The sequence below is a fragment of the Silurus aristotelis genome (genome assembly GCF_946808225.1).
Source record: "Silurus aristotelis genome assembly, chromosome: 26".
Classification (NCBI taxonomy): domain Eukaryota; kingdom Metazoa; phylum Chordata; class Actinopteri; order Siluriformes; family Siluridae; genus Silurus; species Silurus aristotelis.
In genome coordinates this window covers 3,672,694-3,939,102 of record NC_139599.1, presented here as the reverse complement: position 1 = coordinate 3,939,102, position 266,409 = coordinate 3,672,694, and the positions used below count along the sequence as shown (strand labels likewise).

Genomic DNA, 266,409 nt, shown 5'->3' with positions numbered 1-266,409 from the left:
TAAAACATTGTATTTATTTATTTATATTAAAATGACCTGAAAAGTAATATAATGTACTGTTCATATAATACACATACAGTATCCGTCTGCTCTCAACAGCCAGCCTGTATTTCATTAACCCATGCTGTACAGATCAAATCTTTGTGTATATGAATGGTATAATTATATATATATATATATATATATATATATATATATATATATATATATATATATATATATATATATATATATATATATATATATATATAAATTCTGTTAAAGAAGAGCTGTCATGTCAACCATGTGACACTGATTCAAAAAGGGGCCACAGGTGTGTAAATACAGATTATTTTGTCTGACAAAATGTACTGTACAAAAACTTCACAGTATCAGTGAGGATTGCATCATTGGTTGATTTATTTTTTCATTTATTTATTTATTTTTCCCAATTTTCCATTTGCTCTTTTTTACCTTGTGATGATGTGTATGAACAGAGGTTGCCATGGTGACCAGCATCCTCCATGTCCAGGTTAATTTCATTCTCTTTGTCGTCCCTACCTCATATATATATATATATATGGGGGTTGTTGTTTTTGTTTGTGTTTTTTTTTCACATGAAGAACTGTGACTACTATTTTTTTTTCTTTTTTTTTTGCTGAACGGGCACTTCAATTTCCTCTTTTCTTTCTTTATTTTTTTTACGGAACCCACCTTTAATTTGGGCTTCTAATTTCCTCTGGTTTCATATTTTACAAAACCAAATTATGAAAATTTGCTATTTTTTATTTCAGAGAAATCTTTTTAACAATGACTGTGTGTTTCAGAGCGAGTGAGTGTGTACGTCCTGGTGCAAAAACAAACAAACAAAACAAAAAAATGTGCATCGTATGTGCATGTATGAGAGTGTTCGAATGATTCGGTTTCTTTTGCTCCTGGCAGATTCAGTCTCACTGCTTCGACTCGATCAGTATTCTCTACGCTTTGTGCATCCTGAGAGCAGCTTCCCTGCAGTCAGTGAAAATGTTCCTTGTACTTCTGTGCATTTAATAAAAGTGGTATGTCTTACAGCGCTGTTTATTTCAACCAAGCTGAAAACGAACATGAGCTGTTTATACAGGCTCGGCTATTGAAGAAAATACTGTTTTAAATGTGTCCGGTTTGTGTGTGTGGCCGATTTAAAAGTTGAATGCCTTGGATATTGGTGAACATTTTGACACGAGCTGGCCATAAATAAAGTTACCACCGGAAGATAAGACCCTAAAAAAGAGCCAGTACTCACTGTGTGTCCAGCCTGCTTGTGAAATGAACGAATGACAAACTATCTATCTATGGTAGGTAGGTAGGCATTACACTGATGGCATTTGGCAGACACCCTTATCCAGCTTGACTTATAACTGAGCAGTTGAGTGTAAAGGGCCTTACTCAGGGGCCCAGCAGTGGCAGCTTGGTAGTGCTGTTACTTGAACTTGAGATTTTCTGAAAAAAATGTCACTGTTTTAAAAGGGTAAAAAAATTGGCCTGTACAAAGCAACAAAAACAACTGAGGAACTTACTGAAACTACTAAAATTTGGTTTAGGGAATGTCCAGCATATTATTCAAACCTGGAAGCATAGGTGAACCATCATGGTTGAAGAAAAATAATCTCGAATTCATCTTGAATTGATCGTATGCGAAGTTTACGTAAATGTTTGTTGAAATCAAATGATACAAAAATAAAAGTAGAACTGTGCAATAGTGAAAGGAAGAACAATTCCACATACACAATGCAGAGAACTCATGGGGTTGGGATTAAACAGCTGCGCAGCCTTGAGAAAACCACTCTTCAGTAAGGCTACTTGGAGAAAAGACTTCAATTTGCTAGCATGAAGATGGCCTCTGGAGCAATGGAAAAATTGTATTTAAAGTGTCCAGATTTACCGTTTCAGAGTGAGAACAACAGAGCCATGCCTAGTGCATACCATACAAGCCTGTGGGGGCAGTGCTATGATCTGAAGTTGCTTCCGTTGGTTAGGTCTAAGTTCAACAATATGTATCCCCCCCCCAAAAAAATGGTATGAATATACCAAAAGGTTTCTTCATCAATAGATTTTTTTTTACGTTCCTGGTAGCATGGGCATATTCCAGGGAGCATTAGACAATTTTCACACCTTAACTCCACTTAAAATCTTCGGGGTGGGCTCGAGATGATTTTGTGCAGTGGTCCAACTGTCTTATCAACTGGTTTAATACAAGATCTTGGTGAGAAAAATGCAGTAATGTTACAAAAATACAGGAACTTTTTTTTAAGGCCCTTCAACCTGAATTCCCAACACGGACTGCTTCAGAGAATTCACGTGAAAGATAATTTGGCTCATAAGGCTTGTGCGACTTTCCACCCTCGACGTTATGAGAACGTTCAGACAAACACCGACATGCGTTCACACGCAGTAATCAACAACCACAATCCATTCAGGAGAGTTGGCAACTTCGGGTCTCATGGCTGACAGAGACCACTGGAAACAAGATTTACATTTCCGCCATTTAGCAGACGTTTGAGTCTCTAGTAATAAATAAATCTGGTATGCAAGATTACAAACTCAATATAAATATAACTCTTGAATTCTACAAAGCAAACTTGGAAAGGGCTACTTTAAGTATTTCAGGAAGAGGTAGGTCTTCAACCATCGCTTGCCAGGGACTCCGCTGTACAGACATCTAGGGGAAGGTTATTCCACCACCTCAGTGCCAGAGAAGAGCCTTGAAGTATACTTACCTCTCATTCTTAGAGAAAGTGGTACCATTCGAGCAGTGCTGGAGGATGTGCCCACAAGATGTGGGTGTGTCATGAGAAAAAGTATGTAAATTTATGCAAATATATAAAAATGACTTAGTGACTTAATTCATCAGCCAGCAACGTGAGTTTAGCAAACGTGATTCATTGAAAGTGAAACGCTGATTGTACACCACACACACTAATAACAGTTTCTATGGCAACCTGGTAATAGGAAACGCCTAGTCCTAGTAGATAGATAGATCAATTTTGATAGATAATTTGTCCTCCTGTCAAGACCATGTCGATAGATTGGGTATGTATGGATCTTATTTTCTAAAATAATTCTCCATAAAAAAAACGAAAAACTAAACTAGGCACACATTTTCTAAGCATCTTGTGAACTCTGAAGCTGAAGTACATGTTATACATTCATGACAAAGTGCTAATAAGAAAAACCTGAGAGAAAGAACAAACCTTTACTACCAAATCTGTGGAATGTTGGAAGATCAAACAACAGGAAGACAAAGAAGTGAGCTGTACTTACTGACTAGCAGCTCCGCCATTTATGACTTTTTCCAGTCACTGGCCACGCCCATTAGTTTTTGATTGGCTCATGAAATCACAGGATACCTGATCAAAGCTGTAATTACGATGTGAGCATATGACAATGAGTTTTCCAGAAATATTTGGTTCTTCCTCAAACTGTTTCCACAAACTTGAGACACACAACTGTATAGATGTCTTAGGATGTGAGAGCATTTAATTTTTCCTTTACTTGAACTAGGAGACCCAAACCTGTTCTGGTATGACTTTTGCGTTAATAAACAAATAAATAAAAAACAAAAAAATCATTTTGCCTAGCAACAAGTCAATAAACTAACTAGGCAGGTTTTTTCATTTATTTTTTTTTTTCATTCATTTTTAGGAGGAAGCAGGAGAACCCAGTTGGGGGTTGTTCAATTATAACAATTTAATCCACAAAAACTCGATTTAAGTAACCGACTGACAACTTGAGCGCGTTGAGATACTGGTTTAAATATTTTTTTGTAAGGTTTGAGTAGTTCCAAGAAATCCAATGTTCCAGCAAGATTTAATACAAAAGACTCTTAAACCAGGTGCGATTGTTGAGACAAGCTAATGCCAATTTTGAAATAGAAATCAAGCTGTTACTTTTAAACCTGTGAGAGATAAAAAAATATATATATAATTAGTTCTATAGAGATTTGTAAATTGGTGTCATTTAAATATGGTATTTCTCCCCATATAATAATAGTGTCGTAATTTGTCATTAAAAAGAATGTATAAATGAAGGAAAGGATAATTATGCTGCTAAGACAATTCTTTTAATAGAGAATTTTGATGGAAATTCAATTCTGAAAGCCGTTTTCACATTCCGGTGGCAACATCGTCGTTTTTCGATTTGACTCACGGGTCGAGTTTTTACAACTTCAGACAACGCCATTCACGTTAATATATAAAATCCAAGCAGCACAAATACCTCAAAGTTAATCATCAGCAGCTACAATTTTTCCACGACCCTCCATATGAACCGCCGGCTACAAAGAGCGAGAGGACGATGGGTTTCTTTTCATCAAAAGCTGTGCGCTGTTTTTATTGTAGTATTCTAAATTTACAATTAAAAAAAAAAAAAAAAAAAAAAAAAAAAGGAAAAGTCTGCCCATGTCCTAGAACCATTATGAAAGTTAACGCACAAATTCAATATACATCTCATTGTATTTTACATTGAGGCTAAAAGTATAGGCATGGAGGTGGCATGATTCAATCACAAGGCTTTAAAAAAAAAAAAAAAAAAAACATCCAAAAGAATCCAAAGCAAATTAAAACCTGAATAAATAGAAGGTGCTATCTTTTTTTTCCATTTCATTTTAGCAGAGCAAAAAAAAAAAAAAAAAAAAGAAACATTTTTTTCTTCTTTTTTTCAATGTTAAAAGAAAAAAACCTATGGGACAAAGTCTCCAGCTTTCCTTCACCAACTTAAGGAAGAAAAAAATAAGCGATATACGGGCAGGACTGCTGATGCAGGCGCAGATTCCTCCTGTGTACAGTGATATTTTTTGCTCGGCCGGGGGACAGGGAGGGGAACAAAAACAACCCAATTAAAAATGATCGTCTATCTGCATTCCAGCTCAGAGGATCGATTCAGGAGCAGCAGGCGCTATTGGAAGAAGCAGAGCAAGATGAAGCATGGAGAGGCTAAGTGTTCTGTACAGGTGCAAAAGTTAGAAAGTACATCTTGTGATTACACAGTTGTCACGAAAACATCGACGTCGTTTCTTTTTTTTTCTTTTTTATAACAAACAAAAAAACCAAAATAAAGAGGCAGGTTATAAACAGGAGGTTATATTTTTGCTTGTATAGATTTAATTCTTGGATTAAAAAAAAAGAAAGACTACTGTATTAACTAATTTTCTTTTATTTCTTTATTTTTGTCCCACCATGTTTTTTTTTCTTTAGTTTTTTGTTTTATTTTTTTGCAGCATTGGTTATGTTATCATGTGTGGCCTGAAAGCAAGAGCAGACTGGAGTGGAGACAGAACATTGCGTTGCTTTCTTATGAAGCTACTGCAGGTTTCCAAATTTTTTGATGCTTTTGCGTTTATTTCCTTTTTTATAAAATATTTAAATAAATTTTGATTCTATAATATATCATAGATTCAAAACACTTTTTTTTTTTTTTTTTAGTTCAAGTAACTCTTTTAAAAAGAAAAATAAAATAAAATAAAAAAAAATTTAGACGAACCAAAAAAAAAAAAAAAAAAAAAAAAAAAAAAAAAGTAAAGAACGCTTTGGGATTTTTGCCATTTTAATGACAAGGTCATTAAAAATCATGCACACTGCAAATAACCTCATGCAGTAGTTATGGTAAACCATCCAAGCACTTTTTATTAATTACTATTCATAAATACACACAGCAGCTTCATTAGAGAAGGACTCTGTCTTCAGTTTTAGAATGTGGAGTATTTATAAGGAGAGCCTTGGGTTTTTTTTTTTTGTTAGACACAGGAAGCTGAAGGTCTGCCACAGCTACCTACGCTCACCTGCTAAAGGAAAAAAAATTAGTCATGTGGAACTGATTATCATCATCAAACACACACACACACACACACCATACACTTTCATTGTCTCTTGCACGCTCACGAACATCTCATACGTTTGTTCTTTCCCTCTCTATTTCTATCTCTCTCTCTCTCTCACTCTTTATGGATTTTTACAATGTAACAGGTGACAGACCTGAAAATCACCAAAAAAAAAATTCAAAATTTAAAAAAAAAAAAAAAAGAAAAAAAAAAAAAAAAGAAAAAAAGTGAGAGCTGTGTGTTTGCCCACCGTCATTGGCAGTTACAGCACAGAGGACATTGTCTGCGTGGTGGTGGGATATCATCAAAGAGGAGGAGGTGGAGGCTCTTTGCCTGCAGAGCTCTCCTTCAGATTCAGACTCTCCAGCGCCACGTCCAAAGGCATGATCTCCACGCAGCCCATGGCGCCGAAGTCGGCGAAGTCTCGCCGCTCATCCTCGTCCGAGGAAGAGCTCTCCTCGCGCATAAGCGTGGACAGCAGCAGCTCCTGCACGAACAGGCTCCGATCGGCGCGCTCGCTCTCCAGAGCCTGACGCTCCGCCTCGGACATCTTCGGCTCGTTCAACCTGCCGAGTAGAAGGAAGGCGATGAAATGAAAGGCGACGTGGGTAAACATTCGAGTCTTAAACCGGTCACAGGGGCAGGTGGATTTATAAATATTGAGACAATAGAGATAATATCAATAGTGATGATATTTCTCAGGGTGTGACTCTGAGAAATATCATTTCTCTCCTGCTGAATCAAGAAGAGTCAAACATGCAGCGTTTGCACTCAAGCAGCCTTTTCATAAATCAGGGTCCCATCACTGCTTTTAATTTGTAATCAATTTTAAAACAAAAACACTACAACACAACAAAACGGGAGAAACAGCGTTGGAAAGATCCACTTTGAACAAACTACAGTTTGTAAAAACTCCCTGACGTGGTATTTGGAACCAGACCCGGAAGAGAACCCCTCCTCGTCTGGGTGCCAATGATTATAGTTCCAATTATAGTTTCATCACTTATCAACTGTTCCCTGATGGACCCTTGAAAACAAATCTGCTCATGCTAATTGCAGTCCTGAGCCATTGTCGCAGCAGAGGTTTGATTTGTGGATCTTTAGGCTGTTCATGTGGTCGTGGCTCAAACTCTGGATATGAGGAACGCTTTATACAGCTTTAAGCTCAAGTTCAATCGCAGAAAATCCCAATTTAACCTGGAGACAAGCACTCGCTCATAAACACCCATGTATAAAAACCTGACTGATCTCTAGCAGCCTATGGAAGCACAGAGGTAGCAACATTCAAAACGGAAATGCTTTTCTTGTGTATGAATGCAAATTTTCCGTTGTTATATGAGCAAAAGGAATATGAAATTAATATAATTTGCAATTCTAACAGTAGATTTAATATGCAAATGACATCAGAATGTTGACGCTTTTATTATTATTTATTATTTTTACAATTATTACCCAAATTGAACTGATATATTAAACACGCTCAAGCAGAAATGGATCATTTAAATGTTAATTGTCCTAAATATTTTTTCATCATAACACCGTGTGATGAAAATGCAATCCTAAGAATTTTAGAGTCTAAATGCATTTAAGGCGAATAGAATTAGCATTTAAGTTTTATTTTCCTTTTGCACCATACTTTGCACACATGGTAATGGAAAATTTTTAATTTTTAAATAACATACATTTCCGTTTTAAATAGAATTTTGCTACCTCTATGCTTCCATAGCAGGTTTGTTATTCATATTAAAATGGCAGCTTCAGGTAAAGACTTGTTTCTAGTCCATGCCAAAACTACTAACACCCTGTTTAGTTTTCCTTTATATAACAGATTCACAAAATCATGTGTGTGTCCATGTGCTCACCGTGTGAGGAGGAACTGGGAGCTGTGGGAGGCCATCGGGTTGCTCTCGGTTATGGCTGTGTTTGTTGCGGTGCTGGGTGGCGGCACGCTGGCGCTGATGTTGCTCGCGTTGCTGCGCTGGCGCGTGGCATTGCGCGCCGTTTCCAGCTGCTGACGCGCCGCCTGCGCCTGCTGCCGCTCCAGCTGCAACTGCATTTGCAACTGCTGTAGCTGTGAGGCCGATGGGCCTGAAGGGTTCAGCTGACCACCTGCCGAGCGCCGAACACCTGACAGCTGAGACAGCAACTCTAAAAAAAAGACAATCAGAGAGACGTCTAGCAATACTGGGGGAAAGAAAAGACCAAACTGGGCTGATATTATAAACAAGTCGTTAAGTTGTAAACGTGGCTCATACTGTGGCATAATGGAGCTGTAATCACACTGTTATCCTTTAAAACCTTAACACCTGTAACACACCTGCTATTGGGTCCATAGCTTCCCGATTGCTCGGGGAGTAAGAGGAGCTTTGTGAGGATGAGAGCCCCCCAGTGGAGCTGCTGGTAAAGTGCATGTTAGTCCTCCTTGCCCGAGGGCCGCCCAGCCCACGCCCAGGGTGAAACATCCTGCGCACGTGCCGCACCCCGCTGCTCTCATCGTACACACCAACGCCATTAAGGAGCAACAATTAGTATCACTATATTCCAGATAGGAATTTCTATCTAAATAACGTCATATCAGTTTTGTTTTTTACTGTGAAAGTGCATAACTCGCATTAGACTCAAAGCATGAACTGTAGAGTTTATTTATTTATTTATTTTTTTTATTGCACTTTAATTTTTAAAGGTGTACTTCAATTAAAACCAAAAACAACTACTTTGAGATGCATCTCTCTTTTTTAACTACACCAGAATCCTCCACCCCTGCTATTAAAAACTCGGAGTCAATTTTAAATGAGCTTTATTTTACTCGAGTAGATTTTTAGACCTGTAACTTTACTTGTATTTAAGTTAAAATGTAAGTAAAAAGTTACACGATTTAAAAAAGTAAAAAAGTACTCAGAAGCAGTACCATGTCTCCAGCACAGCAAGCTTTTAAACATGAGATACAGTGAGCTGAGGTTGCCAACAACCTTTTTTTTTGGCTCAAATACAATCAACGCAGCAGACTGTACAAATTGTAAACAGTACATTACATATGTTCTTGATGTTCTACCCTATGTAGTGAGCCTATATAGTGGGCAGGGAGGAGTTTGAGGATTTAATCTACAGAAGCGAAGAAATGCAAAATTATATTCGACACGAGGCAGAAAGCTATAGCACCGGGTGTAAAGTAATCGAAATCAATCACAAATCAATATGTACAATAAGTTAACTTTGTAATGTGAATGCTGATGTAGTGCCACTGCTCAAATCATCGTAAAAATAAATATATAAATAAAAAATCACTCCCTAGTTTTTAATGCATTGCCAATAAATGCTTTGTAGTGTATTTTAAGTGGCCTGCTATAGAGCTCCGGCCTCAACCCCCCTATTGAACACCTTTATGATAAATGTGAACGCTGACTGCACCCCAGGGCTCCTCACCCCACCTCCATCAGTACCTGACTTCAATAACAGCCTTGTGTCTGAATCAGCACAAATCTCCACAAGCACACTAGTGCCAATGGAACATTCTCCCAGAAATGTGGAGGTTGTTAAAACAGCAACTGGGGACTCAATGTGGAATCACATGGTCAGGTGTCCAGAAACTTTTGTCCATATAGAGAATAATCCTGCTTTAAAACTTGTGCTTTTGAATGAAGCAAAATTCTTTCATGTCCCTGTTTAATGTAATATGTGCATGTGTGTGTGTGATCTGAAATGTAAAACAAAACAGAAAGGATATTAAATCTCTTGGTGCTCTGTGTTCAAGTGTCAGATGAGCAGCGAAGTCGTCCGTCACGTGATTGGGGTCACCTCCGGGCAACGCTGCACATATGGGGCAAATCTGAAAAGAAAAAAAAATGTATAAACTGACTACTTGGATTTAATTCTTGACAATTAGTTGCAAGACTTTGGAAATCAAAAACAAAAACAAAGATTCACATGACCATAAAACAGCGACTGTGTAGGCCTTCAAGCTCATCAGAAAGTTTATAACTCTGAACTCTGATTACACAAAATAAATAAAATCACCTCTACAAGTTGGAATTGCCAAGTCCAACCCCCAGTCTATCACATGACCTCACATCAATGGTGAATCTAATATTTTTTAATGAAGAGCTTATTATGAACTAAAGCCATGAAACCAGATATCCTGAAACAGGTTTCACTGCTTTCACAAATAAATATTGTTTTTGTAATGACAATAATTCGGGCTGTTGCTGATATATCAGGAGTTAGAACATAAAAGGGGTGTACATTTCCACCATTATTACCATGTTATTATATAAAAATCCCAACACTATTAATATGGAACGATTGTTTAGATTGTAGCTCACAGCTCTAATTGAATCTATCTGAAATGCATAACTGCATCAGATTTACCAATTTATCTGTACAGATAATAGTGATAGATACATTTTGCATCTCATCCCTCTGATATACAACATACGACCTGCTTCTGTATTGAATCTCCAGCAACGTGGACTTACGACATGTCAAAATGTTCAGCAGAGTTGGGAGAGAGTTTTTTCTCGGTAATGTGGCGTTCGCACAGAAAATAATGAGGAAACCGTTACATCAAAATGCTCATCCCACCTACGACAACTGCTTTTCACACTTTGCAGTGAAAAACCAATGTCCAACGATGAATTTAGCAGTCAAGCACCACTTGCATTTTCTTCAGTAAAAGGAAATTCTAGTTTTCTCCTATTATTAACATTTTAATAAACGGCAACGCTAAAGATTGTTTGTCGTTAGATTGTAACTCAAAGCTCTAAATGCTGAATCTACCTGAAATACAAAAGTGCATCAGACTTAGCAATTTATCTGTACAGGTGATAGTCATAATATTTTGTCCATCATGCCTCTGATATGAAACACGCGTGTCTACATGGAAATCAATACAATAGAAAATGTGACGTTCAAAAAGCACATAAGAATCTTTTGGTAGGGTGTCCACAAACTTCTGTTCACACAGTCTAAGTCTATCGTTAGTGGTCGACTGATTCATTGTGTTCTTCAATTAACCGTCGGCGATTGTTGATTGCCGGTACTATCTGCAAAAATCCATACCGATAGTTTTTCCGGGTTGCATTAGTACAGTATGAGAGTAGGCTCTAGAGGCGAATCACTGACTCTGTGTGCTTTTTACTCGACGTGCCTTTTTTTTTGGTCTTTCATTTTGGATTTCATTTGTTAGTTTTTATTTACTTTTTGTTTCAGTTTGAATACATGTCTTATTTTTCTCAATATTTATTAATATAATAATTACATTCATATTTATTTAGTTTAGCACATTTCCATGATGCAGCACTGTTTTAATTTTTGTAATACAGTTCAGGACTCTTTTACATTGGGTGTTTATTTATTTCTTTTTTACTAAATACTACAATGTCCTATAGCTTTCACGCAAGATACAATACTGCCTGGGTGCTCTGGGTGGAATGCAAGTTGTCAATTATAGTGCTAGATAATCAAACACGTCTCTGATTTCAGATATGTGGATCAGGACAGACGGTGCTTTTCTCTACATCATCAGAAGCTGTTTTGAAAAGACTCATGTGTCTCGTAGAAAAGAAGTGCTGTAAATACACTCACCACCTCTGTGGTAGTCTCTGCATGCTCCGAGGTGACGTGTTCCTGTAGAGACGTTTCTGTGTAACCCATTTTGCCGCAGTAGGGACAAGTAAACGATTGGGGCTGCTCTACTGAAAATGCCTCTCCACCGTAATACAGATCTGCAGACCGAGAGAGAGAGAGAGAGAGAGAGAAAGAGAGAGAGAGAGAGAGACACTTCATTTCATAATGACACCCAAGCTGATAACCTGTTTTCTTATCGAGTGGCCTGAGGGAGGCTCTTACCAAAGTCTACCCTGGTTAGTATGCACTGCATGGGGTGTTCCGTGGTGTGTCGGGTCGTGGTGGCTCCACTTTCGTAACACGACGCGCACAGGTCGTAGTCGTAGCAAATTAAACACTTGTACCGGCGCCCCCTGAAGTTCCCTTTTAAACATGCGTCACAGCTCACACCTGCAGGACGAGAACACACGCTTTCAAATCAACCTCCTTTGTGCTGCACAAGCAGATGTTACAAGAGAAAATAACAGCATTATTATTACTATTATTATTAAATACACCTTCAAAGTGCTACAACAATATGCAGGTGACATACAGCAAGGCACCAGAAGATATTTTTGCCATAATTCAAAACATATCATCAATGTAGTCACGTGAACCTGGGAATAATCCTGTAGTTCAGCAATAACTGCATTTTTGTGATGAAGTTTCACTTCTTTCATAGGGATGTTAAAATAAGCCACGAGATTCTAAAAGTGCAGTTTGCAAGCTTTAGCTGCCTGGAAGACGAAGTGCAAAATAATCAATGACGATTTCATATTTCTTTCTATTTACACTAAAAAGTTGCTCAGCAGAGCAGGTCAGAGCTCAGCAGCAACACTACAGCAAGGTTACTTCCTTTCCAATCAGAACAGTATTTTACATGCATGTGATTATACAAACCCTTCCTGAATCTCACCCAAAAAATTTTTTTTTAAAACAGGGGCGCCGTTTTGTCTGAGCTCAGACTGTGAGGTCAGGCGGGGGGTGAGGTCACAACATTGATCTTCACCTTTGAATGTGCAATAATTAGGAGATAAAACCTGCAAACCAACTAAAAATAAATAATATTTTTATTTAACAATGGATGTGTAATAAGGTAGGTCTGGAACTGTATATATGCAAATATTTGCATATAATTTGCATATTCATTCACCAAGTCATAACTAATTATATCATGCCTCGGTATAGCTTATTAAAGAATAAAATATGATTATATTATTTGAAACAATTTATTAGTAGCTTAAAAATTTTTTAATATTAAAAGCAAGAAGTCTCAGCTCTTTTTCTTTTCCATGTAATTTTAAAAATAAAAAAATTGTCATGAATTTGAAATCATTTGAAAATTACTATTACACCATTATTACATTAAATTACACCCTAGCGCCACCTAGAAGCCCCGCCCCTTTGCCCATTAAACCTAAAAGGGGGGGTGGGGTTGGAATGTACAATCCTATAGTACATTCTTGTATAATATTCTTTTTCATTATAACATTAATATTCAAAAACAGAGGTGGTTAAAGCTCTAAATACTTGCACTACCGAGATAGTGGCAAAAAAAAAAGGTTTGGCATGCTGCTCTCGTTCTGGAGAAAAGAGGGAAAATAAATAAATAAATAAATCACAGCGAATTGTGACCGGATCGGTTCGGTTTACGTCATCTAATAACTATTTCAGGCAGCGCCGTCTCCGCAGAGAAACTGTTCGGCAGTACTGAAAGAGTTTTTATGCTTGTTCTTCGAAATTTGCACAAAAAAAGGTGAACCCGGGTCTCATGCAAAAGATGCAGGGAGCTTAAAAAAAAAAAAAAAAAAAAAAGAGTGGTTATAAAGGGGGGGGGGGGGGGGGGATGAACTTGGGTATCAAACAACTTAAACGAAGGAACAGCAAGTTACAATTAAAAAATGTGAGGTCTTTTCAGCTCAAGGACTCTCTCTCTCTCTCTCTCTCTCTCCCTCTCTCTCTCTGCATGCACAAGTTCAGCAGTGATCCTGGGTATTAGACTCGTGCAGTCTCTAATCTAAACCATTCACAAAAAAAAACAGCAATTTAAAATACAATTAAAAGCTCGCTATAAAATAGTGTTGCTAGTTTTAGTCTGAAAACCCGAGCTACCTGATTTGCACCTGTTCTTGTATGAATGAAGTGTGTTCACTGTTACTGGAACTCTATCCTCTCCCTTTTATCCTACAAGCTTCCTATCCAACCTCTGCATCAAATTACAGCCAAATATGATTTTCCTTTTTATTACGTTTATACAAGAAACTCCGAGCAGTAACTTTTGAATTGGAATATTTGCACATGAACAGGTATTCAAACATCAGCAATGTCCTCTTCCTGCCAAACCTCCGAACCTGCGCTGGCCAAATTTAATTCACTACGTGCGGCTTTGGTCACATGATCACGGGTTGTGAAATCGTAATATTTGTTTTGACCAAAAATATATATATTTATCCCAATAGTCACAATAAGCAAAAATGGGATGACAGATGATGAAGTGCAAGGAGGAGGTGAGAGACACCTGTCTCTGTCTCTGCTGTGTTCTTCGGCTCTGGCATGTGTTCCATGTCCTATATATAACCTGCACAAAACATGTGCTGCGGGGTCGAGCTTGCGGGGAAGGCAAGCCAGTAGCTCGAGTTCAAAAGCACAGAAATTTCAGACGTCGTCTGTCCATTGTCTATGAACTCTGTCTCGTGCCTACAGTGCTGAAAATCTTGACTATTGCGCGATACGTAATTTAAAAATCATGATTCCAATACCGATTTAACACTATGGATTTAAAAAAACAAAAACAAAAACAAAAAAAAACAGGAAAAGTAATTGGATAATGAAACTTTGTTTTTATTTATTGATAAACAGCCAACATTTGCTGTCTGCTGAAACAGTCAAACTGTTTAATAAAAAAAATAAAAAAAAATAAATAAAAAAACCAAACATAAATAAAAAAATTAATTAGCATTTTTTATTATTTACGTTTCATCCTGAAAGTCGGAGAGGAAAAAACAATTCGGCACGCAATCAATGTGGGGTAGAGAACACTGGGGCGGCGCGCGCGCACACACACACACACACACACACACACACACACCCTATTGTCTAACACATTCGGAACCACATCGGTCACTGAAAGTACTGATACTAATAAAATGAGGAATTGTATTGTTTTTAAAAGCAGGGTATTGCGATACGTTTCTAATAGCGCTATATCGTGCAACACTAGCTGACAGAATCCCGTAGTCACAAAGCTTGGAAGATTCGCACAGCACTAGACAAGTTTAATACCAGAGACAGCAGGCTGGAAACACACACTTAATGATATCATTTGGCTCAAGAACCGAATCCTCGTCTCTGTCAGTCTTCGAACTTTAGTCCACATGTCCTACCACCTCTCCAAATGACACTATGTCCTGGCAAAAAGAAATGTGACTAGTGAACAAAGCAACCTGTACACCCTTAAACATGAGCGCTCATAGACCTACTACAAGTACTAGCATGAACAGTTAAGCTAGAAGACTTTAAGCTTTTCTGTGACCTGAAAGCAGCAAATCTTTCAATTCAATCTTTGTGCCAAACCACTTTTTTAGGTGTATTTACCGTTCAAACGATTATGCGATCACCCCTGCATTACACCGAGTCATTAAACACAACAGAAAACTTAACACAGGCTGGAAACTCTCACAAGCCTTCATGCATTCACATGAGAAATTGTGGGCAGTCAACAAACACGTCCGAGACCCGCCTACTTTCGCTTGTCCATTTGATTGGCATAACGGATCCATACACCTTTTCGGCAAACACACGAGATTTTCTCAGTTACTCAACACTGACAGCTGGAACCAGCACCACACCAACCATAATCCACATGCAGAGACAAGTAAAGGGCTAATTCTCACATTTAGGCAAAACACACACCCACACCCACACAGAAAGTAAAACTGGTTTTCTGAACAAAGGGATGTTCAATGCGCAACAATAATTATGCGGTGATCTGCCTTTACAATTTTTACACATCAATCCTGACTCATATTGTTAATATAAAAGTAATACTGCAGTAACCAATACACACAAACTCTACTGGAGATTATTGGACTCTTTTTGTCCAAAGTCTATCACTTCTTCTACAGAGTCTGGTACTTTTCATTGCTTGGCTGAGAGAAGAGCAGTCTGACAATAATATCAAGACCAACCCACAGACTTTCCCTGAATTTATCAGAATCTCCAGTTTTTACCAGAGACCTGAGACGAATGAACCTTTTAAACCTGAGAAGGCATGAACTCTTCATCTTCCTTGGAAAAGCTCGTCAGCTTACAGCATCCAAAAGTACAAAACTGCTGCACGGCCAATCAGATCGCAACCCTTTGACCAGCTAAGTGTAAAAAAAAAAATACTAATAAAAAACAGGGTTTCTGCAGGTTTCACAAAGTCAAATTTGAGACCCCTATAATACCATTAAGAATGAAATTCTTAAAAGGTCTAAATCAAAACACACACACACACACACACACACACACACACACACACACACACACACACACACACACACACACACACACACACACACACACACACACACACACACACACGTTAACAACTGGTTTTAATCAAACCCTAAACAAGCCAAAAGAGATTAGTGGCAATAACAGAAAGCTGATTGGCTGCTGCATGTTGGTCTCATTTGTATTCCTAATACAGCTAATTATTTTTGGACTAACAAAAAAAAAGATCAACACCATGAAAACTAACGAACAAAAACATTCTAAAGGGCTGCAGGAGAATTTCAATGAACATTAGAGGCAGTTGTAGAAACATCGGAAAATTAAGACCTGTTTAAAATCATTTAAGACTTCGAACAGCGAATTTAAGACTTTTTATGGACTGAAATGTATTTTTCTTTTTAGTTTTTGGGACCCCGCGGAAACCCTGAAAACATCTTCGTTAACGACTTGTTCATGATTTCTAAACTGTTTCAAGGCTCCATGTTGTATCTACGACCCATTTTTACCCCGTGTCCACAAATGAGTTTCTTTGCCACCAGAAAACTCCAGTCCATCAATTGTTCTGGTCAAAAACATGAATTTCACTCAATCCTTATGGGTCGGAATTGGACCGGGCCGACATTTGAGATGTTTTGCAACTAGATTACACTTAAAATTGAGAGGAAAACACCTTAATATATTTACTTTCTAACATGAAAATCAGTCCTAATCTTAAAATATAACCCAGGCTCGGATGAAACAGAAACCTATGAATATGAATTGGAGCTTCAGATCACACTCCAGGAGGCGTCTTGTTGAGAAAGTGGGAAAAATTGAGAAGAGCGTATTGTAGAATTACAGCATCGTTATCACACCAAGTTGTCATGATTTGCAATTGTGAACATTGCGTATAAACAGAAATGAAAAGCGACGCAAAGCTGGATAGTGTTGCGGACATTGGGGACATTCCAATACACTGATGCTTTGTGCATTAGTTTAACATGGAAGGAAAATCAGAAGGAGGAAGAAAAAAAAAACGGCTGGTGAACGAGAACTTTGATGTAGGACGTTAGCGTGTAAGAATGTTAGCAAAAGTACCACATGAGGAATACGATAAAGTTGCAATGTATGGACACCTCAAGGAGGTCAATAGAGTTAAAACCACAAGCTTTGGTCTACAGAGATGCAGGGGGAAATAAAAGTGATCAGGTTGTACAAGTCTCTCAGCATGACAAATAGGGGAGTGTTTGGCGTCCTCAAGCCCGTCCTACCTAAATAGAGTACAACCAAAAGTACAATAGTCTAAACAACTCCGGGTGTTTCAAGGTGGATTATTGTTAGAGGTTATGTTTAAAGCTTATAGAGGCAATTGGAGAAGGACCTCCATCTTGACTGCCAGGTCATTCGTTTGCAGATATTCACCTCGCTGCAAATCACCTTCTGACTCCTTACGTCCTGCCATGACAAAACATTTTTATCCTGAGAGAAGTGGCCTCTTCCAGAATGACTCCACCCCCATTCCCAATCTCTCAATAAAGTTAACAGAAGAAGAAAATGAATTAAACTGTAGTCTATGGTCTTCACAGTCACCAGTTCTCGACCCAATAGTAAATTTGGCCATCATGTGTTCGATCGGTTGAGGGGATCTCTGTTTAAGAACCGTGTTCATGACTCTATCACAGTTCCATAGACGTCTAAAACCTATGCCAAAAGAGTAGAGACGCTGTTCTGGTTAATCCTTCTGGTCTAAAACATGTTATGTGGGCTTTTCCTTTCATTTGTCACCTGTCTCTATATGGTCAATGTTGAGGAGACATTTAAATACATCACTAACCCTCAAAACTCACGGAAAAAGAGAATTATGATGCCAAAAACACTTTATATCTTGGAAACGGGTGCAATAACACATAAGCAAATATACTTCCTAACTAGATCGTGATCATAATAACATTTTGGTAAGAAGACGAGGAGTGTGTAAGATATTCATATAAGCACACGGTGCTGCCTACAATACATCACAGCATTTCCATCCGCCGTGTTTGTTCAGCTGTTTATGACAAACACTTTCTGTCACATGAACATCTCAGATGCTGCATGATGTCCAATTCCAGACTATATAATAGCTGAGTTTTCAAACCAGTAAACAGAGAGAGATGCTTTTGCATCTTCGATCGTTCAGATTATCAGTACTCGGCATTAGAACTAGTTCAACACAACCAAGAAAAACTCATCCTTCTGAAAACCGATCCTGAAGATCAGAAACTTTAACCTCTATTGTCTCAAGGTGTCCCACCATATATAAAAGATTTCTTTTATTTAAATAGTTCTTTAAATGTGGACAGGTCAGTCCACAAGATTTCTTGACCAACATGTTGATCACACGGCATAATCAATCATATAATCAGATCATTCGTGTGGTTCTAAACTTCTAATCTCAGAGGAAAACATCCATCCAATTGAGTAATTTGCACACGTGATCATTTTTTCACACATTGAACTACACAGGCTTAACACAGGCTCATCAGATTCCTTGAATCTGATCTAAAACTAAATCAATCACACTATGTTTACCCCCCCTGAACACTCTAAATTGTCTGAATCAGATTGGTCAGTTTATACACGTACAAAAAGGTCTCTTACTATTGGAAAAAAAAAAAAAAACGATTACAGGACGATCTCTCGCCTGATTACAACAGACCCGATTTTCATTATTGCTCCACATTGTTTATAAATCCTTAATCTAATCCAAAACTTAGTCACAATACGTTTACACGGCCCGAATAATCCAAATCAGATTAGTCCAAGTTTACACAGGTGTCTCTCTATCGGATTTCTAGAACGAAGATCTGATTAGGGACTTAGACGGATTTAAGTAATCGCTCAAAATAGTTTATATAGAGCTTGAATAATCCGAATTATATGAATCGGATTATTAGTGTGGTTCTTAATTTTCTCAGGCGAAGGAAACATCCCTGCAGTTAAGTAACAAATAATCTCATTCTCAGGTTAGTCTGTGTAAACACAGACATCCAAACAGGTGTCTCTCTCGACTGGATTTCTAGAAACGAGATCTTATTACAACCTTAGTCGGATTTACGATATTGCGCCACAGTTTATACAGACTTCAAATAATCTGAATCAGATTATTGGTGCGGTTATAAACTATTTTAGAAAACTTCCATCCAGTTGAGTTCAATATTTTGGGAACGTAATTTGCTTAAAGTATGTCTATCGAATTCCTTAAAAACTTTACACGACCTAAACAATCTGAATCAGTCCAGTCCGAGTATACAGAGGCGTCTCTTTATCGGATTTCTAGAAATTTGATCTGATTACAACCTTAGTCGGATTTCCGTCATCGCTCCACATATAATACAGAATTATGCAAATCGGATTATTGGTGTGGTTCTAAACTAATTCAAAAGAAAACTTCCATCCAGTTGAGTAATTTGCAAAACATGTATCTATCACATTCCTTGAACCCTTTATGGGATTCAGAATTAAATCGGTCACAATGAGTTTACACGAGCGGAATAATCCAAATTATCCATGCCAGATTAGTCAGAGTATACACCGGTATCTCTCTCTCTCTCTCTCTCTCTCTCTCAGTTTCTAGAAACGATATCAGTTTAAGGCCTTAATCTGATTTACGTTATTGCTTCACATAGTTTATATAGACTTCGAATAATCCGAATGATGCGAATCGGATTATTGGTGTGCGTGTGAACGCGGTTCAAGGGGATTTGGAGCAAAATTAGTACATAAAAGCCAAAGTGGAAAGTGGTGTGCAAATGTTTGAATGTAATCGAGTATTGGACATTGTGATTTGAGGAAACTTGAGCAAAATGACAGCACTTCTAGTTGTATATGTATTACGAGCTGTCTGAAAGGTTGAAAGCCCACCATAGGTAAGGTAAGCTAGTCAGGCAGGTAAAGTTAGCTAGCATGCTTTCAGGATTAGAAATACACCTTGACGGGTAGGGAAAGTGGCTGTAACTGAGACTTTGGGTTAAAATAGAGGTTGGTTGAGTCTTAGGGGAGGAATGTGTGGCGTTTTAAGAGGATTTTACTTCTAGTAAGTGCCAATTTCTCGATGCTAATAGGCCAGGTGGAGCTTTAGGCTAGTTCCAGACGTGCAAGTCATTCACTCGTACAAGCACTCTCTTCCAGCTAGCGTGACTCAAGGCTAAAGCTAGCAAAGGAAAGCCGAACGAGCAGCAAGGGCGGCCCGGGTTCATCCGACTGACCGCCACAGACCGGTGACTAGCCCGGCTAGCGCTAAGCGGCTAAGATTTGCTGGATCATCCTGCTATATAGGGGATTTTCCTTCACTAAAACGGCGCGACATGTTCGTGGTTTATTTTACCAAGCAGGCCCTCGATGACACTGCAGTCACATCAGGAGTCTGGGACGAGCTGAAACACTTCTCCCCCGCTTCGCCCTCTACACCAGGCCGGAGCCTGGGGCGCTCGCTAAGCTACAGCCGCTAGCATGCTAAGTAAGGTCCTTGCTATCACACGGCAACAAGGCGTAGCGACGACTCTCAATCTTGAAATCTTTTTACAACACGGGGTTTGTTATCCGAAAGGAAATGTTTAGGTGTGTGTGGGAAAACGATATTGTAAAATTCACGGCTGCGGCCATCATGAGCCCTTTTTTCTCTCCCCCCCCTAATACATTTCAACACAAAAACATGGCAACCCGCGGCAGCTACACACACATTCTCTTCACGCAGCAATCCGGCTGTAATGTTCTTTCCTTTTCCCCTATTTCGCGACCTACCTTCATGTCGGGACATCCTACAGACAGTGATGCAGCCCCCACCTCGGGCTCCCTGACACCTATTTACAAGGAGAGATACCGCCGAAGAAGTAAAACCGCTGGAAACGCGGGGCTTCTTTCCTATTTTCGCTTGAAAGATGGATCCGCGGCTTCCACTTCTTCCTTCCCCCTCCCCGCCTGTCATGAGCCGCTGCTGACGGGCTGCTCATCCCCACGAAGGCCTGCAGGGGGCGACAAAGGCAACCGGGAGAAAAAAAACTTTCTTCTTCTCGAGCGGTGATTAAACGGCGGCAAAGTTCAAATGCATTACTGGTAGTCTTCGATTTTTTCGATATTTCGATTTTTCGGTCTTGTTATAGCGATACGAAAAATGTGTAAAGATATTTAAATTTCTACACCGCATTTGAATTTTCATACGTAATATTGTGGCGCTGCCAGTTGCCTTGACTCTCGCCAGCAGTTTTTCCTGTGTTTTTTTTGTGTTTCAAAGTGCAATTTTAGCTCTTGTCTTCTCTCTTGTCTTTCACGCATGTTGCAACATGCATATATAGTATATTAAACTAATAGTAAAATAAAGCAATGGGGACATGGGGTATATCGGTAGGAGAATGCTGAGGATGAAGCCACCCGGAAGGAGGAAAAGAGGAGGACCAAGTAGGAGGTTTATGGATGTGATGAGGGAAGACATACAGGTGGTTGGGGTGAAAGAGGCAGATGTAGAGGACAGGGGGGTATGGAGACTGATGGTCCGCTGTGGCGACACCTAATGAGAGCAGCCAAAAGAAGAAGAAGAAGAAGAAGAGTAAAATTAAGCAATGCTAAAGTAAAGCACCACACGTCACACACACTTTGGGATATTTATTTTCATTATTAGCCTTAAAAAATGTTTACTTTTTATCAAAACATTACAAGTAGCAGGCTCTGAGGGACGGCGGGACTTTATTTGTTTGACTGCCCACTCACACCCGTGGCAAAGGTAAAACCGCCCACTCTTACGTCATCATGGGGTCATCGTAACACATCTCCAACGTATGTCCTGTATATGGCCAAAGCGTTTTTTTCCCCCTCCTGAGCATCACACCCATGTGGGCTTTTGGAAAATCCCAATAAAAATAAGCTTACGCTTCTGTGAAGGATTTTCATTCAATCTTGGAGATTAGATGTGGGAATTTGTGTTCATTCAGTAATAAAAGTATTGGTGAGATTAGGCTTTGGTGAGAAGCTCTGGAGGGGCATTGTCAGGCTCTGGCTCATTCTCAGATCACACTCTGATGTTGGTGAGGAGGTCAGGAGGGCCGGTTCAGTGGGGTTGAGTTCAGGTCTTCTTGCTTTGTTCTCAAGTGGGCTGTCGTATCAGGCTTTGGTGAGGAGGTCTGGAAGGCCTGTTAAATCAGATTGAGGTCAAGGTTTTGTGCAGGACACTCAGCTTCCTCCACTCCAATTTTGGCACAAGTTGGCACTTCTTGCTTTGTACACAGTACTATAAAAAGCCAAAGTGTATTTAAAATTCAATTTGATTTGAGGGTTTATTTATATACATATACAGTATATAGTCCCGCCAGAGTATAATTGCTCTACTGATACAGTAGGCGGTGTCCTACAACACTGCACAGGATAGAGTATTACACAATGTAGTATACTACTGCAGTATAAAGAATATACCGAGATATCGAGTGTGTAGTAGTGTATACAGCTGCAATACACCATCTATATAATATCTTCTTCTTCTGACTGCTACCATTAGGGGTCGCCACATTGGATCATCCGTCTCCATACCCCCCTGTCCTCTACATCTGCCTCTTTTAAACCAACTACCATCATGTCCTCCCTCACCACATCCATAAACCTCCTCCTTGGTCTTGCTCTTTTTCTCCTTCCTCAGCCTTCTCCTACCGATATACCCCATGTCCCTCCTCTGCACATCTCAATCTGACTTTCCTCACCTTGTCCCCAAAATGTCCATGTGCGGTCCCTCTAATAAACTCGTTTCTAATCCTGTCCATCCTCATCACTCTATATTAATATAATATGTAGTATTTTGGTTTTGTAGTGTACCGTATACTGCTGCAGTATAAAATATATACTAATATAATGTGTAGTATATTAATAACATATGAAGTACACTGCTGAAGTATACGTTTAGTAGATTAGATAGTTATTAGTGATTTAGTAGATACTATACTATACTGTTGCAGTACACAGGCCATGCTAATATAATATTCATTCCTTTTGACACACACCCTTTTCTAAAGCAATATACAATTATTTCATTTATAGAACTAAGTAGAGGTTTAAAGGCCCTGCTGAAGGTGAGTAGTGGCAGCTGGGCGGTGCTGGATTTAAGCTCATGGTAATTTTAATAAATATCGATCAGTGTTTGTCTCATTCTATTAATAGATTGATGTGCTAAAAGTCACATTAGAGCCTTTTTGAATAAATTGAGTTAGTGGTTAGGATGCGGCGCTCTCACCGCTGTGGCGCGGGTTCGATCCCCGGTCAGGGAACCAACCCCAGCCACTCTTAGTGCGGGTCCCAAGCCTGAATAAATGGGGAGGGTTGCGTTAGGAAGGGCATCCAGCGTAAAAACATGTGCCAAATCAAACGTGTGGATCATGAATACAGATGATCCGCTGTGGCGACCCCTAATGGGAGAAGCCGAAAGAAAGTTTAATTAAGCAAGTGCCTTGTGACAAAAATTATATTACAGGCATAATAACTTATAGTACTTTGGATATTTAAGTACATTTAAAGGCAAATACCTTTGTACTTCTACTCAAGAGAAAGTTTAAACTGGAGTCATATTTTACAGAGTGAACCTCTACTTTAAAAGCTAGTCAAAGCTAGTAGGTGGTGCTGGGATTTAAAATCATAACCGTCCAATCTAAAGACATTTACATTTAGTCTAATGTATTAAACATTATACAGGCTATATTGATATAGTGTGTAGTTTACTATATGTACAGTGCATCCGGAAAGTATTCACAGCGGACATTGGACCTCTTCGAGTGTTTAAAGGCTCTGGCATGGAGAAGCTGGTGTTGGATCTGTGATGATCGCAAATGTTGAGCTATTTTATTAATTGCTCAGTAGCCCCACATTTAATGAAACTGTATCATGTAAACACTTTTCCCCCAGAGTTCCCGAGCAGTCACAACACTTCTCTATTAATGCGTTTAATAGATTTTATTTCAGCAATTAATACACAGTATAATTTCCATTGTTTTAAAATTGAAAAGATAGAAACAGGCAGATATACAAATTTGAACTTGGAGTCTCGTACAATGTGGCCCTTAAACAGCCTGAAATATCATACTGTATAACACGCACTGTAAATCATATTAGTAAAATATCAGCACTCAAAGAAGACATTTGGAGCTTTAGAACATTCCTACATGCAACGCAACCTTTATGGAATATACCCATGCTACATTCCTTTCCATACGTCTCTAGCAAATCATTCCGCAACAGCATTTGCTGATATTTGTATGTAAAAGCATGCTAATAACGTGAGTAACATTCAATCCATACACCTTTAAAACTTCCTCGTTCTAAAGGTTGATCAGTCAAGAGTGTGAAGAACTGCTTTGATAGCTTTCAAATATAAAGCAAAAAAAAAATGAAGCCTTAAAGCCTTAAAACCTGAATATACAACCAGGCCCACAATTATTGGCACCCTTGGTAAAAATGGGATTTAAAAAATAAATTAGGAAATGGTTAAAATTGTGTAAACTCACAACGAATCTACTATATGGAAAAAAATTTATTTATACTGGGGAAAAAATGAAGAGTCATCATCAACATTGGCACCCCTGGAAATTCTCATGAGCAAAATATAAGCATGTTTTTTTTACACATTCATAATTATTATTATTTTTTTTTTTTTTTACTAGGATGTGAATATGAGACGGCACAGAGGCCAGTCATTTATCAGTATGAGACTGTTTTTGAATTGTAATTAAAAATAAATCAGCTACATGCTCAAAATGTGTTGTTGGGACAAAAATCAAGATCAGATCTATATAAAAAAAAAACCCTCATTTCATTATTATGCACAGTGAGGAGGATGTTCAGAGAGCCAAACATTTCTCTGAAGATGACTTTGAGATTTGCTCAGCATGGTGGCAGCCTCCAAATCTACAATTACACAGCGATAAACTATTTTGGATACATGCCAGAAAAAAGCCTTCTCTTTTATCTAACCACAGATATATAAGGGGTGACTAGATATTTCTAGAGCGTTCTATGGATGCTTTTTAGGGATTTTGAGTGATTGAGGGATTTTAAGTGGCAACACTCAAAGTGGGTTTGTTGTGAACAAAGAAAAACATGGGCAATAATACAGAGAAGAACAGAATCCCAAATTATTATATAATTATTATATATTATATTAAGACTATATAATGCTGGTAAAGGGTGCCAAAATTTATGATATATATATATATATATATATATATATATATATGTGTGTGTGTGTGTGTGTGTGTGTGTGTGTGTGTGTGTGTTTTAATGTATTCAATTTATTAATTTATTCAATTTATTCCAATTAAAGGTGAGATTTTGCTCATTTTTCTCTGTAAGCTGGAGTTAATTAACCCCAAAGACTTTTCATAACCGCCTCCCTTTTCTTTTAGCCATTGGTGCCAATACTTTTGGAGCAGACAGTGGGATTTTCTGAGGGTGCAGAAGCTTTTGGCATTGCTTATGTGCTTGAATTTGTGCACATCTTCTGTTCTTGTTTTTTTTTTATTTTTTTTTTATTTTAGAGATATTAATATTTTTGAAACCATGCATCATTTACTTGGTCTTGATTTTTAAAAAAAGTAGAAAACAAGCCCGTCAATTTTTCGTCCTCCGACAACACGAACGAAATTCTGAGCCCTTTTAATATAGGTAAAACTGTTCGGATGTAAAGCAACACTGTTTAGGGAAAAAAAAAAGAAAAGTTGATAATGTGACATCCGCAGCTCGGGGATTTGCTTGGTATTAGTTATTGAGTGTAAATTGTATGCTTTTAAAGAAATCTGTCTAATCTGAATATTTGTAATGAAGCTACTCCCTGTGGCGTTTTATGTCATACTCTTAAAAAAAGTCTTGAATTTGATGGTTCGGTTGGTCATTTCCTGTATATGAGACAAACTGATCAGCCAATATCTGTTAATGGAAACATGTTCAGTTCACCTGCACTTGGTTTATATACAGGTTTCAAATACATAATACAGATATCAAGATGCCTTGTATTTAAATGGCATGATGTGTGTGTGTGTGTGTGTGTGTGTGTGTGTGTGTTTTGCTATCATCAATCACATGCATGTCACCCACACCCAAATCTCTCTCAATCCTGTCATGACCCTGTCAGGACCCCTCGCTCTCAGGTCAAACCTGTGAGGAAAAAAATTATTTTCTTTCATGAAAACGTTCCCCGGCGAATCCTAGCAACCCTACGAGTCTTCTAGTTTTTGGACGTCTTTTGCCGGCTGCTCGTCGTCCACGTCCTTCTGCTCAGCGGGATGAGAGTTCGCCTTGCTCGTGTCAGAGTTGCTGTGGCTGCTGGCGCTTCCCAGGCGCGTCGATGCCACCACCGCTTTAACGGCAGCCTGCAGAGACCACAGCATCACTACTGACAAACAGAAAGCCATTGTGTTTACTATACGCTTCCTTCTGAGAGCTAATAGCCAAACCTTGAGCTTTCTTCTGGCGTTGAACTCCTGGAGCTTTTTCTGAGCCGTGTCCATGTGGGTGAAGTTAGCTGCTTTTCCGGTCACCCACGGGTGCTGCAGGGCCTGCTGCGTCGTCAGACGCTTCTTCGAGTCCTTCACGATCAACTTCTTTACCTGGAAACAGGACACAGAGATCCAAGTTTTTTTTTTATTATTTTTAACATGAAAAATTGATGATGTAAGCAGCTTTCGGCAGAAGATTCATAAAAATATGTTCACTTACAAGGTCTTTAGCGTTAAGAGACACGTTGTCCCACCAGGGGGAGACAAACTCATATTCACAGTTCAGGATGCGCTTGAACATGTATTGATCGCCTCTGTCATCAAAAAAAGGCTCAAAACCACACAGTCTGTAATGAGAGAGACAAATTATATATATATCATCATTTACACTGACCAGGCATAACATTATGACCACTCTTTTTTTAGCCTGAGTGAGCAGGCACAGTGACACTGCGCTAACTCTAGTTTCTTTTTTATAACCCTGGAATTGTCATGTATGTTTTCAAGTTTAATAATAATAATAATAATAATAATAATAATAATAATAATAAAAAAGGCGTAGACTAAACACACTTGCGGTCCGCCACTTAACACGTTCCTAAGGGAATTCAGATTTCAGACGTTTTCCAAACCGAAAGCCCTGAACCGAAAAATTCCAGTACGCACACGTGTACCGTCACACCACTAATATATGCTTATCAATATGCTTATCTATTTTTGTACATGAGGAGCAACTTCCATTCAGGTGGCCATTAGCTGTGACTCATCCCCATTAATATGGAGAACACATTAAAATAATGAACATATCAGTCTGAATGTAAACTGAATGGAAATGAGAAGTGTGAAGCTTCATATCCTAATATCATTTCCTTGAATCTGCATTTCACTTACGGCATTTTTTTAAATTCACGCTGATTAGAGGAGAATAATTGAAGGTGTGCCACTTACAGGATGTATGTGATAACTCCTACAGACCACATGTCAACTTCGGGCCCGTAAGCACAACCTCGAAGAATCTCTGGAGCTGAAACAGACAGAAGCGGCGGTGAGGATAAGGGAAAAGACCTGGGCAATGTGGCAACAAGTGTTTTTTCGTCCTTGTAAATTACAGGAAAATTGTCACTTGTTGTTTGTTCTAAGCATTTTACACAGAAGAGTAAAATTGCTCAAATAAATAAAAAACCAAAGACAAAAATGAGTTTTCTGTTGGATGGCGTTTTGTTTGTGTTTAATTTCAACCCTTTGGCAAAGCGGAGCGAGTTACGTGACGACGTATGGCATTTTTTGTTGTTGATATTAGTCCTATGAGCTCTGCCTCCCAATTAGCTGTTTAATATTGTCTTTATTCATTTTATTATTTATTCATGTTCATCAGTTTTCATCAGAAAGAATGTATTGTTTTTTTTTAATTCGTCCGAATAAAAACGACCCCTGCTCCGTTGTGCCACGCCCCCTGGTGTAGCTGGAAACTAAATAAATGAAAGGATAATAGCGTTCTTCACGTACGACGCATAGTTCAAGTTCAAGTTTTGCTTTTCACAATGGATATTGTCTCAAAGCAGCTTTACAGACCATAATAATGATGTGTATTTATCCCTGATGAGCAGCCTGGGGCAACTGTGGCAAGGAAAATCTCCCTCAGATGGTATGAGGAAGAAAACCTCGAGAAGAGCGTGACTTAAAAGAGGAACCCATCCTCATTTGGGTGATATTAAGAGTGTGATTATAAATCCTTAAACAATACAAAAGTATGCAATTATGAGTCATGTCCTTTCTACAGTCTTATTGAGAGACATTGTGGAAGCAGGAGCTACTGAGCAACTCATAAAATATCTCAACTTCTGATATCATCATAGATCCAACACCAACTCCTCAATGCCAGAGCCTTTAAACCGCAACACAGCATTTATTACTACTACTTATTATTTAACATTATTTATTAATATTAAAATTACTAATATTAAAGTAGTATTTAGTGTGTTAATTGTTCACACTGTCAGAAAATCCTTTCGACTTCACAGATTTAGTTTCAGAAGGCAGGCATACAGGAAGTGACACATTTGAGTCGGGAATTTGGGCCTTTTGTGAAAATGTTTAAGTTTAGGCTATTTTCTTAAAAAAAAAAAAAAAAGGCAAAACATTACTAAAATGTTTACGCACTTTCCTCTGGAAAGAATTTGCACTGTGGAAACAATGGTGCCACATCAACAACCTTAAGGTCCACAAAATGACTGAGCAACTCAAGAACTTTGAGGATTGATTTGGACTGGAAATCTCAACAATCTACTACAATGATTCAAGACTACAGAATAGAACTACATCTCAGTGATGGAACTGTAATGAATGGACGTTCGGTGCCACCCATATGAGGATGGGTTTTCTTCTTGAATCTGGTTCCTCTCAAGGTTTGTTCCTCATATCATCTCTGGGAGTTTTTTCTTGCCACAATCGCTCTCTCATTAGGGATAAACTGACAATTATCAGGAACAAACTTATAGGCACAAAACGTATACACTTATTTATAACTGCTTTATTCCTGTAAAGCTGCTTTGAGACAATGTCCATTAAAATAAAAAATAAAAAAATAATCAATTGGGGAGAGTGGTGGCTCCAGCGGTTAAGGCGCTGGGTTGCAGATCGGAAGGTCTGGGGTTCAAGCCCCGGTATCGCCAGGCTCCCACTCTTGGGCCCTTGAGCAAGGCCCTTAACCCTCTATGCTCCGGGGGTCCCTTACGAGGGAAATATCAAGGTCCGTGACGTCGGAGTGACGTGGGGCCGCCTTCCCGTGGGCTCACCACCTGCAGGAGGGACCGTAAGGGACGGTGCTGTGAGGATTGGGCAGCAGTCGAAGGCGGGGGCCTGCTTAGACTGCTGCCCCCGCGACCCGAATTACGGATAAGCGGAAGAAAATGAATGAATGAAAGGATGAATGAATAATCAATTGAATTTTGTTGCCACTTCAATGTTTCAGGATTATGGACAGACAGAACATTTTCCCAGCACCTGCTGCACCCTCAGATTACTCGTTCGCATGTTTCTGATCCCTCACACTTGAATCACATTGTCTGTAATTAGCGGTTGTATACAAATCTCACCTTTCACAGAACTCTTTGTCTTCTCTTGTCTTTCCAGGCTTCTTCTTGGTTCATTCTCTGGTTTCTGTTCTTGGTATATGCTTCTAGTTTTGTTTATGGTGTTTTTATCTTCGACTTAACTTGTATGTATTGTCTGTACATGACATGACACAATGACCAATTACATTGTTTCATTCCTAATTACAGCCTCAAGGTTTGTCATGTCAAGTACTTTTTAATTCATTTGTTCCCTTTCATTAAACAAAAACAATTAGAGTTCAAATGTCCTGGTTTCCGGATATGAATGATTGATAATCTTCCTATCTCCATGTCTGATGGCGTATCCGGTGTGTTAGATGTTCTCCTGTGAACATGCAGACAATACTAACAAGCTCACCACAATATCCCGGAGTTCCGCACACTGTCTTCATTGTCACCTGGTCATCGATGATTTTTGACAGCCCGAAATCAGCTACGAAAAAAATGTACAAAAAATTATATATATAATATATAAACTTTAAAAGTCTGACAGGTGTCCACAACACAAACACTTTAACTGGTACACAAACAAACGAAAAAAAAAAACATAAACATTTCCTACCAAGAAAGATCACATCAAGATGCAGATCCTAGACAGGAAAGAGAGATCGATATCCATACCTATTTTGAGTGGAGCATCTGGTGCTGAAGTGGCGTACAGGAGGTTCTCGGGTTTCAGGTCGCGGTGCACGACACCGTTTTCATGCAGGTACTGCGAAGTGAGACAGACGGCCGTAAATATTTATCACGCTCAGATGATTCGACAGCTGCCTCTGTGATTCCTAGTTACAATCTAGAATGTCCTTTTTAACCTGAAGGAAATGATTAAAATTTATAAACAGGGTGGTTGGCAGGTCGCAGTATCAGTCAGGAGAGTGAACTCTGGGAGAGGGACCTTTATATATATATATATATATGTTTATGATTTAGAAAAGGTTCTACTGTAACTATAACGTTTTTAAATCATTACCACCCAAAGAATGCCTGTAATGTACACTTGAAGAAATCAGGAAGTATCACCATGAAACTTAGACACATGAGTCAGAACATAAAGCGAAATGCATAAAAACATTTTGCAGCTACACAAAGAATCGTCAGGTTTAAAGTCTCAACAAACAGCAATTGTTCAGACACAAATAGGTGGCAACACTTATTACTTAAGTCAGCTGCAGAATTATTGGCACCCTTGGTTAAAAAATAAATAAAAAAGGGAGTCTAAGGGAGTTTTTCCTGGCCACAGTCGCCATGGTCGTGTGTGCTGCTCATCAGGGATAAACACACCTCGTTCACCGTAACTCTGAAAATTCTGTAAAGCTGCTTTGAGACAGTGTCTGTTGTGAAAAGCGTTTTGGAAATAAACTTGACTTGCTTAAGATCGTTAAAAGAAGTTGATGAAAAAAATATTTTGCAACTGAAAATATGTCAGAAATCTAATTGTAAATAGTCGCCCTCAACACATCAAACTTCCCCAACCAGCCACGTATCTGCTCCTTTTAGCCCTTTTTTCCCTCTGCCCTCCACTCGTCCATCTGTTGATCCATTTAAAACTCTATTCTGGCAGCCACTTCAACCTCGTCACAGCTTCATTTCCTGCTTACACATAACGAATGGCCCGCTTCCTGGCTTTCTGCTGCCTTCATATCCTTTCCGAATGATCATTAATTCTTCTTTCGTAATTAAACGTTGCACACGAACGTCCTTTTAAGTCGCAGTTTCAAGTGGGCACATAGGACTCATTTCAATTGTTGGGTTTCCGGATGGTAGTGATGAAGTGAGCACCAGAGATTTGATGAAAAATCAAAGAAATGTGCGTGCACTGTGTTGATTATTTACAGGAAGAGTAAATAGATAATAAGATAAGAAAATAATATAAGAATATAATAAGTATATAGGAATATAATAGGAAATAAAAATGTAATGAATTGGGCCTGAGATTCCCAAATGCATCACCAGTGCTACCAGTCTCTACCAGCTGGGATGATCTTGATCTAGTTTACACAAAGACACGTGCAAAAACATACAAGCTAATATTCTAAAATGATTTGTATTATTTACTGAATTTCTTATTATCTAATGCCACCCAAACGAGGATGCGGTTCCCTTCTGAGGTAGGATCCTTTTTTCAGGTTTCTTCCTCATGATGTCTCAGGAGTTTTTTCCTCACCACCCCCACCGCTACCTTGCTCATTAGACACAATTAGACATAATATATATACTAAAGACTAACCCTGTGCATCTCCATAACAGAGGGTGGTGTATCCTGATGCATAGCCAAAAATACAATACATAAAAAATATATAAGAAGCAGCTGTGATCCGATTCCCCCCATTACAATCTGATTTCGATTTGATTTAACACGATGCGATTTAATGCAATACGATGCAATGAAAAGAATATGATGTTATGCAATTCAGTACGGTACGGATAACTCACTTTTATTTCTTTTTGCAAACTGCTAATTATACAGTCACAAACAGGCGTTTTGTAGTGCAAAAAAAAAAAAAAAAAGGAAGAAGAAAGTTGAAATAAGGCCAGATGTTCTTTTCCTGGCTTTCCTGTTCTTTTCCTGGTAGATGCAGCTCTACCTCTGCCATGTTAATCTGTATTCTATGTGACTCTCTGAGGACACGCCTCGGTCTAGGTAGTGTTGTGATGCGTCGTATTCACGTAGCAGCGGCGGTGCTGAGAGAACGGACTTGATAAACAGTTCAGCGAGGAGAAATTGATCTACAAATGAAATATTGTTCGCTTACTAAATAATAAAAGTATAGCGCATCTACTAATAATTATATATAAATATAAATAAAAATTTTACTGATGCAAATATGTTAAAAAGTATGCATCGTGATACAACTTCTACCAGATCCACACTTTAAATCGATGCATCGCTTCACTTTTATGCCGAAGCACCGACGTGCATATACATATATATAGAGCTAAATATATTAATTGCATATTATAGGTCCTGAATCTATTTAGTTCTGAAAATCTGCTTGTGACAATGTCTGATTTACAGACAATTGGCTTCCTTCTAATTCAGGTAAAGAGGAATAGTATGTGCTCTCCAATTTACATGATGAGCATAATTAATATATACAGTTTGATTGAATTTACAGGCTGATTTACTAAACCTGTCTGAAACTTACGCTCTTTATACAATTATTATTGATTTTTTTAATGAACAGAATTTTAGGTGAGTAATACTTACTCTTTCACTTTGAATAAAAATGGGTTTATATCCAACCACAGACCGCAAAATTGAAGGAATTTGATCCAGTGTTTAGTTTTTTCTTCACCCGGACTACTAATACTGAAAACCACAACAAACAGGTAAGAAGTAGCGAGGACAATAACATATCACCTTACACAGGTTTCAGATTTACTTCTACTGGTTTCCTTTAGCACTTAAATCTTACTGGCAGTGTACTTAATCAACAGAAACTATATTAGAACAGGAAACTCGACCCATCTCTACATTTCACATACGAAACAAAACCAGTCGTGAAACAGTTATTTTATATTAATCACCAAAGATCTTTGAGTTATATATATATATATATATATATATATATATATATATATATATATATATATATATATATATATATATATATATACAGTACAGACCAAAAGTTTGGACACACCTTCTCATTCAAAGAGTTTTCTTTATTTTCATGACTATGAAAATTGTAGATTCACACTGAAGGCATCACAACTATGAATTAACACATGTGGAATTATATATGGAATTATATACATAACAAAAAAGTGTGAAACAACTGAAAAATGTCATATTGTAGGTTCTTCAAAGTAGCCACCTTTTGCTTTGATTACTGCTTTGCACACTCTTGGCATTCTCTTGATGAGCTTCAAGAGATAGTCACCTGAAATGTTCTTCCAACAGTCTTGAAGGAGTTCCCCGAGAGATGCTTGGCACTTGTTGGCCCTTTTGCCTTCACTCTGCGGTCCAGCTCACCCCTAAACCATCTCGATTGGGTTCAGGTCCGGTGACTGTGGAGGCCAGGTCATCTGGCGCAGCACCCCATCACTCTCCTTCTTGGTCAAATAGCCCTTGATGCCTTCAGTGTGACTCTACAATTTACATAGTCATGAAAATAAAGAAAACTCTTTGAATGAGAAGGTGTGTCCAAACTTTTGGTCTGTACTGTATATATATATATATATATATATATATATATATATATATATATATATATATATATATATATATATATATATATATATATATATATATATATATATATAAATATAAAATCATTTAAAATGTAAATATAATTATTATATTTTTCCCTATATTTCATTCTGTTTTATATCATTGTTTTATACTGTATATATATTTTTTGATATAATATATTATATTTTTAAATATATTAATGTATGTAATAAATGTATATAATTTATATACTTATTATTTTGGGAAAAAATCTAATTGTTTAATAATTAATAAATAATAATTGTTCACCTTCAGTACTTGGCCCACTACTGCTACTAATTATTATTATTATTATTATTATTATTATTATTATTATTATTATTATGCCCTAAACTGATCATGCAAACTAAACCGTAAGGCCTAGAAAGTTAAAACTTGGCTATATGGTAGAGCTCAATTTGGGGAGAGGTTAAAAAAGTATCAACTCATTTGGCCAAAGGGGAGCGCTATAGTCCAAAACACTTAATTTCACATATTTTTGGCCTTAGCTCGTACAAGGTTTATGGTGGACTCAAAACTTCAGATGCTTTGAATCCTTGGGTCAATGTAAGTTATGTTAAAAAACCTACTTTTGTGAAGTAGTTCTAGGTTTTTCGCGACATCGGAACGAAACCAGTGTAGCAATGTTCAGTAGGGATTGTTAATAATTATCCAAAAAATTTTTAACTTTCAACTCAAAATCGCTAAGGCTCGACAAAATGTTGAAAGTAGGCGTGGCTACTTTGACAAAATGGCAATAACTCACCAATGGAATAAGATATCTTCACAAACCTTGATATATGTGTCTATATGCTCAATCTTTGATCAAAGAAAAAACTTGCATAGCTTTGCCACTTGGTGGCGATAAACAAGGAAATGCATAAAAACTGATATAACTATGCAATCGTTCATCCGATTGAAATAAAACTTTGCATGTAGAGTCTCTGTCCAATCAGTCCATATGGGTTTATGAGGACATTTGTGTATCTGAAAAAACATGGCCACCATCTGCCAATTACATGTGAGCACCTGTTAGACAACGTTACCAGTGGTGTATTACAACGAAACTCGGTGGGCATGTTCCTAATGTCTTTTTCCTTATGACCTTTAGTACCTCAGTTGCTTGAACCCTGCTAATCGCTACTTGTAGCTATAGTTATAATTGTTATTATTATTAATTAAAATAAGAACTCTATATATATATTATATTGTATAAGAGAACAAAAAGGAGGAAGATCTCTATGTACTTCTAAAGGATTGTGACAAAGATACTGTTTTATAAGCAACGCCTCTGGTAAGAAGGTTACCACGGAAACTCATTAAACACAGCAGCGTGGACCAGCGGAAGTCTGCCTGGTTACAGTAGAGCCACATGCGGCTGCCACACACACACACACACACACACACACACACACACACACACACACACACACACACACACACACACACACACACACACACACACACACACACACACACACACACACACACACACACACACACAGGGCCTCTAAGCCGGAACTGGCTTCTTCATCCTGGTTCGAACATCAGAAGAAAAATGCAAAGTGAGCACATAATGCAAATGAGATGTTAATGATATGTTAATTAGCTTTTAATTATGAAAAGTCTGTACTTCACACAGGTTTTAACTTTTGACTTTTCAGATACAAGCGTAGCCTTTCAGCCCGAATGGTGTATGTGTAATACCTGGAAACACAAAGTCTTATGCCAGGTTTTATCTGATATAAAAGAGTGCAGTGTTTTTCTCTATCCTCACCAATTAGGCTGACATGTGGGAGTGTTCTCTTTGTGTGCCATCCGAGGGGAATTCTTTCTGTGCAATGCACAGCGGAGCTGACATACATACTGTATCTCATATTCTCTCTCTCTCTCTCTCTCTCTCTCTCTCTCTCTCTCTCTCTCTCTCTCTCTTTCTCTATCTATCTATTCTCTAGTCGAAGGTCTATTTATCTTGGTTAATGGACCAGTGCAGTTCATCAGCAGTACAGAAGCTGCATGCTGCTGAACCCTTATAAACTCTGCCACAAATACAAGAAAACAGTAAATGCCATAGAAGCTTCTGTTGCTAAATAATGCAATACATTAACCCATCCAGATTTAATTTAAATGCCAGTAAAGATCTATGGAGAAATGCTGGTCTACACTGAAACTGTAAAAACAACACAACCATAAATAATGACTACAAGAGTGGGTGGGATTGATCAGAATTCCTTCTCAACTAGCCAGAATTGCTAAAACTTACTCTAGGAGTAAACAGGATCGATCAGTTGTTCTCTGGGAATTGGTGGGTTTAGCCAAAAGCTTTCTCTGGAAGAAGAAATAAGATACAAGATACACTGGGGATTCCGAACAAGTAGTGATTGGGCAAACTTTCTTAGGACGACTTTCTGCAGGAGCACGGAATGACTGCTTAGAAGTTCTTCCATAATTTGAAGATCCTTTCTCTTGGAAAAAAATGTTTAAACCATCTCTGGGAGTGAACTTTTGGGATTGGTCAGGTTTTCTCCAGGAGTGGTTGGGATTGGTCAGACTTTCTTTGGGTCTGTATGAGATTGGTCAGTTCTTCTTTGGGACTGTATGAGATTAGTCAGTTCTTCTTTGGGACTGTATGAGATTGGTCAGTTCTTCTTTGGGTCTGAATGAGATTGGTCAGATTTTCTCCTGGTCTGTATGAGATTGGTCAGATTTTCTCTGAAAGTGGGGGGAAGTGGTCAGATTTTCTCTAAGAGATGAGGTATTGTTCAGAGTTTCTTTGGGAGTAGGTGAGATTGATGAGATTTTCTTTTAGGAGTTGATTGATTGGTCATATTTTTTCTGGGAGTGGGTGGGATTGGTGAGATTTGGCAACAAGAAGTTGCCTGAATTGGCCAAACACTCTCTGGGAGTGAGCTGGAATGGTCAAACACCTCTAGTAGCTGTTGCAATTGTACAGATTTTCTCTGGGAGTTGGTGGGATTGGACAGATGTTCTATAGGAGTTGATAGATTGGTCAGAATTTCTCTGAGAGCGGTTGGGATTGGTCAGATTTTCTCTTGGAGTTTGTGGATTTGTTAGATTTTCTCTGGGAGTGTGTGTATTTGTCAGATTTTCTCTGGGAGTAGGTGGGATTGGTCAAATTTGATCTGGAAGTAGGTTGGATTTGTCAAAATTTGTTCAGAAGTTGGCAGGATTGGTAAATATACTCTGAGAGCAGGCGGAACTGGTCAAAACTTCTTCCAAAGCAGGCAGAAGAATAAAAAACTGCAGTGATGCATCGTGGGCATCCTTTGGCATCTAGTCTGATCAACGCCGAGGTGTTTCACTGGAAAGAAACACACGCACACATACACACATACACACTAACAAACACAAATACATACACAAACAGCATGTGTGGAAACTCCCAGATGAAGTACACAGGACAAAATTGTGTGGTGTGACGTTAAAAAAAAAAAGTAAAAAAAAAAAAAGTAAAAAAAAGCGACACTTGTAAAGGGGGTGGCAGCATTAAGCCCACTGTTCTTCCACCCGGTGAGATGTGGAGAGTCTGTGTTTACTTATTGCAGCCTGCCAGCTCTCTGAGCTGAAGGCCATACATGAGAAATGTGCCCACCGTCCTGCTATCTCATCTCCTTAGCAACAGCAATCCTTTTGCGAAAATAAAGGGCCAAGAGGCGAGAATACACTTTAAATAAAACATCTAAACCTACATAAGCTACTGTAAGCCCATAAGGACAGACCCTGTTTCTGCAGCGTGGCATCTGTCTCAGTTGCTTAACCGGTGCGATAGATGGAGTGGTTGCCAGATTTCATGTTGCGGTGACTGAAAAAGATGAAGTAGGTGAGGAAACAGCTTTGATAGTAAACACGTGGGGAGAGAGAGAGAGGAAGACAGAAAGAGAGCGAGGAAAAGACAGTGGGAAAGAGAGAATCAAGAATAGCCATCTGTGACCTCTCTGTGGGGTCTCAGTTCTCCTGCTGGCTTTAAAGTAGAACAACGAAAGCACTAAATCTCATTTCAAATCTCGCTGGAACACGATCCAAAAGTACACCAAATCCCCTTTATGCCTGCAGCCCTGAATAAGAACGGTGGCTATGAAAGTGGATTTGAGTCAAACGCACAGGGTGGAAAATTAAACAGGAATCACAGACAAGGTGGGTTTTCCCCTTTTTGAACTTGTCGCAGTAAGTAGTACATTAGTACAAATTTGGTATCACATTGTAGCACCAATACTGGAGACTCCTTCCAAATATTATATATAACCAACTTCTTACACAACGTTCCAATCATATACATTTTTTGAAGATTCTATACTGTAAGGTTTATACATTACAGTGGTTTAAATTGCTTTGTTTTCATTTGTTACATTAATAACACATTACAGTATACTACCCCATACTGATCGCCATTCTTTCTGAGGGTTGCCAGATCTACAAGGATCTCTAACAAAATGCCTACTTTAGTCACCTTTCTCAAATGTTCCATGTTTGCAAAATGAGATCATTTAGAGTTTATAGGAATGTTTTTTTAGATAGTTGATTAAATCTGGCAACCCCAGAATTTCAACATTAACCCACTTCACTGCAGGCGTGTGGATGATGTACACTGATCCAAAATGGGATGGTTTGATATGAAAAATCCTGATATGCCTACAGCAACAGCACTAATATTAATGCTGTATCAGCTGTATCTTATAAAGGCGTGAATTGAAACAGCTTGGAAGGTCAGCATGACAAATGGGAAGATTCCTGACCATCATTTCTGACTCCAGTCCAGTCTTGACACTAGTATGATGGATACCAAAGTATCACGTGCAGAAAAACAAGCCAATAACTCGAACGTGAGCGAATGAACACTCACCGCGACGGCCTCCAGCACCTGTTTGATGGCGTCTGCTGCATCTCGCTCGCTGTAGTAGCCTTTCTCCACCACTCTGCAGGAGGAAAAAACAACAGACGTCTGTTACGTCTAAACAACGCCAAAAATGTGCAAAGTCACTTCTGAATTTTCAGTTAATGATTTTGCAGCTTTAGCATAATCTGGTGACTCAAGCGCGACTTGGCACACAAAAAGAGGTGAAAAGAGACACTTCCTCTGATTAGTCATTGCTCATGGGGAAAAGCCTTTTGGAATAAAACAGATGTCGTATTTCTGCTCTGAACTGCAAGCTTACGGGAAGAACGCTGTGGAGAACCAGGTTCATTATCATTTATCATTTAAAGGCGATACAGCACTTAAGGGAGAGGCGATATTGTTCACTAATCAACGACGGACCCTGCAAGTTTTTGTACCTTACTAAAGGGGCTTTTATTGTACTCAGATGTACATTACAGCACAGTAAAAACCTTTCTTCTCTTATCCCAGTGATGTTAGAAAGCTGGGGTTGGAGCAAGGTACAGCACAGAGGGTTAAGGGTCTTGTTCAAGGGCCCAAGAGTGGCAGCTTGGCAATACTGGGCTTGACTCACCAAACCTTCCAATCAATGACCCACAGCCTCAATCACTTAGCTACCACCTTCCCTACTTAGCTACATAGAGCATTGTTGTGTGGTGCTTAATTTATTAGGTAAATATGGCGATTTTAATAATTGTACCAAATCACAAAATGAATTTTGACCAATTGGAAACTTTTTAAATCCCATGTCCACATTTGTTTGCATTTGGGAACAAATTTTTCGCCTTCAACTTATACTGAGTTTTTTTTCGTTCAACGACAAAACGTTGCTTTTTGAAAACGCATTCTTTTAGCATCGCAGAGAAGCGCGTGAAAACAGAGGCTTCGAAAACAACGACACATTTTAATCATTGAGCCAAAAAGTAAATAAGCACCTCGGAAATGAGGCTCATGCGCAGTACAGGGACGTGAGCGTTTTCAGACGTTTCAATGTGGCTGAGCAATTTTTTGGGAAACGACTGAAAACCAAAGTGTGGAGGCGGAGAGTTTTTAGACAAAGGTGACATTTTTAAATTAATCCAGATTAGTGTAGACGTAGCCTTAGTCTCTTGAAGCTAATAACATGTCTGGGTTACCAAAGAAAGTAGTCCTTTTGTCCTAAGGCAAAGAACTTTACTGATCCTTACATAGCGCTAAAACTGGAAACTCCTTCTATAAATATTACATACATGTCATCTCCTTCCAGAAATCCTCCTCCCAATGTTGATATGCTTTCCTTTGTTCAATAACAAAGTTTCAGTTTTTTTATTAATCATTTTATCATTCGAACCAGACATACTACTGTATGTTTTAGATTATTAAAATCCTAACCTAGAGATAGCTTGCAGTGTTGCTGTGAGATCATTCATAACTAAACATGCTGTAATGTAGAAATCAGAATACAATTAATGAACCTGAATTTGCATTATCTAAAAGATTTGTCATTTCTACTGTCAGTGTCTGATGCTCAGATTGTAAATATTATAGCCGTAAACATCTCTTGACCTGTCGAATAACTCTCCTCCGGTGACAAGCTCCAGGACGAGACTGATCTCTGATGGCGTCTCAAAGATCTCCTTCAGCTTGATCTGTCATGAAATATAAGTATGAGAGACAGAGAGAGAGAGAGAGAGAGAGAGAGAAAGAGAGAGAGAGAGAGAGAGAGAGAGAAGAGAGAGAGAGAGAGAGAGAGAGAGAGAGAGAGAGAGAGAGAGAGAGAGAGAGAAAGAGAGAGAGAGAGAGAGAGAGAGAGAGAGAGAGAGAGAGAGAGAGAAGAGAGAGAGAGAGAGAGAGAGAGAGAGAGAGAGAGAAAGAGAGAGAGAGAAAGATGCAGATCAGCGATGGCATAATTAAAACACAGCAATAAATAAGGACTGCTGGAGGACCATTAACCGAAGCAGCACTTTTAGGCCAAGTTCTAAAGCCATTTACACTGAGACTTTTAACTCACTCGTAAAATAAAAAACATTTCATTGATTGCTTCTTTTTTTTTTGGTTTTGCACAGGTTTCTATAGAAACCACAAAGTTTACATCTACATTTATAACATTTGACAGAGACCCTTAATTAGAGTGACATCTCAATCATGTAAATGAGCAGTTGAGAAATAAGGGCCTTGCTCAAGGGCCCGGCAGCGTCTTCGGATCAGAAAACCACTTATTATATAACTATAATACAGACTGTTTTTCTAAATAATATTCACATGTATTTAGACAGGGGGTCCCCAACCTACATTTACGGCATTTAGCAGACGCCCTTATCTACAGCAATGTACAAAAGTGCTTTGAGTCTCTATCAATGAATAAATCAACGCTGGTTCACCAAATTACATACTTAAGATACCATCAGCCTAAAACTCTGTTAAAAGAAATTATAGCACACCTTATTTAATATATATATAAATATAAGCAAAAACAAAACAATCCGGGAAAAGTGCCAGTGTAGGTGTTTCAGAAAGAGGTGGGACTCATCCCTTGATCCAATGACTCGGCTGTTCAGACGTCTAGGGGACGTCTAGAAGAACCTTAATGTATACTTACCTCTGACCCTGAGAGAAGGTGGGACCAGTTTAGCAGTGCTAGATGATCTCTTCAGCGCGGTGCAGTGCGTGGAGTGATAAGGTCTTTAAGGGTCCATTTTTGGCTTTGCAGTCAAGAATCAGTGTTTTGAAACTAGATTTGGAACGGCCCTCTGAACAATGCCAAATTTCATTTAAAACATTTGTTTTACTCATATCTGTATTTGATCATAAAAGTTTGATTGCAAAAAAAATGTCCTATTAGTAATTAACATGCTACATTCAACATGACGTTCCATCGTGATCGAGAACACGAGCCAGCGAGAAAATTCAAAGACACAACAAAATGTCCAAACCGATGAGAAGAAGAAAAATTGATTAAATAAAGGGTTTTTAAGCAAAAGTGGACAAGCGATTATTCTTTTGTTTGATGCAAACGAATGGTGGGAAGAAATGAAGTAAAAAAGTGGGGTTTTATGGTATCAGTACTTCACTATTTATTTTTCAGACAACTTTTTACTTTCACTCATTAAACAAATATCTTCACTTTCTACTTCTTACATTTCCAAACCAGCCTTGTTACTTTCTCTATTTGGTGACTTTAACCTATTTCTTGTCATTGTGCGTCTTTTTCAATTTATCATTTCCTGGCTCTCACGCAACACAGACGTAGCTAGAAGCTAACAACAAGCAAAGCAGAATGCAACAAGAAGTCTGGGGTTAACGTGGATGAGACAGGGGGTGTCAGTGATGTAAACATGACTGAGAACAGAGACTTTCCTGATCATCATCATCTTTTCTCTGCTTGTGTTCTACATGGTGGAATTTCAGCCTGAATACATTCATTAGGTAACAAAATTATTTTGTATTAATATATTAATATGATGTGAGGTCCAGTTACCAGCGTGACACTAAAACAGGTAGAAGTAATGGCCCAAACTTCTTTACTTTAACTTGAGTGAAAAAGTGTAGTCAGTACTTTTACCACAGTATTTTAAAACACAAGTATCTGTACTTTTACTTGAGTAAAGAATGTGTGTACTTTAGAATGCAAGCTTGCAAGGCCAATATTACCGCTCCAGCCCATGTAATTTCCTGTTACAGACAACATTAAAAAAGGAAAAATAATTTGGCCCTCACAGAAAAAGATTTGGGGACCCCTGATTTAGACTATAAACATGTCAGATCAATAGATTGCACCTGGTTTATTTTAGACCTGCAAAAACCTTTAAATTCCCGAACTATCCAGCCATAAAAACCATTCACATTCACCCTGAGCTGAAGTTTAGATCCAAAATACCGATCCAAAACCATTATTTCTTTGCTTTAACGAGATTAAAAGTTTCAATTAAAACAAATAAATTGATGACCAATCCAAAAAAAGCGTGGATTTACACGCTCTGTGTAACCTTCGAGTCTGATGTTTTAAGGATTCTCATCTTTTGGATTTTTCACAATGCGGAATATTTTGAAGCTACAGAGCTTTTTTTTTTATTATCCAGACTTACTATGTTTGGATGAGAGAGACGCAGCAGGACTCCGATCTCTGTTCGTACAATCTTCTTGTCAACCTGGTGGATAAAGGGCAGGAGTTATTGTTCAAGATGAGCCAGAAGATGTGGATGTGGATGTGGATGTGGATGTGGATGTGGATTTGGCTCGTGCGTAGACATTCAGTACAAACCTTTGTAAGTGTAGCTTTTCTGTATTAGCTGAAAATCTAAAAATATGAAGTCAGTGTGAAAGATTCACGGTCAAGTGTGCATAAAACGAATTGAATGTTGATGTAGAGAGGTGGTTAATTACCTCGTTCGAGTGTGGTTGCCTTCAGAAAGTAACTTTTAGTTATTTATTTGAGTTAGTTATTTAATATAGGGGACATTAGATCTAGAATTTTTCTCTAAATCATGCACACAAGTAAAATAGTGTGAAAAGATTACATACGGAGTGGCATCAAAAGATTTTAAGACTAGTTTTGTAGCACGCCAACAGATGGCAGCACAAGGCTGCACGCACAGTCACAGGGAGCACCGACTTCATAAGTCAGTGTGCCAAAAGTCCTCTGACCACTAGATTTTTAATCATATCCATTAAAAAAGGAAATGTGTAAAATAAATGCATCACACCCTTGGGGCAAAATTGTCACAGCACAATGAAGCTAGCACTATTACCAGTGTCACGATTCATATGAAATTAATGATAAGTGTTAGATCTGCTGATGTTGCATTAGATTTAAGCATTACTATATATCCAATCACACACCGTTGTTCGAGAATGCAGAGTCCAAAGCATTTTGATTCCTCATTGAGGAAAACGTCAGAGTTGTTCGATGCGTGCGCTCACTATCGGAGTTTTGAATCTGCATTTGCAATTTCTCTCATTATTATAAATGACATTATACCAAGAGATTTTTTTTTTTGCTGCACTTTATTTTGTAAAGGTTTAATTAAAAACAACTAGTTGGAGATTTATATCCCCTTGTCCTTTTTGAACCACACTAGAATCCCACCCAACATTGCTGTTAAAAAGTAACTCGATTTTACTGAGTAAATTTTAATTGGGCAACTTTTTACTTTTACTTTAGATAGATTTTTAGATCTGTAACTTTACTTGTACATAAGTAAAATTTCTTTGAAGTAACAGTACTTTACTCTTTCCACCTCTGAATATTCTGAAGGTTCTAGGAGCAGAGTGTTAGCAACACCCTACCGACACAATTGGAGTTGGGTTTTTGTTTGATTTGATCTGTATCGAAGAACAGTGACCACCTGCCATGTCAGAAAGGAAAGTGAAAAAACTCCTGAAGTTCTCAACGAAGACTGATGAAACCTGATAAACTCAGACGTCCAAATCCAGGATGAAAGAACAAACCCAAACAGGAGAAAGCCTTCAAGATATCGATCAGCATACTCACTGTTTTCTTCAGCTTCTTCACGGCGTATGGTTTCTGGGTGCCTTTTTGCCGACATCGAAACACCACCGACGTGGCTCCCCTAAAAGCAGAAGAAAAATCACTCAGGTGTTATGCATATTACACATAATGTAATGTTAATGTCACTTCGAATGTAACTATTGATGGATAAAAAGTGTAGATAGTAAAAGTGATATTTAAGAAAGTATTTGTAGTTAAAGATGTGGAGAAGAAAATTAAATTAAATTAATTGATTGCAAAGTGGTCAAATACAAACCCCATCCCTGATTTTTTTTTTTTTTACAGCATCCCCCAGCATGTCCATACCTGGTCTATATTTTGTCCAGGTTCAGCAGATTACTTCCTAATTTACATAAAAACACTAAGTGAATTGGCCCTAATGCTAACATACAGCTGGAGTGTCCAGAGCCACATTTAGGTGTTGTAGAGGCTCAACTTATTTGCAACCTGTCAGCATCTTATGTAGCATCAGCGTTTTTGGTCCTTCAGTTCAGCACATAATCAGCTTAAGCCGGCAATCAAACCAGGCTTCGGGCCAGCTGAATATGCCGGAACATGCCTCAATCAGAGCGTCTCAGCAGGAGATTGTGCAACGTGTAAATAAATGAAATGTAGGTAATGCAATAAAAGCCGAACAGCTACCTGACTGCTCTAGAAGAACCATCTGGATTGAATTATTTTTTCTTGGGTTCGGAAGAAATGTAGTTGTTTTAGCCATACACTACACACTGCTATCCACACACACACACAAACACAAAGTAAATGTGAGCACACAGCAGGCGAGCATGAGTTCCAGTTCAACAATCTGCTCCTCGTTATTAGCATATCGCAATAATAGTAATATATAGTAATAAAAGTTCCTCCCTCTCGTCTCTAACAAGAGCATTTCACCGAACACTTACAGTACACGAAAGCATTTTTCATTCAAACGGCAAGCCATAACAGGGGGGGAATTTGAAGTGGAAAAAAACTCAAGAGATTATTTTTGACTATATTTCTATATGTTTAACGTGATTGTGATTGCAGCTAGAATGCCCAGTTTTCAATAAACCATTAATTGTAATAAAGAACAGCCAGGCACAAAACCAGTTTTTTTCCTGCAGGCTATACTCAGCATGAACAATTAAAATATTCATAACTACACATTGTCCATCATAACTGTCCCATTTGTACATAGAATCCAAATAGTCCATTTGTAAACTGAACACCTGTAAATAACATCTGTACATTTATTCTCAGACTACACATATTTGGCACATAGTCTAAACCCTTTCTGAACAAATCCAAGCACAGATTAGTGACGGGTCCTTCATGAACCATTTGTTTATTAAGAACGAGTCTTTAATGTGAAACAGTACTGAGTCGTTTACCTTTTAACTCTTCTAATCCGAGTCTTTCGTTCTGATACCACGGGACTCCTACATACTCCTGTATATCCCATATATAAATGATTGGAACTATAGTTATAGTTTGTGTATGTGGACATGTCAATTGAAAATTTTTTTTGATCAAGCAAACGAAATAAACTTAATGACTCGAAAAAAGATTCGTTCATTCTGATGATCGAGATTCAAAGAACCAAGTCACTAAAATAATCTGATCTTCCCATTACAAGCACAGATCTCTAGCCCAACTCAAACCCCTTCCTGTTTAGGACACGCCCACTTTTGGTGTCAATCAGAGCACAGACCCAGGTATTCCATTCCATTCTATTTTAGCCCTAACACCCATGTTGTTAATGACCTATCGCTACATCTTGATTAAACTAGAGATGGATTTTCCATTCCTTTCCCCTACACACAAACTGTTTAGCATTGTTTTAGCTTTGTTTACCTCGTAACAATTTGGCACATTGTTCAAATTCTTCTCAGGCACTCTGGGTCTTTTTTCTTTTCTTTTTTTTTTTTGTCTTGCTATGTAACCGTCTTACATAGCAAGACATGCAGTGATTCAACCCCGATTCCAAACCAAGAAAAAAACGAACACAGGGCCAAAGCCTCTAGAATAGAACCTGCATGTTTGCTCCTGTGAAAATGAGAATAAAGTAGGCAAAAAATAAATAAAAGAAGTAGAAGTCTAATCAGATAAAGAGAAGGCAGATGGGTTCGTCTTCCAAAAGCCAGACCACAAGGCTCTACTAATCACCAGTAATGCCTCAAATCCGATCAATATTCATTACAGTAATAATATTACATTACGGAAATGAAGTCTCACACACACACACAAACACACACACACACACACAAACAATCACGAATGGCATGAATCCTACAAACACAAATCAACAATAATAGTCAACATTTCTCATTAATGACCTCCATTAGTAAATGTGACCACCGTCGGCTTTATTGATCTTCAGCATCACATAACAACACAAGTATGAATACAGCAAGTACATTTATATTTATTGCGTTATTACCAAATTGACTTAGAATTTCAGAGTGACTTGCAATTATGTCATTTATACAACATGAGGTTTGAGGGCCTTACTGAAGGGCCCAGCATTGGCAGAGCTAGGGTTTTATCTTTTTAACCTTTCAATCAGAAGTCCAACAACTTAACGACAGAGCTACTTACTCCTGTCCTGTAATGATCCTTGGTCAGATGATTAACTAGCGGAACTAACTAGCCATAATCTGCGTGGGAACCAAACAGATTATTTTATAGGGGATTCTATCAGCAGATATCTGTTTTTCAGGAGTAGCTCTTCTATAAATACATTTCATTGAGTAGACAAAAGAAATGCTGTCTATGCAACTGCAGGTTATGTTTTATAAAACGTAATGCTAACCCTAGGCAAACGGAGAACCTATTTAAAAATCACACCCAAATGATTTTGGGTCGCTCTTCATTTTTCGCCCACGATTTGCTCGCATGCCGATTCCCAAAATAAACAGCCAGCGCTTTGTCATACAACAGCTACAAAATGTAAGCGAATTCTAAGAAGTGCTGTATCACACCCATCCTTTCCACAAGGTTTTTAAAACTGCTAAAATGCTAAGGATATAAATTTAAATAAATAAAAGAGAAAGTGGGTGGGATTTGTCTGACAAAGTAGTTATGCTAGCCATACATACGTCTTTTTACCGTATTTGAAACTTTTTTACTTTTATTAAACACAAATTATTAAACATCAAATTCCAGATGAACTTCTACATCACCATCTTCTACATCTACACACTTTATATCCTGCTTTGATTCAAGTCATTTAACCCGAAATAACTTTTTTTCCCTGTTCATTTTGCGTAGCTTTGGCTCAGATTTGTCTCATGACACAGCAGGCCGCAATCTGATTGGCCAATGTACAGCAATATCTGCTTCTCACTTGCATAAAGATGCTAAAACCTCCTCCTTCTTTTTTTTTCCAACTTTTCTTTGTTCTGTTTGCTGTAGTACATCTCTAATCACCTGCTTCTTGCTGTTCTGGCTGCACAGAATGTTCGCTTTTCCTTATAAAAAAAAATTAATGGCTCAAACACTTGCTCTGTTCTGTAGCTTCAGATCTAATCTGGTCGAGTTTGCATTTAGCATAATACCATTCTGCGTATTAATTGATATCATTTCATTTTTTTAAATTGCTGTCATCATTTTTGGACTTGTTTATTTTTTTTTGTTTGCATTCAACACATCCAATTACAGTTACAATACAGAGTATGCATAATATGTATAATATAAATAGTTAGACAGCCTAATTACTAAAAGAACAAAAAAATAAATAAAACCATCCATGCTGATAATGTTGGGTTATCATTTCCAGCACTGCATCAAGCTTGCAGTGATATATATATATTGCGGCTCTCCTGGCTATGCTTAGGGAACCCAACGTTAAGATCCGCCACCTCAAGGCGTTTCTTAGCAAATTCTCCAAGAGCTCATCATCTGAACATCTTCTTGTGCTTCTTCCTTCATCAATCATTCCACAACCCTGATACAACTTCTGATGAGCATAAAACATTCTCCCAAAAAGCTTCGCGGAGTTGCTAACTCGATAAACGTTTACGAAACTAGCCACTTAGCGATAATGGATCTCCCAGCTCTATTGTTTCTATGCACTTAATGCACAAGAGGAAAGCGGAGTGCGGTAGTGTGTGTGTCTGTGTGTGTTTAGAGTGTGTGTGTGTGTGTGTGTGTGTGTGTGTGTGTGTGTGTGTGTGTGTGAGAGCTCTATGCTCCGTTTCTGTTTTTTTGCTTGATGCCCAGTATTATATAAAGAAGTAAAAGAACGATGGAAACAGACAGAGAGATACTCTCCCTAGTTTCATTACAGATTCACCTTGCCTTGCTGTATTTAGCACCCGGGGGGTTTACATTTGCCACAGCTCATGAAGGCTCGTGGTTCCTTTTCCCATATAGCTTTTAAAGAAATACATCACCATGTGCTTCATGAATGTATAAAAACGCTGCTGTAGGCCAAATGGTGCACATTGTCACCAATGAAATCTATTCAGTTTACAAATAGCTATAGTATAATGAGCTGAATAAATTTCCTTTTGTTTAACCAATGTGTAAAATTAAAAAATTCCCCAAATAAAACAAAGTTCCCCGAATCGCTTAGTCAGCAAGCCTACTTGCTGCAGATTGCGCTCGGCCGTTCTGGCAACCATATGGGAGCATTTAGATTTAATTTCTGATTACTGCACGCACCCGTTTTCTCTCTTTCTTTCTCGGATGAAACAGCTCTGATTATAATTATAATCCAGTCTGCTGAACCTTTTCAGTTCACTACAAAGCTTCAGTGGAATAAATGCATCAAAGCCACTCTTGAGGCAACGCGAATAGAAAAAGCGCATTTACCATATCCACCAGACTTAGTCTTCATTTAACTATGAACGTTACTGTGCTAGGACCTGGAAAACCTCGACAAAGCACAGACTAAGACTGGCTTTGCACCTAGAAATTGATTTGACAGTGTGTTGAACTAATCAACACACTGTCCACACTAATGACTCCTAACAGTGTTTGTGTGTGTGGATTTGTAGACTGTTTCCTATATTCAGGTGAATTTTCTCAGGGTGTCCTCAGGGTTCTCTGGTTTCTTCCTTCCTCGCAAAATCACTAAGTGGGTAGATTTTTAGAATCTTAACAGTGTTCGTGTGTATGTGGATTTGTTGACTGTTTCCTACATCGGTCCGGGTTTTCTCATTGTTTCCTTAGGGTTCTCTGGTTTCCTCCTTTTCAGTAAATCATTCAGTAGGCAAATCTTTTGACTCAATGTTGTTTGTGTGTGGATTTGTAGACTGTTTCCTACATTCAAGTGGATTTTCTCAGGGATTCCTCAGGGTTCTCTGGTTTCTTCCTTCTTAGCAAAATCTTTCAGTATAGGTAAATTTGTGAAGCATAACAGTGTTCCAGTGTGCACAAAGTTGTAGACTGTTTCCTACATTCATGTGGATTTTCTCAGGGTTTCCTCATGGTTCTCTGGTTTCCTCCTTAGCAAAATCTTTCAGGAGATACATTTGGGACTCTTAACAATGTTTGTGTGTAGAGTTATAAACTGTTAACAACATTAGTCCGGGTTTTCTCAGGGTTTCCTCAGAGTTCTCTGGTTTCCTTCTTCCTGGCAAAATCATTCAGTAGGTGAATCTGTGACTCTTAGCAGTGTGTGAGTGTGTGTTTTTGCGTATGTTGGTGGTGGTGTAAGACTGCCATCCTAATCTTTCGCTCGGCGTTCCCGGACAGGCTACGGATTCAACGCAACGCTCGCCAAGATAAAGCGCCTTCTTTACTGCTATGGGATTCCAGCATTTTATTATGCTTAACGCATCCTGGATTTTCAATTTTCATAGTGTAGATCTCACCTTGCCTCACCATCTGTTCTGAAATGGCAAGCAGCAAGGAATCTCCCTATTTTTTTTTTTTCAGTACTGATATCAGATCATAGTGAGACGTCCATTTTTGCAAATGACAGATATTTTGAAAAATAAAATGTCATAAGTTTTGTGTTAGAAATAAAATTTGAAAATAATCATATATAAATTACATTTTAATTTTATACGAGATATGGCACGGGTAGCCATAATATTTATTTTAAAAAATGAAGTAATATAAAAATAAAGAAACATTAAAGAATAATAATACAATTTTGACAAATATACATTTAATTCTGCAGTTTTAAATTAGAAAAGAAAAAAAAGGAAAAAAATCAAATCTAAAATCAATCACTTCATAAAAAATTCATATTTGAAAATATATAAATATCAACTAAAATATTTCAGAAAACATTCTCCTTGTATAAGAAATGACTAAACTAAACTTACTGAAGGGTACTGACACGCATTTTAGGGGTGCTGAAAGGTACCAAGAGGTATTACGAAGTATTTAAGGGTACTAAGTGGTACTAAAAGGTATCAATAAGTATTTAAGGGTACTAAGAGGTATTGAGAGAAATTCAGAGGTACTAAGAAGTATTAAGAGGTATTGAGATGTATTTAAGGGTACTACCAGGTACTGAGAGCTATTTAAGGGTACTAATAGGTATTGAGGTGTATTTAGGGGTACTGAGAGCTATCGAGAAGTATTTAATGGTACTAAGAGGTACGGAGAGATATTTCAGTGTGCTAAGAGGTTTATAAGGGTATGAAAGGGTACTAAGTGATACTAAGAGGTGTTAAAATGTATTTAGTGGTACTCAGAGGTGTCAAGAAGTATTTAAAAGGTACTAAGGGGTATCTCACGGATATTGAGATGTTATTAAAGGTAGTGACATGTCCTGGAGGATTCAGAGGTGTATTGGGAGGTATTAAGAGGCGTTGAACGGTACTGAGGGGTACTGAGAGGGGTACTGAGAGAGGTACTGAGAGGTACTCACCGTCCCAGTTCCGACTCCAGCTCGTAGAAGTCCTCCAGTGTCTCTTTCTTGGAGCCATCAATCCAGTATTCCGGAGCTGTGCCTGGCCTGGAGCTGATCATACTCACTTTGAGCATCTCAGATGCAGTGAGCCTACGATCGGTCCCTCACGTGCGGTGTGATCTCCCCCGCTTCAGTGTCGCTTGCACCGGCCGGAGTCGCTTCCCGTCCCCGGTGCTGCGGTTCACACCGAACACACAGCACCCGCAGCTCGGGAAAAAACTGCCCTGAAAAGGGGTTCGGTGCAAAAGCGCACGCAGTGGCTGCAGAGAAATGTGCGTCTCTGTGAGCTCCTGCGAGGATCCACAGACCTTCCCCGCAAAGCTCAGCAGCCGCGGCAGCGCGTCTCTCCCACGGCGTGAGGGGCGCAGGCGCTGGGCTTCCACTGGGTCTTACTGTCGCTAATGTACCGGGGATTCAGAGCGCGTCACTACACCGGGGTTATATAACACACCGGACTGAGCTCCTCCGCTCTGATCACACACACACACACACACACACACACACACACTGAGTCGAGATCATACAACAATCACAATAATAATAATAATAATCATCATAACATTCAAATATTTATTAATGAAATATTCAGTGATTTTGTATAAAAAAATAAAATATAATATAAAATATATTGTTTTTTTTATTATTATTGCTGTTGTTACTGTAATAATCATAACAATAAGAAAAATATTAGGCACATTAATATAATTATAAAATAATGATGTTTTTTTTTCCACATATTAATTTATTATTTTTATTATATAATTTTTTGCACAGTATATAAAGATATTACATCAATAATTTGTATAAATAATAATATTATTATTAATGATAATCACTATCATTATCAGCTTTACATTCAAATATTTATAAATTCAATATGAATAAATGTTTTGTGTTAATTTTTTTGCATTTTGCCTGGAGATTTTTTCACACAATTAAATTGTTGTCTTGATTGTGTCATTATATAAAGTTTATTAAAACATATATTAATAATAATAATAATACATAGATAAATATTAATAATAATATTCTTTATGAAATTATTTGTATTTATATATAATATTATAAACATTAAATGTCATTATTTAATTACATTTATTATTATTATTATTATTATTATTATTATTATTATTATTATTATATGATTTATACACTATACATTACAACATCAATAATTGATCATCATTATAATCATGTAAATATTTGACTTGGGAAAAATGAGTTTTCACATTATGTAATAAAAGAAAATGACAAAAATACTGAAATAAAAATGAACAAAAAAAACAAACAATTTATCATATCAACAACAAAGAGCTAATTTATAAAAAATAATTTTATGACATTATTTTTAAAATAAAGATCATTCATCCAATGCACATATATGAAAGTTTTTTAGAGTTGATTTTGCAGAATCAAACAAACTAACAAAAAGAATCCTCTTCAGTTTGCAGTTTGCGTAAACAGGACTGAGAACAGGCTCGAGGCTTCCTCCTCTTCTGGCCTCTAATCTGCCTTGGCTTGGACGCCTGCTCTGGAGCTTCCCTGCACAGTGCAGCCCATCTGTTCTAGACCAGCATCCTTACCAAATATCAACCTGCATGTTTCCTCACAACACACACACACACACACACACACACACACACACACACACACACACACACACACACACACACACACACACACACACCCTGCCCCAAGCTTATCCATCCACACACCCACATATGAGTGCTTTTTTTGGAATATGGATATACGAAATGCTTCAGCTTGCTTAAAGGTATATTTAATCGTTTTTTTAAACCTAATCTCTTTGTAGCTTATGCACAATTGCATTCTTGATGTACAAGAAGAAACACATGCTTTGTCCCCTTTAACAGGTCAAACATTCCTCAACCTCCCACTTTAATAAAAGGAAATGAAGGAAAGTCAAATAGAGAAGACAGTGTTCATTTGATTTCTATAATGTTTAAGATGTTCAAGCAAAATCTGCTTTCAACCTTCAAAGATCCTGAAGCTTGTGGCGAGAAAAGTGTACAATCGATATGCATTGCATCCAATGGGTGCTTAAGATTCTTCAATGTTTCTTTTTATACAGAGAAATGACCCAAACTTATATCTAATAATTGGTGTTAAAATGTTTAAAGATCTTTGTTCACAATTACCCAGTTTATTCTCTCCATTTATTTAGCAATAAAGGGTGTTTATGTACCATGTTACTGATGCACTGAGGCTCTCGTAAATAGAGTAAATAATCAGAAACACTATGTATGTGTGAGTCGGAAAGAAAACAGATATAAATAAATAAGTACGGAAAATATAAAGATTTTTTTCTCTTCTAATCAACACCCTTTCAGTGTTGGTAGCTGCAGTTCTGTTTATTTCTCACTAAAATGTGTATTTTTTACTACAATGTGTTGAAATACCTTTTTGTTTGTAGTAATCACACATTTCCTGCAGATATGGAGAAGATATTTGATGGGGAAATGGTGAATTATTTCTATACTGGTCAGCTTTTTAAGTGGTAGTAGCAAATAATGGATTTAAATAGGATTTTATTGGCCTAGCTAAACAGCTGCTTGGGGAAAATCTGTTAATAAACCAATCATTCAACAAAGCTGAGGGGGAAAAAAAATGGCGTCAAGTAAAAATAGGAAGAAGCAATTTTGAATCTTTTCGAGCTTTTTACATATTTGCTGTGTGTCATCGAAAACCTACCATGTTTTACCATGTTATACAAGAACATATTTCGCTAAATATTAGCCCATGTTCTGGTAACTTTGGCTATTTATCATTATTATAGCCATTTTAATTTAACTAGCCTGCTAGGGAACATAGCAGCTGGCGTTCACGTTTAAATAATTACCTCGCTTGTCAAAATGGTTCGTTTTCTAATTTGCTAGCAATTCTGGCTACACAAGTTCAGTTGCTAGTAATATTTGCTGCTTGTTCACGCAATGGAAATTAGCTTAGTGAAAGCATTTGCTCATATCAAGTTGGCATGATGTTAGCCTGTTAGCATAAGCGACTAGGGACGTATAAAATACAATACCTAGTGAGGTTGCTAATGTAACCGTGTACCGTTTTTTACTTTATAGTATCATAACAAGCTTGGTTGCTGGAATACATTGAAAGTTTGCCTAATGTTAATAATTTAGCGTTATTAGTAGAAGTTAACTTGCTAGTATGCTTTGTAATGTATTATCCTAATAATAACTAGCATGCTAGTGAAGTTTCCAGAGGCAGTGTTAGCTAAACTAGCCACTGCTGTAGTTTGTGTGAATGAATTCTTTTTGTATCAATTTTCTATACTAAAGAAAACAAAACACACTTTTGTATATAATGTATTTTAGCAAACGTAATACAACAATTAAACAAGTAACATTTTCATCAATAAAAAAAAAAAAAAGAAAAGAGAGAATTGACTCGAAGACTCGATTGTCTTTACAGCAGCGCGCTCTTGATGTACGAGAGGAGACACATGTTCTGGTTGAGGAGCGTCTGTACGGAAATCCATGTTCCCTCTAACAGCTCGAGCACTTTTTCCATTTCCTGCATGAGGACAGGCTGCTCTGCAATTAACCGCAGGTGAAGCTAAAAGGAAAGAGGAAGAGAAGATGGTGTTTATATTAGATCATTCTTAAGGCACTTTGGGAAATAAATGTTCCAGAGAGAACGTCTGCATTCTTTTCAGAAACCTCAGATTTACAGAGACTCGTAGCAAATCAATTAGATTGCAACCACATAGATTTGGAAGCTTGTGGCCAGAAAAGTGTACCAAAAATGTTACATTTATAGCATTTGGCAGACGCCCTAATCCGGAATGACTTACATTTTATTTCATTCATACAATCGAGCAGCTAAAAGGTTAAGGGCCTTGTTCAGGGGCCCAAGAGTGGTAGCTTGGTGTGGCTGGAATTTGACCTTCCAATCCCTCAACTACTAAGCTAACACTGTTGTGGTGATAAATTTAATATTTAGTTAAGAATAATACAAATGTATAATATATAGAAGAATTTGGTAACAGATAATACCAGATATAATTTAATAAATTAAAAAAATAAATATCATGCTTAATTACTGCTGCCACCTGCTGGCCAAGTCTGAAATGACATCTATGCCTGACATTATGGTCTTGTATTATAATAGAAAATGTAGAATCACCACATTACAAGTAGAAGGTCTTATTACACAGGCCAATTTTAAATAGAAAGAAAATGAAGAACAGATGGCCTGCACGCTCTCTGATCCACAATGTAGTAGCATATATGTATATATATAAAAATAAATAAATAAAGAAACCTTCAGGAACAGCGCTAGATAGGCCTGTGCCAGGTCAAAGTCTCGCTTCAGTCTCAGCATGCTGCTGATCATCCTCAGGAAGCTCTGCATAACACTAACGTTTCCACCCATATCGGGTGCCAAGCTTCGCAGCTCCGTGTCAATCGCAGAAGGACCCAACTCTTTTAAGTGTCTTACTGCTGGTTCGTCTGAAACAAATGAAGCAAAATATTGTCATTCGCAGGATACAGAAAAATACTGGAAGCATATATGAGGTTCTAGAACCTTAATGGTAGTGATATTGGTCTTACAGAGATTACTGTCTAACGCTTCTTCCAGCTGGATGTAGAAATTAGACTTCTGGGCCAGAACTCCAATATTGAACACCTTAGACTATATATATATATATATATATATATATATATATATATATATATATATATATAAAAAAAAAAAAAAGATGATTAGTTGGCAGAGTGGGAAATAAAACATAGCACACACATTAATAGTCTGTAGAAAAAACAAACACCGCTAAAAATAGTACTGAACTAAGAAAAAAAGTGCTTAATCATAAAAATGTGCTAAATGAAATAAATACGAATATATAAATTAATTAACAAATAATTATACAATGAATAAATTATATAGAATACATTTTATATAGATTTTCATGCAACGTGCGCTCTCCGTGCAGCGCACAGTTTCACGTAAAGTAAACAAACAACGTAGTGTCAGTGATTCGCCTCTAGAGGCCGCTCTCATAATGTCAGCGGACCTTCCCAGCTGCTCCCGGAAAAACTATCGGGATGTATTTTTGCTGACGGCCGACAGTTTCCGTAATCAAATATCTGTGCCAAAAAAAATTCAAATCGATCAATTGTTCGAAACTCTACTAACTGCAGGTTGCTGACACTTTCTTAGCCCTAGTGTAACAAAGTCTAAATAACACAACTGGATCATTCAAATGTGCTGAGGAAAAAATTTTGATTAAGCACATGTTGATTAAGGAAAGAGTTGATTTGAGTATTGTAAGAGCACAGAGTGGTTACCTGCTCCTCCGATGACGTATCAGGAAGCGCAAACTGTGGTATGAGTCCAGGAACAGTGGGGATGAAAAAAGGGGCTGCTTTAGGCACCTTAGGGGGTTCTTTTGGCTTGTTTCTTTTCTGTGAAAATAATTGCATGTTAATTGTGGCAAAAAAAAAATTTAAAGACACATGGAACGCTGCACGCACCTTAATAATGTCCAGGTTGAGAAGATTCTTCCAGCGTGAATCTGGCAGTAAAGATAGAGTAACCAGCTGTTCATCCAGCTGCGCAGGAGACACGTACTCATCCATTTCTGAGCTCTCTGCTTCCACGGAGACAACGTCGTCATCTGTCCGTGCAAAGCCACTGGATTAATGTCGGCGTGTGTAATGGAACTTTCTCTGATGTGTGCAGGTGCGGAGAAAACGCTCACCTTTGCTTGGGCAGGTGCCGGGAAGCAGGACCACCGTAGGTTCATAGTCTGATGGTAGAGGGCGCAATGACACCAAAGTACACAAGGTGGTGTTGGACCTGGAAAACAAAGTTGTAGCGGTTTGGAGATCATTCAGAGAGAATAAGAAATTTTACAACCAGGAAATCCATCAAAGATATTAATTATGCTTTTGGGTTATCCTCAGGTGTCTATGCTGGGCACATAAAGGTTTACTTGTATAACTTAAGTTTTTTAGAGAAATAAATTATGTTAATACAACAAAGTGTTGAAAATAAATTGTCTACAAACGCCTCAATACTCAAGTAAGCTTTTTAGCGAGCATTTGATCAGGTTACAATCATGGCAACTGAATTTGCCTCGGTGATATAAAGACAGGTTATCCTATTCTTCCTCATATTATAGACAAAATTCCGTTGTGCATTTCTGCTCAACGCCGTCACGATGAGTGGCAACAGAAAGTTCTATTTTTAAAAAGCCTAAATCAAAGCATCGATTGTGTACACAGATTTATAGATTTAGTCATAATTAGACAAACTATGACATGAGTCAGACCAAATAAAACAGCCCACACGGATTAAATCACCGTTGCTATTACACAGTGTCAGAATTTAGGATTTTTTTGTCAGGGTTATACAGATAATGTTAAGAGAAAAAAAGAAGAAGAAGAAAAGATAATCATGGAACAAAATGCTTGAAAGGGGATTTTCCATAAAGTTAAATAGTTTTTCATATCATAGAGATGCATCATATATACACTTATAAAACATAACATTATGACACTATAACATTATGAGCTGAGTATCTCTCCATCATGGAACCTGTCTAACCTTTCCTGCCATATGTGGTTCTTCTCCAAACTGTTACCTCCAAGCTGGAGGCACACAATTGTATAAGACGTCTTTGGATGCGGTATAATAAAATACCAAACAAGAACAAGAACGAACAAGGAAAAAAAAGAAGAAAAAGTGTGAAAAGAACAAGAAGTTAAAAAAAAGTAATAAAGGAAGAAGTAATAGTTAGAAGAAAAATAGGACATATCAAAAAGTAAAAATTAGAAATAAAGAAGAAACAGCAATAGAAGAAGGAGCAGATGATGATGAGGAAGCAGCAATGCTTTGACCCTTAGGAAACACAGTTACAGTCAAAGGTTCAAACTCCGATTTCTTACCACAGGTAAATACCCAGGCTGTCCACATGGGCGGAAGCGAGGACGTCCCCCGTAGGAGAGAAGCTGACGCTCACGGCTGCCGTGTCTACCAGGAAACAGTCGACCAAACTAGAGAGCGAGAGTGAGATGAGAGTGAGAGAAAGAGAAAGCGAGGGGGGAGAATGTGTAAACCACAAGGCCACAGGCACTGAGATTACCCATCATGCTTTCAGCTTTCCTTTTTAAATCTAGACGAGATAAACGTTATCTCTAGCGGCAACTTCACCGAGTTGTGTTCATTAAGAAGCGAGCTGGATGACTTGACTAAAAAGGTCATCGTGCAAAATCAGGCAGAGTAAATCATTCAGAAAGCGAAACCAAGTCAAAGCCTGGTGTTCCCCTCCTTCCGAAGAGTCCATTCCAGAGACGAAGTCATGCGCTCTGAGAGGCCTACCTGCCAGACGGAAGGTCCCATGTCCTGATGGTACAGTCCATGGAGGCTGTTATCAACCATCGTCCATCTGTGCTGAAAGTCTGTCCAGGTAACGAGAAAAACACGAATATACGATTAGAACAAAAAACTATGTGCAACCTAAGAAATGCCCTGACCTTTTGAAAGAAAAAACCTCACCATATCATTAATCTGCCCACGCTGGCCAGAGAAGTGACGTACAATCCGCTTCATCTCCATGTCGAAGATACTGATCGTAAAGTCATCGAGAGCAACCGCCAGCATCCCACTGTGGAATGAGAACCATGAGAAAGATGAAAGTATGAAGGGAAAAAAATGTATTAAAACACGTGGGTGATACAGAATCAGCAGCTCCTAACAGGGGTCCTACACAATCTTTCATTTCGAAATTCTATACTTTTCATACAGATCTCCCATATGATTGTTACGACCATATTTAACATCTGAAATAATGATTTTCAATTCCAACTTTAACATGCGATACGTTACAATCGGCGATGTTTTTCATGTTTTTCGTTTGAAAGCGTGTATTTTTCTCTCCGTTCTGGCCTTCACACCGAGACGCCGATTTCGGGCAACGAAATTGTAGCTTTTTTTAAAACGGAGCCTTTCGGAAAAACGCTGACGGATTTTTATTTGTTGCTGTGACGTTTCTAACGGCTGGAAGGTAAACAAATGGCAGGGGAAAATGACGCGGCCAATTTAACCTTTCGCGTTTTGCTCACAGGGACGGAAGCGCTTTTAGGCGTTTCAGTGCGGATGTGCGACTTTTGGGAAACGATTGAAAACCAAAGTGTGAACGCTGACCTTTTTTTTTTTTTTTACACTCTGGATTAGTGCAGCCTTTGTTTAAAATGTTTTAATATTTACTCTACATTTTTTTTTGTTTGTTTACAAATGCCTAATTTTATATTTTAGTAATCCAAATAGCGCAGTAGTATGGAAACAAATATTTTGCAATATTTAGTGCCCCCCCCTATTAATCCATACCTGGAAATCATTCAATTCTATACTTTTTTAAACTTTTCCACCCTGGAAACCCTGTTATAATTAGAACGCTATTTTCCCACCGTTTTCCTGCCCTCACCTGTCTCTGTGTAGGAGCGTGGACGCTGGTGATGCTTGCAGTTGGTGTGTGTTTAACAGCTCTTTCGATTTGAACTTCCACACCCTCAGCAGACGATCGGCTCCGGCGCTGACCATCAGCTGGTTCAACGCATCCACCGACACCCCTCTGACCGGCCCCGAATGAGCTGCAAACACATCACATGTTAATATATATAATTCCCTGTGGAAAGAAGTGGCGTCCCCCGTTAACTCACCTCTGTCTTGTCCATAGTGTCCTCTGTGGAGCCCCGACTGCATGTTATAGACGTCGACGTGTCCCGAAGACAGAGCGATCACGCCAAAGTTTCCGCAAGAAGTGATATCTACAGCCTGTAGAGGCGAGATGTTAGAACCAAGAAACAAAGTCAGGAATTTTGCATTGAAGAATGAACCTAACACACACACATACACACACACACACATACACACACACACACACACACACCGTGGCATAAACGCTGAGGGCGCGGTTCTTATTGAAACGCTTTGGTTCCAGTCTGTGAGCCCCCATAGAGCCTTTCCGATAATTCCAAGTTGTGGTCAGGATAAAACCCTGGTGGCAAGCTAGAATGCCGTCCCAGTCACCTTGGCGTGCTGTTTCTGTACACACAAAACAATTTGTACAATTATTTTAATAATAAACACAATATTCAATCACAATTTTGAATAAAAATAGCTTATATGCAGCATAAGCTGTTTGGTTGCCAGATTTGTATTATTTATATATTATATATGCACATACATAAAAACATACATAAATACACACACACATACACATTATATATATATATATATATATATATATATATATATATATATATATATATATAAAAAAAGAATAATGTGTTTTAAAACATTTTATGGAATTTGTGAGTGAAAACACAGTTTAAAATGGTTTTCCTAACGTTCCTGAACATTCGGTCCCGCTGCGGATTCCAGCCAATTATAAGACAATCCTGTTAGTTAGGTTCCAAATGGGAACCCAGGAATTTCCAAGTTCCGAAGCGCAACTCATCGGGGGTTGACTGTACTGTTGTATATTACATCTTTTATTTACATAAAAGAAAATGTATTGCTGTGAGTTGATTATTGTGAGCTATTTAACCCTAGATTTTTTTCTTTTTGAAGCTTTCACAACACATGAAGAATTCTTTCTATCTACAGGTTAAAGTGGTAAATGACCCACTCCTGGCCTCAAATCAGTGTTAGGTCTCTGTGTGTGTTGCTTGACAAATGGTTGTTAACAATATGTTGTTTCGGCTCGTTATTGTATATAACTTCAAAAAGATATATCTATTTTTTAGGTGTTCTACAATTATTGTCATTACCATCTTGTACAAGTGCTTCACAGCATACTTCACTTCCTGTACTTATATTCTTATTCAGGCATATTTTTACTGTACTTTATCACAAAAAAAAATTACACGTGTGCTTCATTTCCTGAAGAAGAAAAAAAACCCCAAATAAAACCGTTAAAAAAACCCTTAAAACAGCATTTTCTGCTCTGTCCACTCCCGCTGAAGTCCATCGTCTTTTCTAGAGAACTTCTGATTAACGCACTTCCCCAAAAGACCAGGTGAAACTCCGCAAAACTTATGAATGTGTTTTATAATAACTTGCACGATAAGAATCAAGCATTTACAGTAAGCCAGTAATCTTCACCAATCTCGACCGCGGCGATAATCGAGAGTTCCTCTCTCTACTCCTTCTCATTCAAGTCACAATAACATCACGACCCCATGCGAAATGCGGAAACATGACCAGAGGAAATGGTACGTATGACAGAATGAACGCATACCTGACGCGAAAGCGGTGATGGGTGGAAGTTTCGCCGTGTCATACATCACCCCCTTCTTTTTAACCTTCTTCTTCGTAAAGGACCCTGGATGGGAAGAAAGCATTAATGATATGCTCGAATCGATCGCTGTGCATCTCGTCTGCATTACTGCGGAGTAATATTTCTGTTCGTTTCATTGCAAGAAAAGGAAACCCCGCTTACTCAACGCAAAACTCGCTTTATCATACGAGATTATTTGTCGAATGCTTTTATTAGTTCCTCGATTAAATGCTGTTTGTTAATCTGCATCATATATTCTTTCAGTGTGACTTGTTTCGATGAGTAAGGGATTATCCACAGCTAGTGTTATGCAATTTTACTGCGAATTACTGCCCGACACATAGATTTGAATCATTTCCTAAAACATCGGCGACGACATTCGTCCATCTAAGAAGGCAAATCGCAGGTTTGTATTCATGCACTCGTTTCAATACGTACTCACAATCACTGATATGATGGAAGTTTCGGAATGTCTGTGAAAAGATGAGCTGTTTAGCAACTACACGTGACAGGAAAAAAAATAAAAAATAAAAAAACCACAGGCTGGCGAGGGATCTAATTATAGCAAAACTACTTATAATAATGGAATCTGGTGTAAATGATCACTGGTGCAACACAAAATACTGCATACCATGACAAATAAAGACCTGTTTTACACAGGAATTTCCTTTTAACCCCCAAAAGTGGGATCTGACTTATGCCTTCTACAGACTATGCGATTTCAGAAACCATATAAGTTCATTCCAAATCCTACGATGCAACATGGATCCAATAAATCTAAGCATGATGTGTACGTAGACTGTACGACGATGACACCTATTCGATTGTATGGGAATCAGAAGATTTGGAAGCTTTCAAAACGATTGTTTCACGTTGGTCATCGATCATCTGGTGCAGCCCCAAATCATACAAGGTGACAACAAATATTTACTAATTACTAAAGAAGGAGATTTTTACAACTCCACCGGATTAACATATAGATTAGGTCTTTTACATGTAAAAGAAATAACACGCCCTCACGGCTGGGGCGGTTTGAAGCTCTTTAATCTGCCCGATCGATCAAAAGTCTTACCATGTCCCAGACTCTTGTTGAACCTTTCATGAACTGTAGAAAAGGACTGCAGTGAGCCGTCTTGACCTGAAAAAATAAATACAGACAGATTAATTTCTGATCTGTAATCGTGGTCTTTATTTGTACACCTTAACAAAGGTCATACTGGCGCTGAGGATGTGCTGTCCGCTCTGGTCGTAGTGTTTGATCTTAGTGGGAGGGGCACTGTGACCCATTCGAAATCTGAGCAGACGTCCTTCGCCTCCCGCTCTGTCAAAAATCCAAACCTAGAAAACCAGTCGAAATATCAAGAACCACGTCATTAACTGGTATTCTTCAGGAGGTAGGAGCTCAGTGGTGAAGGCATTGGACTTTGACTTGAAAGCTCATGAGTTTAAATCCCAGCACCACCAAGCTACCCACTGCTGGGCCCTTGAGCAAGGCCCTTAAGCCTCAACTGCTCAGTTGTAAATCTCTGGATAAGGGCGTCTGCCAAATGTTATACAAATTCATTAAGTGGTATTTTACTCATCATTAATATGATTATGAATTTCTCTGATTTCTTTTAGCAGCCACGATACAGGAAAATGTTCTCGGTCATTAGAAATGAGCAGAGTGAGGAATGAGGGAGGAACGAGGGAGAAGGACAAACCCGGATGGCGTTATCCGCTCCGTTAGTGAGGAGCAGGGGTTCACCGTGCAGGAACGTAAGGCCAGCGATCGCCGTGGCGTGTGTGTCTCTCATCTGACCGATCAGCTTCCTCTCCTCCAAATCCCACAATCCGATGTGTCCAACTGGGCTTCCGGCAGCCATCACAGAATGCCCATCTACAGGGATGAAATACGTGTGTAATATTATTACTACATCATATAAATTGTACATGCACCTGAACAGTTGTTCTGACACGATGTTTCCATAGCAACAGCCAATTTACATGGACTTCTATGGAAGACGCACTATAGGTGTCTGTACATGGAGCACTGTAATCGGTTTACAGCTATTATTGCAAAGCCGTGTCCTATTAATCATAAGGTTTGTGTCTGCTTTTCAGGACCATATAAATGTGTGTATCTTGTATTAGAGCAGTTGAAATTTGGTGCATTGAGTCCAATTCTCTCATACTGACCACTGGTCAGTGATGTCATAATGGAGGAGTGGAAGAGGATCCCAGCAACAACCTGTGCAGCTCTGGTGAATTCCATGCCCAGGAGGATTAAAACAGTGCTGGATAGCAATGGTGTCACACAAAATATTGACACTTTGGAAACAGTTTTGACATGTTCAATAAGGGTGTACTCACTTTTGGTACCAGTTGTCTAGACAGTAATGGCTGTGTGTTACGTTATTTTTAAGAGGACAGTAAATCTGTACTGTTATACAAGCTGCACATTGACTACTTCTAAACTATATCCAAGTTTCATTGTCCCTTGAGAACGTATGATAAGATGAATAAAAAAAATAGATAGATGATAGATAGATAGATAGATAGATAGATAGATAGATAGATAGATAGATAGATAGATAGATAGATAGATAGATAGATAGATAGATAGATAGATAGATAGATAGATAGATAGATAGATAGATAGATAGATAGAATGAGGTATTTCTTTGAAATACTGTATGTATAATTTCCAATAGGGAAACATGATGTGAGCCCCCCCTTTGTTTTTTTTTCTTAATTATAAGACAATGGTAAAATTACCTGTTCTAAAGGATAAAGCGGTGATTGGACCCCAATCCTGCTGAAACTTCATCAGAGTTTCGTTGAATTTGATGTTGTGGATGATGATTTGTCCGGAAGCCAAACCCACGCCGACCACGTCCACTGCTGGAGTCTAGTATAAAAAAAAAAAACAATCACGGGGGAAAAAACATTAAACAACAATCATTTACATGTATATTATCTGAGTGGTTAAGAACTCAACATTGGCAGCTTGAGTGGTGCTGGGATTTCAACTTACAACCTTCTGGTCAAAGACATTTATTAAGGCAGATTTAAGACGATATAAAGAATACTGACCTGCTGTAGAACAGTCACTGCTGATCCCCAACCAGGAAACATGAACAATAGTTTGCTGAGGGAACAAAAAAGATGCAGTTGACACTCAAGAATTATCGGTAGCGAATAATCCGAATCTCCTGAAACGACCTGCGATCATCTGAGTTTTTTTCTTTTCACACAAAACATGCAGTTACTGAATAAATATATGGGCTCAAAAACAATTCTCACATCTGGATTGTGAGAATCTATAACTGTATAAAACAAATGTCCCTCACTTTATGAATTCCCTTACATACGTCTCCTCTATTACATATTTAACATTTGCATGCTTTTTAACAGCCTTTTACTAAAAACCTACAATTCAAACTTTTATAAAGGAGTTATTATACACCATATATTCACTGAAACGGTTAATTGGGGTGATTGGATGCTATTCTGCTTCTTCTTTCATCCGTCTCCATGTCCCCCCCTGTCCTCTACATCTGTCTCTTTCAAACAAACCACCTGCATGTCTTCCCTCACCACATTCATAAACCTTCTCCTTGGCCTTCACCTTTTCCTTCTGCCTGGCAGCTCCATCATCAGCATTCTTCTACTGATATACCCCATGTCCCTCATCTGCACATGACCGAACCATCTCAATCTCGCCTCGTCTCCGAAAAAGTGCTACGGTGATGAGTTGCTATTGTACTTATTTAAAAAATTATAATAAACATAAAAATAATAATCCATACTTGGACTTGACGTTCCACAGCTGAAGGCTTCCCTGACTGCTTCCAAACAGGATTTTATTCAAGTAGGTGCTCGGGTGCATAACAGCCCGAACTTCAAAGGTGGATCTTTCGAATGAAATCTCCAAGTATTCGTCTGAAAATGAAACCACTCTCGTTAAAAATCGTACAAATCACAACTGTATAATCTGTGGCTCGGTGGAATCTACGGTATAAAGACCTTCAGACTCCACGTCCCAGATGATGACAGCATTTTCCTTGTCCACGGATATCAAGTGGTCTCCAAACGGAAGCAGGAGATGGATGTCGGCTTGGTGGCCTTCGTAAGTGTGAACAATCTGTAACACAGTAATGTAGATTGGCACTGTGGCGTCGTGATGACGAGGACAATCTAAAAACTTTATTAAATGTGATGAAAACCGATTGTCAGATTGTCCGTTTTTTTTTAGTCTTTGGCGATCTTGTGTGCGGTTTAGCTTTGGATTCTTGTGCGTGGCTGACGGAAACGTGAATGGAACGTGACCTGATCCTGCAATGATGCAGCCTATTCGCCTCAAAGACATGTTTTTCTGCTCACCACGGATGTAAAGAGTGGTTATTTGAGTGAATTAGCGACACGTGTCTGGGTGCATGCGTTCCTAATAAAGTGGCGAGTGAGCGGCGAGGGTGCGGGATGAACCGTACCTCTGTGTTCTTTGCGAAAGCTGAAATGACTTTTCCGTGTGCGGCGTACACGAGCATTCGGTCAGCGGCGAGACAGGCGATGTCTTCGGGAAGGGCATTACCTGGACAGCGAATCAAAAGATTTTTTTTTTTACTTTTTATAAAAAATATAGACGAATAATAATAAAATATATATGATGTAATTCTAAAACTATAAAAACATTTGCGTGCTACTTACTGACAGCGACAATTCCAAGTTTCTTCACCTGCAGAAAGTTAAAAACAGGATGAGATTCTGATGGAGCTCAGATTCCAAACATAAGCAGATTCGTTCATGCATTCAAATAAGTTTACTTTGAAAAAAATACGTAAAAAAAAAAAAAAAAAAAAACCCTGAACCAGCTATTGCATGTAAAATCTGTAAAATCTTTACAAAAAATTTTATTTCATTTTTTTTTTTTAAACAATATACATTCATAGCTAAAGTCCCTTGCATAAGTATTGGCCCCCTGGAACTCATCATGTTTATCATTTTATAACCTGGAACTGAAATATTACAGTGCATCCGGACAGTATTCACTTTTTCCACATTTTGTTATGCTACGGCTTTATTCCAAAATGAATTAAATTCATTCTTTTCCTCAAAAGATTCTACAAACAATCCCCCCATAATGACAATGTAAAAGTAGGGATTTTGAAATCTTTGCAAATGTATGAAAAAATTGTATAAATCAATCCTATGTACATAAGTATTCACAGCCTCAAGACATTGGAGTTTTATGCTACAAGCATGACCAGTTCCCTGGTGGTCTAGTGGTTAGGATGCGGCGCTTTTACTGCTGCGGGCAGGGGTTCGATCCCCGGTCAGGGAACCAACCCCAGCCATTAGGGTTGCACAAGCCTTAGTGTCGGTCCCAAGCCGGGATAAATGAGGAGGGTTGCGTTAGGAAGGGCATCCAGCGTAAAAACGTGCCAAATCAAACATGCGGATGATCCGCTGTGGCGACCCCTAACGGGAGAAGCCGAAAGATGCTACAAGCATGACCCATCTTTTTTTGTGCAGTTTCTCCCATTCATCTTTTCAGAACCTCTCAAGTTCAGGTTGGATGGGAAGCGTAACAAAATGTGGAAAAAGCGAATACTTTCAGGCTGCACTGTATTTCATTGATTACATTTAGTAATGAATTAAATTGGCACAAAATAAAATTAAAGGAAAGTTTATAGGACTGTGGTGAGACCTGCGATGTTGTATAGTTTAGAGACAGTGGTATTGAGTAAAAGGCAGGAGGTGGAGCTGGAGGTAGCAGAGCTGAAGATGTTGAGGTTTTTATTGGGAGTGACGACGATGGACAGGATTAGAAACAAGTTTATTAGAGGCACAGCACATGTAGGACGTTTTGAAGACAAGGTGAGGGAGGCGAGATTGAGATGTTTTGGACATGTCTAGAGGAGGGACATGGGGTATATCAGTAGGAGAATGTTAAGGATGGAGCCACCAGGAAGGAGAAAAAGAAGGCGGCGAAGGAGGAGGTTTATGGATGTGGTGAGGGAAGACATGCAGGTAGTTGGTTTTGAAAGCGACAGATGTAGAGGACAGGGGGGTATGGAGACGGATGATCCGCTGTGGTGACCCATAATGGGAGAAGCCAGAAGAAGAAGAAGAAGAAATCAATGAAACTTAACCTTTACCTTATTTTCTAAAGATGATCTTCTTAACTGTTCTACTTATTTCAGCATACTTTAACAAATGGCTCCATTTCATCCATCCATCATTCATTCACTCCCTCGATATGCGAAATTATCAAAGTTTTCAGCATTTAAGAGAAATTCTTCAAGCCGGATAATCAAATGCAAAAGAATCCATATCGCTAGATCGTCGTAAAAACGTTCACGATGACGAAACAAACTTAAGGTCCGAACTAAAAGCCCTGTACCGAAAGGGTTCGGTTCGAATATGTGTACCGTGAAACCCCTGGTAATAAAATTATCATTTTTCCTAATACACTTAACTATGACTCTTGTTCTGGAAAAAACGGTTCAGCACAATAACAGGAATCTCTCCGACTTCAACATTCAGTATCATTTCCAAACAAAGAAACTATTAAGTCGTGAAGCCGAAGCTCGACTTCTTTTCAGCACAACGTGGCCAAAATATCACTCCATCAATCAAATCAATCGATCGATTTCAACACATTACTCTACACTTTCATTATCACATACAGGATGACTCGATTTTGTGCCGAAGTTATTTAGCTAATGACTGAAACAAAAACAAAAAAACAACTCAATAGATAGAGCAACTTTGATTATGGTGAATTAAAAATTCCACCTCAAAAAACAAAACAAAAAAACCCTTGACCATGCCTTAATAGACCCCATGGGAATCCCCCAGACCCTTTGTTGAAAACCCAATCAAGGGTACAAAAAAAAAACTACACACTAATAAATGTTATGAGTCAATAACTAAGAGATTTGTTATATGGACACAAGTTTGTAGACACCTTATAAAATCCTCCATTCTTCAGGGAAGATCTTACTAGAGTTTTGGAGTGTGTTCATGGAGATTTGTGGGCATTCAGGTGAGGAGGTCTGGGGTGCAGTCAGCATTCAAGTTCATCCCAAATGTGTTTAATCAGGTTAAAATTTGAAAGCTCTTCCAACCCATGTAAAGAATATATTCATTAAGCTGGTTTTGTGCACTTGGGCATTGCGATGCTGGAACAGGTTTGGGTATTTCATCCCATCATATCCATTGACATCCAATACAGTTGTGTAGGCCTCGAACAGTTTGATGAAAAGAACCACCGAAGACTGTGAAAGTCAGGTGTTCCAGGTGTTACATTTCTCCAGATGTTGTAGTCTGAGTCTCTAAATTCATTATGACTACTGTACATATTTACACACACAGCCAGCAATCACGTTTAATCTACATCTCTGTACAGTTCATCATTTTTTATTAGTTTGCGTATTAAATCACACTACACTGCCAAAAGTATTGGGACACCTGATCTTCCCTGCTATACGTGGTTCTTTTCAAAACCATTACCACAAATCTGGAGGCACTCAATCGTCTTTAGATGCGCTGTGATAAAATGGCAATGCCCCTGTGCACAAAGAGAGCACCTTGAAGATCTGGTTTACATGCTTTGGAGAAGATCTTGCTGCCATAGAGCTCTGATCTCATCCATACTGAACACCTTTGGGATAAATATGAACGCTGACTGAACCCCAGGTCTCCTCACCTACATCAGTACCTGGGTTCTGTAATACCCTTGTGGCTGATGAAAACAAATATCCATAAGCACCCTCCAAAATCTAGTGGAGCATCTTCCCAGAAGAGTGGAGGGAATTAGAAGAGCAAATTGAGACTGAATGTGCAATGCAATGCTCAAAAATCACATACCAAACTTATGATACAATACTTTTGGAAATCTAGTGTATGTTACGAGATGTGTGTCCACCTATAAAAGTCATAATACCAAGTTTTGACTCAAACCAGATGATTTAAATAGGACAAATTATAAAGAAAATCAACCCACATTGTTGTTATTATTTACTAACTAGTTCTAATTAATGGTTTAGAATTGAAACCAACTAAACTGATAAGACTGACAGGTGTCCCGTTGCATCTTTAGAGTTTGGATGTTTATATATTTAATGTTATTATAGAAATACAAGCAATATTTAACTTTTTGGAACGTTTACTTACATTGTACGTGTGGAAGCACTGACCCACTGCTGTCACTACATAAAACTCCCGGTGTTTCTTGTGGAAACGGACCACGTGTGGAAGATGGTTGGAGTACAGCCCTAGTGCTCGAAATCCAGCGAAGATCGCGCTTCCCTTTTTCTCACCAACCGACATTTTCTATCTGTACGTCTATCTTAAAATTTCAATATCTACAACAAATTCAATTAAAACATTTTTTCGCGTATACGAATCTACTACTCTCTCTACCTGAACTACCCGTGTTCATGTGCCGTGTTACACTAAAAAGATTCCGGGTTGCGCTTCAGTTCCACCAAGTCAGTTCCTACTGACTAGCATCACTCCTATGATTGGACAAAAGAATTGCTAAAACAATATTTTTTTTTTTTAAGATTTTTATTCAATGTATTGAATGAGCAAAAGGTGTCTGGAATGACATTTACACATTTTAGATGTGATCATAAACACGGAATAAAAGAAACCGAAAGGACAGAATTGTTTTGTTTGTAAAAACAAAATGTACAGTAGTAAAAAAAAAGAATAAACATCAATCAGGGTGTGTGTGTATATAAATATGTTAAAATTCATGCTTATAGCACAAAGTATAATAAATAAAGGTTTTTATAATAATTCTTACTCCATTAGCATACAAAGTTTAGTGTTTTCACTGCATTAACACACAAGAACTCAGCTAACAGCTTATGACCACATAAACTTCATGAGGTGAATCAGGTCTTAAAGTCAAGGTCATAAGCAGAGCAGCATGAGTAAAACACTGGTCCTTAGAATTTGCAGTAAAAACCAGGTCGATCATACGAATCACTGATAATTTGCCGATTCTATAAAGTGGCACCAACACCTTAGGAAATTCTTCAGACAGTGTTTTGGTTTGCAGACTGCAAATTTGGTTTGATGCTTCACATTACAGTTGTGAAGATCCTGAAAAAAAGAACAAATATTTCAGTGTTTTGTCATAGAACCACCAAATCCATTAAATCACAAAAAAAACAACTTGGTGTAATCTTACCACACTGTCGTGTATGAACTGGGATATAGTTTTCATTGTTTTAATGTTCTTATTTTCCATCGACCTTGAAGAAGTCAGGTTTGCCCATTTATAAATGCATGTCCAATCATTCGAAAACTGCTTAAAAAAAAATAAACAAACAGAATAGCAAACTGAGTTTACAGTCCTATAGATATTCAACAGTATGATAGATATTCAACAGTATAGACTTCAATGGAAACATTAAAAAAAGAAAAAAAAAAAAAAAAAGACTAAAAAAAAAAAAAAAAAGACTTACCATAGTTAGGTTACTACAATTAATCGGGAGTTTCTAAAAAAAAAAAAAAATTCACATAATTTCAAATGATTAGTTATAGTAAATTATATACATATATTTATTTATTTTATTCTAATTTTATTTTTTAATTGTATTTATATAGACCAATAGTTGTACATACACTGCTATGTGCACATTTTGTCCATTATGGACAGTAAAAAAAAGAAAAACTAATTTCAAGGGTTTTATCATCAGCTCTCAGATTATGAAGAAAATCTAATTAAACTAATTAACATAGCTAGTATGTATACATGATCTCATTCATGCAGAATAGAAATCATTTAAAAAGCATTGTTAAGAACTCACTTCCACATGAGGCCGGATCAAGAAAGATGCTGTTTTATGAAGGTCTTCAAAACAGCTTTGAATTGGTGCGCTCATAGACAAAATGGCCAGTATTAGGCAAATCAGGTGAAACACTGTCAACAGAAGCAAACATATTCACAAGTTCAGCTCAGCTCCATAGCACCACAAATCACAGGGCTATAATTCTGAACAAGAGTCTAGGCACTTACCAGTAAACCTGCTGTCCTGCATCTTGAGCATCTCTTCATGTTGATTCGAGGTGACTGCTGAAGGTTCTTTTATACCGAACTCAGTTCGAATTAAGTGCTTCAGATTATCAAGGTGGCCTATCTTTGTTTTTTTTTCCTTTTTTGTGGCACAAGTGAAGTGCTTACACATAACAGACTCAATATATTTGATGAGTCAAAACTTGAAAACCCCACATGTTCTGTGCAATTTTCTACTATAAGTGATTCACAGAATTATTCGAATAGAGATGGACTCAGTTTTTATTGTAGGTTTTTCGAACAGCAGGTGTGACTCATAAATATTGATCGAACAGATTAATCTCTAGAGGTTACGCCACATGAAAGAGATTCGGTCTCATCTCTACTCAACAAATTCTTTCACAAAAATGACCATAGCTATTCTTTTCTTTTTTTTTTTTTTTTTTTATATATATACATATATACATACATACACATGCACTTTCTGTGTTTAATGAGATTTAATATATAAATATAAAAATATATAATATAAAATAATATATATATGTATATGTATTAACTTAATTGAAATACATATTAATTGCCTTCTTTAAATACATACACTTATGTAACACATATGAAAGGAATCTCCAGTATCCAGTGGTGGATGAAGTACACGAACCATGCACTTGAGTTAGAGATCCACATGGTAAAATATGACTCCAGTAAAAGTTAAACTTTCACTTGAGTAAAAGAACAAAAGTATTTGTCTTCAAATGTACTTAAGTCTCCAAAGTATGATTTAATTATGGCTATCATGTTCTTATTGTCACAAGACTCTTTGTTTAATCAACTCAGTGTATGTAAAAAAAAAAAAACTCTGTTACTTTTTCACCTCAATTTATTAATAGAATGTTATTAATGAGTCAAACACTGATATCTTTTTAAAATGATCATGAGCCCCAAACCTGCTTAAAAAATGTATGAGTTTCATCATTTATTCGTCTCAAAAAGTTCTATTTGTTGTTGAACTGACGCTGTATGTTGGTAATAAATTGATACACCGAACTCTACCCTGATTGGTGGATCGCTGCGTGTTTGACCAGTTACATTTATATTCACTCAAATAAAAAGAAACGACTGATTTCACAGAATGTAATTGAGTAAAAAGTATGATATTTCACTTTAAAATGTACTGAAGTTAAGTACAGATACGCAAAAAAGCTACTTAAGTACAGTAACGGATAACATTTACTTCCTTACTGTCCAACACTTCCAGTGATTTAAATTGTGGTTTGATTCGAACATTTCAAGTTTCATTGTGTTTTTGGGGGAGATTGTATTCCACCATGAAAAAGAGACTGGAGAGTAAAGCAATATTTATATAACAGGACTGATTATTAATAATGATAAATAAATGTAATGTAACTGTGAAATATTTATTAAAAAGAAAAATAGTAAAATGAGGAATTGTTATATTGTAAGTATAAGACTTTAGGAAACTAGGACTGTCCCATCAGGCTGCATTAAATCAACATGATGTTAATGTTCCCATAGCAGCACGTCTCAGGGGGATCGCTTGTTATTTAAACGAGTTGGGAAATGAAGAAAACTGCTGGATCCTGTTCTTTTCCCTCATTTGAGAAAACAATGGAGATGTCTCGAACTCAAAATTCATTAATATGACATACTGAGGAATTTGATTAGTTTCATGACTGTGTTCATAGCTATATTTAACCTTCCTCTAATTTATTGGTATTACATACAACCTGGAAACAAAAAATCCATCTTAAAGCGCAGTGTGTGTTGGATGATTCCCTGGTGCACGTGTCCCTGGTTGCTCAAGGGATCTCGAGCTTTCTAAAACAGAAAACTCCCTTCAGGGGATTTATTTCTTTGATATTACAATCAAATTCTGTCTTGTTATTAGCACCATGGACAACGTTTTATTCCTCTGCACTGACCAAACACCTGAAGTTGATGTTTTATATATTAATAGATACTGACCTAAACTCAGTGAATTAAAGGGACCAGTCAAATGAGCAAATATATATTGAGTTATTAAAAAGAAATAAAATAATATTGAAATTGAAATGAATGAACAATATTTCCTTGACCTCATTCCCAGTTTGAGAAGGTTAGTCTTTTCCTCACAGAGCTTTTAAAGACTTGCTTAGAGACACGAATTAGCAACACAAGTACTTCTTTTGACTTTTCTTTCCAAGTTTAAGTGTAAATGTGAAACCGAGCTTGTTTTATACTGCACATAGAAACTACACAACACAATCAAATGATTACCATTGGTGATTTTGCTTCATTTGATCAAATTCTTGCTATTTATTCACCAATTACGGCTTAATATCCACCCAACTATAGCACAGGTTTAATTGTTATTAATAATGAATGATACCGATACGAACAATTGACAAGAAAGCACTGCGATCCTCTCAGCCAATCATATGGGAGCAAAATCAAATGAGCTACATTTGATGTTGACATGAAACTGAGATCAGATTGGTTTTAGCTGGAATCCTGGGCTACACGGTAACTGGGCTGTTAAAAGATTCGCCTATACCAGGGGTGTCCAATCTTTTCCACAATTGCCGGTGTGGGTGCAGGTCCAACCAGTCCATTGAAAATAAACATCTAAACATGGAACTTGGTTTGGCTTGGTTGGAATGAAAACCTGCACCCACATCAGCCCTTCACGGAAAAGATATCTAGGACTATATCTAATCTCTGACTGGATGAATTGTAGCCTCGATTTTAGTCTTACAGAAGTGTCTGATCTTCAAGCTGCCACCTTCGCTGTCTTCTGCATTCTGTGATGCTTTTCAGCTCATCGTAGCTTCAATGAGCAGTTCCAAGTCATGGCAGCTGAAATGTAAAATTTCTTATCTACGTGGCATTTTGAGCCACAGAACAGCCGTGTTTGTGCACCGAGGTGTAAAAATCCCAGGTTATAATCAGCTGAGTCACTCAGTTCACACTTTTCCTCTCATTCGGATGATTGATGTGAACTAAAGCCTGTACCTGTATGATTTTATCCACCGCAATGCCTCTAGCTGATTAGATTTCCATGAGTGGAAAATACAATATTTACAAAAACGCCACACAAAAACTGATTACATACATTTATTTTTAATCACGGTACCAATGCTGTATATATTAGTTTTTTCTAAGACATTACAATTACTTCGAAACGAAGTGCTGCTGCAAATGATCAGTGCGATCGCGGCAGCAAAGCGGATGGAAACGTCATCGGCAAGGGGCAAACGACTAAATAACACTTTACAATTTGGATATTGTTCACATGCCAGGCAGCACTAGACACTGGTCCTGATGAGTGGCACATTGGACACATTGGAAAAGAAAATCCTTTTGTTAGAAAAACAGCACGCACATCGACATAAAGCTGAGTCCAGGGCTCCAGAAAATGCGGCAAACGAACCGCCGAGGGAGAAAATTCTTTCAAAGATTACGAAGGATAATTAAGGGAGATGCAATGAGACAAATGACTTGGAGCCATTTATGAATCAAATGCTGAACTGTAAGGCTGCTTTCACACTGTGTTTTTTTCTGTCTAATTGTTTCAGCTGAGGTTTTATACAAAATCTGGTGAGGGCATTTACATTTTGTAAAAAAAATAAAAAAATAAAAAAATAAAGATTTTCCAAAAAATTCTGATTTTGTTTCAAATCTAAATATTATTTTGCTATTAATGAAACACAATATGGACGAAAGTTTTAGGACACCTGACTTATCCAGCCATATGTGGTTCTTTCCCAAACTGTTACCACAGAGTTTGAGACGTCCATGGAAAATTTCCCTTCACCTAAACTAGGAGACCCAAACCTGTTTCAGCATGACAATACCCCTGTGCACAAAGCCAGCTTCATGGATATATGCTTTACATGGGTTGGATGAAGATCTCCAGCTATAGAGTTCTAACCCTAATAAACCATTTTGGGATGAATTGTGAACGCTGATTGCACCCCAGCACCTCCTCACTTCACTTTTATTAACACCCTTGTTTCTAAATAAACGCAAATCCCCACAAGGACACTCCAAAATTTAGTGGAACATCTTCCCAGAAGAGTGGAGGTTCTTATAACTGCGAATGGGGACGAAACATGGAATGGGGAAAAAAAAGGGTCAGGTGCCCACAAACTTTTGTCCATTCAGTGTTTTTTATTAATCAATGTTGGAATAATGGAATCAACCAGTATTGATGGAAACAGGCTGATCATATGCTTGGGGCTCTCCCTTAGGTGCAACATTTACCATTCAATCCACCCTCAGGGCAAAATAAACTGAACATAATCTCTAATCTCTGATGTAGTACTTTTGTCAGAGACAGAAACATCCTGGAAACTTGTCTATTACATTTTCGACTATGATATAAATCAAATTTCATCAAGCAGGTTTTTCTGGTGGGAAAAAGTGGTTAAGTTATCTAGGTTTGCTGTACGATCATTTTTGTGTGAAAGCACCGACACCTTAGTTTTTTCTTTTCGCTTTTTCTCAACACCCTGTTATAGTGGTCAAAATGTTTGGTTTGTGGATGAGTCTCTTACGTCACTTGCTAAGCTCTGTTGAGTAGCTACTGGGTTTCGAAATGTAACTATTATTATTACACACATTTCAAATGAAGTGCAATAACCTGGGTTAAAACATGACGATTCGATTTACATGCGCTGGACTCGGTACTACCCTCGTTGTAGATTAGCGAAACATGCTAACCCTCGTAAGAAGGCGACAACGATCTCCTCCAAGCATTATTGTCCCTCGTAACGTCTTTCTCAGGGTCTAACATGATGGAATAAGACCGAACTATGTCTATGTTTCCGTGAAGAATAAACACGTAGCAAGTGTAAATAGGGGGGGTGGGGTGGAGGGCCTGAGGAATCATGTTTCACTTTATTGAGTCAGATTAAGGTTTCAGGTCAGGTTTATGATTTACGTTTTCACACGTGCAAAGTGTGAAAGCAGCCTAATATTACTAGCGATGATGCGTCAGTGTCATGCAAACGCTTCCTGAAATCAGTGCGGAATCTGATCGTCTTTCCTTCAGGCATTGTGCAGCAGAGTCGAGTAAATCATCCTGGTGATCTGCAGCACCGTTGCGTGCACCGAGTACTGAATCACGATGGTCCCGAAGCCCTTGTAGAATCCCAGCGGACCTTCTTCGCGTCGTATCGCGTTGATGCAGTCCCTCATCCCCTCGTACTGAGAGTTAATGGGAAGCACCTCGAAGCCCAGGTCGGTGTTGTCGATGATGGTGCGAGTTCCCTGGATGTGCAGCCGGTGCAGCACCGTCTCCAAAGGAAACAGCAGCACGTCCGCGCACAGGTTGGCCACGAAGCTGGCGAACAGCTCTGGGAAATAAGCATCCAGCATGTTCTGGACCGTCTCCATGCCCAGTTTGGGGTGTTTGAGCGCCGGGTTAGCGTTGCCGCGGCGACGCAGAACATACAGCACCAGTTTCTGCACGCTGGAGCTTATGATGTAATGTAGGACGCCGTGGAGGACCGTCGGGAAAACCAGCGTCCACAAGGGAAGGAGGCGTTTACTATGAGGCACGCCCCAACCTAAGAAACGCCCCATGCCCTCTTTCACACAGTCCAAGATGCCGGGGTTGTCCCGAATGATCTCACTCTATAGGGGGGAGGACAAAAAAAAAAAAAAGAAACTCGATTAAAATCACACAAAAATGGCACAATGCTGATAAACACTTTTCTCACTATTCTCACATCTTACAGTTTATTTTATTTTATTGCTATTCACAAAGAAAGACATTTGCATATTTGTATGAATCATGAATTCAACAAAATTCCACAAATAAATCCGTGGTAAATTCTTTTTAAATATAGGTAGGAATGAAAAAATAATAAAAATCGCATGTCTGCACATCATATAATTAGAAACCGAAATTATTTACTTTTGCTCTCACTGCAGAAAAATTCAATTGATTAGAGGGAATTAGCGGTTTAGAGGTTTCCCGAAACGCTGTTTCCGATGTAGTCAATGTGGTTTATAAGGTTCATATAGGAAATAGTTATGAGTATCAGAATAGATACTGTAGTTTCCGGACTATAAGCCGCTACTTTTTCCCCACGCTTTGAACCCCGCGGTTTAAACAATGAAGTTAATTTATGGATTTTTCCCGGTTTCACAAACTCCAAGCCAAAAAACCATAACATTAGACCAATGAAATTGCGGAACGGGTTCAGGTGAACCAATGAAACTCTTTATATTAAATCAGATGCGCTCGCACTGAATCGGGCCGCACCACATCATAAATATGGATGATGTTCCTCTGACATTTGAATCATTCCTCATGCTGAAAACAACCTCGCTGGACCTTCTGCCAAAAATCTCTCTTGATAAAACTGCTGCTCACTGTATATTTTGTTTTATCTGGTGTGATAGTGAAGTGTTAATAGTTGATATTTGGTCAATTAACAAAATGGAAAGTCAAATGAACTCAATATTTGGTGTGAGCACCCAATTGTTTTATTGTTGACAATTGAAAAAAGTCAGGTGTCCCAATACTTTTGTAAAAAAAAAAAAAATTATAATAATAATAAATGATATATATGCATGATGTATATGTTTTAATTGTGATGAGTTGAGGCTTTTTTACTAAAATCTAAAAAGAAGAATATATCATACAGATCATTTTTTGCTGTTTATAAAACCTGTTTTTATTCAATAGAACTGAAAACAAAAGAAAATTCAACTCGTCCTTTTCTAATGCAACTTATCATGATTGCTTCTCACGTACGTGTGTTCATGCATATTATATAATGAATCGGGGTTTTCGCGAGGACACCAACCTGGACAGTTTCGATGAGGCTTGCTGAGTAAAACGGCAATGCGACCACGTGTGTTAAACTGAAAAAAGAGAAAGAAGAAGAAGAAGAAGAAAAAAAAGAAAGAAAAAAAAACAGCATTAAACAGCATGAGATAAGAGGACAAGTGCTAGAAATTCCCTCTCGACAAAATCAACGCCTGACTAAATCCCAAACAAAGCTGAGTAATAGCGTTTTCTTCGGAGTTTTACAGACGTTGAAGTCAGAAAAGTGGATAAGAATAAGTAAAAAAAAAAAAATAATAATAATAAAAAAAAAAATTATTTTAGATAAAAATCTCCATATAAAAGTTAAATACACACAACATATATGTGTGAAGTGGCTAAAATCTTACTATACAAGATCTGTTATCACATGGGAGTTTTTAATAATATGCCTGTGATATAACCAATCGGCTATTATTTATTTATGCTTGATTGCATCATCAAACTAACTGGAACCCTGCGTGTGTATTAGTCACGTCGCTGATTTTATCTTCAAGTAGTTTATGACAGATACCTATATTAAAGAAATATGAGGTTTAATGATAAAAAAAAAAAAGAGATCCGGTGTAAGCAAAACACAGGAGGATGAAAGAACACGAATGCAGGGAGAAGTAAATGCTCGAGATTCTCAAATGTCACGGCGTTCCGATTTTTTTTGCTGCGATTTATTAAATGGTTTCGTCCAGAAAAAGCCGACTAGTTCATTATTTGTGTGTATTGTAGATTTTATATCGTGTTCGTTTTTTGCAACCACATTCTACTGCTTTTCTGTTTGCTTCGATTCTTTTGTAAATTCTAGTCGTTATTGATCTTCTGCTCCATTTATTGATTTATTTCCTGATCCGTTAAAATGTTTGTCGTTGGTCGTATGACCATAATACTGTAGGATATTAATGGTTCAAATTTGGTTTGGAATTTTGAAGAAAGCAAAGGGAAATGGTATCCTCGTGGTTAAGATGTGAGATTACTGGTCAGAAGGTCGTGAGTTCAAATTCCAGCACCATCAAAATCCCACATTCATGGGTCCACAAGCAAGGCACATAACGATCGAATTCTTAACTGTATAAATGGGGGGAAAAAAATAAGTCGTGCCGGATATAAAAAATTTTATGTAAAAACAAAACAAAACAAAAAAACCACGTAACGACTTCTCCCATCTTGTCGGCTACACTGTGTATTATCTCCTAGTGCTCATTTTCTAGAAAGTAAAACACTGCTAACAGGAGAGGGATAAAAAAAAAAAAGCCAGAGATGCTCCAGTAACAATTACATTACTGCTCCTCCTCATGCAAAACTAATCCAGGCTGAATAGGGCTTTTGTCAGAATGTATATAATATTGTACACTGTCATCATTTATCATGTTGTTAGGAACTGACAGAGAGACTGGATGCAATGAAAAGTGACTGCGGGGCAAAAAAGGAAATAGATACGACCCACGCCAACGCCGTCTACGCAGGGCGCCTGAGCTGATGATGAACATTGATTGGCATTTGAGAAATACCCTTAAAATACACTACAACCACGAAGGAAGCCCGAGTTTCTTAAATCTAACCGCTTCATGTTGCTGACCACATTGATAACTCGGTGTACAGTAGATCCTTTAAGCGCTCGTGCGATCGTCTGTCGCTCGACGGCGTGATTCTAAAGAGATTCTCAGACTCGCACGCAGACGGACAGGCAACCCGGAAACATAACAGACTGGAAATAAGTCTTTGGTGAGGCAACCATCTGATCATAGACAATGATTAACAGTGACCAAATTAGGAAGGAAAAAAAAAGAAAACCCTACATACAAAATCCATCTTAACCCTACTAGATTTTTCTAGATGATATCACTATGGTACAAGTGATGAATTTTGCATCTGCAAACATGCGGACTTACCCTTTCAAAATAAAGTGACCTGCAATTTGCTTGGGATTCCATCTGTGAGGCAGGTCTCTGCAGGCGGAGAAAAACATCGTCAGTCTCGGCACAAGCTAATACACTGTATGGATAAACTTCTGCTATAGATGCGGAATTATTCTGAAGAGAAATTTGCATAAAGAGAGTTTTAGCTAAACAGTGAATTTGGCTAAACATCTGGCGGGTGCTAGCATAAAGGGAATGTTATGGGGCATTTGTTTAGCATCCAAAAAAACACAATGATTAATAGTCTTGGGAAGTCGGTGGGGTCGGAAAAATGATGCAGAAATGTTAAGGTTGAGAAGTATTTAGTCTAAACAGCATAAAAAAAATCTTGAGGTCGAGAAGACGCTGGACTGGAGTGGTGTAATAGAACAATGGTAACCCTGCTACCAAGCAAACAAATGCATTTTCTTCAAATTTAATATGAATTTGTACCACTTTGTCAGAGACACTGTGGGGGAAAAAAAACTCCAGAGTTCGAAATGAAAGTGGCAAGTAAAAAGAAGAAGTGGAGATAAGTGCAAGTCACTCTGTATAAAGGCGTCTACCGAATAGCAAAATGTAAATGCCAGCACTATTAATATGGTCTTAGATCATTTCTAACCATTTTTGTTTTGCTCTATTCTCCAAAATATGCATTAACTACTTGCCAATTTTAAAGCACTGTGCCCCTGATCAGGCAGGTACTAAGGATGCTGTATATGCATCATGAATGTTTTTTTGGGAGCCGAATCTGCACCTGTAGACTCGACCAGATGCCCTGTAAACCAAGGCTAAGAAAAATTTATAGAGCGTAAAGAGGAACATGAACGTGTAGAACATGATGTTGAAAGAACTAAAACCAAAAGTCATGTAGTTTTACTCTCACTAGATCTTGACCCCCCCCTTCAGAACAATCATCTCTTCAATCAGAAGAACATATTCATAAATAAATATTAGTTGAGAACAGATTCGGTTACATCCGCCGTCCAAAATTTTTTCGAAACTCAAACAAAGAAAGCGCGTGTTCATCTGGTGCTTCTACCAAGCCACCAGATACAACCACTTTAAAGTATTTCACTTAGAAGCTGTGGTCCAGTGGCTCTAATCAGGAAGCTGTAGAGCTTAAGGCCTCCTATATGGCACTCTCTGTCTGACTTGCACACTTCTATTGAACACAGCATCAGATAAGCATTACCTTAAAAACAAAAAGGGGGGGATTCCTGACAGATCACCAGATCACTATGACAAGGTAAAAAAACAGCTTGCCTTGGCAACGGGGTACACTCGCTGATGATGCCCTCTGTCCCGAGGGTCACGCCCTGGACCACGAACGTGCTCCCCATTCCTTTCCATAAAGCTTTTGGACCCTTTAACACACACACACACACACACACACACACAGAGATTGAGTGGGAAATATCGGCGAGCCTCATGATCCAGACCTCCATCGGCAATAAAGGATTCTGGATATTCGGCGAGCCATGAAGCCTTTGTTACCTGAGATTTTGAGACGTTGTACATCACGTTTAGGGCTGTAAAAGGGGACAAGTGGTAGCATCTGGCGTGGTAATTCACCTGAGACACACCATCAAGAATGCAAAAGATGAGAACGAATTCAATGGCATTTAGTTCATCTGTAATATAATGTTGTTTTTCTTTCCTTTTCCACAAACATTAAATATACATGTATCTCTAACAGTCTTTCTTTTGTGATAGAAGTCAAACCATGTTTATCTTCTATAAGTCTAATAAATATATAAATTAGACCCTTTAAAGCAAAAGTTTGCACACCCTTCCTTCAGTGGCCAGTGGAATTATTTGAAATATTGTCCGATGTATTCATGATTTTCTATTATACGATTACAATAAACCCTACATTAGATAACGGAACATTTCTGGACATTTTAAAGTTTCTTATATCTTATCAGGTCTTTGGGATTGGCGTAACCTTATCAGTGAATCTGTGAATCCCTTTAAGGGTTCCCCCATCAGTCAAATTTCTTTCCTTCTTGATGTCATGTCTCTGTGTAGGTGTTCTGGTAGTTTTCCATCTCTGTTGGTAATTGTCACCTCAAACACTAATATCTTTTTTAAAAAAAAATTCTATATATCTCTGTAAAAGGTCAATTTTCTTCTCTTCCCCAGACTGCTCACATTCTCGCTTGGGTTTACAGTAAACTCACGTAAAAAAACGTAAACAAGACTCGATGGTCTGGATCTTGTTTTCGCTTCGCTGTGTCCTCAAAGGACCGCGATTCTGGTTTGTAGATAAGCAGCAGTGCAAAAAAAAAGAATGAAATAAAAATTGCACTCAACTGGGCGATGATCTCAAGAGCAAGTACCTGTTGCTGAATTACTGATACAACTTGCAATTACTAAATTACTGAAATGATTTCATTGTGTAAGTAATTTGTGTGCAGTTATTGCTTGAGGGGTTACCTGGCACTGCCTCCGAAACACGATACACGGGTGCGCTAGAACGTTTTCTGTAAAGAGACTGAACAAAAAGCATAAAAATAAATACATTTAAAAACGGAGACAACAATGAATGACTTATGAATAACTTATATCAGAAATACGCTACCTTGCGAGACCAATCCCAAACCCAGCAAATCTGTTCAACTGATCTGAAAACAGAGAAGAAGAAGAAGAAAATTTAGTCAACATGGTTGGTTGGATTGAACAGCAAGGTGGAGGGTTGAAGAGTGTGTGTCAGGGATGTGTGTGTGTGTGTGATTAGTCAGCAACAATGCTGGTGGCTTTGCAGATGCAGCGTGTGGTGTAACCGTCACTGATCAGTGCCCCCCCGTTATGGACAATTACACCACATGCTGTGTCCGCAAAGCCACCAGCATTGTGGCTGACACAACACACACAAACACTCCTTACACAAACTTTTTACAGTGTGCAACAGTTTCTTTCCACAAGCCATCAGACGCCTTCCTAATAAAATGGACTAACGAATGCACACACACAAATCTTTATTGAAACTTTTTGCACAAATAACTGCCGAAGTTCACATTGCAACACTATAATTATACATACCAATTTATTTTTTTTTTTTCACACTAACACACATTCAGGACACCGTCACTGTGTGTTTCGGCATTTCGTTTCACTGTGTACTGTGAGAGCCTCAGCGAAGAACATGAAACCTCCCCGTCACTGCATCAAGTCAAAGGAAAATGACATGGAACTATAACTAATCACTTCCAGACATGTGGCTCGCAGCACACCGTTCACTCCCCAGCACACCGTTCACTCCCCAGCACACCGTTCACTCCCCAGCACACCGTTCACTCCCCATCACTGTAAGATTTTGATGGAATCAGAAATGTGTGTATGGAGCAGCTGGGAAGATTACATGAAACCAGACGAAGTGCTTGTGAAAGTTTCCTAACGAGAATCCTCAAGTGATTCTGTCCAAGAAGACGATCATTGACACCCTGCACATGGAGGGTGAGACACAACAGGTCATCGCTAAAGAAGCTGCTGTTCACAGAGTGCTGTATCCAAGCACACTACGGGAAAGTTGAAGGGAAGGAAGAAATGTGGTAGAAAAAGGTAAAACCAAGCCAATTCAAGAATTTGGGGAGATTCACAAAGAGTGGACTGCAGCTGGAGTCAGTGCTTCTAGAGCCTCCACACACAGACGTATCCATGGGCTACAACTGACACATTCCTCGTGTCGAGCCGCTCCTGAACCAGAGACAATGTCAGAGGAGTCTTACCTGGGCAAAGGACAAAAAGGACTGGACTGTTGCTCAGTGGGCCAAAGTCATCTTTTGCATTTCATTTGGAAATCAAGGTCCCAGAGTCTGGAAGAAGAGAGGAGAGGCACAGAATCCAAGTTGCTTGAGGTCCAGTGTAAAGTTTACACAGTCAGTGGTGGTGGTGGTTTGGGGAGTCGTGTCATCTGCTGGTGTTGGTCCACTGTGTTTTATCAAGTTCAAGGTCAGCACAGCCGTCTACCAGGAAGTTTTAAAGCACTTCATTCTTCCCTCTGCTGACCAGCTTAATGAAGATGCTGATTTTATTATCCAGCAGGATTTGGCATCTGCCTACACTGCCAAAAGTACCAAAAGGTGGTTAAATGACCATAGTGTTGGTGTGCTTGACTGGCCAGCAAACCCACCAGACCTGAACCCCATAGAGAATCTATGTGATTGTTGTTAAGAGGAAAATGAGAAAAAAAGAGACCAAAAAATGCAAATGAGCTGAAGGCCACTGTCAAAGAATCCTGGGCTTCCAAACCACCTCAGCAGTGCCACAGCACTGTACTTACATATCTGAGTATTTTTCAACCACTGTTCCCAATTATTTACTACATTACTGCACATCATTGTTCCTAATGAATAATTACTGACCACCATTGATCCCATCAACCAGTCAGTGAACACAATTGTTCCCAATAACCATTCATTATCATTTTCTTATTAGCCAATCACTGATCACCACTGTTCTTATTAGCAAATCACTGATCACCACTGTTCTCATTAGCCAATCACTGATCGCCACTGTTCTTATTAGCCAATCACTGATCACCACTGTTCTTATTAGCAAATCACTGATCACCACTGTTCTTATTAGCAAATCACTGATCACCACTGTTCTTATTAGCAAATCACTGATCACCACTGTTCTTATTAGCAAATCATCATTTTTTTCCATCAGCCAATCACTGATCACCATTGTTTCAAATTAGTAAGCACTGATAACCACTGCTCAACCAGTCAGCGGAAACCATTGTTCCCAATGACTAATCCTTATATCGCCGTTTCCACTGATTTACTGTGACCAGTGACTGCTCATTGCTACCTTCATTTTCACATCACCCAATCAATGATCACCACTGTTCTCAATTACCAATCACCATTAATCCTCCCACCAGTCCACTACATTAATCCTTGTCTTAAAACTGTGTAATAAAAGTGACGTGTCAGCGATGTAACTGCTTTGGTGCTCTATACTTTGAATGAATGTGTATGTGAACATTGCCTTGGGATGTAATGGAGTCCGATCGAGGATCAATTCTCCCACTGTGAGAACAGTGTTCAAGGGAAATGACTGGGGATCGACCAGGACCAGGACCAGGACAAACCGCTTATAGAAGATGAACTGATACATGACATGCTTTTGAAAATTGTTTTGAGTAAACATTGTTGATAGAAAAGATGACCATTGATAGTATTGATGTATTTTCTGAATAAATACAGTGACTTTGAGGTGCCATGAGAGAGGATTTCTTCAGTCTTTCAGAAATCAATCCTGAACTATTGGTTTCTATTCTACTGTTTTCATAAAATCGTCACAATGCAAATAATTCTGACGCCTCATTAAATATGCACATGAGTTCGTGACGTCATCCGGCGAGGCAGTAGCTCGTTTCTTCCCCCTGAAACGTTTTGGCAGGAGGAACCTCTCTGCATTTGCCCACACTCCGATGTGGGAGCGGATCTGTGGAATTTATTACACACATCCCGACGTACCGGATGGTGGAGAAGCTGCCTGGACGTCATCTGCGGCCCCGGGGGCTGCAGGAGCCTCTTCAAACTGCGGCGTGCTGTCACCATAGTGCAGGTTTCTGCTGCCGGGGATGTCCGGAGGCGTGGTAACCCATTGCTGCAGATCAATGCTGGAGGAACTGTTGAACGACCTTCCCGAATAGCCTCCGCCGTACGACGGCTCCTCTCTGCCCCTGTAGCCTAAGCCGTCAAAGCTGTCCGGGCGTCTGGAACCCATGTTTACTGGTTGAAACAGTGTGGTTAACAGACAGTGAGCGCGTCCTTTTCAGCAGACGAGCAGAACAAACATCTCGAACCCGCGACGCTTTTTTCCCGCCCGCCCCGTGAAGCAGCGCTGCTCCGTCAAAACAACCGGAGCTCGTGAATTAGCCTGCTAGCTAACAGAACTGCGACCTTTGACTTTGCGTGCAACTTCCGGTTGCGTCCTGGCTTTCCGGGAGACGTCATATGAGTGTTGCCAGATCGGTAGATTTTCAACCGCTGGTTGCTTGCTTTTTGTGCATGTATTTAATGATCTAAATCATAATCATGGTTACGACCATTTTAAATACTGTGTAACCCTTAGCAACCATTAGAAATCTTGTAGAATCGTATAGCAACCATTAAAAGTACTGTGTTATCCCCTAGCAACCATTAAAAAGTTTCAGTAACTCCTACCAACCATTACATATGCTGTAGTAAGCCCTAGCAACTATTACAAATGGTGTATTAACCATTAGAAATGATGTAGTAACCCATAGCAACCATTAGAAATGATGTAGTAACCGCCAGCAGAAATTAGAAATGTAGCAAGTCCTATCGACAATTAAAAAGCAGTAAAAAAAACACTAGCAACTATTAAAAATACTATAGTAACTAATAGCAACCATTAAAAGCTGTAGTAACCCCTAGCACCCATTAGACACTACAACTACCCACATTACCAACACTTAAGAAATTAGTTTTGGCTGCAATACCAAAAACAATATAACAACACTTCAGTGATTAACTGGGGTTACATAACAACCAGTTAACATGCAAGCAACCAGATGAAATACTGTAGTAACCCCTAGCAACCACTAGCATTAAAATATTGTAGTAAGCTTTAGCAACTATTAGAAATGTTGTAGTATCAAATAGCCGCCATTAAAAATGCTGTAGTTACTCCTAGTAATATTTAAAATGCTGTAATACATTCTATCATCAATTAGAAATGCTGTAGTACCTTCTAGCAACCATTAGAAATGCTGTAGCAACCTATAGCAACCAATAAAAGTACTGTGGAATCCCCTAGCAACCATTACAAATGCTGTATTAAGCCCTAGCAACAATTAGAAATGATGTAGTAACCGCCAGCAGCCATTAGAAATGTTGTAGCAAGTCCTATCGACAATTGAAAATGCTATAGTAACTACAAGCAACCATGTAATGCTATAGTAACCCCTAGAACCCATTAGACTCTACAACTACCCACATTACCAACACTGAAGAAATTAGTTTTGGCTGCAATACCATACACTTCAGTGATCAAGTGGAATAACATAACAACCAGTTAACATGCAAAATGCTGTATTACCCCATACCAACTATTGAAATACTGTAGTATCCACTAGCAACCAATACCGTAGGTAACCTCTAGCAACCAGATGAAACACTGAAGTAACCCCTAGCAATGCAATACCACCGGCAGGGATAATTCTGGGTATACTGTAGCGGATATGATGTTTTACAGATATCTGAAGAATCTCAAACATAACTCCACTTTGGGTTGATTTATTAAAGGTTATTCTGACAATTCCTTTTTTGTTTGCAATTATTGTAGCACCTTTATTGATGCCTGTTTTTGTAGTACATTAAAAAAAAACTGCAAATGATGCTCTTAATGTTCATAAACTGCAGATTGCTGTGGCGTACAAAAATAATTTTAAATAAAAAATGTATTTTATATAATATAATCAAACAATACCAGTTCATCTTAAGACTAAAACTGGATCTAACCTACATGAAGTGTACAAATCCGCACTTATTAAAAAAAAAATAATAATGTAAAATCTGATTTCAAATATAACAGTTTTAAATCTTTTTTATAATGAAGTATTTGAGAGAATAAAAAAAAGATGAATACTGTATACACCTGGCAACCCCGTGAATAAAAATAAAGCTTTTTCATAACAAATAATTTGTGACGTATTAACGTATTTGTGACGATATATAATATAATTGAACAAAACATTTTTATATGCATTAATATGCATGTAATTCCTGAAAACAAATATCACAAAACTACATGTATAATTGGTTATACATAATGTCCTGCACACGTAGCTCCGCCCTCTAATGGCGGTCTAACGCTAATACTAGTGTTGCCAGGTAGTCGTTTTATACTCTATACTGAGCTCATTTTTTTTGGCCTTTTCTTATTTGTTTGCGCCACATGTTATAATTAGATGATAAAAAAAATAAGATATTTAGGAGAATGTATTAGCAAGTTACATTGCAGTTGCAAAGCTGTGACTCATTCGGAGGTTTCTTTGAAACAGACCTGGCAACCGGGGCAGCTCTTGCCTCTCACCAACATTTATTCATTGATTAGTTGGAAAGGCTGCGGTAAGCAAAACGCGTTTCCGTGATTTTTATCAGTGTTTTGTTTTTCACACCGAAAGATCGAAATGAGCCGCAAAACCGGGAGCGGTTTCTTTCTGTCTGTTGATGGTTTGCTGATTGTTTCGAATGGAGAGCACACTGGCGTTTAAGATAGCTAGCAGAAGCCTAATATACAGACCTTGTCTCTATATAGATGACTGGAAATTATATATATATATATATATATATATATATATATATATATATATATATATATATATATATATATATTCAATCATTGTTCATAAATCTGTCTACTAGACGGTTGCACAAAATAACCTACCATCTAGGTCACTTTGTGTACAGTTCTTCATCCTGGAGCACATCTGTAGTATCCAGATGTTGCATCAATCTTTACGGTGTTACTCACCTTTTTAACATTGTGTATTACCATGTTCTTTATGCTTTTTAACATATAGTTTATATATTCTATTATGTGCAATATATATAATTTAAATTAAATTTAAAGAACCGGGACACTTGAAGCAACTGATCTTGTTCTCAAGGTCTGATTTGTCAAGAGTAATAATGTGCATGAATGAGGGTGAGGACAGTGGAGTGGTGCAGTTGCAAGGAATCGAGGTCCAGAGGTCGACTGTGTGTGAGAGAGAGAGAGAGAGAGAGAGAGAGAAGTGAAGAAGCGAGTGCAGACAGGTTGGAGAAGAGTGGGATAGATGGATATCTGCAAGAGTGAAAGGGAAAGTTTCTAAGACAGTATTGAGACCTGCTCTGTTGTATAGTTTCGAGTCGGTGGCAGTGAGAAAACGACAGGAGATGAAGATGAAGGTGGCGAAGCCGAGGTGTAACTGAGATGGTTTGGACATGTGCAGAGGAGGGACATGGGGTATATCGGTAGAAGAATGCTGAGAATGGAGCTGCCAGGCAGGAGGAAAAGAGGAAGATGGAGGAGGAGGTTTATGGATGCAGTGCACGTGGTTGGTTTGAAGAGGTAGATGTAGAGGACAGGGTGGCATGGAGACAGATGATCCGTTGTAGTGACCCGTAATGGGAGCAGCTGAAAGAAGGAGATGAAGAAATGTGTTAAAAGAAAAGATAGCCAGGATTGGGTCATCAAGTGAATAATTGAATATTTGATAATAACTGTCCAGGACACCTTCTAGGCCATGCATCAGTGCATAGTGACCACCACTGGACAGATGTTATCTGTGTCTATTTTTTTTTTAATCAAAACAGCAATTAGGCAGACATTGTGTTGGTATGAGTGTATTCGGTACGTCAGGGATGCTGGAATTTAAAACGCTGTAAAATATGTGGGTAAAAAAAAGCATATTTCCAGAATAATCTGAGCATCCACAAAACAGTGACCGTCTCTCTTTTACTCAACAGCTTTCCGGATGTAGCTCACCTGTGTTCTCCCCTCACAACAACACTCCTCTCGTATTTCCTGCGCTGCATGGCTTCACCTGACCACATCTTTCTCCCTCTCACCGTTGCCCCAATCCAGCAGCCCCTCATGCTTTGGATAAGGGCTGCTCCCGGACTGCCTCATGACTGCCTGGATCGTTCTGCCAGTCAGCCTGTCGGCGTTCTCCATCACGGGGATATGGATAGTGTGAGTGTGTGTAAAGTTCTTGCGAAACACTGACGCCTGTTGTCCAAGGCTTGGCTATGAGAAATGCAAAATCGAATTCTGGTGCGTTATAGCATACAGTTGAAGGTAAAAAAATTTTGACAGTGTTTGGGAATGTTAAACAAATAACAAACCGATTAAAACACTTTACAAGCATCGTTTGGTAACACCTTTGCCCAAATCCTGATGCAGATCTTTAATATTAAGGCCAGTTTGTACATTATAGTCTGTTTTATAGTCTGATTTTTATGATAACACCAGCATTTCTATCAAGGTGACAATCACAGGTGTCAACAAACTATGTACTAGAGTTCAAGTTGAGTCGAGTCAAGTCAAGTTTATTTCTATTGCGCTTTTCACAACAGACATTGTCTAAAAGCAGCTTTACAGAATTTAACAGTTAAGGTGAATGATGTGTATTTATCCCTGATGAGCAGCCGTGGTGACTGTGGCGAGGAACATCTACATCTCTCTTAGATGTTATGAGGAAAAAACCTTGAGAGGAACCAGACTCAAAAGGGGAACCCATCCTCATTTGGGTGACATGAAGAGTGTGATCATAAATCTTTCAACAATAAGAAAGTTGAGATACACTCTGTAAAATATCACTTCAGATAGCTGTTGAACTGATGCTGAACTGTGTGTTGGTGATCAGTAGATACACCAAGCGCCAATCAAAACACTAAAACAGAGCGCGTGTTCAACCCCGTCTTGTGATTTATTAATTTCTCCCCAAATGGAAATATTTCAGTAAAGTACAGAGACTACGAAAAAGCTACTTAAGTACAGTAACAAATTCCATTTACTTCATTACTGTCCATAACTGGCGTCTGGAGAACTGGAGAAATAAAGTCTCAATTGTGAGTAAAAAAAAAAGTCGGAATTGCGAGAAAACCAGTCGGAATTAGGCAAACTTTTTTGTGCCTAATGTGCCGGAAACAGGTCCCATACTTCTTTATTTATTTATGCTTTGTTTTAAAAGATTTATTTGATCTGTATCGCAATGCAGTCACACATCGAATTGTTATGTTCTCCAGGTATGCCATGGCAGTGATGAACCACCATGTGTGTCCAGTCGAAAACTGGTGAGTCAGCAATTTCTATTAAATTTCAAATAGTGCAGGTTATCAATATCTTTTTACTCATAGATTTGCAAGATTTGTGTGTGTTTGTGTGTCTGAACATCCCATTACACATTCAGTCCCCATTTTCTGTTCTACAAACCCCCAGATTAGTGCTCATTCAGCCTCAAGTCAGGGGCTGATGTAGGTGCGGAGGCTTGAGGTGCACCAGCATTCCAATGTGGACAACACTCTTAGGACACTCGAATGTTTTCAACCGTATGTGGTTGTTACACAAACTGTTACCACAAAGTGGAAGGCGCACAATTGTATAGGACGTCTTTGGATGCGGTAGCCAGGATTGCAAAATCAAGACCGGAAACTTTCAATGGGAATTAACAGAAATGAATGGGAATACCTGGGAATTTGCTGTTTAAAATCGCACATTATAATATAGAACATAAATATAGTTGAAAACCAATTTTGCAGGATAATTCTGGTTAAAACAACCAGATTTAATGAAATTTCAAGCACACTGACTGCAGGGCGATTGAGGCCACGCCCCCTACATGCACTGTGCGTGCCTCAATCACATAACATTTCTTGAATCCTGCACACAAAATAATGAAGAACTTGTTGAGTGTAAGCTATTGTGCAACAAAATTATGCTAATAATTAAATAAAAAATGTTCTTATTTGTAACCTGTATTAGTTTGCATGCATGTCAGCTTACGACCAAACAAAATGTTTATACTTATGTTTGTATATGGTACAGTTTCCCATAAATTACCATACATTTCTGGTAAGTTTATAACTTACAATATTTCCAAAAACTCCCGTGGAAAGTTACTAGAAATTTACCTGGAATTTTTTACTGCTGCACTTCCATCCAAATAAATCACAGCATGATGTTTAATATGCGAGGAAGTCACACTTCACTAACAATCGTTTTTCATGTTGAACTGCCTTCTTATTCAACACCATGATTCAACATGCAGTATGACACTGAAAGAAATAGTCATTTGGGTTGCCAGATCATGCACAACCCAATGTTGTTCCTTGCCGTTGGCTTTGTTGGCTCTTTGACCGCATTCCGCCCGTCACATCTGATTGGGTTTTCTAACTCATAACCCACACACAGCTAATGGAACACCAGCTTCTGTTTTATCTGTCTATCTAACACACTCTTACACAATTTACAGGACATATAATGTGACCTGTAATGATGAACCAGCCAAGAGGGGCTTCCCCAAGACCTGCTGTACTCTACAGGACATCCCTCTTATCAGGTTTCTTCTACTACTTTTACCTATAGGCGGATGCTTGCGGTCAGATAAATATTTTTTTTCCTGAGCGACGTTTGATCGATTCTTCCATTTCTGATAACGCTGTTTGTGATTTTCGTTTTGCAGTAAATGCGGATGCTACCCACCTGAAAGCTGTCTCTTCAGCCTCATAGGCAACGTCGGGGCCTTTATGGGTAAACAGTCATTTCTGACTTAGTTTGTTGCGACTTTATACAGTATGTGTGAATTTATCGGGCTGGATACTCTGATAACGGACAACACATTTAAGTGGGTGCTACTAGTAAATACTCTGGGGGTCTGGGGATGCTTTTCTACCTGAAGTGAATTTGATATTGCTGGTTCATCTGCTGTTTGGTGAGATTTGGTTTTACATTAGACATATTTCAATTAAAAACAAAAAAACAAAACAAAAGACACCCTTTAGCTGAGGAACAGCTGAGGAATGACATGGTTTTAGTGGCACTTAAAAATAAATAAATAAATAAATCATTTACGAGAATAAAGGCGTAGCGCTACAAGAATAAATTCATAGTGCTAAGACTTTATTCTCGTAGCGCTACGACTTTAAAGAATAAAGTCGTAGCAATACAAAGACGTAGCAATACGAGAATCAAGTCGTAGCAGCACCGACTGAACTACTGGCACACCGATGTTACACCAGGTTCTTTGACCGTCGTATTTTGTTTATGGTGTTTATAGGTTTGTTTATAGTGAATCGCAAGCGCAAAATATTTTCAGTAGAAATAAATTGGACATAAATACGAGGCGGTATCAAAAACTTTCAAGACTAGTTTCGTAACACGCCACCAGATGGCAGCACAAGGCTGCATGCAGAGTCACAGGGAGCGCCGACCTTCATAAGTCAGTATGCCAAAAGACATCGTCCTGTGTACATTGTGAGCTGTAAATGGCGCTATTCTGCGTTATCATGTCTGCGATTTTGTCATGGACTAAAGAGCGAGCATGAAATACTCTGTGAAACTGAGCAATTCTACCACAGAGATGTTGGACACGATTCTGCAAGATTACAGTGCGGTGCTGCAGTAGGGTGTTTTGAAGAACCTCACTGAAATATGACAAAAGATCAGGAAGACCTTTAATGAGCTCAACCCTCAAAAATCACAAACCATTCGGCAACTTGTGCATGATGATCATCGGAGAGCAATTTGCAACATTGCTGCCATTGTTGGTGTGTCATATGGAACAGTCCAGATGGTCCTCATGTGTGATTTGAACATGCACTGTCAAGTTTGTCCCAAGTCTGCTGACCAAGGAGCAGAAGAATCACTCCTTTAAATCTGCCATGAACTCTGTCAGCATGTCGAGGATCATTACCGGTGATAAAACGTCTGTGTACAGGTACGACCCTGAGACGAGGCAACAGTCTTCACAGTGGAAGAGCCCATCATCCCCACGGTCCGCAGCTCGACCAAGTGCATGCTCTTCATCATTTCCGACAGTTGCGCCTTTGTGCTTCGAGAATCGGTCCCTAGGGGCCAAACTGTCAATAGCTGTCTACTGCCACATTGTAAACATCTGAGGGAGGACGTTCAGCGAAAGCGAGGATCTGTGGCGCTTAATCTCGAAACATTTTGATACCACTTTGTAAAACTTTTTTATATAAAAAAAAAAATCAAAATTTTTAAAACATAAATGAATATGTACATCCCTGTCATTTATGGATACTGTGTCTCTCTGCAGTGGTAATGATTTGCATGTTGCGTTACGCTCATGTGATCGAGAACAGCCACCATTGCTGGGTCAACACGAGCGCTCTGGTCTCCGGTTGTATTAACGCTCTCGGACTCGTCATGGTGGGCAACTTTCAGGTGAGCTGAGGAAGAAAACGAGTAACAAGACTTCAACCAAAGAGGGTGACTCTGGAAGCAAATTCATGATTCTTCTCTCTCTCAGGTCGACCATGCGAAGACTCTGCATTACGTCGGAGCCGGTGTGGCGTTTCCAGCAGGTCTGCTGTTCGTGTGTCTGCAGTGCGTGCTCACGTACCGCATTGCCGAGACCGCGCTGGACTTCTGCATGGCCCACGTGCGTGTGGCTCTGTCAGCTGGAGCGCTGATCTCCCTCATCCTCAGTATCCTTACTCATTTATCCACTTGGATACCAATTTCTTCTTAGAATTCTTTGTTCTTTTATAAAAAAGAGAATGAAAAATCCTTTATTAATTGTTTCTGCAAATGAACTGGTTAATCAGCTTGGAATCTTACTATAAATCTTAGATCTTATTTACATTTTTATTATCCACAGGAATTTAAGCCTTTTAATAAAACTCACCATTGAATTAGGACAAAAGTAATGGCACCCAATACAAGGAGGAAGAGAGAGTTTCTATGATCGCTGATGCTGATGGCTGAGCCGCATCATTGAGAGATTTAATGGATTTCGCAATAAGGATTTGATTTTCGGTTTATTTGTTGGAATTTTGTTGGGAAAGCTATTAGTCATCTCAACGCATGTACAGGGGAACAAAGGAAATCAGTTTAGGTTCGGTCTGTGATAAACAGACATGTATGAGGTGGTATCAGAAAGTTTTGTAACATGCCAACAGATGGCAGCACAAGGCTGCACGCACAGTCACAGGGAGCACCGACCTTCATAAGTCAGTGTGCCAAAAGACATGTGAGGTGAGCTCGGTGACATGGTGCTGACAGACGTGGGAACGCACGTGACTTCGCCCTCTTTTCTAAGATGAAAATCTGGCTCAAAGGTCACCGTTTTGACACCATTGCGGAGACCAGCAGAAGGTGCTTGACATGCTTAAAAAAAGATGACTTCCAGGACATATTCCAGAAGTAGCAGGAATTCTGGGAGTGCTGTATTGCTGTGCAAAGGAACTATTTTAAAGGAGATTGTTTGTAAATGTAGATAAATGAAGATCTTTCTTGAAAACAGAGGTAGTCGCAAAACTCTTTGATACTACCTCATATGCACAGGAGTGATGAACGAGGCCCAGTTATTTGATTTCGCCATCATGATATTTAGATATAAAAGCAGAAGTTTAGAATTGTATTAAATATTAAGAATTATTTCACCCTGCTCAAAACATACCCATACCCAATGTCATGTCATAGTCTTGTTCATTTATTCGAATGCACTTCGATGCTGTGTCTAATCACGCACAAACCTTGTTTACTGCATTTTATTCAACATACCAGGAAGTCAGATAGAATCAAATGTTTGCTAAAGCGAGAAAAAAGCGAGTGAGAATACAAGGAAATGGCTGAAGCTCTCAAAGAAAAAGACGTGACCTTATGCAGAGCTAATCGCCGTCAGAAATAAAAGAAACATATGAAAGGGCACATAGAAATGAAGGAAAAATAGCAAAAATCTCAAAAATTGTGAAATAAATGTAAAAATTGCAGACATGCATTTAAAAATAAAATTGTGTTAATTATTTAATCAATGAGTTCATAAAAATTCAGCTGTATAAACATTTTCCTCTTACCAAAGTACAAAGAAACATCATTCTTTTCTGGTTGTTCCTATTTAACTTCACGTCATAACCCAGGCGGCATCTTCTTCATCCACGAGAGCTTCGTGTTGCAGCACGCGGCCGCCATCTGCGAATGGATCTTCACCGTCCTTATCCTGGTCTATTACGGAACCTTCACCTACGAGTTCGGCAGCGTCAGCGGTGACACCATGATGGCCGCCCTGGTCTACGGCCGACCGCACGACACCTCGGGATCAGGAGTCATCATTGGAGGCATGGGGAAAAGCATTCCCATGGGCTGTGGTGCTCGAAGTATGAAGTCACCCGGAGGAAGTAGCACCTCCACACACCTCAACTGCAACCCAGAGAGTGTGGCCATTTTATAATGTACATAGAGGGTGGGTTTGGGCTCAGGTCAATCACGGATTTCAATCTTACTAAACCGTGAGGTGCTGTAAGAGAGCCATAGATTAGGTGTAAAGTACATCCGAACGAAATAGAGTTATGTAAAAGACGATTAATATACTTTCTCGAAAATTATCTTTCTAACCTTAAAGACGTGTTAAAGCTGGCAATAAATGTCCAAAATACTAAAAAAAAATGATCACAGTTAAGGTTAGTCAACATTATCTGTGTAACATTTATAATGTTATAATATGCTATTAGCTTAACTATTTATAAAGTATCTGTCCGAAGTTTGGAAACACCCAGTTTTTCATGGTTTTTAAGAGACACGTGCATGTTCTTTTGTTCCTATGCAACAAATGAGGTCTTTTAACGGAATAAACGGATTGACGTTTTTATTTCATTGAAAAATCCTCCCTTGAGTGAATAACATGAATAACAGCTGTACATACTCTTTGTATCTGGAAAGTTGTTTTCTTTTACCGTACAGCTAAAATTTGTTGCCGTGCCTCTTGTAAAACTTGCCAAAGGTCATACGCACCGGTAGATTTCTTTCTGACCTTGTGATCCAGTTCATCCCAGAGCAGTTCAATAGGATTTAGGTGTGGAGACTGGGCAGACCGTTCCACGATAGATAACACTCCAGCCGTCTGTTTGCTGCCTAAACATTGCTTTCAGAGCTTGGCCATACGCTTCGACTGGTTGTATGGTGAAATCGGTTCCAATGAGCCGCAGTCCAGACGGAATTGCATGGTGCTGAAGTATGGAATGGTTGCCATGTTGGTTCAGTTTTCCTTTCACTCGGAATAAATCTTCAACCTTCCATGCTCCAAAACAACCCCAAACCATTAACCATTCCACTTTCATAATTGACTGTAGATATGAGGCAGTCTGCTAACATCTTCTCTGCTTTTCTCCATCTTGTAGAAGTTCTTCTGTCAGTCAAATCTGTCTCAATAGCATGTGTCCACAGCACTTTCTCCACTCATTCACTGTCCAATTCTTGTGTTTTTGTCTTTTACTGAGTTTGTTACATATAAACAAAAAGGAACAACAATGTGTCTCAAAAACCATACAAACCAAACCTTTGACTGGATCTGTAACTGCTTAATTTCTGTCATTTTTAATCACTAATTTCACAAAACTTCAGTTTTTAAAACCTTGTCACTACATATCACTATATATTATATATAATTTAAAGCATCGTTCCTAGTAATTCAACTCCTTAAGTCGTTTCTTTCAAATTTTTTTTCTTTTTCCCCAAAAAGGCATTTGTATGTGCATTGAGAAGCTGATGTAGAGGCAATTTCATGTCTGAAAATTCTTAATTTGAAAAGTTAATATGAATGAATTATTGCTAACTTTAATCCAATAATAGATAATGGCATTATCAATTGACAATATTCAAAAGACATCTACGAATATGACAGTGGTGATGATAAAACATAAACTAATTAACTAACTAAACATTTTGGTGAGTTGTACAGTAGGTAGCTGAAATAGCACAGTGTAAAACAGGCTTAATTAACACTTGTCGACTGATTGAAATATTTAGGCGCTATTAACAATTATTCGGAAATGAATACAAAACAAACAGATCCTGTGCCACTTTTTGTCCAAATTTCTCCTGATCAAACCTGACTTCCGATCAAAGCAAGCATGGTAAACTCTTCTGCATATTTATTCGTACGTATTCGAAAATCAGAATTGAAATTGGTATGGGGAAGACGGCAAACCGGACACATTTCCCTCGTCGTGAGGATATGTTTCACAGAAAAGCAAAACTTTTAGTATTTTTATCACTTTATTTATCAGTTTTGATTTTTATTTTAAGACTAAAACACTGCATTCCATGTTGCAGTATGTTTTTATCACTGGGTTGCAGGAGTGTTACAATGAAATGCAAGCACTGTTCTTTTACAGTCTCAGGTCTTTCCTTAGGCAGTGAGAAAACAGAAAGTTTTTATTCTGGGAATATAAAAGCTTAAGACTAGCCTATAAACCCTAAGCACTAGAAAGAACCAACATACCAGACATGCAGTACATTATTCCAACACAGAACATGCCTATAGGTTATTTTTTCTATTGTTAAAACAACACAGTATATTTATCGGAAAAAAATACAAAAAACAGCTGTAAAAATTTTACGATTGTCTCAGTCTTGATTGTACGGCATGCGTTCAGGGGCATTTTCCAGCATTAATGAAGCTGTATATAGCAGACGTTTCTCTCCAAGAAGCACAAAGAAATGCTATGTACATTCTAAACACCACCTGGGGTAGTTTTCCAAACTACGTCTTTACTGAGGACATAATCATTTCCTTTTTTTTTTTTTGTGATTCTTTTTTCTTTTCTTTTTTGTTGTCATGAAGTTTCAGCCGGACATACACGTGTAAAGTTTACATGCTGCTAAAGGTTGCAAAAGGGGGAGAACATTTCCAGGAACTTTTTATGGGTACTTCATCAGGGGGAAAATCGTTGGAAACTTACCAGGAATTTCTAGGAATGAATTAGAAATTTGAGGAAATTGATATAAACTTTGTTATATACAAACATAAATAGAAACATTTGATTTGTTCATAAGATGACGTATGCAAACTAATACAATTTTCATAAATGACATCTTTTACTTTGATTTACATGTTGTATTATTTTGTTGCACAATGGCTTACACACAGCACAAGGAAGTTTTAATGTTAAATGTATGTAATATTTATGTAATTTAGGTGAATACTTGCCAAGATGGACGTTTTTTGACATTATTTTGTGTGTAAGATTCAAGAAATGATGTGTGTTATGGAATGCACAATGCATGTAGGGGGCGTGGCTTCAAAAGCCGTGCAGTAAGTGTGCTGTGTGCATGTGATTGATGAATGTAGTAGGTTATAGCTAATTCAGTGAAATTGCAATATATATATATATATATATATATATATATATATATATATATATATATATATAATATTATTTTATTTTTATTTATATATTTATTTATTTATTTATTTTTTAACCAAGATTATTAACCTGCAAGATTTTTTTTCCCAACTACATTTAAGTTCCTGTTATGGGCTACCCAATTGCAATTTTTGTCAATTTCCAGTTTATTCCCAGTAATTCCTGTTAATTCACAGTTTAGAAAATTCCTGGAATTTAGACTATTTTTATGTTTTGCTCATGAGATATATTTCTTTTTCCTTTTTTCCTATATGTTAGCAATAAATAGATTTTACTACTTGGTGGTGCTAAGACGAGGTAGAGGCAGTCGTTTAAGACGGTCCACTCGGAATTTCTCGTCAGTAGTTATCATAGGTTTGTCCATCATCAAAAAAACAAAAACAAACAACGCATTTTTCTTCATGATTTTGTTTTCTCTTTCATTTCTTCCTCATGAAACCTCACAACACTGCAGCTGTTTCAAACCGAGAACTTATTACTGATCATTATTGTTTTGACACTACATGCTTCGAAATCCACTATATGGACAAAAGTTTGTGGACTCCTGATCATAAGATTTGTATGTGCTTTTTTCCACATTTAGTCCCTGTTTGCTTCTGTAATGACCTCCATTCTACTGGGAAGATGTTCCACCAGATTCTGGAGATTTGTGCTCATAAATAAGGATGTTAGTAAAGTCAGGTACTGATGTAGGTGATTTGAGAAGGCCTGGGGTGCAGTCAGCGTTCCACTTGGTGTTCACTAGGGTGGAGGTCAGAGTTTTATAGCAGGCTATTCAAGACCTTTTATTCAAACCAATGTAAAGCATATCTTCATTGAGCTCGCTTTGTTCACAGAGGTTTTGTCAGGTTGGAACAGGTGAACAAGTGAATTGAAAATTCAATGTTACTGCATACAAAAGTCGTCCTATACAATTGGGTGTTTTGCGCTTTCTGGGAACCACAAACGCCAGGAAAAGTGGGGTTTCCCAATACTTTTGTCCATATTGTGTATTTTCTAGATTTGGAAAAAAAAAAACTCCCGAACCTGCTAAATGTGAAGCTGAAAAGTGTCCTGAGTCTATACAGTATTTTAGTAATTAGTCAGTGATGGAAGCGATGATTCACATCATTATGTTGATGCTAATATGTTGTAGTATGATGTATGTGTTACTCATTTGTTTGCCATTGCTGACACTGCAATAATTCTATATTGAACTGTGCCAAACTAGGGCTGGGCGATATGACTCATATCATATCTAATTTATCATTAGGTTTGTTTTCGGATAAAAAATTTTTTTTGTGTTCATTTTTGGATGAAAATGAAAACATACATTCCACAAAATCTATAGTGTATCACAAAGACGTCCACTAGTATAATGCGCATAAATATAGTATATACACTTTGATGTTTATTATTAACCCCACATAACAGCGAACTTGTGATTATTTTTCTATAACAGGCTTGTCTTGATTAAACCATTTATAATTCTATTTAATTACATCGTACAGGCAATATCAGTAAACCAATTTGGTTCCTGTTAACATTTACACTATAACAGTCCTTCAGAACATCCGTGAGAAGCATATTTTTTTTCTTCCTTCTCTTGAAAAAAATCGCGTGTTTTGATGAGAAAAATCAAATATTCCATAAATGTCCATAAACCACTATAATCATTTATATCTTTTGGTTAAATAACGACTTCTGAAATGTGTTTTATTATTAGGATTGAATTATGTAATGTACTATATACTGTATTGGAAATGATTGAAACGATTGTCCAAGCAGCTGTTATAGAAAATGACTCAACACCTTCTAACTAATCAGATTTCCGAAATTCAGCAGTTCTGTGGTATTAATGTGAGGTATATCTATACGTATATGATATATTTGCTATATCGCCCACCCCTAGTTCCAACATATTGTACCTCTGTATGAATCTTCTTTCAAACTAATGAAAGTCGATAATCCTTTTCTACAATGGGCCAAATTCAAAAGCCTGGAATAAAATCTATGCTCGTGACAGTAACGATGTTGTAAGAAACTATGCGTATTAACACTCTGGGTCCGTGCTTCGGTACAGTGATGCGAAGGGAAAGGCTGGTACTAATCTTGAGTTGCTAATCCTGTAATGTTTAATTCAATTCAGATTTTGATCAGTAATGTTTTTATGATGTCTAATCTAAGTAAAGCTCTTGGAATACAAATTTTTGTCCTGTGAAATGACAGTTTACTTTCTGCTGTATGGAAGCATGAAGGCTAAATGAATGATGATGAAATGGATCACTGAAGTAAGTGTGGAGTTTTTCCTGAATAACACAATACATTTCCATCACTCATGAAAGATGCTGATACATATTAGGTGGCTATGTAGAGTTATCCATTTATTCACTTATGTAGCAGCAGCACAATTGATTAAATCAGGCAGACACAGGTCAGGAGGTTCATTTAATGTTCACATCAACGATCGGAATGGGGAAACGTCTATTCTCACACTGTGTGTCATGATTGTTGGTACCAAAACGGCTGGTTTGGGTATTTTTCAGAAACTACTGATCTCCTGCCATTTTCACAGAATGGTGAGAAAAACAAAAAACAATCGTTTTAAGTGAGCAACAGTTATGCTGTGGAAGCCTTGCTGGTAACAGAGGGTCGGAGAAAAATGGCCAGTTTGGGTTTAAGATGCCAGGAGGAGATGAATAGTAACTTGTATAATCACAATTTATAACCACGGTGAGCTGAAATTTATCTCAGCATTCACAAAACCTCAACTTTGAGGCTGATAGGTTTCACCAGCAGAAGACCACATAGAGGTTTATTAGAACTTATTAAAATAAAAGGTTATTAAAATGATTATGAATATAATATTAATAATACACTTTCGAGTTTAAGGTACTTTTAAAGTCCATGATGCATATTGGGTTTCATAGAAATGCCTTCAAGGATCTGGAAATGATATATTTCATCCATACATTTGGTCAAAAACAGAAAAAAAAAAAGTCACACTTTAATTCCATTTTATTTGTATAGTGTTTTAACAGTAGATAACACTTTATATACCTGAAATATGATTAAATATACAACACGTTTGCTGTTAATTAAGTACATTTATCTTCAGTCAAACCTTTATCTAGATCAGCGTCATAATGGATCGGGAGCGTATACACACACACACACACACACACACACACACACACACACACACACACACACACACACACACACACACTCTTGCACTCAATCATACCTAGAGGCACCGCTTCACTCACATGATCCTGGGCAGTAGGAAGAAACCTTGGAACCCAGTGAAAACCCACTCAGAACCTGGAACAACATGAGCCAGTAACCTAAGCTCATTTCCAAACCCTGGAGCTGTGAGGTATCAACCAATCACCACCATTCTGCCCAGGATGAGCTTCAAATACAAGAACTTTGAGAAACCAGAGAACACTGAAATATACAAACAGCTAAATGTACAACAAGGTGATTAGTGATTAGAATTTAAATAAGTACCTTAAAGAGCATGTGTCCTGTGGTGGCACCAAAAATCTAGAAACAAATTTTGTTTTCCTAAAAGATCTTTTCGACTCCTGTTTCTGTTTGTGTGAAAAATGATCTACGGCATAATATGTTGCCTTTGTATGGAAATAAGTTTGTAGTGGAAAATGCCTGGTGTGTTTATTGTGGCAACAAATGAGCCAGGAGTGGAAATGTTTCCCAGGCAATCAAAATGGCCTTGAAGAAGTTTGGCATTTTTATATTTATGGTCTATTTAAAATTTCTACATTCGTTTGAACATTTCATGAAGCCCTGATATGTAAAGGCATTTTAAATAATGTCCCCTTATATAAAATGTTCTTTTTTTTAAGGGCAGCAGTTGTTTTCTGTCCTCTTCGTGTTTCCTCGGCAGAGTCCTAAAGCTGTTCTGTTATGTTCGGTTTAGGCGTAACAGCAGCTCGCTGCACACTTGGGTCACTCCCGGAACGGGTGTTGCTGAACATGATGGCGATGATGATGATGATCACCAGCGCCAAAACCACCACAATTGCGATCAGTCCTGCTTTACTCTTCAGATACTCCCTCCTTTTCTTCTGCTTCACCTGTTTCGACTTCTTCTGGAAGGACTGCGACTAAAATCAAAATAGACACATGCTGTATGTTTGATTGATTGATAGATTTTTTTGAAGGTGCCATTACTTTTAATTAAGTCGGTTCTACAGTGTCAGCCTGAATCCAAAGAATTTTCGTATAAATCAGGTTTATATCAATGTGTTTGTTTAATAATGTTATTGTTCTATAGTAACTACTTATTCACACATATGTATTTATGGAAGGAGTCTCCAGTATCAGTGCTTTGGAAAAAAAATTATTAGAAGATTACAATTTTATTAATAATAAAAATGACTTTAACCCTAAATATGCTTTACTGTATATGAGGATTTATTCATGCTGCTATAGCATATTTGATATACAGTATATAAAATTGGAGTATGTGCTTTTTAAACATCCCATTCTACATTTATTCCTTGTTTGCTTTTATAACCTCGACTCTTCTGAGAAGATGTTCGACTAGATTTTGAAGTGTGTTGTGGAGATTTGTGATCATTCAGCCACAAGGGTGTTAGTAAAGTCAGGAACTAATGGAGGTGAGGAGGCCTGGGATGCAGTCAGCATTCCAATTCATCCCATAGGTGTTTAATAGGGTGGAAGTTAGGGCTTTAAAGAGGCCACTCAAGATCTTCCACTCCTTCTTCTTCTTTCGGCTGCTCCCATTAGGGGTCGCCACAGCGGATTATCCGTCTCCATACCACCCTGTCCTCTACCTCTGCCTCTTTTACACCAAATACCTGCATGTCTTCCCTCACCACAGTCATAAACCTCCTCCTTGGTCTTCCTCTTTTCCTCCTTCCTGGTGGCTCCATTCTCAGCATTCTTCTACCGATATACCCCATATCCCTCCTCTGCACATGTCCAAACCATCTCAATCTCACCTCCCTCACCTTATCTCCAAAACGTCCTACATGTGCTGTCCCTCTAATGAACTCATTTCTAATCCTGTCCATCGTCGTCACTCCCAACCAAAACCTCAACATCTTCAGCTCTGCTACCTCCAACTCCACCTCCTGTCTTTTACTCAATGCCACTGTCTCTAAACTATACAAGATCTTCCACTCCAACCCATGTAAAGTATATATGTTCATGGAGCTGGCTTTGTGCACAGGGGCCTTGTCATGCTGGAACAGGTTTTGGTCTAAGTGAAGGGAAAATTTTACACTATACAATTGGGTGCCTCCGACTTTGTCGTAACAGTTTGGGGAAGAACCACATACTGTATATTGCTGGAAAAGTCAGGTGGCCTTGTACGTTCGTCCATTTAGTGTATGTTACAAATACCTACTGAAATGAATGTATTCTTTTCCCAATATATACATTTCTTTTTTTAACTTCTGACTTTTTTCTCTTTATATTATTACTTTTTCACAAAATATTACAGCTTTTTATCTCATAGTATAACTCTTGCACAATATACTGTATAATGACTTTTTCCTCACATTAGCAACTATTACGACCTTTTCTTCTATTACGATTTTTTTTCTTGTAGCATCAAATATTTCAAATTAACTCAATTTGAAGTGACTGAACATAAAAAAGACAGCATGCTCACTTTATTCAGTAACACAGCAGCCCGCTGGTCCAGATCCTCCAGTTTTTCTTTTCTTTCCTCTGCTTTATTCAGGTTCTCCAGCATGATGTCTTTCACCTCCTCCGCAGCTTTCTGGGTCTCTTCCAATTTACTCTACACATGACAAGTGCAAACACAACTTTAATGTCTGTGCTGTCACATTTCCACATATTGTTGCATGTTATTTTCACTTTGCAAAATGGAAGCTGAAAGTGCATTTCAAAACCACATGTCATGGTCCCAATCAGATCACTCTGATGGGGGGCGGGGGGTAGCTTGGGGGTCACTCTTAAGGGTCTATACTTTTAACCCCTTTAGACTTTTATCAGGTAGGTGCAATTGAAGGCAGTTCAATTGTGTATTATTGTTACTTTGTGTCCTAAGGTATATTATTTGTTTATTTTATTATTACTATTATTATTATTATTATTATTATTATTATTATTATTATTATAATTATTATTTATACTGATCAACAATAACAATAATCTTATACACCTACACTTTTTGTTAAGTGTCAAATTCAAAATAATTTACATAAAATTCAAAATTACATCAGTTTTATAAAATAAATGATGCAAAGAATGAAAGAAGGAAGTCAAATTGTGTATCTTGGATTTCTTTTTAAAGGTACACTATAATAATAATAATAATAATAATAATAATAATAATAATAATAATAATAATAATAATAATAATAAGTTAGAATGATAAAAAGAAGAGGAAGAACAACAAGAACAATAATAATAATAATGTTATTGTTACTTTGTGTCCATAATACAATAATCTTATACATGTAAACTTTTTGTTTAGAGTCAAAAACCTCAAAATGATTGACATAAAAGATTCTAAATTCAGTTTTAAAACTAAATGATGCACATAATGACAAAGAACGGGAAAAAAAATCAACTAACTAAAACTAAAACAAACGAACAAACAAATAAATAAATAAATAAATAAATAAGTCAATAAGTCAATATTTCAGCAAAAAAAAATTAAAAAAACTAATGCGCTTTCTTATAGAAATGTAATAAATAAATAAACACATCAACATTGATATTAAACATAAAGCAAGCCACATTTTAAAGTGAAAGAAACAAAAGATTTGACAGATTTGTTTATTTATTTGGTGTCGGCACACGTGACATCACAACGACCCAAAACGTCAAAACTGTGCAGCAAAGTAGTAACATATAATGCGCGAGACGTAACCTGGTTGTATTAAACCTCGGAGGGCATTAACATCTCGTCATTACGGGTCAGTTTTCTTCTTCTTCTTCTTCTTCTTCTTCTTCTTCTTCTTCTTCTTCTTCTTCTTTTTAGGAAGTAAAAGCGGTAAGCCAAGTGCGTTTTACACCACTACAACTTTTCAGGGTGTCCCGATCATCTTTAGTACACAGGGTAATCCTGACAGGTCACGTGACCTTACAGCAGGCTCTATGTCCTACTACTATGTGCCTGGTGACACTGTCCTCTAAGTCTACATTCAGGTTAAAAGTATAGAATTGGAGAAGAAGGAGGGCGAAAGCCACCTGATGGCGCATGTGGCCGAAATGTACTTACCATCCTGCAGATTTCTGGATGATCAGCTTGGGTGAAGAAATCTGAGTGATTTAGAAGTAGAAGGTGAATTGAAAGAAAACGCAAGTCCGTGTTCTGAGCTACTTTTCTGTGCTCTGATTTGCGCTTCCTTGTTGATGTTTGTCCACCAGAGGGGGATGGAGGAGAAACACACGTTTACACTCCAAACACTCCTGCTCTTACACAGCAAATATGTGGGACAGTAGGACAGGGACATTCATTTCATTTATAAAATGCACCATTCTGTGATAAACAGAATATGATAGATGGATAGATAGATGGATAGATAGATAGATAGATAGATAGATAGATAGATAGATAGATAGATAGATAGATAGATAGATAGATAGATAGATAGATAGATAGATAGATATTGGACACATGGTACTTGTCCACCTTCCGCTTGAGGATCCCCACTGGTGCTCAATATGGTTCAGGTTATGGACACATACATTCACACTCCATCACCTTCACCTTCAGTTTCCTCAGCGAGACAATTGTTATCTTGCCGGTGTGTTTGGGGTCAGTATTATGTTGGAAAACCTTGTATTGTAGGCAAGACACATTTTTCTTGATACACATACTGGACACCTTCTCATCCTAGTCTCATCAGACCATGGGATGTGGTTCCAGTATTCATGCTCTTAAAAATAATTGTTCAGTGGAGTTTACTTATTTGTTTATTTTATATCTGAGTAAAGAAAGGATGTCGTGAATGAATGTGTTTTGCGTTAAAGGTTTTAATTTAGCCTCTTTTATATTTATTTATTTATTTATTTATTTATATATTTAATAAAAATGGTCAAACACAAATGCCTTAATCGCACGTTAGTAAAAAATTTGTGCCGTTAAAATGAGTTTTATTAATTTAGTAAATGTGTTTTGTTTCTGTACTTAAGTAGCTTTTTCATGTATGTTTACTACTGAAGTATTTCCATTTGGGAAGAGTTTTACTTTAACTTGACTACATTTCAAAGTCAAGTCAGAGTCTTGTGACAAAAATTATAACAGGAACATTATAGCCATCATAAATCATAGTACTTTTACTCAAGTGAACACTTTTGCTGGAGTGATATTTTACTTAGTGTATCTCTACTTCGTCCACCACTGATTTAACACCATGCAATTCCATCTGAACTGAGGCTAATTGGAACTGACTTCACCATACAACAAGACAATGACTTAAAATTATATGTCTAAGCTCTATAAGCATTAGAGAGCAAACAGTCATCTGGATGGGAATGTTATAGATAATGAAACGTCTTGCCCAGTCACCACACCTAAATCCTATTAAACTGCTCTGAGATGAACTGGATCACAAGGCTAGAATGACATCTCCAACTAGTGAAGAACACTTTTGGCAAGTATTCGGTTTATTTTATTTAATGTAGTAAAACATTAAGATATTTGACTTTGAAATGTAGTGAAGTAAACGTAAAATTCCCCCCAAATAGAAATATTTCAGTATAGTACAGACATGTGAAAAAGCTTTACATGACATTTCCTTTGTTACTGTGCACCACTGTGTTGAAGTATGAAACAGTAGCCATGTTGGTTAAGTTTTCCTTTCACCCAGAATACGTCTACAGCCTTCACCTGCTCCTAAACAACCCTAAATCCTTAAGCTTTAGCCTCCATGTTTGACTGTGGGGGTGAAGCAGTCTGCTCTCTTCTTCGGTCCAATTTGGATTCATCTGTCCACTTTCTTTTCTCATTTATTGTCCATTTGTTTGTGTGTTTTTGCCTTTTATTCAGATTGTTACATAGAAACTAAAGAAACATGCATGTGTCTTAAAAACATATAATTTGACATGATTTTAATATTGTAATATTCATTGTTTTTAGTAGCCTATTGTAAATGTAACATAGCCCGTTACATTTAACCAAAAGAAGTCCAAGAAAGGCCTATTTCTAAACAACAACAAATTTATAACACAGTCATTCTATCAGACGTTAAACATTAAAATGGTGAAAACATTGAACAGCCAATCAGATGCGACGCCTGCCGAAAACCAACCAATAGGACGCGAGCTACAAGAGCGCCGGAAGTAACGTTCACAATTCGGTTTCTTCTTCGTGCAATTGTTTGATAGCGTTGTTTATTTTTTTTACGTGCTTTGGAAATCCGTATGTCAAACAAGGCCCGAATTCATAATAGTTATGATAAAGAAAAAAAGATTGTAAAAACAAAAACAAAAAAAATCGCCATTTTATTCCACATCAAACGCCCCGGTGCTGCGACGCCGCCGGAAACAGTTGTTGCGATTTACATGCAGCAGGGACGCAGAAATGGAGCCAGAAGTAATGATCGAGTTTCATGGAAACATCTTACTAGAGTTTGTCCTGAAACACCGAGGCTTTTTGATTGGCTGTTAATGAAGGTATGCACCAGTTATTTTGTCAATAGAACCTAAATATTTCAATAAAACCCCTGTTATTGATTCTATTCATCACTTCTATTTGTGAAGCCAAGTCATCCTGGGTTCATCTCCCAGGCAAGTCCTGAGATCTTCTTTTTCCATCCTTTTCTATTTGCATTTTAGAAACACTTGTGAAAGTAAGATCTTAAACCACTGATTTGCATCCAATGCTCATATTTACAGACTACAGATTTCATTCAAGTGTGTATTTCTTAGGCAAGAGAATTGCATGTTTTAATGGTTTATTTGCACTAAAGAACTAAAATTCTGGTGGGGTTTATTTATCATGTGTATATATAGACAGTTAAGTTCTTTCATCATTCCTTGATTCCTTGATTCATCTTCAGAAGGGAGGTCAAGGGAGTGCACAAGGGTGTGGAGAATGGAAATGGATAAGAAGCCGGTGTGTGATATTGAACACACTGGGAAATGACACACACTCAATCCACATACAGGCATGTTTTGGGGCGATGGGAGAAAACTGGCTGAACCGGAGGAAACCCATATGGGTATGGGGCAACTGATAGATAATATCTTGCAATCAGGATTGAACCCCAAGCTGGGAGGTTGCACCGAAACTCATTATGCCTCCCTGGCATTCAAATACCAGATTCTGACACTTGAATTTTTCCATAATCCTCCAAATAAACTGTAGAGATAAAAACAATGGGTTCACATTTCTTATTGGACCATTAAGTCCTCATGTATTGATGGTCATAAAATGCTTGTAATGTCTGCCATGACACTTATTATGGTTGAGAACAAGCAAGACACATTTTGTTTGAAAAAATACCACGATCATGTCTCAGGCGTTTGCATTACTTGGGATGACATGTATGTAGATAGCAGATGAGGATGTCTGCATTGGATTGGTGCTATAAATCGGGAAAGTTGGACTGGTGCAGGTTGGTATGGTATTGTAATGGCTTAATGGCTAAGACCTTCCACTATTGACCAGAAGTTTATGAATTCTTATCCCTACACCAAACCGGCCCAGTTTGGTTTTTTTTACACATTTATCGCTACAAATCTTTAGTCACTATACCATACACTATGAAGTCTCCAAGAAGCTTTCCTATTTTTTGTCCATGGGTGATGCAGCTAGCATCTCGCAAATCAGAAGACGGCTCATCACTCACCTTCAATCCTAATAGTAGCGGCTGCTTTAAGTTGCTCCACATTTACAAAGACTTTGTGATGTCGTTGGACACACCCACATTTAATCACCAATGGTTGCTGTTGCTTATGTTCTCAGCAATCACCAGTTTAATTGAATTGACTCCACTTCGGATAAATGCATCATTTATGCACAGTGTATATATATAATATTTTTTCACCCCCAGTGTTCCTGCTCTAGTTCATAAAGATGTTGTCCAACCCCCTGGCCGATCCCAACGAAACAAGGCCGGTTGCTTCAACTGGTCCCTGCCCCCAATCTGCACTTTATGAAGACCTGTTGGCGATGGCCTACAGAGGAACTGTGAAAGCAGAGATTGGGAAGGAAGATACAAGGATGTGCTCTGTACAGGAACCTCAAACGTCATTAATACTGGACACTGATAAACAGCAGAAGCAGCCGTCTTCAGAGATAAATGGTCACTTGGGAGGTAACACTAGTTTTAAAGCTGGCACAGATGAAGGTAATGGAATGACTTATGATTTATTTATTACCATAGTTGAAAACGTAGCTCGTTCAAGTTGCAAGGAAAGGGGGCAAGCAAATCAATCAAACCCAACCATGAGAAACCAACCAAACACATTGTCTTTATGGCTTGTAAGTTTGGTACAGTCCAATAAGTTTTTTTGCTGTATCCCCCCTTCCAGCACTTAAAATATAATTAAAAAGCGATGGCTTCAGATAGGTGGAAACTAGTGTAGTCACACAAGTTACAAATTGGGAATTTGAAGCATTCTGTGCACTAATTTTTGCACATTTAACTTGCTTTTATGGTATTTTTATAAAAATGCTAAGATTAAAATGTAGTTTTTCTGTAATTTGTATCTCTACTGAGACCTGTATTGATGTATAGTTTAGAGACAGTGGTATTGAGTTAAAGACAGGAGGTGGAGTTGGAGGTAGCAGAGCTGAAGATGTTGAGGTTTTGGTTGGGAGTGACGACGATGGACAGGATTAGAAATGAGTTTATTAGAGGGACGGCGCATGTAGGACGTTTTGGTGACAAGGTGATGGAGGCGAGATTGAGATGGTTTGGACATGTGCCTAGGAGAGACATGGGGTATATCGGTAGGAGAATTCTGAGGATGGAGCCGCCAGGAAGGAGGAAAAGAGAAAGACCAAGGAGGAGGTTTATGGATGTGTTGAGGGAAGACATGAAGGTAGTTGGTTTGAAAGAGGCAGATGTAGAGGACAAGGGGGTGTGAAGACGGACGATCCGCTGTGGCGACCCCTAATGGGAGAAACCGTAAGAAGAAGAAGACTCTTAAGAGCTCTCCCTGTTTGTGATTGGTTCAAATTTGACATAAAATGGACAACAGTTTGATGTGTATGTAGTGCCTTTGTACTCTCACCACTATGGCTTGTTTGTAGAATAACAGCAATTTAATGACACTCTGGATCTCTTGGGAGGAGACGTGGTAGAGCAGTTATTAAGGGTTGAATGAGTGAAGAATTGTTTTTGTGTTGCTTTATTTATTTCGACGGCTTATCAGAAAACGTTTTTTGTTGCTGTAATAATCTTAGTGATATGTTTATTGAGACCTGCTTTACATTAGAAGTGAGATATATATATATATGTGTGTGTGTGTGTGTGTGTGTGTGTGTGTGTGTTATTGTTAGTATCAAGACATTACTTCTATATAAGATAAATAATATACTTCAGACTGCATCATATTGGAGCATTTTCGTTTTTTTTTTCTCTAATTAATGCTTGGCTGAGGAGTTTAAAATAACCATGCAGTTGACATTAGATAACTACTACCTGTGCTTAGCATTGCTGTTACTATGGTTACCATGGTGCAGTCTTCTGGTGTCTGAAAGCCATGATGGGGGGGGAAAAAAAACAAGCAGTTATAATTTAATATATGTTTCCTGTTCTTTTTTCATTTATTTTTTCAGCGGACAGGTTCAGATCCACAGAATGGACACCGCCGCTGACCTTGCCTCCTGAACGTCCTGAACAAATAGGTTCTCTCGAGCGCGTTCTTGTGGCCCATCAAAACGAAATGAAACGCTTGATGACAGATACTTTCGGGACATTGAGCCAGAGGTTGGAGGCAGTTGAGCGGCGGATCGAGCAGCTGCACGTCCAAGGCACTGCACATGGAACAAGTCTAGCTCTGCTTCACAGTGAAGTTAGTCTTCTGGGAAGAAACGTCACTGCTGGCTGTTCAAACACACCGACTGCTCCGAGTATCGCACCTTCCAGCACTTATGGTATAAATATATTTGTAAAGAGATGGTTTCAGAAAGGTGGAAGTAGTCACTTGTTAAAAATCGGGGATGGGAATTTGAAGCCCTTTTTGCACTAAGATGAATTTTAATGTTTTTAGGAATAAATATAAATACGCAAAGATAAAAATGTTTTGGTTGATAAATTTAAATTATCATGAGCCCAAAAACGTTCTTTTCAGCTACTTAAAAAAAGAATTTTCTGGAGGTTTCTGATTGGTCCAAATACCACAAACAATGGACCAACAGATTGATGTTTATGTAACCTTGTGTACATTTACTGCTATGGCTTGTTTGTGATTGTAGAATAGCAGCAATATACTGACGCCACGACTGGAATTGTGGGGTGGGGACGTGGTTCAGTGATTATAAGGCTCTGAATAAGGGTCTCATCCACATGGCATAAAAGTAAATTGGCTCAAAACTGTCCCTGAGGTAACTTGAAGGGTTTGCCACTTCTAAACCCTACTATACAAAATATCATTAAATGTATCATCATGCCAGTGTATTATGTCTGTAAAATAGCCACACAAATAGTCACAACTAGTCAAGCTACTGCAAATAGTCTTTTTCATAATGTTGGTGAACAATTAAATGCACAGTTGATCAAAAGGGTTTCCACAGAGTCTAAAAAAACAAGTATAACCTTAATTATAAGCCATAAAAAGTCTTAAATCATTTTAAAGAGGTCTTCATTTTTTCGATGTCTATGTAATGCTACCTATAACGCTAATTGAAATGCTCCTGCTGCACTTTTTTGGTGGTTTTCTGAGTCTTGTAGTTCTTTCTTTCGCTGGTCCAAATATAATTCACTGTATTACGACTACAAATGAGATCGACATGCAACAGCCAGTCAGCTTTTTGTTTTTTTGCGAATCTCTCTCTTGTACCACAGAAGTAAAATTGGTTGGATTTTTCAGCCACGACGAAAGTGCAATTTTAGAGATGAATGACTTGAAAACAATGAATTTAGGGGTTTGATTAAGGCCAGTTGCCAACTAAATATTTGTCTTGAAAACATTTTTTATGTCTATTGCTTTATGAAAAATATCCTGTTTACCTGAGAAATCTTTCATTTGACTGATATTTTGTAAAACCTCAAATGATATTTCAAAAAAGATTGCAATATTATGAAGTACACTAGTTATTACCAGTTAAGTTATATTTTCTTGTTGTATTCCTACAGAAAAACACTCAGCCGAGGAAAAGAACGATGGCGCCATGTCCAAGATATCCTCTCAGGGATCGGTTAGTCATGGAAGTAGGGACACTGTGTGCCCTCCATGGGTTGATTCAGGGACCGCGATTGATTTATCTGCACATAACTCCGATTGTAATCATAACATTGGGGTCCCGGACCCTCTGCCACTCAATGGAGGCTCATCCGGACAAGTGAAGGCAGCTTTTGGAGTTGGTAACTACTTTCAGGCTTTGGATTATGAAGACTTTGAGAACATGGAACAGGATGTTGTGCTCGGTATTGCGGACGAAAAAGACAGTCAAAACGCGCCATCTTTTTATCCGGAGCCTGAGTCTTCTGAAAGCTTGGATGCGAGCATTCAGTGTCACTCTACTGATCAGTGTTCACATGAATCAGCACAACTTGAGGTGCCTTCTTTTAGTAGTGAAGTTTTTAACGGTTCTTTGGAGGGAAGCCTGTGTAACAATTATGGTCCCAGTAGCGTAAGTTCAGATATTCCAAATTCTAAGTCAGAGGGAAAGTCTGTCCTGTCAAGACCACCTCTGTCAGGCTTGACAGCAAGCGTGTCACCCTTAATCAGCCAGTCTAGGACCGCTAACAAACCCGAAACTTGTCCTTCTCCCTTGATTATGACCCTATCCACAAAAAGTCCAAAAATGGGCAAAAAACAGGCGTGGCCATTTTCTGAAGTTGTATCTGTTTCTGCCTTTTTCAAGATCCCAACCCTTTTAGAGATCATGCCAGGTTCAAGCAAAGATTTACTTTTAGAACATGCTTCAAGTCTAGTTGATAATGAGAGAACACATGAATTTGGAAAGGGAAAGAGCAAACAGTTAAAGGTTATAGGTTCCCAGTCCTCCTCGAGGAATGGAGCATTTGCCTGTCTAAGGGTAAAAACTTACCCATATTCCCGTCGCACATTTGTCACCCCAGTGGTGGTACCTTTGGACTCTTACAAGGCTTGCCTTTCAGCTATGGGATTTCTTTTGCCCTGGACCGACTCAGGTCCTGGGAATGGGCTGTCAAATCTACTTGATACACGAACACAATCTAACCACAGTATGAGCAATCTTCTAAATTACCTGGATGACATCGCCTGCTGCTTGATTCCTAATAGGTCCTTCATCAAGAATGTCCTGCCTCTGATGAGACACCACAGAATTGCATCTAAACTCAAATTCCACCATCATAAGGACCATTTGTACTCCAAATGGCTTCCACTGAACACCAGTCAAGTTTTCAGTTTACCCCTACCAAAACTAAAAATGGACCCTTGGAAGTCTGTTGTAAGACACCCACTACAGTCAAATCAAAGTGGAGGTTTGAAGCCCCATATCCCACCACTTTTTGACACAAATATGGCACAGCATTTGCAGCCTCCTGCTTATTTCCCCATGAATTCTGTGAGAAAAGGGAGTTTCTCAAGGGCAGGACTGAGCACAGTGATGACCATGTCCTCTCCGAGTTCTTTTTCACCGCGGTTACGCCACATCCATTCCCCTTTCTCTTTCATATCCCCGTCATCTGCGTTGGTCAATACTGTGAAGGACCAGATTATTGTTCAGAACAAGAGTTCTCCTCTTCGGCCATTGGCTGATTACACCGGCCCACCGGGTCTGGATAATGATCACAGGTGAGTGAATAAGTAAATACTGGTTATTGAAACTTTTCAGCACCAAGCAAAAAATTATAATTACCTCAGTAAAACCTTTAGGGGTGTAGTCTCACGGAACATTTTCTGCGTCGTTTATTACTACCCTGAAGTAAAATATTTTTCTATAATCAGTGTTTTATTTCTGCCACTCTACAGGAATTTTTCAATGAAGTTTTTCTTGAAGTTAATGGAAAAAAATAAACCTTGTTAATGCCGTGTCCATGCTTCAGCTTTCCCACAGAGGGATTGTTAACTAACAATAACTGTGTAGCTGTTACTCAATACACATGGAATATACAACTATATAAACTAATAGCTTGACTTAAAAAAAATAAAAAAAATAATATATGCTAGAAAATGAATCAAGGCTTTGTGTCCAATCAGATTGAAGTATTTAAGAGCACTGTGGTATAAGCAGGAAATTATTGAGGAATAAGCTGTGTAAAAATGCAAGTGTTGACAATTCCAGTTCATAGCATCAAGGGGAATTAAAAAAAAAAAGGATCTAAAACCTACTGTTGGGTAAAACATGCATGCGTACCGAAATTCACGTTTTCAACACAAGTTCATTTTTTTTTTACAAAGCAACTAAAGGATATGTGTAAGAAGGCAAGAAAACTTTATTTCCATTCATAGGAAATGTTGTATTTTGAAAGTTAAGCCCTGATTGTAAACCAACTGGATCAAGTCATGACTCATTTGAGATCATTTTGCTCTGGATTATGGTCTGAACAATGCCTGTAATGTAATGTATTATGAACGTTTTCTGTAGGAATTGTCGAGAAATCTGACCTGTTCTGATTCCCTTCTCTTTTGCGCTCATAGCTATGTTCAGCGATCCGGCCAAGATTCTCTTCCCAGAAAGAAAACTGGTTCAGTATGGTGGGTCTCATGCAAATAAATATCTGCTTTTACTGATTATATAGATGTATTTTTTTGTAACCCTATTGAATAGAATCACCTTTGGAATGAATGTGAATGCTGACTGCACCCCAGGCCTCCTCAGTGCCTGACTTTACTAACACCCTTGTGGCTGAATGAGCACAAATGCCCACAACCACTCAAAAATCTAGTGGAACCTCTTCCCAGGAGAGTGGAGGTTATTATAATAGCAAATATAGACTAAAATGTGTAATGCGATGTTCAGAAAGCTTATACCAATCTTATGGTGAAGTGAAGTGTCCACAAACTTTTTCCCATACAGTGTATGATGTATCCTTTGCGATGCTCTTTTAGTTTATTGGTGGTTGTTTTTTTTATATTCAGGAAATCATGCTCGTTTCCATCCCCACGTCGACTTCTAAAGATTCCCCTCAGCCCAGAGAGGAGCTCAGATATTACTGCACGATATAGCCCTAGTGTCAAAGTGGTGAGGTTGGAGGCGTCTCCTTTGGAAACTGTGCCCACTTTTTCCATTACTGATACAGACATAAAAAAGCCTGAACTGCACAACCTGGAACCCTCTGGAGAGGACAAGCAGGTGTGTGGATCACTACTGCATCACTCACAATAGCATTTGAGTTGATAGAGGTCGTTTTAAGTTTTAGTTGAGGTTTTTATATCTTTTATTTATATATACATAGACATATGTATATTATAGACTTTTTTCTTTTTTTTTTTTACTATATTACAGGTGTGATATATTCTATATATTATCTATCTTTGTGGTATAAATGTCATCTAGGTGAGGCTTCATGAATCCAGCTCTGCGTCGAAACAAGTCCAAAGGTCTAAAAGAGTTTCTCAGATTCGTATCCGCAAGACGGTGCCCAAACCTGACAAAAATCTCACCCCCATGGGGCTGCCCAAACCAAAGAGGTGAGCTGGTATCTGGGTTGTTTGTTTAGACTTCATATGAAGGAAAACTCCATCCTGAACAGCATTCAGGGCTCCTTTAACAAGCGGAAATAGATTTATAAATTGCTAAATAGTAAATAATGCATAAATAGCTAAAGTGAAGATAAACCAAGTCAACAATGAACATGATTCATGTCATTCAGGGTCTGTTTTTCCTGAGTTCCTGTTTACATTTGGTTGCATTTTGTCTGAAATCTGTCCCCTGATCAGATTAAAGAAGAAGGAGTTCAGTCTGGAGGAGATTTACACCAACAAGAATTACAAATCGCCAACTCCAAACAGGTCTGGTGTCAATGGCGCTTGTTTGCTCATTTTAAATCAATATTTATTTCATATTGATTTTAGGGGTGTACCGGTGCACAAAATTCACGGTTCGGTATATGCCTCAGTTTTTAAGTAACTGCTTGTCGTTTTTTTATTTTTTTATTAACGGTTTATTATTATTAATATTTGTGAACAGCAACAGTTTACAATTTGAAAACAAATTAAAATAAAATGCCTGCTTGTTTATCTAATATATTAACTAATATTTTATGAAAATAATATATATAAAAATAAAATTCAATAAATCAAATTAATTTAGTACACCTTATTATATTGTTTATATTGAGTATTCTATTAAATTGGCACAAATAAAATTAAATACATAAAAAAAAAGTAAATACATAATAATATAAAAAAAAAAAAAAAAAAAAACAGTGACACTGCGCTAACTCTAGTTTCTTTTTTATACCCCTAAAGTAAAAAATAAATGAAAAATAAAATCCAGTGAAACTGTGCAAAAAATATATATATTTTTTTAATTAAAAAATTTAAATAAACAAATAAACTGACGTGCTCAAAGTGCGGTCTGTCACTCAGATTGTAACTCCGCACGTAAAAAGGCATTCGATACGCATGTACCGAACCGAAAGCCCTGCACCGAAACAGTTCTGTATGAATACATGTACCGTTACACCCCTATATTGATTTCATGTTCGGAATTTAATGTCTCATGTCTTCTCCAATTCTCCCAGAAGCTTGGAGACGATCTTCGAGGAGCCAAAGGAGAAGAACGGTACACTAGTCTGCATTGGCAATCAGAAACGAAAGCGAGTGTTAGATTTCCCAGATTTCACTTTACCACGCAAACGCAAAGCTAAGGCCAACCTGGGTTCTCTCCGAACAAAGGGGTCCCGCAGAGCCAAAAATAAAGACGCAGACCTGAACTTCATGCTAATCCAGAGACTCAGCGAACTGGAGGACTACTTCTCTCGCCAAGGACTGGAGGACTAGTCGAGTTTCATGTTATTCTCAACACTTTTTTTCCCTCACTCATCCTATTCAGCTGAAATCCCCAAGAGTTCTTTGGTGGAGGTTTAATAGTTTAAGGTAAACGCTTAATACCAATGGAAATGGTATATAGGGTTTTTCTTTTAAACAGAGAACTAGAAGCAGGTAAGAAACCTTCAAATACAAAGAACCCTTGAGGAAACATGTGTAACAGGTATAAGTAAAATCAACAGCAAATTTCAGCTTTAGTAATTGTTACGCTGCCTTCGATCTGTGTTTTATGCAAAAGTAAAAAGTTTTGTTGTGCTTTGAATGACTCGGTTTTTTTATTTGCTTAACGCCGGACCTCATTTGTGGTGTGAAAAATAAAGTGTAGGCTGCTACTATCCGAATAAATCTAGAAATATTAATCCTAACGAAATTTGAAGCGTTTTCTTTGATTGAATTTGAATGCTTTCTTGCCTTGATGTTGTTAAACGAGAAAATGCCTATACTTCCAGACAGTAGGTGGGGCTAGTGCTCTTGTGAACCGACGTTGCGTCGCTTTAGGACCGCGCAGATGCAGACGAACTGATTTAGAGCTCATAACGTCACAACACTTCCTGGAAGATATGTAGTAAAGATTTGGGAAAGATCGCAGACGTAATAGAGATCGTCGTGGAGACGAGAAAACATGGCCGCGTCCTTGTTTAAGGTGTGTTTTTCCGGCGTGCCGAACGCTTTGAGAGGAACCGGGTGAGTTATTAACGTCAGGGCGAGTTAAATGCAGTGTATGACTGTTTGTTACATTAAGGTATATTTCGATTTAGTTTCGAAATATATAATAAAGGACATGCAGTAAAGGTGATCAGGAGCAATTGGTCACATGTGACGTCATGGAGTTGTTTAAAATGAAATGTAAGGAAATGGATGTTTGTGATAGATTGAATCATGTCTTTTTGAGCAGTGGAATTGAAATAGGCTTTTATTTAAGGATTACTTGATGATTATGATAATGATTACTATGATGGAGATGGCGGTGGTGATGACGAGGACAATCAGGGCAAAGGTCAACTACAAGGAAATATGCAATTAGGACCATTACGGTTTTATATTTTCAAGGTATGATAAAAAAAAATAAAAAATTAAGATAAGATTAGGGTTGCAAAATTCTGGGAATTTTCAAGGCTGGAAACTTTCCATTGGAAATAATTGTAATAAATTGGGAATTTACAAAATTGCAGGTTGGCCTGTAACAGGGAACTTAAAAGTAGTATTAATAGGATCATTTTAATGCAATTTCAGTCCCTGCAAGTTCATCAATCACCTGCACACAGCACACTTACTGCAGGACATCAAAAACTGCATACATACAGTGAGGAAAATAAGTATTTGAACACCCTGCTATTTTGCAAGTTCTCCCACTTACAAATCATGGAGGGGTCTGAAACTTTCATCGTAGGTGCATGTCCACTGTGAGAGACATAATCTAAAAAAAAAAATCCAGAAATCACAATGTATGATTTTTTAAACTATTTATTTGTATGATACAGCTGCAAATAAGTATTTGAACACCTGAGAAAGTCAATGTTAATATTTGGTACAGTAGCCTGTATTAATGTTTGCAATTACAGAGGTCAAACGTTTCCTGTAGTTTTTCACCAGGTTTGCACACACTGCAGGAGGGATTTTGGCCCACTCCTCCACACAGATCTTCTCTAGCTCAGTCAGGTTTCTGGCCTGTCGCTGAGAAACAAGGAGTTTGAGCTCCCTCCAAAGATTCTCTATTGGGTTTAGGTCTGGAGACTGGCTAGGCCACGGCAGAACCTTGATATGCTTCTTACAGAGCCACTCCTTGGTTATCCTGGCTGTGTGCTTCGGGTCATTGTCATGTTGGAAGACCCAGCCTCGACCCATCTTCAATGCTCTAACTGAGGGAAGGAGGTTGTTCCCCAAAATCTCGCAATACATGGCCCCGGTCATCCTCTCCTTAATACAGTGCAGTCGCCCTGTCCCATGTGCAGAAAAACACCCCCAAAGCATGATGCTACCACCTTCATGCTTCACAGTAGGGATGGTGTTCTTGGGATGGTACTCATGATTCTTCTTCCTCCAAACACGTTTAGTGGAATTATGACCCAAAAGTTCTATTTTGGTCTCATCTGACCACATGACTTTCTCCCATGACTCCTCTGGATCATCCAAATGGTCATTGGCAAACTTAAGACGTGCCTGGACATGTGCTGGTTTAAGCAGGGAAACCTTCCGTGCCATGCATGATTTCAAACCATGACGTCTTAGTGTATTACCAACAGTAACCTTGGAAACGGTGGTCCCAGCTCTTTTCAGGTCATTGACCAGCTCCTCCCGTGTAGTTCTGGGCTGATTTCTCACCTTCCTTAGGATCATTGAGACCCCACGAGGTGAGATCTTGCATGGAGCCCCAGTCCGAGGGAGATTGACAGTCATGTTTAGCTTCTTCCATTTTCTAATGATTGCTCCAACAGTGGACCTTTTTTCACCAAGCTGCTTGGCAATTTCCCCGTAGCCCTTTCCAGCCTTGTGGAGGTGTACAATTTTGTCTCTAGTGTCTTTGGACAGCTCTTTGGTCTTGGCCATGTTAGTAGTTTGATTCTTACTGATTGTATGGGGTGGACAGGTGTCTTTATGCAGATAACGACCTCAAACAGGTGCATCTAATTTAGGATAATAAATGTAGTGGCGGTGGACATTTTAAAGGCAGACTAACAGGTCTTTGAGTTTTAGAATTCTAGCTGATAGACAGGTGTTCAAATACTTATTTGCAGCTGTATCATACAAATAAATAGTTAAAAAATCATATATTGTGATTTCTGGATTTTTTTTTTTTTAGATTATGTCTCTCACAGTGGACATGCACCTACGATGACAATTTCAGACCCCTCCATGATTGCTAAGTGGGAGAACTTGCAAAATAGCAGGGTGTTCAAATACTTATTTTCCTCACTGTATCACTAACAATTTGTGTTTGAAACTTCCTCCTGTTGTGTGTAAGCTCTTTTGCAACAAAATTACACTAACAATTACGTCAGTCAAAAATCATTTTGAAATCTGTATTAGTTTGCATGCATGTCAGCTTATGACCAAACAAAATGTTTGTTTGTATATAATACAGTTTATATACATTTTTGCAAAAGAAGTTCTAATTAATTCCCATAAATTCAGATAAATTCCTGGTAAGTTTCCACCTTGGAATATTACCGAAATTCCCCAAAATGAACAACACAAGGAGTACCCTCGTACATACGTAACCTAGTGACTTTCTTATAGAATTTTTCTGGAAATGTAACCCTTTGAATCCTTAGATAAGATGAAACTTTATTAATCCCAAAGGAAATTATTTTGTGAAAGTCTGCTTCAAAGTACAATAATAATAATAATAAAAAAAAAAAAATATATATATATATATATAATTTAGAAAATAAAAGAAATATTCTCTCGATCGATCTGTGTGTCTGTGTGTGTGGATATAAGCTATGAAGTGTGTGTGTTTGTGTATGATGTATATAAAGGCACAGTGATACTGTCTGTGTTTATTGTGTCAGCTGTTCTCCCTACTGAAAGGGGAGGAGTTATAGAGTTTTATTATATGAGTGAATTAAGCCACAAATTATAAAATGAAAACAGTTTATTTTTAAAATAAAAGGAAACATTAATACAAAGTCATGTACAAAACATATTTCTGCATGAGATCAGTGATGCTCATATACATACAAAATTTTATATATATATATATATATATATATATATATATATATATATATATATATATATATATATATATATATATATATATGAATAAATAAAAGCATTCTTTGACTGAAGGTTTGTGGACACCTGATCAACACACCCATGTGTATTTTCCCTAGACAATACAATATACACCTATCAGGCATAACATTATGATGACCTGCCTAATATTATTGATATATTATTGATATATTAAAGTCCTGACCCTTCGAGCATTAACAGCATTAAATTCTTTAGCAATTTAATCTAAAGAAGCTCGCCTGTTGGATCGGACCACACTGGCCTTTCTTGGACCACTTTGAGAGATACTGAACACTGTCCACATTAGCCCATTTTCCCTGCTTCTAACACCTCAACTTTAAGGACAAAATGTTCCTAATATATTCCACTCACTAACAGGTGCCATGATAAAGATATAATCAGTGTAATTCACTTCATTGTTCATAATGTTAAAATGTCAGTGTATGTTGTATTATGGTGGGTATCTGCACCTCCACTTGCAGATGGATTCTGGACTTTCACACCAACAGATAGTCTGTTAGGTTGGGCAAACAGGTATCCTCAGCCCTCATTCTGAACACTGGCATCCCACAGGGCTGTGTTCTGAGCCCACTGCTCTACTCCTGTTCACCCATGACTGTTCTTCTCTGCAAAACTCCAACATCTTTATCAAGTGTGCAGATGACACCACAGTGGTCGGCTATATCAGCAACGACTACGAATCGGCCTAAAGGGAAGAGATCCCAAGCCTGACAGCGTGGTCACCCTAAACGCCATGAAGACTAAAGAGCTCATTGTTGACTTTCAGAAATCTAACAGCAGGAGACACTTCCCAGTCTACATCAACGGAACTGAGGTAGAGAGGGTTCCAGCTTTAAGTTATTGGGAGTTCACATCTCTGAGGATCTGTCCTGAAACCAGAACACTTCAGCTCTGTTTAGGAATGCACAAGAACGCCTGTACTTCTTGAGAAAAGTTTATCTGTCCACAGGGATTCTAACGAGTTTTTACCGTTGCATCACTGATATATACACTGATACATACACTGATATATACACTGATACACTAAAAAACTCGTTCCTCAGAGATGTGAACTCCCAATAACTTAAAGCTGGAGCCCTCTCTACCTCAGTTCCGTTGATGTAGACTGGGAAGTGTCTCCTGCTGTTAGATTTCTGAAAGTCCACAATGAGCTCTTTAGGCTTTAGTCAAGAGCATCCTGACCAACTCCATCACTGTATGGTATTGAGGCTCCACTGTGTGTGATAACAAAGCCCTGTAACCTGCCAACTACCTGCCAATGAGCAACTTCACCACAGCAGATGTCTGCTCACAGCATCATCAAGGACTCTTGACATTTCAGTCACAAACTGTTTAACCTCCTTCTATCAAGAAGGAGATACAGGAACATACGCACTAGAACCAGCAGGTTTAGGGACAGCTTTTTTTTAATCCACCATCACCCTACTGAACTCTACACTACACCGTTAGATGAGTGTACAAACACTATATACAACTTTTGTACATTTGTACATGCAATGTACATATTACATATTGTATTTTTTTATACCCTTCATTCTCTACACATATTGTGCCTTACATACATCTGCACTACTATTTTGTGTATCTATATATTTAGTGTGTACTTGTTTATTCAGCTTTTACACATTCTTTTAGTGCCATAGCCTTATAACTATTTACTTGTATGTTTCAACAGTGTCCACACATCGTTTCACTACAATAGCCTTTATATTTTTTCACTGTACATATGTTTACATTTATATATATTACATATATACTTAGATATTGATCTGCACTTGTCAATTTGCACTATTGCTCCTATTTGCACTTCTTGTAGGTGCTAAACTGCATTTAGTTGCTGTGTACCGGTACTATGTAATGAAAATAAAGTTGTATCTATCTAATTAGAAAATTTTCCTTCACTGGAACTAATAGGCTCCAAAACCATTTCATCATGGCAATACCCCTGTGCATTAAATGGGCTCAATGAAGACATGGTGATCAGTTTGCTTCACTGCTTATAATGTTATAATGCCATAATGTTATGCCTGGTCAGTGTAAGTTTATGAAGGGAAAAAAAGGCAGATAGTCATGATGAGAAATGTAAAAGTTCTCAGATCTGGAGATCTTCCTTGGGTTAAGATTACTTTTAGTTTGAATGAAGGCACCCATACCGAGGATAATAAATTCATAAAATATAAACATCAAAGAAAAAAACGCCCATGTAAAAGCTGCAGTCTGGTCAGAACTGCCCTTAAAAAAATTAATCTACGATTTTTGGTTAATCAGAATCAAACATTCATCAGCTTGTGGTACAAACTGATGGCGGTCTTGGCTAACATATTTATTAATTGTTAAATAAATTCTAAACCAATGTAATACTTTATATTACTTCAAGTAATGATTCAAGTATTTAAAATTGGATGTAGGGATTAATTTGTAAGACTTGTAATACAGGTGTTATTGTGTGCTGTGTAAAAATAGAAAGTATTTGTGTCTTATATGCAGTTCTCCTCTACTCCCAACTGCTAACCAAATCCGATGGAGTCGACACGCACATCTACGTGGATTTTCAAAAGGTAAGCATTATTGTTTTCTAGAAGATTCAATGACTTCAAGAAGGTTTTTTTGGCTCACTCACTCTGGGCTTTTTACTCTTAATGAATGCTGGGAAATGATGTCTTCTTTCTAAAGACAGATGATGGCAGTATAATCGGAATGTGTATTCCTTGTCTCCAGAGTATTTCTGTGCAAAAAGTTCATGTACATCGGATTCTGATTATATTCGTAAAATATTTTTGTCTTTAATAAATTTGAACAACTTTCTAAAGTAAAATGAACCATATTTCTGTTTTAAAATACATTTTGAATCCCCACAGACTTCCCCAAGGCAGAAACGGTCACTTTCAAGGTGTTTAATCGTTCCATAAAAACTTTTACAAACAGGACGAGTTTGCACGGATAATAGTTATCATTGGGCCTTTGCCTGACTAGAGTACACATAATGTTGTGAGCTTGGCCAAAATATTGAAATAGGAATTCTAACAAATGACTAACATTTGAACAATATTTTAAAAACTTCAGATTATTACTCATTTGAATAATTCCTCATGCTACCCGCAACGCTGCACTGTTGACCTTCGCTCATAGACGCTAATGCTAACGCTTCTGAGAGGATATTGAAAGCAGTGTTGATGTTTGACATCCTTTATATTCCACTATTCTATTTTGAGAATAGAAATTTGATAGGAACCTTAGGATTTATTACACACTCCCAAAAAGTAGCAGTAGATGTCTTTTCGGTTGTCTGTAATAGTTTGTAATGACGCTTTTTCCCGCTGTTTTTGATATCTAACGTCTTTTAAAACAAGCCTTGATCGAGGGGTGTTTACTGGAGGTCGTAAAGGCTAGTCAGGATTGACTCGTACATTTCCACTCAAAGGCAAAGACCCGACTCTGTGTATGTTCTGCAAAAACCCCTCTTTCTTTAGAAAAGTATTACACGATTTTATGAGGGAAGGTTTGAATTTTTTTGTCACATGCAGATTTTTTTTTACCACGAAGCTGTTGACACAGGATTAAAATCTATTGCTACTTCTGCAGTTATTTGTTTTTCTTCTGACATTTTATTTATTTTTATTTATTTTTTATTTGGGATAAATGTTGTAACAGGGTTCATACCAAAAAGTGTGCTTTTGGCTTGGACAAATATCAAACTATTTTTCTAATCACCACAAATATTTTTTTATTTATTTTTAATTTCTTAAAATTTTTTTACACACATTGTTTTCAAAATAAGTTCATAGACTATGGTACTGAAAGGGAAAAAAAATACTTTTTTCAAAGTGAAACTGCACACTTTCTGCATGTTTGAGCAGATTTACACTGTAAACTCATTAGCCTGACTTTCCTGTCGCAGTCCAAAATCACTGGCGGTAGACTTAGTCGCCTCGCTATTGCCACCTGATGACAAAATGTTGGCAGCCACCAAAAATATTATTGACAAAACAATCAAAACTTTTCAATGAAGGGGAAAAAATAAATCCTTTTTATGTCTAACTCAATATGTGATCTTGCTGATTAATGATGTAAGAGGGAACAAGGTCATTTTCTTTATTCCTGGGCTTCTTGTGGATTATAAAATCTGAAACGTCCTAGGATTCGATTTTTATTGCCATTGTCTTATACAAGATCTCTGGAATCAAACATACACACCCTCTTTGATTCAGGCTCTCAAGTTCTTCAAGCTCGTGTACGCCCACTTCCTCTCTTAATTGCTACTGGAAGTGGCTACCTCGGCTACAATCAATACGAACGTTATAAAGACCGGAATCTGGAGAAGCTTGGAATCGAGGTTCCTCCGCGTCTCGCCAATGAGCTACAGGTAAGGCTCTTATATATTTTTCAGCTGTGGTTTTTAATCATGTGTGTAAACCAGCAACCCAGGAACATAGCTTGTTTTCAGTGCTCTTATGCAGATCGTTTTATCAGTTCTGAGGCAGTCTGCTTTCTCTACTGACAGTGTGTGTGTGTGTGCGTGCAGTATTGTTGAGTAGCAATAGAGAAGCATCCTGATCATTTTGCATAAATTTATCACCAGTATCTCTGGATACCATGCCCTGTGCGTGCGCGCGCGCGTGTGTGTGTGTGTGTGTATGTGTGTGTGTGTGTGTGTGTGAGGAATCACTGTACTATATTTTTACGATTTCACTATATATTTGTTTCTGAGTGGGACGTTGTCTTGGCCTGGGCATCTACTGGGTTTTCTTCTTAGCCTGTTTGTTTACATTGGGAACAAACACCAAAGTGGAGTGGGCGATATTGCAAACATTTTGTGACACTGTATGTAGCGAGGACGTGTTTGGAATATAAATGTACATTACATAAGGATATACACTAAGGACTATTAAGTCTATTATGTTAGGTAACTCACTGTTTTACTTTTTTTCCTTTTTTTTTTCCCCATTTTGGCACAAAGTGTTTCGTTCCTCTTGTACCACAGCAGTTTGCGAATCAAAGAATGACATGTGCTGTCAGTTTATAGTAAAATATAATGTTAAGGAATGTGTGTAATCGGGATTATGTGCCAATTTGTGTTAAGCTGTTACTGTAGACACAATGGTGCATTACAGCAAGCACATGTAAACCATATAACCAGGTGATTTGCCTTTGAGCCTGAACCTCTGTTCGAGAAGATATTTTGGCAAAACTATTTCACCCCTGTTTGACCAATCAGATTTTAGAATAGACTGCTATGGTATAATTCCTGTGGTGTAAATTCCAAGGAATTAAATGGGGCTTGGTGTCGCAGATGCCCAGATTGGATTACCACAAGATTTAATTGGATTCTCGAGCCGTTTTTAATAAAAATAGATTCAATTTGTAATTACACAGTTTGCAGATATGTTTCTAAAACTGTACAGGGAACAATCTCTAGATTTAAAACATTTCATAAGCAAAAGTGTTGCAGTTTTAAACAGTTGGCACAAAAATTGATTTTGGTTAGAATTTAATAGAATTGGTTTCAGTTTAGTGGCTGATGGTTTTATGCAGCACAGATGTCTGATCTAAATAGAAGTTGAATCATCATAGAATTGTAATTGTGTAAAGAGCAGTTTGCAGATGTTCATATGATTTAATCGCAGCATATACAGGTGTATCTTAATAAATTAGAATGTCGTGGCAGTTCATTTATTTCAGTTATTCAACTCAAATTGTGAAACTTGTGTATTAAATAAATTCAGTGCACACTGACTTTTTTTAGTTTGAGTCTTTGGTTCTTTTCATTGTGATGATTTTGGCTCACATTTAACAAAAAACCCACCAATTTACTCTCTCAAAATTAGAATATGGTGACGTGCCAATCAGCTACTCGACTCAAAACACCTGCAAAGGTTTCCTGAGGCTTCAAAATGGTCTCTCAGTTTGGTTCACGAGGCTACACAATCATGGGGAAGACTGCTGATCTGACAGTTGTCCAGAAGATGATCATTGACACCCTTCACAAGGAGAATAAGCCACATTTATTCAGAAGAAGCTGCTGTTCACAAAGTGCAGTATCCAAGCATGTTAACAGAAAGTTGAGTGGAAGGAAAAAGTGTGGAAGAAAAAGATGCACAACCAACCGAGAGAACCGCAGACTTGAGAGGCTCGTCGAGCAAAATCGATTCAAGAATTTGGGTGAACTTCACAAGGAATGGACTGAGGATGGGGTCAGGGCATCAAGAGCCACCACACACAGACGTGTCAAGGAATTGGGCTTTGGTTGTCATATTCCTCTTGTTAAGCCACTCCACAGACAACGTCAAAGGTGTCTTTCCTGGGCTAAAGACAAGAAGAACTGGACTGGTGCCCAGTGGTCCAAAGTCCTCTTTTAAGATGAGAGAAAACCAAGGGGATAGAGTCTGGAGGAAGGGTGGAGAAGCTCATAGCCCAAGTTGCTTGAAGACCAGTGTTACGTTTCCACAGTCTGTGATGATTTGGGGTGCAGTGTGATCTGCTGGTGTTGGTTCACTGTGATTTTAAAAACCAAAGTCACTGCTCCCAATTGCAATGGGTGTTTTAGAGCACTTCATGCTCTCTTCACCTGACCAGCTTAATGAAGATGCTGATTTAATTTTCCAGCAGGATTTGGCACCTGCCCACACTGCCAATAGCACCAAAAGTTGGTTAAATGACCATGGTGGTGTGCTTAACTGGCCAACAAACTCACCAGACCTGAACCCCATAGAGAATTTATGTGATTATTGTTAAGAGGAAAATAAGGGAAAACAAAGAGACCAAAAAATTCTAATAAACTGAAGGCAACTGTCAAATAATCCTTCCATGCCACCTCAGCAGTGCCACAGACTGATCACCTCCATGCCTCGACGAACTGAGGCAGTAATTGAAGCAAAATGAGCCTCTACCAAGTATTGAGTGCATATACAGTAAATGAACATACTTTCCAGAAGGCCAACAATTCACAAATTTTTTTTTATTGGTCTTATAAAGTATTCAAATTTGTTGAGATTTGAGTTTTTGGTGGGTTGTGAGCCCAAATTATTACAATTAAAAGAACCAAAGACCTAAACTAGTTCAATCTGTGTGCATTGAATTTATTTAATACACAAGTTTTACAATTTGAGTTGAATTACTGAAATAAATGAACTTTTCCACATCATTGTAATTTATTGACATGCACCTGTGTATCGTATATATGATACTAATGATTCCTATTTCCGATTAAAAAACAAATTCTGCTACAGACTTAAGTTGAAGATAGGATTGTTCATTAAATCCATTGCTGATGCAACCACTTGTCCCTGTCTGTTCAGTCTGTTATAATGTTGTCTAGGGCACACTGTAAATAAAGTTATTTGGGGCTTATCGACCTTGTAAGAAGGTCATCGTGGCCTCGTGTTCCTAATGCTGCAGTTTCTAATTTCACCCACAATTATGTTACTTCTGAATAACATTCACACTATTTGTCTGATAAAATCATAATTTCTGCTTTTTTACTGTCAGCAGGTGCTTCAACATCAGCCTCGAATATTGTTTCATAACAGTTTGTAATGTGAGACGTATCATTTCTCAGTGATGTTGAAATTACATATAAGTTTAGGATATTATTAAATTTTTAATTACATCACTGTGTTCTTCTTGTCGTGTTGATTAGTGTAGTGAAAATCGACCCATGTTCTCATTGATTGTAGTGTTCTTGTTGCTGGATGTTTAACATGTTCACCTTTGGCCCACTTTGTGAATTTGTCTGTTAAATCTTTCACATTTTTATCTTGCCAAGTCTTATTGTTTATTCACGTTGTACTTGCAATGTTTTAAAAAAAAAAAACTAAATCAGTCAGTCAAAATGGTGCAAATAGAAATGAATTTGACATCAATCATACGCTTAATAGATACACGTATTGGGATTTTTCCAGCCATATGTTGGTTCTTCCCCAAACTGTTAACACAAAGTTGGTGGCATACAATTGTATAATGATGTCTTCGGATTTCAACTAGAAAACCCAAACCTGTGCCAGCATAACAATGCCCCTGTGCACAAAGCCAGCTCCAAGAAGATATGCTTTACATGGGTTGAAGAGGAAGATCTTGAGTAGCCTGGTTTTAAACACCTTTGGGATGGATTTGAACGCTGACTGAACCTCAGGCCTCCTCACCCTAAATCAGTACCTGCCTTTACGAACGCTCTTGTGGCTGAATAAACACACACCTCCACAAAATCTAGTGGAACATCTTCCCAGAAGAGTGGAGGTTGTTATAGCAGCACATTGGGACTAAATGTGGAATAGTATGTTCGAACACACCTGAATCCTACGGTCAGTTATCCATAAGACAAAAAAAGGCTATTCATAATTAATATTACATTCTTAGAAAGATATATTCTTGGATGCATCTGTCCATTAATATTTAAGTGATAAATTAAGGAAAATGTATGTATAAATCATTGGCACGGTTTTGGAATCGATTTTTTATCTCCACATTGTTGACGAGCTTAGCCAGTGTTAGACGAATGAGCAGAGAGTGGAGTGACATGGTGCAGAGCCAATCGGCCGGTTTTTATTTTAGGAAAGACATGTGTCATACCTGATCTGGATCATTTTACATTAATTACATCACCTAGACATCGTACCTCCAGCACGGCTCTGTTGACTGTCACTTGTACTGACCTGGTGTTGACCCGAGTCACAGTGGACAGTTAGATAATAAAATAAGATAAGGACAACAAACCAATGAAATGTTCCTGTTTGAGTTGAGGGACTGGTACAGTCCTACAAGTTCAATCACTGTTTAGTTTTGGGTCTGGGTATGCTTTAAAAATATCAAGATTTGGAATTTTTGATTGCAGATTACAGTTAAAAAGAAATCAAAAAATTTTCAGCATGTTCAATTTGTCAAATCAAAAGCCTTTGCAACGTGTACGTAAAATCTACTGCCCAAGAAAACGTGGAAAAAATTCTCAGACAAGGAATCCAATTCACTGATTGGGGAGAGAGAGAGAAAGGCATTAAACCAAATGTCACCTCTTGTTGACGTATTTAAGCTCTTTTTGGACTAAAAATGTGAGTGCTAAAAAGTTGCACACATGCAGCAGATGCAGGTAGGGGAGTGTCGAGCAAAATAAATAAGCCACAGCAGATAAAGCTGCTGTGCAAAGTGTAATGTACACACATTGAATAATAAATGCAGCTTAGTAGAGAGTAAAAGTTGCTTATATCTTTGATACTCAGTAAAAATAGAAAGTAGCCAAAAAAAACTACTTACCGTGTTTTCCCAAAAATTAGACCAGTTCATATATTGTTTTTTTTCTTCATTAAAAAGGAAACAAACAACCCACTAAAATGTGCAACTGCAAACTGTAGTTATTTAAATGTACACAATATCTGTGTATTTTGGTGGTTAATACCACAATGACTGGAACCATTGTGTCTTCTTCCCACCATCCAACACTGAGTAAAATCTGTTTAAAAGTTGTCATGCCGTCGCATTGAATTGGTCTGTTGAGGCCGAACGGATGAGTTGTCAGCTATTGTTTCAGATTGTTCCTGTTACAGGCTGTACTTTCCCTTTTCCCACTTTTTTTTTTTCTTTCTTTCAAGAAATATGTACATCCTGTTGTTGCTAAAATAATAAAACAAAAAAATACGTCGATCTCGAATCCCAAGACTCTCTTCATGATCACGGCCAAACAGGAAGTGAGACCCTTCACTAATTGGTCTGTCCGATAATGTGTGTTGGTGATGTCACTGTGAGATTCAGTTAAAGGGCTTTCACAGCTGTTCAGAGTTCAGATGACTCACATTGGCTCGTGGTTAGCTTCCTCCTCTTACGAGCCGACAGGAAAAGGGGTAGAACTTACTCGAAAACTCGCTTTTATCCCTCGTATCTGAGGATCACCGGGTCAAAAGTAGGTACAAATGTATTCGAGGTTGTTTAAATTGGAAAAAAGGAAAGATTTTTAAACAATTTTATAGACACTTTTTTAAATATTGAATGCTAGAATGTTAGAATGTGATAAACTAGTGTGGGGTGTTAAATTCTGTTTAGAAAACGAGGATAATGTGCTTTAAAATGAAGTGCTACGTTTTTATATATTTGACAGGATGTGAGTATGCTGAAGCCTCTGAAACTAGTATTTTGGAAACTGAAGGAAACGAATAGTTAGGTGTGACACGACGTCATTGAAAGCAGTTATAGAAGCTTTTTATAATCTCTAATCGTTTATTTAATTTCATATTTTTTATATTATGAACGTTTGGATAGATGAATACAGATTACAGTACTGTACCCGATAAGGAACAATAAAAATGGTGTGCTATTTTGGGAACAAAATCTGACATTTTCATGATCTAGCAACACTGCAGTATTTTGAAACGTGAGGAGAGCAGTGCAGAAATTAATACACAATTTAATAATCTTTATTAAAAGAACAACAACAACAAAAAAACCAGGCAGTGTATGTTTTATCTTTTGATATATGTTCCTTTATTATTATTAGAGGTTGCTAAATTTGGTCACAATGTTGGGATTTTCAGGCGTTTTTTTTTTTACACACAACCTTTCAGATCTTAAGCTCATTTGAACACATGCAGTAGATTTTAGGTTTTTAATGGCACCAGAAAGTTTTCATTCCTAAACCCATTCATTTGAAGTCTGCAAATGAATTCAAGTTTTTATTAAAAAAGATTCTTAATTTTTTCTTAATCTTGATTTTTTATTGCGTTTTTGGGTCTATTTGGATCTTCTTTTCTAGAGAGTTTTCTGGTGTTTCCACAAAAATTTTATATAAAAATATAAAAAAAAATATATATAAAAATTTTGCGCGTGATTTAGAGGTTTGTGTCGGATTTATGTCACAGTTACAGAACATGACTTCTGCTTTTTAGCCAGGCGGGTAAAAGGGTTCAGGATCTAGTAAGCACATGCCTGACTGTGTTGTCTAGCGAAAAAAAAAAAATGAAAGAAAACAACGCTCACCCCACCCCCATGTTTTCGAACCACCATTCTCTCAGCAGCATCAGTGCAGCCGCTTAACACCACAGGAGGCGGCTCTAGCGCTCAACCGGCCAATCACAAGCCCACAGCGCAAACCGGTTATTGGCTCCAAGGGCTGGCTTTCGAGATCGAGAAAAGCACCGGCAGAAGCGAAGCAAGCAGAAGGACCAGGAAAGCATTGCAAGGTGCACCTCTATCTACCGTGATCATGTGTCAGCCGAGCCTGACGCAGCAGCAGCAGCGGAGCGCAGTAGGGAAATGGTGAGATGTTGCAGAGCTTTGCACAGGCCGTCTTCTTGCTACAATCTCCACAGAGTCAGGGTTGATGCCCGGCGCCTCCGACCGCTCGGCTCCTCCTCGTTAGCAGGAGCGGCAGAGGGGTCCGCGGGGGTCAACAATAGAAACGCTGATGCCAAAAGCCCCGGTGATCCGGGGGTCGTTCAGATCAGCCATCAGAGCCGTTTCAGGTACCACGGGAGCGTGGATGGATGGAGAGAGTGTGATGGAGTAGAGCACGGGCCTGTTTGTGTGTGTGTGTGTGTATGAGAGTGCATGCAACTAAAATATACAGCTTTGGTGTTGATGAATTTTGTGTTTTAAAGAAAAGCAGATATGTTGAATACTGGATAATAAGAGACGAAAAAAATACAAAGCTGAGAAGATCTATGGGGATTTAATAATGTCCCTGGTGAATGCTATTGTGTGTGTGTGTGTTTGTGTGTGCGTGCTCTCCTTCTTGCATTTGGCCTAATTGTGCAGTAATACTATTAAGATCTTGCCAGGAAGCCAAAATGCATGGGAGCTAACCCAGCCGTTCTTAGCCTTAGCCATGACTTGTCCTTATAACGAGCTGCTCAGTCATGCAGACACACAATCGGAGAAACAACCTCTCGAGAGGAGGCACCGTGTACTTTGTTTTCCCCCTCGTTGATTTTCTTTGTTCCCTTTGCCAGACTCCTAAACTCCAAGCCAGCAAATTCTCCGTGTTTCATTCTGTGGCGTGAATAGCAAGTAAGCTGCAGTGCTCTTCATACCAGTGTGCTCAGCTGTGCCAGACAGGCTAGATGGGCTGGGGGGAGGGGGGGGGGGGGGTGTAGTGCACAAAAGCCTTTTTTGTTTATTTTTCTTTACTTACCGTACCAAATTGACCCTTTTATAACCGCACGTTCATGAACGAATGAGGGAAATAGAAATGCCTCAACTGCAATTATTCACCTCAAAAGCGAGTAAGGTTATGTAATATAGGATAAACAAGAGCAGTATGGTTTAAAAATGGCTACTGATAACCTCTGCAGTGCAGTTTTAAAGCTACAGTACACTCTCCACAGAAAAGAATTCATCACTGTCAGAAAGACTAAGAAAATTTGTATTTTGTGTGAGAGGAGATTCATGTACTGGATGATACCGAATTTTAGTTTTTATTATTGATCATGATCTTATTGTCCTGGGAGAATATCTGTATTTCTTTGTGATCTCAAACAGCATCTACTTAGATCGTGTTACATAGATGGCACAACACAACCGTTTGGATCAATATCCTCATGAAGAATCGGGCAGCCCTTGGCGACAATTAGGTCAGCACTGCGTAGAGAAATCAATCAAGCTTAGTCCAGTTTTAGTGACTGCTCTGTGGTAAATACTTCATTCAGTTCAAAGATTTCTCCACACCATTTCCATCATACAGTTTCATGGTTTGGAAGATGATGTGGATTGGAATTTCTGGCTCCTTTGCACAACCAGACTGTAACTAGAACCGAATGTTGCCCAGAAAGACTCAATATAGCTCACAGTGCTTTGCTGACCCCTATGCAACCCCTTGCTGTGTACTAGTGAGAGCCTCAAACTATTATTTATTATTATCTCGTGAGTATCATTGACAATAACATTAATGCAGTCAGTTCTATGACCTCAAAATGGCAACATTTATACAGTGGTTAATCTATATTGTGTATATATATTTTAAAAAATATAACAAATTATTGAGTCTTCACTTACTTTACATATAAAGCAGATATTGAACATGCTTGAATAAATCTAGTAAACGCACGATCAAACCACCCTCCCATGTAAATTTATGAGCATAGCCTTTCTTTGACTTGCAAGTTCCCTGATTTCTGATCTACAACCTCTAAACTTTTAGCCTCAAAGTTTAAACCTGTACAACTGCATGACATCCCAAAAACTTTGAGCAAGTCATAATATTTTTGGATATTTATATTAAATATAATATTGGCATCCAGTTGTATGGTGATGAGGCAAAATTAATACTTGTATGCAATTGAAATGTAAATTTATTTTGGTAAATTCTGGTGAAACTGAAGTACTGATTTATTTATTTTTTGCTTCATTTAATAGGCTTCACTTAACATTATAGGTCTGTCATTTCATCTTATTGTATATAACTTCTCCAAATCTGCTTATTATTCAGTGCAGTTAACAGTGGACATGTTCCCAAAGCAGCTTTACAGAAAGATAGATTATGAATATAAATATATAAATGAAGTCTTGAGGTTTATCCCTAATGAGTGAGACATTGGTAACAGTGATGAAGAAAATCTCCCTGACATGGTATAAGGAAGAAACCTTGAGAGGAATCAGACTCAAAGGGAACCCATCTTCATCTGGGTGACACCAAACTTCCATTTATTATCGTTCAATCACTGTTGTGGTTATCAACTGTTCTTTGACTCGTGTAAAATATTATTTTGTCCCCCCCAACAAACAGTCTCATCACTAGCCCAAGTTAATTCAATGTTAAGAATTTCTATACCTCTCTTTCTCTCTCTCTCTCTGGCCACTGATTACGGATGGTCTCATCCTGATTAGAATAGACAGTGTATTAGGACCTATAGATAGCTTCCTCACTTCACTTCCAGTTGACCCCAATACTGCTCACTCATCACTTTCAGTTCCAAAAATCCCCAGCTCACTGACAGACTGAAGGTAATCTCGTTCTAGTCTGCTAACATGCCCTCAATCTCCACATGCTCACGAACAAACCACTTTTCCTCAACTGATCCCTGTCTAAAGATATGCAGAGCAGGTTTCCGATGTGTAAACACCAGTGTGATTGAGAGTTGTCTAAATTCAAAATATTTCCATGGTCTACTACCAAACATAAGTCAACATACAGCTGCACTAACTTTTTACAAGTTCATGCTGCGACAGGAAGCTGGTTCATTTCAAAGGCTCTTGGACTGAAGATTTTATTTTAATCAAATATTCAGAACAGTTCGGTAAACATCTGACAGAAATAAAACACATTTATCAAAATTTAATTGTAACCATAAGGGTGCATACGCCTATATGGAGAGAGATTTGTGGACATCTGACTATAAGATTAGGCTTTTTGAACATCCCATTCTACATTTAGTCTCCATTTGCTCTTATAATAATTTCCACTCTTCTGTGACAATGTTGCATTGGAGTGTGGCTGAGGAGTTTTGGTCCACAAAGGAGTTAATTCAGGTATTAATGTTTGGTGAAGGGGCTGAGGGTACCTGAAGTTGTCCACAGGTTTATTGTCATGCTGTAACACAGGATTTTTAGTTTATCTGAAGAGGAAATGTAATGCTACCCTAAGACATCCTATACAATTGTGCGCCTTCAACATTGTGGTAACAGTTTGGGAACGTACCAACTATGGGCGGAAAATCCCAATATTTTTGTTCATATAGTCTAACTTAATGTACTTACTGATATTTAAATGGAGTCATCGTAAACATTTAATAGATTTGCTATTAAAATTGTATATTAACATTTTATAGCCGAATTGTCAAGTTCTTGTAGAATTTAACCAGACATAAACAAATTACTTTTGCATCAAAAAATGATGCAATACATATTTTAGTCTGTGTGTATATGGTCATGGCAGACTGCAATACCATTGAAAGTGAAAAGGTTTTATATTTTTGTTTGTGTGCGCTAATTTCTGTTTGTGTTCTCTCATTCCTTCCCCAGTTAGAACAAGATGCATATAGCTAGATTAAACATTTGTCTTTGAATAACCATTAAAAACTGTTTTCTTTTTTGCTTCAACAACATGTATGCACTACAAATTTAGCCTTTAATCATTTCTTTTCTAGAGGAGGCAAAAATTTCCAGCTGCTTTATGACACGGTCATTGGCCTGTTATTTACCTCAGATTATGGTTTATATTCCGTTTTTGTATTGCAGGACCTTTAGGATAGTAACACTAGAGATTAGACAATTAGATTAGAGATTAGAGAAGTTTAGCTATTGTTTGAAAAATTATCAAACGTTTGAATGTGCTGTTAGGGAAGTGTCTCAACGTTTAGGGCCTGGGTTTCTGATCAGAAGGGCGAGGCTTTAAGACCCAGTACTGTCGAGCTCTTTCAGCTCCTGAGGTATCCAGCTGTATCATGGCTGACCGAATCCCCGACCCACAGCTTTCTTACAAGTTGGGATATGCAAAAAAAATTAATCAAACAAAAAAAAAATTATATATATGTAATAGCCTCTATTTTTCTTTATTCTCTGAACAACAATAGACAAAATTTTTCCTCAGAAAGTATGTATTAAGGATTTTTCCAAAATGTCTCACCGAGGAAGCTCTAGAGATTTCATCAAATTAGTAGTAGTTTTATTAGTATTGAAGAGAAAGACCTCCTAGAACGGCCTTTTGTTACCTTAGTTTAAATATTGCAAGATTCTATTGTTGTAATGCTGTAAAAATGTCAAAAATGTCTTGCTTTATTTAGCGCAATCCTGCCATGGAAATAGCCATTGATGCATGGCATTAAAAGAACAACAAATAAAGAAATGTATCTTGCTTGGTTGCTAGTTGCTAGTAAAAGATTTTGTGACTAGGTTTGCGAGTTCACCGTCAACTCGGCGTGTAAGAAAATGCAGTATGGAGCTGCTGAAGGTTACAGTTGAATTTTATTCATTTGATTGGATTTTTTTTTTTCACTTTATACATTGAATGAGATTGTAAGCTCAATTTAATTTACAATGTACCTATTTAGCCCTAGGTGATGATAGTATTTAATTTGTATGTGAAATGTTAATACTAGAATACAGTATGTTTGTGTATTTTTATTCTTAAAAATGCGAATTGTATTTCTGCAATTTTATATTACTGACTGATGAAACAGGTGCTTCATGAATAACGCTTGAATGAATTAATGTTGTTGATTTACATCATGCTTGTTCAAATCTTACCAGTAGTGTAGTAATGTACTGTTTTGAGCTCTGAGCCTCACTGGCTTCGTCATGCGTGTTGCACAGGTTGCAGTTCCCGCAGTTGGCTTTGCGGCGGCGCCTTGGACAGCTGAGCTGTATGTCCCGGCCCACTGCCCGACTGCGCTCATGGCCACTCTCCTTCCTCCACTACATACTGCCATTCGCTGTACTCAAGCCCTTCGCTAAGGTGGGCTGGAGACCCACTAGCAGAGTAAGTCTTGAGGAATGGCATTACGGCCAAAACTACACGCATCTAAGTGTGTATGTGTGTTTGTGTGTGTGTGTGTTTGGTGAGCTCTGTGTGAAATCAGTATCCAGAGACTATCCTTTATATTGCCTTTTTATCAGTTTAACGTTTTTCCATTCCAACTCAGACCAGAAGAAATCTTTTAATACAATTCAAAGGGTGCATTGAGGGCAAGAGCATGTAGCGCAGATGGCTGCTTGCATATTCAGTCTCCACAGGCCGGAGTGAAAAGGCGCTCTGTCCTGCTGAGGTTTACTGAACTGAGGAAAGCTTTGTCCAACTCCTCACTTGTGTGCCATGGCGGCATTCACAGCATTGTTCAGGATCTAAAAGAATTCCCAGTCAGGCCCAGCCTCTAATACGCTGTCTCAGAATTCCAGTTATTCATTCACTAATTTGTAATGATCATTTCAGCCTGTTGATTTAACTGGATGCTATTTCTTTATAAGCACACACTGTCAATAGAGGATCAGAGTCTTAGAATGATTTTCCATGTTGCTGTGTTGCTGTGAAATCATTTCATTGACCATCTCAGAGTTTTTTTAAACTAAATTTAAGATGAGAGTATTTAACGTCTGTCTCTATTTATCTTTGTATGTTTTCATGTCTGTCACCATCTATAACTCTCTGTAACTGTCTTGTATCTATTTCTGTCTGTCTGCATGTCTGTCGCTATCTATTTCTGTCTGTATGTCTGTCACCATTTATAACTCTTTGTCTACCTGTCTGTCCATATTTCGGTCCGTTTGCATGTTTGTTACCATCTATTTCTGTCTGTCTCTGTCTTCCTGTCTCTCTGTCTTCTTTGTCAGCATGTCTGTCTGCATCTATCATTTTCTGTCTGTCGCCATCTCCATCTGTCGGCATGTCTGTTCGCATCGATCAACTGTCTGTCTACCTTCATGTCTCAGTCTCTGTTTGTCTGCATGTCTGTCGCTATCTATCATTCTCTGTCTGTCTCTGTCAACATGTCTTTCCCAGTCTCTGTCCGTTACCATTTATTATTCCGTCTGTCTCTGTCTACTTGTCTGCCATTGTCTCTGTCTGTCACAATTTATTACTGCGTGTCTGTCTCTGTCTGCCTGTCTGTCTCTATCTCTTTTTCATCACACCATCTGTCTATGCGGTTGTACCAAACAATTGTCTGTCTTTCTGTTTTTGTTCCTATTCCTGTTTTTCTTCATCTGTTTCTCACAATGTCTTTCCTGTCTGTATGTATCTCTATCCATCACTGTCTATCTGTCTCTTTGTATCTTTCTCTATTTTCCTTTATTGATAGTTTGATATAATATATAGACACAGTGATAAAGACAGACTGGTAGACTGGTTTGACAGACAGCCGCTTTTTTTTTTAAATACTAATATCTGAATCTTTTATAACAAACTACCTTTTTTCACATTCACACTAAAGAACTAAACTCTATTAGAGCTGAAGTATGAATCCACTGAGTATATACAATCTGATGACAGAGGACAGTACCTGTGTCTCAAATTGCATACTTATTCACTATGTTGAGCAATTTATGAGCTTGATCATTAAAAGATTTCTTTATTCCGGTTAGCTTTTGAATTGAGTTGTTGCCTTGAAATGTTCTAAAAAAGTCAATCTTGGGATATTGATTTAAAAGTTTTCTGGATTGTCTACATTAATCAATACCTCAATGTTTTTTGAGCATGGCTTCTTTAAAATGCAGACTTTTTCTGTGCAATTTTTAAGTACTGTTGCTTCAGTTAAAATGCAAACGGATTACTTTTAGAGTTATATGCTTTTATCACTTTGGTAATTATGCATATTCAGTAAACAGCTGGATACTTAAATCTGCTTCCTGATTTTACTATATAGGTTAATATATACAAGACCATCCCCACACGGCTGCTCTCCAGGGCCTGGGGTCGTCTTAATCAGGTCGACCTGCCTGTGTGGTTACGGAAGCCCATTTACAGCCTGTACATATGGACATTCGGGGTGAACATGAAGGAGGCCGCTGTGGAGGACCTGCAGCATTACAAGAACCTCGGCGAGTTCTTCAGACGCAAACTCAAACCACAGGCTCGGCCAGTGTGCGGCTCACACTGCGTGGTAAGTGGACGTGTGTATGTAATCAGTAAGAATGTTGTTTTTAAGAGGATTTTAAACTCTGCATCAATTATGTATCAAACAAACCATATTAGTGCATTTAGCAGCTAGAACAGCTTGGTGGTAAATGTAAACTGGGAAGTGGTAGCTCAGTGGATAGGATGGACTTCAGATTAAGATGGTCACGAGTTGAAATTCCTGCACCACTAAGCTGCAATTGCTGGGCCCTTGAGTGAGGCCCTTACCCTTCAGTTGCTCACCTGTATAACTGAGATAACTGTAAGGATAAGGGCGTTTGCCAAATGCCATAAATGTATGAGGCGGTATTGAAAATTTTCAAGACTAGTTTTGTAACGTGCCACCAGATGGCAGCACAAGGCTGCTCACACAGTCACAGGGAGCACCGCCCTGCATAAGTCTTCCAGGACACATTCCAGAAGTGTCAGCAGCACTGGGAGCACTGTTTTGCTGTGCAGGGGGACTATTTTGAAGGTTTTTGATACTACTATTTGCAAAACCTAATCCAAGCTAATTTATCCAGGTATCACTTATTAAACTTGGCTATCTTTTCTTTTTTCTTTCATCTCCTGTGCATTTCTTCCTCATATTCCAACATTTGTTTATGCACTGCTAATTTTGCAATCATAATCTTCATTCTGTAGCTGTTGAAAAACACAATGCTGCTTCCTCCTGTTGTACTCAAAGACAAAAACAAAAAAGGACTTTTGTTCTTTGTTAGCATATCAATTAATTACACCATTCAGGTCTCTGTTAAGGGGGTCTGAGTGACAGTGACCGGCTGGAGAATATATATTTTTTTACATTAAAAATTATGAAATATTTTCTCATTATTCTATACATTCTCAGATCAGTCCAGCTGATGGGAAGATCCTTCATTTTGGACGGGTAAAGAACTGCGAGGTAGAGCAGGTGAAGGGGGTCACCTACTCTCTGGAAACCTTTCTTGGTCCATACACATGGACTGAGAGCTTGGACATCAACAGACGTGGGTCCCATTTTATCTTCCTGATTTTGTTACTAATGTTATTTTTTAATGGATGATTCAATAATCGAGAGACCTGTTTAATGTCGTTCTAATATCTGTGTTTTTGGGTGTTTAGATGAAGATGATCACAACAACTTCCAGAACCTGCTGGTCACAAAGAAAGGGAACGATCTGTTCCACTGCGTGGTGTATCTGGCACCGGGAGATTATCACTGCTTTCACTCGCCCACTGATTGGAGAGTTTCACACAGACGTCATTTTCCTGGTGAGGCGCAAATCTTCCCGTGTAATCGCATGATTTCGGAAAGCGACTGAGCATTTAACACACTTTAAAATAGACAATGTATTATTATTTCAATCGAATTGCATACTGTATCTTGTACCTTTCACGGGTTAAGACGTGATTCTGTGGCATGCGGGTTTGCATCCAGACCCTGATATGTGAAAATGCTATGCAAATCTCTTATACAGATTTTTTTTGCTACAGCATCTGGTACAATATACAGTATCCAGACTGGTCTAGAAAATGTCGTTAGGCCTCAAACGACAATGCCGTTATAGGATCAAATTGGATTTCCTGTAGGTGGTGCTGTTGTATAAAAATAATTATGAAGATAGATTAAAAAAAATAATCCTGCCAAATATATGGATTGGTATAGTGGAAGAAAATCCACTAACCTAAGCTTGACTCAGATTTATGCTTTCCATGATTCCAGTGCAAAAGGGATGATTGCGGAGTCAGACTGTTCCATGTCTTGGGGGAAGTGGTAGCTAATTGGTTAAGATGTTTGACCTCTAATCAGAGGGTCAGAAGATTAAATCCCACCACCACTAGGCTGCCACTACTGGGCCCTTGAGCAAGGCCCTTAACCCTTAATCGCTCAGTTGTATGAATCAGATCATTTTCGATCTGGTTAAAGGCATCAGCCAAATGGTGTAATCGTAAATGTTAAAACATCTATCTTTTGTGTCTCTTCTCCTTTTGGGTCTTCTTCCTCTCCAGACCTCATTCATGGATCTGTACAGATGTATAACTCGTCCCTCTCTCCGTCTCACTAAAGAGAATAAACGTCTGTTTGTGGTGTTTTTTTTTTTTTGCAGGCTCTCTGATGTCAGTGAACCCGGGAATAGCGCGATGGATTAAAGAGCTCTTCTGTCATAATGAACGCGTGGTGTTGAGCGGAGAGTGGAGACATGGCTTCTTTTCACTGACTGCCGTTGGCGCCACCAACGTCGGATCCATCCGGATCTACTTTGACAAGGTCAGAACTCCCCTTTCACACAACTCGTATTTCTCTTTGACTCCTGAATTTTTTTTTAGAAAGAGGCACACATGAGGCTGTTTGAGGGGATGGTGCTTTGGTGTGTTCCAGGATTTACCTGTCCTCAGTCACCGCTGCTGGTGATGTTGGATGTGAGGGGGAAAAAAATATAATGCCAGTAACATGATAATTAAAATGATCAATCTTGAACATTGCATTTTATCAGAAGGTAAAATGCAAAGGCAGCTGCATTTAGGATTTGTTGTTCTGTAACGCTTTCCTGGTTATTTACAATTTTAATGGATGTTGGAATTTCTCTAGTGTTCTCTAGTTTTTCCTCCCAATGCAGTTTGGTAGAGGAAATAAAAGGATAATGAAGTGAATAAAGTTACAGGGCTTTATACTTGTCACAAGTACATTACAGCACAGAGAAATTCTGTCTTCATATAGCTAAGCGATTTTAGGAAGCTGGGGGTCAGACGCAGCATCAGCCATGACGCAGTGCCCCTGGAGTACCAAATGTTAAGGGCCTTGCTCAAGGGCCCAAGAGTGGCTGCTTTGCAATAGTTTAAGACCTTCAACCGCTGACCTTATTCACATTCATTACTCCCACACTTGTATTTCACCTTCGAAGTTTCAATCACTACTGCTGATGCATTTCAAGTGTGTTTCTAGGGGGCGTGTCACTTGTGTAATCACGTGACGCTCTGATTTCTGTCTCTGATATCTTGCTTGACTTTACAGTCTGGACTAGAAAGTGTGTATATTACTTAGTCAAAGTAAAAAAATAAAAGTAATAATTTTTAGCAAAAATTGGATGAATTTAGTGAACAAGTGTGTAAGTAAGAGGTAGTACCAAAAAGTTTAGAAACCGAGGATAGCTGAGTGACAGAGTGTGTACGTGGTCAGTTTAGCAGACGTGGTAACGCACGTGGTCAGAATTGCACAGATTTTGGCATATTACAAAACTATTCTTGAAACCTTTTGAACACCGTGTAAATGTGCATATTGATTTTTTTTCTATATGTAAAATACAAAATAAAAACAAACGATATTTTCAAAGCGCTCTACATTTACCATTAACCAGATCATTATCTTCCCTCGGCAGGAGCTCCGTACAAACAACCCTCGTTACAGTAAAGGCTCCTACAATGACTTTAGCTACATCTCCAACAACAACCAGGAGGGCGTGAGTCTGCGTAAAGGTGAGCACTTGGGCGAGTTCAACCTGGGATCCACCATCGTTCTGCTGTTTGAAGCTCCACAAGACTTCAACTTTAACCTCACAGCAGGCCAAAAGATCCGCTTCGGAGAACCTCTCGGGACCATGGAGACATGAGGGTGCATCTCTTGCGAGGACACTCCGATCTAATGCACAGACATTTTACGGAGGGTCCCACGGAATAACCCACAACGCACACCAAGGAACACCTCTTACCCAGTGACGCGGAAGGGTTCGTGTCACCGGCGTTGCGTTATTGTGATCAGAGTCACGTTTAATTCAGAGGTGTTTATAACAAGGTTGCTTTAATTATTTTTATTTTTTTTAGTTCATAAAGTTCTCTGTTAACATGCTAAACATAGACCATCCACTTGTCGCTGTTGGTTTGCTAGATTTGTTTTTTTCTGTTGTTTGTGAAATTTGTCTCTTTTTTTTGGCCATATTGCCTTTCATCATTGCTTTGGAGTGAATAGATTATTCGGGGGGGTTGTAGCACTGACAGATGAAAGATTTGGCACTTTTGCTTCACAGTCGACTAAAGCTCTTATTCCCTTTTTTTTTTAATCGATCTGATCTGAGCAATAACCTGAACTGAAGTTCTCTCATAGATGAGATAAAATAACAATTAATCCATTCAGCTGCATTTTATTGTAAATGAAAACAATTCCAGCCTCTCAGACAAACGGAAACCTTATTACGATAAGGAGCAAGTGGCTGTTTTCTAGAATGAAAAGATCCGAGATGTTGTTTTGTGGTAAAAAAAAATATATATATATATTTAATGCATATCAGTAAGATCAGCAATTCGAGCATTATTCAGATATTAGCTTTACATTTTGATGTTTTTCACCACGGGGACTGAATTTATTAATGTGTTCTCGTTTCTTGCGAACATGGCAAGCGCTTTGGGGGAAGTTCTGGTTTTATTAACTTAAAGAGCTATGAGGGGTGGTGATGAGGACATCAGCTTGGGTTTGTAACGTAATACATAATGTTTTCCAGATGAACCATAAATAATAATTCACTGCTATGAAGTAAGACATATTGTTCATTTTCTTTTTTCTTTTTTTCTTTCTTTTTTTTTTTTTTTTTTTTTTTTTTTTTTTATGTAATACTTGGAAAACCTCTGAAAATATTTAGGACATTTTCCTGCACGCTTGCTTTTAAAAAAGAAAGTTTTTTGGGGAAAAAAAGGTGTCAGTTTGTTTGAGAGGCATTTTAAGTCTAAATGGAAAAAAAAAAAAAGAAACAAAATTCCCGATTGTCCACTTTAATTCGTGTTTTATTTCCTTCATCCTGCTCTATCCTTCTTTGATATTCATGACCTACAAACATGTACAATCCTATTTGAACGCTGGAATATGAAAAAGAAAAAAAAATGGCAAGAGTTAATTTATTTCAAACAAGAGCTGTCTAGCTTTTGCCACACGATCTGTTTATTATTTTGTGATCTGAAGAAGTTCACTAGAATCACTGCCACATGTTAGGCTTCTATTTGTACTCTGTGTTCACACCGGCAGTGTTGATGGCTATATTTTCTTTCTAATTTGCACTCTCAGATCATTTTATGCTGGTCACTAATGGACCGTCCTGTTTTTAGTTTACAGCATGTGATTATGATTATGGGGAGGTGATAATTTAGAGGTTAAGGTATTGGGTTTGTATCTAAAGGTCATGAGTTCAAATCCAAAGCCACTTCAAGCTGCCACTCCTGGACCCCTGAGCAAAGCCCTTAACCCCATAGCTGCGTAGTTGTATAAATTAGATAAATGTATTTGGCATCTGCCAAAACATCATAAACATAAATTGTAAATGGTGTCACTAGTATCTTTGTAAATCCATATCCGTATAAATAGCCAGTTTTAAACACACACGGTTTCGTGTAAACATTTAAGCTAATGTTTGCACACTTGCAATTTCTGCTTAAATGAATTTTGGTTTACTGAAAGCTTGTGGCAGCAGAGTCTTAGAAGCTAGTAAACATAAAAAAAGAAAAAAAAAATGGTTGTTTGGGCAGGGGTGAAAACCAAGAAACTGTACATGACTCCTGTTGGAGACATTGACATAGACACTGTTCTGTTGCTCATCAGGTTGGTCACCAGTGGTGGACAGTAACGGAGTGTAATTCATGTATCTTTTTCATGTATCTGTACTTTACTAAAGTAATTCCATTTGTGGAGACTTTAACGTCGCTACATTTCAAAGTCAAATATCGTATTTTTTACACATCATCATCCGGGTAGAACTTGTTTTGATTGGCGCTTGGTGGTTTCTACGTAGCACCAACATACAGTTCAGCGTCAGTTCAACAGCAAGCAGAACATTTAGAGAGGAATAAATGATGGAAGAATCTCCTGACTCGAACTCGCCACATCATGGCCTCGTTTGCACAATTCTTTTTAAACGATTAATATCATTCTAATAATAGATCAGTGTGCTGAGTCTTTTCTCTAAACTGAGTTCGTTAAGCAAAGAGTCTTGTGAGAAAAATTACTTTATAGGAACATTATATCCGTAATAAATCGGAGTACTTTGGATTCTTGAGTTGATCTGAAGGCAAATACTTGCACTCAAGTCAAAATATAACGGGAGCACTTTTAATTTTCCTGGAGTCATATTTTACCGAGTTGATCTCTGCTTTAACTCAACTACAGGGTTTATGTACTGTTTCCACCACTGCTGATCACGGATTGTTTCTTTTCATATTTCCATTTCCATTTTTGGTGATCAAAATCATCCTGAGTGACTTCGAAAGGTGCTTTAAAAAAAAATTTCCTTGTTCATTAGGACAGAGACTAAGAATACTATCAGTCTAAAAACTTAATTTGGAGGAAATGTAGTTAGAATGCTAATTTCTATAAATATATATATATATATATATATATATATATATATATATATATATATATATATATATATATATATTTTTTTTTTTTTTTCTTTGGTAATTAAAGTACTTCTGGAAGATGTAGGTCTAGAAATTGTTTGAAGCTTTTACGTGTGCCAGAACAGAGTAGATTTCTGAAGCATGGCTTTTTTTTATACCTGAGAGATGGTGGGACCAGTGCAGTTGAATTTGAGGAGCAGTGTGGGGGTAATATAAGTGCTTTGAGGTAGAGGGGTACTGGTCCATTTCTTTGCTTTGTAGGTGAGCATCAGGGGTCATCATAAATCATTATAGCTAAATAAAAAATTATTTCCACATCGTTCTGAAGTAAATCTTGCTATAAATTCATGCTAGAAGATATGTTAATTCACTCGTGTTAATTGCTAGCTTGTGGGGAGCTGAACAAACCTCCGTAGGATGAGTCAGAGGAATATTTGAGCCAATCTTTTCGATTTGTCACCACATAGGTTTTACACAGAATTCAGAAAGTCTTTGAATGATATTGTAGGCTTGTGACTTGTTAGTGTGTGCAAAGGGCAATGGTCGCATCGCTGGAAATCACCAGCACTCGTCCAATACGGCTGACTTCCTTTTGGCTTTCAGCATCTTGTCGCTGCTGGTGTGAACACACCGTCAGACCCGAAATGCCTTTAATTGCTTCTTGAAGTCTGAATTTCCCCTACTAAACGTCTATTATTAAACCGATGAGGAAAAACTTGTCCAAGAAATGTTATCATCTCGGCTTGATTTGTTTATTACATGTTTAATATGTTTAATATCTGTTTACTACTTGTTTATTACAGTGTTAGAGTGGCAGATTGACACAGTATTGCACTACTGTACTGCATGCCAATTTGTATGTAAAATACTTGAATAATTGAACTCTAACTCTGCATACATTTTAAGTACAGTAGATGAAAATGTAAGAATACGTGCCGTTAGTAAACATTTTGGCAAATTTGTTTTTAAAAAAAAATGTTTGTGTTGTCTTTTTCATACTTCGAATGGTTTCTTTGGGGGAAAAAATGCCATGGTTTAATGACTAGCTAAAGTTTTTAAATGTTAATGTTTAATCAAATAATCAGGATTTAAACTTATTTAATCGGCAAAAGCATGAACCCGCATGTTTAATTATAGACTGGGTCTTTAAAATAACAATTCTGTTTACCAAAGGAAAACTCCAGTCATCTGGAAAAGCATTAGTGTATTATTAGAAACTGGAACAAAAGGGAAGGGTGCATATGAATTCGTACCAAGGTTCACATTGGGATTCCTGGTCGCTGGTTTCGGGAAAGGCAAAAGCAAGAAGTTCATCTTTACTGGAATCTTGGCCATTTCTATAGAATGTCCAAACTAATGCTGAGGTACAATATCATCAAATGAATCTGTGTGTGTGATGGGATTGTCTACTATATCAGTAAACAAGGAACTGGAATTTATGAGAGAAAATGCAAAACATCTAGCAGATGTCTTTAATACTAGTAAAGTCTACACATTTGGAGAGGAAAGGTGTCTTGAGAAGCTCTTTATACACCATTAATGGCAATCTTGTGACCCTGATCCAGTGGGAAAATGTCATTAAATGACTAGTTCACCCTGATGGATGTTAAGTATTTTTAAGCAACAAGTATTTTTGTTGCTTAAAAATTGGCATTTTTAGCCGTAATTGTTATAGTTACGCAGTGGCAGACAGTAATGAAGAAAATGTAATTCGTTACTGTATTCAAGTACTTTAACTAATATTTCAAATTTCTTACTTTTAACTCAACTACATTTTGCAAAATCAGTTATTTCTTTTTATGCATGAGTTGGGAAAAAATGTAACCGTTCAAGCACATATCAAACCACCAACAAGGTTGAGCACATGCCCTGTTTTAAACCTTGTTCAGATTGCCGCTTGGTGGTATCTACTTTTCACCAACATACAGTTGATGAAAGAAACTCCCAAGTCTAATTTTCCAAAACACCCGTGGCCTTATTTGCACGATTTTCTTGAAGTAGTTGAAAAGAAGGTTTTGGGCTCATGATAATGTAAATAGTGTTAGAAATGAGTTTATTAGAGGGACAGCCCATGTAGGATGTTTTGGTGACAAGGTGAGGGAGGCGAGATTGAGATGGTTTGGACATGTGCAGAGGAGAGGCATGAATTATATTGGTAGGAGAATGCTAAGGATGGAGCCACCAGGTAGGAGAAAAGAGGAAGGCCAAGGAGGAGGTTCATGGATGTGGTGAGAGAAGACATGCAGGTAGTTGGTGTGAAAGAGGCAGATGTAGAGGACAGGGTGGTATGGAGACGGATGTTCCGCTGTGGCGACCCCTAATGGGAGCAGCCGAAAGAAGAAAAAGATCATGTAATTCATTCATTCATTCATTTTCTCCTGCTTAATCCGTAATTCGGGTCGCAGGGGCAGCAGTCTAATCAGGCTTCGACTGCTGCCCAATCCTCACAGCACCGTCCCTTACGGTCCCTCCTGCAGGTGGTGAGCCCACGGGAAGGCGGCCCCACGTCACTCCGACGTCACGGACCTTGATATTTCCCTCGTAAGGGACCCCCGGAGCATAGAGGGTTAAGGGCCTTGCTCAAGATCATGTAAATAGTGTTTAATTAATGTGTGTAGTGGAGTAACATTAGAGTCTTTTTACATAAACAGAGTTGATTAAGGAAAGAGTTCTGTGACAAAAATGATTATCAGAACATTAGAGCCAAAATTTTGGATACTTAAGTACATTTGAAGGCAAATAATTATGTGCTTTTACTTAAGTAAAAGTTTAAAGGGAGTAATATTTTTCCGAGCGTTTCTCTACTGTAACTCAAGTACATCGTTTATGTACTTCATCCACCACTGCAGTTACGACAACATTTAATAGGAGTGGGGAAAAAATTCAACAATCTCAAACACTGAACCCAGTAATGTCTATAATTAACATTTCTGGGTGATGATTAGCATCATGTGGATGAGATCTCAAAGTGAAAATTTTAAGGTTTCAGTTACAGCATGAAACGCAAAGCTTTTTTCACAAAAATCTTTTGGTTGGAGATTTACTGACTGATGAAAAGAGAGAGGGTGACAGAATAAAATAATAAAGCCCTGGTGGAAATCTCACTAGCAAAAATAACCAAATGGCATTATGCTAATCTAAATGTGAACCAATCAATGGAATGATTTTACTTTAAATAAATCTTATACAATTGAAGATTGTAGGTTAATTGTAGGGATTTAAATGAGAATTGTAAAAAAAAGTCATTCAGGATGGTTTCGTCCTTTGATGCTCCACGGTTAGTATGTGACGATGAACGCAGGATTCGCCGGGTCAGAATTAAAACCAGTCGGTTTAGTGTTCGTGCATTTCATTCCAGGAAACGCAGCCGCTCCCTCATCTGTTTCCAAACCGGTTCCACTGCTGCCAGTTTCCTTCAGGTTTTAATCTTTGTGTCTATCGATGCTTGAGCTAAGCTTCTTCTCAATTTAGAAACATCTATATGACAACCTGTGTTGTTAGCAGAGCTTTAGCGCGTTATAGTCTTAACATCAGGTTGCTAGCAAGCGTAGCGTAATCCTCGAAGACGAAGAAAAGCTCCTGGTTCAGCAGTTTCTACCTTTAATACATCCATAGTTCATATAAAAAAAAAATTCATTTCAGATTTAAGATATTAAAGATATTTAATTATGTATATCTAAATAACCCGAACAGCAAGAAAATGTTGGAGAACAAAGCTTTAAACATAGCTAGCCTACTAATATAAGAGGCTAATAATTAAATATAAGGACACTTGCCCATCCCACCAAAATTATAAACGCATTTACTACACACATTCTTCATTTGATAATTTTTTCAAGTCTTTTTCAAACGTTCTTTGTCCCTGCAGGTGGAAAGCAGATATGCGTATATATATATATATATATATATATATATATATATATGATTCACAAGCAGTTGTAACTAGGTGTTGACATTAAAAACTCCCTGTGTACGTTGTAAACATGGCCGGAACGGAAATACAGATGATGGTAGTGGCGTTAATTTACAAGAAATTAAATATATATTTTGCTTTTACATAAACATAGTCCAAGGTTTCCTAGGATGTTCCTGTACCTGTCATCTCTTATTTCCTGTTTAAGTCATGAGGCAGAGTATTTGCCTTATTTCTTCTTTGTCATGACACCTTCATAACCATTTCAGTGAGTTCTCAGGAGCACTAGTGCAAATGTTTTCTTTGCATTCTTTTCTAATTAAGTACAGTTCCATAATATCCACAACAGAGCAAAAAGTAGAATCTTTACATCGGAAATATGTACATGAATTTGATTAAGTCCATTTGGATGTCACCTGAACTTGTTCTTCATTGGAAGAACAAGAACATTGAAAAAAACTTTTTGTACAAAAGGATTGATCATACATGGTGTCAGAAATTTGCTTACGTTTAAAAAGTGACCTGGAAATTTTCAGAATCCCCAATCCTAAATATTCAACATTCGGAACATTTTCATCGTTTGTATCCAAGTTAATTCCAAGTTTCCAGTTTAAATTGGACATTCTCTGCATTGTTCACCAATTGAGGTTGTGATGTTTAAAGAACAGTGTGTGTTCTGATCTTTATCCCTAACCAAATCTGCATTCGTATGCACCCTAGCATGCAGGTAAAACTGGGGGGAAAATGGTGCTATCCTGCAGGGCGTGGTTGACCTGAAACCTGGTCTCATTCCTCTACTAATACACAAAGAAGCATAGACCCAAAGATGAAGAAGAATGGTCTCGGAATTGAGCCCTGAGGGATCTCTGCGCACAAACCTGAATAGAGTAAAAAAGGATTTAAATTCCAACAACGCTTGTAATCAAGCTTGCTGAAACTGGCTGACTCAAAAATAAATGATTGTCGATATGCCATCATACTCATTTAGGACAGAGAAAAGGCATCAGGCACATCGAGAAGTTCAAGACAACTTTTCGCTCAAATATACATCATATAATGTTAACACTGCTCCATTTGCAACTCAAAACCATTGTTTTAATATCCCAGTTTTTATCAAATATCCAGCGGTCACTTGGGAAGACGTACGTTTTCGTTTGTCAGTAATTTAACTAGCAGCTTATAGAAGGCAATTCCTCTTTCAAATACAAATCAAAGTCCTCCAAAAGTTCTCACTTCTTCCTACGACAGCGGCAACAGCAAGCATAGCACCGGCTCACCTGCTCCTCATCCTCTTTGATAGTGTACCCTTTCAGGTTGCTGTCTTTAACCTGTCCGTAGACAGGAACCCCAGACGGAGCGTCCGCTCCTTGGGCTTTGAAACTGCCATACGGGTTTTGGGACATGTTCCCATTGTACGAACTCTCCAAAGTCATCGGGTTGATAATGATGGTGTTGGAGTCATCATACGAGCGCAGCTTGGCTCTGGGGATGCTGACGTCGCCGTAAGGGTTGTCCAACGTCAAATTCATGATTTTTAAATCACGTCAAGGAAGGCAATGCAATTTCTAATCAGGGTGAAGTTTCCCCACTTAGTAAGCCATAATAGGTGACGGATTGGTTGATGATCTTTAAGAGGGTCCCAGGTGATTTTATATCTGTGGAAAAGAAATAGTAAAATCATAATTAACCCTTATTAGTGTGTTATTGAATTTAAAATTGGGCAAAAGTTTGCACATCCCTAATCAAACATTGACATAAACGTATTGGAAAGAAATCGAAATGATATACGATTAAAAGTTTGTATCACCCTTTCTAAATGGAAGAAAAAAGTCTTCATCTGACAACCAGTTAATCTTTTATTAATAAAGTTAACTTTATGAAATCTCATCCCAAAATAAATCTAATATCAAAACTGACATCTTACCGTAGGTTTCTTTTTTTTTTTTTTACTTTACATTTCTTTTTAATCTCTTTGAATTTCTCTTAAATTATGTTATTATTGTTATTATTTTGAATGGTTGTCTTATTGCCTGACCCACAATTCATCCAAATTGTTCTAATTCAAAAGCCATGCAAACTTTTGCACTGTAATAGCAATAACATGCGACTGCTCAGTGTTCCACGTATGGATAAACATCTGTTTCTTTTACTGTGTATATTCATTCCTCATAAACGTCCAAATTTTTCTAGTTTAATCTAAGTCCATTTAAAAAAGAACCATATTTCCTTGCCAGTGATTTGCACACAGTCTGGAAAAAAAAAAAGTGCTGACCTCTAAAACAGCCCACAAATCAGAACAAAAAGTTCCTACCTGTGCAGACGTGTATTAGAGTAAAGAGTAATGGTGGTGAAGGTGTTTTCCAACTCCCTGAGCAGATGGTCTCACTGTAGGGTGAGCTGAATGCGAGCCTTTCCAGTTCCTGAAGCTTAATGCGACATACCTGAGGAGTCAGAGCTGTGTTGAGGTCGCTGTTTAAGTGAATATCAGCTTCTGCTTGGAAGAGTGTGTCTGTAACCCCACCCCTGGGTGTCCAAGCAAAGCAGCAGAGCTGTGTATGTATGTGTGTGTGAGAGAGGGAGAGAGAGAGAGAGAGAAAGAGAAAGGGTGGGGTCAACTCAGGAATGTCTCTTCCGCCTTTTCCCAGATACAGGTGTATTTTTCATGACATGAATGCAATACCTATTATATAAGTGTAGGAACAGGTGCTTCTGAAACAGTCAGGACGGCACAAACAGGACATAAAAACAGTAGATCTGAATATTGTGTCACACTAATGGGCTTGTACAATTCATGTAGAAGTTTGAATAGATTTGCTGCAGGCTCAGAGAGATTTTTCTATTGTAATCTAAATAGAGTTATCTCAAATTTCTATTTGAACAGTGTGTATGTTTAACTACCTGCCTTGCAGCCATATACGAAAAAAACATTCCATATGTAAAGCTATTGTGTGTGTGTGTGTGAGAGTGAGTGTGTTTGCCTATGTTGCCACTGAAACTACCCCACCTACAAAACTTGACTTTTCCTCACGTCACACCTGTGGAATGTTTATTTGCAGGTAAAACAAATGCTGCAATGTGCTCTCGGAAAGTGATTACGCCGAACTAAATGGTACTGGTTTTACTGAGGGAATGGCTTTGTACCTTTAATGTGTCATCGTTTGCCTGCACAGGTGCACATGGTGTACATTTCATCAGCTTACATTACTGGTACTTATGTACCACTTATGTACCTTAAATCATTCATTATTTCAGGTGTTGTTGCATACTGTTGTATTCATACTAAAGATCTGACTGAAAAAAACTGCACTTCTGTTGATACCATTGATTTCGACGTGTTAAAAACATGAAAACGGTATAGTCAAAATATGTCATATGGTACGTAATTGCCATTTGTTTATGCTATGTCTTCTTTACTGTTTGTTCTGGATGGTATAAAGGGTATCGTTGGAGGCAAAGGTAAAGCCTCTGGTAAAATATCAACCCTATTCAAAAAAAAAGAATGAGAGCTGAGGGGGTGTTCCCACATCCACCATAGTGAATTGTGAAGAGAGGAATTGTGTTGTTGCAACAGTGTCTCCTGAAACAACTTCATGCAATCAATGTACACATACTGGTTGTTACACATTCCTGTTGGAAGACGACATTCCACAGTGCTGAGGGTAAACACAGCTCTCATTGATGATCACTGAAGGGTGTGCTAGTAACCTGAATTCAGTATTATGTCTATTTTTTGATTATGTAACCAGTAGTAATCGCTGTAAATCATTGTTTGATTTTGTATATCAGATTTTATATAATATCATAATTATATCATAAGATTGGTATGGGATTTTAATTCCACATTTATACCCAATTTATTGTTATAAGAACCTCAACTCTTCTTCGCAGATGTTCCACCAGATTTAGGAATGCATTTCAGGAGATTTGTTCTCATTCAGCCTCAAAGGTGTTAGTAAAGTCAGGTACTGATGTGAGTCAGCGTTCTAATTCATCCCAAAGGTGTTCAGTAGGGTTGAGGTCGAAGCTGTATAGCAGGCCACTCAAGATCTTCCCATGAAAGGTTTGTACACAGGGACATTGTCATGCTGGAACAGGTTTAGGCCTTCAAGTTCAAGTTAGAGCGGAAAATTGCAAAAAATTATACACCTGCTAGAATTGACCAGATTTGTGTGTATCACAAAAACCAAAAGCTGAAAATATTGCTTGATTTAGGTTGTAAGTATGTGTGGTGCATAACCTAATGTATCGTAGTTAATACCATCCCTGTAGAGAAACATGGCGGTGGCAGCATTATTGCCTGAGGACACTTTGAAAGTTCAAAATGTAACAGTGATCTGGAATAGGTTTTGTTCTGTTACTCTACAGTAGATTTGACTAAAGCGGTATCACTACACAGTAACACTCCTGTGCCTGATTCTTCATTAATTCTACATTCAGCTATTTAAACAGATGGGGTCATAGCTGAGTGGTTAAGGCAGTGGACTCCGGCTCCAAATGTTGTGAGTTCAAATCCCAGCCAAACAAAGCTGCCACTCATGGGCCCCTGAACAAGGCCCGTAATCCCATAGCTGCTCATTTGTATTAATTTTTTATCTCATTTTTGTATACAAATTGGATAACTGTATGTCTCTCTGCATAAGAGCATCTACCAAATGCCATAAATGTAAATGAGTAGATGAATTACTGGGTTGAACAATGCAGTCCTCAAGGGCTGGAGCCAATTAGATCCACTCACGATGAAGTGAAAGCCTTTAAGGATGACCCTAGGATGTCCTTCTTAGGGATCTCCACCAAGATCAGAACCAGCAGTGAAATCCTGTGACAATGTCAGAATTGCGGTGAAAAAAGAAGTTTAAAAAGTTTTAAAATCAGCATTTAACAGATAAAAAAAGCAAGATAAAAATGTTTATTTGGCACCTCTGCAAAAAAGCCAGATTGGATTATTCAGGCATTCTCTAGCATGTAACAAAGTACACCAGTTTCTAAATCACCTCACCGCATCTCATAACTCAGTCTAAAGGCATGTGTGGGCATCAGGAAACATTCCAACACATAGCTCAAGTAAAAACAAAACAAAAACAGAATGTATTTCATTCTGAAAGCAATTCTCATAATTTGATATAAATATTTAACTATTAATATCTGAGGCTTGGAAATCACCTTGATCCTGACCAGGTTCAAGCGGTTTGTAAAGATAAATGAATAATTCATTTAATCTGAAAATGGTTTCTATAAGGTAATTTTCTGATAAAGAACTTTGTAGTAGGATTCTACATAGAAACGTTTAAGGTTCCTATAGAAAAGCAAACCAATGGGGTTTCTAAGAGTTTATTCGCAAATAGATTTCAAAGTAGATGCTTGAGTCATAAACGACTTTCATTCTGTATAGAAGAAATTAAATAGAATTAAAAAATAAGGTGAGGTAAACCGGTACGAACGGCTTTGTTGGAAAGAGAACTGCCTTTATCTGATGCTTGCTGATTATCGCAGTATTGTACAGGGGCAGATGTTGGGCTCAGTGTGCATGCTGTGTGTTTTTGATAGAAAGACTTGAAAGAGCTGGAGGTGCTCTTTAAAGCAAAGAGGTTGTCATGGCGACGGCCAAACGAGCAAACACAAGAGGCAAAGGACAATGAAAGGTTAAGTGCTACAGCTCAGTGGTCACTGTTTGATGCGTGTGTGTGTGTGTGTGTGTGTGTGTGTGTGTGTGTGTGTGTGTGTGTGTGTGTGTGTGTGTGTGTGTGTGTGTGTGTGTGTGTGCTTGAGGCATAAATAGTTCACATAAAGTGATTTAACTTACAAATATTTCCAATAAGACCTAAACAATGTATCATGGAAACCAATCTGATCAACTAATTCTCACTGAAAGGCCAATGTCATTGTGTGGAATCAAGGAAACAATCAGTGTCACAGTGAGTCACGTCGTGCTTTCTGAGGGAGGGATTATAATTTCAAATCATGTGGTCGTGCTCGGTCCTGATTGTGGCAGGCCAAGAAATATTTAAAATCCTCTTACTTGAATGAGACTAACGTACACCATCATTTTATGGTCGATAAAAATGAGGAAATGATTTTACAAGAGCACAATGAACGAAGACACAAATACAAAATGCATTATGCAATTAAGTAATGAACTGTACCTGTTATGTGCGGTGTGTAAGGACATTAAGCAAACCTGGTTGATTCTGAAAATAATTCATAAGATTCACATGTTTTATGGTCAATAGAATTTCAAATTGGGCTACATTCAGTGATTAGGATGTTTGTTCAATTTAAAAATGCTGATGAAAGGATATGTAGTAGCTAACAGGTTCTGCTGGGAATTTCCGATTTTTACATTACTTATAGGATATAACTGACACATATTTATTGTTTATTTCTATTGTAATTATCCTTAAATAAAGCATGTTATTTATTTAATCTTTCTTCAAATTTATAAAAATATTTACATGTATTATATTGCTAAATATAATCCAAATATATTATTATATAATCATTTAAAAACTATATATATATATATATATATATATATATATATATATATATATATATATATATATATATATATATATATATATATAATTATTACACTTTAATTTCTAATCAGATAATCCAAAGGGTTTATTCACAGGTTCAGTGGCCTACAGCGCCTCTCTGCTTCCATCGAGTGGTTGAAAGTGGAATTGCATATAAAAACATAGAAAATTTATTTAAATTGTATTTTATTAATAATTGTAGTAACCACTGCCATAACGTGGCATTAGTGAAACATTTTTATATTGAAAGAATTCCTTATAACAGATTTATTCAATTGTTATGAGGTAATGATACATTTTTATAACCTACAGTATGTATAACTGGGCGATCATGCCCCACAGTCCCGCCCCTTAATTACGTCATCATTTAGGACGCCATTTTGGACAGGGATGTTTAATCCAACATGGTGGGAGAAATTGATGAAATTGGGGTGCTATTAGTATTTTACAATATGTATGTAAAATAAGGATAAAGGACATGTTTAATATAAATACACAACAGCGTATGTGCATGTCCGATATATATTTTACCCCAAGTAGCAATAAAATTATTAAAATACTTAATGAAAAAGTATGTTAATGTGTAAATCTATTTAACATCTCACGCTTAAAACATTGGCAAATCGTTTAGATTATTTAAAAAAAAAGTGTCATTCTTTTCATTCATTTTGTAATGATTTTGTGACCAAAAATTAAGAAAAAAATGTGAAAAAAGTTCTTGATGTGGTCAGGCATTTACGCATGTCAGTTATCTTTACATATATACACATATCCTTACTATTTTCTGAATTAGAAAATGTAATGCTAAAGAAATTACTATTATTGTTGATTGCAATTATTAAATAAGTTACTCATTTATGAGCAAAATGCAGCTTGTCCGAAAAGAAACCTTAAAAAATATTCCCATGTTGGGAAGTAAATGTAATTCGTTACTGTACTTAAGTAGCTTTAAGTATTTGTATTTTACTCATGTGTTTCCGTTTACGGGCTTTTACTTTAATTTTACTACATTTTAAAGTCAGATATCTTACTTTTTACTCAACTACAATGTGGGAAATCAGTTGTTAACAAGCCACCAATCGGGTTTAAGCGGTTTGAACTGGTTTTGATTGGCACTTGGTGGTATCTATGTCAAGTCAAGTCAGGTCAAGTTTATTTCTATAGCACTTATTACAACAGACATTGTCTCAAAGCAGCTTTACAGAAATCAACAGTTAAGGTGAATGGTGTTTATTTATCCCTGATGAGCAGCCATGGCAACTGTGGCAAGGAAAAACTCCCTCAGATGTTATGAGGAAGAAATCTTGAGAGGAACCAGACTCAAAAGAGGAACCCGTCCTCATTTGGGTAACATCAAGAGTTTGATCATAAATCTTTCAACAATACAGAACATTGAAGAGTGAGAACTAACATGAGCACTGGAGTGTGTGATTATAAGTAATGTTCTTTCTACAGTCTTATACAGTCTTTATGGTTATAAAACTAGGAGCTACCGAGCAACTAATAAAATAGCTCAACATTTGTGATCATCACAGATCCAACACCAGCTAGTAGCACGAACATACAGTTCAGCGTCAGTTCAACAGCAAGCAAAACATTTTGAGAGAAATGATGGAACTTGAAACTCCAGACTCGAAATCGCTACAACACATCACCTTGTTTGCATGATTTTTTTGAAGTAGTTGAAAAGAAGGATTTGGGCTCATGATAATTGTAATAGAAATCAATTAGTGTTTGACTCATTAATATCATTCTATTAATAGATCTGTGTGTTGAGAGAAACATTAGTCTTTTCACATAAACTGAGTTAAATAAGCAGAGTCATGTGACAAAAAATTATAATAGGAACATTATACTATAATAAATCGTAGTACTTTGAAAACTTAAGTACATTTGAAGGCAAAAACGTCTGTAGTTTTACTCAAGTGAAAAGGGACACTTTTTATATTTCAGTCATATTTTCCTGAGTAAATCTCTACTTTTACTCAACGACATGGTTTGTTTCATTGTTTCATCCACCACTGAAAATGGCTGAGATTTTTCTTAGATTCTATCTTTATTATGGTTCAAAAGAAGGATTGTTGATGAATTGATTATTTCCAGAGAAATCTAATTATTCAAGCAGACAAAAACAAAACCAACAGCATTTTGCCATCAACATTTTGGAGGCAGTTATAGGCAAAATGTGCTTTCATTGTAAAAGATGTAGACTTTAAAGGAACTAGGGCTCAGTCACCATTTCTTCAGACTGAAACATGGCCCATAGGCCACAGCCAATGAAGGTCAAGTTTCCAAGGCCTTTATTGTGGTGCTTGTAAGGTGATAGACCTTCAGGCTTACATTTTCCTTCCCGACCAAACTGATCTCTGGTCAGGTATCTATACAGGTGTTTTAGTCTAAGTTTTAGAATCATGGCTGATCCTGGAACAGAGCAGCTTACAGAGAGAACAGCATTTGCAGCCTCATTGCTGTAACATGAGCTGGCTTTTCACCTACTTTAGAAAGCTGATACATAAGCCACCAGACATGTGTTACTCTCCTGCCAGCTGATATTGGATCGGGTTTTATGGGTCTTCTCCTAACCATGGTGATTACAAGCACAGTAGTGGATTTGGTTAAGTTCCAGTATTAATATTAAATCAAGGGTAGCCTTGACGTAGCTCATGGAAATGAATAAAAAAAGGAACACAGCTTTACTATACTTTCCAACAAAACAATAATATAACAGACTCAAATCTGTGTTTGTGTGTATATGAGTGTGTACGCGCTCATGTGTGTAAGGTGTAGGTGCACAATGACAGATAGGCTTTAAATATTAAACAGTAAGGAAGCACACGGTTTGTCCTTTGTGCTAAAGACTCCAAAGTGGTTTGAACAGACAACAACGACAGAGCCAGACTTAATAGTAGTGGCTTCAGGGAGGGCGTTTGTAAGCCTTTGTATGAATGCAGATGATCGATCTTCAGCTGGGAAAAAAAAACGACACAATGAGGATTAATGAGGAAAGCAAGACTAGACGGTCGATAGTGGAAGCTAAAGTTGTGTCCATGCTGACGGCTCTGTGACATTAGAACCCAAAACAGTCTTTAAATCCTGATTGGTAAGACCAGACCCTATTCTAATATTATTTTTAAATTAATTTCATTAATATCATGCATTGAAAGCAATGAATAATCATTTTTTCATGAGGTTCTATATTGATTAACATAATACATATTAATTCATAATACAGAAGAAGACAATGTAATTATCATCATGGTTCTTTATTAACAACAAGCCTGACTGCATATAAAGGTTATATAGTGTTTTATTTTTAATGCATCAGTGAAATGCAATTGTGCATTTAACTATCGATATGTATATATATATATTTATTTATTTATTTATTTTTTCCTGCCAGAGTTTTCTTAAACTTTAAAAATGTTTTGGTCAAATGAGACAAAATATCAATAACTCAAAATCTGTTTAGTTTTATAGAAATATAGGGGGGAAAATGCACAATCCAAAATAGAACCCAAATAGAATAGAACCAAAATAGCAGAATGTAATAGGACATGTATGGGATATATATATATATATATATATATATATATATATATATATATATATATATATATATATATATATATATATATATATATATACATATATATATATACAAAACACATAAAGACTTGTGGACAGTGGTCTGTCTAAAAATCATTGTATGCTTTAATAGGCAAAGCTGAATAAAAAAACCAAACATAATAATAATTAAAGGTTTTTGATTAGTATGTAAAGAATGTAAAGCAGAAAACTGTAATTATTTTTGTAACTCAACTGTATGTCTAATTAAAATTGAACACATTTTATTCTGTTTCTTTCATTTATAGTGTTTTGGTGGATTTGGTGAAACAAACTGTCATACAACCATTGGGAAATTTGTTTTACTTACTGTAGAAACCCTTAAAATACAAAAAACTAGATACACACATAGATTTGTATGGACAAAGTTATAGCAGCTTATTAGAAGTTTTAACTGACAATAGAAAGTACAGTAAAGTAGGAAAATCAATAACTGTTATCAATAACAGGACAATGAAATTCGATGGCGTTGGTGTTCCATTATATGAGCTGTCTTAGAGTATTTTGTTTTGTATATTGCAAGTTCAAGGATGACAACAGACCTGCTACACTGGCTGGCTATTCTATGAGGTAAACCATACTGTACCATATTGTAAGAGTGTAATTAGTTAGTTGCCATAAACAGTGTGTGTGGTGAACTGAAGGTTCTGATAGGCAGATCAATTTAAACTAAATTTTATTCATAAAGCACATTTAAAACCAAAGAAGTTGCCCCAAATTATTTTAAATAAAAAAATATTAATTATAATCCATGGCATATAATACAACTAAAAATGTTGTTTTTTTCCAACATGCTTTTACCTGGTACATAAAATTCAAATGACCATGAAGAAGCAGGAGGTCTTATTCTTTGTAAGTCTGTCTGAATGGACTTTCTATCATGAACAACAAGCTATTCCTTCAGCAGGATGATGGAGGACGTGATCGCCGTGTCGGAGGCTCCAGCTGAGGATGATGAGGTGGCAGCTGCCCAATCCTCGAGAGACAGTCGAAAGCTTGACTGCATCATCTGTTACAGTGCTTACAACCTGGTAGAGAGGCTTCCACGGAAGCTTTACTGCGGCCATACTTTCTGCCAGGACTGCCTGAGACGACTAGATACAGTCATTAATGAGCAGGTTGGGATCGACAATTGTTGTGTTATTGCTTTGCTTTGAGAAATTGATTAGAGAAACAAGCAAGGTTTTGGGTGAACAGTAAAAAAATTAAGTGGAAAGATGAATAATACTATGGCAAAAATCTTTTAGTGGTTCTGATAGGAATTCTGGTTGCAAGGTTTATATTAGTGTTAGCAGAGTTGGACAAAGATACATAATATATGTATTTTAAAACTGTGTATTTAATAAACTATTAAAATTTCTTTTACAAGGGAGCATAAAATGTCTTCGCAAAACTTCCACCAATTGGCCTATTTCATAGTCAGTTGATTAAGTAAACAATGTTTGATAGCAACAGCTTTTTCTGGACGAGTCGCCCCAAATAAATCTGACATATGCCACCAGTTAACAGATCAAATATTCACACACATTTCCCTGTGATCTCTAAGATGAAGGTAATTTTAAAGTAACCAACAATTTAATGATTAACCGTTTGTGAAAGACTCATAATTGTATCCTAATTTAGTAACTTGGTGTTTGGTAACGAAGAGCTGCTTTGCAGCAGCAACACCGACTCAATGACAAACAAGTCATTCATAAGAAAACAACTGATGGTACCTGCGTTCATGGCTAGTTTCTAACTAATTATTCATTTGATTGTTAATAATAAATGTAATAATATATTGTGTCAATGGTATGCAAAATCATTATTCCAATAAACAGCTACTGCAATTAGGGAACAATATTCAGCAATCAAATATTTATTAATCAATCATTGGACTCCTATTTAAAAGCTGGCAGCCTGCAGGTTTCTCACCTTCACCACCTTCTTCCATACGGATCAATTTTCTGTTCTGATTTCAAGTCTGGATGAAATACTGAGTAGGCAGCGATCACAGGCCACATTTTATGATGTCATCATGTAGACTTCTTACAAAGTATTTTACAGTATTTTAAAACTACAAAAAAGATCTTTCTCCAAACTGTTTTCACAAAAGTCGAGGCACATAGGATTTCTGTGGATATGGTAGCATTAAATCTTCCCTTCACTTAAACTAGAAGACCCAAATCTGTGGGGTGGCATGGAAGATCTCCTGCTATAGAGCTCTGCCCTCAAGCTTACTGAAAAACCTTTGGGATGAATGTGCATGCTGACTACACCCCAGGCCTCCTCACCTCACCTACATCAGAGCCTGACTTTGCTGATACACTTAGAGCTGAATGTGAAACACAAAATCTAGTGGAATATCTTCCTAGAAGAATGGCGGTTATTATATCAGCAAATGTGGAATGGGATGTTTAAAAAACAAATACAAACCTTATGATTAGGTGTCCACAATGAAAAAACTCCTTTGAGAAGGAAAAGTCTTCAGGACAAAAGATTTTGCCTTTTCGGACAAGCGACATTTTTCCTATTAAAATCTGAAAAGAGCGATAAAGAGAGAGCAGTTTGTAGCTGCTATAATGTAAGTGATTACAGGAAATAACTTGTTTTCATGGATATTGAATAACAATAAATTGTAAGCATGAAATGATGTGTTGCTTAGGTGTAGTATTTAGTTTATTAAAACTATGCACACATTTAATTTCTTGTTGTGATCAGTAAAGCAATATTTTGTCCTGTTCTTTAGTTAATTGAAAGAATATCAGTAGCAAACCAGGAACCACTCTCAGTGCAAAATAATAAAGAAATCTAGTCACACCACTGCCTACAAGAGGTGGATTTGCATCCTGTTGTCATTCCTTACTTAAGTTCAAACTGTATACATTTGAAAGTGTAAATTACACTGTACCTAAAGGAAAGAATCAAATATGATAATGAGCCAAAAAGCAGAAATACTTATCAATATCTCAAGCCTAATGAATGTTTCTGACTCGTTTTTCCCCCCGTCCAGTTGTGGATCCCTTGTCCTCAGTGTCGGCAGAACACTCCTGTACCCCGAGGAGGCGCCGTTGGCCTGGACCTGGACCTGGCTGCTTTTTTGGGTGTCAAAGCTGAGGTGGAGAACCAGCGAAGCAGCCCACAAAAACCCCCTCTGGAGACCAAGTTGTCGTTTGTTAAGCAGCCAATCACAGATCAGCCTCTGTCTGCTTGGCCCAACATGGCGCTGAACGAGCCTCGTTTCCAAATGAGCCCCTGCTGTAGACACTGCCGCTTCTGCTGCTGGTGGTGTTAGAACAAGAACATCCTGTATGTGCACAATGCAGATCTTTGAGAGAAAAAAACCTTGAGAAAGGACCTTTCTAAATGGAAGCTTGGTTCATCATCACTGAAACATCTTGAATAGCATATAGTGGTTGGGAAAATAAAAAAAAATGGACAAAAGGTCAAATCAGACTGGATTTACTGCTACCACTGTTTTTAAAAATGTAAAAAAATCTGCAAGGGAACAGGAAAGTTAAATCCAGTTTTAGTCCTTTACAGAGCAATGAACAATCCAGTGAGCAGTTTTGAGCTGTAAGATGTGCTCTATCGTGTGTGGCATCAGATAACTGGAACTCAAGACCTCCACAAAGACGAGACAGGACAAGTAACTGCATTAATGTTTTTAATAAAAACAAAGAGGTCAATGGAGAGACATAAAAAGCTGAATAAAGCTTGCAAAATACGTTCAAAGATGTCTGAAATAGCATCAATGCTGTTGGGTACGAAAAAAACAAAAATGAGAGAGAGATAACAAAAAACAAACAAATCTGGGACTCAAACATAATCAGATTATAAAGATTCAGATTTGACTGGAATGATGTTCTTTTTCCAAAATCAAGATTATGAACTACACAAACAGACCACGCCATCATCTTCAATCAGCCACCCATAGTTTGAAGGTGCGATCATATGAGCAGGTTGCAATGAGCTGTCCATCAGGAGACAGGTCCAGTCCCATCACTTTCCCTTCATGTCCTGCCAAGGTCTTCAGAGGAGACCATCCAGGGTGAGTCCACACTTTTGCCATGCTGTCATAAGCACCCGTTAGCAAGTAATGACCGTCTGTAGCTGGAAAACAAAGTGCGGGGGGGAAAGTATAAACAGAAAGACTCGAAAGCGATGCCTCCACTGCCAACAAATATCCTTCATAGTGATGCTGAACTATTACAGATATTAACCCCAGGAATTCCTGAGAATCCAAAAGGACCCCGTTTGCCACTTTGTGGGCAATTATATATTACATCACGTGCTGTTAAAGCCTTAAATCTGATTGGTTAAAAAGTTCAATACACTTTTATTTGTGAAACAATTAAAAAAATGGACATTGTCCCAAAGAAAAATTGTATCAATTGTGAATATAAATTTTAGCATCATACATCAGTCCCTGAACATGTACCCCCATGTTGGTGATGGCGGCAAGGAAAAAAAGACCCCGAGATGGTACGAGGAAGAAACCTTTAGAGAAATTGGACTCAAAAGGAAAGCCATCTTCATCCTCAAAAAATTTGTTGCAAAGTTTTTTCCTTTGAGATTCTGGAAAGAGTCTCGTATGTCAACACTTTTCACTATAACAAAGACAAGTGGTGCTTTTTTGTCTTATTGGAAGAAATAAAACACTCCAGGAAGTGCTGGAAATTAATAGTGACTCCGATTTATGCGTCACTTTCCTGTAACAGCATGCCATCGAGTGCTTTATTATGTATATCATATATCTGAGAGCAATAATAAAGAAAATCCAGTGTTAACAATGTATGGTATTCGTTTAACGACCAAATATACTCATAATGGACTTTGAAAGTAGGGGGTGGGGGACATTTTGAACACTGATCTCAGATGATCTTTACCATCTACTTTCCAGACACTTACGCTGAAACTTGACAGAGGACACCAGGTTCTGGTGAGCGGGGATGGTGTAAATGCACTTCCGTTTCCGCAGGTCCCACACTTTACATGTGTTGTCGCCACTCCCTGTAGCCACGTGAAAGCTGCACCACACACAGACACACACACACACACACACACACCCACACCCACACCCACACCCACACCCACACACACACACACACCCACACACACACCCACACACGTCATTCTTTTGGATTCCGAACAGAATTCCGTACCAATTTTCGTTTATTTTCGATTCTTTTACCCATTCGGGGAGAAGTCGATTGCGTAGACCTCTCGGAAGTGACCTTCCAGGAACATGACACAGCGACCGGTCCTCAGGTCCCATATGCGACCAAACGAATCCAGACCGCTGGAAGTGAAGTGATTAGAGAGATGAGAACTGATATTTGTGTATAGCTATTTCTAGACATAATTCTGAACTCTAGTAGAAGAAGCCAGGCTACATGTTGGTGTAATTATTATACTGTAAATAATGACATATCAATTAAAAACCATGTGATTTTCTTTCCTTTTTTCCATTAGTGTACTTGAATATTTGTCAGTAAAGCGTTAACATCAGTGCTCAATACCATTAAAAAAAATCTCACCCAGTTCCTGCTAAGGAGCCATCGGGATGGAAATGCAAGTCATGAACACCTTTACTATGGCCTTCCTGGTGAAGAATCTCCTCCTGGACCTCCAGATCCCACAGACGCCACGAGTTATCATAGCTAAAAGTGGTGGGACTGGTATTAGCAACACTACGTAACTTTGTGTAGCCATAAAATGGACACTTTATAGTTAAGGAGTTTCTTACCATGTTGTGCCCAGAAAGCGACCAGAAGGATGCCACGTTACACGAGCCACCCGCATGAAGTGACCCTCGATGTCTGCAACGGGCTCATCACTGCAGAGATACGAGTTAATAAAACCTTTACTGAAGATGCAGTTAGGACAAGTGTGTGTGGTGATCTGGGGAAACCTAACAGGCATAACGTTATGACCACCGACAGGTGAAGTGAAGAACACTGATATATTTATTAGGTAGCAAGTGAACATTTTGTCCTCAAAGTTGAGTGTTAGTAGCAGGAGAAATGGGAAAGCGTAAGGATGTGAGTGAGTTTGACGAGGGCCAAATTGTGACGTCTAGACGACTGGGTCAGGGCTTCTCCAATGTTCCTGATCTGCAGTGGTCAGTATCTATTAAAAGTGGTACGAGGAAGGAACGGTGGTGAACCGGTGACATGGTCGTGGGCGGCTGAGGCTCATTGATGCATGTGGGGAGCAAAGGCTGGTCCGTGTGGTCCGATCCAACAGACGAACTTCTGTAGCTCAGATTGCTGAAGAAGTTCATGCGGTTGATGCTCAAAGGTTTAAGCAGCAAAAAGGGTATCAACACTATATTAGACAAGTGGTCATAATGTTATGCCTGATCAGTGGCATATTATATATATTTGACATTTTATATATTTTAACATATATCTTTTTACAACACGTTTAATTATACGTCTAAATATCCTATATTATCAAATGTATTGGGACACTGGAATTCTCCAGCCATATGTGGTTCTTTTCCAAACTGTTACCACAACGTTGGAGACGATTGTATAGGACACCTTTAGATGCGGTAGCGTTTAATTTTCCCCTTCATTTGAACTAGGAGATCCAAATCTGTTCCAGCATTACAGAAACACACACACAAACCTGTTTAAACTCCACAGCTTAACAGATCCGTCTGCGGCACAGGAGGCCATGTTGACGTCTGACTCGTCCAGAGTGAGCGTGGCTTGTGGATGAAAGCAGACTGCTCCAACATTGGTATTATGACCTGAATTTAAAATGAATTCAGAAAATTACTCATGGGGGAAAAAAATAAAAAATTGTTGGTGCAATTAAAGGACTACTTACTTACCTCTTAATGTGCGGACGAGGCTGCAGTCTGGAATGTTCCAGAGTTTGCACAGGCCACTCCTAATTAACACACAGTACAGTTATTCAATAAGAAAATGACACCAATTAAGGTGCAAAAAAAACTCACAACTTGCCAAACTCACCATGATGCGGTGACTAATAGTTTGGAGTTCGGGCTGAACTGGCAGTAGGATATCGGACGATCGTCTCCGATCTGACTGCAGAAGTTATTCAGGTTCTGATGGGAAATGTAAACAATGGGGTAAATTAAAGTCCAGTGAAGGTGCTGCTTTTCTTGAGAATGGAGATATCAGCTCACCCTGAGTGTCTTGTGAAGCTCTTGCTGTCGTACAGTGCGTGTAGATTCAGGAATCTCTCTCAAAGCGTGAGCAGCGTTCAGCCTCTCCGCAGCCCTGAAAGAAATCCTCAGAATTAGACCCAGTTCAAGATATTGAGAGAAGATATTACATACGCAAAAAATGGTTCTAAAGATCCAGACTTCATATAAATGATTATAATACTGCGTTCAATTGTTTTAAAAAAGAAGAAAAAAAATTAACCGCAGTAGAGACAACATTCACATTAAGCTATTTTGACTTTTAACCTTTTTTTTTTTATTTATATTTAACATTTGAAACAAGAAAAAACACAAACACAATACATGGCATTCTTTGCATTTTTACTGGAAAAAGCTGTTCTTACTTGGGCAGTGAGTATTTGGCCAGCCAGATACGTGCCTCCTTCAGGGTGATGGGACCCTCGTGGTACCACGTCTGCTGAGACTGAACAAGAAACAGCGCTAAACTTTGACAGCCTGAGAATTAATATTAACCATAAACCAAATAAGAAGCGAAAATACATACGTCTTCTTTGGCCCGCTTCGCTTTCTCTTCATCCTTTTTCGATTTCTTTAGAGCATCCGGACCCACAACAGACAAAATATTCCTCAATCTGTAAAAAAAAAAAAAGGAATGTGTTCGTTCATAAATGGATTAATGGTTAATGGATACAAACGTCGTTAAAGCCAAAGATATAAAAAGAACAAGACCACACCTCTCACGCCTTTCAGCTGGGCCCTCGCCGAACAGCGTGATCGGCTCTCCGAGGGCACGCAGGCATGCTTTGACTTCGGTATCGTCAGTAGAGACTGTGATCTGTCTTGCTCTTTTTCTGCGCTCGAACTCAGCCAGTACCTCAGCCTGACGCTCGCTCACACGCTCCTCCATCTCCATGGACTCCCCTGAAAATGTTCACAGAAAGACATTCGAAAAAAGTTTCGAGAAATAAATAATGGTCAAAAGTCTTATTAGATGTTATTATGCTTACATGAGGAGGCGGGATGTTGACACGGCATGTTATTTTAACACATCAGATGGCACTGATATAATCATATACTTTTGTTCTCTCTTTTTATTAATATTACAATTTGCTGGTGCACCTGTACAGTTACTTATGTATCTTTCCACCTGTCCCAAAAAACTGTTACCTTGTTAAAGCACCTTTACGTGCATTTCTCAGATTCCCACCTGACTGCACTGCAGAAAACAGTGTATCACAGGGTTTTTATTTAATTTTATTTAAATAATAATTTTACTCTCTTTCCCATAGTAATCCTTTAATTTAACCTCATTAGATTACATTACAGTCTCCCTTTGGGATTAATAAAGTTCTCTCTCGCTCTCACTCTCTCCCCCATCCATCCATCAATCTCACCATTATTGCCAAGTATTATGGGTTGCATGTACAAGGAATGTGCATGGTGTCCTGGTGCCATACAACCAGCCATCCACCTATTGATCTATCTATTAATCCATCTATTCATCCATTCATTCACTATTCTTTGATCCAGCCACCCATCTGTCTGTCTATCTACCCAGCCAAACATCCATCCATCCATCCATCCTTTGATCCATTCACCAATCGATCTACCATCTAACCATCTATGTATCAATTTATCCACATTTTTAATTGATTATCTCCATAATCTCTGAAATGTATTCAAGAAACTGAGATCCTGGTAATCTGGAAAATTTATCCCATCCAAATAAAGACCTCAAATAGAGAAGCTGTCATTCCATTCAGTGGAACACTTACCACTGGAGATGTTAATATTCCCAGCCTCAATTGCGGCCTTAATAGCATCCTTCCCAGATAAACCGGCTTCATTACGGGCAAGACGCTCCTTCTCTTTTTCCTCAATACTTCCATAGTAGATTCGAGTCTTTTTCACCAAAGGGGCTTCGTCTTCATCCGACATCGTTCAAACGGCTCAGTTGCTTTTACTAAGTCAAAAGAAAACGAACGTGAAGCAACATAATCAGTTTGTTTTTAAAGCAATGTTTTTCAAGAAGAAATTGGGAGAGTTATTAAAATTATAAATAGAAGAGTTCTTTCATTTCTTTGGAGGCTCGTGCATCAAAAACAAACACTGAAAAATGTATGAAAAAAAGTACAAATAATTATCACTCACCGGCAAAACGAAGTAGCTAAAAAAAGAACTAACTGATCTTTATATCTACTACAAATAAATTTTCATTACTGGTGGACGTATTTTGAAAGAATTTTTTTTAGTGAGGTAACTATAAGTGCACGACGAAAACCGCCGCCATTTTTTGTGTCGCGAAGAAAAGACGTCATAAACGTTTCCGTCGCAGCGATGACGTTTTTTATTTTGCGCTGTTACATTTAACTTGTACTGTATAACATTCAAAAAATAACAAATAACAAATGCACGTGTTTTGTTTTATTTTATTAAAATATAAACGATGTCGAAAGATTTACGTGTTTTGTTTTATTTAAAAAAAAATGTACAATTAATATGTTTTGTTTTATTCTATAAAAATGTGGAAAAAATGTTTTATTTTATAAAAAAAAGAGTTTGCGACAAATAAATGTTTTTTGTTTTATTTTATCAAAAGATTTGTGACACATAAACGTGCTTTCACAAAATTGTAAAGATTTCTCGCAAAAGTAAATAAACACAGAAACGATTTAGAAAACTACACAGAAGGAAAACTACATTTCCCAGAAATCCAATGTGAACTTCCGGTTAAGAGAAAAAAAATCCGCCAACTCGGGTAAGCGTGCGCAAATACAAGGCGTTTTAAATGTTTTTTTAAATATATTTTATATGAATGTTAAATTTAGTAAAATACTAAAATACACAATTCCCTACAAAATACATACATTTCTAAAATTTTATGTTTGTATTCTGAACATTTATCCTGTTGATTGAGCTAGCTAGCTAGGGTACAACAACAGACTGCATGTTAGAGCTGATGTTCTTCTTCCAGGAACACAGTTATGACTTAATTAAATAGAACTGTGTTGCACATTACTCTAAAGTTACTATTTATCCACTTGCATTGTATTTCCAGGAGGTATGGGCTGTCTCTTATTATTTTAAAATTTATTTAAGCCTATAAACAAAACGATGCTTCGCCGAAAACCAACTCGTCTGGAGCTGAAGCTGGATGATACCGAGGAGTTTGAGAGTGTGAAGAAAGAGCTGGAGGTGTGTAGTGATGCTCTGTTACTCCTAATAATGAAAATAAGGTTTACATCCGGGTTCTCTGGTTTTCTTCCAGTGACTAATAGGTGGGATGTAACTAGTGATGGGAAGATCAGATCATTTTGATCTTTTTTTTTATTTATTTTTTTAATCATTTAATTATTTTGATCAGAAATAAAATAAAAAGTTACATTTTCAATATGCAAATCCCCAAACACGTCTACATACACGACCTTTAACTACAGTTCCAATTATGAAAATATGAAGATGCAGCTAAGGACAAATTATGATCACAATGAGTTGCTCATATCTTCTGGTCTGTGACTTTCAGTCACTTGACTCCCATAAATATTGGAATGCTGCATCTGCAAAGCCATCATCATTGTGGATGATCACACACACACACACACACACTTCACAAATAGACTTGGTAACAGTTTCTTCCCTCAAGCCATCAGGCTCCTCAACACACACAGAACTGAACTATCACTCACACACACCCCCTCAACTGTGTGTTACTGAACTGTTACAAACTCAAACTTGAAAACAAAACACACTCAAATACTAAACACAATTCATACACATCCTTGTCTAGAGCACCTCCCATATTATAACTGTTTACATGCTGTTTTGTAAATGTCGTCTCAATTCATTGTGTACTGCATCAGCTATAGACTTCTTGACTTGACAATAATGTCACGATTTGGAAAAACCTGATCTATTGCATAGTGTAGCGTCTATATGAGTCATGTGACAAAAGAACGAACGACTCGGAACCAGAGGACTTATGAGATGAACATGCAGAACCTACAGAGATACAATGCTTTGCTCATGTGTGTCCAGTAGACGATGAGTGAATCACTTTTTGAGACGACTCTTTCTTCTGAGTCAAATGAAAGACTCTTTTAAAATGAACGAATCGTCACTATTGGACTCTTGTGGCCATGCCCTTTATTCATCACACTTTTTTTGATACAGAGCCGAAAGAAACAGCGAGACGAAGTGGACGTGGTCGGTGTTACACCCAGCGAGATGAGCACTTCGGACGGAAAAACCCGAGAGCAAACCATCCACGAGCGAATAGGATACAAACCTCATCCGAAGTCAAACACACTACCGTCTTTCTTCGGGAACCTCCAGTTCTGAGTAAATGAACGAACCCAGGAAAAAAACGACACATCTTAGGCGTGTTCTGCATCGGTGCTGTTTTGATTGAAAACTGTTCTTAGTTGTAAAGTTTGGAACCCAGAGCCACTCCATGCTGAAGCTTTTTGTAATCAGTTCTAATAATGATTAGAAATAAATTGAATGTACATACATGCCTGCCTAACAGCTTCTTCTGAAGGGGACTAATGTGGCCTTGACTGAGAAATGATTATATAATATGATATTAAAGAGGTCTGACTTCGAGTCTCAGGAGTAATTTTTTTTATATTATATAATACTCACACTGTAATCATGCATCTTATCATTATCATTTATTCCACAGAACTTCCAAATTCACAAATTTGATTGTCCAGAAGTTTTTTTTCCCCTCTGCACGCAGCTGTAACTGTGTTTTTATAGAAACAGTGGTAAACTCACTTTACCCTGAGTGCTAGCTAATGCTCTGGGTTACTGATCGGAAGGTTGGGAGTTCAAACCTCAGTATTGCCAAGCTGCCACTCTTGGGGCCCTTGAGTGAGGCCCTTAACCCTCTGTGCTCCTGGGAATACTGCAGTCTGACCCCAGCTTCCTAACATCACTAGGATATGCAAGGGGAAATACCCATTTCAAATATATGAGGCGGCATCATAAAGGTCAAAACTAGTTTTGTAGTAACACGCCAACAGATGGCAGCACGAGCCTGCACGCGCAGTCAAAGGAAGCACCGAACTTAAGTCAGTGTGCCAAAATACATCGTCCTTTGTACATCAGGAGCTGTGCGACAGGTGCTAATCTGACCACGTGTGCACCCCGTCACTGAGCTCTCCTCACACGTGAGTTTCTCGCCGGGAATCAACACCATCTCACTTTCCAACCACTCTACTTGCCAGATTTGGCTCCTGCAAACTTCACTCCTTTCCTGAAGATGAAGATCCAACTCAAAGGTCGCAGTTTTGACACCATTTTGGAGATCCAGAAACGTGACTTCCAGGACGCGTTCCAGAAGATTAAGGAACTCTGGGTGCGCTGTATTGCTGTAGGGAACTAATTTAAAGTTGATTGTGTGTGAACTTGGATAAATTTACTTTCTTTTAAACAGAGCTAGTTTAAACTTTTTGATGCCACATTATGTTTCCTGGTAGATGATGCAATTCTGTCAAATCTTCCTCTCCCAAAAAGTCCTGACAAAATACACTATATTGCCAAAAGTATTGGGACACCTGACCTTTCCTGCTATATATGTGGTTCTTTTCCAAACTGTTACCACAAAGCTGGAGGCACTCAATTGTACAGGACGTCTTTAGATCGCGCTATAATAACAAAACCTGTTTTAGCATGGCAATGAAGCAAAGTGAGCTCCTTGAAGATCTGGTTTACATGCTTTGGAGAAGAAGATCTTGCTGCTATAGAGCTCTGATCTCATTCTTACTGAAAACCTTTGGGATGAATATGAACGCTGACTGCACCCCAGGTCTCCTCACCTCACCTACATCAGTACCTGCCTTTCATAACACCCTTGTGGCTGATTAACACAAATATCCATAAACACACTCCAAAATCTAGTGGAACATCTTCCCAGAAGAGTGAAGGAAATTAGAAGAGCAAATTGGGACTAAATGTTGAATGCAATGCTCAAAAATCACATACTTCTGACCAGGTGACCCAATACCTTTGGCAAAATAGTGTATGACATGACCTTTAGTTTTACCTGCTATCTGCCCCGACACGTGAGCAGGATAAACCTGAAGACGTGCAGCATCGGCAGTTGCGAAAGCCTTGACCCTGATGAAATCAGAATTTATTGCCTGTAAATGTTTATGACCGTACAGATATTCAGGGTACGTGCACTGTGAGCTTCAGCACGAAAAGAAAAAAGGATCAGGTTTTTTTTTGCAGCAGCAGCAGCAATAAAAACAGCAGCCGTTATAAATTACATTTAATTTAATTAGATCTCATTTGACGAGCACATGTATGTCTGCTGCATTTATAACATTAGATAAAAGGTAATGATGTCAGTAACTAAAATAACAATAGACTCGTATATACTTGACAGTAATAGAATATTTCAAATACAAATTATAAAAAAAGGAATCATCACTAAGACACTGGCATCAGATTGTCTACATTTTATGGTTCGTTCTCGGCGTTTGTTGAGAAAAACAAAAAAATTTCCGCTTTGTAAACAGAGTTCCAAAGCCAGACAGGCGGCATGATCTCTTTTCTTCTCCCTCTCTTTCGAGACTTTGATTGTGATATTTCAGCGATTATGATTTAAAAAAAAAAAAAAAAAAAAAGACACTTGGTGGTGTATTTTCCGATAATGTCTTTCCTTTGAGAATCAGTAAATCTTGTAGTATGTCACCAGATACTATATATATATTTTTTTTTAAGGCAAAAGGTTTAGTCCCTTTAAAACCCTCAGACATGTGATAATTTTACAACTGAAGAGGTAGAATTTAAGGCCTGTGAGGGATGGTGTGAAAAATTATATATGATAATCCTGAATGTGAAGTAAAGGGGATAAAAACTTGATATGATAAAACTTTCGGGAAGAATTTGTTTTTTTATAAAATCTGGAGCAGCCTGACACTGTGTGTTTGTGCCTTTGGAGTAATATAATATGAAATAATTGAATAATTTCCTGTTATTTGTATGTTTGTGATGGTTTTTTTCTCCCCTATATGTATTTGTATATGTTGAAAGAGAGAGAGAGAGAGAGAGAGAGAGAGAGAGAGAGAGAGAGAGAGAGAACACGGGCGATTCAAGGCTTAATGACAGTGTTCTGTAATGTCCACCACGACTGCCTTCTTCCAGCTAAACAGGAAGTAACCCACGCCGGCTCCCAGTGCCACGGCTATGCATAGGTAGCCGTTGTAGGTCATGAACACCAGCATTAGAAAGTAACTGATCACCACCTGGACCACGTGAAGTATAGTCTGAAAAACGTGTGCCATACTCAGCATCCTCTGTCTGAAAGAAACAGAAGAATAGTTTTACTTGTTAGAACAGCATGGAGCCAGGACTAGATCTTTTATCATTATAGAGCACTATAAATGACGCAAGGAGGCGGAGTTATGTCGTTGTTAATGGGAGCGTCTTTAGGACTTTGAGGCTAAAATCCAATGAACTTGCGATTCTTGTGCAAATGTAAAGTCTACGCTGTATAATGTACCCGGCGAACTCACCCGACTGTTTTGTGGGTCTCCATGAGCACAGTTCCATCAGTGCCGGGAACTGGCATGGAGTTGTAGCGTACGCTGATTTGGTTCCTCCTCAGCAGGACCTCACGTCCGATCTTCAGTCCCTCGTAGAACGCAGCCAATAGAAACACTCCGAAACAGGCTCCTACCATCTCTGAGAGGAGGAAATGAGTAGTTCTGAATATGAGCACATTGTAGCGTAAGATGTTGATCAAGTGTTCTGCGCTGTTATAACTAGTGATGGTCTTAGTGCCGGTCCCAAGCCCAGATAAATGGGAAGGGTTGCATTAGGAAGGGCATCAAGCGTAAAACGTGGCAAATCAAATATGCAGATCAGGAATTATGGTTTGGACATGTGCAGAGGAGGGACATGGGGTATATCGGTAGGAGAATGCTGAGGATGAAGCCACCCGGAAGGAGGAAAAGAGGAGGACCAAGTAGGAGGTTTATGGATGTGATGAGGGAAGACATACAGGTGGTTGGGGTGAAAGAGGCAGATATAGAGGACAGGGGGTGTATGGAGAAGGATGATCTGCTGTGGCGCCCCCCAATGGGAGAAGTCGATAGAAGAAGAAGAAGATTGTAGTGACTTGGTTCTTTGAATCTCGTTCCTCAAAATAAACGGATCTTTATTTTTTTTCAGTTTTTAATAAGCAGATCTCCGGGTTCTGCTGTAGGCGAGGAGGTCTGGGGTGCAGTCAGTGTTCACATTCCCCACAAAGGCGTTCAATAGGGTTGAGTTCAGAGCTCCGTAGCAGCTTTGAAGTAACAGTTTGGAGATGAACCACATATGGCTGGAAAGTTCAGGTGTCCCAATACTTTGTCCATATAATATACACAAATCTAATAATGATAGAACTTGCATGAACTATTCAAACCTTTTTAGAAGCAACTCCCTATATTACGCGTATAAAATGGAATTCTTTGCACATTTTATTAACAACAAATGAAGTAATTAAGTAGTTTGGACTCACCTCCAGGTGTGTTGATGACCAGGCCAGCAAAGAGCAGCTCAACATTTTTGCACCCAAAGTAAAAGGTCATTTGCTGCATAGCAGGAATAAAAATAAAAACAGGCATTGTTTACATTACAATGCAATATAAATGAATCCTACAGCAATGTTGAATACTCAAATGTAATTAATCACACAGTATTAACTATTTAATACAAACTGCTAATGTTGCTTTGGTAACAACTGAGACATGTATGGCAGGAGAAGGTGCGTATTTAAGATGCTTCTGGAAGGAGTCGCAGGAACTAATGTCTTACTTGTTCCGGAGTATTTAATGTAACAATAAATGAATGAAATCATATAAATGGTATAAAACTTATCTGAATTTTATTTGGAATTATGATTAAAAAAAACCCACAAATAATAACGCAAAATTGTACTAGTATTAAAAGTGTAAAATATAAAAATGCGGTGCCTGAAGAGTCCAATAATAAATGGAATAATTTATTTATATCGTCCCAAAGCAGCAAGTACAAGAAAAACATTTAGTCAAAACATACACAGTGGAACAGCAATACTCGCGACCTCGAAAGTTGGCGACTTTTCATTTGGAAACGGACTGAGAGAAAAATCCGAAAGTTCGCGAGAAGCCGAGTAACATTTCAAAAAAAGAGTTTGTAGTAATTAATTACATAAAAATGTTTGAAAATCTATTTTATTATTGTATTATTCATTTTAAGTAGTAAATTAAACATTTATGACAATACATCCACAATTGTTGTTGAGTTTACACTACATGTACAATTCCCCGTGAAAAAGGAACCATCAAAAGGAGAGTCAAAACCTCGCCGTTTTTAATGACTCGCGAGAAGATCGATATCGCAAATGTGTAGCCTTTTTCTACACAATCTCCATCTTGCTCAAAGCATTTAAAGTTTTCATTTGATTCAACAGTAATTTCTGTCACGATTTCAAAGTTTCATATTTCCCTTAACTTTCATGCAGACTATTTACAAATGCTAGCAACCTTTTTTGCTGAACGCATGTAGGTTTTTTTTTTCCAGAGAACGTTGCGCGTGAGAATCCCAGGAGATCGACACGATTCTAGAAAACTCGGACAATAAAAGAACATGCCGAGATCAAAATAACTGAGATCACGTTTCCCTCCCTTTCTCTTTTTCTTCACCTGTTCCTGCATGGTTGTGTGCACGATTAGTTGATTAGATAAGTGTATGAAAGAGCGTTACGTCATGACCCAATGGAGAACCGCAAAACTAGTCCTAGCCTAGCTTGTTTATCTAGAAGGATCTATCACATTCATTTAGTCGCTGCAAGTACAAACTATAAAACTCACTCACCATCATCATGTGTTGGTTTCCTCCGGATCCATGGCCCATGGTGTGATCTGAATGACCCATGGTGTGATCTGAATGATCCATGGTGGTTGGGGAAGGCATATGGTTGTGATGCCCGTGTGCCATTTTCCTGCAATAAACAAACGAATAAATAAAACGTAAAATTGTATCCCACTACTGGTATCCAATCATTTCTGGTGTGTAGTTTTATGGCTTTAAGATCCTAACGACAAGCGAATCAGTACGACCTGTACTTATGTCCGATATCCAGGTGACACGGCGTCGCTAAATACGACCCCACCAAACACTCTCATGTATGTCAATGACCACACATTGAAAGTGAAATTGGGAAATAACATCCGCTTAACCTTTACCAGTCGAATCCCGTTGTTGACCCCCAGGGCTACACGTTTGAACACTCTGCCTCTCTCTAATCCGATATGTAGCCATTTAAAAGAAATGGAGGTCTAATGGAAGAATAATACACTTTCCTAAAAGGGCAGAACAAGCCTGAGGGGATAATAAGACAAGAAACAGCTCTGACAGAGAGCGCAGATAATGAAAAGTTACAGCTCCCACCACCTCAGGCTTCTTTTTCTCCAAAAAAAATAAATAATAAAAAATCATGTCAGTCACAGTTTACATCCTTAAACGTCACTGTAACATCACAGTAGTTACTCAGTGAAACCAATTGCACAGTAATGTTCAACTGTACTACAGTACGTTTATTAATGGCTGTTTATAGAATACTGCTTATTTGACATGTAATAGACGTATAATAAACAATTCACACTCCCTCCGTATGAGAAAGTAGTTCATCAGAGGGTACGGGTGTTTAAAACAAAACGTCTCCTTTTCATGTTATTACGACTGCGTCCGCACCAACATGATTTAGAAGATAAAAACGCACACCTGAACGACCCTAGAGAAGTTCCTACCTCGAATACGAGAACGGATTTAGCTTTTCGTGGAGATCGTACGACGTAAAAACACACAGTCTCCATAGAAAGCTGTGAAATTCACACTGGTAATGTAGCCAGGATTGTGGTTCTTCATGCCAAATAAGCACAGGATTGGAAACGTGCATGAAAATAACTAAACCGTGTCTCTCTTTACGGTTGGTTTCTTATTTATTTATTTTTCTCCCTTTTTTTTATTTTTTTTTTTTTTTTTAAGTATGCATGATACTTGCACACCAGAATTTCAAATATGATAAAAAAAATTCTCTTTTTATTTAACATTTATAACCTTTTTTTTCCCCCCAACTCACAAAGCGTCTAAAAAACTGAATAATCCACCAGAAGAAATGTAAAATAAAAACATAAAAATGTAAATGACGAATTTGTCCAAAATTCAGGACATATAAGGAAACATATTTTTGTTTTTTGCGATAAATATATCTATTATCCGATTGAATTTGACAATCGTAATGCCACAGTACCATACACAGTACTTTTAAAAAATAAGGAACTGAATGCAGTCACACATTCACATGATATAACAGATAGTACGCAACACTCACTTCATTGTCCACTGAAAATAATATTTTTTTTTAAATTATTTTACACTACGATATTATTTAGCAGTTAGTGCTCAGGCTAGACACAAACACATCGATCTGAACCCAAAACAGCAGGTCCGACTCACCCTGACGCTGCTCTCTCTCTCTCTCTCTTTCCTGTATGACTTTCACTAGTAAATGACGAGGTCCTGTCAGCTAGAAGCGCTCACATAAAGCGGCCCTTCGCAAGGAGAAATGAAACTTGGATCTTGGGCGTGTGCAGATGTGGAGTGAATGGAGTGTGGCCCGACCTTTCGAAAATGATCCCTCGCGACTAATCTCACCGTGTGATCTTTCTTCAGCCTTCGACTTCTAATGGCAGGTATAAAGCCAATCAAAAGACTTTGGTCGCTTGTATTACATAAGCAGCACAGCACAGATCCTCCTTCTGAAGCACGTGCATTCTTGGTGCAGAGTGAAGTTTGACTATTACTTTTGACTCTATACTAATTTATTCTTTTCTCACAAAGTGAACAGGGATTTCACAAATTAAACAAGAAAAGGTGTGTTACATGTTACATGACTTTACACAATATAAAACTTTATTTAAAGCTCCTTATGTAATAACTTTTCAATAGAATTGATGAGAGCAGGTGGTAGCCTAGTGGTTAAATCATTGGACTTTGGATCTGTGGGTTCGAGTCCCATCTTATTTCCGGAGTAAGTAGCCACAGTGCCACTACACCGAATCTAGTTTCTTTTTAAGAAACGTTTTGGCATTGTTGTGTATGCTTTGAAGTTTAAAAACAATTGTAAAAACTTGCGGTCCACCACTTTATACGTTCCTGAGAAAACTCAAGATTTTAACAATGTTTTGCAAGTAAAAATGTTTGCAGTCGGTACACATGCAGCGAACCGAAAAACCCTGCACCAGTACGAATACATGTACCGTTACACTCCTATTATATGTTATATCAGCATGTTTTAACAGTTGGCTGGTCTTCAATAGCTTTCCGACAATACTGGCTCCATGCTGCTGAGACCTACGGTGCCTGAGAATCGAAGAAATCGGGCATTTTAGCCTACTTTGCCTACTATTTCAAATGAATGCCTCAGGGTGTAGTCTCGAGCCCTCCATCATTTTCCCCGGGATCACAGAATTTGTTTATTCAATGAAATTTCTAGGAAAGCTTAAACATTTCTCTTTAGTGATTTTTAATAGATGGTAAAACTGATTTATTTTGTTTTGAATCTTTTAAATCACAGTTGTTTAAAATTTCAGTCTTTTCAATCCTAAAATTGTGTTCAAAGGATCCTGAGAATCGAACTGAAACGTATCAACTTGCATCGTAATCTGACTAAGTATTTCTGCTTTGTGTCTGACCACCCAACTGTCATATCGGCCCTGGAATCATCATCAGACTACAAATATGGCCGATCTGAATGATAATCTCCGTCACTGACACCCACTTTCACGTTCACAGTCACTCGATAGTGCAGTTTAGTTCAGTTTACACACATACTAAGCACTTTCACAACACTCTCTCATTGTGAAGTATTGTCTTGTGTTTATTTGCTAGACTGACTAAGCCTTTGTTTGCTGTGGACACTTTCCTGGTTGTTGATTCTATTCTCGCTTCCTGGTTTTGTGTTTCTGCCCCGTGTCCTCATATTTGCTGTTCTTCTGACTGTGTCTGATTTTGGCAACGTTTCTGGGTCATGTGCTAGATTTGTCTGCCTAACTTTTAAACAAAGCTTTAACCTGCAAATGCATCTGATCCTGCTGCTTACGTGTTAAGCAGCATTAATAGCTTCCTCTCACAATTTGCTCAGTTATTCCTTTATCTATCAGTTCTAATAAGTGAAAGAGGTCCTACATATTTTCCCCTATTCCGAGAATGTATTTTGTGTGGGAAATTCACTATTAGGATTTTCCGTGGTACACGACGAGGTACAAAGAGCGCCTGTTCTGGAATATGAGAAGGAACACAAACAAACACCTTGGTCCACTTCCAAAATCCTGAATTTTACATCACACCAATGACATTACAAAAACTTTATACACGCAAAAAAAAGTTTTCAAAATACAGTATTACAGATATTACAAAAAAAACACCTAGCTGCTTCTTTTGTGGTTTATTTTACTCGTTTATATATTGACTAAACGAAAAGTCTATTGTGTGTAACATTTATTCATTTCTAAGAAAGTAGTTTTGACTTCTCCGACAAAGAATCTCAAAAACGGTTGCTCTGCTAATGACTAAATCTCTGTGACCGTCGTTTATAGGATTTCTGGGATTAAAAAATATGATACGAACATCTTAAAGCCTCAAACATCTCGTTCGCAAATCCTGACTTTTTATTCATATATGCGCGAAATGACAAAAACAAACAAAAGACTTATGTTACCCAGTCCACCCACATTAATCCTCAAATATTTGAAGTACTTGTATCACAGCATGACTGAATTCTCAGACCGGCAGGAGAGCATTCATTTACTATAACGGCGTATAGAACAGCTCTTATAGTAAATCGCAGGTTTATACGAACACGCTCGGTCTAATACGTTATCGTTTCCATAGTAACAGATTTCTACGACGAAAGCTCTAAAGCTTCTAACAATCGGATTTTTAAAACCATGCTGTTTAACACTGCGACACGTATATAATCGTTATCACGGTGACTTTATGTAATATTTATGGAAAGATTTATGTTCAGCGCAGTCAAGGGTTTTTCCGCTACAGAAAAGTCTTCAGGACTTTTGATCTCTGGGTCACCTGACAAGCGACATTAATGGTTTTATTATGTTTATTAACAAAAATTACTGTATAGACGAGCGAATGAAAGGTGATGCTCAGATAGTATATATACGTGTAATGGTCAGGGTGTACATGTACAAAGCCAATGTTCGTAAATTAGCAATCTTTTGTCATTTTAAATTATTTAACAAATTCAGAGATGATCCGAGAGCTGAACTTGTGAAGAGTTTGAGAATAGTGCCACCTTGACGGTATTTTGATTAAAATAAAACTACAAAAGAAGGATTAACGGACATTCACTTAACTACTTTGTAGGAGCTATAAAACATTGCTTATTTCAGGTGCGACAAACGCAAGCACGTATAATTACCTGCTGGATTCTCATAATTACCGTTCTTCAGACATGAACAAACAAAAATTACCCCATATCTAAACGTACACTCATTATGACAGTAGTCGTTTATTTATAAAGTCACGTTATTTAACACCAGGAGAAACAATCCGACCCTGATGTATGTAGAAGAGATGTGTATCATTGTATAACTCTTGAAAAACATTTGGTTGCGTGCATCTTGCGTTCATTCGTTCCTTTCTTCTTTTTTTTTATTCTCAATTAAAAAACGCCATGCCTTGCTTTTTTGTGAGCTCACACAATAATGTGATCAAGCGCACAATATTTCCAATCTAACAGCCTGAACTGTAGCTAAAAAACGGGAATTTCATTGGTGGTCTTTTCCGAGGAATAACTGTCGACTCCATAGCCGTTTGCGCAGAGGATAAATAATGCGATGCAAACGAGGGTAAAGAAATTATTCGATCGCAAATGATCTGTAGGAAAACGGGGGACAAGCAGGTCGTGTTTGTTCCGTGACGTTTGTATGAAGATTTAGTTTGCAGCTTATATTTAAATTAAAGATATAAAACTCGGGACTCCAATCTTTTCCTCAAAGGGCCGGTGGAAAACCACTTAATTATGTGTATGGACTTCTCAGAGCTACGCCATATTGTCGGATGAAGCTACTGATGCTCACGGTTGATCAGTTATGTTCTTTCTTTGTTAAGTTGTTTGAAGGTCCCACAAAAACCCACATAACTCAAAGTCACACAGCACGACGGTAAGAAACCGTAAATGAGCCGAATTTAAAATGTATGTTTTTAAACAACGGATTCACAAAATCACAACATTCGAGGACAAATGAAATGTTAATCATTTTCAAAAATCTATGTGAGGACCAAGACGCTGAGGCAGTGTGAGGTGGAGGTACTTCAACACCTTGATGGATGTGGTGGTGGCTTTTTTTTTCTCCCCTACATCACATCTAAAGAGTGTTTTATTCCTTGTGTACCAGAAGTTTTTTTTTCTACATATAGAATAACACGTGGTTCTTTCTGTTCATTTCTTGGTTTGTTGAGGAGCATCTAGAAGAACAAACTAGTTCCTGTTCTCCTGTTGCTTTTTTATTTCATTACTGAGGGGGGGGAAAAATCATTTGTAATAACACATTGGTGTTAGAAAAAGGAGACTCGTTTCATAAAGATTTAATAAACATCCAAACAGTTAAAAATTTTGTTATTTGGTGAATAACAGCACATTTATAAAGTTTATATAACGTTTTATAAGCTTCCGCCACAAAAATCGCTGTGATTGGGCTGTTACTATTAAAAACGCATAAATATAAACCGGTGATTTAAAGCCGGATCTACTTTCAATGACTTCAATGACTTGTGATAGAAAATGAATCCAAAACAAGAATGAAATCTTTTTTATATCATTAATGAGAGTAAAAATAGATCGGTTTACATGTTAGGAATGACTGAAAACAATTATAGAACAACATTCTAAGTATTCATTTGAACAGAAATAATAATAATAATAGTACACAAATAAAAAGCCTTAAATTACCCTGATTTTTTCCGTTCAAATAAACCTGTCCAAAAAACGTCCATTAATAAACTGAACTTCATATCGTTCAGAGGTCAAACCTAACACACACACACACACACACACACACCGAAGTTAGATTAAGATGTACTTACCTTCAATCCCAAAACAAACCCTTGATTATATATCAATATAAAAATAAACTATGTTAAATAAACAGATGTGTTCATGCACATTCCCCGAGTATGAAGACTCAGAATGCTAGTAAAAGATCACACAAGAAGCCATAGACATTCAGAGATATGTTTCCTTTCAATAATAAAAGTCCTCACGTATCTAACAGGGTTGTGATGCAATTTATTAAATGTCACCCTTAATTTAAATATCAACTTATTTTAGTACGGATAAATCCAAACTAAAACATATTTAACTATAAAGCACTTAAAAATAAGACACTGACTTTAATTTTTATTTAGTGTCAAGTATCAGTATCAGTCTATAAATATAATTTCAAAAGATTACTGTAAAATTCGACAGAATTATTTTGTATATGTGGAATAAATCATTTAAACGATTCAATCTTTACGTTTTGATTAACAAAACGTAATGATGTTGCGGGAAAAATTAATTCATAGAGGTATAATTAAACTCGAAACTTAAAATATAGCCTAAATGTATACACTTGCATTAAATTATCAATAGCGAATATATAAAAGTTTTTTTTTGATTTTTAAAGCTCATTAAGAGTATATGATTGTAATTTGTGTTGTAAACTGTGATCCACGTAGCCGGGTAAATGTACTGCCGGACAGGACATTTATTTTGAAACAGAATCACGCTCTTACTTCCTTAATGCCGGATTTGCAGTGCACAGGCGCACTAAAGTTGCACATGTGTCCATGGGTTTTACGACAGCAGGCGTTTCTACAGTGCGCATGCGCACCATTTTAGGACGTATTTTTGTTGATCTACAATAAAATATCTTGTACAGGGAGTCGATCTGTTTAAGTTTATAACACACACTTTTAAGATTGTAAATATATAAATATTCAAAAGAAAATACAATATAAAACTAAACAATTAGTATATAAAATAGATTCTAGATGATTTAATAGTTTAAGGAATTATAGTGCAATTAAACTATATAATATACCGACAAAATTGTAAATGTTATTCATAAAAGCTTGAAACAGAAATAAAAATCAGTTTGACACGGAGACACACACACAAAACCATTTATTATTATTGTACTTTCACAGCCAGATCTAACAGGGGAATGTCAGGTACACATTAGAGGAAAAAAAAAAACAGGAAAAAAGAAACGAGCTTTTTTTTGTTTTGTTTTGTTTTTTTCAGCCTTGTCACAAACACTCCAGGGAAGAAAAATTAAGTGTTTTTTTCCTTTTCTTTTTTGCAGGGAACGAGGAAGTGAATACATTTCCAATACATTTCCTCAAGCTGAGGTTGTACTTTAAGGAACATGTATGTGCGATAGATATTTATATACACACACAAAGATCATTTCATGGTTCTGTAGCAATCAAATAAAACACTTTCTTTTAATAATTATTATGAACAACACAAAGCACATCTAAATGCACAAACCGGACAGACATATGCACTGCTATCACGTTCCAACAGGTTTAACGATGCAGAGACAAAGACATGCACTGAACCACTGCAGGACCGCCATCACCATCGAGAGGATATAAATATAAATATAATTCACCTAAAGCTACAAACAATAAAACATTTCTAATTTGAGAGAACTGAACCAAACCTGGTGTGTTCATTTGAAATGTAGTAAACACAGGACAGCTGTATGACTCAGTATTACAGCTACCTGTCACATCTGTAAAACTAAATACGTATGTACGGCTGGAACATCTGTATGGTTGTACAAGGCAAGTCTTTGCCTCAGTGATTCTTCTGCGAGGTTTATCCAGCGACGCGGTAGTTGGTGTGGATCTCTGGCTTGATGTCGCACACCATCTTCAGGAGGTTGTTCATTACAGCTTCTCGGTTTTGCTGATAACTGCTCTGGATGCGGCTCATCTTGTCCACGGTTTCTTTGTCTACCTCTACGGCCGAGTTGCCGTGGGATCCGAGTGCCTTTAATTTAAAAAATATAAAATGTGTGATAAATAAGTATGAGAAATAAATTAGTTAATGTCTTTATACATAAACAAATAGACAAATCAGGACACAGATTTATAAAAAATTCATTTAATATATAACATTCTATAGACAAAACTTTAAAGACCACAAAGCTGGAGGCACACAATTGGATGTGTTTAGATGCGGTAACATTAAAATCTTCCCTTCACTTAAACTATGAGACCCAAGCCTGTTCCCTGTTCCACCCCTGTACACAAAAACCAGCTCCATGAAGATGTGCTTTACATATGGTGGAGTGGAAGATCTCCTTTGGGATGAATGTGAATGCTGACTGCACCCCAGGTCTCCTCACCCTCACCTACATCAGGTACCTGACCTCCATAAGCACATTTCAAAATCTTTCTAGAAGACTGAAGGTTATTATAACAACAAATGGAGACTAAACGTGAAATGGGATGCACAAGACCCCGTGTCCACAAACATTCGTCCATATAGATTATATTACATAAAACTAATATTTCACTAATTTACAAGTATAAACTTAAAACACCACAAGGTGTGAGATATTTTTCTGTATGTCTGCATTAATAAACAACTTTATTCACAAAAAATAAAAAATAAATCTAATAAACCAAAAACTAATGTGAATTTCAATGACTGTAGGTTACATGTGACAGTAATATCTGGTCACCCAAATATTTCACAAACGTCTTTGCCTACATTTTTATCAGCAGATGGAAAAATCTCGTTGTCCGTTCTGACTCACCGCAGCTTCCTTGGTCTTGAACTCCTTTTCCCTCTGGAGACGGTACTGCTCGATCTCTGCCTGAGCTTCCTCCTTGGCTTGCTTCAAGCGCCGGTTTTTCCCTGTGAATAAAAACACGTGCAGACTTTAAAAACAAAACTCCTCAAACGCCTTTGTTTTGAACTATATATGAAATATAGAATAGGGGAAATGATCTGCACTGATTTTTCTTTCTTTCTGGAACATCCTTTCTTGCACAAATGTTCCACCAGAAAAAGCAGAAACAGGGGGAATCAAACAGGGAAGTGAGTAATGGGGGCCTATTGAGTCAATCGAATAAACTTGGAAATAAGAAAAATTATTCTTTAAAACCTTTTTAGACATTTCAATTAGTCCGATTTTAAACATCTACGAAGGGAAAAGTCTGGAAGTCATCTAGAATACTTCACTATTTCTCATTTTTTGACATTTTTATAATTTGTTTGATATATTTTAAGAATTTTCTACACTACTGGATGAAATTGCAATGCATTGCTACAACTACTTTGTCAAACTTTATTTGTTTTTATTTCATTGTCATTTATACAGGAAAAAAAAAAACCCAAGAGGTGGAATCCTGCCTTCTGGGATCCCACACGCACACATACAGGCGAGTGCATAAGTTAGTACCCCCTTATGCCAAAACCAAAAGGTGTTTCTTTGACAGAAACATTTAGTCACAGATGTTCTCACATTATTACACCGTGTACGTTTTTTACTTATAAAATAGATTAGAGAATAAAGACGATTGATCCAGGCAGCTAATCAGATACGGGTTTTCTCTGTATAACCGTGAGCTCGTTTTTTGGTTTTTAAAATACACTTATTTTCTTATTTTTTTTTAATAGAATTTCGACCATTTGCTTTCATAATATAGCATTTAAAGCAACCGCATCATATCTATGCTGCAGTCTTTCTGTTTTGATGACTAGCCAGTTAGCATAGCTAAGCAGCTCCGTTTCCGTACGAATCGATTCATTCGACTCGGTGTCATATAACACTTTATAAAAAAAAATAAAACAACTCACGTTTCCGGGCTTCAGCGACCTTCTCCGCGGCACGTTTCTCGGCCTGTAACAGCTGCTGTATGCCCTGAGACTGACTCGCCATTGTTTTTATTTCAGAAAAGACAAACAGGCACTCGGAGAATAAAGAGGCCGAAATCCGCCGCTGCAGTGAAGGACGAAGGTAAACGCCAGAACCCGTGGAGATCAGCTGACTTTACGTCACGTGACGGAACGTCAAGAAAGAACCACGTGACCAAGTCCTAGCGTCCGCCGGCTCGCTTGTCGAGTAAAATTATACGTCAAAAAAACCAACACCCTCCAAAACTACCAAACGCTCTAAAAAACAAAAAAAAAACAACAGCCAATGAAAGGAAGGGCAAGAGCTACCTCTGCTGCAGAGGAAAAGTTTATTGGAATTACCATATTCAAGCCTAAATAGATTAAATATTTAGCAAATACAAATGTAACAGTTTTAACAGGAATAAAATTAAAGTTTTACATTCCACAAATATACCAGAAAAACGTACATTTCTATTAGTAAAACATGTATTGTGGTTCTCATAACACTAAATTATTTCAGTAAAGTCAGCCCAAGATGATATCGGTTTGGTTACAGGTTCGAAATAGATCTCAAGAAGTTTCTGGTTGATCCAAAGAAAAAACAATGTGTTGAAATATTGTTTAAGTCTCCCAGAAGTGTACACATACTACTTCTCTCTTACTGTTAAGCAACATACACGACATTTTTGATAAATAAAATGTTTATATAGATTGTTCTTAAGCTGTGACACTATTTGTGGATGTGTTTTTTTTTTTTTTTCAGATTGGTGAACCCTTGCCCATCTTTACCTCTGACATATACTTTTCCAGGCTTTTGTTGCCTTGCCCCATTTATTCTATTTTTGTTAAAGTGATTGTGGCCATCAGCACTATTCTGTCCTTGAAATGTTACATTTCTGTAGTTTAAACATTTGTTTTTTGTGTTCTATTGTGAATAAAATATGGGCTGATCAGATTTCTAAATCACTGCATTGTTTTTATTATTACAGAATATTTTTAAATAAAAAAAAATTACCAAGAAATAGCTGATTTGAAGGCATCTAAATGAAATGTTTTTACATCTCAATGTTGGATGTGAAATCCTTAGCTGGGCAATTCTATTGAATCAGGCAAAAATGCCAAACTGTGGACATCATTGTGTAATCATCTCCAAGCTATGAAGCACTGCCACCTTGATGCCCATGCACCAGTGGGGCTGTTTCTGGAGGCTGTTGGTAACCAAATATTGCATAAATCTTCTCATAAGCGTGTATATTTAAGGAACAGACATGATAAAGGAAATTGCAAAAGGGTGGAACACTGAATGAATTGTTTTTATGGCTTCTTCTATTAGGGGTCACCACAGCAGATCATCCTTCTTCATACCCCCCCTGTCCTCTACATCTGCCTCTTTCACACCAACTACCTGCAGGTCTTCCTTCACCACATCCATGAACCTTCTCTTTGGCCTCCCTCTTTTCCTCCTTCCTCGTGGCTCCATCCTCAGCATTCTCCTACCGATATACCCCATTTGCCTCCTCTGCACATGTCCAAACCATCTTAATCTCTCCTCCCTCACCGTGTCTCCAAAACGTCCTACATACATCCTGAATGAATTATTCCACTAATTTGCATTACTTCTAATGACTTGTTCAAATGTCTCCCCCTGCTGATGATTTAAAATAATACACATTATTGACAAACACTTGTTTAATGTCAATGTTATGCCTGAATTGTGTATATACATAAAAAAAATTATAATTCTAGTTAACCGTGTATTTTTAGTTGTGTCAATTAAAATATGAGATTAAGCATATGGGTATCTTTCAGCCGATTTAGTCTTGAGGTTTCTTCCATAAGCGGTCTTTGTGCATCTTATAGGAAAATAATTAAAGACAAGATGGTGTGATGTGGCCTGAAATATCTGTTGGCTATAAACAGTTGTCCTCTTCCAGTAATCCAGTTTATGAGTGTTCAGAGATTTGAAGCGAGACAAACAAAGATGGACACATTTTTTTTTTAAGTATATTTGAAAACTGTACATATTTCATAAATTTAATAAGCTACAATTACAAAAAAACAAAAAACAAAACAAGACTGTCTCAAAGCACATATTACACACTTCTGCTGGACAGGAAGTTCACAAAAAAAACATTTTGTACTAAATCTCACCTAAGGTTGTGTCCAAACGAGGCTCAAGAAAAACCTCCAAGCAGTTATCGTACAACTAGATCTTGTTGTATTAACCCAGTTTGAATAAAACACTTGACCGGTGTGCAAGTTCACAGTTTGAGACACAGCAGCAGTTTGAATGGAGTCTCTATTTGATGGTCTTGCTGATGTTGGTATAACCGGCACCCACGCAGGTCATCAGCACTTTCTCTCCTCCTTTCCGCTCGTCTTCATCTACTTTCTGCTGCGCGATCTTGAACTGGATCTGAAAGAAGTCCCGAATGTGTCGAAGGAACTCGATCCTGCAAGATGCCACAGTAGCCATGGTTACATGCAGACTTATTAATAGACAACTGCTATAGAAGATCTAAATACATGTATTTCATCAATACACTACTATAGATATGAATAAGGGCCATGTTAGATTAATTAATTACTTAATTAAAAAAAATCAGACTGGCATTAGAACATTTTGAGGCAATAGTAGACTTGAAGAGATTATAATTATTTAGACATTTATTCTTTCACGTGTTGTTATTTGGGTATCGAGCTCACCAAACGTGATCATCCGAGAGCTGATGGTATTGTCTTATAATTCTGCATACATAATAATATTTGACTGGACGTGAAGCCTATTTAAAGTAATACAGTCGTGAAGTTTACTAGATGAAGTAAGGGTGTAAATGCGTTTATAATTATTGGGCTCAATCTTGACTCGATTTCACTTTATATCGCCCCTGACCGGTTTGAAGATAAGCGTCCTTGACTGCAGCCATATAGGAAAGACCTGGGATGTGAAATGACCTCCATTAAATGGGTTCAGCAGCCAAAAATCTTCGCATGTAACCCTAAACATTGCATTCAGTCAGTGTTTCACTCGAAACACCACGTCGTCCGAATCACATTGCCGACGGATATGGCTGTAAACGTCGAAGCTTTGCTAATCAATAGCGATCATGATAACCGTGCAGCATGGCCGAACATTCTCAAGGTGAGGTCGTTGCTCTTTACAACTCAAACAAACAAAAAAAAAACCCTGCAACACAACGATGTTTTTCATTCACAAGTTGCACGTGATAAACCTGCGGGCACTCATCTATATAGTTGCGATCTTTTGGCCAGGATCGGCTCTCTGCGTCAGGAATGACCGTGACCCGAGACACTGTGTGCCCAACACTGAGGGGGCATGGAGGGGCAAGGGGAAAGAAATAAAACAAAAACCACAGCAACAAAAGTTCCCAATGGTACACATCATAAATAACTTCCACTGGCGGAAACATTGGAATCAAGTCCCAGAAGCCTGTATGATCATTTTGTGAGATTAGATTTGCTACTACTAAATCAATAAACAAATAAACCAGCTTGAAAGTATCCTTGCAGATGCCACTCACCGACACAGGAAGCATTGTGTTGGCACTGCCAATCTTCAGTTATCATAGTACTGTACTTGATTAGGACACAGCACCGGTACCATGATAACTGAAAATGGACAGTTCACTGGAGGCAGAGTTTGATACAGCACTCATAGAAACTCTTTACTAAGCATTACAATCAAACAGGGAATTTAAAAAAACAAAAAAACCCAAATCTTAAGTTAACAGCTGTTAAACCCAAAGGTCAAAGGTGGAAAATGAGACTTACGTGTATGGAGAAAGGGGACCTAAAAGAGTTTTGGACACATCTTGCTGGCCGAGCGTCATGTACAAGAGAGCTAAGCTCTGATTGGTCGAATCCACACAGCCACCCTGAAAATGATGGCAGGATTGTTAGAAAACGACGCACCTACAAATAACATTTGTGACTGATGATAATATAAACCACTCTTCGATCAGCGACATTGAGAGAACGAGGGATGACCCTTCATTTTCTTTGAAGTGTTGTGTTATGTCCCTTTTCTGTTTCTTAGCAGAATTTGTCTAAATATTACAGCAACGTGTACACATTTTCACAACCAAAGTTTTGTGTAAGAACTTTAAAATCAGACTCTATAATGCATGCCCAAAACTCTAGACGTATTGAAGACCGATATATGACTCATTACTCCACCTATAGGAGCATAGAGTAGTTATGTTAGACTTCTTAGCAACAACATTTTTACAAACATTTAAATCTGGTGTTGGGGCAGAACGACTCATCTGGCTATGACTGCTCACATGTCCTGATTGGAGTCACTGCATGGACATCTGCACAGAACTGATTTAATCATGTCATCATATATAAAAAAATAAAATAAATTTGTTGTGGACACAAACTTATTCCCGACTAACAGAATTCTGAAAAGTGACTGCCTCAGAAGAGAACATTGAGATTACACTGATTTGATACAGAAAATGTATAATAAAACAACTTAATTTTTTTATTGTCTTTTACAACTCCTAGAATCTGTTTTTTTTCGTTTTTTTTTTTTTAAAGGGCATACCAGCTTCTTTGGCTTTTTTAATGGCGAAATCCAGGTTCAATTTTACAAATATAAAACTAAATAAGATGTTTAGGATTAATTTCTTTCTTAAAACCTTAAGACTAAGACTTTGAAACCCTTAAATATCAACAGAATAGTTTCTTAATGGGGTCAAATTATTAAAGTCCAGAATAATATATTTAATGGACATTAGATTCTGACAGGAACATTTTGAGGGACCCGTGTCATAATTACATACATCAGTAAACACTATATTTAACATCCTAAAAATTTTACAGATCAAATATAAAAATGTTCATATTCTAATTCATTTGACCACAAAGACACTGGATCACATGATTCACCTCTTTATGTTGTGCCATTTTTAACAGTTAATTTATAAATTATTCAGTTTGTTAAACATTAAGTTTAGAGTATTTACATTTAAATTCAATAAATGAATAGCAGTGTAATCAGTTAATAATGACAACAAAGGTGATTCATTCAAGTTCTTATTCTGTGCTTAGTTCTGGATCGATTTCTTTCAGGTCATTGATTTAGAATGTCTGATTATAAAAAAAAAATAAAAAAAAATAATAAAAAGATAAATGTGTCTATTGATAAAAATAAATAAATAATGAAGTTACACAATATTGCAAAAATTAATGCAAATCAATAAAAGTGTTAAAATTCAAATTTATGCAAATAATGGATTTGCATTATTATTTTTCACAAGGAATTGCGAGATCGAACTACAAATATGTTCTTTCGTCCCCACTTTTATAAATGAACTTACCTCTGCATGTATTATATCATCCTGCTCCTTTATAAAGACAGTAATTGAAGAGCGGAAAACTACACACTGCTCCTAATCCTCCTTCCTATTGTCCCCTTTTTCACTTCAGCCAACGCTGATGGAACTGAAAGCTTTCCAAGCTGCATTACAATATACAAGAACTGAGGATCCAATAACACCACAGCGTTATGCTGATGAAGCACACAGGAGCAACAACACGCCTAAACAGGACGGTGGAAAAGTCCCAAAAGATCCTGCGTTACAAGACCCCCACTTTCTGCAGTTACACACTTAATACACCGGGTATAACACGAAGTTCTTCGAGTACATGCTTAACCTCTGTTACATAAACCTTTAACTGTGCGATCGAGAAAATGCGCTGCATTGTTAAGTGCTAAAATTCAATTAGTCGCCCATCACAATGTGCTCTGTTTAAAAGTTTAGCTGCATCACGACATCCGACTGTCCGTCCGGATCAGGAAAAAAGATTTCATTCAATGACCGCAGCATGCCAGAGGCAGACAGCTGAAAAGTCACGGAATAGTAAGAATGAAAAGATAAACAGGATGCGGATAAGTAAAGTTAAACGCAAACTGACTGGATCTGAGGCAGGGCGGAAAAAAAATAGAGGGTAGGACTGCCAGCACGTTTACAAACACGATAAGGACAAAAGGTGGACAAATGTCAACCTGCGTCATTTAGAAAGTGGCGAAATAAGTCGGCACATCCTCAAAAAAACAACAACCTCAGTCTGTGAATGAACAGCAAAAGCAACACATGGTGCCAAGATTTATAAACCTTGCTTTTTAAAAACTACATAAACTAAGTAGACTCTCCACACAACACAAAACTAATAAGAAGCATAAAAATGTGCTGTTATTTCACATTTAACAAAAGCCTGTTGTTAAACTTATTCCCAGAACAATAGTGTTTATTCATTACTTACTCGAGGGTGAAACATTGCTTCTGCCTGTATTATTTTCACCAGATCTTTAAAAGTTGATAATAATTGACGGGACTGCGATTTGTCAAGTGCAAAAAGAGAAGAGGTTCGTCCCCTTAGCATGAAATTAAGAAACCGAATTGAGCACTTTGAGTGCGACAGGCTGCGAAAACTGATGTGTTTTCAAATGTCTATCATGAACAAAGACAAAATAACTAACGAGGAAGTATAGAGCGTAGTCTCGGCAGCTGAATCATTACCAAAAATTAATACGTGAGCGATTAAACACAGATTTTTCTTGAAGCAGATTTTTTTTTCCAAAACGGATCCTTGGTTGCATTATACCTGGAACATACACCGTTGGAATAAAAAGGTTCACGAGAGAGTTCCTGGATGGCCTTGTAAAAGAGTTCTAAAACTCCTACGCAGAATCTTTAAGGGTTCTTCAGATAAAAGGAACCGCACAACCATAAAATTAAACAAAACAAAACAAAACAAAAAAATAATAATAATGAACCTTTTACAAAGCAGGCCAATGGGAGCCGTCAACCAACAAGCGTCAAAACAGAATCCCAAAATAAAAATAAAAAATTTAAATACTTAATTTTCCAAAAAATACACTTGATACACAAAAAAAAATCCAGTATTGTCTACAAGAAAAGAAAAATCACTTACACAAAGTCTCCTAATCTATACGAGCGGTTCCATTTAAAAGCGAAGCACGTCTTTATGAGCGTGTGTCAAAAAGCTGTTTACTACAAAGACTGACCACAGGGTACTGATTAACTACAAAGCAAACATACACACACTCCAAAAAGGTGGTCCAGGCGCACAACGGAGAGCCTTTTATTTTAAATATTACCATCCTTTGTCAGTGGTTGACTCGCCTCCCTTAACCCTGTGTCTCTGTATTCAACCAATGGGACGCTGCTCTGCTCAAGTATAACAACAATGCGCATAAAAATAAATCATAAATTGATAAAAATATATATAATAATTTGTTTTACTAACTCGAGTCAAGCGGTGGGTGAGACATTAGCATTCCTATGACTATACATAGTATTATGGAAAATCAAGCGCAGTATCAATGTGGCTACTTATTCCATACTGGAAATATGATTTGTAGTGTGTTGTAAAACTCTGATTTTTGTTTTAAAATCTTATATATGTAATATATAAACTTACTTTCGGCTTCTCCCATTAGGGGTCGCCACAGCGGATCATCTGCATGTTTGATTTGGCACATTTTTACGCTGGACGCTGACCGGGGATCTAATATATGTAATAATATATATAATATTAATTCATAAAATAATGTTAATATATAAGTACCGTTACACCCCTAATATCAATGTCATGTTCTCATGTGTGTTTGGTCATGATATGAGCTTGTATTGAACCATACAATTCTCAAGGATTTTTAAAACCCACATGAAATAATTAATATGGTGACTTTCTATGATTATTTTTATTTTGCATTGGTAGAAGATTCGGTGATGTGAAGCAAACTTTTACTGGTAGGACTGGAATAAGCTCGAACGAGTGATAACATTCCTACAAATAGGCACTGTGCCAGCTTCAGAACCCACCCTGTAGACCTCTTCCAGCAGAAGTTTGGCACAATTCTTTCCCAGTTCTTCAGGAAGTACCGAAACTCCTTGTCCCTGTGGGGTCGAGGTCATCTCTGCACTCAGAAATGTCCCGTTAACCGTCTCCACCACCAGAGTCAAGCCAAAACCTGGAGACCTGAACATAAAAATGGAATAAAATGATGAAACAATACTATAATTTTAGTCTGTAGTCCCATTATTTGTTAATATTTTGTCTTTACAGGGAACAGGATTTCATTTGGGAGTAACCTACTGCTTTTAGTGAGTCATTTTATGTTTTTAAGTATTTTGTGAGACAAACAATTCGTTTAATGCCATGTCTACTGATTCGACAAAAAAAAAAAAAAAAGATTTACGCATTTCTTTACAATTTTAAAGCAGTGACTCGTCCATGATCAGAAAAACAGATAAGACCAGTACGTACTTCCCCGAACTGGCTCCTTTCATGTGGTCCGTGTAGATGTAAATGTCTGGAATAAATTTGTTTAAGACGCTCCGGGCGGAGTCTACAATCCTGTTGGCCATCTGAGGAGACACCCGCACTGAGTATCTGCCATGCAAGAGTCGAGGATGCAAAAACGAATCGACAAATAACCAAACGCAAATAGTAAGGGTTCAAAGCAAACCTTCAAAGCACCAGAATCTGCAGAAATATAATCATATAGTGAGATGCTGCACTTGTGACAGAAGCAGCAGCTCTACACATTTATATACACACTTTTGATGTCACCCATATGAGGATGGGTTCCCCTTTGAGTCTGGTTCCTCTCAAGGTTTCTTCCTCATATCATCTAAGGGAGTTTTTCCTTGCCACTGTCGCCACGGCTGCTCATCAGGGACAAACGCACACCATTCACCTTCACTGTTGTTTTCTGTAAAGCTGCTTTGAGACAATGTCTGTTGTGAAAAGCGCTATACAAATAAACTTGACTTGACTTGACTTGACACATCTGTCCTGGAGAACTAAAACGCTCTTGTGAAAGGATACGCTGTTCCTCTGATCCGCTTGATTTTGCCCGGATCGGTGAGCTGCACGGGTTTGATTGTTCGTCGTACAGGACAGAAAAAATGCACTTCACCTCCTCCTCCTGGTGCCATGCCTCTCCTAATTACCTGAGACCAACGGCGAGGTTATGGGTTACTGCGTTCTTAAAAAAAATGTTTTTTTGTCCTGACAAAGATATAAAATCATCCCCCAAAAGAGTCAAGAAAAACAAAGAAGAAGAAAAAAAGTTAACCTGCCTACTGTTTTGCATCTCTGTGTAATCCTGAGGGGAAATTAACAAATGTGTGACGTTTTTAAATACAAGGTCTGATAAACATCTTCAGCACCAGCAGGGAGATCATTCAAGATATGCCGTGGCACTTTATAACATGCCTCACCCTCCCTTGAGAAAACAGCTCAAATGCTTCACAGGTCATCAAGGACGACTCTCCATCCAGAAAACTCAGCCCCAAAAAATTATTCCTGGGTCTATTTTAAAGCAATGATGAAAAATCTCACAGTTTTAAACAGTCATTTGAATTTGAGGACCCTCCTGTCTCCCTCTTTCCCAAACTCAAGTTCCATGTATGTCACACACAGCGGGTGAACAGTAGGGAAGTAAATGTAATTTGTTACTGTACTCAAGTAGCTTTTTCACGTATCTGTATTTTACTGAAGTATATGTACATCAGTACATTTCAAAAGTCAAATATTGTACTTTTTACTCGACTACATTTTGAGAAATCGAGTCTATCTTTTTATTTATGAAGAGAAAACTTAACCTGGCAAACACGTAGTAACCAATCAGGGTCAAGCGTACCAATCAAAACTTACAGTTCAGCATCAGTTTAACAGCAAGCAGAACATTTAGAGAGAAAATAAATGAGGGAGGAAACTCCTAACTCGAACTTTTCACACAGAATTATTTTTTTTTAGCAGTTAAAAGTAGTAAGTAGTACTTGTAACATAAACTGAGTTCATTAAATCAAAGAGTCTGGTAACAAATTATTTATTTGCTTGCATTTTATAAAAGCATTCATAAAATATTTTTTTTCTAGAGATGGCATCATGAATGACCATAACAAACAGTTCTGTTATTATCCATGGTGCAGCATCTGTAACAGCTGCATCTTTTCGTGTATTTGGCATAAAAGCGTATTCCAGAAGCCGAATCATCGCAGCATCATAGATAATAACTATTACCATTGTTATAACTACGTTTGTGACAAATAAAATCAGAATCTTGAATCTAATAGATGATCTGCTGATGACTGGGTGTATTGCATTTTAGATCTTGAAGCTAATTCAAACCTCTGGCTTCAGTTATCCGTCTAAGGGGAATCTTAATGCATTAAAAATAAAGAGAGAAGACAAAAGGGGAAATATTTAGGATTGCAAAACACCACTGACTCTAGCAGTACCTTTATTTCCAGACCTTCCCCATCAACACCGAAAGTCTTCATCAAAGGAACAGCAGTGGCTTTCAGCAAGTCCACCTGAGAAACCCAACAGCGGTGTTAAATATAGTGCAGAAACATTCATGTGTCACTCAGCATAGTCGTAGGCGTGATTACTCACTGAGGGATCCGTCGGGTCGTTCGTGACGCCCTTTAAGACTGCTTTGAGTGGATTCTTCATGAATGGTGCCAGCATGATCAGAGACTCCAGGTAATAACCTATGGAGCGCTGAACGTTACACTCGTGCTCCACAGAGCCGCCGTACAGGAGACCAGGCTGGTAAAACAACACCGTTCCTGTGTGGAGGACGCAAAGGAAGATGAGACGCTTGTGTTTTTAACTTCCACTGAGCAGGAATTATTTACAAATGTGTTCAATCAGCATAAAATCAAGCTCAACCAGCCACTCTTTACAACAGTGGTGAGAAGAAAAGCGTCTCAAATGACGGCCTATATTTGTTGCCACTTCCTGTCATCGGCTACGTTTTTACTTCAGTCTAGTGTTTAATGTACAGCCACAAGAATTTCTAAGCGAATGAGTGAATAAATTAATGAAGGACAGAAGAAATGAATTCATTTATGAATAAATAATTCTGGTGAACAAATAAATAAATATCTTACATTTTGCATGTTTCTCAAATGCAGATATTTGTTAAAGTATGATGAATAATATATCTTTTGTAAAAGATCTACAATCTTATAGACCCAATTGGAGTCTCTAACAAACTGAAACTATTAAATTTTTCAATTCGTTCCATTTTATTTAAACAATTTAATTTGTACAAATTTTAGCAATTACTCAAATTATTCAATATCATTTAATTTATATATTTTACCCCGAAAAAAATAATTTTTTATCAAGAGAATCAGTAGTAAAGAACTATTTTCTGTATAGATAAGGTGGAGTCAGCAGTGCTATAAATACAAGAAACGGTCGTAAATGGTTGACATGCTTATTATTCAATCGATTAATCGAGCGATCGGATAAGAACGTTTTCTTTGTTAAAGAGCACAAAAATAATCGATAGCTGCAGCCCTAATGTGGGCGTGCATGCTAAAAGGCCTTTTGGAAGCTTCAGACTTACCCGTCTGGTTGATTTCTATTCTCGTGCCGTTGGTCACTTTGTCCAGAAGCCTGATAAAACTCGCTTCAAAATCTGAGGAGGCAGAAATCGTTAGTAAAAACACTGAATCATAAGCCAACACCACATCCAATCCCTCACCGTCCACTTCAATGCTTTCTGGGATGTCAGCGATCCTCATAAAATCAATGTGGCTTCATTTTACAGTATATATTTTATATAACAAATCTGCCATCGCTCTTTCTTTCTCTTTCTCTCTCAGACCTGCTCTGAAACCGGTTATAACCGAAACACATGGAAATTATTCAAAAATATATGCAAACCACAATTATTAGGTTTATTGAAATTTAGGAACCAGAAAAGCATTCTAAACCCAACCCTCATTATTATAATATTCATTATTTTATTTGTCCTAATTTGGGCAGACTCCCGGGTGTGACGTCATAACTATTCAAAACATCTACGTCACGGTAGTAAAAGCAGCTTAACTGATCGAATGTGCAAATAATCGTTTAACGTGTATGTAAATCATAGTAATAAAACAAATATATGTTTATAGAAACAAATGTAGAGATCACAAAATATGTTTCAGACATTTCGGATTGAAGTTTTGGGTAAGATGAAAAGTTTAACTTATAATGATATAATAAAATGTGAATATTTATTATAAAAAAAAAATATATATATATATATATATATATATATATATATATATATATATAGAGAGAGAAAGTGATCAATTGTTCCCAAACATGGATTCATTGTGTCACGTTTTGCACACACTGCGATTCCACTCCGCGTGTTTACGCAACGCTAAAAGGCTAAGCTAACACACGCACGCGCGCACACACACGCACGGACGCGCGCCGCACATTTCGTGCGTCGTCACAACTCGAACCGCGCTCCAAACGCCGCCTGAACTCACCTCGGAGCCCGGGGTTGTCATCTCTGGATCGGATGTTCCGGATTTTCACCCTCTTGCCACTGAGCGTGGACAGAACGAGCCTCTGGCGCAGGAAATTACAGCCTTCGTAGCTGAGACTGGCCATGCTGCTGAACACTCACAGGCACGAAACCCACGTGTGTCTCCCGAGAGCTTCTTTCACCACCCGTATTCCAACAAACCACGCCCCTCTCGGCTTTGATTGGCTGATTATCAACACCCACCAGCAGTGCGGACCAATAACGACTGGGTAACACTTTCAGGTCGCCGTAACGACAGTTAAATTTTATATATATATATATATATATATATATATATATATATATATATATATATATATATATATATATATATAATTATTATTTTATTTTTTTCTTTATATAATTATAAGATTTTGTTTTTTATATTTATTTTTTATTTTAGAATCTATTCTGTATGGACCGATTAAAAAATATATTTATTTCGTTAAAAAAAAAAGCTGACAAAGCGACAAAGTGTAATGTAAATGTAATCTTTTTTTATTTATTTTTTTATTAAAAACAACTGTAAAACATGAGGGGGAACCCATCTGGATACGGGTGGAGGAAACTGCGCAGTTAGAGATTAAATGTCATTTCCTACTGGGCGGAGCAAAGACCAAAACAAATTAGTTTAATCAAATTATGCAGTACTTTATATCAGCCACTAGATGGCACCAATATCGTTTTTTTTTTCAACTCACGACGATAATTTATATAATCTTTCACCTAAGTGCAGTGTGGAGTATGTAATTACTAAAATAATTAAATAAACATATATATATATATATATATATATATATATATATATATATATATATATATATATATATATATATATATATATATATATATAGTCAAAAGTTTGGACACATCATATTCATTTATATTTTAGATTTATTTACAGTAGCCACTTTTTGCTAATAAAAGCTTTCCTCACTTTTGGCATTCTTTCAGTCAGCCTCAAAAAGATAGTCACCTGAAATGGTTTCTCAACAATCTTCAATAGGGCTGTTGCTATCGATTATTTTAGTGATCGAGTATTCTACCGATTAATCGGTTAAGAAGTACATATTCTTTATTAAAGAGCAATATTAAAATTTTTCCTATTCTTCTTATTATTTTAGCTTCTTCCATTAGGGGTCGCCACAGCAGATCATCATTCTCTTTCTTACTCCTACTGACTTTCATTCCCATTCTCAACCTGCTCCCTACTCTCACCACAAATCACAATATCATCCGCAAACATCATAGTCCACAGAGACTCCTGTCTGACCTCGTCCGTCAACCTGTCCATCACCAGTGCAAACAAGAAAGGGCTCAGAGCCGATCCTTGATGCAGTTTAACCTCCACCTTAAACTAGTCTATTGTTCCTACTGCACACTTTACTGCTGTCCCACTGTCCTCATACATGTCCTGCACCACCCTCACATACCTCACTGCCAAACCTGACTTCCTCGTACAATACCACAAATTCTCTCTTGGCACCCGGTTGTGCGCTTTCTCTAAATCCACAAAAGCACAATACAACTTCTGACCTTCTCTATACTTTTCCATCAAAATTCTCAAAGCAAATAATGCATCTGTGCTGCTCTTCCTCAGCATGAAACCTTCCTTCAGCCCGGCTTCCACTACTCTTTCCCATAATTTCATGGTGTGACTGATCAACTTTATTCCTCTGTAGTTACTGCAGGTCTGCAGATCTCACTTATTCTTAAAAAACGGTACCAGCACACTCCTTCTCCATTCCTTAGGCATCCTCTCACCTTCCAAATCTTGTTAAACAATCCACTGCTATCTCTCCTAAACATCTCCATGCTTTTACAGGTATGTCATCTGGACCTATCGACTTTTTACTCTTCATTCACTTAATTGCTGCTCTCACTTCCTCCTTACTGATCCTATCTACTTTCTGCTTCACCATCTCCACACCATCCAACCTTCTCTATCTCTCATTTTCCTCGTTTATCAGCTGCTAAAAATACTATCTCTATCTTCTCAACACACTCTTCTCAATAGTCAACACATTTCCATCTCTATCCTTTATTGCTTTAACATGCAGCACATCCTTCCCAGCTCGGTCCCTCTGCCTTGCCAATCGCTACAAATCCTTTTCTCCTCCCTTAGTGTCCAATTTCTCATACAGCTTATATATATTGCTTTTGCCACATCCCTCTTCACCTGTTGCCGTATCTTGTACTCCTTCCTACTTTTCTCATCACTCTGTCGATCCCAATTCTGTTTCACCAACCTCTTTCTCCTTATGCTCTCCTGCACTTCCTCATTCCACAACCACGTTTCTTTATCTTACTTTCTATTTCCAGATGTCACACCAAGTACCTTTCTAGCTGTCTTCCTTATCACTTCTGCAGTAGTTGCCCAATCATCCAACAACCCTCACCACCACCGAGCCCCTGTCTGACTTCTTTCCTGAATCTCACACTACAGTTTACCTCCTTCAGTTTTCACCATCTTATTCTTCTTTCAGTCCTCACTCTCCTCCTCTTCTTCTTCACCTTCAAAACCATCCTACAGACGTCCATCTGATGCTGTCTAACTACACTGTCCCCTGCCAACACCTTACAGTCTCCAATGTCCTGCATCTCCTACATAGAACATAGTCCACCTGTGTGCACCTTGCTACACTCTTATACATCACCCTATGATCCTCCTTCTTCTTAAAATAAGTGTTCACCACTGCCATTTCCATCCTTTTAGCAAAATCTACCACCATCTGCCCTTCCACATTCCTCTCCTTAAAACCATACCTACCCATCACCTCCTCATCACCTCTGTTCCCTTCACCTACATGCCCATTAAAGTCTGCCCCAATCTTCTATTGTTCTTTCATAAGAACAACTTCTACCACTTCATCTAACTCACTCCAGAATCTTTCCTTTTCCTCCATTTCACAACCCTCTTGTGGAGCATAGGCACTGATGACATTTATCATCACCCCTTCAACTTCCACCTTCACGATCATCACCCTATCAGAAACTCTCTTCACCTCCACTACACTCTTACTGTACTCTTCCTTCAGAATCACCCCTACACCATTTCTCTTTCCATCCACACCATAATAGAACAGTGTAAACCTCCACCTCCAATGTTCCTGGCCTTACTCCCTTTCCACTTGGTCTCCTGAACACACAACATATCTACCTTTCTCCTCTCCATCATATCAGCTACCTCTCTCCCTTTACCAGTTATAGAACCAACATTTAAAGTGCCCACCCAAACCACCACTCTCCTCCATTTCTCCTTTCCCACCGGTTCCCTGTTGGCTAACAATACCTGTGGCGGTTGTTGGTAACCTGGGCTTCAACTTATCCGATATGAAATTCTGGTTCGCGTTCCGCATGTTTGATTTGTTTTACGCTGGATGCTCTTCATAATGCAACCCTCTTGTCCAACTCATTTCAAACCATGTCAGCTGGATTTAGATCGGGTGATTGTGGAGGCCAAGTCATAAATAAATGAATAATCAATTAAATAACACATTATTCGAATTGTATAATTGATAAGGGTAAAGGAAAAACACTAATTTGCACCTTGTAACATCTTTTCAAAGTGTAGTTTATGATTACGATTATGATTATTATGATAATTATTAATGGTCACTTCTATAATTCTATAAGACTATAACAATAATTTGTGTAAAATAGATTCAAAACATTTTTGTAATAGTTGGAAAAAGAATTGTATATATTGGTTATAATAATAATAATAATAATAATAATAGTAATAATAGTAATGATCGCTGAACATTCTGAGCATTTTTGTTTTTAATTTCAGAAATTTTCTGCTAATACATTTATTTATTTCATTTTTTTTACTTCCTATTTGGAATTTCTGTAATTTTTTTTCTATCATAATATATAATCTAATTAATTTTCTTGATAGAGGGAGCATTCTCCTTATGTTGTAGTAGCCTTAAAATTGTTTGCAGCAACCCTGCATCAGTCCAGAAAGGTTTTTATATAATTTTTCCTTTAATTCTTCTTGTTGTGGCAAAAATGTAGCTAATATATATATATATTTCCAGAACAGTGCTGACTTCTGTAACTAAAACAGATTGTTCCTGTTATAAAATGGTTTCTAAAATAAATAACCAAAGGGGAAGCAAATGCTAAGAAATACACACTGCTAAGGAAAATATGCATTTACTAATTACATGTACACTACAATTGATGCAGTTACTCATGTGCAATGATTTCAGGTTACCATGTAAAAGATACACACTGCATGTAGAAAAGATGTACCTTTACATTTACACATACAGAATTGATCAGATATTGAATTTAGTATAATTTATTGTGTACTTAATCAAAAATAGATTTTATACAAATTACTGTGGTATATTAGGAATAAAACACTAAAAGGTGTCTCATGTGTCAACTTCACTGTGTTACATCAATCCATCCCTGGTTTTTCTATAACTGCACAACCCATATAAGTATTGATTTACATAGATCAGGTGGAGGCATATAATATTCGAAGGCACATTCCTGCGCAAAGGAAGCTAAATTTCCTAAGATGTTTATCATAAAATCAGGCATCTAGTTGCACAGAAATCAGAAAAAGACTAAATGGACACACTTATCACTTCCTCCATCTTCTTGCACATGTCAGCCCTTGCCCTCAAGGGATTTGCATGGGAAAGAGGGGGTGGAGCTGATGAGTGAACTTTCCTGACAAAACATTGTCGATGCGAGATAAGGGTTTTCTCAAGTGGAATTTTTGTTTTAAGAATTAGAATATTTACATTCAAATAATTTAACCAATATCACATAAATATGCAAAAACAGCAAATACATAATTATATATTTCATATGTATGAACTATTCTATATGGACAAAAGTATCTGGACACCTGATGCTTCCTGACATATGTGGTTCTTTCCCAAACTGTTACCACAAAAGTTAAAAGCACACAGTTGTAAAGGAGGCTTTTGGATGCTACATTTTTCCATCACTTCCAAAACTGTTCCAGCACGACAATACCCTGTGTCCAAAGCCAGCTCCATGAAGACATGCTTTACATGGGTTGGAGGAGAAGATCTTGAGTTGCCTACTATGCAGCTCAAATCTCAACCTCAAACATTGAGGATGAACTGGAACGCTGACTGCACCCTCACCCTACACCAGTTTACTAACACTTTACTAGCACTAAAATCCAGTGGAACAGATTCCCAGAAGAGTGGAGGTTATTATAAGAATAAATAGGAACTAAATGTGGAATGAGAACTTCAAAAAGGACATACCCATCTAATGCTCAGGTGTCCACAAACTTTTGTCCATATAGTGTATGTGTATTGCTATAGTAATAATTAACTGTAGTGGGTTGAGAGTTTAACAGTCTCAGTACAGAGAACATACTGTAACTAAACTGAAGCAGGGTTGCCAGGTCTCCATGTCAACATCATCACTGCAGAAAAAGAACAGTATAAAATATAAATTAATTTAATACTCATTGAATCGAACAGGTTTTAATCCCAACAATTTTTTTTTTGTTCATCTGATTTGAAATTAATATCCTTTACCCTTAATATAAACTCACTTTAAAACAAGATCTTGGCCACCATGTACTAATTTTAACCTAGCCCCAAAAGTCACCTCCTGAGTTGCTTGTTTTCAAACCTAACCTTGTTCCAAAACGAGCTCCTTCTGACTAAAACTGTGTGCACATGAAATAAAAATAGAAGACACACATACTTAATATGCTTGTTGTGCACCAGTGAATTTGTTCTTTTCATTCATAACCATATGTGTAAAACTACAGTGTATAACCCTGAGAAAAAAAATACACATATATAAACAAAAGTATGTGGACCCCTGACTATAAGATTCATTCATGCTTTTTAAACATCCCATCCCACATTTAGTCCTCATTTGAACTTCCACTCTTCTATTTTTGTGTATTTGGAGATTTGTGCTCATTTAGCTACAAGGGTGTTAGTAAAGTCAGGTACTGATGTAGGTGAGGTGAGGAAGGGTGCACAGTCAGCGTTCACATTCATCCCAAAGGTGTTCAATAGGGCTTAGAGTTCAATAGCAGTGGTTCTTTAGCAGGAGATCTTGCACTCTAACCCATATAAAGCATATATTTATGGTGCTGGCCTTGTGCATAGGTGCATTATCATGCTGAAACAGTTTCAGGTCTCCTAGTTCAAGTAAGATTTCATGCATCCAGGGACATCCTGTACAATTGCCTACTTGGTGGCATCAATATGGGAAGAAAACTCAAGTGTTCCAAAAATGTTGTCTATAGTATGTTCAATTTGCTGGCTCACACCTCCAGGGTCTTCAGTTCAAACCTGAGCTTGTGTTAGTGTCTGTGTGGTGTCTCAGATATCATCTTTGTTTTCTGGGTTTTATTTATGGGTTGCTGGTTTCCTTGCCACCTCTGAAAAATATTTGTAAGACTGCCACAAATAAATTGTATACTCAAAACTGGCATTTCTCTAAACCAGGACTCAAACATAGCATAGACTCAAACACTGTATCTCTCAATCTCCTTCACATACAAACACAGGTTCGCTTTTTAAACTCCTACTGATCTATTCTTCAGTACCAGAGTTTTGGTGGTTGTGTGTATTTTTGTCCAGTGCACCAACGTAGGCAGGGTAAATTAATTGAAAGGATAAGATCAAAACCATGAAGGCAGAGCAAACACAGGCATGTGTTTACACTGAGGACAGGGTGGAGTCATCCCAGGGGAGTGTATATACAGTATCGTGTGTGTGTGTGCGTGTGTGTGTGCGTGCTAGAGCATCCTACCATGAACTTGACCGAACTACTAATACTTGCTATTGTGTAATGTTTATATTTGGGTATGTATAAAAGCAGATGACTCAGAATAGGAAAAAGACAATTTATCTTTATTGGAAAGCCATCACATTTCAGCTATACGGTTTATTCCTATGAAATTCCCAGATTAGTGCATATATGAGAATCATATTGTCAAATGAAGAGGTTTTGTCTTATAAGGCACCAGGACAGCATACTACCCTCTATACACACTCAGGACTTCCACAAAAGTCCAAAAGGCACACAATTACAGTTCCACATTTTAATTCACACTCAGTAAAGCGTTTTTTTGTTTTGTTTTGGTTTTTTTGCCCATTCGGATTCGCCACGATTATCGAACGTCTCATGATTCTACCGCATGTTGTCATGGTCACCAATTAAAGTGCGTAGCAAAAACCATCAAAATGTTACGACATTCTCTGATCAAGTTACACAATAAATAGACAATGTTGATTTCGAAAAGGATAAAAGTCCATGCTGCATCTTTTTCCTCTGTAACGAATATTCAGGAATCCGGCAACGCGATATCTGTGAAAAAAAAATTTTTAATAAAGAAGTAAAAAAAGAGGAAGAAAAAAAAAGAAAGCCAGACATAATTTTCAACACCATTTTATTTTTAACATATTGACCAGCGTACAGGGACGAGCAAAGAAAACACATTACCCTAGCACTAACTAAATATAACCCCTCAACCACTTGCTTTTTCTTTTCCACCAAAAAAAAAACCAGAAGGCTGACCGCTTCCTCATTCTCAAACCAGCCATTTTGCAAACCCACGTTTGCTTTTTTACCTACTCTACCCCGTAAGCTTATTACAGAGATGAGAGAATGTACGACACGTGGCTTTGAGCGTTCCTCGAAGAAGCCATTGCTCATCCTGCAGTTTTTTTTCCTGATCTAATGCAACCTCTAAAATCTCCTTCACCGTGACTCCATGACTCCATTTTCCTGTTGATGTAGTGAACGGAAATCACGCAGCAACACTGCAGAGAGCTGACCGGATACGTGTCCAACACTCATGGATAAAAATACCCCACACATGCATAAGTGCATGTGTGTGTGTGTGTGTGTGGTGTCTGAGGCATTTACAGTTCAACGAAGATAATCATACAGCGGTGAGCAAAATTAGAGATGCAATGAGATGGGAATCTCAGACAGAAAAAGAACTGGAACCCTTTATGAAAAACGAGCAATCTGACCACATAAACTAGTTCTACTCTAAGCTTTATTTCAAGCAGGAACTGATATACTAATGCTAATTCTAAACAGACGTTCATGCATCTTGCACTCTAAGCAGAAACTTCTGTCTGGTCACTCTGTCTGTTCATAAAGTCTAGACTGGTGGAGTGCTTTAGTCATGATTGACCTTCTGCAAGTTTCTCCCATCTCCACACATGATCTCTGGAGCTCAAACAGAGTGGCCATCAGCTTCTTGGTCAACTCTCATACAGTATCAAAGCACTTCTTTTCCGTGGTTGCTCAGTTTGTGGCCAGTGACCAGCTCTAGGAAGAGTCCTGGTTGCTCCAAACTTGTTCTATTTAAAAATTATGGAGGCCATTGTGCTCTTGGGAACCTTCAATGCGGCAGAATTATTTCTTGCAGTCTTCCCCAGATCTGTGCCTTGACACAATCCTGCGGTTCCTTTGACTTCATAGCTTGGTTTTTGCTGATATACATTTTCAGCTGTTAGATCTTATAGACACATGTATGTGCCTTTCCAGATCATTTTCAGTCCATTGATGATGAAGCCAGTAAGCTCCATTGTAGTGTAAAAACATCTTGAAGGTACACTCTATGGACAAATTGATCAGGACACCTGACCTTTCTTGGTATATGTGGTTCTTCTTCAAACTGGAGGCACACAGTTGTATAGGATTGAACACATTTGGGATGAATTGGAACACTGACTGCACCCCAGGCCTCCTCACCCTCACCTCCTATACATCAATGCCTGACTTTACTAACGCCCTTGTGGCTGATGAACACAAATGTCCACAATCACACTCCAAAATCTAGAACATCTTCCCAGAAAAATGGAGGTAATTATAAGAACAAATTGGGACAAAATGCAAAGCTCAAAATGCACATACTATAATTATGACCAGGTGTCCGCAAACTTTTGGCAATATAGTGCATTTCATATTTTCAAAGATATGACAAATCTAAAATCTGTCTATGAACGTGTCGATGGGTGTGGAATAAAAAAGAAAGCATTTAAGCATTAGTCCTCAACATAATGTGTAAAAAAGTGAATGAAATTGTCTGAATGCAACGTGTTTATAGAAATAAAACCCTTTTTGTATAAAGACGTCTATTTATTTTGATTATAGGAAAAGCTGCACACCTTGCGTTTAGAAGATGGAACATGAACGTGGCTCTCGGAAAGGGTTGCTGCCCGTTGGCACCCCGACCAGGAGGGCGTCCTTGGCGGCATTCTGAAGACAGTACTGCTGTAATTCAGCTGCAGCCTGAGACACCTGTGCATACACAAACACACACACACACACACACACACCTGTCCGTTTTGCAATCTTATACGAACAATGCTAAAACCGCATTCCAGAAACTCAGCAAAAACGTAATTCAACACTATTGTGTTTCATCTGGTTGTTGTTTAATTTGGAAAAACAAACAATTACCCTTTGATTCCTCTAGAATGCTGCATCTGTATGCACAATACTCAGTTCTGTTCCTGACACATAATCTGCTATATGCAAATGGGTACTGTCTCACGGTCAGATATTCCTGGTCAGAACAGTGACATTAGTTTACATAGTCAAATCAGCACATAGGCACATGTTGAAAAAGGGATTAAGGATGTGGAATAAATACCATGTTGTCTTTATTATGGATATAAAAATGATATCATAGACATGATTAAAAATAAAATGTTACCCACGGTTTGTTTCCTTCCCAGTGGTTTCATTACGTTTACTTGATTAAGGACCCAGAAATTACTGCTCCACTTTTGAGCATTATATAACACCAAATCTGATTTTTTTTAAAGGTTAATATTAATATCCTTTTTTTAAATTATTAATGCGCTTGTTCTAATATGTAATTAAATCCCAAATTGGGGTAAAATCCTAGGGTATTAGTAACAACTGTATTCACAGAGACAGGGACATGTATAGCAAAATCTTTACATAATTAGATATATATTATGTGCTCATATGTAAAGGTTTTTTTGAGGATACAAATTTGTATTTATTTCCTTTTAGAAGGAGTCTCCAAGCAACCAAGATCATTTTTTATCTTGTTAAATAAATATTTTAAAAAATCAGCAAAAGGTGTGAAAAGACTGTTAAAGACAATCTTCTTAAAAGCATGACTTGTTTATTAATTAATTCATGCATTCATGGAACAATGTGCTATATAGTATAAAGAGATGAAAACACACAACATAGGATATCTTTGATACACAAATCTAAAAAAGGTGAATGCAAATGCAGGCGTTTTGCTTCCTAGATTCCTTTTCACATTCATATTGGCACATTAGTTTTGACACCCTGCAAGAAATGCAAAATGAACCCAATGAATCTGAGATTTATTTTCAGTGTTTTTAAATTATTGGCACCCCAAAAATCAGGGTGATCCTGATCAGACTCTTTATGTAATGTCTATGACTGTCTGAAATGTAACACTGGGAAGCTAAACCTTTATGAAGAATTGGACAGTAATTTTTTTTAAAGTATATTTTATAATGATTACATTTTTTCTTCATTGATTTGAAGTACATCTTTTTATTAATTTAATTGTGAACACACCTACTTAGTTTGATTTATTCTTTTATTTTAGGCATTAATAATGTAAAGTTAAGACATGCATATTAAAAAAAAAATGTCAAGCATCTCCAGCTCTTGTTGTACAATAAACATGTCACAGGAATAAACATGTCACAGTGATGCTGTAAACTCTAGTTCTCCTTAGTTAGTTAAAGATCTGAGATGATGATACACACTTTGTACCAGGTTTCTAAGCTCCTTCGACTTTCCATGTGCAATTCATTTCCTCTTTCGCCATAATAAACTTTATTTTGTTATCATTCTCACCTTTATTCTCTCTACACTGGCTTGCAGTTTCAGCTGCTCCACGCTCCTCCTCATGTCCGTCAGGCTCAGGTTAGAAGAAGACATGGTCCAGGATGAAGCTCGGTCACACGGATAAGTGTTATATTTATCGCGACGGCAACAAAATTACGTTTCGACTCTAATGAGAACTCAGGAGCGAATTCCTGAACTCACAGACACCAGGGCTGTAAGCTCCGCCCATAAAGTCTCTGGGCCAATCAGAGTTGAGAAGGCGTGGCCCAGACCATAGGCGGTATGTGTATACTGTGCACGTTACACAGGCATGGGCGATACCGCTTTTTCCTTTAAAATGCGATACTTTTAGGAGCGGTATCGTCGCTATCGATACACATACACTGTTTTTGAAATCCATAATACAAATAAAAAAATTCAAAGGACCTCACTTGTCTTTTGTTGTATTTGTGTAAACATGGCTAAACATTATTAATCAATTACACCTTTAACACAATATGATTTTTCACACAAACCATATTTGAGCTGTCGCACGTGTAATGTTTCTAGATAGATAGAATACTTTATTCATTAAAAAAAGGGAAATTGTAATGCTACAACAGCCAGTTAACAGACATTTCAACAAAGTACAAGTAACAAGATATTGAGGGTGGTTCAATAAAGAGATCGCAATGAGATAGAAAGTAAAATTCTTATTTTAAATCTTATTTTTATTTGAAGAAGGTCTTCCTGCAATGTCTATGGTACATTTTTCTCGTCCTTTTACACATTCCGTAGAGACACCTTGCTCATGGTGGTCATTGTGGTGCTCTATTCTCTCGATTTGTTCTTCATGGTGTTCCGTGGTACATCTAATGTTTTGGAAATTCAATTATACCCCTCTTCTGAGTTATATACAAAACATGAGGCATTATGCATGGTTGCAAGCTCTTCATCGACCATGGTTTTAGTCGGTTGGACAAAACAAGATGTTATGAAAAATCCAACAGAAGCAGATCTTTATTTGGGGTTAAGCAGGAAAAGTTCACTGTGTGATGATTACTTTTCAATATAAGGTCGAATGTGATCAGTTTCCTTGGAACACAGTTAAATCCACAATTACACAAGAGCTTGCACATTTATAGAACCAGGTTTTTTCTTTTGATCTTTTTTGCCCCAAAATCAATTTCAATTAGATTTTTATTAACATTTATCTGTTAACATTTAGTCTTCTTTTCAGTTGAACTGCATTGATAAGTAAAATAATTGCACATAAAGGCTTATAGAATATAAAGCGTCGTTTTCAAATATAAGATTATTATGCTGTCCCCTCATACAAGACGACAAATTGGGAACTATTACATTTAATTCTAGTAATTGAAGAATGAAGTGTCCTACATTGTTACGGTTTATGGTAACATTTAATGTGGTATGTTACATTAATGCCCGAACAAGTACCTTATAGCAGCATTCATTCCTCCAAAAGCCCCCCCACCTTCTTAAAATTAACAAGACAAAAAAATACAACTTAGACATCCACATTTGTCCTGAAAGCTGTCCCTGAGGAGGTTATTATTGTTTTTTGAATAAACCAGTACAATCTATTTTCCACTATTACAGATATCAAACATTTCTGCCATGCACCATGTTTTCCTTTTCCCCTCCCCCAATAATTATGGATTTTTTTTTTCTTTCAAACTGCATGAGTAAACCTGTTAAGAAAACACCCCAAGTCATCTGCAGACACAAACAGCACCTGAACTGACCATCGAACAAGTTTAACAGTCACTTTAATATCCTTTTAAAAATATATTTCATTTGTTTGGATGCATAAAGAGGCAAAACAGGTACAAACACATTAGAAGGCAGCCTCCCAATATGAGTAAAAGGCCAACGTCGACAGCAGCAATGTGGATGAGCGCACTGCTTTGATTGCTAATAATGCACCGAGCTGCTACACCGGACCCCTGACCTCGGATCAGCTCAGAAAGAGCCGAGGAGACCAGACATGTGGAGTTACAGCAGCTTCTGTACAGATACAGCCGTCAATTGTATTCATATCTGTGAAAATCAGTCAAAGGTCTTACAACGATGCACACCAAATCTAGTTGTAAACATGTGTGCAAAATCAACACACACTCACGCACACATAGGAAGGATTGTATAATCAGTGTAATCTGATGCAACATGTGCAGTTAATCGTCAGCGAAAGTGATGCGACCAGGTCCTTCGCTTTTCATCCAGCGTCTGTAGCGCTTCCACCGTGGGTCTGTGGCCATTTTCAGTTTCATTTCATCCTCCTGCTCTTCTCTGTACACCTGGAAATGCAACCAAGAAAGGATTTTGTCAATACTGGAGTACAGACACCTTTTATTCAGGTACAAGCGGTTTCTGACCTCATTGTTGTCATTATTAAATATATTGAGGTACCATTTTTTATGGCTAATCAAAGACATTGTCCATTTAAAACAGTGGAAATTTCAAGTATATATATATAACATTAAATTATGAAAGTTTGTTTCCGCCGAAGAAAAAAGAAAATAAAAAAAAAAGTTATTGCCAGAAAGTGTCGCAAAAAAACAAAAAAATAAAAATAATAATAAATAAAAATAATGAGTTTATATCGTGCAATTCTGCCTTTTTATTCTTTGCAATAACCTTTCCCCCCCCCCAACAATTTTTCCTTGATTTTTTCGCAATATCCATTTTTTTTTTTTTTACTATTTGGTGGCGGAAACGGGTTTCCGCATAAAATAGAATACAAAATGATTTAAAATAACGCTTAGCGCGCTTTTGCTTTCAAAAACAAGGAACCAAATAAGACAGCACACAGGCATCTATATCGATACGTTGCCTACGTAAAGAACATTTAGTCATTTGTTCCTAATAAATAAACAGTCGTGAGAAAAAAAGTAAGTACATTCTCCATTCTCAATAGATTGCAGTAGTAATTTTCCCCAATAAAAATCTAAACCAAAAAAAATAAGTACACCCAACTATGCTAATGCAAATCATTAAAAGACTAAATAAGCCCAGTCTTAATAATAAAAATGAAATAAATCAAAGTGAATGAAAGTTACTTCATCATTCAGAAGTGTGATAAAAGCAAAACATTTTCCATTTGGGTGTTTTGGTGCACTCAGGTGTGTCTCCTCTAAAGAAGCAACTGTTACTGCTCTTTAGTTAGGTAAGGGTTATAAGGCCATCTCCAAACAAATTGCAATTCAGCATGTTGTAAGATGAAAAGGAGAAATAACAAAGAGAAAGCCTTTGTAACAGTTGCAAATCTTCCTAGGAGTGAGCTTCCCAGAAAATTTGGTCCAAGGTCAGACGGTTTACGGCTCAAAGATCTAAAGGAAAAACCCAAATATCACCTACAAGCCTGAATACAGCACAACTAGAAAAATCCTAAACAAGCTTCATGGCTAAGGAAAAAAAAAATGGCTTATCTGCAAAATTGATTCTGTTTAAAATAGTGATGACTACACAATTTCTGAGCTATGATAAATTAAAGCAGAGGATTGAAGCAGGAAATTGTGAATGGGAGAGAGGTTGTAGCTCCCCCCTACCAGGACACGTTTGTACAGAGAAAACCCCAAACCCACCTCATAGTTCTCTTTTATCCACAGTTGACGCTCCAGGAACGTTTGTCTCAGGTGATCTTCCAGGCTGTCGAACTGTGCCTGGGACATTTTCATGTACTTGCGAATGATGTAGAGCTTCTCCTTCTCTCCGTACTCCTCGCCCCGAAAGGTGAAGCGATAAACCCACGAGAAATACCACGCCACACAGAGGCACATGTGATATGGGAACAAGATGATCCTGAACAGCAGGATGTCGGAGATGTTGGGCTTCTGGTAGCCTCCTTTAATGTCAATCTTGTTTTTGATGATGTCTCGGATGATCTCCTCTTCTTCTTCACGGATCTCCTCTTTGGAACGCCGGTTCTTGCCTTTCTCTTTGGTGCGGTTGAGCAAGCCTTGCTGCTTGGCCAGCTCGGTCGCCTGGATGCGGTACTTCGGGACGGTGGTAAGGTAGTTGATTGCTTCGGTGTAGCTGCTCCACCAGCTGTAATACTGTACAACAAAAAGGGAATTAAAGTGAATACACTTACGGTTAAGTGCAAAAGTTTGTACACCTAGAGGGCTTTTATAGCTTCTAAAATATAAGCGATATTAGGAATGAACTTATTAAAAAGCATGACGCCATTCATATATTAATAAAGCAGTTTTTGTTTTTTATTAATAGCTGGCAATCTTCCATGCTTCAAGTGGACTTCTGGATGCCTTGGTGTGTTACTGTAAAATAAACTTTTCTAGTGGTAATATTATCTCCACATCACATCATTTACCCAAGAACTCATCAAGAGAAGGTAACGATGCATGCATGTATATAGACTTATAGCGTCACTATGCCATCTACTGCACTGGAACGGAATTGCACCTGAATCTGAAAATAAAAAAAAACTGTGATCCGGTCAGAACCTTAATTCATTTACGTTTCCGTGACGTATCTCCACATGTTACACAGATGAGGTTTGGAGCACATGAACTGTCCACAGAGACAAAACAGTTTTTTACATGGGAATCATCATAGTTTCGGTTACAGACTGCATCCCCCCCCCCCTTTTTTTTTTTCTTGTCAGCAGTTGTCTTTCTGCACCATCGCTTGGCCTTTTCTCAGCTTTTCAACTAAAAAAACTTGACATGGCTCTTAGTTTATCCTTGAACCTGTCCCTAGAACTTTCTTGTGACCTAGTAGCAATTCTTCCACTGGTATATTAGATTCCAAAACCCAAAGAATTCTTCCTTTTCTGAATGTATTGTTCTGTTCAATTGTATAAAACCATGTTATTTTCATTGTTTTTTTTTTTTATCCTCAGTGGGTCTCAAAAAGGCAAGAAAGTTGAGAGTTTCAGTGCTGGAAGAAAAAAGTGAATCGCCTACCTGAAAAACTGAAATTGCACACACAGTCACAAGAATAACTATCCTAACGTCCACTCTGGGTGCCAGCCGTCTCCTGTAGTAAGTGTAATAGTGGCTGTAGTATTGCTCCGGGTGATCCAGCATGTAGTCATAGTCCCGACGGGATTCGTCATCCTGCAAGACATTTAAAAAGTCACATGAACATCATTTGCTTAATATGCTGTTGTTCTCAGCTTGATAAGTCAGTTTACTGCAGACATGGACAAAACATATAAAGTCTTCATGCACCAGTCTTTTATACACCGAATCGTGGTGTTTTTTCTTTCTTTCGGGAGCTACGGTTCAGCAGCACAAATGGCTGCACAGTTATGTATATGCATATACTGTACATTGTCATTTATAATTCATATGTAATCATTCACATTATTCAGGCTTTTTTTTTTCCAAGTTTAGTTGGGCGATATGATGAATGCTAACTGTAGATACCCACAATTTGCTTTTCTAATATATTATAACACACTTATTATTATTTTTTTTTTAAACAAAACTATGAATATTAAATAATCTGACTCGAAGAAAACAGTGATGTAAAAAACGTTCACATTTTCCGTGTTCAATATTTCTAGAGTCTTCCTTTAAAAAAAAAAAAACCCAAACAAAAAAAAAGAATAAATAAATAAATAACGAAGCAAAAAGTCTCATTTATTATACATTTCCAAAGCATATTATTGAATTTTTTTGTATCTGAGATGCACCACACACAAAAAAAAATCATGATATTCTAAGTACACTGAACCTATACAACTCGAGCATCATTTGCATACAATTGTAATCAATTCTGCCTTCATTTGCATACTACATTATGATAGGATGTGCCGTTTTCTGACGTAATAACTACGGTCTAATCGTATGCACATACAAGGCAGGTGATAAAATCATGAAAATGATCTGAGGAAAAGTTCATAATGAAATGTGTCACTCACTTTTAGAGTTTCATAAGCTGTAGCGATGAGCAGAAACTTCTCATGCGCGCTCTCTGCAGTCTCTCCAGCCAGAGCAGGGTCTCCAGCCTGGAAGCGGTCCGGATGGTATCTCCGGGCCAGCTGGCGGTACGCGCGTCCGATCTCCGCCTTGGACACGTCTCTGCTTACCCCGAGGACGTCGTAGCAGATCTGCGTACCGCAGTAAAGCCCATCGATCAGCGCTACAGCCCCCGGGATGCAAAGCGCCGAGATCAGGAGAACAACAGTCCACAAACCGAGGCGCAGAGCACACGGTATGGAAGCCGCCATGTCAGCATTCCCAGCGTGTCGCGCGTTAAAATGACGTAGCACGTAGCTACGTGGAGGGCTGATGGGAATTGCAGTTCGTCCGTCTCTGTCCAAAGACGTTCTCTTCACATTTGTGTGTGTATATATATTATATATACAGTACAGACCAAAAGTTTGGACACACCTGCTCATTCAAAGAGTTTTCTTTATTTTCATGACTATGAAAATTGTAGTCACACTGAAGGCATCAAAACTATGAATTAACACATGTGGAATTATATACATAACAAAAAAGTGAACTGAAAATGTCATATTGTAGGTTCTTCAAAGTAGGAATCAAGAGAATGCCAAGAGTGTGCAAAGCTCTAAGCAAAAGCTACTTTGAAGAATCTACAATATGACATATTTTCAGTTATTTCACACTTTTTTGTTATGTATATAATTCCACGTGTTAATTCATAATTTTGATGCCTTCAGTGTGAATCTACAATTTTCATAGTCATGAAAATAAAGAAAACTCTTTGAATGAGAAGGTGTGTCCAAACTTTTGGTCTGTACTGTATATATATATATATATATATATATATATATATATATATATATATATATATATATATATATATATATATATATATATATATAATTTTAAAATAATGTAATTCTTGTTTTTGATTTTATATAATCTCATGTCCATTATCGCTTTAGGAAAAAACTGCCTAACAATTCAATAAAAAGCTAAGTTCTCTTTGAATTTAGATAAAAGAAAACGAGCTAGCGTTAGCATGTGATTAGCAGCGTCATAGTTTACATTTTTGTAGCCATTTTTCCCCCTCACACGTCCTGAAAACTAAAACACAAACAATATGACGTAATGACTAAAGTTAAAGAAACTAAAGTTTCTGGAACGTTCCCGCAAAATTCTCTTACAGAAAGTTCACCAGGGGCTTGCGTTTTACATAGTATTCCCTATGTAGACATGGCATTTATATAAAATATTACATATAAATTTATTACTAGCATAAGTGGATCTTTCAATAATTTGTATTAAATATAACGATTATGCACATTTTAATAGCAAGACATCTTGGAATCAGTATAGCGACAAGCTTATTTTCTCCAAGTACATGGTCACTTGAAGGTTAGAAAACACTTTTCACTTTTTATTGTAAAAAGAAAGTGTAAGCAGGAAATAAACACAAGGTCTAACCACAGAATGACTCAGGAACCAAAAAACTCACCGCCTTCTCCAGAGAAACAATTTTTCTATAATGAACCACTTGTCAACAATGTGCAGCGGATAATTGTTCATAGAAATGACCCCCAATTTATTCTTATTTTATATATATAAAATAAATATATATATATATATATATATATATATATATTTTTTTTTTTACTAGCTTTGTGTTTGCATCTGTCCAACTTGGGTATGTGTTTTAGCCTGGGGAGCAGCTGGTACCTAAAAAAATTGGAGAATTTGATGATGCTTCTTGAGTGATCAGAGAAGTCCGATTAATTAAATTCTCGCTATTAATATTCTCTCCATCTCTCACGTAATTCCAGCTGCAAGACAAATCAGAAGTTGACAATGTGCTGGGTTCACTTGTCTCAAATGCACCTCCATCGACTGGTAATTAGATTTTCCAGTCATCTTCATGACCCAGTTAAGTAGAGCCGTCCTATAACACATTAGGATTTTCTGAATGTGAAAATTTGACACGGCCTCACAAACACACTCAAAAATTATAATGCAACAAAATTATACACAATCACCAAAAATACTTAAGTGCTATTTTAGGCTTCATAATTTTACCTCCATATTATCTGAGAGCTTACATAAAAAAAAAAAGAAAAATAAAAAGAAACGCTTCAAGAGTCTACAATACAGTGTTTTCTTTTTTTTTAATTATACAAAAGAGATCAGTAAAAGACAACTTTTTCTGACAAAAACATCTAACACGGTGCTTTACTGACCTTCAGGGAATTTACAGTATACGTCAGTGTTCGAACAAAAAAAAAAAACAAAAAAAAAGAGGTGGTATTGCTTTTTTTTTTTTTTCTTTTCACCCACATACGCAAAACATAACATTTAGAACGTAAAGCCAAATAAAAGAACTTGCTGCAGTTTGTTGTACTGCATAACAGTCCATTCAGAAGCTATGTACAATAACATATCACAGACACAAGTGTGCATTATTGTAACCACATGAGTTAGATTAGCAGTGTACACACTGTATGTACAGGGACTGGCAGCATCTCCTGGCATGGCAAACAGAGGCCTCCAGATGCTGAGCGATTGAAAGAGGGGGGAAAAAAAATTAAAATAAAAAAAACATTTTTGGTTGTCACAGTAGAAAACGCTGCATGCGCGATACAATACATTTCCTGTAAAACAAGAAAATGCTTATATTTAAAAAATAACACTTCGAAAGGAACAGAGGAGATTTTCTTTAGCGTTATACACAAGCAAAAAAAATATCTACAAAAAAACACTAAAGGGGTGTGTGTGTGTGTGTTCTCCGGACAGAACTTAAAAGGGAGAACCAATAGACAATCTAATGTGTTACAGAGCACATCCTTTCCATGTGATCATAATGAGAGAAACAATCTGTGGAAATGACTTGTCTTATCTGCGATAGCGCCCTCTTTCTTTCTCACGGTCACGGTCTCTGATGCGATCTCTGTTGCGGTCACGTTCGCGGCCTCTCTCTCTTTCGCGCTCTCGCCTGGCGTCTCTTGGTCGTTCGCGTTCTCTCTGGCGCTCGCGCTCTCTGGGCCGGCTTCTGCGGCCGCTCACCACCGCCTGGGTGCGTCGTAGGAAGTCGTCCACGCGCATATCGTAATCGTGCTGCAACACATCAACATTAAACTGGATGGTACAAGACCAGATTTCAAACTATTCTTTTTTAAATAGCTATTTTATACTAATAAAAAATTGTAATGCTAAACAAAAGGCAAGACGCACTATGGATCAAATTTGTGGACATCTGACCATAAGATTGGTATATGCTTTCTGAACATCCAATTTCACATTTAATCCCCAAACCGCCACTCTTTCAGGAAGATGTTCCACCACACATTGGAGTGTGCTTGTGACAATTAGTGGGGACTATTTTGAAGGTGATTTTGTGTAAACGTAAATAGATAAATATAGATTTTGTAAACAGAGCTAGTCTCGAAACATTTTAATATCACCTCGTAAATATGATCACATGACACTACATTCAGAGTGAAACAATGCTCAAATAATGCCTTACCAGACTGGAGGAGAAAGAACGAACGACCCTCTTCTCCCTGAAACGTGCCTCATGGGGCATAGGGTGATGACCCGAGTAGGGCGGGTGAGCCTGAGGTGGGGGAGGATGGTGTTGGTAATATGGGTGGTGAGGAGGCTGATCCATTCCCGGATATGGTGCCTTCAGGGGAACAGAAATAATCTAATTATTAAACATACAAAAAAGAAAAAAAAAGTTACAGCGATATGTAAACTATAAATAAGGCTTAAATGATTTTCTGTAATTGTACTGACCATCCCTTGCCATGGAGGTGGAGGCCCAATGCTGTGATGGAACTCCCGCATGTAATCGTTGTACGACTGCACAAAACAGATTCATCATTACTACTGATAATTATTCATTTCATCGTTTACCAAAATATAAAATGTTCCCAAAAGGAAACGGTGGATGATTCTAAACTCACGCCATTGAGGAAAACATCTCTCCTTACACCAGAAAATCGCCTGCAAGAAAATAAAGTTTACAATAAAAAAAAAACCCCCACACATATTACAAGTAAAGTCTCGAGTAAAGATAATGGTTGTGGAGGAGAGCGAGAGCGGTACCTGTCCACAGGCTGGTTGCGTGGGTCTTGCATAAAACCTGAACAACCAGGAAATCACCGATGGTAAGACAATTAGTGGGAATCAAAGCAAAAAATGAATAAATCAAATTGAAATATACATACAATAAGCAAAACAAAAAAAAAAGAGACTACACTCAAATAGATAATACATTACAAATAATACAAAACCTACATATTACTTAATACAGTACATTGAATACTGCGCACAAATTTGAAAAGCAAGCACTCAATGATATGTTCACGTGTTTGCAAAACAGTATTGTTGTTATTGATCCTGTGCTCTGACGAACAGTGCGAGATATTGACCTGGTCTCTGGGGGAACTCGGGAGGATAGTCAATCCGGGGTCGCTTCCTGTTGTGCATGTCATATTCCTCTGGACGATGCCTACATGAATCAGGCAGGTTAGTATGAAGTTACTGTTGTAAAACTTTTTAGCATTTTCTCCCCATTAGAAAAAGATCTTTACAATGAGCTCTTTCAAACATCTGTAACTCTTCATTATTAAAAATGTTTAAAAGAATTAATACACAACCGTTACAGGGATGTAATCTTTTCAACAAGTTCAAACAACATCAAACAGATTTTGTGGTATGTGCTTTAGAAGAAAGCATGAAATAAATGTGACAGTTGACATAATGAACTAGGTGCTGAAGAGTGAACCTGCCCTGGACTGAATTCCCTGACTCATTCATTTTGCAGAGAATATTTAAAACACATTGTGATGGCATTTCCAGACACTTATTATACTCGTTGGGTCCATTTAAAGCAACCTGCCTTCACAGCAACACTTCCCCTAAAGATAAATTATACTGATTATTAATTAAATAATGCATACATGCAAAGGAAAATTCTGAACCCGACTTTCTAGACAACAAACCCTATTTGCAGCCTAAACTGTTTAACCCACAATATGACCACATTTTGTTGTTTTTAATAATTGAAAACTCGTAGAAGAAATCATGAATCACCCTCCGAATGCATAAGATGTCGAAACAACCTTAAATACGAATGGCAAATGTTCATAGAAACGCCCGACATGAGTGCACTGAACAATCAGAGTAATCTCCAACTTCCTCTCGCAGGGTTGATGATATGAATTAAAAACATTACTCTCTATCCTCACATGATACGCAGACAGGCAAACTGCAACTTTTTTTGTGCCCTAGAAAGAGCATCTCTGGCTTATACTAATAATGTTTTTGCTCCAAAACATCATCAGACTTGTATAAAAAAAAAAAAAAAAAACCTAGAATAGAACCAAATAAGTAGAATAACCAAAACAGTAAAACAAAAGGGAAAATAAAAAATTAAATAAATGAAAAAAAGGAATTCTGTTTGAAAGTGTGACATACCGCTTTCTTGTAGTTTTGTGACTGTTAACGCTGGAAAATATTTATGATAGCAAAAGTTCATACAACAGTCCAGCTTACTCTTTAGCCGTATATGGCCTGGTAAAGACATTTTACTTGATCGGCCTGGTAAGGCAGAAGGGGTGCAATAAGATGTGATGCAGTCCATTTAAAACGAAACAAAAAAAGACAAAAGAGGAGCTCCAGCCACTTGAAATAACCCCCATGGTGAACCCCTCACAAGTACTTCTCGTGTGGTACACAGTCCATGGAAGCATCAGTGGAATCTGACACAAAGGGAGGGGAGATGAGGTGGAGACAGGGTGTGCTTTTGCCCTACACCAGCTTAGTCCGTCAGGGTTGATTTGAACATGACAGCCTACCTACCACCGGCTGGAAGACAGGGAGGAGTATTCTTAAAGGGATCGGGAAAGGGGGAGGTATTTCTTTCTTTTTTTTTTTTGCCATGAAAAACATCCACAGTCCTTGAGTAAAGGTTGGGGGTTATTGGATCAGAGCCTGAAAACCATCAAAATATCCTTACACAGGTAGGGGTTTTTTTTGTTGTTTTTTTTGCTCAGTCCTTTTTTTGGGGGCCGTTTGTGTTTCTGCTCGAGTCGAGTAAATATGAGCTCATTTCGGGCACACTTTCAGAAGAAGCAACAGTTCATACACAGCAGAGCTATAAGGGACAGTCCCTGGCATCATTTCAGTCCATGGGCATTGCATGATGCAGAAACAGAACTGGCCTATCTCTCCCCAGGAAGCTCAGCTTGCCTCATCCCCTGGCCCTCTCTTTCCTTCTCTCACTCTTTTTTTTGCTACGCTCTTCACACACAGCTATCGACATTCAAAACACCCATCCAAGCAGTTTTTTTTTTTTTTTTTTTTTTTTGGACAGGACCGGAACACCAGTGAAAGAGTCCCAAAATATTCTCTTCTTGAAAGATTTTTTTTTTTGTGTGTTTAAACAACCAACGCTTTCTGCCTCTCAAATGGATGTGCCATCTTCTGCTTATATATTACGGCTCCTTTAAATAGTCCCATATAAGACTGGGTCTATCCCTCATGGAAATTCCTGAAAGAAAAGGCTTTTGCAAACATTTAAACACAGACTCATCTACAAAGAGAATGCACCTTAATGCTACCGCTACAGAAAATGTCAGGCTAAAGCGAATAAGGAGTTAACATTGGAATTTTTAACATTAACGTACATTCATTCAGTATAGAAAACGCTACGCTTTTAAGTGTTACGCTTCTTTCAGAAGGACATTTCAGCATGAACATTAACAGCAACAACAGAACAGCTGGGTGTGTAGGCTCCGGTGAGCTCTTGGCCGGCTCGTTTTCAGGCTCTTCTCTGAGGACTCGAAGATGACGAGTAGGAAGAAGGAAACAACAACACGCTTCCTTCGTGCCCGTCATGTGACACATGTGCGCACTAGCAGTCCAAAGAACATTTCTAACCTTCCCAGGTCTCGGGGGGCGGGCTCTCTGTGCGGGGGACGGCCCCGGGATCGAGGCTCCGAGTGCGTCCTCCTCTTGTGGCGCATTTTGTGAATAACCTGATACAAGTCAATGCTCTCATCCGGAGGGAAGAGCATGCACAGCTGTAGGCCACAGTTCGTCTCGATCTCCTGCAGACACGAAACACATTTTCAAGTCAAATGGAGACAAAATCTTTTATTTTAAACAAAGAATAAGAAACAGAAGAGACAGACAAAAAGTGGACCAACCTGTCCATCGCGTCCGATCTTTACAGGCTTGTGTTCGTTCCAGGAATTGGTAAGGTGTGCTGACTTTGTAAAAGGTAACTCCCGCCTGAAATGTGCACGAACAGAAATATTAATCACGCGTTCTCTGTGAAGGACCTTTTACATTCTTCATAATTCAAAGCTACCTGCATATCCAGTCGATTTTAAAGACTCCTCCGAGCATCTTAGCGTTCATGCCTGCAGGCAGGACCCAGTGGATGGGAGAACCTCCATGATGGGACTCAGATGAGAGTCGAGCAAAACCTGAAAAGAACCCAAAACAATACATCAAGGAATGCAGGATCATTGTAATAAATTTCTATCCAATTTATCCTTGGACATCTGACCTTGAAATTTACCGCTTTCCCTGACCGAAAAAACAAGGATGACGCTTCTAGCTGAACGGAACGCCGCGTTCAACTTCCTCTCGTTAACGGGCAGGGTTGACCATACTCCCTGGAGGCGAAGCATTTTAGATGTTAAGCCACAAACTGCCTATTAAAATCTCTCCTCTTTACAGATAAGTAATATTACCACAAAATATAACATCATACACACCTTTGCTTTGGCAAGAGAAACATTCTCATGGTTGTTGCTCTTGATTAGAAAGAACCTAGCCTCTCTCAGCACGTATTTCAGCTTGCTGGTTTGATCTAGGTAATGAAACAAAATCCTTAAAAAACACGAAAAATTTCCAACTATGGCACTAGCTTTCTTTGAGCTTTTGTGAGGGTTTCTTACCTTTTCTCACGGCACGTACGGAGGATGACAGCTTCTCGTGCTTCTTTTCGGACCCTGTGGGCAACAAACACCAAGCGTTGATGTGGTAAAACAGGAATGATACTTTTGCTAAAATGGTGGGGCATTTTATATGCATGTGTGATGTCAATTAATATACAAAGGCTTGTGTAGCTATATTTTCGACACTCTGATGCAGATTAATGACTAGATCGTAGAATGGAAAAATGCAGTTTAAATGCTTGTGCAAGGAAAATAGCAATAGCTCGATTTTCTGGCAATGCACAGACAATGAACTCAGTGTGCAGAGCCTCTAAAGTGATCTAGATCTGAATTAATTTTTATTTTCTGCATATAATCCTGCCCACCAGAATGAGCTAGAAGTCACAGTAATTCTCGTTAACTGCATTCAGAAACCTCTGAAAAATAATCAAACGGTACCGTTGTTGGAAATTTACACTATACCAGGTGGCCAACAGATGTGCATCAACGCAACAGTATTAGATACCACACTCTGTAATCTGACCTGCTCTGCCGCTGAATGACAAGTGGCCTACACTTTAAAAAGAATTCATTAACGACAAAACATTGTTTGCCAGATGTTATCCATCATTCCTTGATGAGAATATGATCAAGCTCTATACTGCTTCCAGGGCAGAGGCAGGTCAGCTTACACGGTCATAATCATACAAAAAAACTAACCTCTTCTAAATTAATAATTAGTTTAATTAGTGCATGAGCCTATTTGTGCAATACTGAATTATTTGGGATTATTTAATACCTGTGCATGATTCTGAAGCTGAGCTTCCACTTCTATCAAAAACGATTGGTGATATCCCTCTAGCGTGCTTCTTCTCTTTTCTTTCCTTATCTAAATAGTAAACGGGAGAACAAGCCCCTTCTGTTAGATTGTATATATTTATGCGTGTATAAATGTCTTCTCTAGATGACCTGGGCTTCGATTTCTAGCTCTGCACTTTATATATCTGATCTTGAAATGAACACACCCAGGTAGTAACCTGTAGCGAAAATGTCTGACAAAAAGTGATCGGATAACATTACATAACGATTTTGCAGCCACCTATAGCCTTGTTTGCTTAAAAGGACCAAAAAAAAAAAAGGATTAAGGAATGTCAAGTGGATGATTAAGACGGGACATTCAAACTGATTGCACAGTATTTAGACAGTCTATTATGAAGCAATTAATCCTATATAATCACCATTGAAATTTTTTTAATATTGTGGGACTCCCAGTTGCATGTCTGGAAACATTAGACATGCTTTTTGTCATTCATTAAAAGATTCAGTAGACTGTTCACACGAGACGTTATCTTATCCGACATGTTTACATGTGCCGGTGCTGACTTTGTGGCATGCGCACATTAGCCCATGTCCTGTCCTTATGTAGTACCTTTATTTCTTATGCATGCTATTTTTATATGAAGTGTTGCTCTTAATGAAGCAACAGTCTCTGTTGAGAGAGGAAAACCTTCCAGAAGAACAACCATCTCTGCAGCACTCCACCAGTCATGCCTGTATGGTAGAGTGGCCAGATGAAAGCCACTTCTCTGTAAAAAAGCACGACAGCCCACCTTGTTTGGCAAAGGCACCTGAAGGACTCTCAGACCATGAGAAACAGAGACTGAACTCTTTGACCTGAATGCCAAGATTCAAGTCTGGAAGAAACCAGGCACTGCTCATCGCCTGGCCAATACCATCCCTACAGTGAAGCACGGTGGTGGCAGCATCATGCTGTGGGGATGTTTGTCAGCAGCAGGAACTGGGAGACTGGTCAGGATCGGGTGAAAGATGAATGCAGCAATGTACATTGACATCTTTGAAAAAAACCTGCTCCAGAGTGCTTTTGACCTCAGACTGGGGTGACGGTTCATCGTCCTGATGGACGACTACCCTAAGCACACAGCCAGGATAACAAAGGATTGGCAATGGGACAAATCTGTAAATGTCATTGAGTGCCCCAGCCAGAGCCCAGACTTGAACCCGATTAAACATCTCTGGAAAGATCTGAAGATGGCTGTGCACCGACGCTTCCCATCCAACCTGAAGAGGCTTGAGAGGTTCTGCAACAAACGATGGCCCAAAATAGGTGCCAAGTTTGTAGCATCAAACTCCAAAAGGCTTGAAGCTGTAAGTGGTGCCAAAGAAGCTTCAACTTTTGCTTCAAGTATTGAGCAAAAGCTGTGAGTACTTACGCAAATGTGATTTATTTTTTACCCATTTTTTTTTTTGTAAAGATTTCAAAACACACTTCTTTCACCTGGTCATTATGGGGGATTGTTTATAGAATAAAAAAAAAATAATAATGAATTTAATCCATTTTGCAATATGGCTGTGACTTGACATGAAATGTGGAAAAGGTAAAGCGCAGTGCATATTTACCGGATGCACTGTATTTTGTAATATAGCCTGGGTTGAAATTTCACAAAATTGTAGACACTGTTTGGCTTTTACGTCATGTTCTCTGCTTAAACTGTCCAAAGTTAATGCTTGTCTTTCATGTACACACACAGTTAAATAAACACGGTTTGAACTTGACCAGAAGATGTTTTATGTATTAGAATTAACATCATACCGAAGTTTAGCGCAAGATTTGCAAATTTGACAGACAGAAAAGTGTCATCACATTAACACCCACTTATATGAGCAGGGAATAAAATGTAAACTAAATATTAAAATTCCAACAAATACCAATTAAAGCCCTCATAATTCAGTGGTTATGCTGTGATAGGCTGAATACAAGACCATCGATCGTTGCGGATAAAAAATAAAATACAATTAAAAAAAAAATTAAGAATACAATCCAAGTGCTAATGAGGCTCAAATGCAATACTTTTATATTTTGGGATTTTTTTTAACTTTATATTTATTTAATTATATCTATGCTTCAAGATATATTTACACAGTAACCAGCTCTGAACAACTTCAATTTGGTAAAGTGGCCTTCTCAAGGACCACTGGAAGTTTTGCAACAGAATAGACTGCAGTCGATAACATCCTGAAAGTACCAGACTGTGCTCTGAATTTTGCTTCAGCTGAAAATAAATGTGCTTAATTCAGCTCCAGTCACCCCTGCTGCATTATGTGATGTTAAGCAGAATATGGTATCTGGGATCAAGCTGACCGCTAGGACTGTTATCAGATGCTCACCTGAAGCCTCGGAGCCTGAGGCGGAGTGCACCGACTCGCCCTCTGAAAAGGACACAGACTCTGACTGCGACTCGCTTGCTTCGCTGCGTGTGTCATAGTCGTTCTGCTCGTTCCCTTCCTGCTGGTCTCCATCCTCTAGCTCATAGTCTTCATCCTCCTCTTCTCCTTCTTCTCCCTCAACATCCTCTTCCTCCTCTTCATCATCTGGGCCCTTCTCTCCTTCATCATCCTCATCCTCCATCACCTCTTCTTCCTCACAGTCAGAGCGGTTGCCTTCAGAGGAGCCTGCGGAACTGCCCGTCTCCTGCTCGGAAGCGTACTCTTCTGACTGTGCTTCTTCCTCGTCTTTCGAGGAACGGCTGACCCGGCCCAGGCTCTCTTCACTCGTCCTCCTCAGCTTCTAAAAGCACAAATATGAAAGACTGTTTATATCATCCGTGCATCACTTACTATGATTAAAGAGGAAACTGTTTCTATTGCACCAAAACCACATTGAGCCATGCCCCTCTAACCACACACATGTACACACCTGATTCAGTTCTGGCATCAGTGGCTTGATCCTTCTATGGTGGTCTCTGCTGTGTCCTTTGGACAGATCAGTCCGGGGAGCTCGCCCTCTGCCAGAATGGTTCCTCCTGTCTTCGTAGAAGTCATCAGGGTGGTGTCTGCCTCTCATGCTGGTCACCTTTTTCCCAATGGCTCTACTGGATGATACTGACCTCTTAACTAGCTGCCTGGTGGAGTGGCCAGAAGACCTCAGTCGCTTTGCATCGTGGCTGTCCCCACGTTCGTTCTTTCGCTTGGAACCTGAGATCATAAAAAGAAAAATAGTTTAGTAAACCAACCGTGTAGATGTTTAAAATTGTTGTCACAGTGCCTGATTAGACTTCACAATTTCCATCCATCACAGAGAACCAGTTAGTGACCCATCAATGTTTTCAATGTGTGTTCATCAATGTGTTAAATTATTCCCAATAGTCTATTCTCTTCATTTTATAGGTTTTCTCTCGGTTGCGCTGCTTCCAGGATTGTTTATGTAAGAGTTTCCATCCAATCATATTTCAGCCATCATGGGTTGCCACAAGCAAAGAAATCTGCTTTAAGGCCTTCGGAATTAATAGCACGGGCACTTGCAGCTTAAAAAAAACGGTTGCATTAACCAATCAGATTTCGAGTTGCCAACATGTGGGCCATCTAGCAGGCGTACAATAATGTCATTTTCACGTCCTTGCATAGAACTGATAAGATAAGCTAAGATAAGCGTCCTGAGAACTGATAAGCTAATGCACAGGATCATTCTATGAGGTTAGTATCGATACTCCGAGTAGAGATGATGTATGCGGGTGGTGCAGCTGAGGCTCCAGTGAAAGGAGACTTTCAGTGTTCATCGGACTTCTTGCTTTAGTAATGCCATTTATTTTTTTATTACTCGATAATATTGATGGTGTCTATAGCCGTGGCCTCATAATGATGGTATTAGGGATTGACCTGATTCAGGTAGGACACAACTGAAAGCATAGGTATAAAAGGATTAGTAGAAGTGATGGCTCAGTGGTTAAAGCTTTGGCAAAATGATCAGCAGACAGGTTGCAGGTTCAAATCCCAGCAATGCAATCCTCAAATACATCCTGTTACACTAAACATCTTGGATAAAATTAAACAATACATACAAATAATACAATTTATCCGCCACAGTAACTAACACACACACACACACACACACACACACACACACACACACACACACACACACACCTTTCTTGTCGTTCAAGTCATGTTCACTTTCAGGGTTGTAGAGCTCGTCATCTTGGTCTGGAGCATCGGTCAAGATATCCTCCAGAACATTGAGCTCTCCATCTAAAAAAAAAACAAAAAATATATATAATTAGTAAATACGTATCTTCGTCTTATTATTTTTGTCTGACGACATATAGCAACAGCGAATGAGAAGCTTTTCTAGTTGATGCAGAAATGCTAGTTAGCGCTATTAAAGCTAGCAAGTAAACACTTCGTGCAGCTAAGAAATGAGCTAAGCTAACCTCGTAAAATAACACCAATAACTACTAATAATCATTATAATAATGTGAATAATTATATCAAATAGGTTGTTGTGCTTAATTATCATAATAACAACGGCCATTTAACGGATCTATAAAGAATAAAATACAACGTGAGTAGACAAAGGGTGTAAGCTAAGCGCCGACATGCTAACGTTAGCTAGCTTCATGACTGTACCTTTGTCGTCTCGCCTATCGACGGCCATCTTTAGGAGCCGTTATGTTGTTTTTTTTTAGGAGACTTTAAGTCGCCCTGTTTGTCCTCCTCTCCAGAACCCAGTGTATTTTACTATAACAATCTTTTAGCTACATTAAAACAGAGAACATGGACATTTAGGTCAATGTTTTTATCCGTGTCCGAGCGCTCGTCTAAAATGGCTGAACGCTTCCTCTAGCGCTGCACCGCCTCTGCGGCAAGGGTTGCCAGATTGAACCAAAAGGTTGCCAGTTTATTCGAGATTCCTTCTCCTCTCATTGTTTGGATTGTGTACATCTCGGACACTTGACTGTTTAATTCCTCTCTATATTATTTTATTAGGTTCAAACTAAGTTCCTTTACAGTGTATAAAAAGCGCACAGGGCTGCCAAATTTTATAGGTTGCCAGATTGAGTTAGAAAACGTGTAACAACAACAATTGGAAAAGAGGGTGGCCTTTCAAGATAGACTAGCTTGACAGGCCACCCCTGTGCCAGTATATATTCGTTCTTACATGTGCATCAAGATGATGTATAGGAAACTCATTTATATACACATTTCATATATATATTTAAAACATTTATTTATTTACAACATTTGGCAGATACCCTTATCCAGAGCGACTTACAGTTATCTCAGTTATACAGCTGATAAATTAAGGGTTAACGGCTTAGCGTAGCGGCTTGGTGGTGCTAGGATTTGATTCTCAAGCAGGGAGGGTTACTGTTGATTGCAGACAAGGACCTAAAGTCTGGAACTGCAAAATATGTTTAGAAATAAAATTTGAAACATGGCCTATCATGCGTTATCTTCGTGAAAAATAATTTTCAATATTATATTAATTAAGAGTCATATCTTTTCAAAATTTTTTTACTAACACCATTTACTGTAAGAGCATGTGATTTTAAGTTCCAGTAACTCAAGATAAATAACACACTTTCTCATTGACTGGTGGCTTCAACGATGGAACAATCATATATAATTTCCCTATAGAAACTACATTAGTTTTCATAAATACATGGCATAATAAAAATAAAAAATAGTTTCAAATAGCATTGGTACTTCATTAATCTAACTTATTATAGTCAAGCACACATGCTTGTTGGTTTGCCACAGAAATGGCTCAGTTACGGAAAATCTGACAGGGGTTACAATACGTGATTTGAGGCAAGTCAAGAAGTAAAGTCAAGAAGCTTTTATTGTCATTTTAACCATATAAAGCTGTACACAGTAAAATGAGACAACATTTGTCCTGAACCCTGATGCTACATAAATCAACATTTGAACAGTAAATGCAAACAAATACAGGATAATGGCATTAAAGACTTTAATTTATAAAAGATGCCTTGGGTGTTCATTAGTATAAAAAAACTATTGCCTGAATAATGGAAGCACAGTAAGGTTACATAACATTTAGATAAGCAATTTTATAAGTCAAACTTATTCATCATAAATTTAAAATTAGGCAAATATATATTTTGTTAAGGAAATATTAAGCACTTGGGAAAAAATTGGTTTATATCCCAACTACTCCGTGTAAACTACTCTTCACAGTACATTTGATTAAGGTCGTGTAGCACAAACATACAGTTTAGCGTCGTTTTTACAGCAAACATAACATTTTGAGAGGAATAAATGATAAAAGAAACTCCTGATTCTAATTTCGCCACAACACCCGTGGCCTTATTTGCACGATTGTTTTTAAGTAGTTGAAAAGAAGGTTTTGGTCTCATTATAATTTTAATAGATCAGTGTTTACCTCATTAATATCATTCTATTAATTGATTGGTGTGCTTGGAGTCTATTCACATAAACTGAGTAGATTAGAAAAATCTTGTGACAAAAATTATAATAAAATGTGATAGACATAATAAATCATAGTACTTAGGGTACTTACATCCATTTGGAGGTTATAATTGTAAACTTGTACATATTGTGAGCAAACAATCTGAAAGTCTGGAACATTTTATGTACATCTAATGCAGAGAGTTTTAGTCATAGAAATGTATGGACAGTATTATCCTGATCATTTTTAATACACTTCACCGCACTTCACTCTTTCTTGCTCTTTTTTACCGGGGTCTTCCTGAAACATTTACCGAAGAGCCAACTGCATGTTTTTACAAAGATGTACACAACCAGAGCAATAACAGAAAGCAAAAAGGCAATCACGTCCAAGCTGTGCTGCTGAAACCACATGAGGTTATGAGCTTCAACCCTCAAGTGCATAGCCCCCTTATTGCACATCACATACTCGATCCAGAAAATGGCTTGGTCTAGTGGCTTCATCGGTTGGTCATGGTGGATTTGGGATAGCCTCATAATGTTCTCCTTGTAGCTAAAAAAGAGAGAGAATATAGAAATGTACACATCATATAATGTTTAAATTTTTCTGTTTCGACTTAAGTGAATCCTAGAATAGTTTTAACTTAGCCAAGGGTCACAAGACTTTCTCTGCCATGTCTGCCAGTTGTATTAAGGCAAAATTGTTTGAGGGTGGTGTCAGACTTACACTGCGCTAACTATCTGAGGCACCATCACCTCATCAGGAAAAGGGGGAAAAAAACGAAATAATTGAAGAATTTATTTATTCTTATAATGAAGATATTTATAGATTTAATATATACTATGATCTTCAATGATAAGATAATTTACAAGTTGTTCAGGACCTCCTGGTTCCACAGCTCCATGATATTTCTCATACTATAGTGCTTGTAATATCTTAATGATTTATAATAACAATCTTGGTGTCACCCAAATAAGGGTGGGTTCCTCCTTTGAGTTTGATTCCTCTCAAGGTTTCTTCCTCATACCTCCAGATTTTCCTTGCCACTGTCTCCCCAGGCTAACTCATCAGGGATACATAGAGATCAATTAAAAAATGTTGTTCTATAATCCTTACATTCTGTAAAGATGCATTGAGACAATGTTCATTGCTAAAAAGTGCTATATAAATAAAAGTGAATTAAATTGAAATAAATTGTATAGAGACTCCAGACTCACATCACATAATTTGGTTCGATTTGACTAAATGAGAAAAATGCAGTTACTTAGATGTGTGCTTACTGAAACATTTACATAAATATGAAGCAATCTTAATTCTCAAAAACAAAACTCTTAGAAATAGAAATATTATCTCACAATGGATTGTTGATGACATCAACGAGAGCCTGCTTCAAGTCCTCGGTCTGCATTTTGTTGAAGTCAAGCATAACTGCAGCTCCTTTGGTTTTCATATGATGTATATTGTCAGGCTGATCAGAAAACAGCGGTATTCCAACCATAGGAACTCCATGAAAAATAGCTTCATATAATCCATTGTTCCCACCATGGGTTATGAAGGCCTTGGTTTTAGGATGTCCTGTAGATACAAATGATTTGTATTTACTTCAACAGAATGCGGTAAAACCCTATATAGAAAAAAGTACTGGGACACCTGACCTGACCAGCCATTTATGATTTATCCCTAAAAGATTGAAAATGCTTCTTACCTAATAAATCATTCTGGGGAATCCAGTCATAGATTCTTGTATTAGGAGCAAGAGTTTTTGGTTTTTCACCTGTGTATCGCCAAAGAACCTGAAATTACACACAGAATTCTGGTCAAAAATAACTAAAGTGTGAATTTCCTATATACAGATTTTGGTCAATATCCTCTTAAAAGTTTAAAGGAGCCAATCTTTCTATTGATATTTTTGGGGAGGTAAATGGAGAACCCTGAGTTCCAACATTAACTGCTGCACTAAAAAACAGTCCTAAACGTATTATATTTAATTGAATTATTATTGAAATTGAAAATGAAAATGAAATAGTGAATCCGTTAAATCACAGAAACCGTGAGATTTTTAGTTCTGTATTAAAGGGCAATCGTCAACCCATTTAGAATCAATAAAACACTAAAATTCTTAATTAAAATGTAGATTAAGTATCTAAAGCTCTATTAGTAATTGTATAAAAACTAAGACCTTTTGGGGGATTTGGCCAAGTGCTGCAGCGATGGTGTTCGCTCTTTCTTTAGTGAGGTTTTTAATCATAGAGCCCATTGAGAACACCACAATGCCATCATCTCCCGAGCTCTGGACATAGTCCTCCATCTCCTATAGCAACCAATAAGCAGTGTTATTATAAGACAGATAAGAAATAATACATTCAAAGCCATGCAAATTTGCCCCAAATCCCCCGATATATTTTTTTGATATATTAAAACATTTTAATATATAAATTGCTACTTTTTATTGCTGGTCATTTCCTAAGATTACCTGCAATAAATGATTTGTGTGCTAAAAGTTAGTAGTAAAGTTAATTACATCTTTACTTCCCAGGCTGAGCATCTCCTGGTATAATGGATTAAGAAGGCTTAAAAAAGAAACATCTTACTTTTGGTAAAGGTTTTGCAGGCTTGCAATGCATTCCACCAACAAATTTGAAATTTGGGAGGAGTGGCATTGGATATTCAAAGTCCCAATAAGTGCGGATTAACCACATGTCAGCTTTGCCCAAAGTTTCACAACGTGTCGTAGGTTTGCCTGTGAAATGCAGAAGCAAAGCTGATCAAGTTTATATCAGAAACAACATTAATTAGAAGTCAGTGTTTATTTAATTTAACATTTCTTTAAAAATGTAAGTCATTTTAGTTGGTTTTTTCTCTTAAAGTCCATGTAAGATGGCACTGAGTGGTACCCGCAAGTGCATACATTGGTGGAGTGGGCATCTGGCCACAGATGCCCATAGATGCCCACTGTGAGAGTTTGTTGTACGCACGGATAATGACCTTAAAAGGCGATAGACAAATGTCACTATAGTTTATTTGGTAGGTCATCGTATCCAGTTCTGGATGACTGTTCAATGTTGACATAAACGCTGACACTAAAAAGATTACTTGACCAAAATTCTGAACTGTTTAAGGAAACTGGAGAACTCTATGGACAGAACAAAACTGAACTGGAAACCTTAGAAATATGTAGTGGCAATTTTATAATAATAATAATAATAATAATAATAATAATAATAATAATAATAATAATAATAATAATCTTAATTTTATATAGTGCCTTTAAAAGTTACTTCGCAATGCATTTTTTCAGCATAGAAGTAAAGATAAAATAAACATAAAAAAATTTAAAGTAATAATAATACAAATAATAAAAAATAAAATAAACATCACAGAATACCTGAAAAACAACAAAAAAGAATTCTACCCACTGCACCACTGTGCCAGTTATGAGTTACTTTGAATAATTAGTAGTATCAGACACAAGAAATAGCCTTAAAGTCATTAAACTTAAACATTAAGCCTTACTGCTTATAAGTAATGCATTTCATAAGTAAATTGCTGAATTCATTTCTTATATCACATTCACACATTGTCTTGTGATGAGGACGAGAACGAAATTGGAAAGTTTTTCGATATTCTCTTCCCGTCAAAATAAGAGATTATCATTTACCCAGGACTTCTGTGAAGAGCCGATCCCATTTCGCCACAGCCATAAGGTCAAACGCTATATCTGTGAAGACAACAAACAAAAAATTATTTACTCTTTGCAGGAAGTCCATGTGATCTGTGTAGAGCCTGCCAGGTGCAGGAACATAGGACGGTGTCGCCGGCAGCTTTCCACAGTGTCGCTCCATAGCTCTCGCAAAACTAAAACATAGAGTGTGGATGAACGGCAGGTTCAGCTTCTGTGCCAGCAGTTCCCCACATACAATCGCAGGGTCTGTCAGAAGAACATCAAACTGCTCCTTTCTCCACTTCTCCAGCAGATCTTCACGTGCAAAAACCTCTCTGCATAGTGCGTGATTCTGCTCGAACATATCATTGATTAATTCGCTGAGCTTCACAAAACCCTGGATCATGTTGTCATTCTCCAGGTCGTACATCCAGTATTTTAAAAGCCTTGCATATATGTCACCAACATCCTTCTTACTGTAAGGCACCTGTATGACCTCCACATTGTAGCCTGAGGACTGATCTGTCTTTATCGACTGTGTAGCACTTTTGGTAACTACAGTCACACTGTGTCCTCTTTCTATAAGCTCATCTATGATGATTTTGATGTTGAGCCAGTGACTGAAATCCTCAGGCCAGATTAAGATTTTCCCTGCTGTCACACAAAGTGGACACAAAGTCAGACCAAGAAGGAGCAGAAAGCAGAAATCAGCTCTCCCACATGCACTCATGATGGCTGGATGATCAGTCTTTCTTGCTCACACATGAACTGAGAGTAATCCTCTAGATCTGCAATATGATTGAAGAAAGTTGAACTTTATTCGCGGCAGCAGGGCAGGTCTTTGACCACCAAGACTCAATGACCTGAAGAGACAGCAGACCAGAATAAACATCACAAATGCACCAGACCACAAGTTAACAAATGGCATCATAGGGTCAAAATGGCATGTCATAATGTCAACAAATAGAAAAGAATTAAAAAGAGTTAAAAAGAAAAAAAAGAATAAAAAAAAAGAATTAAAAAGAAATGAAGATAAACCTCAGAAATCACAGTCTATGCATGAACTTTTATACCTTTTCCAACTCCCTTTTTTTATTTCAAATATAAACTTTTTGCTCATTTGCCAACATTATTTTCTCATCAATCACGTGACGTTTCCCCCATTTCCCCACCTTTTAATGATGGTGTTGGTTGATTTTTTATATTTTTTAAAGATAATTATTTCATGAAAATGGTGCTAAGCTGTTTTGACTTTGACCTAAATTAACTGATACATAAAAACCCACATGAACAAGTGGAATCACTTATCTGTAATGTGCACCTACACTTATCTGTAATGTGCACAGACAGAGCAATAAACCAAATGGGTCAATAAAATTAATCAATATTGTTTATTTCACTATTCAAATAATTTTTTATAAATTTGTAATTAGTGTAACTTGAATATACTGGTTTATTTGACTAACTTGAAGTGATTAGTATAGCAGGATTAGATAGATAGATAGATAGATAGATAGATAGATAGATAGATAGATAGATAGATAGATAGATAGATAGATAGATAGATAGATAGATAGATAGATAGATAGATAGATAGATAGAAAGATACTCAGACCTTCTCCATACTTCTCCATCAACATCCTCAAAGCAAATAATGCGTCTGTGGTGCTCTTCCTCAGCATAAAACCATACTGTTGCTCATAGATGGTCACCTCTTCTGTCAGTCTGGCTTCCACTACTCTTTCCCAGAACTTCATTATGTGACTGATCAACTTTATTCCCCTGTAGTTACTGCAGGTCTGCACATCTCCCTTGTTCAGAAAAACTGGTACTAGCACACTACTCCTACAAACTATCTGGTTAAAAAATCCACTGCCTTCGCTCCTAAACATTATATGCTTCTACTGGTATGTCATCTGGTCCTAAGCCTTGCAACTTTGTCCCAGTTGTTGGGGCAAAAAGATCGCAAAAAAAGAAAAGAAACATCTTACTTGTGGTAAAGGTTTTGCAGGCTTGCAGTGCATTCTACCAACAAATTTAAAGTTTGAGAGAAGTGGCATTTTATATACAAAGTCCCAATATTTGCGGATTAACCACGTCAGCTTTGCCCAAATTTTCACAACGGTAACAGAGTTACTTTATTTAAAAAGTAACGCGTTACAGTATTAGTTACTGTCAAAAGTAACTGTGCTACAGTAATGCGTTATTGCCCAAAACTGGTTTTAAGTCAAATCATAAGGCAAATTATCTGCCAGTGCAGTAAGATAATTAGTTTTGTTAAGATTTCTTAAGATACAATAGGCATTTGGAATAAATAATACTAACGAACTAATGAAGTCCTAAGGGTGATTATTGAGCATTTTCTACTGGGCAACCTAAAAACCAGTTATTACAGCTAAAATAATGCCTCAAATGATGTTGCTTATGGTTTACACAACAATTATAATCTTACACAATCTGCTCATAGTATTATTATTATTATTAAAATAAGATCAATATGATTTTTATGGCTAGAAATAAGATTGTAAGTCTTGACTAGATGAGTATTTTTTTTAGTAAGACCATTCACAAATATGACCTGGAGAATCAACACACTGGGAAGCTGAAGAATGCTCACCATTAGTTCGCCCAAGGCATTATGGGACACACAGAAATACATAAGTATAGCTAAGGTTTAAAAAACTACCTACATGTTGTACCAGTTACTGCATTCATGAAGAAGCACTAAAGTTTTTGGCACTGACAGCTATTTGACAATTTTATCAGCAACATTATTCAAAAGTATAGCCAACTGGTTTGAAAATGTGATGAACATACAAGTTGTTGCCCAACGTGAGTTCATTGTACGGACAGTAAATGACATTAAACGATGATGGACAAATGCCACGATAGGTTATGTGATCCAGTTCTGGATGATTGTTTAATGTTGACATAGAAATGCTGACACTGAAAAGATCACTTAACAAAAATTCTGAACTCTGTGTGGACAAAACGAGATTAAACCAGTAAAACCATAACTATGTAGTGGCAATTCTACCCATTGTACCACTTGAGTTAATTTGAATAATTAGTAGTATCAGACACAAGAAAGAGACTTGAGGTCATTGAACTTAAACATTAAGCATTACTGCTTATAAGATTTTGTGGGTAAATTGAGGACAAGATACTCATTTTAAAAGCTGCTCGATATTTTCTTTTATACCTGAAGTTAAAATTGATTCATAAATATAAGCATTTGCCCATGACCTCTGTGAAGAGCTGATCCAATTTCGACACAGAGATGAGGTCAAACTGCTATATCTGTAAAGACAAAACAAACAAAAACAGTTTACTTTCTGCAGGAGGTCCACATTGCACATTGTTGCTTTACAGTTCTCGCAAAACTAAAAGAGTGTCTATAAAGGGCAGGTTCAGCTTCTGTGCCAGCAGTTCCCCACATACAATCGCAGGGTATGTCAAAAGAAACCCAAACTGCTCCTTTCACCACTTCTCCAGCAGATCTTCATGTGCAAAAACCTCTCTGCAAAGTGCGTGATTCTGCTCAAACATATCATTGATTAATTCACTGAGCTTCAAAAAACCCTGGATCATGTTGTCATTCTCCAGGTCGTACATCCAGTATTTTAAAATCCTTGCATATATGTCACCAACATCCTTCTTACTGTAAGGCACCTGTATGACCTCCACATTGTAGCCTGAAGACTGATCTGTCTTTATCGACTGTGTAGCACTTTGGGTAACTACAGTCACACTGTTTTTTACATGATTATGGTGGCAAACCTTTTTAAAATTTTTACCCAAAGTAACTCATTCACTTGTTTTGAAAACCATCAGCATCAACCATCTGCCAATTTTATTAATTATTGTAAAAAAATGTTGCAGATATGTTCATATCGAATTATACAGTAGTCTACATTTCACAACCCTTTTTAAGTCTTTCCACATGGATTTGACAGGATTTAGGTCTGGGCTTTAACTGGGCTACATTGTAGTGTATTGACCCTCCTTGGCCTAAAACATTGACATTCTTTAGCCTGCAGATTTTGTGCCGAAATAGATTATCCATAAATCTTTCTATATTGACAAGAACCTCATAGGATGATGCTAACACCGTCATGCTCCACCATGGGTAAATTGCACAGAATCTAGCAAATGTTTGATGGTCTTGAATGTTTTTACTTTTAGTCCAGCAACTCTTTTACTAGAGCAATAGGCCTCTTGACAGCCTTCCTGAATGCCCTGTTTTTCCACTTTTTAATGATGGAAACTCTTTGGTTAAAAATGGCCAACTTTTTCACTGATGATTCACTGATGTTTGTAACAGTGGATGTGTATTTATTATATCTACTGTATGGTGTGTGAGGAGGACTGTTGGAATGAATTGGATGATAAGAAGAGGGAAGTTTTTCACACGTGTTAAGGAAGGGAAAAGTCAATTGATCATCTCTGTTTAAGAAAATAGGTAATTTTTTTATTTTCACATTTAAGCACAGACATTTTTTTTAATTATTATAAAGAAAGGAAACACTAAAATTAAGTGTTTTGTTATCATTCATTACTGGAATCATTTTAAAGTAATACTGGACATGTAGGACATGTCTTATCTTTTATCCATATATTTATGTCAAAAATCACAGTAATGGTTACTATATTCACATACACATGCTTCACTCTTTCTTGCTCTTTCTTGCTGGGGTCTTCCGGAAACATTTACGAAAGAGCCAGCTGCATGTTTTTACAAAGATAAACACAACCAGTGCAATTACAGAAAGCAGAAAGGCTATCACGTCCAGGCAGTGGTACTGATACCATGTGAGTTCATGAGCTGCAACCCTCAGGTGCTTGGCCCCCTTATTGCGCATCACAAACTCGATCCAGAACACTGCCTGGTCTAGTGGCTTTATTGGTTGATCGTGGTGGATTCGGGAGAGTCTCATTATGCTCTCCTTGTAGCTGTGGAAAGAAAGAAAATAGAAACCAAAGGTTTGTATCATGTTGTGTAAAGACCAAAAATATATATTTATAATGTATGCAAGTTAAATGTTACTTAATTGCTCCAATTTTAATGAATAAGAAAGATGCAATTAAATGTGAATTGCTAATTAAAATTTGGAACTTAATCTCAACTCACGATGGATTGTTGATGATATTATCGAGAGCCTGCTTTAAATCCTTGCTCTCCATTTTGTTTAAGTCCAGCATAACTGCAGCTCCTCTGGTTTTCATATGATTCAAATTGTCAGGCTGATCAGCAAATAGCGGTATTCCCACCATGGGAACTCCATGATAAATAGCTTCATATATTCCGTTAGTCCCACCATGCGTGATGAAGGCCTTGGTTTTAGGATGTCCTGAAGATACAAATCATTAGTGATTTCAATTTAACAGAATGTGATAGTTTATTTACAGTGAAAATGTTTTTTTACCTAATAAATCATTTTGAGGAATCCAGTCATAGAGTCTTGTATTAGGAGCAAGAGTTTCTGGTTTTCCGCCTTTGTATCGCCACAAGACCTGAAATTGCAGACAGGATTCAGGTTTAAGCAAGATGATCTTATTTTTGTCTGTTATATATTGGAAATTTGGACTAGGCAATCGATCTACTAACAATCTTCAAGGAGGTAAAAAGAAAGGTGATTCTCAACACATTTAATTCTAAATTTATTCAAAATGCAATTGCAGATTAAAATCTCCATTGCTTATTGTAAATAAAACTGAGACCTTTTGGGGTATCTGTCCAAGTGCTGAAGCGATGGTGTTCACTCTTTCCTTGGTGAGGTTTTTAATCATGGTACCCAGTGAAAACACGACAACACCATCATCTCCTGAGCTCTGGACAAAGTCCTCCATGTCCTACAAAAACCAAAAAGCAATCTTATAACAATGTTAAGCTTTTTTTTTTTTTTTTTTACATTTCATTCATCAGTTTGAATATGCAATCGAGTATAACTTTCTTTGACAGTGTGCTGATGAGAGATGGGCATAATGATACAATATGTGGTAAATTAATGTGCTTTATGGAAATGAAAAAAGGCTAGCACAAGGGCAAAGGATTACAAAGGATTGTATTTTCATCGACCGTACTTGATCCACAGACACACACACACACACACACACACACACACACTTGTGTTGTAGTAAAGGTTTTGTAATCATATAAAAGATTTGTAGAAAAGTTCAGTGAAATACACCTTTGTACGTATTGATTTTCGCATGATTTTAATGACGCTGGAATGCATTGCTGTGTTCATTTCCTGTTACAAAGAAATAGGATGACTGAAAAAAGGAGTAGCTGTCACAGACTGGAAACTTACTTTTGGTAGAGGTTTTGCAGGCTTGCAGTGTAATCCACCTACAAATTTAAAGTTTGGAAGGAAAGGCCGTGGATATTCGAAATCCCAATATGTGCGGATTAACCAGATGTCAGCTTTGCCAATATTTTCGCACAGTGTTATGGGTTTGCCTGTGAAGTACACGAGCAAAGACAGCGGATTTTGTATTGATTACTACAAATGGAATTGGAATCCAATATTTGTTTCATCTCATTCCTATTTTTAAGAGTAAAAGCATTTTTTCTTTAGTTTTTCTATACAGTATAGAGCACAATCTATGAAATTTAGAACAAACTTGAAAGTTATTAGAAAAATATCTAAAGCTCAGTGCAAAGTCATACCATTTATTTTAAGTAAATGCTCATCAAAGGATAATGGTCTGTGAAGTTTGATTATTGCTGTGTGTACTATGTATAGTAGCATGTTCTCTAATCGTCCAAAGAAGTTCATACGATCAGTGAGATGCCCCTGAGCGGCAGCTGCAGGTACATAAGACGGTGGAGCGGGCATCTGCCCACAGAACCGCTCCATATTATGGGCAAAACTGACCCTGAGGGACATCACACTGGGCAGCTCAAGAACGTCCGCCATCACGCCAGCGCACGGCATCATGGGGTCATATAGAAGTACATCGAAATGCATCTCCTTCAGTAAAATAACAAGATTTCTGTTACCAAACATCCCATTGCAAATAACCTGCATGTAATGAATCATCCCAGACATCATGTCCTGAATCAGCATCAGTTTTTTAAAGATGGTAGTGCTTTCTTCCATCCATGCACTGATGAACTTTTGCCATACGTCGTCCGCCTCCTGTTGCTCCATGTTGATTTTAAAAGACATGAATTTGAAGCGCTCGTTTTGGCCATGCTGCAGCGTAGGTGAGGCCGAGTGTGTGAGAACGGTCACGCTGTGATTACGGTCCAGGAGCTCCTCCACAATTGTGCGGATGTTGTGCCAGTGACTATATTCACCAGGAAGCACCAGTACATTGCCACTGTGAGATGTTACAAACAAGTTCAGAAATAAAACAACTAAGCAGGTACAAGATCTGATCCTCATCATTGTGTCAAATGAAATAGTCACAAGGCTACCCGGGACGTTGAACATGGTGAAATATGGGGGGGGGAGTGTTTAAAATTGCCCAATTAGGGTTTATGTCGAATGCGGTTATTGACCTTAGATAAATCATGGGCCCTTGGTCATTAAAGTCTTGTGGGTAGATCATTAACATGGAACCTGTATAAAATGACTGTTGTAAAGTGTTTTCAAAGCTCATGTTCATTAATTAACCACCTGAATGTGATGCCAGTTCATTGCGTACACAGATATTTGTTTACACACTTGTTTATAATTATGTGCAAAATTTGAATTTTAAGTCTGCCTACATGCATGTTTTCGGAGAGTGGAAAAAACCTTTAGGCCCATTTGCAGAGGTCATGAAAAATTCTGCACTCTCTGCAGGAAGTCCATGTGATCTGTGTAGACCAGGCCAGCTGAAGGTACGTAAGAAGGTGGTGCCGGCAGCTGCCCACAGAGTCGCTCCATGGCGTATCCAAAAGTCAACCTCAGAGTGTTAATAAACGGAAGGTTGAGCTTCTCTGCGAGCAGTTCCCCGCATGCAGTCACAGGGTCTGTCAGAAGAACGTCGAACTTCTCCCTTCTCCACTTCTCCAGCAGATCTTCACGTGCGAAAAAAAGCTCCCTGCACAGTGCTTGATTCTGCTCAAGCATCTTGTTAATAATTTTGCCAAACTCCAGAAAATTTTGAATCATGTTGTTGTTTGACATCTCGTAAATCCAGTAGTTTAAAAACCTGTCCAAGTTCTCAATAACATCCTTTTTGCTGTGAGGCACCTGTATAATCTCGACATTGTAGCTCGATGACAGATCATTCATTATTGATGGCGTAGCACTGTAGGTAACGATGGTCACGCTGTGTCCTCTTGTTATGAGCTCATCGATGATTGTTTTCATGTTAAGCCAGTGACTGAATTCTCCAGGCCAGATGAGGACTTTCCCTGCTGTCACACATGGCACAGTTTGGCTTAGACTGAGCAGAAACAGAAAGCAGAAAACAGGTCTCTCACATGCACCCATGACAGCTGAATTATCAGCCTCCGAGCTCACACAGAATCAGGCAGCGCAATAAACCTGCATACTCTACATTTATCTCGTTAAAAAACAAAACTTTGACCTTTATTCAGTTTTGGAAGTACTCCAACCAGGAAACACAAACTGTGCATATTTTGGCCAGGAGTACAGGAGAAGATTTAGACTGTAATTTATTTCAGAAATTCAGAATAAATGCTATAATCTGTTTAGAAAATCAGTGTGCAAAAAACAGCTTGGATGTGGAAATGCTTTCTGTTGAAGTTCTTTGGTTTGACATTTTGGTTTGTTAATACTGCAGCAAAAGAGTGGCTGCTACGAAGCTACTGATATATGATCTTTCATGAGTGTCTTTGCAATGTCTTCCTGTATCTGTAGGGTTTCCTACAAGCTTACAAGTTAAAAGTCACCAATTTCAATATGTGTCTGACTTGTACAGTACTTGAGTATTTGACTCATATTGAATGTAGGCTCAAAGATGCATTAGTCCTCAACACCAAAACACATTAATGAAAAGCCAAAAAGAGTTGATTTGTAAGGTTTTATTTCCTAAAATACAAACCAAATTGTACACCTTAAGACTGCATTAACCATCAACACAACAGCCTCTTCAACACACAGAATGAAAAAAAGATTAAACAAATCTTTAAAAAAAAGTGTTAATCTTTCAAAAGGGAATCATCAATTAACATATTAAATTACAGTATCATGTTACAAAGTAGAAGAACCATTAGTATTCAATGAACAAATAAAATTAAAGTAAATCATTTTGAATGAAATTAAACCAAATATACAGAGGTGCAAAAAGTAATAAGTAATGGAGAGTGTCAATTAAAATATGGTGGACTAACAAATGCATATATTAAATCATAAATGTATTCGATACTCAGTAAAACTAAAAAGAAAAAAAAAAAAAAGTAAAGTAGTAGAAGTACATTTACTCAAATACTTTACACTACTGATAAGAAAAATATAATTAGGGAGGAAGAGTGCCAGAATGAATAAAGGAGAGATTGGGATTAAGAAGATAAAAGTTGGGAAAGGTGGGATGTGCAGGTTTGGGATTTGTGGGGGAAGGCTGGGGTATAAGAAAGGGCAACTGGGATAAAGAGAACACATTAGAACAAAGAAACCTATGAAGGAGAAGATGCCACCAAGTGGGGTTGATGAAAGAACACAATTAGTAATATGATCATCTCTGAATGATTAAAAATAGACAACAGACAATTTTTTTTTTGCATCAATAATTCGTTTAATTGGGTTTTTACTTACAATAAACACGTCTGTTTAAGTGCTTTGTTCTAAGTAGTGTTGAAATGATTTCAGAATAAACCTGGACATACTTTGTGCCTAATGTACATATAACCCAGAGTTGATATTGTGATTTGTGGTGAGAGCAGTGAGCAGGAGGAGAAGAGCCTGGAGAGGTGGAGGTATGTGCTGGAGAGAAGGGGAATGAAAGTCAGTAGGAGTAAGACAGAGTACATGTGTGTGAATGAGAGGAAGGGCAGTGAAGTGGTGCGGTTGCAGGGAGAAGAGGTGGAGAAGGTGGAGGAGTTCAGGTACCTGGGGTCAACAGTGCAAAGCAATGGAGAGTGTGTTAGGGAAGTGAAGAATAGAGTGCAGGCAGGGTGGAGTGGGTGGAGAAGAGTGACAGGAGTGATTTGTGATAGCAGGGTATCTGCAAGAATGAAAGGGAAAGTTTATAGGACTGTGGTGAGACCTGCGATGTTGTATGGACTAAAGACAGTGACATTGAGTAATAGACAGGAGGCGGAGCTGGAGGTAGCAAAGCTGAAGTTGTTGAGGTTTTCGTTGGGAGTGACGAGGATGGACAAGATTAGAAATGAGTTTATTAGAGGGACAGCCCATGTAGGATGTTTTGGTGACAAGGTGAGGGAGGCGAGATTGAGATGGTTTGGACATGTGCAGAGGAGGAACATGAGTTATATTGGTAGAAGAATGCTGAGGATGGAGCCACCAGGAAGGAAGAAAAGAGGAAGGCCAAGGAGGAGGTTTATGAATGTGGTGAGAGAAGACATGCAGGTAGTTGGTGTGAAAAAGGCAGAGGTAGAGGACAGGGTGGTATGGAGATGGATGATCCGCTGTGGCGACCCCTAATGGGAGCAGCCGAAAGTAGAAGGAGAAGAAGTACATATAACCCACAGTGTTAATTTCATTTATTCCTAAAAATTAAATCAAATGATCACCGCAATTATTGCCGTATTCATATACTTATGCTTTACTCTTTCTTGCTCTTTCTTGTCGGGGTCTTTCTGAAACATTTACGGAAGAGCCAACTGCATGTTTTTACAAAGATGAACACGACCAGAGCAATTACAGAAATCAAAAAGGCTATCACGTCCAAGCAGTGGTACTGATACCACGTGAGGTTATGGGCTTCAACCCTCAGGTGCTTGGCCCCCTTATTGCGCATTACAAACTCGATCCAGTAGACGGCCTGGTCAAGCGGCTTCATCGGTTGATCGTGGTGGATTCGGGATAGCTTCATCATGCTCTCCTTGTAGCTGTGGAAAGACATAAAATAATAGTTTAATATTATAGTTTTAATAGTTTTTTTTTAGACAACATCAATGGAAATCAGAGTATCGACTCACGATGGATTGTTGATGACATAATTGAGAGCCTGCTTCAAGTCCTTGGTCTCCATTTTGTTGAAGTCAAGCATAACCGCAGCTCCTCTGTTTTTAATGTGATTTAGATTGTCAGGCTGATCAGCAAATAGCGGTATGCCAACCATGGGAACTCCATGATAAATAGCTTCATATATTCCATTGGTTCCACCATGGGTGATGAAGGCCTTGGTTTTAGGATGTCCTGAAGATACAAATCATTAGTGTTGTTATTTGAACAGAAAGTGATATACCTGTATGTACATTGCTATATGTACATTGAAAATGTTCCATACCTAATAAATCATTCTGAGGAATCCAGTCATAGAGTCGTGTATTAGGAGAAAGAGTTTCTGGTTTCTCGCCTGTATATCGCCACAACACCTGAAATTACACACAGTGTTCAATAACTTGAGGCAACTTTCTAGAGTTGAAAATCAAGGTCAAGGGTCAGCAATTTTTTATGGGGGTAGATGGAAACCAGAGAACCCAAAAGAAAACCAAAAGCTGTGAGGAACCATGCACTGAAGTATTATCCTTAGAACATTCAGAATCAAATTGTTTAATTGTTTACATGATATAACAACTCTATTAAACATTGTTGTAGTTATCTTTTGGATATAATTTAGATTGTCAGTTGTATATCAAGGTATTCATTACAAATTGTGTAAACTCAAACTTTTTGTGGGATCTGGCCGAGTGCTGCAGCAATGGTGTTCGCTCTCTCTTTGGTGAGGTTTCTTATCATGGAGCCCAGTGAAAACACCACAATACCATCATCTCCTGAACTCTGGACAAAGTCCTCCATGTCCTACCAAAACCAAGAAGAAATAGTTATTACTTAAACAAAGTAATAACTTTGTTTAAGTTATTACTTTGATGATTTATTCCATCCATCCATCCATCCATCCATCCATCCATCCATTTATCCATCTATCCATCCATCCATCTGTTCATTATCTCTTGATGATCCAGGGACAAAGACATTTTCTATGTGTAGAATTCAGAGCTTACTTTTGGTAGAGGTTTTGCAGGCTTGCAGTGTAATCCGCCCACGAATTTGAAGTTGGGGAGAAGTGGCCGAGGATATTCAAAGTCCCAATAAGTGCGGATTAACCAGATGTCAGCTTTGCCCATAGTTTCACAAAGTGTAGTAGGTTTGCCTGGGAAGCACAGGAGATGCCAACTTTTGATTATTATTTCAGAAAAACATTCCTGTCATGGTTTTCATTTGTTCCCCAAGGGTACTAGAGATTGCATAAATTAGTGAACTAATACATTCAATGCAGGGATGCTGATCAGTCATGCAAAAAAAGAAAACAGAACATTAAGAAAACAGGGTAAAATCTAAAATGTATTTCAGAAAAGTTACATTTTGTAAATTTTTTACTGACAAAAGCAAAACATTATGTTGAGGTTTTTGTCTTTTGTTGGAATGAACTATTACTTTGTATGAAGTAAACACCAATTTCATATCTGCTCTCTTCAGTTTTACATTTTTAACTAAGAATTGTATACATTTCTTTGAAACCAAATTTTCAAAGCCCAATTACTATAAAATTACAGACAACCCCATTAGGCTATTGGAATAAATAAAAAATAGCTATATTGCATCTTACCAGCAATTTTAGTGTACTGTTTATCAAAGGTCATCATTGTTTGGAGCCTGATCATTGCTGTGTATCCTATGTATAGTAACATGTTTTCTAATCTTTCAGTAAAGTCCATGCGATCAGTGAGATGCCATTGAGCGGCAGCGGCAGGTACATAAGACGGAGGAGCAGGCATCTGCCCACAGAGGCGCTCGAGAGAATAAGCAAAACTCATCCGGAAAGACAACACAAGGGGCAACTCAAGAGTGTCTGCCAGCAAGTCTGCACAGGGCATCATGGGGTCGTAGAGAAGCGCGTCGAAATGCGAATTCTTCAGAAAAGTCACGAGATCACCGTTAAACATTCCGTCACACACAGCCTGTATAAAACGCTCCATCCCGGACATCACGTTCCAAAACGAAGCCAGTTTCTGAAAACTTGTGGTGTTTTGATCCAGCCAGAAATTGATTAGGTTTTGCGTAAGGCTCTCTGCCTCCTCTTGATTTAAGTTGACTTGAAAAGACTTGTAGTTGACCTGCTCCACTTCTGGATGTTTCACAGTAGGTGAGGCAGAGTGCGTGAGAACGGTCACACTATGGCTGCGATTCATGAGCTCCTCGACGATTACACGCATATTGTGCCAGTGACTGTATTCACCAGGAAGCACTAGTATGTTGCCACCTAGAGCTAGTTCAGGCAAACTCAACAGCAAAATTAGCAAAAAACATCTGTTCTTTAGCATTTTGTCAAACGAAACGTACGCTAAGTCTCTGAAGAATATCTGAGAACAAGAAGTTGGATTAAGTCTAACAAGTCTAATCTTTTTAGCTCTGTCTATTGTTAATGAATGACCTAGCATGAACTGTACCCTACTTTCAGTTGATATTTGAAGCTGTAACTTAAGCACATAAATGCTTTATTTTATCTAGAGTTACCTGACACCTTCAGAACAGGCAGTAAGAACTAGTGTTTTAAAACAAAGGTCGCTACCACACTTTACACTGAAGTACTATGAGATTTCATTCATCTCCACCCTTTGTAGGTTGTTCTCTGGCAATTTGCCAAGGCACAGAAACTTGTCTGACTGGAAATCTTTCACATAATGCTAGAATAGTTAGCATTACTTTTCACACAAGGTCTATTACCAAGATCAGGAACTAGACATTTTGAACCATAACTGTGTAATATAAAGCTAATTTTTTTTCTTGTAATGCGCTTGGTGTTTTCTTTTGTTTTATAATATGGCATTCACACTAAATGAATGTGTCAAACAGAAGCATTGAATTTACCTAGGATTTCACTATAGATGTAGTTCCATTTCATCCCGACAATAAGTTTAAACGTAATGTCCTGAGAGAGAAGGAACAAAAAGTTTTTGACTCTCTGTGAAAAATCCATGCGATCCAAATAGCTCAAGCCAACCCCTGGGACATAAGATGGTGGTCCTGGTAGCTGCCCACACAGACGCTCCACAACATTCCCATAAGTGAACCTCAGGCTGATAATAAATGGCAGATCCAGTTTTTGTGCTAACAGTTCCCCACACATATATATGGGGTCTGTCAGGACAACATCAAACTGTTCCTTTCTCAACTTCTCCATCAGATCTTCATTTGCAAAAAGCTCCTTGCATGTTACTTGATTCTGTTCTGTCATGGCGTCCATCATCTCCTTAATCTTTAGAAAGACCTGGATCAGGTTGTCGTTCGGCATGTCCAACATACAGTCCCTTAATATTCTGTCATAGGATTCAGCGATGAACTGTTTGGTGTAAGGTACCTGTACGATCTCCACCTTGTAGCCCAGAGGCAGATTTGTTGTTACAGATGGTGTAGCACTGTGGGTAACCACTGTCACATTGTGTCCTCTGTCTATGAGTTTGTCGATGATGACTTTAATATTAAGCCAGTGGCTGAATTCTGCTGGCCAGATGAGGATCTTCCCTGCTGTAGCACATTGGCTCAAACCGAAAATGAAAATGAGGCAGAGAGCAGCTTTTCCACATGCACTCATCATGGCTGTAGAATCAGATATCTCAGCTCACACCCTAAACATTTGAGGAATCATGTGACTAATGGTTCAATACGAGGAGAAAAAAAAAGAGGGCACAGTCCAGAGTTGAGCAATTCATGTAAAAAAAAAAAAACAGACCTAAAATTGACCTAAATTCCTGCCGCATCATTGTGACATAGCTAGAAAAGTTTTTATGTTTTATTATGTTTTATATTTTATTATTGTTTTGTTTAATTGAATCCATGATTAAACAAGATGCTGTTAAGGAAACTGCTGATTCGATTCTACTTTACTAAATCTCTCTTCACAGACGTAAATAAATCTCAGTGAATATTTGCCTCACAGACATAAAAATATATGAATACAAAGCTCACAATGTCTACTTTTTTCTACTAATTAACAAAACAAATATTCTCTGATGATTTCATCAGTATAACTGTTTGAAAAGGTACAGTTTCTCCGGTATCACCTCATTAACCGTCCGTGTGAAAACCTAGAAAGGTTCCGTTTGTTGTCCTGATTTACGTACTATAATATGCTATAATTACTTTAATACATTTACAAGAATAATTAGTTTTTATGCTCTATATTGACAATGGTTTTACTAATAAAAACATACATTTACATAAAGCAATAATATTGCCCATGACCATGTTGATCAGAGTATTAAAAACGTGAAAAGTATTAATTAAAGGTAAATTAAGAACAGATAAAATTATGCGATTAATCGTGAGTTAACTCATGACAATCATACGATTAAAATTTTAATAGACTGACAGCCCTAATATAAATATGACGTGAGGTCCAGTTGCCAGCATGACACTAAAACAGTTTTTCAAAATTCCTTTTCACACAAAGTCTATTACCAAGCCCAGGAACTAGACATTTTGAACTATAACTGTGTAATATAAAGCAAATTTTTTTCTCTTGCTGTGTTCTTTTGTTTTGTAATATGGCATTCACACCAAATAAATGTGTCAAACAGAAGCATTGAATTTACCTAGGATTTCGTTATAGATGTAGTTCCATTTCATCCCGACAATAAGTTTAAACGTAATGTCCTGAGAGAGAAGGAACAAAAAGTTTTTAACTCTCTGTGGAAAATCCATGCGATCCAAATAGCTCAAGCCGACCCCTGGGACATAAGATGGTGGTCCTGGTAGCTGCCCACACAGACGCTCCACAACATTCCCATAAGTGAACCTCAGGCTGATAATAAATGGCAGATCCAGTTTTTGTGCTAACAGTTCCCCACACATATATATGGGGTCTGTCAGGACAACATCAAACTGTTCCTTTCTCAACTTCTCCATCAGATCTTCATTTGCAAAAAGCTCCTTGCACATTACTTGATTTTGTTCTGTCATGGTGTCTATCATCTCCTTAATCTTTAGAAAGACCTGGATCAGGTTGTCGTTCGGCATGTCCAACATCCAGTACCTTAATATTCTGTCATAGGATTCAGCGATGACCTGTTTGGTGTAAGGTACCTGTACGATCTCCACCTTGTAGCCCAGAGGCAGATTTGTTGTTACAGACGGTGTAGCACTGTGGGTAACCACTGTCACATTGTGTCCTCTCTCTATGAGTTCGTCGATGATGACTTTAATATTAAGCCAGTGGCTGAATTCTGCTGGCCAGATGAGGATCTTCCCTGCTGTAGCACATTGGCTCAAACCGAACATGAAAAGGAGGCAGAGAGCAGCTTTTCCACATGCACTCATAATGGCTGGAGAATCAGATATCTCAGCTCACACCGTAAACATTTTAGGAATCATGTGACTAATGGTTCAATACAAAAAGAAAAAAGAGGGCACAGTCCAGAGTTGAGCAATTCATTAAAAAAAAAAAAAGGACCTAAAATTGACCTAAATTCCTGCCGCAACATTGTGACATAGCTAGAAAAGTTTTTATAGTTTGTATAGGTTTTGTGGGTGCTTTACATAATCGATACCCAAATAATACAATTTTTCTATTGAAGATAAGAACATTTTCAGGAGTTTTTGGATTTTGGTTTTATTAAATTCATGATTAAACAAGAGATGCTGTTGAGGTCACTGCTGATTCTATTCAACTTTACTAAATCTCTCTTCACAGACATAAATAAATCTCAGTGAATACTTGCCTCAGACATAAAAATATATAAATAAAAAGCTTGAAATGTCTATTCACAAAACAAATATTCTTTGATGATTTCATCGATATGAATGTTAGAAAAGGTACAGTTTCTCAGGTATCACCTCATTAACCGTCCGTGTGGAAACCTAGCAAAGGTTCCGTTTGTTGTCCTGATTTAGGTACTGTACCAGCTTGATGATTTACGTACTATAAAACGCTATGATAAAGGTCCCTCTGCTTAAGAATGCACATGAACAGGTGCATCTGAAGTTTGCCAACGAACATCTGAATGATTCAGAGAAGGCTTGGGAGAATGCAATGTGGTCGGATGAGATCACAATTGAGCTGTTTGGTATCAACTTGATTCGCCGTGTTCTGAGGCAAAGAAATGCAGAATATGACCCCGAGAGCACCATCCCCACTGTCAAACATGGAGGAGAAAACATTCTGATCTGGGGCTGTTTCTCTGCTAAGGGGACAGTAACCAAAAACATATGGCCAACACAACATTCTGATGGTCTTGTAGCCCATTTGAGCCTTGTGCAGGTCTACAATCATGTCCCTGATGTCCTTTAACACCTCTTTAGTCTTGCCTATGGTGGAGGAGAGGTTTGAATGGAAGAGGGTGACTATGTTACAGGTGCCTGTTATTCACCTAATAAGTTTATATAAGGAGAACTTTTCTAAAGGGACAGGACTAATTTGGGTTTGTGGGAGTCAGAGTTCTTGCTAATTTGGTATGGGATTAAATACTTATATATATATACAGTGAGGAAAATAAGTATTTGAACACCCTGCTATTTTGCAAGTTCTCCCACTTAGAAATCATGGAGTGGTCTGAAATTGTCATCGTAGGTGCATGTCCACTGTGAGAGACATAATCTAAAAAAAAAAAATACAGAAATCACAATGTATGATTTTAAAACTATTTATTTGTATGATACAGCTGCAAATAAGTATTTGAACACCTGTCTATCAGCTAGAATTCTGACCCTCAAAGACCTGTTAGTCTGTCTTTAAAATGTCCACCTCCACTACATTTATTATCCTAAATTAGATGCACCTGTTTGAGGTTGTTACCTGCATTAAGACACCTGTCCACCCCATACAATCAGTAAGAATCCAACTACTAACATGGCCAAGACCAAAGAGCTGTCCAAAGACACTAGAGACAAAATTGTAAACCTCCACAAGGCTGGAAAGGGCTACGGGGAAATTGCCAAGCAGCTTGGTGAAAAAAGGTCCACTGTTGGAGCAATCATTAGAAAATGGAAGAAGCTAAACATGACTGTCAATCTCCCTCGGACTGGGGCTCCATGCAAGATCTCACCTCGTGGGGTCTCAATGATTCTAAGGAAGGTGAAAAATCAGCCCAGAACTACACGGGAGGAGCTGGTCAATGACCTGAAAAGAGCTGGGACCACCGTTTCCAAGGTTACTGTTGGTAATACACTAAGACGTCATGGTTTGAAATCATGCATGGCACGGAAGGTTCCCCTGCTTAAACCAGCACATGTCCAGGCTCGTCTTAAGTTTGCCAATGACCATTTGGATGATCCAGAGGAGTCATGGGAGAAAGTCATGTGGTCAGTTGAGACCAAAATATAACTTTTGGGTCATAGTTCCACTAAATGTGTTTGGAGGAAGAAGAATGATGAGTACCATCCCAAGAACTGTGAACATCCCCTACTGTGAAGCATGGGGGTGGTAGCATCATGCTTTGGGGGTGTTTTTCTGCACATGGGGCAGGGCGACTGCACTGTATTAAGGAGAGGATGACTGGGGCCATGTATTGTGAGATTTTGGGGAACAACCTCCTTCCCTCAGTTAGAGCATTGAAGATGGGTCGAGGCTGGGTCTTCCAACATGACAATGACTCGAAGCACACAGCCAGGATAACCAAGGAGTGGCTCTGTAAGAAGCATATCAAGGTTCAGGCGTGGCCTAGCCAGTCTCCAGACCTAAACCCAGTAGAGAATCTTTGGAGGGAGCTCAAACTCCGTGTTTCTCAGCGACAGGCCAGAAACCTGACTGATCTAGAGAAGATCTGTGTGGAGGAGTGGGCCAAAATCCCTCCTGCAGTGTGTGCAAACCTGGTGAAAAACTACAGGAAACGTTTGACCTCTGTAACTGCAAACAAAGGCTACTGTACCAAATATTAACATTGACTTTCTCAGGTGTTCAAATACTTATTTGCAGCTGTATCATACAAATAAATAGTTACAAAATCATATATGGTGATTTCTGAATTTTTTTTTTTAGATTATGTCTCTCACAGTGGGCATGCACCTACGATGACAATTTCAGACCCCTCCATGATTTCTAAGTGGGAGAACTTGCAAAATAGCAGGGTGTTCAAATACTTATTTTCCTCACTGTATGTATATATATATATATATATATATATATATATATATATATATATATATATATATATATATATATATATATATATATATATATATATATATATATATATAAAAACCCACCCTGGTGTTGATGTTTTCCTAGAATACTAAGTATCAAGTGTTTTATTGCTTAGATAACAGACACTATATAAAGGGCACCATGGCAAATGGGAGCATTCTGTATTTTATTGACTCCCATATAAATATATTTTTTATTTAGAGGCTCCAAAGTGAGCTTTTATGAGATTGGATTCTCCTCTTGATGTCATTATTTTATCATCAGGATAAAGAGAAACAATAAATAAAGTTTTTTTTTTTTCTTCACTTACCCATGAGTTCTGTATACAAAGGATCCCACTTTGACACTGCCAGATATGTGAACAGAAAATCCTGAATGTTATTGAATATCATGTTTTTAACCCTCTGTGTGAAATCCATTTGATCTGTGTAGCTTAAGCTGACAGCTGGGACATAAGAAGATGGTGTGGGGAGCTGCCCACAGAGTCGTTCTATAGTACTCCCGAAACTGAACCTCAGACTGATGATAAACGGCAGGTTCAATTTCTGAGCCAGGAGCTCGCCACACATATACATAGGGTCTGTCAGAAGAACGTCAAACTGCTCTTTTCTCAACCTCTCCAGCAGATCTTCATGTGCAAACAGCTTTCTGCACAGGGCTTGATTCTGTTCTGTGCTTATTTCAATAATCTCCTTGATCTTTAGAGAGGTCTGGATCACATTATCGTGTTGGACATCATTTATCCAATAATTCATAAATTTTTCCAACACATAAACGAGGTCCTGTTTGGTGTACGGCACCTGTACGAGCTCCACGTTGTAGCCCTGAGACGGATCTGTCCCTATAGATGGTGTAGCACTGTGGGTAACGATTGTCACGTTGTGTCCTCTCACTATAAGCTCCTCTATGATGACTTTGACGTTGAGCCAGTGGCTGAATTCTGCAGGCCAGATGAGGATCTTCCCTGCTGTTACATACAGCAGATTCTGGTTTAGACCAAACAGAAGGACAAAGCAAAGAGCAGCTCTCTCAAGTGTACTCATGGCGGCAGGATGATTAAGCTTCTCAGTTCACACACTCGCATTCAGAGGAGGAGATAGCAACTAAAGGAGATTGTGAAAAACCATATCCATAAAACCGTCTTTACACAATCCACCATAAAGAGCAAATAAGAATCATGGGAAATTGAACTTTATCCCGTAACAGTTTCATAGATTATTTCCCAACCTAAAATCATTTTATTACATGGTAAGTTCTTATTATTAGCTTCTTTAGATAAAAGACACTCTATTGCAACTATGAACCTTGTACAACTACATTCCGGTAATTAGCAGTATAAATGGGATAGTTTCTTAAACCTTTGGGTTAAAAGACCATCTGCATGCTATTCAATGAACAGACCACCAGGAGGTTTTTTAACCATATCACCGTTTTAGCACTTTATTAAAGACTATGCAGATCTCTTGAATGGATCCTCTATGGATTATGGAAAATGAGCCCAGAAATACAAATCTTATGTTTAAATCTCGTTATTCCAGTACATGTATCGTTTATCAAGTTTAAGACCATATAATTTCATTCGGTTTAACAAAAAAATTTAAAATAAATAAAATTAATGGTATCAATTACAAAACATTGCTAATTTGCATAAATTTGCATCTGAAGGCTTTAAGTTATCTGATGGAAAATTTGTAGCTCACAAATTCACATTCTGAGGATATGGAGATAGTGAATAAATGACTTGCGAGAAAGAAACAGCCAAAAGTTACACCATGTGAGAACGTAATAATTTCTTAATAAATGATTTCCTAATTGACTTATTAGAACACTCGATATACTCTATAACAGTAATCCAGTTATAAGCCTATGAGAATATGCTTGGCTTTAAAAAATGTCTTTCCGGGCTATAAAGTTCTGAGCTAAAGTAAAATAAGACTAATTAAAAGTCACATGTGCTAGTCTGCATTAGCTAGAATGAAAGCATTTAACACATGTTGAACACCTGCTGATATCATCGCTAAAGCTTTAGAGACCACCACCATTTAGGGTTTAAGGAGGTTGAGGTCGTGAATTTGCAGTGTCCTGATTGTCTGACCTCATAGTTGGCATTCATGACTTTCTGTTTGACCTTCATGTGCCCTTAGCACTTGGTGAGTAGTTTAGAGCTTGATGTAGGTTGCAAAACAAACCCCTTTTTTCTAGGTGCAATTTTATGTAGCTGAGTGCCCTATTATATAGGGTCTTTAGCAAATTCTTCACTGTGAATTGCTTTAGTGTTTGGGGGTTTTCTCTCAGATCAAGGATGGTTTGAATTTCATTTTACTACTAAAAAGCCCCTCCTCCCAATGTTCCCTAATGATGTCTATGATGACACAAGGTTTGCACCCTTATAATAGCTCAAACTTTGTTCACGTCTCTCATTGGAGGTCACGTAATAGCTGTATTGGGCTTTGAATTCTAAACTGGATTGCTTGTCATTGTGCTTTGTAATCGAAAGACTTAATCATATTCAATCATACTTTGTGAATGTCATGTTAATTTGAAATTCCTCTTTTCTCACATTTGAGTTTAACAACAGAAAACCAAACTTCATTCCAGTCCTCTGTTTGTTAGCAATCAAAACCTTTATGAACTGTAGAGTGTGTCAGTAAAGAACATTCAGTTCCCCCCGAGGTTGGTTATTCACAGAGTTTTCATATTGCCACTTGCTTTAAAACATTGTGTTCCAGTAAAAGGTAACTTGTATGAATATGCTGCATCAGGTTCACGGGGATGGGAGGGGTAACATTGAAGAGAAATAATAGCAAAGTAAGGGAAGAGGAAGTTTTTCTTTCCTCACTAACTGTGTGTATGTGTATGACAATCATCTCTCTGTGGATGATATTTTTTCTTTTATAATAAACTTTGTTGTGTTTGATTCTACTCGAGCCGGAGACTATTATTTAGGATTAGAGATTTCCACCACAATTCTTTGTGAGGCTTTACTCTGTCAAGAGACACACCAATTGTCCAAGTGTTGAAGGATTCCAAGGCCCTTCACCTGCTTGTTGTTGATGTCTCCATCCTAAATTTAGTAAGTACATTGAATTTTGATTAACTAGTGAAGGGATTTTGACCTCTGGCAATCCTGATTGCATGAAACAAGCAGATCTTCAGGGAAGATCACAAGGTTATTTGCTGTAGGGAATAACCATAGGGTTTGGAACCCAGAGAGCTTGTAAAACCAGAGTACCATTAATAGTAAAAGAGGTATTATTTCTAAAACTGATAGTGGTGTGAAACAAGCAGCAAAATGGGCTGGTGTGCAGGCAAACAGAACACAGCTATAGCAACTAGAGTATACTGTATTAATAATACAAACGTAAATTTCATACTCACTAATTAAGAGTTTAACACAATATACTATGTGGGTGACACACGTGTGGTTTTCCTGAAAAGGGAAGTTTCTGTCCTAGACAAATACAACAGTTAGAACAAAAGCTCCAGGAGCTCAAGAGGAAGAAATGGAAAGTAGAATGATGTACAACTTACATAAATTAATCCACCAAGACTCGACTGTGTAACTGTGTAATTCTAATTTTATTCTATTTTTATTGTAATTTTTTATGTTTATTTTTATTTAATGAAAAGGTGAAAAAAGCATTTTCATGGTTTTCTAGGTGACTGATAAAATTTTAATTTTGAACAGTAACCCGGTCGTTAATAATTTATCTATAATACCATGCCCTGGGAGTTTTAAATGTTTGAAAATGGGTGAAATTTTAATCTAATTACGCACATCTTACATAAAAGGATTTTGCTCAAATATTTTTACATGCATGTGAAGTGACCACGACTGGCACTTATGTAGCACTTTAGTCAAAAATTAGTGGTAAAATAATTCAATCTGAGTAGAAAAAAACAACTAATTTGTTTATGTTAAATTTGCTCAACGTTTTAAACCATTTTCTAGAAGCTAAATATATTGCCTACTGGCTTCTTAACTTACCCATGACCTGTGTATGAAAATTGTCCCATTTTACTGAAGTCAGATATTTCAGCAGAAGATCCTGAAAGATAATAAAGAGTAGGTTTTTCACTCTTTGTGGGAAATCCATCTTTGCCGGGAAGCCCAGACTGACTCCTGGGACATAAGAGGCAGGTGTTGGCAGCTGTCCACAAAGTCGCTCTAAGGTATTCCCAAAACTAAACCTAAGGCTGATAACAAATAGCAGATTCAGTTTCACAGGTAGAAGTGCCCTGCACATATACATGGGGTCTGTCAGCACAACATCAAACTCCTTCCAATTCTCCAGCAAATCTTCACGTGCAAAAAGCTCTCTGCACATGATCTGATTCTTCCTTTTAAATCTGTCAATGACCTCCTTTGTCTTCAGAAAGACCTGAATCATGTTGTCATTTGGTATTTAATACATCAAGTACCTGTACATTACATCTTTATGATCAATAACATCCTGTTTGGTGTACGGTACCTCTATGATATCAACATTATAGCCTGGAGACTGAGCTATCTTTACAGATGGTGTAGCACTGTGGGTGACCACAGTCACATTGTGTCCTCTTGCTATAAGCTCGTCTATGATGACTTTGATATTCATCCAGTGGCTAAAATCTGCAGGCCAGACTAGGATCTTCCCTCCTGATACACCCGGTAGAGTCTGGCTCGCACTGAGCAGGAAAAGACACAGAAAGGCTCGTTCACACGCACTCATTATAGCTGGAGAAGCAAAATATCTCAGCTCACAGAGAAACTTCAGAATACTAGGTTAAACTCAAACACAGCCCACTACATGGTTCCATTCAGCCAGTCAGCTGCTTGCCAAGAATATTTATATATTTTACAGACCGCCCACTTCTCACATTGGCTTACGGGGCTGAAAGCTGATTTAAAGTTGGACTTGGAAACTGGTCACTTGGACACTGATGTTTCTTCTATTTTTTACATAATACTTTCAAAATAATTTGGGTGTCTCCTCTAACAAGCACCAATACTACCAATATAACCCATGCCTCTCCTCTGCACATGTCCAAACCATCACCACTGCAAAGAGGAAAGGGCTCAAAGCCGATCCTTGATGCAGTCCCACCTACACTTTGAATCAGTCTGCCTTTCTTACTGCACACTTCACTGCTCTCATACATGTCCTGCACCACTCTCACATACTTCTCTGACACACCTGACTTCCTCATACAATACCACAATTCCTCTCTCTGCACCCTGTTGTACGCTTTCTCTAAATCCACAAACACACAATGCAGCTCCTCCTGATCTCCTCTATACTTCTCTATTAACATTCTTAATGCAAATAGTGCATCTATGGTGCTCTTCCTTGGCATGAAACCATACTGTTGCTCACAGATGGTCACCTTTTCTCTCAGCCTGGCTTCCACTACTCTTTCTCATAACTTCATGGTGTGACTGATTAACTTAATTCCCCTGTAGTTTCTGCAGGTCTGCACATCTCCCTTATTCTTAAAGATCTTTATCAGCACACTTCTTTTTCATTCCTCAGGCATTCTCTCACCTTCCAAAATCTCGTTAAACAATCTTGTAATAAACACCACTGCCATCTCTCCTAAACATCTCCATGCTTCTAGTGGTATGTCATCTTGTCCAACAGACTTTCCACTCCTGATACTCTTAAATGCTGCTCTCACTTCCTCCTTACTAATCCTATCCACTTCCTGCTGTCCCATCAACACACTCTCCTCACTAGTCAACACATTTCCATCTGCATTCTTTATTGCCCTAACTTGCAGCACATCCTTCACAGCTCGGTCCCTCAAATACTTTTCTCCTTCCTTAGTCTCCAACTTCTCATACAATGAATTATTAACCATGTAAATTCTCTCAAAAACAATTCTTCAATGTTTTGTGGCTGATCCTTAGTGGTCTTCCTAAACAATTCTCCATATATGCAGCATATTAATATGTAATTATTATGAATTTTAACCTATAATATATAATTAATTTATCTCCTGAATGGATCCTCTATGGATTATGGAAAATGTGGGCAAAAGTACAAATCTTATCTTTAAATCTCGTTATTCCAGTACATGTATCGTTTATCAAGTTTAAGACCATATCATTTCATTCGGTTTGACTAAAAAATCTATAATAAATAAAATAATGGTATCAATTACAAAACATTGCTAATTTGCATAAAATTTGCATCTGAAGGCTTTAAGTTGTTATCTGATAGAAAATTTGTAGTTTACAAATTCACATTCTGAGGATATGGAGATAGTGAATAAATGACTTGTGAGAAAGAAGCAGCCGAAAGTTACACTATGTGAGAACATAATAATTTCTTAATAAATGATTTCCTAATTCACGTCAGTTATACACGTTCACTTATTAGAACACTCAGATATACTCTATAACAGTAATCCAGTAATAATCCTATGAGAACAGGCGTATCTTTTAGGTGGTTTCCAGGACTAGGTTTAAATTAACAAAATGAATCTTGGATTAAAAAAATATCTTTCCGGGCTATGAAGTTCTAAACTAAAGTAAAATAAGACTAATTAAAAGTCACATGTGCTAGTCTGCATTAGCTAGAATAAAAGCATTTAACACGTGTTGAATACCTGCTGATATCATCGCTAAAGCTTTAGAGACCACCACCATTTAGGGTTTAAGGAGGTTGAGGTCGTGAATTTGCAGTGTCCTGATTGTCTGACCTCATAGTTGGCATTCATGACTTTCTGTTTGACCTTCATGTGTCCTTAGCACTTGGTGAGTAGTTTAGAGCTTGATGTAGGTTGCAAAACAAACCCCTTTTCTCTAGGTGCAATTTTATGTAGCTGAGTGCCCAATTATATAGGGTCTTTAGCAAATTCTTCACTGTGAATTGCTTTGGTGTTTGGAAGTTTTTTCTCAGATCAAGGATCTGAGAAAATTTCATGAATTTCATTTCATTTTACTTTTCATGAATTTCATTTTACTACTAAAAAGGCCTTCCTCCCAATGTTCCCTAATGATGTCTATGATGACACAAGGTTTGCACCCTTATAATAGCTCAAACTTTGGTTCACGTCTCTCATTGGAGGTCACGTAATAGCTGTATTGGGCTTTGAATTCTAAACCGAAATGCTCGTCATTGTGCTTTGTAATCGAAAGACTCAATCATATTCAATCATACTTTGTGAATGTCATGTTAATCTAAAATTCCTCTTTTCTCACATTTGAGTTTAACATAAGAAAACCAAACTTCATTCCAGTACTCTGTTTGTTAACAATCAACACCTTTATGAACTGTAGAGTGTGTCAGTAAAGAACATTGTGTTCCAGTAAAAGGTAACTTTTTGCTGCATCAGGTTCACGGGGATGGGAGGGGTAACATTGAAAAGAAATAATAGCAAAGTAAGGAAAGAGGAGGTTTTTCTTTCCTCGCTCACTGTGTCTATGTGTATGACATAGGGTTTGGAACCCAGAGAGCTTGTAAAACCAGGGGACCACTGATAGTAAAAGAGGGATTATTCTGAAACTGATAGAGGTGTGAAACAAGAAACAAATTGGGCTGGTGTGCAGGCAAACAGAACTCAGCAACAGCAACTAGAGTATACTGTATTAATAATACAAATGTGAATTTCATACTCACTAATTAAGAGTTTAACACAATATACTATGTGGGTGACACACGTGTGGTTTTCCTGAAAAGGGAAGTTTCTGTCCTAGACAAATAGAACAGTTAGAACAAAAGCTCCAGGAGCTTGAGAGGAAGAAATAGAATGTAGAATGATGTACAACTTACATAAATGAATCCACCAAGACTCGACTGTGTAACTTGAATAAAGTATGGTATTTGAACAGAATTATAATAAATGCTTGATAAATGCATGAAAGGATTGTGATTAAATATTTTTACAAGCATGTGAAGTGACTACGACTGGTACTTATGTAGCACTTTAGTCAAAATTAGTGGTAAAATAATTCAATCTGAGTAAAAAAAAAACAACTAATTTGTTCATGTTAAATTTGCTAAACATTTTAAACCATTTTCTAGACGCTAAATATATTGGCTACTGGCTTCTTAACTTACCCATGACCTGAGTATGAAAATTGTCCCATTTTACTGAAGTCAGATATTTCAGCAGAAGATCCTGAAAGATAATAAAGAGTAGGTTTTTCACTCTTTGTGGGAAATCCATCTTTGCCGGGAAGCCCAGACTGACTCCTGGGACATAAGAGGCAGGTGTTGGCAGCTGTCCACAAAGTCGCTCTAAGGTATTCCCAAAACTGAACCTAAGGCTGATAACAAATGGCAGATTCAGTTTCACAGGTAGAAGTGCCCTGCACGTATAAATGGGGTCTGTCAGCACAACATCAAACTCCTTCCACTTCTCCAGCAGATCTTCACGTGCAAAAAACTCCCTGCACATGATCTGATTCAACCTTGTGAATGTGTCAATGACCTCCTTTGTCTTCAGAAAGACCTGAATCATGTTGTCATTTGGTATTTCATTCATCAAGTACCTGTACATTACATCTTTATGATCAATAACATCCTGTTTGGTGTACGGTACCTCTATGATATCAACATTATAGCCTGGAGACTGAGCTGTCTTTACAGATGGTGTAGCACTGTGGGTGACCACAGTCACATTGTGTCCTCTTGCTATGAGCTCGTCTATGATGACTTTGATATTCAACCAGTGGCTAAAATCTGCAGGCCAGACTAGGATCTTCCCTCCTGATACACCCGGTAGAGTCTGGCTCACACTGAGCAGGAAAAGACACAGAAAGGCTCGCGCACACGCACTCATTATAGCTGGAGAAGCAAAATATCTCAGCTCACAGAGTAACTTCAGAGTACTAGGTTAAACTCAAACACAGCCCACTACATGGTTCCATTCAGCCAGTCAGCTGCTTGCCAAGAAAATTTTCATATTTTACAGACCGCCCACTTCTCACATTGGCTTACGGGGCTGAAAGCTGATTTAAAGTTGGACTTGGAAACTGGTCACTTGGACACTGATGTTTCTTCTATTTTTTACATACATACTTTCAAAATAATATGGGTGTCTCCTCTAATAGGCACTGTCACCTGTGTTGCCAACTCTTAACAGAACCAAGAAATCTTGCATGATGAATTCTTCTTCTTCTTTTGGGTGCTCCCGTTAGGGGTCGCCACAGTGGATCATCAGTCTCCGAACTACCCTGTACTCTACATCTTACTCTTTGAACCAGCTACCTGCATGTCTTCCCTCACCACATCCATAAACCTCCTCTTTGGTCTTCCTCTTTTCCTCCTTCCTGGTAGCTCCATCATCAGAATTCTTCTACCAATATAACCCATTTCCCTCCTCTGCACATATCCAAACCATCACCACTGCAAAGAGGAAAGGGCTCAAGACCGATCCTTGATGCAGTCCCACCTACACTTTGAACCAGTCTGTCATCCTTACTGCACACTTCACCTCTCATACATGTCCTGCACCACCCTTACATGCTTCTCCGACACACCTGACTTCCTCATACAATACCACAATTCCTCTCTCTCTGCACCCTGTTGTACCCTTTCTCTAAATCCACAAACACACAATGCAGCTATTGCTGTAACTCAATTTTCTCATCATAGTTAAACTTGGAAAAGCCTGGAGGTGAACAGTAAAATGTTTTTTCATTTTATTGCTAAAATTACACCTAATTTGATTAGCATTTAGAATGTTCATTTGTTTAATATTCAATTTTGGTTTGCATTCCAATTTAAAGTCAAGATAATTGTAAGTTGCTCTGGAAAAGGCTGTCCTCCAAATGTCATAAATGTAAATGTAAAAAAACCCTGATATCCTTACTTACCCATTGGCTCTGTATTTAAAGGATTCCACTTTTACATTAGAAATGTGAACAGAAAATCCTGAAAGCTATAGATGGTGTTGGTAGAACTTCTGAAACTGGACCTAAGGCTGATGATAAACAGCAGGTCCAGTTTCTGACCAGTGTCTCACAGCATATATTGAATTATGTAAAACACATTCCTTCCAGTTTACCTGAAACTTTCCTTGGGATTTTGTGTTTGTCAAAACATCACTATCAATACAAAATATTAACACTTTATATGTTACCATTTTTATATATTTTTCTCTGTAAGACATTTTCCTACAACATTATATATATATATATATATATATATATATATATATATATATATATATATATATATATATATATATATATATATATATATGTGTGTGTGTATGGTTATTATTAATATCTTCCTTATCTACCTGAAAAATAATAAATTCTACTTTTATCCTATTTTTATTGTCATTTTCTGTTTATTTTTATTTTATGAACAGATGAAAAAAGCATTTTCATGGTTTTCTAGGTGACTGATAAAATTGTAATTTGGAACAGTAACCCGGTCGTTAATCATTTACCTATAATGCCATGCCCGGGGAGTTTTAAACGTTTAAAAATGGGTAAAGTTTTAATCTAATGACGCACATCTTACATAAATGAATACATGGGGTCTGTCAGCACAACATCAAACTCCTTCCACTTCTCCAGCAGATCTTCACGTGCAAAAAGCTCTCTGCACATGATCTCATTCTTCCTTGTGAATGTGTCAATGACCTCCTTTGTCTTCAGAAAGACCTGAATCATGTTGTCATTTGTTATTTCATTCATCAAGTACCTGTACATTACATCTTTATGATCAATAACATCCTGTTTGGTGTACGGTACCTCTATGATATCAACATTATAGCCTGGAGACTGAGCTGTCTTTACAGATGGTGTAGCACTGTGGGTGACCAGAGTCACATTGTGTCCTCTTGCTATGAGCTCGTCTATGATGACTTTGATATTCAACCAGTGGCTAAAATCTGCAGGCCAGACTAGGATCTTCCCTCCTGATACACCCGGTAGAGTCTGGCTCACACTGAGCAGGAAAAGACACAGAAAGGCTCGCGCACACGCACTCATTATAGCTGGAGAAGCAAAATATCTAAGCTCACAGAGTAACTTCAGAGTACTAGGTTAAACTCAAACACAGCCCACTACATGGTTCCATTCAGCCAGTCAGCTGCTTGCCAAGAATATTTATATATTTTACAGACCGCCCACTTCTCACATTGGCTTACGGCGCTGAAAGCTGATTTAAAGTTGGACTTGGAAACTGGTCACTTGGACACTGATGTTTCTTCTATTTTTTACATACATACTTTCAAAATAATATGGGTGTCTCCTCTAACTGGCACTGTCACCTGTGTTGCCAACTCTTAACAGAAGCAAGAAATCTTGCATGATGAATTCTTCTTCTTCTTTTGGGTGCTCCCGTTAGGGGTCGCCACAGTGGATCATCAGTCTCCGAACTACCCTGTA

The 266,409-nt window shown here is 37.9% G+C and overlaps 20 protein-coding genes, 2 long non-coding RNA genes and 1 pseudogene across 44 annotated transcripts; 6 read left to right on the top strand and 17 right to left on the bottom strand.

Moving 5' to 3' along the window:
• Positions 1-5,613: 5,613 nt before the first annotated feature.
• Positions 5,614-20,891, bottom strand: kcmf1 (potassium channel modulatory factor 1). Its single transcript, XM_083531050.1, is given in 9 exon segments — positions 5,614-6,399; positions 7,696-7,981; positions 8,151-8,328; positions 9,558-9,659; positions 11,414-11,553; positions 11,678-11,845; positions 20,693-20,759; positions 20,761-20,825; positions 20,828-20,891. Coding segments are annotated over 9 exon segments (1,317 nt in total). The 5' UTR covers positions 20,877-20,891; the 3' UTR covers positions 5,614-6,137.
• Positions 20,892-25,256: 4,365 nt separating this feature from the next.
• camk4 (calcium/calmodulin-dependent protein kinase IV) lies at positions 25,257-51,464 on the bottom strand. Its single transcript, XM_083531152.1, has 11 exons — positions 50,929-51,464; positions 44,103-44,181; positions 42,697-42,759; positions 40,178-40,260; positions 38,600-38,672; positions 30,147-30,237; positions 29,884-29,958; positions 27,361-27,436; positions 26,633-26,759; positions 26,371-26,523; positions 25,257-26,286 (listed from the first exon to the last, which is right to left on the bottom strand). The coding sequence occupies exons 1-11, from the start codon at positions 51,042-51,044 to the stop codon at positions 26,131-26,133; spliced, it is 1,092 nt and encodes a 363-aa protein (XP_083387278.1). The 5' UTR covers positions 51,045-51,464; the 3' UTR covers positions 25,257-26,130.
• Positions 51,465-54,295: 2,831 nt separating this feature from the next.
• Positions 54,296-69,750, bottom strand: wdr36 (WD repeat domain 36). The gene is made up of 23 exons (XM_083532168.1): positions 69,452-69,750; positions 65,981-66,008; positions 65,764-65,864; positions 65,300-65,417; positions 65,083-65,215; positions 64,367-64,421; positions 64,049-64,181; positions 62,995-63,170; positions 62,509-62,629; positions 62,364-62,429; positions 61,253-61,336; positions 59,900-60,054; positions 59,670-59,784; positions 59,435-59,600; positions 58,507-58,615; positions 58,330-58,409; positions 57,897-58,004; positions 56,708-56,805; positions 56,481-56,623; positions 56,295-56,411; positions 55,557-55,638; positions 55,267-55,454; positions 54,296-54,558 (listed from the first exon to the last, which is right to left on the bottom strand). The coding sequence occupies exons 1-23, from the start codon at positions 69,605-69,607 to the stop codon at positions 54,409-54,411; spliced, it is 2,682 nt and encodes an 893-aa protein (XP_083388294.1). The 5' UTR covers positions 69,608-69,750; the 3' UTR covers positions 54,296-54,408.
• Positions 69,751-74,405: 4,655 nt separating this feature from the next.
• slc25a46 (solute carrier family 25 member 46) lies at positions 74,406-85,980 on the bottom strand. The gene is made up of 8 exons (XM_083532157.1): positions 85,523-85,980; positions 82,618-82,660; positions 82,473-82,530; positions 81,531-81,608; positions 81,300-81,400; positions 80,028-80,084; positions 78,125-78,182; positions 74,406-76,943 (listed from the first exon to the last, which is right to left on the bottom strand). Exons 1-8 carry the CDS (start codon positions 85,773-85,775, stop codon positions 76,356-76,358), a joined length of 1,236 nt encoding a protein of 411 aa, XP_083388283.1. The 5' UTR covers positions 85,776-85,980; the 3' UTR covers positions 74,406-76,355.
• A 2,030-nt stretch (positions 85,981-88,010) lies between these two features.
• Positions 88,011-98,630, top strand: tmem150ab (transmembrane protein 150Ab). Of its 2 annotated transcripts, XR_014531766.1 has the most exons (9): positions 88,011-88,144; positions 89,528-89,753; positions 90,809-90,856; positions 92,035-92,121; positions 92,245-92,312; positions 93,841-93,968; positions 94,054-94,231; positions 95,666-96,417; positions 96,465-98,630. XR_014531766.1 is itself a non-coding variant. In XM_083531157.1 (8 exons), the coding sequence occupies exons 2-8, from the start codon at positions 89,689-89,691 to the stop codon at positions 95,974-95,976; spliced, it is 885 nt and encodes a 294-aa protein (XP_083387283.1). In that variant the 5' UTR covers positions 88,011-88,144; positions 89,528-89,688; the 3' UTR covers positions 95,977-98,630. The 2 variants fall into 2 exon arrangements, 1 of the variants encoding a protein (XP_083387283.1); XM_083531157.1 differs by having other exon boundaries at positions 95,666-98,630.
• A 3,304-nt stretch (positions 98,631-101,934) lies between these two features.
• Positions 101,935-106,339, bottom strand: LOC310720543 (vesicle-associated membrane protein 5-like). Its single transcript, XM_083531173.1, has 3 exons — positions 106,176-106,339; positions 104,595-104,726; positions 101,935-103,059 (listed from the first exon to the last, which is right to left on the bottom strand). Exons 1-3 carry the CDS (start codon positions 106,176-106,178, stop codon positions 102,844-102,846), a joined length of 351 nt encoding a protein of 116 aa, XP_083387299.1. The 5' UTR covers positions 106,179-106,339; the 3' UTR covers positions 101,935-102,843.
• Positions 106,340-108,219: 1,880 nt separating this feature from the next.
• LOC310720510 (uncharacterized protein) lies at positions 108,220-118,422 on the top strand. Of its 5 annotated transcripts, XM_083531097.1 has the most exons (11): positions 108,224-108,574; positions 108,662-108,688; positions 108,797-108,814; positions 109,957-110,253; positions 111,690-112,007; positions 113,209-114,856; positions 115,703-115,759; positions 116,144-116,357; positions 116,562-116,695; positions 116,945-117,016; positions 117,751-118,422. In XM_083531097.1, the coding sequence occupies exons 4-11, from the start codon at positions 109,980-109,982 to the stop codon at positions 118,007-118,009; spliced, it is 2,976 nt and encodes a 991-aa protein (XP_083387223.1). In that variant the 5' UTR covers positions 108,224-108,574; positions 108,662-108,688; positions 108,797-108,814; positions 109,957-109,979; the 3' UTR covers positions 118,010-118,422. The 5 variants fall into 5 exon arrangements, with proteins under 5 accessions (XP_083387224.1, XP_083387223.1, XP_083387221.1 ...); XM_083531098.1 differs by lacking the exon at positions 108,797-108,814 and having other exon boundaries at positions 108,220-108,574; positions 117,754-118,422; XM_083531095.1 differs by lacking the exon at positions 108,797-108,814.
• LOC310720549 lies at positions 110,272-111,619 on the top strand. Its single transcript, XR_014531772.1, has 2 exons — positions 110,272-110,374; positions 110,501-111,619. It is a non-coding gene; the product is annotated as an uncharacterized lncRNA (long non-coding RNA).
• Positions 118,423-118,595: 173 nt separating the features above from the next.
• pisd (phosphatidylserine decarboxylase) lies at positions 118,596-145,811 on the top strand. Of its 8 annotated transcripts, none has more exons than XM_083531129.1 (9): positions 118,611-118,741; positions 124,304-124,374; positions 126,025-126,179; positions 138,041-138,206; positions 140,086-140,322; positions 141,187-141,325; positions 141,441-141,590; positions 142,427-142,587; positions 143,696-145,811. In XM_083531129.1, the coding sequence occupies exons 3-9, from the start codon at positions 126,169-126,171 to the stop codon at positions 143,924-143,926; spliced, it is 1,095 nt and encodes a 364-aa protein (XP_083387255.1). In that variant the 5' UTR covers positions 118,611-118,741; positions 124,304-124,374; positions 126,025-126,168; the 3' UTR covers positions 143,927-145,811. The 8 variants fall into 8 exon arrangements, 7 of the variants coding, with proteins under 7 accessions (XP_083387252.1, XP_083387255.1, XP_083387256.1 ...); XM_083531130.1 differs by having other exon boundaries at positions 118,627-118,700; XM_083531126.1 differs by lacking the exon at positions 138,041-138,206 and having other exon boundaries at positions 118,596-118,741.
• Positions 145,812-150,275: 4,464 nt separating this feature from the next.
• Positions 150,276-153,233, bottom strand: LOC310720495. Its single transcript, XR_014531750.1, has 2 exons — positions 152,921-153,233; positions 150,276-152,264 (listed from the first exon to the last, which is right to left on the bottom strand). It is a non-coding gene; the product is annotated as an uncharacterized lncRNA (long non-coding RNA).
• A 6,699-nt stretch (positions 153,234-159,932) lies between these two features.
• Positions 159,933-164,236, top strand: rnf224 (ring finger protein 224). Its single transcript, XM_083531171.1, has 3 exons — positions 159,933-160,245; positions 161,674-161,887; positions 163,762-164,236. Exons 2-3 carry the CDS (start codon positions 161,678-161,680, stop codon positions 164,041-164,043), a joined length of 492 nt encoding a protein of 163 aa, XP_083387297.1. The 5' UTR covers positions 159,933-160,245; positions 161,674-161,677; the 3' UTR covers positions 164,044-164,236.
• A 166-nt stretch (positions 164,237-164,402) lies between these two features.
• Positions 164,403-170,239, bottom strand: prpf4 (pre-mRNA splicing tri-snRNP complex factor PRPF4). Its single transcript, XM_083531117.1, has 14 exons — positions 170,062-170,239; positions 169,686-169,873; positions 168,645-168,831; positions 168,455-168,542; positions 168,294-168,373; positions 167,911-168,004; positions 167,735-167,829; positions 167,593-167,651; positions 167,385-167,508; positions 166,498-166,587; positions 166,289-166,411; positions 165,943-166,050; positions 165,660-165,778; positions 164,403-164,861 (listed from the first exon to the last, which is right to left on the bottom strand). The coding sequence occupies exons 2-14, from the start codon at positions 169,846-169,848 to the stop codon at positions 164,668-164,670; spliced, it is 1,524 nt and encodes a 507-aa protein (XP_083387243.1). The 5' UTR covers positions 169,849-169,873; positions 170,062-170,239; the 3' UTR covers positions 164,403-164,667.
• Positions 170,240-170,555: 316 nt separating this feature from the next.
• Positions 170,556-172,510, top strand: cdc26 (cell division cycle 26 homolog). Its single transcript, XM_083531174.1, has 3 exons — positions 170,556-170,668; positions 170,969-171,105; positions 172,081-172,510. The coding sequence occupies exons 2-3, from the start codon at positions 171,025-171,027 to the stop codon at positions 172,246-172,248; spliced, it is 249 nt and encodes an 82-aa protein (XP_083387300.1). The 5' UTR covers positions 170,556-170,668; positions 170,969-171,024; the 3' UTR covers positions 172,249-172,510.
• Positions 172,511-174,171: 1,661 nt separating this feature from the next.
• On the bottom strand, positions 174,172-184,220 carry slc31a1 (solute carrier family 31 member 1). Of its 3 annotated transcripts, none has more exons than XM_083531169.1 (5): positions 184,050-184,220; positions 177,760-177,886; positions 176,423-176,495; positions 175,434-175,602; positions 174,172-175,218 (listed from the first exon to the last, which is right to left on the bottom strand). In XM_083531169.1, exons 2-5 carry the CDS (start codon positions 177,880-177,882, stop codon positions 175,017-175,019), a joined length of 567 nt encoding a protein of 188 aa, XP_083387295.1. In that variant the 5' UTR covers positions 177,883-177,886; positions 184,050-184,220; the 3' UTR covers positions 174,172-175,016. The 3 variants fall into 3 exon arrangements, with proteins under 3 accessions (XP_083387295.1, XP_083387296.1, XP_083387294.1); XM_083531170.1 differs by having other exon boundaries at positions 184,054-184,220; XM_083531168.1 differs by lacking the exon at positions 184,050-184,220 and adding an exon at positions 179,404-179,680.
• An 896-nt stretch (positions 184,221-185,116) lies between these two features.
• On the bottom strand, positions 185,117-188,041 carry atp6v1g1 (ATPase H+ transporting V1 subunit G1). Its single transcript, XM_083531172.1, has 3 exons — positions 187,829-188,041; positions 186,783-186,883; positions 185,117-186,010 (listed from the first exon to the last, which is right to left on the bottom strand). The coding sequence occupies exons 1-3, from the start codon at positions 187,908-187,910 to the stop codon at positions 185,837-185,839; spliced, it is 357 nt and encodes a 118-aa protein (XP_083387298.1). The 5' UTR covers positions 187,911-188,041; the 3' UTR covers positions 185,117-185,836.
• An 827-nt stretch (positions 188,042-188,868) lies between these two features.
• rcl1 (RNA terminal phosphate cyclase-like 1) lies at positions 188,869-200,416 on the bottom strand. 2 transcript variants are annotated; one of them, XM_083531131.1, is made up of 9 exons: positions 200,215-200,416; positions 199,293-199,364; positions 198,329-198,504; positions 198,172-198,246; positions 196,754-196,878; positions 196,190-196,315; positions 195,745-195,901; positions 191,660-191,763; positions 188,869-190,320 (listed from the first exon to the last, which is right to left on the bottom strand). In XM_083531131.1, exons 1-9 carry the CDS (start codon positions 200,336-200,338, stop codon positions 190,167-190,169), a joined length of 1,113 nt encoding a protein of 370 aa, XP_083387257.1. In that variant the 5' UTR covers positions 200,339-200,416; the 3' UTR covers positions 188,869-190,166. The 2 variants fall into 2 exon arrangements, with proteins under 2 accessions (XP_083387257.1, XP_083387258.1); XM_083531132.1 differs by having other exon boundaries at positions 189,536-190,320; positions 196,754-197,149; positions 197,325-198,246; positions 200,215-200,374.
• Positions 200,417-207,115: 6,699 nt separating this feature from the next.
• gng10 (guanine nucleotide binding protein (G protein), gamma 10) lies at positions 207,116-211,301 on the bottom strand. The gene is made up of 3 exons (XM_083531175.1): positions 211,113-211,301; positions 209,405-209,537; positions 207,116-207,587 (listed from the first exon to the last, which is right to left on the bottom strand). Exons 1-2 carry the CDS (start codon positions 211,194-211,196, stop codon positions 209,412-209,414), a joined length of 210 nt encoding a protein of 69 aa, XP_083387301.1. The 5' UTR covers positions 211,197-211,301; the 3' UTR covers positions 207,116-207,587; positions 209,405-209,411.
• Positions 211,302-212,074: 773 nt separating this feature from the next.
• dnajc25 (DnaJ (Hsp40) homolog, subfamily C, member 25) lies at positions 212,075-217,377 on the bottom strand. Its single transcript, XM_083531153.1, has 4 exons — positions 216,991-217,377; positions 216,029-216,181; positions 214,688-215,158; positions 212,075-213,400 (listed from the first exon to the last, which is right to left on the bottom strand). The coding sequence occupies exons 1-4, from the start codon at positions 217,297-217,299 to the stop codon at positions 213,278-213,280; spliced, it is 1,056 nt and encodes a 351-aa protein (XP_083387279.1). The 5' UTR covers positions 217,300-217,377; the 3' UTR covers positions 212,075-213,277.
• A 1,784-nt stretch (positions 217,378-219,161) lies between these two features.
• Positions 219,162-230,628, bottom strand: ythdc1 (YTH N6-methyladenosine RNA binding protein C1). 2 transcript variants are annotated; one of them, XM_083531105.1, is made up of 17 exons: positions 230,386-230,628; positions 229,906-230,007; positions 228,680-228,957; positions 228,151-228,550; positions 225,764-225,853; positions 224,986-225,039; positions 224,803-224,897; positions 224,592-224,700; positions 224,391-224,508; positions 224,227-224,311; positions 223,958-224,127; positions 221,446-221,525; positions 221,120-221,156; positions 220,978-221,017; positions 220,808-220,873; positions 220,536-220,694; positions 219,162-220,126 (listed from the first exon to the last, which is right to left on the bottom strand). In XM_083531105.1, the coding sequence occupies exons 1-17, from the start codon at positions 230,411-230,413 to the stop codon at positions 219,905-219,907; spliced, it is 2,133 nt and encodes a 710-aa protein (XP_083387231.1). In that variant the 5' UTR covers positions 230,414-230,628; the 3' UTR covers positions 219,162-219,904. The 2 variants fall into 2 exon arrangements, with proteins under 2 accessions (XP_083387231.1, XP_083387232.1); XM_083531106.1 differs by lacking the exon at positions 225,764-225,853 and having other exon boundaries at positions 230,386-230,627.
• Positions 230,629-231,749: 1,121 nt separating this feature from the next.
• Positions 231,750-236,712, bottom strand: LOC310720518 (UDP-glucuronosyltransferase 2B15-like). Its single transcript, XM_083531115.1, has 6 exons — positions 235,848-236,712; positions 234,781-234,929; positions 234,369-234,500; positions 233,895-233,982; positions 233,545-233,764; positions 231,750-232,741 (listed from the first exon to the last, which is right to left on the bottom strand). Exons 1-6 carry the CDS (start codon positions 236,578-236,580, stop codon positions 232,456-232,458), a joined length of 1,608 nt encoding a protein of 535 aa, XP_083387241.1. The 5' UTR covers positions 236,581-236,712; the 3' UTR covers positions 231,750-232,455.
• Positions 236,713-240,295: 3,583 nt separating this feature from the next.
• Positions 240,296-243,292, bottom strand: LOC310720517 (UDP-glucuronosyltransferase 2A2-like; the record flags this gene model as incomplete). Its single annotated transcript, XM_083531114.1, has 6 exons — positions 240,296-240,803; positions 240,982-241,201; positions 241,277-241,364; positions 241,572-241,703; positions 242,165-242,313; positions 242,524-243,292. 6 exons carry the CDS (start codon positions 243,290-243,292, stop codon positions 240,518-240,520), a joined length of 1,644 nt encoding a protein of 547 aa, XP_083387240.1. The 3' UTR covers positions 240,296-240,517.
• A 264-nt stretch (positions 243,293-243,556) lies between these two features.
• LOC310720536 (UDP-glucuronosyltransferase 2B20-like) lies at positions 243,557-244,345 on the bottom strand (annotated as a pseudogene). Its single transcript has one exon. The product of its transcript is annotated as a UDP-glucuronosyltransferase 2B20-like (transcript).
• Positions 244,346-244,865: 520 nt separating this feature from the next.
• On the bottom strand, positions 244,866-259,483 carry LOC310720515 (UDP-glucuronosyltransferase 2B15-like). Of its 6 annotated transcripts, none has more exons than XM_083531110.1 (6): positions 249,809-250,596; positions 247,942-248,090; positions 247,607-247,738; positions 247,224-247,311; positions 246,913-247,132; positions 244,866-246,822 (listed from the first exon to the last, which is right to left on the bottom strand). In XM_083531110.1, the coding sequence occupies exons 1-6, from the start codon at positions 250,533-250,535 to the stop codon at positions 246,537-246,539; spliced, it is 1,602 nt and encodes a 533-aa protein (XP_083387236.1). In that variant the 5' UTR covers positions 250,536-250,596; the 3' UTR covers positions 244,866-246,536. The 6 variants fall into 6 exon arrangements, with proteins under 6 accessions (XP_083387236.1, XP_083387238.1, XP_083387235.1 ...); XM_083531112.1 differs by lacking the exon at positions 249,809-250,596 and adding an exon at positions 259,066-259,483 and having other exon boundaries at positions 244,867-246,822; XM_083531109.1 differs by lacking the exon at positions 249,809-250,596 and adding an exon at positions 255,388-256,135 and having other exon boundaries at positions 244,867-246,822.
• Between the last annotated feature and the right edge of the window lie 6,926 nt (positions 259,484-266,409).

Excerpts from the sequence above, each read along its gene's own strand:
- camk4 (XM_083531152.1), bottom strand. The coding sequence starts at position 51,044 with ATGCTCAAAGTGAGTATGATCAGCTCCAGGCCAGGCACAGCTCCGGAA. Across the intron at positions 42,760-44,102 it reads TGAAGAAGCTGAAGAAAACA|GTTGACAAGAAGATTGTACG; the intron begins GTGAGTATGCTG and ends TTTATCCACCAG. Across the intron at positions 26,524-26,632 it reads CTCTTAACGCTAAAGACCTT|GTAAAGAAGTTGATCGTGAA; the intron begins GTAAGTGAACAT and ends TCCTGTTTCCAG.
- wdr36 (XM_083532168.1), bottom strand. The coding sequence starts at position 69,607 with ATGTCGGTTGGTGAGAAAAAGGGAAGCGCGATCTTCGCTGGATTTCGA. Across the intron at positions 62,430-62,508 it reads ACAGCACATCCTCAGCGCCA|GTCAAGACGGCTCACTGCAG; the intron begins GTATGACCTTTG and ends TTATTTTTTCAG. Across the intron at positions 58,005-58,329 it reads TGGGACCTTCCGTCTGGCAG|TTTGGTCGACTGTTTCCTGG; the intron begins GTAGGCCTCTCA and ends CTCGCTCTCTAG.
- slc25a46 (XM_083532157.1), bottom strand. The coding sequence starts at position 85,775 with ATGGGTTCCAGACGCCCGGACAGCTTTGACGGCTTAGGCTACAGGGGC. Across the intron at positions 81,401-81,530 it reads ACAACGTCTCAAAATCTCAG|GGTCCAAAAGCTTTATGGAA; the intron begins GTAACAAAGGCT and ends TGTGTGTTAAAG. Across the intron at positions 76,944-78,124 it reads GCCTCATCGAAACTGTCCAG|AGTGAGATCATTCGGGACAA; the intron begins GTTGGTGTCCTC and ends TCCCCCCTATAG.
- tmem150ab (XM_083531157.1), top strand. The coding sequence starts at position 89,689 with ATGACTGCCTGGATCGTTCTGCCAGTCAGCCTGTCGGCGTTCTCCATC. Across the intron at positions 89,754-90,808 it reads ATCACGGGGATATGGATAGT|GTATGCCATGGCAGTGATGA; the intron begins GTGAGTGTGTGT and ends TATGTTCTCCAG. Across the intron at positions 92,122-92,244 it reads CAGGACATCCCTCTTATCAG|TAAATGCGGATGCTACCCAC; the intron begins GTTTCTTCTACT and ends TTCGTTTTGCAG.
- LOC310720543 (XM_083531173.1), bottom strand. Across the intron at positions 103,060-104,594 it reads CTGCTGTGTTACTGAATAAA|TCGCAGTCCTTCCAGAAGAA; the intron begins GTGAGCATGCTG and ends TTTTGATTTTAG.
- LOC310720510 (XM_083531096.1), top strand. The coding sequence starts at position 109,980 with ATGTTGTCCAACCCCCTGGCCGATCCCAACGAAACAAGGCCGGTTGCT. Across the intron at positions 115,760-116,143 it reads AAGAAAACTGGTTCAGTATG|GAAATCATGCTCGTTTCCAT; the intron begins GTGGGTCTCATG and ends TTTTATATTCAG. Across the intron at positions 116,358-116,561 it reads CCTCTGGAGAGGACAAGCAG|GTGAGGCTTCATGAATCCAG; the intron begins GTGTGTGGATCA and ends AATGTCATCTAG.
- pisd (XM_083531124.1), top strand. The coding sequence starts at position 133,049 with ATGGTGAGATGTTGCAGAGCTTTGCACAGGCCGTCTTCTTGCTACAAT. Across the intron at positions 140,323-141,186 it reads TGTGCGGCTCACACTGCGTG|ATCAGTCCAGCTGATGGGAA; the intron begins GTAAGTGGACGT and ends ATACATTCTCAG. Across the intron at positions 142,588-143,695 it reads TCCGGATCTACTTTGACAAG|GAGCTCCGTACAAACAACCC; the intron begins GTCAGAACTCCC and ends TTCCCTCGGCAG.
- rnf224 (XM_083531171.1), top strand. The coding sequence starts at position 161,678 with ATGATGGAGGACGTGATCGCCGTGTCGGAGGCTCCAGCTGAGGATGAT. Across the intron at positions 161,888-163,761 it reads ATACAGTCATTAATGAGCAG|TTGTGGATCCCTTGTCCTCA; the intron begins GTTGGGATCGAC and ends CCCCCCGTCCAG.
- prpf4 (XM_083531117.1), bottom strand. The coding sequence starts at position 169,848 with ATGTCGGATGAAGACGAAGCCCCTTTGGTGAAAAAGACTCGAATCTAC. Across the intron at positions 167,830-167,910 it reads AGCTTCACAAGACACTCAGG|AACCTGAATAACTTCTGCAG; the intron begins GTGAGCTGATAT and ends ATTTCCCATCAG. Across the intron at positions 167,652-167,734 it reads CTATTAGTCACCGCATCATG|GAGTGGCCTGTGCAAACTCT; the intron begins GTGAGTTTGGCA and ends TGTGTTAATTAG.
- cdc26 (XM_083531174.1), top strand. The coding sequence starts at position 171,025 with ATGCTTCGCCGAAAACCAACTCGTCTGGAGCTGAAGCTGGATGATACC. Across the intron at positions 171,106-172,080 it reads GTGTGAAGAAAGAGCTGGAG|AGCCGAAAGAAACAGCGAGA; the intron begins GTGTGTAGTGAT and ends TTTTTGATACAG.
- slc31a1 (XM_083531169.1), bottom strand. The coding sequence starts at position 177,882 with ATGGCACACGGGCATCACAACCATATGCCTTCCCCAACCACCATGGAT. Across the intron at positions 176,496-177,759 it reads GAAACCAACACATGATGATG|CAAATGACCTTTTACTTTGG; the intron begins GTGAGTGAGTTT and ends CCTGCTATGCAG. Across the intron at positions 175,219-175,433 it reads GAGACCCACAAAACAGTCGG|ACAGAGGATGCTGAGTATGG; the intron begins GTGAGTTCGCCG and ends TGTTTCTTTCAG.
- atp6v1g1 (XM_083531172.1), bottom strand. The coding sequence starts at position 187,910 with ATGGCGAGTCAGTCTCAGGGCATACAGCAGCTGTTACAGGCCGAGAAA. Across the intron at positions 186,884-187,828 it reads GGTCGCTGAAGCCCGGAAAC|GGAAAAACCGGCGCTTGAAG; the intron begins GTGAGTTGTTTT and ends TTTTATTCACAG. Across the intron at positions 186,011-186,782 it reads TCAAGACCAAGGAAGCTGCG|GCACTCGGATCCCACGGCAA; the intron begins GTGAGTCAGAAC and ends TTTAAATTAAAG.
- rcl1 (XM_083531131.1), bottom strand. The coding sequence starts at position 200,338 with ATGGCCAGTCTCAGCTACGAAGGCTGTAATTTCCTGCGCCAGAGGCTC. Across the intron at positions 199,365-200,214 it reads TGACAACCCCGGGCTCCGAG|ATTTTGAAGCGAGTTTTATC; the intron begins GTGAGTTCAGGC and ends CTGCCTCCTCAG. Across the intron at positions 195,902-196,189 it reads AAAGGAGCCAGTTCGGGGAA|GTCTCCAGGTTTTGGCTTGA; the intron begins GTACGTACTGGT and ends TTTTATGTTCAG.
- gng10 (XM_083531175.1), bottom strand. The coding sequence starts at position 211,196 with ATGTCTTCTTCTAACCTGAGCCTGACGGACATGAGGAGGAGCGTGGAG. Across the intron at positions 209,538-211,112 it reads CCAGTGTAGAGAGAATAAAG|GTGTCTCAGGCTGCAGCTGA; the intron begins GTGAGAATGATA and ends GTGTATGCACAG.
- dnajc25 (XM_083531153.1), bottom strand. The coding sequence starts at position 217,299 with ATGGCGGCTTCCATACCGTGTGCTCTGCGCCTCGGTTTGTGGACTGTT. Across the intron at positions 215,159-216,028 it reads GTGCAATTTCAGTTTTTCAG|TATTACAGCTGGTGGAGCAG; the intron begins GTAGGCGATTCA and ends TTTGTTGTACAG. Across the intron at positions 213,401-214,687 it reads GGATAAAAGAGAACTATGAG|GTGTACAGAGAAGAGCAGGA; the intron begins GTGGGTTTGGGG and ends TTGCATTTCCAG.
- ythdc1 (XM_083531105.1), bottom strand. The coding sequence starts at position 230,413 with ATGGCCGTCGATAGGCGAGACGACAAAG. Across the intron at positions 224,509-224,591 it reads GGAAAGCGGTAAATTTCAAG|GTTTTGCTCGACTCTCATCT; the intron begins GTCAGATGTCCA and ends GGTTCTTTTCAG. Across the intron at positions 221,018-221,119 it reads CGCAACCAGCCTGTGGACAG|GCGATTTTCTGGTGTAAGGA; the intron begins GTACCGCTCTCG and ends ATTTTCTTGCAG.
- LOC310720518 (XM_083531115.1), bottom strand. The coding sequence starts at position 236,580 with ATGAGTGCATGTGGGAGAGCTGATTTCTGCTTTCTGCTCCTTCTTGGT. Across the intron at positions 234,930-235,847 it reads GCTCTTCACAGAAGTCCTGG|GCAAACCTACGACACGTTGT; the intron begins GTAAATGATAAT and ends TGCATTTCACAG. Across the intron at positions 233,983-234,368 it reads TTGGCCAAATCCCCCAAAAG|GTTCTTTGGCGATACACAGG; the intron begins GTCTTAGTTTTT and ends GTGTAATTTCAG.
- LOC310720515 (XM_083531108.1), bottom strand. The coding sequence starts at position 249,378 with ATGCTAGGTCATTCATTAACAATAGACAGAGCTAAAAAGATTAGACTT. Across the intron at positions 248,091-248,546 it reads ACAGTACACTAAAATTGCTG|GCAAACCTACTACACTTTGT; the intron begins GTAAGATGCAAT and ends TGTGCTTCCCAG. Across the intron at positions 247,312-247,606 it reads TCGGCCAGATCCCACAAAAA|GTGTTGTGGCGATATACAGG; the intron begins GTTTGAGTTTAC and ends GTGTAATTTCAG.